Source organism: Dysidea avara, chromosome 5, assembly GCF_963678975.1.
Source record: "Dysidea avara chromosome 5, odDysAvar1.4, whole genome shotgun sequence".
Taxonomy (NCBI): Eukaryota; Metazoa; Porifera; class Demospongiae; order Dictyoceratida; family Dysideidae; genus Dysidea; species Dysidea avara.
The window spans coordinates 23,826,278-24,031,109 of record NC_089276.1 but is presented as its reverse complement, the minus strand read 5'-3'; the positions used below and the strand labels follow the sequence as shown (position 1 = coordinate 24,031,109).

Sequence of the window (204,832 nt, the reverse complement as noted above, 5' to 3'; positions counted from 1 at the left end):
CACAATTGTCTTTTGCATAAATTGTTACATTACGGAATCAATGGCCCAGTATATAAGGATTACAAATTTCTTATTCAATAGATGGCAACAGGTTATGCTAGACAACTGTCACAGTAACCCATGCAGAGTGTCCTCAGGTGTCCCACAAGGCTCTGTTTTGGGGCCTTTACTTTTTTCTGGTATATATTAATGATCTACCTAATAATGTTACTTCAACTATAAGATTATATGCAGATGATGCTAATTATTCATTCAAATGATGACATCGAGAAGCTACAAGAGGATCTAAATGTATTATTTCAATGGACAAAAGACTGGTTCAGTATATCTAAAAGTGAACATCTTACCATTTCAAACAAACACACCACTAAACTCAGAATATAAGATCAACAACTCTGTTATCAAAATTACATCCGCCAAATATCTTGGAGTTACTATTACTCAAAATCTCTCATGGAAAGACCATATTACAAAAATTACTAACAAAGCCAACTCGACTCATGGTTTTCTACAACATAATTCAAGACAATGTTCTACTAATGTTAAGTCCCTCGCTTACACTACATATGTTAGACCTATAGTAGAGTATGCTTTGGTTGTTTGGTCCCCACATACTCAGTCACAGAAGAACATACCTTCTAGAAATGGTGCAACATAAAGCAGCTCGGTTTGTTTTTAACTCTTATACTAGAAACACCAGTGTGACAGCTTTACTTAATAGATTGGATTGACTGACGCTAGAGGACAAGAGAAATTATGCTAAAGTTACTATGTTCTACAAAATGCTACATAACGCAGTGTCAATTGACTTTCTACCATATCTTTATTTATTATAACACTTTACAGTGACCAGCACTGAAGGTCCGACAGCTTCACACATCATCCACAATTACATGTGGCCATATAATCAAAGATTCATCCCTATTTCTGCCAGGGTCAACTGCTACCACCACTCATCAGCCACCAGAATCTGGAACTCCCTCCCTATCAAAGTTGTTGCTGTTGAAAATGTTGATTTTCAGACTAAATTACACACATGCACATTCACACGCTCATGATTAGAGTTCTTTGTGCATTAAATCAAATAAATATAAATAAATGGTTTACACTCTGTCAATTCTTGACTTCTTCACCTATTATTCACACTAATTTCTTAGAGTGATTCTGGAAGCACAGCATAACTATTGTACGTATTTTGCTACTGCAAGTGTAAATGCAATTACTATCTATATGATCAATAGGGAAGTTACACAAAACAATTAATGATTGCTCTATCAGACATATTGCAAATAAAGTTCATAAATTTTTCCCATGCAGAAATTTAATTATTCCTGATTCTCTATTGTTCTTAACATAATATATTCAGCTTAATGCATATAGTGACATTGAATTTAATGTAGTATTAGCTAAGTCTCATAGGATGAGGGATAAATTTTAAGTGTTTGTTTATTGTGAAGCAGGCTATGTCTGAGAAAAGGCACTAGATATCTGTTCTTCAAAATGGAATTCTAAAACGAATTTTACATGATGCTGACTCCCTGCATTTACAGGCTTTAGTCTTTTCACATGTCCCTAATGACTGATGACCTGCAGCTGACATGGGCTTACATTCAGGTCAAGTCTTGTCAGTGTAGTGGTACTATGAGTTTCAAATTTCCAGATATTGCCTCCTGAATCACTATTGCAGTTTTCCTTGCCTCACTTGCAACTATTAGCCCTGAATCTCAATTATTTTGCCCATAACCCTTTCATGAAATTCCTGAATCATTACAATTGCACTCTTCACTGCATTTCCTAATTGTGGGATGGGCAATTATGCCAACATAATTTCAGGAATACTGGCCACAAAGGCTATGGCTATAGCTGAGCCTTTTAAACTCCAACATTGTACCAGATTGATATCTGTATTCTTTTCATTTTTCTCCCCAATTTTTAGGGAATGACTGGGTAATAGGTAGGTATATAAACCTGGACAGGGAACGGAAAATCACATTGAGCTTGCAACGAGAGGCAAGTATAGAGTTCTAAAGAGTGGGTACAGACTGATAAAGTTTGTCATATTAGATTTCTTCAATGTTGAATTTTAAATATTTTTTGGCAACTTTATTGAACCCTTCTGTTAAAATGATTGACACACTAATAGAGCAGTTAGTTATGATGAACAGTGGGAAAAAGAGGTTAATTTCTAGGGCCACAGATATAGAGGTTTTCACTAAGCATTATTTTTGGTCTATATACTCTAATCATTTATGATAGAATGATTAGTACACTGTAATCTGAAGACCACGGGCAGGCAACAAGCAAAGAAATAATTACTTGGTGAAATCGTTTCAAAAACACATTTTTGATGAAAAATCCAACAAATTTATTGATGTGATGAGCTGCTTATTTATACCAGGTATAGGTATTCCTGCACCTTGCCATATATTATGGAGCAAGTAAATTATTATTGTAATTAATCATCAATAGGCTAACTATATAGAAACCTGTAACCTAGACTTTTTAAGATGGATGGTGGCTTATCTGGTTTGTAGAAAAATGAGCATAGAATATTACAATGTGACTACAGCCCTTTAGGCCCCTTTCAAAGAAATGTTAGTAGTAACATCATGTTATTCGTATAAAGTTAATTCTAGTGTCATTACCTAGCATACATGTATCTCTCTTGAAATCAATTACCGTGCATGATTTCAGTTGCAGCAGACATATATGGATGCATGCAGGGTAGAAACAGTTCAAATTAAGTCATAATGCTGGGTCATTATATCACCACTTTTCCAATAAGGATATGCAGAATCTCTGATAGCTGCTTTATATAAAGTCCATGCACAGTGAAGCACATGCTGCGGTTATGTATTTACAGATTTTCTCATTCAACAATATAATTATATGGTGCAGGACTGTGTTTGAAATACAAACCTGCATGACAAGCCATTTCAAAGCAAAGCTAACTAGTGTCCTTCATTTCTCATAAAGACTATAGACTAGCTACTTTTAAGCATTAAATTGCAAGTTGTCCAGATGAGTGCAGATAGACAGCCTGAAACTTTAGCTGGCCTTCAAGTAAACAGTTGTATTGTGCTTGCTTATGTGTAGAGCTACTTTTGTGCATGCTTAGCTCATTATACAGTAGAATACTGCTACATAATAAATCATAGGCACATATTTCACGAGCACCATTACAATTCTTCTGAGTTGACAAGTGTATATTATATAATTGCACTACAGTTACTAAGGCCCCAGGACCAGGCTTTATACGTAACTGCAAAAAGTGTCTTAGTGGTCCACCTAAAATTGGAGGATGGCTCCTGCAATAATCATGAACTCATACACAAGCAAGAACATAAGTTTTCAAACACTAGAGTATTTAAACGTGTACTTCGGAGGTAGGCCTGAGTCAAATATGCTCAAAATTTTGTCCAAAATGCTTTCAGGAATTTCCCAAAATTTTTACTTATTATGCTTTTCAGTGTTCCCACTATATGCTTGCATTATGCTCCTAAGTTAGCAACAATTTTCACAATTATCTTGCAACATTTTAATCAGTGAATGTTCTATTATTAGAGTATTTCACTATAGCTACAAAGTGACCATTCTATTACAGAGTGTCAATTTAAGGGGCTATGTACAATGCAGTTTGAGTGCTCTATTGTAGTTTCCATTTACTGCTCTATTTTCTTCATGGAATTAAGCTCCATAGTTTGAAATATCTACTAACACTGGTGATGCTATAGTTCATTTTGAAGATAATTATTATGTGCGTTTCAGCTTCAACTTCTAGTTTATAGCTGAAACTGACCGCATAGCCATTCTCTATGTAGCCACATAAATAAGCTATAGAATTATGATACAGCAGGATATTTGGAACAATGCACAGTATTCACACTGGCCTTTGAGCTTTTCTTTTATGTACTCTGTAGATTAGTTGATCATGACTGTTTTAGTAGAGTATTAATTTTTATCCTAACACACCATCATCTCTATCCTCCATTTTATATACCCAGCCCATCAGTACAATTCAATACACCTGTAGTATCTACTAGCTAGAATAATTTTGAGGATGTGCTTTAGCCTTCCAAGCACCCCAAAGTTACGTTGGCACTTAATCACATCTGTCACAGTATTGATGAACAGCATAGTTGTAGAAGTATAAGGCAATGTAATACTCAAATAATTCATAATTACAATAATTGTTCAGGACAACAAAGTTGATGCAGTATTAAAATTTAATGGATATATAATATAACTTTAGAGACATAATACTTCCTGTTAAGGTATTTGGGCATATTCTCAATGGATCAAAATTGATTAACCACCAGTGTTCAGCAGGAAGTCCAGAAAATTGTGTAGCTTTATTACAGTGAGTAAGAACTACTGTGGTGTATAGTATGTACATGTTGAGCTTAACCCTCAAAACATTTAATAACTCAAGGATGACATTATAGAAATTCTTGAACTTTAGCTCATTTGTAATACACTTGACCTTCTAAAAATGTTTCAAAATCTTTTCATCCAAAGTCTGACAATATTTATGGCCAAAGATATCACCATAATCCTAAGGGGAAACCAAATAAGTGCATTTCCCATTACGACTTTTGCCTAACTTATATAATGGGGCCACACCACACTTGTCTGCCATTGACACCTTTATTGTCACCACATTAATCATCTGGTCGGCTGATGTCAATTTTCTTGAAAAAAAAAAACGCTTTTCTTTTTAAGGTACAACTTAACTTGTGCATACTAGTATTACATTGTGTATGTCTTAAATTACATTTTTTTCTTTACAAAAAACTTATTATCGGAGTTGCAATGCCTATACAACATATTATCTATATAGAACACATGAAAAGGACTGTATACTACAAAAAACCACACAGAAACAAAAGTAATGTCAGATACCATTTTTACATTTATATTATAGTATCATCAGTCTCATCCCGGAACTTGACCCACCAGAAGTTTTCTGTAAAAGAATTGATTATTACATTTATGCAACCAATTTGTTGAAATTATACTTACGTTCATCCTTGACAGTATATTTATTGCTAGAAAGATCAGAAGGTGATGTTTGAGGTTCATCCCCAAGATTCTGAGATACACAATGCAAAATACAACCAAAATTTTATCTCCACAAATTTTTCCTGAATGTTACCTTGTCTTTGTTCCTGTCTTCTTTTACAAACATTTGACTAGTGTGTGCATGAAATTTACTCAATGAAAACAGTGTTAAGTGTTCTAGATGGAAATTAAAGTTGACATTAATAGCTTATGATATACAATAAGCGTGTACTTACCAGGGTGATCAAGATTGCTTTTCATGACATCACCACCAGCATTATTACGTGCTAACAGCTCCTCATCAGAACTCTTTTTAGAGGAAAGTTTTGTTTTCTTAACTACTCTGTTAGCAATACAAATAACAAACAAATATCAAACAGTACAGTAGTACTGTTTAGTAGGGTCACCCCCTAAAGTGATGTGGACTGCTAGAAGTGCCATGTTTAAAAACCATCTTAGAAATATCATATGGGATCTTTATGGAATAGTCTTACTCCTTTCAACAAAACAAGAAAACACTAGCAGTTAGCCAGATATCAAACTAAAAAATCGTTTAAACCTGTATTTTCGTCTGCCTGCCAGCCTGCCTGTCTGTCTGCCAGCCTGCCTCACTGACCACAGTCACAAGGCTAAAGGCCAAATGAAGCAGTGCATGGTCACCATTTAGAGGCCAAATGAAGTAGTGCACGGTCACCATTTTATGCCACTACAACAGACTAACTCATGGAATGTGCCTTTTGTGGTTCCAATGAATTTCTGCCTTCTGCACTTTAATTGCCATTCATTTTTTCTTCAATTAAAACATTGTCTTTTTCTGCATTCCAGGAAAAGTGTTAATTTTCTGTATCAACACTTTTGTTAAAGGATGCCACAAAACTGATTAAGGCACTTAATGGACTGTAGTATCCTTGCTAGTATCGGGTAGCAACTAACCTGGGCTTACAAAGCAATTACAATGGGTCGTGTCCCCTTAAATAATCACCACACCTCTAATAATCACTGCTGAGGCCATGTTCCTCAATGATCTAGTTCCGTAGAAAGCAAGGTATTGTACCATGCTTCCTAGCTTAATCCACTGCTTAGTAACTGTAGTGAAATTGAGATACTCTAATACAGCAGTCACAACCACACATGTATGTTATAGATATGTGTAATAAACTAGTGTAAGAAAATTTTTAAGGGTTTTCCAGTGATAAAAAGTAGTGAAACAAGCAACTATAATGGAAAATCCCTACTTGGCAATGTAGCAATATTATTGTGGGGATATCATTGAAAAGATGGTGAAAGCATGCCAATTTAGAGATTTTGCCACATGGCTACAATGCCAAGTAGGGATTTTCCATTATAGCTCCCATCATCTCTTGTTTCACTACTTTTTTATCACTGGAATCCTACTTCATTTTAAAAATAATCCCAGCAACTGAAAACTGTTCTTACTGTATAGCTACAGGTGTGCGTTAATTTTTATTACACCAGTAATATTATAGAACAACTAATTTATCCAGGGGAGTCTAAGGGGGGTTCTGGAAACCTCCCCTGCATTTTGTACTTAGGTATGTACCAGGAACAGCAAAAACGAAGTTTGACAACACAAAATTGTAGAAAAAGTATTAAGAAAATTACACTGATTTCTTTGAGGGCATACGTAGATCCATATTGGTAACATACCCACATGGATAGTAAAATTTTATACAGATTGAGATACTCTAAAAAGACTTTTAAGCTGCATGCACTCCAACAGAACAGACTCAAAAACGACATAAATGTACGTTTTATTTACAAAAATAATTTCAATTCAGTTCACATCTAAAGTTTCCAGTGAAGATCCTCACAACTATAGCTTTCTATAAACATGCAAGCTTTCAGCATTTATTTTGCATAACATCTCGTTTGTATTTAATTTGGGACAGAAATCATGAATCCATGGCATTTATATCTGCACTTCACGACCACTTTAAAATTAACACTAAGAATTATTGTATCAAACAGTATGGCTTAGTATATAGGGTTCTCCCTAAAATGATATGCGCCACTAAAAAGCAGCATCTAAAAACCATCATGGAAATATCATATGCTGCGAAAATCACCTTTACGGAATAGTCTTACTCCATTCAGCATCAATTACAGTATTAAAAACAAGAAAACACTTACAGGCATCTGGATATTGAATTTTTTTTAAATTGCCATAACTCAAAATTTCATCTGACTGCCAGCCTGCCTGTCTGACCATAGTCACAAGGTTAGAGGCCAAACAAAGCAGCACATGGCTACCATTTTATGTCACAGCAACAAACTCACTGGTGGGATGTGCCTTTTGTACTTCTGACGAATGTCTGCCTTCTGTGCTTGGCATTCCCTTTTATCTTCAATTAAATGATCATCATCTTCTTCTTCATGGAAACCATACATAGGCATTAATTTTCCCTATTGACACTTAATTTCCTTGAAGGAGCACATTTAGACCCCATGAAACTATTTGAAGTGCTTAACAGACTGTAGCAGCTAAGCTGTACTTTTTAAAACAATTGCCATGCCCCCTTCAGTGATCAGAACATGCCACGACAATGATCTAGCTCTGTAGGAAAACAAGGCATTGTACCATGCCCATTAGCTTGATCTACTGCATAGCTGAGTGGTAAGATCAAGATACTCTAATACAGCAGTCACAACCACACGTGTATTTCATAGCTATGCTCTAACAAAAAGTCAACAAACTAGTGCAATAAAAAAATATTAATAAAAAAATGAAGTAGCGTTCCAGCAATAATAGTAGTGAAACAAGAGATGATGATAGCTATGAGGGAAAATCCCTAGCTACTTGGCATTGTAGCAATGTGGGAAAATCCCTACTTTGGCATTACTCCTACAATGCCAAGTAGGAATTTCCCACATTGCTACAATGCTAAGTAGCTAGGGATTTTCCCTCATAGCTATCATCATCTCTTGTTTCACTACTTTTTATTGCTGGAACCCTACTTCATTTTTTAAATTAATTTCACTATTAGGTATAGTGAATGCAGGGCATATCTTTTGTACTTATACTACTTTGGTTTGGGGATCACATGATACTCTTGTAGTTAGTTTCACCTGATAGTAACAACCTTGGAAAATGCATGCATTCATTCTACATGAACTTAGTCATTTTAATAGGAAATATACAAATGTGGCATTCATTCAATTTATAGCAGGAAGTGCTGTTATTATGTTTAAAACCATCAATCTTCTATATTTTGGAAAAGAGATGTGGCCATTCTGCTTTGTTTTCAGTTATGTTCCACTCATTATACAGCATTACAAATGATGAACAGTACAATAAGTGCCTTTGCAGTCAATCCAATCACTACAAAATTACAACTAAATGCATCAATTACTGAAAAATGAAGTGGCCATTCTGCTTCATTTTCAGGTATATTCTACCTGTTATATAGCGATAAATGCAAAGGACAGTATGAGGAGTGCCTGTGTAATCATTTCACTGACTATTGAATATGATTATCATGATAGCTAGCTAGCACTGAAGCCATCAGGTCTTACCGTGAATGCACAGTAGCGAAGAAAGAAATGGGACACAAAGGAGACATAGGTAAGTCATGATGTTAACATGGACTTACTTACTGTAGCTGCTGCAACTGGTCAAAATGCTCATCTTGGGCTGAAGCAACGTTGAACAGTGAAGAAAGCAAGCCCATAGCTTAAACCATAGTCATGTTATGATTGACTGTAGGCATTAGTTAGTCAATCAGTTAGCAGAAAATTCAGTAACTATAAAGTTTAGAAGGAAAGGTTTAGGCTTGCTTTGGAGGCATATTCTGGCTTGACTATGCCTAACCAATCCTGCTAAGTTGGCATGAAGAAAAAGTTGGTCTGATTTTTGGATCACATTTTGAGCAAGAAAGCCCAAACCTTCATAATCCCTACTATAACTACTACTGTACTATATGACAAGTATAATGGAAAAATTAGGAATTTTAAACTAGAGTAGGGATCAACTAGAATATAGTACACCAATAAAAAGTATTGAAACAAGCTTGAGTTGGTATATTATGACAGCCAATTACTGTAACACAAAAAGAAGTGAATATCCATACTGTACTGTGAAGTTTCCATGAAATGCACAGTAGGGATACTTCATTTTGTGTTACAGTAATTGGCTGTCATTATAATACTAACTCAAGCTTGTTTCAGTACTTTTTATTGGTGTACTATATTCTAGTAGATCCCTACTCTAGTTTAAGATTCTTAATTTTTTCTTATACCTGTTTCTGTTCTTTTATGGAACTGGTGATCAATATACGTAACTAGTATTCCTAAAGATGATTTGATGTATCTATGGGAAGTCAATCAAAGAAGACACCATCAATTTTTTTTGTTGAACATAAACTGTAATTTTACACACAGATTGGTGTACTGATATTCTACAACAATTGATTGATTTATACATCTTATATGGTTTAAGACAAGTGTACAGGAAATAAATAAGCGACCTAGATGCAGGGATACCAAGCTTTAAAGCAGCTGGAGCCCTGGCAAGGCAAACACACATAAGAGAAACAAAACACACACACACATACATAAATTATTACGTTAAATTAATTAAATCTGACAGATCACACAGATCTGAGGAGCGAGCACTGAAAATTCTGTCAGTATGAGCAGGACATTGCAATTCTGGCAGTTTGAACAAACAATGGCTTAATGGTAACTTGCATGCACAAGATAGGTTGGTCAGCGTCGCAGGTGTAAAGTGCCCTGAGCAACCAATCTCAGTTCTAACAAGCTGGGCATACAGGCCAGTACATCAGTTTTCATAGAATGAAGTAGCTTAGTACAAAGAACTTACACAGCAAAGCAGTGTGAAACCATGCCAACTAATCAGCATGTCTCTGTCTACTTTGCTAAGAATGAGTTCTTATCCCACTGCGGCATCGTCTGGAACAATTAGTTGAATTCACACACATGAAACTAATCAGCACGTGCCTGTTCTACTTTGCTAAAAATGAGTTCTGTTCTTATCCTACACCCGTCGTCTGGAACAATCAGTTGAATTCAAACACACAAGAAACAAACATGAGCGACCAGCACAAAAAATCAAGCAGCACGTACTAAATAAATTATTAGCAGGAAGCCACTAATGCACTATCACAAATAAATGAACACTTGCATTGTCAGTGAAAAGAACTGGGCACAAAGGAAAGTCAATGATGCATGTATTGTATATACTGCAGTTAGTGAAAAGGAATGTCTCGGGATGAAACGACATTGAACAGTGAAAAAATCAAGCCCATAGCTATATCCAATGTTGAGTTAGGCTTGGCTGAAGGCATCAGTTAGTCAGAATAAAATTCTATTGGCTAAATAGAAAAATTTTAAAATTCCATAGAAACTTTTTGGAAGGGTTTAGGGTTGATCTGAAGACATTTTGGGCTTGGCTGTGCCTAACCAATACTGCCAAGTTGTCATGAAGAGAAATTGAGGCTGGTTTTAGGGTGATATTTTTGGCTAGAAAACCCCAGTTTTGCATGATCCCTACTATACAGTACTACTGTACTGTATGATACTACAAACATTGATCACCTGAATAGTATGAGTCCCAATATAGAAATCAGTATCAGTACAACAATGACTCCACCAATTGGGGCAGCTACAGTCCCAGCTGTAACTTGGTTGCTGCTGCCAAAACCAGTAGTGGATTCTGCAAAAACAAGCACAAGCATGAGAAGAACACTTGAATGTTAGTACGCAATATACTGTACAGTAGTATAAAGGACAAAATTACCCTAGATTTTAGCCCCTATCATGATACACACTAATCAATATAATACAATTCATGTTACAAGTGTCCTGTGCAGAATAATTGTTTGACATTACACAACTATATATGTATCACATACATTATCATAATGAACTTTATTACAACCAAGATGTGTTGTTCCCACAGCCAATCATTTCACGATTATGTGTAAAGAATTTTGTGTAATTTTGATTTTCAGCATATATAGTGGATGAGAAGCGAACCGAGGTATTGAAAATATCATGATCTAAATCAGAACTGCAGAAAATTTGAAAGAGTTTTACCTTAATGTTATGAATGTGGTACTGGAATTTTATATGCTTACTCTACAGAATAATTCCCAAGTAATCATAATAATGTGGAAATTACATTGCTGGGTTTTGTTTGGAAGAGTGTAAAATTCCCAGAGTTCAGGTAAACTCCAACATACTCTGTGGTGCTTATTAGAGTTGTACATCTGACTACCAATTTTGTTTACTTACTGTGTGACTGCCTATTAAAGTAGTCACACAGTAAATGGTTGACTCAAGTATGTACCATTGACTTGCTAGTGCGAGGCTCTCTCAGGCTCACTAATGATAAAACAGTTACATGATGTTTTTGCAATTGCACCAGATTGCATATTAGTTAATTAAATTGCATAACATGACTAAACTGCATGCAACATTACTTGCCAAACACTCACCATCCTTATCTAGTATTGTTACAGTGGTTTGACCAAGTTCAATGCTCACACCATTAGGTAGTGAGGAGGAATTAATAGTAAGAATAAAGTTCTCATCATTTTCTAGTATGCTATCACTAGTAATTGAAATATTTAGTACAGCAATAGTTTGTCCTGCCGTAAAAGTGACGCTGTATGGTCCAGACTTATAATCAGCACCTTCTAAATTTACAAGCATGTAAGCACCTCAATTTCTACAATTACTATATATGCTTACCAGTAGCTGTAGTATTATTATCGACTATTTTAATAGTAATATCAGTTGCTGATGAGCTGCTAAGGACCAATGCAATTTGAACCATTTTATCCTCTTCATTAACACTGTATGTTGGCTGGTTAAACATCACAGTAATGACTAAAGAAAATATATTACATTAATTAGTAAAAGTAAATAAACATGCAAAATATAATTAAATAATACTAGTACTAAAAAGTACATAATTATATACAGTAACTATGTACTAAGTGTTTTAAAGCTGATGTAAAGATTCCCAACTGTGCCATGCATGATGCTGGCGATAAACAGATAATGAAACATTATGTTATCTAACCGGTTGTTGCAGACCAAAAGCAGTATAAATAGGTAGGAGAGGAGGCCATACTCCCATTTTAACTAACTGTAGTTCAAGATACTTGGTAGTGTGTTGTGCAGTCAAGAAACAACACTGTGAGTATATTTACAAAAAAAAAAGAAAATACAATTTTCATGTTTAAGTATGTAGCTCCATGCTCCCTTCTCGAATTGGAATCATTTTTGTACTACAAACACTCTTCACCTTCAGCACCCTACAGCCTACATATGTACCAAATTTGAGCAAGATTGCCTACATCGTCATGAAATATGAGCCCTTAAAGTTTGACTTAATTTCTTTCTTTTTCGTTTAGGAGGCTTGGACAGCTTAGATTATTCTTTTCACACACTTTATAAGAACCACTATAAAATGCACATGCATAGGTTATTTTCTGTGCACTTTAAGAATGTATTGTGGCAATACCATGTACCAAGTTTGGTGCAATTCTGATAAATAGTCATAGAGCTATGGATGACTAATTGCATTGAAAAAGGTCGAGTTTTTGGCACGTCTAACAGAGTAAATCGCTTATGGGAATAACTTAAAAATTGGCATGCGTATAGATTAACCATCATATGTACACTGCTTGAAGTATCTTAGTTTACTACAGTGGTATATCCCCAGTATATGGAACAGTTAATTGTTTGTTATTTTAGTAGTTTTTCAGTAAACCTGCATTCACTGATGTTTTACTGAGAGTTTAAAACTTAGCAAAATAATTATGTTCCATATACTTAAGTTTACTGACACTTTACTATCAGTATAACTACAGTAAGGCATCTTAACAAATTAGTAAACTAAGAACCTTCAAGCAGTGGTAGTTCAAACCTTTTGTGGTTTAAAAGAAATCGTATTTACAGCTTTAGTACATCACAGAGTTGAGATACTCTAATAAAACATTCACCGTGGGGTGGCAAGGGTACATGAAAAATGTAAAAAAAATTACCAGCATTATTCAAACCAGGGACCTCCATACTGAACACCCAAATCCTTAACCACTGAGCCGCTGCTATCACAGCTGTTCATCTCACTCAATTTCTACTTTATAAATGAAAATTCATACTCAATAGTAAAAGTTATAATTTCCTAGATCTGCAAAAGGAAATTAGAACACTCTATGTGTGTTCTATTAAAAATTCTTAAAAACGTGCACTCTATTAAAGTATAACAAATGAACTCGTGTGCCTCATAATAAGTGCTACATGTATGCTAGCAAAATTGGTGACAGCAGACTGGAAATTGTATTCTAGCATAAAAAGTACAGGATTTGTTTTGCTAAAAGTTGAGTAACTGCAACCTATCACGTTTTGCATGAAAATTTGAGATACTTTAATAGAACAGTTGCTGTAAAATAAATATCCTAATAGACAAAAATTAATAGTAGCTACAATCATGTAAACATGATTGTGGGTTTTAATTTTTAACCAAGATCTGTTTCTACTGACATTATTGATTGTGCTCAATTCTCTTGGATGTGGAGTGTTTACTTTTTCTATTGACTGAGTACAAACTAGTAATATTTCAGTGCTACTTGTGTCAAAGTTTGTATGACTTCAAAGGGAATTAATTAGAGCAAAATGCCAAAACATAAAAAGAAGGCTGCAAAAGTTAAAGGACCATACACTAATTAAGAAATTACCACATCAACAACAACAATCCTCAGACCAGACCTTTTCACAGGCAGACCAGACTCTTTCATAGGATGATGATGTGTGCTGTGCCAAGTGCTATCAGTTTGTCGATAATGCTGTCCACTGTAAAAATTGTGACAAATTGTTTTGCGGTCGTTGTAAGAATATTCCAACTTATGTCATGGACATCATTGGGATTACAATCAGTTACACTGGTTATGCATATCCTGTGAAGCCAAAGTGGAGCAGGTAGCTGTACGAGCTCTTTCGACTCCAAATAGCGACAGCCAATTCCTGATACCCCTTCTAACCACACTCAAGTCATTGCTACGACTATTACTAATGCAATGAGCAAAATGGTGGGTCGATTCAAAGAAGCTCTCAAAGATACTAAAGAATTTATAAAGACTTCAGTTGAAGAGATCGTGAATCCTTTTGCAATGAACTCTACACAAAAATCAGTGCAGCAGCCAGCTCCTAACCAAAAGGCAACATCTAGCAGTCATAATGCTATTACAGCTGTTGAAGAATATGTTGAACGAGAAAAACAGAAGTGCAATCTTATTTTTCATAACATTTCTGAACCTATCGAATTAGCTTCCAGTGATCAGCAGAAGCAATAAGACACTAAAATAATTAGTGAACTGGTAAGCAAAGAATTTAACATCTCCAACCTTCAAGCCAAGCGGGTTGTTTGTTTAGGCACTCACAAATCAGGTCCTTCAAGACCTCATCTTCTGTCAGTGGAGCTTGGTTACGTTGCTACTAAAAGGTCCATTTTGAGACAAGCAGTAAAATTGTGCAGCAGCTCTACATGATCCAATGTTTACATTTCTCCTAATTTACCTCCTAGGGAATGACATCACAATAAACTGTTAAGGGAAGAACTAAAGGAGCAAAGAGATGCTGGGAAAAGGACATATACATTAAATGCAGTAAGATTGTTACCAGACAGACTAACAGTGGCTCGTTAATCCAGGCTTCCAATTGACTATATTGTAACCAAAGTACAACATCAAGACCTGTTTGTGATATATACAAATTGTGACCAATTATCAACTTCTAGGACACAAACCTACTCTCAATTTCATTATTACTCCATTCTTACTTTCACAGTAGTGTAGCTTGGTTATTTCAACCCTGACAAATCCCTGTATCTAAGTCTAAGTTTAAAAGGCCATGGTGAAAAAAGATGTGGAATCCAAGTTGGCAGCCAAGAAATGGCTGTGATGGTAGGCATAAATGGCAAAAATTTTAATAACAACAATTCAGGTGAATTTGTTGCTGAGTCCTAGTGAAACTTGGAGGAAGCAGTACAAATTCACCTGAATTGTCGTTTGCCATTTACCTACCATCACAGCCATTTCTTGGCCGCCAACTTGGATTTCACATCTTTTTTCACCACGGCTTTTTGGAGACCGCACCCTTTTTTACAGCTTGGCTGTTTTGGATTAGATATTAATAAACTTTGCATTATTAACATCATTGCAGTCATCTGCCACCTTTGATTTCACAACTTTTTCATCCAGGCTTTTGAAGGCCACACCTTTTTAATAAAACTTAGCGGTTTTGCATGGTATCATTAAGCCTGATACCATTATAGAGAAAAACTTTTGCAGGGGTAATTCTTTGATGGATAGCCAGCTAAATTGCATTTTAGAAAAATGAATTTAAGCTCATCCTTCAGTTATAAAAGTGATGACTTCAGGTGCTACATACAAGCTAATTGGCTACAGAGCTGTAGCCATGGGCACCAGCTAAGAAATAGAATACATGATAGTGAAAGCTCAAAACAGATACTTGTGTGCACAACAATTAAAGTCTAATTATGTTGTCATAGTATAATTCATATACAAACACTGCCTGTATTTATTCTATCTATGTTTTTGTGCTGGAACTACTAGTAAAACAAAAAACAGATCTCAGTCCCCAATACTGAATAGTATTGAAATAATTTATAGATTCATGGTCCATTTTTCCTCAGTATAGGGAATTAGTTGCTTCAATACTGACTAAAGACAGGGTTAGTATAAGTAGTATTAGAACATTATTTTTGCTGAGCAAAGAAAATATTGCTACTATTTTTTAGTGCATTGAAGGTTACTAACATGCATATAATACTTGGTTATCCCCTATCAGTGATCCAAGTTTGTGAAAAGATACTGAAAGGATACCTTTACAATATGTAAATATACGTAGTAGTTTGAAGGGTTATAACTTATCAATACCAAAGTTGTGCCTAACACATTTTCATAATGAATGGAGCTATTCATAGTCATAGAATTACATTATGCCACCCAAATTTGGGTACATTAAAGGTGGTTTTTCACAGTATTAATTTCATCAGATGATAGGATGAACGAAATGGAGAGATAGCTGAGAGAAGCTGCTAGGATAGTGGAGTATCCACTGAGAACACTTATGACAATTTCAGAATGTGTCCAGCCAAATGCTGCTGTGGACACAAGCTGTTCCAACAATGGTGTCAGGGCCTCAGATTATTACTACAAGGCTCCAGAACATGGACACAGAAAGCAGACCCAGCAAAGTGGCAGAAGGATAACAGTGGAAATCAGTATGATAAACTAACTGACTGTTTGTGACATAAAAGACTGATATTTGCGTAAAGAAGGGGCCTTTGCAATCTGGTCACACATATATTATAGCATAGAAACCGGCTTCTTACATTCATTATCCTCTATAGTCACAGTTGTTTGGTTAAGATAACCAACACTAACACCATTGGGTAGAGAATCAGGAATGATATTTAAATAAAATATCTCATCACTTTCAAATATGCTATCGTCAATGATTGTAATGTTAAATGGTTCTCTGGTCACTCCAGCAGGAAATGTAATGATATGTGGCGTAGAATGGTAATCAATATCTTCTTCTAAAACAATCTTGTTAATATAGAAGGTTTTGTTAAGGTACTAGACTCACCAGTAGCAGTACCCACAATGTCTCTAACTTGTACAGTTATATCAGTTGATGATGGATTACTCAGAACTAGTACAGGTTGTGTTGGCCCATCATCTTCATCAACATTGTATGTTGACTGTTCAAACTGTACAGTAATAGCTAAAAGCAGAATAAGATAGTACTGTAACAGTGAGTGTTATATTCGCTGCATTTTATTTGTTGCACTATTAAGCAGTGTATACTCTGTAAACCACTTACGATCATCATCCACTATAGTCACTATAGCTTGGCCACCATTAACATTATCAGGTGTTGAGGATGGGTTAATAGTGAGAGTAATGTTCTCATCATCTTCAAATATATCATCATCATTTATTGAAAAACTAAAAGACACACTGGTCACTCCAGCAGGAAACATAATGGTGGATGTTCCAGAAGAGTAGTCAGTGCTTCCTCCTGTACCAACAACATGATAATTTAATAACTTTAGGATGGAATGCTCACCACTACCAGTATCATCATCATCAGATAATACTAGTACAACAATATCAGTTGATGATGGATTACTAAGAACTAGTAAAAAGACTACTAGTCCATCACCTTCATCAAAAGTGTATGTTGACTGCTCAAACTGTACTGTAATAGCTGAAAGTAGAGTACAATAACACAGTTATACTTGCTATATTTTTATTCAGTACACCATCAATCAATGTGTCAAGACTCATGGTAGTGAGTCAAATGGTAAAGATACTACAAGCTATTATGCCACAGACTATAGTCACAAATAAACATGGCCATGACAGTGGTTACTAATGTGAAACAATGTAAGCTCTTAGCCCATATACAGTACACGCATACATACTTTTATAATATGAAAAACACTGTTTGTATGCCTGCTAAGTGACCAACTTAATGAGTGGCAAATCAGATTTAATGCTACATATGTGACCTAATTTGGGAAAACCGTCAATCTATGCACATCAATAGATTGTGAGATATGCAATTTCAACCCAGTATAGCTTGGAAGGTCAAAAGCTACGAGTTTGAAATTTTCACCATGAATGCACAAAACCATAGTGTTTATTTCACTTCAATCCATAGCAAGCTAGCTATTGAAATAACCATGATTTTGAGCAGCTTTTTTCATGACGGTATCTGTAACACAAGCACTTCACCATGGGATGGTGGGTGGGAATTTGGTATATGAACAGAAAATGGCCGAGTAGGTCATATTATGGTGTCTCCAGCCTTAATATTGGACTCCAAAGACCACCTGTGCCATTGAAAATTAAAGTAATGTACATAGAAATATCTGGGCAACTGTCCAATGTCTCTAGTCTTGTGTTTCAGCTGGCCAGTGGCATTGCAAGGTGCCAGAGCATTCCCAGTGGCTGGCACACGTCTCTAGAAATCCACTCATGAAAAGCAGCCTAAGTAAATCAGTGGCATGACTGTGGTGCAAATGTGTAGAGTATTGGTCTGGCTATCCATTCTTGGTGAAAAGTGAACTTCACTGGTGTGTGTGTAGATCGACGATTATCAAAAGTTTGGTCACATATACAGAATACCTAAGGTCACATATACAGAATACCTAAGGTCACATATACAGAACACCTAAGGTCACGTATTATACAGAATACCTAAGATTAAGGACAAAGTATTTATAAATACAAGCAAAGTGTAAGCATCCATATCACAAACTTAATTGGATTTGTCCTGTTGTTGTTTTTGCATTTTTGCTACCATGAAAATAATTGTACAGTAATAGCTGAAAGCGGAAAAAAATAAACTGTTACATTTGCTCACATTTCATTATCAAACAATGCATATGCTGTACACAAATCACTCACGGTCATCATCTACTATAGTCACTGTAGCTTGGCCACAACTAACACCATCAGGTGTTGAGGATGAGTTAATAGTGAGAGTGAAGTTCTCATCATCTTCTAATACATTGTCATTGTATATTGGAACAACAATGTTAGCATTAATTTCTCCTGCAGGAAATATTACATTGTATGGTCCAGAATCATAGTCGACACCTCCTGTAACATTAATATAATGTTTACTACCTTTCCAAGTGTGAAATTCTAACCAATAGCAGTATTATCTTGATTTAACACTCGCACGGTAATATCAGTTGATGATGGGTTACTGAGAACCAGTACAGGTTGTGCTGGTCCATCATCTTCATCAACAATGTATGTTGAGTGGTTGAAACTCACAGTACAGCCTATTAGTAGAGAATGAACAGTTTATACTTACAACATAAACTGTGTCACTATGTTTGGGATAATAGTTGCATAGAATAACTCACTATCATCATCTGTTATTGTAACTGCAACTTGATCAGGATCACCACCAATGATTCTATCAGGCAGGGAGGATGTATCAATAGTGAATATAAATGTTTCACTTGGTTCACATATACTATCATTATTTAGTGGAACATCCAACACAGTAGTAGTCATTCCAGCAGAAAATGTGACATTATATGGTCCAGAAATATAGTCATCACCTACTACTATAACTTATTAACATTACCACTCTTTAGTTAACACATACCAGCTGATCCATCATTGCTGAACACCTGCACAGTGATATCAGTTGATGATGGATGATTAAGGGAGATAATCAATTGTACTTGCCCATCATCTTCATCAACAGCAACTGTTGATTGGTTGAATCCTATAACTACAACTGAAAGGTAGAATATAGGATTATTTCAATTCAGTTCAGTAGTAAGGCCATCATTATTATATTGCTTATTTCCCATCACCCAATGGAACAAAAACTGATGCGGGTGGGAGGCGATTATTGATTATTAATTATACACTTGACTCTTGTTATTTCAGTCTCTGACTGCTCTACTAGAGTATCTCGATCTTGAAGGCTGCCAGGATTCATCCTGTTGAACAAGTGTGGAGGGACTTCCACCCTTCTGCTATGTTTATATGCACAGCTAATCAGCGGATAATGCAATTACCTTAATACTGTCTGCCACTGCAGCTACAATACATGCATCACTTACCTTTCCTCCTTTGTGTACAATGCATTACTTACTCCACTATAAAATACTACAAAGGTGTTGCTTCACGGGTAGCAAGGAAATGGATTTCTTTTATGGCTAGAATTGTCCGTATTTTCTATAGTAAGCAGTTTGATCGCAAAAGCACTTTTCATACCATTCATAGTCTGATACGCTGTAGCAATAGTGGAACATAGGTGGAAGCGAAGTAGAATGGCCACATCTCTTTTCAATAATAATTATTAGTAGTCAGGGTGCATGTTCAGTTACGTAATTAATTTTATAACAAGTCCGGGGCCATTCTTTCTTTGGTGCGATATATGTGCTGATTTACCAGTCATGAATCATGATCAAACAAGTGTAGGAAAATGTGAAATTTTGCAATTCAGTAGGGATCATAGAAATACTGGTGGTCGCCTATACACCTGCAGCAATACTATAGAGGACATTTAATCCCCACTTCATTGGATATACTATTGACAGGCTTTAGATCTAATGTAGGAATCAAATGTCCACTATGCTATAGCTGCAGGTGTGTAGGTGACTTCCCTTGTTTCATGGCTTACAATTTCAATGGTCCCTACTGAAGTCCAATTTTTTTCTTATACTTGCATCATAACTATGCCTTAACTAAAAGTAAACAAACCAGCATATTTGAAAATTATTAATTTAAAAATAAGAGGCACTTAAAAATGGAAAAAATAAGATACCCTAATAGAACAGTCAATCACTCTATTATTATTTATTAAATGCTTTCCCACTAGGGACCTGTGAGAAGGCTACAACCTGTGAATACAGGAAGTCAGAAACATGTAACTAAAACATTGAAGAATGCAGAAAAAACCCCAGACCCAGTAGTGACTTGATACCCCGCAACATGCAGTCTAGGCATGCGCCAGAGGAGCCACAGCACCTGGGATCTTTCTTCTTTGCATTGAACCTCTACTTAACCATTGGCTTCTCACCAGCAAGGGGTTTTATTAAATGCTATCCCACTAGGGACCTGTGAGAGGGTTAAAACCTGTGAATACAGGGAGTCAGAAACATGTAACTGAAACATTGAAAAATGCTCTAATATAGTAGTTGTCACTCTGTTAAAGTATTCGCTAAGTTTCAAATTGAAACATCATGTTGAAATAATAATAATTATTATGATACTTAGTATTATTGTGATATTTTCCATTAGTTTGAATGAGCTAACAAGATTTCTATGCTATTTAGAGATCCAAGGACGATGTGGGTGAGGTTACCTACAAACTTAATTACAGCAGCTTATTATAAATGATTCAGAAAATTTTCATGAACAAAGTAGGTAAAGAAAGAGTGAGAGAAAGTGGCAAACTGTGTGTGCTTGCATTGGGATTTCTACTTCAGTCGAGTTGATTGTTTCAGTACCACTGCACTGACATAACATTCATAACACTTTTATGTGACAAGTGTGAGTATCAGGCTATGCCGGGCTAGAATGACGCTTGTCTTGTCCAGAAAGTAAGGTAATTTTGTTCAAAAATTTGAAAATATCAGGCAGCCCAAGCTCATATTTTCGATTTTCAAAGATTTGTATGAAGATCATACCCTAGGGTAACTGCATACTAAAAATCATAAGAACCCATACAGCACAGGTGGAGTGGCAGTCGATTTTTCAGCAGCTGCCCAGGTGGTATACAAAGAAAACATTCACGAATTACATAAACTTTTAAAAATACACACTGCTACTTTCTCCCAAAGGGTATGTATGAACTTTCTACTTGATTTATAAGCTGCAGATGAGTGGTACTTTAGTCTCCACACTTCAAAGAGAATTGATGTAACCAGTGGAAGGCTCTACTTGCTTGTTATTCAAAGTGTCCGGAATTACACTATATAGCCGCATGTTGCATTTTACATGCTGTTAAATTTCGGCTCATGATTGCATCAAAACGAAATTTGTATTGCAGATGCACCATGAGATAAGCTTTAAAACGATTCCTAGAGTTTGTCTTAGCTCTTTGTGAGTGCAGTGTTAGATCGATTTTACTAAATAGTATCTGGAAATACCCTCATTTACCTTACTATAGAATTAAAAACAGCTCCATTTCAGTAAAAGGAACTCCTCAGCATGCTTCGAGAATAGGACTAAGAAACTTAATCCCACAATCAATCTCAAGATGTGTGACTATATAATGGCACAAAGGAATAACAAAGGACATCAAAGAAATGTGAGGATTTTTTTTGAATAGGTTAACATGATATGTGCACACCTAACTGTGCAATGTCTTGAGGTAACAAGATATATGCACTGCCTTAAAGTGTATATATCTCATTAACTTTCCTGAACTAGTGCAATATGAGTAGTGTTAGGTGGTAAATCAATATTTCAATATAATTATGGTACTAACATAAACCGAAACGTAATTAAAATGTCGCGATAATTGAAATACCGCGGTATACTGCATGGTATCTCCAGCGTGTGTGCGGTAAAATACGGATGAAGACACGCTTGGCAAGAACATTAACTTGAGAAGTGTTATCTGGAACTATTTTGGCCTAAAGCTCGATGAAATGGATACATAAGAAAGACTTAGAAGACAGACCTGTTTGAAGAACATGCAAATGAAGCGTTTCGGTGAAGAATGGAAACACCAGCAACTTATTTACGCGAACACCATTCTCATTTGTATATGGAAGCGTCTTCTTAGAGCGACAGCAATGTACGTCACAGTCATCAACCCTTTCGACCTCAAGCATTCAAGAAAAGGACCCCACCCAACTTACTCTAGCTGAATCAATCGACCGTGCATGGCAGTATCCGCCCAACTCATCTCAAGCACAAGAAATAAACAAGGAAGTTTGTCATTTCTTAACCATGGGTATGCATCCAATATCTACCGTTGAGGAAATAGGTTTTCGTAGTCTAATGTATAAACTTAATCCCAGGTATAATTGTCCTTCCAGAAAGCACTTTTCAAAGAAAGAGCTACCTCAGTTGTATACCCACGTGTGAGACACAAAGATCAAGCCACAGATAGATGGAGTTTCACACTTTTCTATCACAACTGACTTTTGGACAAGTGCATTGCATGATCCTTACCTGAGTTTGACTCTACATCATATTGATCATGGGTGGAATTTGAAATCAATCAAGCTAGGAACAACACCAATATTCCAAGATCATACAGGAATAAATATTTATGAGACACTTACCGATATTTTAGAAAACTGGAACTTACCTTTGGACAAGTTAACTTGTGTCACCACTGACAACGGATCAAACTTCATTGCAGCCTTCTCTGATCAAGATATATTGCGATTGTCATGCTTCTGTCATAGTCTGGACCTTGCTATCTCTAAGGGTCTGCAGATATACAGGGTGGAGATAGCTATTAAGAAATGTCGGGCACTTGTTGAAACTTTTAGCAGGAGCTGGAAGTGGAATCGTGACTTTAGAGAAAAGCAAGAATCTCTAGGGCTGCCTAAGCACAAGTTAATAGGAGATGTTGTCACTCGATGTGGGTCTACATATGTAATGATATCTCGCATCATTGAGCAGCAGCAAGCTATAAGTGCAGTACTTGCAGAGGATCACAAGAACTGGCACAAATTGCTGACAGATGAAGAATTCAGGGTTATAGAGGCACTCTCTTCAGTACTTGAACCCTTTTCCTACTTGACAGATGCCCTTTCTGCTGAGAAAACTGTTACGGTGTCAGCAATCCATCCAGTTATGAAACACATAGCTAATGTTCTGACAGCAGATAAAGACACAGATTCGAGGTTTATCAAAGAGATTAAGCAGAAGATAAACAATGATATAAGCAAGAGATATTATGATGACAGGATCCAGCAACTATTGGACAAAGCTGCCTTTCTTGAGACAGACTTCAATTCATGCTATATTCGTCTCTTACCCATTCTTTTACGTGTTATATTTGACATATAGCACTCGCAGCTGTGCTTTAACTCTTACATAAAGACACACAGTAGTGTGTTGTGCGGCCCAAGAAGCCGGTGCGCCACACCGTGAGTATATTTACAAGAAGAAAGAAAATGTGATTTTCACACCTTTGTAGCTCCATAATCCCTTATCTGATTGGAACTAGTTTCACTACAGAGGTGCCGCCACGCCACATACCAAATTTGAAGAAAATCTTCCTAGCCGTTTCTGAGATACGAGTGGCCAAAGTTTCATTTTAATTTCTTTGCCGTAGGGGGTTACGGGGGCTTTGATTTCTTTTTGCACACTTTGCAAAAATTGGTATAAAACACAAACTTGTAACTCCATTGTATCGATATTTGGCACCAGTAAAGAGCTTATAAAGGTACATTCATGTACCAAGTTTGCTATGAATCTGATAAATGTCTAAGGAGATATGAGCATTTATTCACGTAAAAAAAAGATGAAACTTTTGTCACAGCTACAGGGTAAACCGAGTAAAGGAATAACTTGAAAATTCGTGTGTAGATAGGTTGATCATCGTAGGAGTGCCTTTTGGTGGTTAGAACAGCAATAGACTTACAGCTACAAAGTTATAATGCAAAAACTGAGCAAGTGTAAAATTGCGGGATCGAGATACTCTAATAGAGCAGTCACCGGGGGACAAAAAAGTGCATAAAATTGTTGGAAAAAATGAACTGATCATGACCAGAGTTCGAACCAAGGACCTCCATACCTAACGCCTGCATCCTTAACCACTGAACCACTGCTATCTCGGCTGATCGCTTCACTTAGTTTCTACCTTAGAAATGAAAATTCTAGCTTAATAAGTAAAATTGATCTACCAATAGAAAATCTAGATTGTTCTAGAACATTCTATGTGTGTTCTATTAGATGATTTCAGCAAAAGCAAAAACGTGCACTCTATTAGAGCATTAGCACCATACTATTGTTGCAATACTTTGAGGCTCAATCTAGTAGCTATTTCATCAAATCAGAGCCATTTTCGTATCAATCAGTGGTATATTTGTAGCATTAACTTAGTTTCACCCCCAGGCGGTCTGCGAGCAGACTAGTATGACCGACTTGCGCCAATCATAATCATCATAATAAGTGCTATGCTAGCAAAATTATATCCCAGTAAAATGGTGCAGGATTTGGTTTTTGAAAATACAAAAAAGAAGTGAAATCCACTCAAAAACAGCCAAGCTGTAAAAAAAGAGTGCAATCTTCAAAAGCCTGGTTGAAAAAGTTGTGAAATCAAAGGTGGCGGCCAAAAAATGGCTGCAATGATGTTAATGCTAAAAAATCTTAATAATGGCTGTGTGCATTGTTAAAATTTATTAGCATTGACATCATTGCAGACATTTCTTGGCCGCCACCTTTAATTTCACACCTTTTTTCACCCAGGATTTTGAGGGCTGCACACTTTTTTTACAGCTTGGCTGTTATTGAGTGGATATATATACCACAGTTACCACCTCAGCATGGGTGTTTGAAGGAGATCTTGCCTGAGCAATATCATAGGAATGTGGTTTGCTCATGGCTTTGATGCCAACCACTTCAAAGATATGATACACTTTGAATAGTTATATTGAGCGACATGGAGCATTAAAGTGTGAGTTTTGCTGTTCAGGTTAAGCTAGGCTCAATGTAGTTGCACCAGTTGATAGTTATTAAATGATGAATGATCAGCAAAATAAACATTTTGGCAATGCATGGATGTGTATTTCTACCCACCACAAGTCAGCCACTGAGTAGACCACAGAACAACACAAAGAGGACAACTAGATTTTAAAAGGTGACCACTTAAAGCATTAACTTACTTACTGTCCCAATAGCAAAGTTAATAGGCTTAATGTAGTACAAAATGATAAAATTAAAAATCTAAATCGCACAATTGCAATTTTTCTGGTGTTTTGGGTAAAGCATAATGATGTATGATTCTGAAGATGCACCATTAACCACTATAGATTATAATATGCTGATGTATAAAAGAACAGGGTGAGTGCTCTGTAGCTCTCTAACTTTTCAGGCTGGTGAGTATGCCTAGAGTGATGTATATATAATATATAATTATATATCACTTATACCACGACTGTGTCAGGTTTTGCTGATGTATAAACCTACAGGGCTTTCAGGTGTATAGTGCATATATCAGCAAAATCCCTCACATCTGTGGTATAAATATTACATACATGATACCCAAGTTTTGATACCTCCCAGACCAAGACTTATTTAATAGTTATACCATGGCCATAAGGCATTTGCCTGATATATATGCCCAAGCCCGAGGGCATATATATCAGGCAAATCCCGAGTGGCCATGGTATAAGTAATATATACCACTCTGGAATATTCACTTAATAGGTGAAGGAAGACAAACCTGCATTCACCACATTACTTTTATACAGAGGTTTGCAAAAATCAATTGTGGACACAAAAAAGAAATGATTGTGGGTTTCACTGGTTGTAGTGATACCACTTTAAACCAAATAACCACTTTGTGGATGAATAAAGTTACCTAAGGTGCTAAAATAAACACTTAGACATATAGGTTGTGAATGTTTGAGGCATCCTTTCATGCAGTTGAAATGTACTCTGTAGAAAAACAATCCCCACATTGCAAAAATGGTTATTTAGTGATGCTTAGTAACTAAACTATGCAATGCTGACTCACTCAATTCTTTTTACTTCACAACAATGCCCCTAACTATATCAACATGTTTAACTCAAACCCACAATGCAAAACTTTAAGCAGCTCTAATTCAAACCCACAATGCAAAACGTTAAGCATCTCTATATAAATAATCAAAGGGAACTGATGCTTTGTAGCTGTCTCAGCATCAAAGGCAGTTGTGGTCAGGGCTATATCATGATATCGCCCTAACCATAGGGCAATATCTAGAAATCGCCCTGTGGTCAGGGCAATATGTGATATATAACCCTGTGGTTTCCTTTGATCTGAGGTGTCAAAGTGGTATATCTGTAGTATACAGCACAGTGGTACCCTCTTACCCAGGAGGCCTGGTTCACATCACTGCCCATATCTCAGAAATGTCCATTACTAAATATTCATCAAATTGAACAAGCAGATGTGTTTATGAGTTTGTGCTATTCAGTTTGGTAGGTGGTACAGAGCAAAGCTATTGCAGAACATCAATTGTCACTCTCCTGAGATATAAACATGTACCTTCACCTTGCAATCAAGTGGTAATTTTTATTAGTAGTACTTCCCTTGCACTTTGCTCAATAACATCAATGCAAAATAGGCTCATCTGGCTAAATTAGGCCTAACTTCTGAGACGTACACATTATCACACATTTGTACTGAGAACCATCAGTTATAAGATAGGACTTAATTTATGCTAAAGAGGTGTAGCCAACCGTATGGTATAGATATTTTATTATGTGAGAAGGTATCTGGTTTGAATACACATGAAAATTTTTAATGCTTTTTTGTCCAGTAGATTGTTTAAATTTTATACCACTTTAAGAAATTTTGTCAACTTGCCAGTGCTTTAATCACACTGTGTAACTACATAGAATCAAACATACTTTTACAACCATCAAATATGAAGCAAATTTCATAAGGCATGCAAAAGTTATTTTCAGCCTACAAACAAATAAAATTCACTTAAATGCACCAAAACTATAAGATGAACTTTCAAGATCAATTTAGCTCAATTTTTTTTATGGAAGGCATCTAAACCCAAAGGAATTTCCATCCTCAGCAAAAGTGGTCTTTCCTTTTGGGCATGACTATGTTAAGGAAATATACATGTTCTGTTCTTGAGGCACACATTTTTGTTGTTCAATTTCTAGCCTAATTTGCACATCTGATTAAAACCTATTGCTTTGATGTAACAATGTAATTATGTTACAGAAAAATTTTAAAGTTAACAGACAAGAGTAAGAAAAATTGTGACCGGATCTGCAAAAAGAGGTCTTATAGCCTTTCCAATTACATCTACTTGGCAATCCATAACTTGACCTGTGTGTATGGTATCACCCTGAAATTAGGTCACCCTATGCTCCTAACACAGCACTATTCCAGAATGTAATTGCAAAATAATGGGTTAAATACATGAAGAGTTATGACTCATCAAACCTGAAACTTTGGAAAGGCTATAAGGCCCCTTTTCGCAGATCTAGTCACAGTTACAATTAATTAAAGTGCTAAAACAAGGTAGGTTAAGACCTACCACAAACATTTAATCAATGTAGTATACAACCTGTTAATTATTTGGGTCGAATAGGCATTAAACTTGCATATCAGGTGATGAGTTATCTCTCTTGTTTCAGCACTAATGATATTTACTAGCTTATAAAATCAGTCAATCCTTAAATTTATATATGTATCAACTAGACTCTTACTTTCATTATCCTCTATTGTCACAGTTGTTTGGTTAGGGTAGCCAACACTAACACCATTGGGTAGTGAATCAGTTGTGATATTCAAATAAAACATCTCATCACTTTCAAATATCCTATCATCAATGATTGTGACATCAAAGGGTATTCTGGTCACTCCAGTAGCAAATGTAATGATATACGGTGTAGTATGGTAATCAATATCTAAAACAATCTCAATAAATATTTTTAATGTTATACTTGACTAACCAGTAGCAGTACCAACATAATTATTAACGTATACACTAAAATCAGTTGATGATGGATTACTGAGAACTAGTACAGGTTGTGCTGGTCCATCATTTTCATCAACATTGTATGTTGACTGTTCAAACCGTACAGTAATAGCTGAGAGCAAAACAAAATACTAATTTAAGTTAACTCATGAGTGATGCATGTACGCACATAAACCACTTACGATCATTATCCACTATAGTAACTGTAGCTGGACCACCACTAACACCATCAGGTGTTGAGGATGGGTCAATAGTGAGAGTGAAGTTCTTATCATCTTCCAATATGTTATCATTGTGTATTGGAACATCCAGATAAACACTGATTTCTCCAGCAGGAAATATTACAATGTATGGTCCTGAATCATAGTCAACACCTCCTCCTGTATTATCCACAAAATAAGTATTTACTATTTATTATAAGTAAGGATGCATACCAATTGCAGTATTATCTTCATTCAACACTTGTACACTAATACTGGTTGATGATGGGTTACTGAGAACTACTACAGGTTGTGCTGATCCATCATCTTCACCAACAATGTATGTTGAGTGATCGAAACTCACAATGCACCCTATTAGTAAAGAATGAACATATCATATTCCCTATACAACCACTCACTATCATCATCCATTATAGTAACTGTAGCTTGACTAGGATCACTACGAATAAGTTTATAAGGTAGTGAGAATGTATCAATGGTGAGTATGAAGGTTTCATTGGATTCACATATACTATCATCATTTATTGGAACATCCAATACGGTAGTAGTCATTCCAGTAGAAAATGTGACATTGTACGGTCCAGAGAAATAATCATCAGCTTCTCCTATAATATATTAATATTGCTACTCTACTGTATGTTAGTCAACACATACTAGCTGATCCATCACTGCTGAGAACTTGTACAGTCATATCAGTTGATGGTGGGTAGTTAAGGAATAGTAGCAGTTGTACTTGTCCGTAATTTTCATCAATGACGTATGCCAATTGTTCAAACTGTACAGCAATAGCTAAAAACAGAGTGCAATTATACTGGTATTTACATCACTACTCTGTCTAGTTATGTATTCCACAATAAGGCAGTACTGTATAGTAGAGATCATGAAGAATGGTCAATAAACTAAATTCATGCATATTTCCTTCATGAAAGCTAGGCAATATTGGTTAGGCATAATCAAGCCCAAACATTCAGAGCAACCTGAAATGCTTTCAATGAGTTTCTATAAGATTAACAGAGTTTTCTATTAACTGAGTTACTTACTGTTGTCCTTAGACAAGCACAACTCAATAATGGCTAACATTACAACTGTCACGAGTTTTATTTCTTTGCTATTCGAGTCAGAGATGTACCTTGTTGTCAACCACAGCAGGTACAATTCTCGTCCTCTTTTGTGACTTATTTCATTCTCCACTACGCGTAGGTGTTGATTTACAGATAGTAAATAAATGACTTCTTGTGCTTACTATCATGTTTAGATTCATAATTTCCGTAGTGACTGGATTGATTGCATTGTATTGTTCTTTGGCTGTAACTCATTGTAATGGACAGAACATGGCTGAAAATGAAGCAAAATGATGCCTACTTTGCCTTTCAATAATTGATAGTTTAGGAGTGTATTTATGCAAATTGATTAAATGATATATCTGGTATCATTGTTTCCTTGACATGATATAGTATGCACAAGTTCAACAGTCATAAACAAAAAAGTAAACAAACACATATAAGGAATTTAAATTCAAGTAGGGATCATAGAAATATGTGGTGATGAAACAAGGGAGGTTGCCTACATCTGCAGCTTTACTAGTGGACAATTAATCCCTATTTCATGGCTATATTATTTTTTTATGTGCACTAGTATAGCTGCAGGTGTAGGAGATCTCTCTTGTTCAATGCTTTTGTTTGTTTTCTATTGAAAAAATATTCCTAATTGTATTTGTGTATATACTATCTACACAAAAACAGCCAAGCTGAAGGATGCGGCCTTCAAAAAGCCTAGGTGAAAAGAGTTGTGAAATCAAACATGGTAGCCATGAAATGGTTGCAATAATAAGGATGAGAAGATGCAGATGAGAATACATTTTATTAATGGCCTTTATGCATTAATAAAGTTATTACATGCCACCTTGTGATTTCACAACTTTTTTCACCCAGACTTTTTGAAGGCCACACCATTTTATATAACTTGGCTGTTTTTGTGTGGATATCACTTCTTTTTGTAGTTTCAATATATATACTAAAAGCCAACCATAAACTGGCTTTGAGATTTGTTTTTACACAAATCATTGTTCTTTTTGTCTACAGATGCAATGAAGATGACATGACAAACTAGTGCTCTACCAATGTGGAAAAATAGCTACCTACTGATGCGATACTAAAGCTAATTTACAGTATACTGATATAATTTTGTGCTTGCTTGCTTATGGCTATATAAAGTTGTAATATATATGTGGCGCACTTTGTAGTTTCTTGGCCACATGCCTCACTACCATAAGTCTTGATGTAGTGTCTGTATTTATTTGCAATAGTGTTTTACAACAAAGCAAATTCAGGTATACTATTTGTCTATTAAGATTTTGCAGTATTCTATTAGAGTATCTTGATTTTTCATGCAAAATGTGATAAGTTGCTCAATTTTTATAAAGCAAATCCTGCACCTTTTATGCTAGAATACAATTTGTAGCCTGTTGTCACAAGTTTTATTAGCATAGCGCTTATGATGATGATGATTGGCATGAATAGGTCTTCCCACTGATCTGTACCAAAATGGCTATAATATTGGTGTTGATTCGATGGAATACTAGAGAAGTTTTAACAGTGTTATATTACAGAGTTTATTTGATTACTTTATAATGCTCTAACAGAGCGCACATTTTTTTTTAGGATTTCTGATAAAACACACATAGAATGTTGTAGAACAATCTAGATTTTCCATTGATAGATCTATGAAATCATGACTACTGAGTAGATTTTAGCTAGAATTTTCATTTACAAAGTAAAAATTAAGTGAGGTGATCAGCAATGATAACAGAAGCTCAGTGGTTAAGGATTTGGGTGCTCAGTATGGAGGTCCCTGGTTCGAATGCCGATAAGTTAGTTAGACATTTTCATGCACCTTTTTACCCTGCGGTGATTGTTCTATTAGAGTATTTCAACTCCGCGATTTACAGTTGTTTGGTTTTGCCTTGTACCTCTAAAGCTGTCATTCAATTTCTTTTAAACCACAAAAGGATTGAGCTATGATGGTTAACCTATACACATACTGATTTATAGGTTATTGCCATAAGCGGTTTACCCTGTAGGCATGACAACAAGTCAGCCTTTTCTAACGCAAGTAATCGTCCATAGCTCTATGACTGTTAATCAGATTTGCACTAAACGTAGTATGTGATTATGCCACAATACTTTCTTAAAGTGTACCAAAGCTCAAGACAATCCAGCTAGACATCTGCATTTTATAATGGTTTTTGTAATGTGTGTGAAAAGAATAATCTAAGTTCCTTGATCTCCCTAATGAAGAAAAAAATGAAGATACTAAGCTGGATTTTGAAGGCTTATATTTCACGATTGCATTAGGCAATCTTGCTCAAATTTGGTATGTGGGATGCTGAAGGTGGAGGGCATTTGCAGTATAAAAAAGATTCCAATTTGAGAAGGGAGCATGGAGCTACGTATGAGTGAAAAATCACGTTTTGTTCTTCCTGTAAATATACTCATGGTGTGGCGTGCTGGCTTTCTTGTCCGCATGATACACTACTGCGTGTCTTGATACACAAACCACTTACGATCATCATCCACTATAGTTACTGTAACTTGACCACCACTAACACCATCAGGTGTTGAGGATGAGTTAATAGTAACAGTGAAGTTCTCATCATCTTCTATCATGTTATCATTGTAAATTGGAACAATAATTGTGGCACTAGTTTCTCCAGCAGAAATTGTCACAGTGTATGGTCCAGAACCATAATCAATACCTCCTGCAACATCAACATGTTAAGTATTTACCAACTTTTCATATGTGGAATGCTTACCAATAGCACTATTATCTTCGTTTGACACTTGTACAGTAATATCAGTTGATGATGGATTACTGAGAACTAGTACAGGTTGTGCTGATCCATCATCTTCATCAACAATGTATGTTGAGTGATTGAAACCCACAGTGCAGCCTATTAGTAGAGAATCAAAAGTTCATACTCACTGTGTTTAGTGTAAAAGTTGCATACAACCATACAACTCACTATCATCATCCATTATAGTAACTGTAGCTTGTCCAGGATCACCACCAATGACTCTGTCAGGTAGTGAGAATGTATCAATGGTGAGTATGAATGTTTCACTGGGTTCGCATATACTATCATTATTTATTGGAACATCCAATACAGTAGTAGCCATTCCAGCAGAAAATGTGACATTGTATGGTCCAGAGATATAATCATATCTTCCTCCTATAACATAGTAACATTAATTGCCACTTCTGTGTTTCATTTATATCATACTAGCTGATCCATCATCACTTAACACCTGTACAGTAACATCAGTTGATGGAGAGTGGTTGAGGGATAGTAATATTTGTACTTGTCCATCATCTTCATCAACAATGGTTGCTGACTGGTTAAATATTACATCTAAAACTAAAATTAGAACAAGGTTATAAAGTGCTGGCAGATAAAAGTAAAATATGTAATTCCGATTATTTAGAAATTCTAGTCAAAACTACACAGATTACTTGCAGTACCTTTTCAATCAGGCAATAAATACTACTGTATGTAACACAGTAAATCAAAGGTGCCACCTTGGCTACATTGCAAATGTAGCCTGGGTAGTCACTTGCCTGGGCTACATTCAGGTGTAGTCTGGCTGTGACATTTATGTAATAGTTGTATCATGGGCCCGAGTGATTTGCCTGATATGTACACCTACGCTCTCGGGCCTGACGGCCCTTGAGCTTGGGTGTACATATCCATCTTGTGAAATTCGATTATGGCACAGCAGCAACTAAATGTTGTGACTACGTTTTTTAAATTAAGCAGTATTTTAAAGCTGCTGCATCATTTTATAGATTGTTTACAACATTTACTAGGGTTAAGCTTCACTGTAGAGTGTTTATCTTGTGTTATTTGAATAGTGGGCATGGTCCATATTCGAAAATGTGGCGAACCGCTTGTGAATATGCTATAGCACTAGTTCTCATCTTAAACCAACATTTCTCAACTCATAGGATGGACAAATCGCTTCTGTCTGAGTGCTGTAGAATGCACAATCGGACGCATGGTTTTCATCATGTGACCAAAGCAGCAATAATAAATTCCCACAATCAATTTTGGCTTGAGCTTTTATATAAAGAAATTTGCATTCCTGCTCCCACATCAAGGCCATGGTTTAACTTAAATGTACCAGGGTTTATAAGATATGTACCCTAAAATTTGCCTCTGAGGTTAGGTGGCTTATGGTACATCTACATATAAAACACTTAGGGCTATTTGACATTACTCTGACGTATGTAATAACCAGTTATTAATGATGTAGTCATTGTTGGTGACTGAGTTATGCAAGTTACTGTGGAAAGTGACATGAGTGGCAAGAGGTTAGTTAAAGTGAATAAATATCATTTAGCTGGCCATTTACGGGGTGAGCAGTGTACTATAATAACTTATCTATGTGCTAAACACTATTCATATCATTGTAATGAATGTTAATAGCTGCAATTATGTGTCCCAATACTTATAATATGATGCTTGTTGCTATAGTTGGTGTTTAAAAAACTGGAAATGCAAACCATGAGTACCATAATCGAACACCAGGAGCTCTAGCATAGTATAAGATTGTGCCTGAACTCTTAGTAGAAACTGATGATTCGGCCTGCTGTAAATGTGTTACATATTAGCTGTAACATATTAGCTGTAACATGGGGAACTCAGGCTGTTGCCTGTTATGTATATACCCTCAGCTCTCAGATTGTCAGGCATACATATCAGACAAATTCTTTTACTTGTGCCCATGTTACAACTACTACTTAAAATTTATGCTACAAATAAATACACTAAGGCAATTTTTATTGCCTTTCCTAGAATTGTTTGTTTGAAAGTGTGATGCATTTATTGAGGTTTAGTAATACTGTTAAAATTTTGATCAGAAATAGTTGCCATTGATCTTGTGTACACCTACACACCTTATAGTACAATAATACATGTATATAAACAAAAACTGTTTGCAGCCTTTGTATTTAATAGCTGGGGTGTGTGTTCAGACGAAAACATTAATTCTGGGGCCATCCTTTCTTTTGATGTGGTATGCACGGGTTCACCAGTCACAAAAAAGTAAACAAACAAGTGTAAGGAAAAATTAGGAATTTTTAAGTTCGATTAGTGATCATAGAAAAAAGTAGGGAAACAAGGAGGTCACCTACATCTGCAGATATACTAGTGAACATTTAATCCCTAGTTCAGTCCATAGGTGATTCTTATAAAGTACGTACTGTAATAGTAGAGCGGCAAAGTAAATAAAAATCGTTCACTTTTTGATAAAAGCACCAAACTTTGTACAATATTTGTTTGATTCATACTATTTCATATTAGATACAGTGCCATTAAAATTACCAATCACATCACATTCAAAATGTATTGGGGAAGGCATAAAAGTGCTTAATAGTGCATATACTGAAACTTTGCATCTGCATAGACAAGCTAGGAATGGTCACATCCAAAAGCTGATCGGGAAGTGTCCATCCAGGTCATTAACTTGCAATTTTGAGAAGCACAGAAGTTCAAGGTATACGAAGCCATAGATGTACTATTATATTTTATTGTAGGGACCTCAAAGGTTTGGGCATGGCTCACGAAAAATCATCACCCAAAAACCAGTCTCAATTTTCCCTGATGATGATGAGGCAGTATTGGTTATGTAAAACTAAGCCCAAATTAATAAGCTTTCAGATCAACCCAAAACGCTTTCAACAAGTTGCTATGGAGTTTTAAAAACATTATTAAATGGAATTTTCTACTGACTGACTGACTGACTGACTGACTGATGCCTTCAGACAAACATAACTCGATAACGGCTAAGGCTATGGGTTTGATATTTTCGCTGTTTGACGTTGCTTCAGCCGGGTACATGCCTTTCGGCATACCACAGTATGTACAATGCATCCTTCATGGACTTACCAGTGCCCTCCGTTGTGTCCCATTCATCTTGGCTGACAGCGAAAGGTATTGATTTGGCGGTAGCACGTGATGGCTTCCCTTCATAATGGAAACTGTCTGTATTTTTTTATGAAGTTGCTATTGTTCCAACAGCCGGAAATATTTTGCCAGGCAGGGCTATTGTTCTGGCAGTCCACTAGATTTAAATCTCTCATTATCAAACATTAGGGTTTGACAAGCGTCTAGTCCTGTTCCCCGACTGTTCAACTTTAGGGCATGCAACCAGAGTTTTCCTTGAGTCTTGTACTTTATGGCTGCGACAAGTAGTTCACAGGCAAACCTTAGGTTAGGGCTAGGTTCAGCTTTGGTTTCTTCTTCACCTTTGTCTAGAAGTTACTCCACTCAGACATATATAAGGTAGAAGCTAAGGGAGCTGGGTAGCTGGGAGCCATGTAGCACAGTGGCCACAACTCTGAACTCACACACTGGAGGTCCTGGGTTCGATTTCCAATTTTGTGTTGTTGTTTTTTTCCCGTTTGAGACACTTTTTGCTAAGTTTTATTTTTATTCACGTGACTGCCAGAACAATAGCAACAGCCAATTTTTTTATAGTGGCTACTTTGACTGCAGAGGTGCTTTTCAAACAGTTCTTGATTTGTAATGCTGTGTAATGGGTTGAACATAGCTGACAATGAAGCATAATGGATACTTCACTTTTCAGATGATAATCGGTAGCTGGGGTGAGCAGTGCCATTCCTTTCGTTTGATGCGGCATGCGTGGGTTCATAATAATTTTTTAAAAATTAACAAACAAGTACACAAAAAACTGGAATTTTCAACTAGAGTAGGGACCATAGCACATTGATAAAACGTACTGAAACAAGCTGGAGCAGTGCACGATATTAACCCATTAATGGCCACTGCCACCATATGACAGCATGGCATCATAACTCATTCATAGAGTAAACTTTAGCCTCGCTATAACTTGTAAAACGCATTTCATAGCAAGATGCACTAGTACTGAAATGGACACACCCATAGAGGTCTTGTTTCTGGGATAACCGGATCCTTCCTGGACTAGTGCGCGTTTGTTATGTAATAGCGTAAAGTGTAACCTTTTATAATAGGTGAATTAAACCGTTCTTCGAATTGAAAACAAGTAGCTGATAACAAAGAAAGTGTTATACATCGATGGAGACAGGTAAAGTCAACAGTTGGCTGCTTTATCCCAGACATGGCATGGTGAACACGAGTGCGTGCAACAGCAGCAATGGGACAAATCACGAAGAAACCAGCTGTGGAATGGATTGCACTGTAAGTAAACTGTATAGAATGAGCGTAATACACCTTAGTAAATGGCTAGTTGGGATTCCGTTGTTTGTTCAGGCTGGTTTTTACTGAAGTTTAGACTTTGTTGTTTGATAACTTTGTTGCGGTTACTATTATGTAAACAAAAAAAAACAGTCAACCTCCTTAGTTTATAGCGAGTATTTAGATATATGGTTACTAGGTAGTTCTGTGTATTGGGAGGTTAGTATGACGCGATTCAGTAATTCGGCCAGTGGTCTGGGAGAATTTGGCCATCAATGGGTTAATTAAATCACAGTAAAACAGTAAGAAGTGTTATGATATATCCCTACTGTGCATTTCCATTATGGTGTCTTGAGCATAATACTTCTTATTGTTTTACTGTGATTTAATATTGTGCACTACTCCAGCTTGATTCAGTACTTTTCATTGATGTGCTATGGTCCCTACTCTAGTTGAAAATTTTTTTGTGTACTTGTGTCTTTTGGATTGTCCCTGCACTGAAATATTGGCTCCATTAGAAATGTTTTATTTTACTGCATTTTGAAGATTTTCTGATTAGGCCACATAAACTTAATCATTGGTTTCTCATCCTCCTGTACTCAAAATAACAGTGTGGGAGAGCGGACTTTTATTTTTTACTGGCTAGATAGCTGAATTAGCTAGCTAAAATGACACAGAATGCAATTTTCTTAGACTGCTCTAGCAAGGTACTAACTTTAGAAGGTGCTGGATAGCTACACTCAACCACCAGTGGTGTAAAAAAAATCCTTGATGAGGTAAGAAAAATGGCCATGCGTGCGGGGATGAGAAATTAATAATTAAGTTTATGTGGCCTTATACCTGTAAATTTGAAATACATTGAATGTACTTGTATGGCATCCTGACCAGCTAGAAAACCTAGTTTAAAAGCTTCCAAACATGCCCTTAGGCAATATTTTTGACGTGGCACTGTATCTCAAATTATTTATTCAACTTCCACAGAAAATTTGGTGCTTTTATCACAAAATGAACAATTTCATCAAAATTTGTTGCTTAGCCACTCTACTACAGCTGTATAAGAGTTTAAATGCTCTTCAAAGGGACTATGTGATATTTCACTGATACATAGACCATTAAAATGACCATATTTAGTAAAATTGACTGTATGGGTGAAAAGTCAATATTATGAAGGTAACAGCGGCACAAAATTATTGCAATATCAGACTATCAGTTCCCTGCCTTCAACTCAGATGATTTGTATTTGGCAGCTGGTTTTCTGATGTTTTGTGGAATTGTGTCAGATGTATCTAATATCCTGTGCCAACTGGAGAATTTGCAATGCATTGGACCAGTGTTTATTCCAGGATTTCTCCTTGGAGGAAATCAGGAATTTTGGAGATGATTGCTGCTATATGATAACTAGCTATCCTTTTCTGAGTTCCCAACCTTAAAACTGAAATGGTTTACTGGTTAGACAAGGCTATGTTGATTTTATTGTAAATTGGTGAAGGCAGGTCCTATGGTTGATACATGAGTGCTACAATGATGACATAATGATCTAATAGGACCACTACTGTATGTGCACACAATTTATTAGTAGTGTGTTGGGTACATAAGTGACATCATATTGACTGTAAGTGTATGATACCATGAGGCACTAGCTTATTACAATCTAAAAGATCTGGGTGGATGTCTTCAAAGAAAAATTTTAAAATATCATACAGTACGGTAGTTCTGTGTATTAAAGATCATGGTGTTGTGGGATTTTTTTATATTACTCTTCAAACTCACCTGAAAGCATCCTCAGTTTTCCTTCAAAACAACTTGACAGTATTGGTTAAGCACAACCAAATCTTCAGAACAACAAGTAATCTTTCCAACAAGTTTCCAATTAAACTGAATATTCTACTAACTGACAAGCTAATTACCTAACTAACTAACTAACTAACTGACAAGCATGTATAAGGCTATTGGTTTGATTTTTTCACTGTTTGATGTTGCTTCATCCTGAGACTTGCAATTGCTTTTTCGCCAACTGCAGTACATACAATACATGTATCATGGACTTACCTTTGTCCTCCTTTGTGTTCCAGTTCTTTTCACTGAGAACGCAAGGTGCCAATTCATGGTAGTGTGATATGGCTTCCCTGTGGTTGTGGTAGTAGCTATTATGCTTATCATCCATATTTTCTGTGGTGATTGCAGAGACACTTTTCTCGTACTGTTCTTCATTCATATCACTGTGGAACATAGCTGAAGACAAAGTGTAATGGCCATTGCACTTTTCAGTAATTGATTGTTGGGGTGCACATACAAATGCAAAATTAATTTTATGGCATGTCTGGTACTATTCTTTCTTTTGATGCGGTATGTTCAGGTTCATTACTCATAACTAAGGTATAAAAAAAAAACAAGTAGAAGAAAAAAATAGAAATTTTAAATTGGATTAGAGAAACAAGACAATAGCAAAAAAGTTGGGAAACAAAGGAGGTTGCCCATACACTTTTGAGCATAATTCAGTCTATTAATACTTGTACATATTCTGAGATTGAATGGCACTTTTGATGGTTACAGGACATCTTCAAAATAAGGAAGTTTTTTAACATCAGACTTTCTGAAACTAAATCTGAGGATATTTCTGTTGATTGTGGATGCAATTTTGAAAGCAAACTGGCTCAAAAAACCTTTAGAATTACATTTTCTGAAATCAAAATTGCGGACATTTTGAATAAGAGACTTTTGGCCTATATAGCAAAATGAGCTTATTCCATGAAAACACATAAAATTACGCTTTCGGTCTATATAGCAGCTGTCACTATTTAAGAAGTTTAATCTTTAAAAGTTACACACACTTAAGATGCTTTCAAATTTATCTTTGAAAGTCTGAAAGCATCGTAAGAATTATATGTGGGTGTAATTTTTAAAGCAAGTATCAAACTTTCTGAGATTAAATCTGAGAGCATTCTTGACAGTTTGCATGCTTTTATATTAACCAAGCCTAACCTAAGAACCTAAGTACAATTTAGTTGTCATTTCACAATTTTAAGATTTGTGGGGAGGAGTTTCCTTTCTAACAGCCCTAGAAAAAACACTATTGGACAGTCCAGTACAATTGTCTAACATAGAGTAACACAATATGTTTATGCATTTAATACAAACTTTAGTTCTATTTTCTGCATTCCAAAGTTCAAGTTTCAAGTTTCTGACTCCCTGTATTTATAAGCTTTAGTCTTCTCACTGGTCCCTAGTAGGATTACTATATAGGAACACATACTGCCTTTTGTGAAAAGTTTGTATGCATAGCTGTCTGGGATGGTGACTAGTGTAGGTTACCCACTATCAAACTTATTTCTGAGCATGGCTTATTGAATGGTAAAATCTCTTTTGTGAAAAGTCAAGTGCTGTATACAGCTGTAGTCAACTCTCTCTATGCTTACCATCTACTGTCATTCAATTACAGTAGTACAACTTCACATAGATATAAATGTGCAAGTAGTTAAGTAACAAATAGCTAACAAACTACCTAACTTTACCATTGAAATGAGGGATACACATTAACACATAAAGCACTAGTTCATGCATTTTCTGGCCTTGAGTCATATGAGCCTCTGACAGCTGTCTAGGGTGTGTATGCATCTATGCTGTCTAAACAGTTTATGCTGACTAATATTATCTATATGTGTGTGTATATGTAACACTTTCACACCTCAGATCAAAGGAATTCCTGAGGATACATTTGCCATGTATACCTCAACACAGGGAGACATCTAAATGTACACCGGTGTACATTGAATGTATCCTGGGAAAGTGGTTGCACTTCTAAAAGAGCAAGCCACTTTCATCAAAGCAACTTGATGTGGATGAGGTAGTGGTACCACCCTCTGTTTGTTTTATACAAGCTCAGACTGAAATCGATTGTGGGAATAAATTAATGCTCATGTGATGATTACCACAAATTGAAGTGTTGGGAGAAGCAGCAGTCAAATGAAGGCGTTTTGGTATCCTTGCCATTCTACAAGTTAGAAAATGTTACTTAAAGATGAGAACTAGTCTTACAGCACATTCCAAGCATTTCAGTACGTATTTGAATGCAGACACGCCCACATTATGGACAACATGAGTTAACCACTCTATAATGAAGCTTACCCCTTTAGGTCTTTAGTATACATTGTGATTAGTCTTTAAACAATGCGAAAGCATCACAACACTTGTAACTTCCTCGAAATTTGCTCTACTTGACTTTCCGCGATATCCATAGGACTCGTCCATTTATTATAACAATCATAGCTACAACGTTACTTGCTGCCTAACCATAATCGAATCTTTCAGGCATGCATATATAATGAATCCAGTGATATATTCTATAGTTGTAACATGGACACGAGTGATTTCTGTCAAATCACGAGTGCCCATGTTACAGCTAATATGTAACACTTCCGTTAAGGCTGATAGCCTTAATGCCAATATGCTATGTCTTCACTATTTTTGCTGTCTATACTCTGTTTGCTGTCTAGGCTGTCTATCTTACATAGCAATGTTGTCCATGCTGTCTGTACTGTCTGTCATACAGTACAGTAGTACTATGTATTCTGTGTATTAAGGATCATGGAGGTTTGCACTTTGTCAGAAGCTTTACGGTGCCTTGGCAGTAGTGGTGAGGTATAATCAAGCCCAGCTTCCAATAGTTGCTACAAACTTTTAAAAGCTTTATTTAGTGGAGTTTTATACTGACTGATTGACTGACTGATGATTTCAGACATATGTAATTCAAGGCTATGGACTTCCACTGTTAGATGTCACTTAAACCCAATGGGTGCCTTTTGGCATAGCACAGTAAGTACAATGCACGCATCATGGACTTTCCTTTGTCCTGCTTGCATCCAATTTCACTGACAGTGTACTGTGCTGATTCATGGTAGTTTAACAGATTTAGCCATTAATGCTGAATGAATATTCATGCACCACACTATAATTTAATAATTATTATAATGAGTACTTAGCTACAATTAAAACATTATTATCAATTTGTACTTTGATGTGCTATGCTTATTTGCTCACTGTATAAACCCATAATCAAAGCTTTTCAAATGCTGGTATTGTTACACGTACATTTAAACCTTCAGTACAATAATGTCCAGTGTCCATTATCAAACTTCCCATGGCCCAATATAAATGAACTGGTGAAGCATTGCAGCAGTTTTCCACACATATCCGCATGGCACATATTAGTAATACCACATGCACTCATGCTTTACTTGTATATACACACTTGTTCTCACAGTATAACTACTGCATGTGTGTGTGTGTGTGTGTGTGTGTGTGTGTGTGTGTGTGTGTGTGTGTGTGTGTGTGTGTGTGTGTGTGTGTGTGTGTGTGTGTGTGAGAGAGAGAGTGTAACAGCAATTAGTTTCTTACATTCATTATCCTCTATAGCCACTGTTGTTTGATTAGGGTTACCAACACTAACATCATTGGGTAGTGAATCAGTTGTGATATTCAGATAAAATATCTCATCACTTTCAAACATGCTATCGTCAACTATTGTAATATTAAATGATACTCTGGTCACTCCAGCAGGAAATGTAATGTTATATGGTGTAGAATGGTAATCCACATCTCCTCCTACACAATATATTAATATTATTGATAATTCAGATTTATTATCTCACCAGTTGCAGTATCAACATAATCTCTAACTTGTATAGTAATATCAGTTGATGATGGGTTACTGAGTATTAGTACAATTTGTACTGGTCCATCATCTTCACCAACACTGTATGTGAACTGTTCAAACTGTATAGTAACACCTGAAAGTAGAGATAAAATGATCCATGGAAAAAACAGCCAAGCTGTAAAAAGGGGTGTGGTCTTCAATAGCCTGGATAAAAAAAAGTTGTGAATTCAAAAGTGGCGGTTATGAAATGGCTGCAGTGATGTTAATAATAGTAATGCACAAAGCCATTAATACAATTTATTATCATTAGCCATTTCATGGTCCACCACTATAGGCTTGAGTCTATTATACTCCAAAATTTGCCTAATATGCTTTTTGGCATTTCCCCAAATTTCTGCCTATTATGTTTGTTTTTATGCTTTTCAGAAATGCATTATGCTTTTTTTTGTGTGTTTTTCTTTGTGCAGAGATTTAATTCATACGATAAAATGTGAAAGGAGAAGTATCACTTCAACTGCAACATACAAATAACTTGAAAAGGGGATGTGCTCCAGAGTTAGTAGGCATAATAGAGCAAGGGCATATCTTTGATCTCTCAGAAGCTATAGGCATTACATCATGGTAGGTTTGTGTGCAAATAATTAGCTACATATAAAATATTATGAATAGTTTCTGAATAATTTTCTGAGTTGTAGCAATTGGTATTAACTGCTAGTATAATCTGTAACTTGCGTTTGCAGCACCATGCCAAGAGCATATTAGCCTCCTGGGATAAACACTTAAATGGTTCTCATTCTCTCTATCACATGTGATGACTGTTGTATTAGAGTGTTTGACTGTTCTATTAGAGAATCTTGATCTTTTAAAAATATTTTCCTGGTTTGATATTAACCTCAGTCTCACTGTAGACCTGCAAAGATTTAACTATTTTCAATGTCCAGACATTCATCTGACTCAGCACTAACTTTATTTATCATTACAGCTTTCATCGTAGCTATTGTCTTCCAAAAATAATTATAATCATCATATCACATTTTACTCAAAATCAGGCAATGAGACACAACCAAATACAATGATTGAAGCTCAACTAAACTACTCTGCCATGCCTTGGTACTAGTTGGCATATGACTGCATGTGTCCTATAAAACTCAAACACACAATGAAAAGCATCCATTCCATCGAGTGTAAACTTGTAGTAAGACTGTAGTGCATTGTTTCTACTCCATTCACCATCCAAAACATTGACTTTGCGACTGTTACAGCAGAAGTTATACTTATTGTGGCAGAAATTAACCCCATTATGCTGCTATTATACCAGTTTATACTTTTCATCCCCTATTATGCCTAAAATTATGCTGGCATAATCGGTATGAGTTTAGTCGCCACCTTTGATTTCACAACTTTTTTACCCAGATTTTTGAAAGCCACACCACTTTACAGATTGGCTGTTTTGCATAGATTTCACTTCTTTTTGTTTTTTAAATACCCCAAAACCAACCATAAACTGGCTTTGAGGCTTGTTTTTACACAAATCATTGTTCTTCTTATCTACAGATACAGTGACAATGATACAAGACAAGCAAATGTCAGTATTAATTGGTTATTGTATAGATCCTTTAGCTTTGGTATTGGATAAGTAGGTATTTTTCTGTATTGATAGAGCACTACTTTGTCTATAATTGTGTGTATGGCTATGGCTATATAAAGTTGCATTATATTTATTTGCAACAGTGTTTTGTAACAAAGTAAATTCCTACCAAGTTAGGTATGCATGATTGTAGCTGCTATGTAATAGTTAGAGACCTACCATGAGGATCTTTGTGATTAAAAAAAAACTGAGGTTTTTTTGCAAGCCAAGAAGATCTGAGTGGGCAGTCTCTAACTGACATATAGAATGGTGCTGGTGTATTTATACTGGGTTGAGTAAAACATTATCATGTCATCATATTATCTTGCACTAAACAATGTAAGCCCACAATCACTTTATCTATAAAAGAAAGCTCACTGATCTACTATGCCTTCCTCCATCTGCTCTGCCTCCTCAGTGAAGCATAGCAGATCAGTGATAAACTGTGAGATCTGCGATGCTACTCAGCACATCAGTGATCATTGGTGAGGTGTGCTGTGTGTTGACTCCCTCAACTGGAGATATACAGATACCTATGTATCAGGAGGCCTCTCATCATTTTAGAGAACATCAGATCTCTTAGTAATTTTAAAGACCTCATTATCTCTCAAAGATCAAAATATTTTACGCATACTATTTACTAATGATTTTTTTGTTTATTAGGATTTTTACTTTGCAGTGACTGTTCTATTAGAGTATACTGATTTTCATGCAAAGTGTGATAAGTTGCAGTTGCTCAACTTTTAGCAAAGCAAATCCTGCACCTTTTATGCTAGAATATGGTTTCTAGGTTGTTGTCACCAATTTTGCTAGCATAGCACTTATTATGATGAAAAGGATAATAATGATTGCCATGAGTGGGTCTTAATCATACCAATACCGATATGGCTATAATGTAGGTTTTGATTTGATGGGAATATTAGAGAAGTTACAGTAGTATTGTATTACAAAGTTTATTTGATTACTTTTGATAATACTAGAGCACACATTTTTTGAGTATTTCTAGTAGAACATACATAGAATGTTCTAGATTTTCCATTGGTAGATCTATGAAATAATAAACTTTCACTATTGAGTATAGTTTAACTAGAAATTTCATTAAAATTAATGTTACTAAGTCTAAGAAAACCATTCTTATTGCCCATAACAGCAGATTTGATTTTTCACCAAGAACACAAAACTACATGAATAAATTATCAAATTTTATAATCAAAATCAGCTAGATTTGAGTGGTCTGCTCTTGCTGGCTGCTTTTCCAAGTACAATGGCGATCCATGCAAGTGGTCTGGGGGCCTTAATGGAGCTCTGGAAGGCCTGGGGATAGCTGTATGTGGCTGTACAGCTCTGTGGTGTTGAATAAAGACCTGTATTGTACATGTCCTTTCACTTTAGCCAGTTTTGAGACTTGAACAGCTCATAACTTGGCCTAATTAATCCATACGTCTTCCTCTTTAAATTTTTAACAGCCTCTTGTTCTCCTCCAGCCCCCACCACCCACCCCTTTGGAACTCACCCCTTTGGAACTCACCCCTTTGGAACTCACCCCTTTGGAACTCACCTGATATAGTCAAAACTATCTAAAATGGTGGGAAACTTGGCTGTTGGCTACTTGTACAGTGGGTACTCTGGGAATTGGTGTAAAGTCTGTGAAAATTGGTAATGTAGCTTCAAGCATTAGCGAGCTACAACACACTGAATACTTAAAAGCAGCATTTTTGATACTTTTAAATAGGTAATAAGACTGGTTTCCCTGACTGGGTCACATACAACTACAGATTTATAGCTACAGTATCAATTTCAGCCTTTAAACATGTCCAGAAGCAGTGCTAGCCACTTAGAACAGCCACACCAGCAAGTTTACAGCTTTGTATTATTGGGTGGATCATGTGATCTCAATTGACACAATTGTATGTGACTGGGTGTGGGTAAACCAGTTTTATCACCCACAAACAGTAGATTTGATTGTTCACCAAGAACACAAAGCTACATAAATAAACTATCAAATTTCATAATCAAATCAGCTAGATGTGAGTAGTCTGCTTTTGCTGACTGCTTTTTCCAAGCACAGTGGTGATCTGTATGACTGGTCTGGGGCCTTAATGGAGCTGTGGCCAGCCTGAGGATGGAGCTGTGGCCAGCTGTGGCCACAAGACACACTACTGTGTGTCTTGATGCTGTACTATCTTTTAGCAACTGACTTACGATCATCATCCACTATAGTCACTGTAGCTTGACCACCACTGACACCATCAGGTGTGGAGGATGGGTCAATAGTGAGAGTGAAGTTCTTATCATCTTCAAATATATTATCATCATTTATTGGAATACTAAATGGCACACTGGTCACTTCAGCTGGCAATATTACTGCAACAATGTATGTTCCAGAAGAGTAGTCAGTGCTTCCTGTAACAACAACATCAGGATTTAACTTCAAAGTATGAAGTCCTTACCACTAGCAGTATTATCATCTTCATCATATAGCACTTGTACGGTAATATTAGTTGATGATGGATTACTGAGAACTAGTACAAATACTGCTGGTCCATCACCTTCATCAAAAACGTATGTAGACTGCTCAAACTGTATAGTAATAGCTGAAAGAAGAACATGCTGTAGTAACACTGTTAAATTTGCTGTACTTTACATCAAAATGTATCAAGACTCAAAGTAGAGGGATACTACTGTACAAGCCATAATGCCACAGACATAGTCATAAACACAAACAGCCACAACAGTTTATATTAATATGCAGTACTGTTGCAATACTAACAACCTAATTATAGCTATTTCATTTCAATTAATTTATTTTTAGCCATAGTACATGTGCTCTTATTTGGGGCAAACATTCCTTGTACTCATGTTGAGTGAAGTGAATCCCTACTTCAGTCTATACCCATGACTGAATTGGGGATTAAACATCCACTAGTATATCTGCAGGTGTAGGCAACCTCCCTTGTTTCTCTGTTTTTTTCTATGATCTCTAATCGAAATTAAACTCCTAATATTCCTTGTACCTGTTTACGTATACTCTTGGCTACAACAGACATCAGCTCTTTTATTTTCTGTTACATAGTATCAGTTACTTCTAGATGAGCTTTTTACACCCAAGATGTTTTAGAATGCACAGACATACGGATACTACACAAATCACTTACGATCATCATCCATTATAATCACCGTAGCTTGACCACCACTGATGCCATCAGGTGCTGAAGATGAGTTAATAGTGAGAGTGAAGTTCTCATCATCTTCTAATATAGTATCATTGTATACTGCAATATCAAATAAAGCACTGGTCAACCCAGCAGGAAGTATAACAGTATATGGTCCAGAATTATAATCAACACCTCCTCCTGTATTATTAAAAAATGAATAATAATAATAACTCTTTAGAATGGGATACTCACCAGTAGCAGTACTATCTTCATTCACCACTTGTATAGTTATATCAGTTGATGATGGGTTACTGAGAACTAATACAGGTTGTATTGATCCGTCATCTTCATCAATAATGTATGTTGAGTGATTGAAACTCACAGTACAGCCTATTAGTAGAGAATAACACATAATATATACTTCGAGCTGTGTTCGTATATTTCATGCAACAACTCACTATCATCATCAAGTATAGTAACTGTAGTTTGACTAGGATCACCATGAATAGCTTTATCAGGAAGTGAGAATGTATCAATGGTGAGTATGAAGGTTTCATTGGATTCACATATACCATCATTATTTATTGGAACATCCAATACAGTAGTAGTCATTCCAGCATAAAATGTGACATTGTATGGTCCAGAGATATAATCATCACCTCCTCCTTTAAAATTTTTATGCTGTTTTATGTTTGGGTAATTTTAATTAGCACTTACTAGCTGTCCAATTATTATTGGTGAACACTTGTATGGTAATATTAATACGTACTGCAAAGCTAAGGGATAGTGCTAGTTGCACTTGTCCATCATCTTCATCAACAATGAGTGTTGACTGGTTGAATACCACAACTACAGCTGAAAGCAGAATTTGCATAGTGACATCTTTAATATGACAGCTAAGAGTAAAAATTTAAATAGACACCCCAGTCACAATTTGGGGATTTTGTAATTATCTTCTTCTAAACAGACAATACAATATTTATGTATCCAAAGATGGGGAAGATTAACTTTGGTACCATTCTGATCAAAATTCTTTATAGACATCTAAGCCTGGTACAATACATCATACAAATACAACCAAAGCATAAAAGAGTGTCAGAAACTACTATAAAGCTGCACATGAATACTACAGGTTTAGCACTGAACTTTACATCTGGTGTTGTTGTTTTATGATAATTGATAGGTTATAAATAAGTCACTCTACAGGTAGGGAAAATAAACATTGCATTTGTAGTTTAGCACAATCAAACAATGATAGCAAATAAGTCTTGACTGCTAAGAAGTCATATGTGACTCTTAAACCCCAGCTAGTTTACACTTTTCTTTGAACCAAAATGAAATATGTATTTCTTTACATTGTGGTAAAATGTAGCATTATCATTGCCATTTTAAGCTTGAACAACCATCTTGCTTGAAAGCATGGGTAGATGTAGCTAGGCCAAAAACTACACCTGGATGAATTTCCCAGTTCATGGTTAACACAATGAGACAAGTCCCAACCCTACAGCCTGTTACACTCATCATGGATGATCAATTAAAAGAGCACATGTAATTTACTTTCTGTATATATAGGCACTGTACAAATCGATTGTTTGCTCTTTCTGCTATAACTCCAAAATTGTTCACCAGATATAGGCTGAAACATTAACAGCCTGTTGGTTTTCTCCCTAGACAACAAACAAGACATAAAATGAAGATTCAGTACAGAAATGAAACAAAGATATTCTTACACTCTGTGAAGAGGCAAGTCTGTGATATAGATGTCATGTCAATTTGAGTATTGTTTCGCTGTTTACTGCTTACTGAAGCAATTACACATGTAAAATTATTTTTGTAGGAGGCATTTTTTACCCAATGTATTTCAATACAATTAACTTAAAAACAGTATGCAATATATTACATGACAGACACAATCATTAACCACTACTGTAGTTCATGATGCAGGCCTGTAGCCGGGGGGGGGTTAGGGGTTTCTGAAGAACCAAAAAAAGGTCCACAATTTCAGTAAAAAGGTCCACAATTTTAGCAAAAAGATCCACAATTTTAGGATACAAGTCTTCCAAATTTTGTAACAAAAGTCCATTACTACAGTTTACTAAATACCACTAATAAGGAGCTAAATTAAGTGCTCCGAGTAGCTGATTCAGCACCTGTATTAAATGCAATGCAAGAACAAGATACTCTAATAGAGTCACTCTAATAGAACAATCACTCTAATAGAACAGTCACAATTACATTTTCTTTTAAAAGCTGCATGTAACTACTTAATTAATTTACAAAAACATATTGAGATTGTCTAAACTTGAGCCTTCATTACATTATAAAAATTTTGGTGGACAAGCCCCTCCATGCAGAACCCACGAATAGCATCCATGCTTCAACTCCATGCAATGTGTAAATTTCATTGTTTAAGACACTCTTTGTTCTGCTCCACTGCTCCTGTTGATCATGACAGAGTGCTCAATCTTTCCATTATTATTCACCGTAACACTCCAATATATTATATTTAGACACTGGCATGTACAGACAGCCACCAACAACCAGAAACCAATTTCATTATCATGAGCCATGGTAGTGGTTCATAGTAGAGATCACCTTATAAAATTCTAATAGAACACTTACCTACGTAGGCACCACCTTAGAAAGTGTTCTTATCCACAAAAGAGGCTTTTGAAATTAATTTGTAAGAAGTGTAGATTTACTAGTGAATATGAAGTGTAGATTTACTAGTGAATATGAAGTCTAAAGAAACCAATAAAAGTACTTCTGTCAAAAAAAACTGATAGATACCATTTTTTCATCACAGAGCAGACTTTTATCTGGGTAGATTCTATTAGAAGAATAGTGGACCTTTTATATGGCATGATCCAGATTATATTATGAACTAGGGGGTCTGGGGGCATACCCCTCCCCCCAGGAATTTTTTTGAAAATAGATTCTAAAAGGTTGAATTTAGTGGCATTTCAGTCAATAAAAAACAACAGTTTTTTAGGTAAGCTCAAGACCAGCTGTTTGGATGACATCTGGAAAAATATCTCTTCTGCTACTGTAAGATATCAACCCACTATATTATGAACTTTAATTATGCCACAGGTAACCATACACACATACAAAACTACTCACGATCATCATCCACTATATTCACTCTAGCTTGACCCACACTAACACCATTAGGTGTGGAGGATGGGTCAATAGTGAGAGTAAAGTATTTATCATCTTCAAATATGGCATCGTCATAAATTGAAAAGCTAAACTGAACACTGGTCACTCCAGCAGGAAACATGATAGTGTATGGTCCAGTATCATAATCAATTCCTCCTCCTAATACATAATACACATCAAATATCAAAGGACATAATCCTCACCAATAGCAGTTTCATCCGATTCATCATTTAATACAAATACAGTGATATCAGTTAGTGATATGTCACTAAGATTGAGTGCTAGATGTACTAATCTATCACCTTCGTGAACAACATAACTTGGTTGACTGAAACCCACAAGACATACTAGAGGACAAAAACATATACATATCATAGTGATCAATAGCATATGTACAAAGTGCATTTTACACATTAATGTCCGTATTACACTTTTGTAACTCACAATCTTCATCCACAATTGTCACTATGGTTTGACCAGGATCACCAAGGGTTACACGATTAGGCAGGGAGGATGCACTAATAGTTAATCTAAATGTTTCATTGAGTTCACAAATATTATCATCGTTTATAGCATAATTGAACATGACTCTGCTTATATTAGCAGGAAATGTAACGTTGACTGATCCACCTTCATAGTCATAGTCGCTTCCAACACCTCTTGCTACAGTATATACATACATACATAGTATAAGTATACACTGTACATTTATTATAGCATATTTCAGAAACAATACTATATAGATGCATCATATAACAATTCTGTGAATGTTATTGGATAGATCCACTAGGGACAACAATTCTGTGAATGCTATCCCACTAGGGACCTGTGAGAAGGCTTAAAGTCTGTGAATACAGGGAGTCAGAAACATGTAAGAAGAATGCAGAAAAAATCCCAGACAATAAAATGAAGTAGAGATCCAAAGCAGGGGTGTCAGAGTAAAAGTGAAAATGGTAAGGCTCGGTCTGGGGGGTTTATGGACATTCTCCCCAGGAAATTGCACATTTTGAGATGCAATGCTGTGTGCAAGGTGCTAGTTAGCTATGTAGCTACCTGACAAATGTACATTTTATGTTCAATGATAAAACTGGACACTGCACCTCCATATTATAATACTGTTTAACACTTAAACCTTGCCATTTGAATTTATCAATTAAGAGATACACTGTAAGGAATGTTTTAAAAGTAGCTACAAAGAGAAACAAAGCCAAAGCTAAACATAACGATAATTATTTTTAGAGGTGATAAAACAGACAAAGTTGACATGAAGCTGCTCTGAGTGAAAGAGACTCCTGTCACAGGTTAGATAATTGTTGTTTCTAATAAATGCTAAGCATTGCATGCTCACTACTTTCAGTTTTAGCTTAATTTCATGAAGTTTGAAAGTTTTTTCTTTTATTTCAGCAAACAATTGACGAGGCACTGGCCTCACTGGTCACACCTACTGCGACACCCTTGCTTGAAAGTAACAAAACAATTGACATGAGCATACATACAGTAGATACATAGCCAATACATGAAAAACTTTCTCTTTGGGTTGTAGTTATAACTCCGTAGTAGTTTGGTTATCTTTAAACATAGGTGGCCAAATTAATATACACTAAGAATTAAAAGAACTACTTAAGAAAGCAGCAACACAAATTGATGGTATACGTAGGTAAGAAATAAAAAGTGTAACAGTGAGATTCATGTTTCTTATTTGGAAGTGTTTATCAAATCTATACCAAGATCATTAAAACATAATTGGTATTATAGTTAGTTCAAGTTCATCTGAGTGCCAATCAAACATAGTCATCAAAGAGGTGAACATGTGTTCACTCCCAATGGTTTTGTATTGCTACTTGTTGGCTGCCACCTTTGATTTTACAACTTTTTCTTTCACTCTGACTGCTGGGCCATGCTCTTTTTCACAGCTTGGCTGTTTTGGTATAAATATCACTTCTTTTTGTTATCACTTTACTTGTCTTACAGGAATCAGAAAGAGTTAAGAATATTTTGTAGTCTATAAGTTTTGTTGCTTATATTTTATTTTTTAAAATTCAAACTGTCAGGACTAAATGTTATAGTTATTAGTGTAACTCGATGCACAACAGGGTGGCTTGTTACACATGTAAGTAGCTGAAGGGTCCAAAAAAAGACTTGCTGTGTAGCTGAATTCTCTACTGGATGAATTGTAATGTATGTAGCTGAACTTTGCACAAGGTGAGTTTTAACTTGGCTGAAGTCTCTTCAGGGTGACTTGTAAGGCAGCTGAACTTTTTATAGGGTGACTTGTAACTTAGCTGAACTCTCTTTAGGATGACTTGTAACACAACTGAACTTTAATGTAGTGCACAAGCATCACACCTACTTACCTTATCTTCTTGTGCGCTGCTTCAACTTCACTGAGCACGACACCACTATCCATGATTGTGGTGGGTTTGGTAGATGTGCCGGAGTTTTGCCTGCCGGGGGAGTTGGTAAACCTTGATACTAGTTCTGAGCCTAGCGATTAGGTGTTAGGTTACTTATGACGTCCATTGGTTAACCTGAGCACCCCAAACGACCACTAAATAGCTTGGGTGAGTAGGCCACAGAAAGGCAGCTTGGGCTGTCTTTTCACCCAAGCAGAAGATGAGTAGTAAGGAATTATAAAATGGGGAGCATAGTAGTATATGTTAGCATACAGTTGCATAAACAAATGTGCTTTAGCTGTCATGTGAGTTAAGTTGCTTGGACATGGTAGCAAATTCATTAGGGGATATCCTGATATATCTTTGGTAGGCATCACTCCTCCATCTACCCAAGGCCTTGATCTGGAGGGGGGCTAACCCGGCTTGATTGGCTGAAGTAGCTGCGCCGATGCGAAAGCTATGTGTATTATACAGTTGAGGGGTCAAATTCAGGTTGCGTAGAATTCTTGCCAGTGCTGATGCAAAGAGATTTCTAGTGAGCATGGTACCATCTGGCCAAACAAACAGTGGTCCTTCCCGTTTTCCTCGTACAATGAGGTAGTCCACAATGGCACGAACTGGGCATGTGCCTCTGTTGCTTTTGGAGAGAAAAATGAATGCTCCTTCCCTGAAGAGATCAGTTTTGGATTGTTTGATGCGTAGCTATACTACTGTTGGCAAGCATCAGCTGTTTAATGTCAGGTTGGCAAGAGAGAGATGATAAGCTTTATCATAGCTGTGTTGGGATGGAACAGTGAACTCGCTTACACAGAGGAAGCCATAGAAGGCCACACAACAGGCTGCCCATAGCAATTTGTCCTGGTATGTTGAAGGCTGCTTTTTAAGATGGTGCTTGATTTTTTGCATTATCTTGAGAGTAATTGGAAGATGTTTTCTGGGCCGTCTAGTTTTGGAAGTTTCTTTGTGAATGCCTCTTAAGAGTTGCTGAACTCTAGGAGCGAAGTGAGAATCAAAGGCGTTGTGGTATCCCACTGTAACATGTGAATGCCAGACTGCTGCCAAGTACACTTTGATTGTGGCATAAGTTAAACCACGTGTAGCTAGGTGGGTAGCAAACAGTAGCAGTGTCTTTTCTGATGTAGGGATGCTGGGAAGGGAGGATTGCTGGCAGAATCTCATGTACTGTCTGGTACTTGCCTTGTAGGATCTTCGGGTAGCTGGGGCCGTACCATGGGAGTAGTACTTCTCATAGCTGTATACAGCTCTGGCGTTGTGACACCTATAATATGAGAAGGCAAGGGGGTCACATGAGGTGTAGATCTAAGCCAACGTACGTATGTATGTGTTTTGTGGACAAGAGGTGTTGAATGAATGTACGTCATTATGATGTGAGGCATGAAAGTGCTCGCATTATTTATCACATATTTCAATAAGTACAGTTAGTGCAAAATTACAATACATGGTAACCAAATAAAAGCTGGTTTAAACTACTTGCAACAAAGTGTTTCTGAAGAGTTTTCTGAATCGTGATGAAGTCCAATCTGGTCCAGATGGGGAAAGAATTTGTGTAATGTTGCTGGGATGGGTGCTGGTAATCTGGCAGCTCCTGGGTTTGCTAGGTGAAATAGAGACATCTGGTTTCGTGAAAGTTGATCAGCTGCGGTGTTGGTGACGCCCAGGACGTGTGTGGCTGTCAAAGCTATGTCATAATGGGCTGTAAAGAACCAAAGGCTGCGAAGAAGGTGCATTACAAGTGTTTGCTTGGCTGTGCCTTTATTAATGGAGGTCAGCAGGCTGAGGTTGTCACACTGTAGTAAGATACTTTGTTTGACTAATAATGGACCCCACACAGCTACCATTATGACAACAGGAACAAGCTCCTTTGCCATGATATCTTGGTGCATCCATTCATCTGACCACCTAAGTTGAAGCCAACGGTGATTATAAACTGCACCACAACTCCATGATCCTGAAGCATCGGTCTGGATGGCAATTGGGGTGCTAGGCACCATGGTAGGATCGCGTAGGATACTTAAGCCATTCCAGTGGCATACAAATGTGTACCACCAGGCTAAGTCAGATCGAAACTGTCTGTTCAGCCGAGTATAAAAATGTAGTTTCTTGAGTTTAGCTGCAGTTGCATACATTCGGGCTGTAAAAATATGGCCACACCTCACCACTTTTGAGGCATGCTGAAGGTGGCCGAGTAGAGAAAGAATCTTTCGCTTAGTAGCCTTTTTTTTGCCAAGCCACTGTGAGAGCATTTCCTGTATTCTGGCTAATTTATCCTTTGGAAGTCTCATTTCCATTCGGGATGTGTCGATGGTGATTCCCAGGAAGGAAAGTGAAGTTGTAGGATCCTCGATTTTCTCTGATGCTAGAGGGATCCCAAGATAAGAACACAACTGGATGAAGGTGTCGAGGTCCTGCTGGCAGTCAGATGAGTGTGGTGGACCCATCAGAAGGAAATTATCAAGGTAGTGTAGCATGCATGAAACTCCATGTTGACCGGCGATCCAGGAGACTAAGTCTGCTAAAATGTTAAATAACTTAGGAGCGGAACGTAAGCCGAATGGTAAATATTTATCTATATACACTTGCCTATGCCACAGCATTCCCAGCAGGTGCCTATCAGCTGGGTGAACTGGAATGAGTCTAAAGGCACTTTTGATATCCACCTTAGACAAGAGGGTATTAGGCCCATACTTCAGAATCCTGTGAATTGCATCATCTATTGTGATGTATTTGAGACTGCAAAGGGGTTTTGGAATGAAATAGTTGACGCTGCAGCTAGATGGATGTGAAAGATCTACAATTAGGCGCCATTTGTTTGGCTGATGGCCTTTTGGAATTACTCCAAACCGGCTGATATGAACTCCCTGGCTGTGGGATGGTGGAAATGGTCCAGCTATTCTGCTATGCTCTAGTTCCACTTGAAGATATTCATCGACTACTAATGGTCGTGCCAAGGCTGAGGACATGTTTCTTTTAGCTGAACGCAGATGTACAATGGTAGTAAGACCTATTCTGAAGCCGTTAGTCAACCCCGTGATGAAGTACTGGACAAGATCTTGATTTGGATATGTCTTCAGGAAATGATGCCAGTTCTGTGCTTGGAGTGGCGTGGTAATGTGCTGGGCAGAGGGGGGAAGGATAGTGTGATTCGGGATATGAACAATGTGTTTCTTCCACAGTGGGAGCCAATCTTCATATGATTGTGGGTCTGTTAAAGGAGAATTATATAATTATATAAAGCTGAATTGTAAAACATGGTGTCTATATGATACAGTAATAGCATCAATGTATAAAGGAAAACAACAAATACATAATCTAATTTATTGCAAACATGTTCTATGATCTATGACACATTGTTAAATGTATAACAAAATTTTCCTGAGGTAAGCAGTTTTGTTTGTTTAGTTAATTACGTGAGGAGGAGGGTCTTGGACCACTATTTCCTGGGAAAAAGTGGCTGTATTGGTCTGCGAGGTAGAGTAGCCCGCTGAGGACAATTGATGGCTTTGTGGGCTACGCTAATGTTTCCTGGGTCTTGAGCACATATGTAGCATATGTGGTCGTATTTACAGTTGGGAGAGGTACAAGTTGATTCATTCCAGCGAAAACAGATCTTACGAGTTGTTTGGCTGGAGGTGCGTGGTTGATCAGGGCTAAGCTCACAATCGGCGGGACGGTGGGAAAGGCTGAAGCAGTAGCTGCACCTGGAGACTTTTGCATGACCTTTGAAGGCCAACGACCACAGGGTTGAATCATTAGTAGACCAGGTAATGTCGGGGCGTGATGCGGCCTGCTGACAAAATTTTCGGTCTTATCCAGCCCAACAGTCACCCTTGTATTCCATAGATGCCTCTATGATTAACGACTGGTAGCCCATGAGGTCTGCGATACGCTCGGGGTGCTTCCTTGCCACTACTGATACATATGTAGAGAAACACTGAAGCCATTCCAGGAAGGTAAGTGACCGTTTTTGGCGCTTGGTCCTGTGGGCATCTTTTTGTTTTTCGCCTAAACGTTCTGGTATAAGGTCTGCCATTTCTATGAATGCTCCTGACTCAACCCTTTTGGCTAACCATAGAGGGACTGGTGGGCGGCCGGCCCCGATGTTGACATAAGATGAAGCATCTATCCTCTTGTAGTGTTTGCTTGACATAGTCCCAACATGGCCCAGCTGCTCCGTGAGGTCCTCATCACTCTCTGCCGCTGCAATGAATGATGAAAGATGATGGAAGACAAGTCCATTTTTGATTTGCGCTACCATATAATATATATATATATATATATATATATGTGAAATCAGCACACTACTGTGCTTAATTAGTGGGGGGGGGGGGGGAATTCCAGGGGAAGTATGGAAATGTGTCGGGAACAGAAGTGGCTCTGCACTGGCAGGGGCCGTGAGACGGGGGGGTAGGGGTATGATCTTGGGAAAGCACGGGAATGTGAGTTGTGAGCATAAGTGGCACTGCACTGGCAGGTTGGTGGAGGGGTGGGGGAACCAATAACAGGCAAGGCTACTCATATAAAGACATGCATAAACGTAACATGCACAAATGCTTATGAATATTATACAAATATCTAGCTGAGTGACTAACACATATTGCGTGTTAAGTACAACGTCCTTACTAGAGAATTCCTCATTGGCTGAAGGATCCTCCCAAGAGACACTAGAATCTTCGTCTTCAGAGTAGATTTCCTCACCCGCGTCCTGAATCTGACGTCGATGGCGGCGTTTGTCCTGAGCTTCAATAAAGGCATCCACTATCCGTGGGATGTCCACTTCAGTTAAACTTCGTGATGGCTGGTGTTGCTTAGCAGGAGCGGCACAAGGCATTTGTTGCTGTTCGGAGTGATCGTTGTCGGGTTGTTGTTGGGTTGTTGCCTTGTGTTCTGAGCGTTAGCTCTAGTTCTAGTTGTAACACGACCGTTAGTTGCTCCCTCACCATACTATTACACTTACAACTACAACTTGGGTTGTGCCACACCAAGCGTGGGCTACTGTTAATGAAAACTTAAACCAACACTTACAACTACATACAGTGAACTTTTCAGTACCAATGTGGATACATACTGGAGAGTGGGGGCTTAGCCACAAGTAATAATAAACAGAAATAATAAATTTGAGACCGTCCAGCCCAGGACGACCTCGGGGAAAAACCTGATAGGCTTTTTTTTTTTTTTGCCTACCAGGAAAAACCTTAAAAGAGCTCCACTCTCGTGTGTGTGTGCACAAAACAACTACATTAACTACTACATAAATATGTAATGCTCCAGCTTCTAGTGGTGGCCGTTTCATCTGCAAAAATAGTTAAGGAGAGAACAATGCATGAACACATACATCTTAGTACTGGGAGGGTGGGAGGGGGTAGCCCACTTGTACTAACACGTGGCGTAGAGTGAACATTAACCCACAGACCTCACTTATAAACCATATCATCACGTGAGAAGGCTCACGTGACCCATAGTATTCATGCGGGAGCTTATTTTCTGTCTAATTCATTGCATTCAACCGACAGAAAATACACCTCCCTCACCATACTATTACACTTACAACTACAACTTGGGTTGTGCCACACCAAGCGTGGGCTACTGTTAATGAAAACTTAAACCAACACTAGGGTTACAAAGAAAGCATAACAAACTCACAAATTTTGAAGCAAGGAAACTTTGTCTTTATAAACCAAGCTGGATGGTGACAGATAGCCTCTTATCAATGGAATCTTCCACATAGCCATCCTTGGCGTTCTCAGATCTCCATCGACCATGCCTTTTAAATAGCCTGTCTGGCACACCTACATTGGCTGCTCTAGTAGCACCGCCAGCTCTTAAGCTATGTAAACCAAATTTAGCAGGGTCGAATCCCAACTGCCTAAGCTTCGTCTTAAAGAGATCTCTTAAACACGAATAACTAATACACCCTGACTCCCTCAGTTTATCACCAGACTTAGCCTTGCAGATTGGGCGGAATAAGAACCTTTTGTCTTGCTTCGCAATGCCAGTCCTCTCCATATACTCCTCTAATTTAGCAACTGGACAGGTAGATCTCCCGGTTCTGGTGATAAGAATCTCGTCGCCCTTCCTCAATTGGTCTGTCTTGCTATGAGGTATTCTAACCACCAGATAATCCTCTTCAAAAACCATGTCACAAGGTCTGATGTTGACCAGCTCACTGAATCGGAGAAAACCTGCGAATGATAATAAACATGCTGTAGCCAAACGGAGGTCAGATAAAGTTCCACTCCGTTGTGCGTCTTCTACCATTTTCGCAAGCATCTCTACTGTCAGCGGCTCCTTCTTGTTAACCGGCTTCGCCAGTGACCTCTGCAGGCCCTCTAGTGTTGCCCTTACAAACGGGGAAACTGTTGGTTAGACTAAACCAGCAGTCGAATGCACCCATGCTAGAGAATTGCAGGCTTCCTCCACAGCTGATTTGGAACCCACCCTGTCTGCCAGGTGCTGCAAGTAGAGAGCGACATGATGATCTTTTGCTGGGATTACTGAGATCTTATGCTGCAGCGCCCAGCTCTTCCATCTTCTAAAGGTAGAGAAGTATTTTTTCACCGTAGATTCTGCCCGGCTTCCTAAGATAGTTTGTGGAAGCCTTCTGGCCAGGTCTTGCAGCTCGGGATCCTGGATCTCTTTGAGTACTGTCCATGACCCATGCGTGAGGACCTCTAGAATCAGGGAAAATTATTATGCACCAATTAAATTTAACTAGACAATACTGAACACCTCTCACAAACCAGGGGGAATGTCCCTGGAGTATAGCCCATTGGATGCCTTGCTTCCTCTTACTAAGCTGTTGACAGCAGCTTCATCCCTCTGGCCAGGACTTTTCATCTCTACTCATTGGCTGAGACCATACTACGCCTAGCAGGTCATTACAGTAGCCCTTCTGGGCTCTCCGCTGTGGTAACTATAGGCCATACAATACCAGCTTCCACAACTGTGACCAACCTGGGGCTATACACCACCTTAATATACACCTTAGGGTCAAACACATCCGTCCTCTAGACTAAAGCTTCCCATTGGTCATATGGACCAGCCCTCTATGTAGACTGTGACCACTCACTTGGGTCATACATACCAGTCCTGGGCTGTGACCAACCTCCAGGTCATACATACCAGCCCTTTGGCCGTGGCCAACCTCCGGTTGTCATACCAGCCCTTTAGGCCAAGACCAACCTATGGTCGCACATACCAGCCCTTTAGACCGTGATCAACCTCTGGTCGTACATACCAGCCCTTTAGGCCGCGACCAACCTCCAGTTGTACAAAAACCAGCCCTTTAGGCTGTGACCAACCTCCTGGTCATAAGTCCAGCCCTTTAGGCTACACCACTCCTTTACTCTCCTTTACTAGTCCACTAGACTGGGACCAGAACTCTGGGTGAGAAAAACTCCCAGACCCCCAAACTGGGACTACTGGCTTAATTATTTATTCGTTTATTTTTATTTTATTTTTTATTTTTATTATTATTTTTTTATTTATTTATTTATTTTTTTTTTAATTTAAAAATTTTTATTTTAGTATCCATGCATAGGGATTCTCTTACCAGGAACAGCTCCCTTAGTGAAAAATAATTCTCAATGCCAGTACTGGAGTATTAGGGGTTCCCTTGAACAAGTTGCCCCCAGAGCGGCCCGACAAAAACAATGTCTCTAATTGGAGGAGCAGGCGTATCCCTTTTATAAACTTGGCAGGTGTAAACCGTCCGGGAAGAGCAGGGGCCAAAAGGGGGCTGACTTCCACTGAGGGACAACTAGAGTACCTTGTGCCTTGGTTGCCCTGGCATGCTGCAGCAATCGGGGGACCAGGTACAGAGGGGGGCACCACCAATTGTTTTCGGAGCTCCAATCAGACGTAAAGGTATCTACAGCCTCTACCCCTGGGGACCAATAACGGGAATCAAAACGTGGCAGTTGGGTATTACACCAGTCAGCAAACCGGTCTATTGTATGAGGACCCCATAGGGCGTCTAATTCCTTGAAAACTACCGGGTTCAACATCCAGTCATCAAAGTCCATCAACCTACTCAGGTAGTCTGCTATTTGGTTACTTTCCCTAGGGATCCATTCTGGTTCAATACGGACCCTGCTCCTTACCGAAATATTAAAGATTTCCAGGGCTTCTCTCTGTAATATTGGCTTTTTACTTCCATGCAAGATGATTCTTACCACATTTTTGGTAATCGGTGAACCAGCGAACCCTTTCATTTTGAAGTTGTGACTCAAAGGACATTAGAACCATTCTAACTGCTCTGAGCTCTCGCCACGTAGAGCTCTGACGAGATTCTTCCAGATCCCACTGGCCAGTGGCAATTTGACCCCCATGCTCAACAGCATACCCACCATAACCTGTGTCACTGGCATCTGAATAAACTACTCTCACTGCTGATGGTTTAGGCCAAAGATTCTGCCCATTGAGCTGCTTGACTTGGGCAAGCCAAAATTCTAGCTCCTGTTTAGCCTTGTCAGACAGCTGTAATTGCATACACCATGAACCTCTAGAGTTCAGAATTGTGTAAAGGCTACGTGTCATCAATCGGGTAACTGGGCCCAGGGCCAGTGACATTGAGATAATCCTGCCCACCACTCCTGCTAGTACTTTAGCTGGGACAAACGTTTTCCCTAAGAGGGACTGTAGTAGTTCACACAAGCAAGCCAATTTACCATCTGGGACTGTTAGCTGTCCTAGCCCAAGGTCGATCTCGAAGCCTAGCCAAGTAAGCTTTCTAACTGGTTGCCATTGGGATTTGGATTCATTTACGATAAGGCCAGCTTTAGCCAGGTCCTGTTGTACTTACCTGCTTGCTTGGGCGGCCAACTCTAAACCATTTACTGCTAGTATTCCATCATCCAGGTACAGGATCACCCTCAGACCTTGCCCCCTCCAAAACCGGACCAGTGGCCTTAACAATTTTGTGAAGGCATAGCAAGCAGTAGCCAACCCGAAAGGCAGGACAGTAAAAACGAAATACCTGGGGATCCGGTTAACCGGCCATGAAAAACCTAAGTAGGTCTGATGAGCCCCAAATATGTCCAGGTGATGGTACCCAGATTTCAGATCAAATTTGATTAAGTAATCATCCTTCTCAAACATAAGCGTAGCAATACGCAGGTCCTCATTTTTAAAGTGGTCTTTCCGCAAGAACTGATTTAGGTGCCTAAGATTAAGCACTAGCCTTAGCTTGCCCTCACGGTTGGCCACCACAGACAGGGGACTACACACTATGGGTCTTTGCTCAGTTTCTCATATGCATCTGTATTTTAACAGCTCTTGGACACTATCATCAACAAAAGTTTGGTTATCTATTGCCGATTTGTGGTTACACTTGTTCAGAGGGGATGGCGTATATTTTAGCGGTAACTTATACCCGTTTTGTATCCAGTCGATGACTGGGCTAGGGGCATGGAGGACCCCCTCCAAAATTCCAGATTTCTTTTCAGCCTACCCTGGACATCTACAATTTGGGCAGGGGTACTACACTCTTCATGTTCCCAACATTTGCCGAGCTCAAGTGCGACCTGACTGAGTAGGGTATCTGGATCTATGTTATTCCCTACTACACAATCTGTTGCTACCTTAACAAGGTCATTTACTGACAAGGGCCTGTTTTTGCCAGCTTTGTCAGAAACATCACCATTTAGGTTTGGTGGCTTATCAGCACATTCTCTTCGAGGAGACTTTTGACCTTCACACCCTATCTTGTGACCCTCAGTTAAAAGGTTTACCTCAGCAATTTGCTTATCTGGGTCATCAACACATTTGGGTGCACTACTGTTGGTACCTGGTACTGGCCTTGGTACGCTGCCATCAGCTGGCACACTTACATCACCATACACATTACGACCTGCCAGATCCAACCCACTTACTACAGGCTGGCTCAAAGGATACGGGTGCTGTTTACCCTTAGGGCAAGAGGCTGCCAGGTGTCCCCATCCTGCACAATTATAGCAGGGTCCAATCAGCCTCGTCCTGTTGCCAGACAACTTCGTCCCTGCTCCTCCACTGCTGGTCTGCCCTGCCATGGCCCCTTCTTGTCTGGGCTTCCTCTTAAAGACTGTTGCTGCCTTCTTCTTCTTAGCATCTCGCTCCTTGCGAGCTTTGTATAACTTCTTCTCGTCGTCCGAGTCAGAAGCAAGCTCATCGGCAATGTACTCTTCGACGACGCCCCGATCAGAGCGGTCGGCGATCCTGATGTGCTTCTGCCTCACACGAATGGCCTCCTTACCCTGGTCCAACTCTGCAATGGCGCGTTTAACAGTTGTCTTGGTCGCTTCGTCCGGGGTAGGGATGTGATCCAAGTGTCGCTTGGCGGCGTCGATTCGGTCGTCCACCGTTTCATTAAAAGTGAACTGGGCCTCATTTCCCTTCTTCTTAAACTGGTACGGCCTTTTGCCCAGCTTTGTCATCACTTCCTGGGAGCAACTGGCTTGATTGGCGGCGACTTCCTCTTGGAGCTGATTAAGCTGGGACGAGAACTTCGCTTCCAGATTGGCGCTCGATGATTCGATGCGGTCCAGCAGCTTCTTAAATTGATCATCGTCCATAGTCGCAGCGAGTAACAGGTAGCCCACTTGTACTAACACGTGGCGTAGAGTGAACACTAACCCACAGACCTCACTTATAAACCATATCATCACGTGAGAAGGCTCACGTGACCCATAGTATTCATGCGGGAGCTTATTTTCTGTCTAATTCATTGCATTCAACCGACAGAAAATACACTTTCCTTGGGGTTCTTCCTTGGCCGTTTACTGGTAGGTTCATCCGCTTCTCTTGTCCTCTTTTGGCTAATGGAACGATTCTGTTGTCGAGTCTGATGTAATCTGCGGGGTGGTGCTCCGTCGCCCTTATCTTGATTTGGGGGTTTCTGGCGTATCCCTTTTCCGTGTGTAGTAGACGTGTTGGCGATTTTCCTTGGCATCTTAAGACTTGAGTGCTGTCTAGTGACCTTTGGCGTGTCCCTCGTGTTGACTACAGCACATGCATGATTATTCCAATAAGAGCCCACTAACTCTGCAAGTGCTCACGTGCATGCTCCATTAACTAGGTTTAAATCAACAGATTTAAACTCTTATTTAATTCTACAGGCATGTGACTTCCATTGGTATGATACGCTTGATTTGTTATATTGAGTGACATCTATAGTCTGGGTTTTATTTATTTGAGTGTAGTCACAAAATTTTGACTAATCATTAATTTAAAAATAAAGCTATGTTCTGGTATAAAGCATCCCTAAATAATTGTTTGGGCAATGTGTGCACTATGTGTCAGCCATTGACCACACCACAGAACAAGATTGCTCCTTGACACAAGGTTAGTAATTTATATTTGTAAGTACATTACTCATTACTTAATAACTTTCTGTCTTTCTAATGGAAGTTAGCAGGCTTACAAAAATACAAAAAATCAATTGCAATTTTACAATTGAGTCCCACAAGTTTTAGCATACTAACATTGTGTATTGTAATGTAATGACGTATTAATAACATTTTGAGTGTTACATAATTATTACCCCACACTTTTAAAACCCTGATCAATCATCAGATGTTAGTATGTAAATCAAACCAGGCGAGTGTTGGATATACGTAGTTTATTTCAACTATTAGGTGAGTGTGCCCAAGTGGTATATATCATTACTGCTTGGATATACACCCTCAGTCTTTGGGCCTGTGGCCCTCAGGCTTTGGGTGTATATATCTGTGAATCACTCACAGCTATGGTATATAACTACTGAACAACATTTACACCCACATACATATAGTACCAGTAGCAGTCAAATCAGCATTAACCACTTCTACAGTAACGATGATTCTTGATGGACCACTGAGAATTAATACAGGTTGTACTGGTCCATTATCTTCATCAATACTGTATGTTGAACTATCAAAACTGACCACAACAGCTACGGAAAAGCACCATAGCACTTTTGTAAACACGCACAATTATAATAGTATGTAAGTTCTTTAACTGCACACAAACACTTTAAATAAAGTTACAAATTTATACAATAAATGTATGCACAACATACATACGTACATAAAATGATGATAATTATGTTTCTGTTTACAAAATTTCCACTGAGGCAAACAAACTAAAATTTTGAAACAATCAAGACATTAGGTAGTGCACATGGTGCAGTCAAGAAAGGCAGTGCACTACACCATGTAAGAGTGAGTGAAAATGTCCTTTCCATGTAAAAATGGAAACTGATTCTATGTGTAGGAAGAAATAAAACACCCAAACATAGTTCTGCGGTCTCTTATCCAAACTAGATTACTTTCACAGTGTACTAAAGTTCAATGAAATTCCCCTAGCTATTTCCAAAAGATAATTATGTAATTAAAGTCTCATAATTCCTTTTTTGTTAAATGTAATTAACATGCAAAGCTCCCCTTCCCGCCCCCCATAGGGAGCTAAGTGTGAAACTGGCCTGCTTGCTCATATACCACCCAACCGCCCCCGAGCTCTTAATGCACGTATGCTGGGCTCCTTGCACCTGACCCTAAAGAAGGGAAATGGGATCTTTGTTCTCCATCACAAACTCATGCACATTTTCATCTGCTTAACCATACCTACCATACATTTTATTTGTGTATTTGCATGGCTAAATAATTAATAATTACCAGCATGCTCTCTCATACTCAGGTGATATTGTCTGGTGTTTGCTAGCCTGCTATGCTAACTTTGGAGTGACAAAGTGCAACTGAGGAATCATTGGGCAGAATTGCTTAATTTATTTGGCTGTGCAGTTGATGACATGTGTTATGGATTATACAGTAAAATTCAATTAATTTTATTGTTTAGCAAGCAGCAGCAGGAACCCACATGTGTACAACAGCATATACGGGATAGGTAAAACAGACACGCAGAGCAATGATAGCAGCTGTGGTAGGAACCCACAAGTGTACAACAGCTATGTGGGATAGGTAAAGCAATGATGCAAAGCAATAGTTACAGCAATAGCAGCAGCAGCAATGGGAGTCCACATGTGCACAACAGCCTTGTGGGATAGGTAACACAGCAATCATAGCAGCAGTAGCAGCAGCAGTAGCAGCAGCAGTAGCAGCAGCAGTAGCAGCAGCAGTAGCAGCAGCAGTAGCAGCAGCAGTAGCAGCAGCAGTAGCAGCAGCAGTAGCAGCAGCAGTAGCAGCAGCAGTAGCAGCAGCAGTAGCAGCAGCAGTAGCAGCAGCAGCAGCAGTAGCAGCAGCAGCAGCAGTAGCAGTAGCAGCAGCAGTAGCAGCAGCAGTAGCAGCAGCAGTAGCAGCAGCAGTAGCAGCAGCAGTAGCAGCAGCAGTAGCAGCAGCAGTAGCAGCAGCAGCAGCAGTAGCAGCAGCAGTAGCAGCAGCAGCAATGGGAACCCACATGTGTACAACAGCTATGTGGAGTAGGCAATAACAGCAGCAACAATGGGAACCCGCATGTGTACAACAGCTATGTGGGATAGGCAATGAGGCAATGGTAGCAGTAATGATAGCAGCAGCAGCAATGGTAGCAGCAGCAGTAATGATAGCAGCAGCAGCAATAATAGCAGCAGCAGCAACGATAGCAGCAGCAGCAACGATAGCAGCAGCAGCAACGATAGCAGCAGCAGCAACGATAGCAGCAGCAGCAACGATAGCAGCAGCAGCAACGATAGCAGCAGCAGCAACGATAGCAGCAGCAGCAACGATAGCAGCAGCAGCAACGATAGCAGCAGCAGCAACGATAGCAGCAGCAGCAACAACGATAGCAGCAGCAGCAACGATAGCAGCAGCAGCAACAATAGCAGCAGCAGCAACGATAGCAGCAGCAGCAGCGATAGCAGCAGCAGCAGCGGCAGCAGCAGCAGCAGCAGCGGCAGCAGCAGCAGCAGCAGCGGCAGCAGCAGCAGCAGCAGCGGCAGCAGCAGCAGCAGCAGCGGCAGCAGCAGCAGCAGCCGCAGCGGCAGCAGCAGCAGCAGCAGCAGCGGCAGCAGCAACGGCAGCAGCAGCAGCAGCAGCAGCGGCAGCAGCAGCAGCGGCAGCAGCAGCAGCGGCAGCAGCAGCAGCAGCAGCAGCAGCAGCAACAGTGATAGCAGTAGCATATCCGCAACAGTGATAACAGCAGCAGGAGTAACAAGCCATAGTTAAGCCTTGTGATTTGTAACCCTGGCCAGGTTTAATATTATTTGGCAACTGCCAGAAAAGGATTAACAGCACTAGTAGCATCAACAGCAGCAACATAGTAAAACAATTATGTTAATGGGTGTTTAGGCAACCACAAACCGGACCCTTAGCAAATAGTGATACTTTGTGCTATCCATCCAGAAATGGCTGCTGGTTGGCCACCATAGGGTTGCATGCATGTGATGTGTCTGGGTGGGCAAGCATGTGCGGCATAAAAGTAGGAGACATAAATACAGAACAAGAACAATAACACTACGTGGCTACAGTGTTACTTGACACATAAAACTTAGCTGTTTTAGTATTGAAGCACAAACTGCCTTCCCGCTCCCACAGTTGCCGCTCCTCATGGCGTTCTTCAAGCCAGCCACAACTCACGTGAGCCAATGAATCCTCCAAACCGTTTAATGATTACAATTAGTCCCTGCATGGGTGTGCGCATGTTCTATTAATGCCATAACCAACCTTTTGTTAACTTCAATTTATTGTTGAGCAATAAATTACATTGCAAATGTGAATTGAGACCTTGGCTGTCTTCCTTTATCTGGTTCACCTGGCTTGCATACTCTTAACTACTATATAACAGTATTGTGTATCTCCTGCAAGTTGTGTATGCATATAGTGTGTACCCATCACTGTGCCATTGCCACACTGCATTTAGCTACCGGTGACCTCTGGTTGATACTGTGCTGTATATTGGCTACATAGCTGAATAATTGTCATCTCTGGTGATGTTGCAATAATGTATTGTTGCATACGATACTGCAATAATGAATAGTTCTGTTTTGTATGCATATATACTGTGTACACATCACTGTGCCATTGCCACACCAATGATGTATGTACTGATACTTAGCTGCTGGTGGCCTCTAGTTACAATGCCACTATTGTGTTATATCTGTCACTATTGTGCCATATTAAGTTGATTTGGGATCATAATTATTTTGATCATGCCTTCACCACCTAGTCATGTGCATAGCCTCACCAGGGGGTTGTTGCAATGATGTATGTACTTGGTTGTATGTGACCTGGTCCTAGCAATAATAATAATAATAATAATATATAGAATGCACATTTTTTCTGAGCACTTCACATAGAATATTTTAGAATTTCCATGGATAGATCAATGAAATTACATTCTGGTGTTGAACTTCCATTTATAAGGTAGAAATTATGTGAGGTGAACAATTGACAGCAGTGGTAGAGTGGTAAAGGGTTTAGGCATATAGAACCCAGAACAAGATTTTTTCCATGTTTTTGTGCACATTATATTTTTAAAATTTCTCAGTGACTGTTCTATTAGAGTATCTGAATCATGCTTGCAACTACTGGCTCCCCATACTATTGCAGTTGTTTTATTTTGTGGAGTCATAATATATTGTGATAAAATTAATCTAATCAAAAACAGCCAAGCTGTAAAAAAAGGTGCGGCCCCTAAAAGGCCAAGGTGAAAAAGATGTGAAATCCAAGGTGGCGGCCAAGGAATGGCTGTGATGGTAGGTTAATGGTAAAAATTTTAATAACGACATTTCAGGTGAATTTTGTGCCAAGACCAAGCGGCACCAAATTCACCTGAATTGTCATTATTAAAAATTTTTACCATTAACCTACCATCACAGCCATTTCTTGGCCGCCACCTTGGATTTCACATCTTTTTTACATTGGCCTTTTTAGGGGCCGCACCTTTTTTTACAGCTTGGCTGTTTTTGATTAGATATCACTTCTTTTTGTATTTGTATACCCCAAAGCTGGCCATAGGCTGGCTTTGGGGCTTTTCTAACCTATCCTATTTCTTTACCACAGGAAGAATAAAAAGACAGAGCAGATTTTTAATACTTCAACTGTTATTGATTTTATCAGTAATTATATAAATAATTATATTTATTACATGTCTATTATTCCCTCCTGGATAACTTGTTCGCAGCTGATCTTTCTACTAAGGGACTTGAAATGTAGCTAAACTCTCTACAGGTTGATTTGTTTATAGCTGCACTCTCTACAGGGTGATTTGTTTGCATCTGAACTCTCTACAGGGTGATTTGTTTGTAGAAGAACTCTCTACAGGATAGTTTCTTTGTCACTGAACTCTCTACAGAGTGGGTTCTTTGTAGCTGAACTCTCTACAAGATCACTTCTTCTAGCTGATCTGTCTATAGGGTGACCTGAACTCTCTACAAGATCACTTCTTCTAGCTGATCTGTCTATAGGGTGACCTGAACTCTCTGTAGGGTGACTTTTATCTAGCTGAACACTCTACAGGATGATTTGTTTGTAGCTGAACTCTCTACAGGGTAATTTATTTGCAGCTGAACTCTATGCAGGATGATTTGTTTGTAGCTGAACTCTCTACAGGATGGTTTCTTTGTAGCTGAACTCTCTACAAGGTGACTTGCTTCTAGCTGATCTCTCTACAGGGTGACTTGTATAGCTGAACTCTCTACAGGGTGATCTGTTCATAGCTGAACTCTCTGGGTGATTTGTTTGTAGCGGAACTCTATACAGGATGGTTTCTTTGTAGCTGGTCTCTGCAAGGTGACTTGTTTCTAGCTGATCTCTCTACAAGGTAACTTCTCCTACTACAGGGTGACTTGTATCTATAGCTGAACTATCTACAGGATGATGATCTGTTTGTAGCTGAAATCTCTACAGGGTGATTTGTTTGTAGCTGAATTCTCTACAGGATGACTTGTTTCTATATATAGCTGATCTCTGTATAGGGTAACTAGTTTCTAGTTGAACTCTCTACAGAGTGGGTTCTTTGTTGCTGAACTCTCTACAAGGTGACTTCTTCTAGCTGACCTCTCTATAGGGTAACCTGATGTCTCTGCAGGGTGACTGTTATCATGCTGAACACTCTACAGGGTGATTTGTTTGTATCAAAGCTATCTATAGGGTGATTTTTTTTATACCTGAACTTTCTATAGGGTGATTTGTTTATAGCTGAACTCTCTACAGGGTGATCTGATCTCTCTACAGGGGGTGATTTGTTTGTAACTGATATCTCTACGGGTAGATTTGTTTGTAAGTGAACTTTCTACAAGGTGATTTGTTTGTAGCTGATTTCTCTACAGGGTAATTTGTTTGTAGCTTATTTCTCTACAAGGTGATTTGCTTGTAGCTGAACTCTCTACAGGGTGATGTGTTTCTAGCTGATCTCTCTACAGGGTGATTTTTTTTGTAGCTGAATTCTCTACAGGGTGATTTGTTTGTAGCTGATCTCTCTACAGAGTGATTTAGGTTGTAGCTGTTCTCTCTACAGTGGGTGATTTGTTTGTAACTGAAATCTATACAGGTTGATTTGTTTGTAGCTGAAGTCTCTACAAGGTGTTTTGTTTGTAGCCGATCTCTCTACAGGGTAATTTGTTTGTAGCTGAACTCACTGCAAGGTGCCGGATTTGTTTGTAGCTGATCTCTCTACAGGGTGTTTTGCTTGTAACCAAATTCCCTATATTGTGTGTAGTGTCTATATAGCTGATCTCTCTACAGGTTGATTTGTTTGTAGCTGAACTCTCTACAGGGTGATTTATTTGTAGCTGTTCTCTCTACAGGGTGATTGTTTGTAGCTGATCTCTCTACAGGGTGATTTGTTTGCAGCTGAACTCCCTACAGGGTGATTTGTTTGTAGCGGAACTCTCTACAGGGTGATTTGTTTGTAGCTAAACTCTCTACAGGATGGTTTCTTTGTAGCTGAACTCTCTACAGGATGGTTTCTTTGTAGCTGAACTCTCTACAGAGTGATTTTTTTGTAGCTGAACTCTATATAGGGTGATTTGTATGTACCTGAACTTTCTACAGGGTGATTTGTTTATAGCTGAACACTCTGCAGGGTGATTTGTTTGTAGTTGATCTCTCTACAGGGTTTCTTTGCAGCTGAGATCTCTACAGGGCAACTTCTTCTAACTGAGCTCTCTCTTGTTTCTAGCTGTTCTCTCTACAGAGTAACTTGTTTGTATAGCTGAACTCTTTACATGTGGTTTTTTGGTTGCTGAACTCTCTACACTGTGACTTGTTTGTAGCAAAATTCTCTACAGAGTGACTTGTATGTAGCTGAATTCTCTACAGAGTGACTTACTTGTAGCTGAACATTGTATAAACTATAAAGTGACTTGTCTGTAGCTGAAATCTCTACAGGGTTACTTGTTTGCAGCTGGTCTCTATAGGTTAACTTGTTTGTATAGATGAACTCTCTACAGGGTAGTTTCTTTGTAGCTGAACTCTCTCCACAGTGACTTGTTTGTAGCTGAACTCTCTAGAGAGTATAGCCGAACTCTCCACAGGGTGCATGACTTGTTTATAGCTGAACTCTCTTCAGTGTGACTTGTAATGTTCTGATTCTTCTGAATCACTACAGTGATATATCTGTAGCTGAACTCTCTATAGGGTGACTTGCTTCTTGCTGAACTGTCTATAAGATTAACTGTTTGCAACTGAACTCCCTACAGAATAACTTGCAATGTAATAGAATTCTATAATGGAGTAAATAAATTAGCTGAATGCTTTATTAGGGTGACTGTTCTATTAGAGTATCTCGATCTCGCATATGTTACACGTAGTTGGCTTTGGAACCATAACTCAGTGGTTTGTAATCCGATTCTTCTGTACTACTGCAAGGACTTTCTATGATGATTATTCCAGCTACACACCGATTTTCAGCTCACTGCTCTAAGCGGTTTGCCTAGTAGGCATGAAAACTAATAATTTTTTTATTCATAAAAATCGATCGCGTAATTGTGACACAGGTTGGGTTTTGTGTCATATCTCGATGGCCTTTAACTGGATTCCTTTCAAACCACACAAAGGCACTCCTACGATAGTTACTCCATCTACATAGCAATTTTCAGCTCATTCCTTCAAGTGGTTCACTCTGTGGGCGTGACAGACCTTCGACCTTATTTTACGCAAATAATCGGTCATAACTCCGTGAATGTTCATCGGATTCTTACCAAACTTAGTACTGAGATCCGCCTTAATGAGCCTTTTAAGTGTGCCAAATTTCAGCCCGATTGGAGCACGAATTCGTGTTTTATGGCGGATTTTGCAAAGTGTGCGAAAAGAAGTAGAAGAAAGAAACGAAGAAAAAAACCCAAACTTTGGCCGATCATATCTCGGAAATGGATAGAGCGAGTTTCTTCAAAGTTGGAATGTGGATTCCCCTACCTAGTCGGTACTTCTGTAGCAACTTTGGTTTCAATCGGATAAGGAATCACGGAGCTACAAAGGTGTGAAAATCGCGTTTACTTTCTTCCTATAAATATACTCACAGTGTGGCGCGCCGGCTTCTTGGGCCGCACGACACACTACCGTGTGTCTTGATATAATATTGGTATCATTGTGTTGTAAAGAATTTCTATTGTATAATGGTGGGTGGTTTGTATGAAAGTCTATGATGCTTTGTGAAGGGTGATGCTCACTTTTCGTAAACAAGTTTCACTGAAGGGATTACACTTTGAAGATGTGCATGAGAAATGCACTAATCATGTCAATCATCCTTTCATACTGAGTAATGAGTATCCTAACAGCTGGTTATGGGTATATCTTACATAAAACAGCTTGGCTATGGCCTGCATGATTATTTCATTGCTGTAGTGAGTGGAGGTATACTGACATACCATTAGGGAGAGGAAGTTTCCATAACACAGAGTTAGGATATTACTGTGTACTACTGTACTCTAAATGATGCACATTTTCAGTAGCATTACACAGTTAGGTGGTTAACTCATTGGAGTGATCCGAGTGATTGGAGTGATCTGAGTGACCTGAGTGATTGGAGTGACCTGAGTGATTGGAGTGATCTGAGTGATCAGAGTGATTGGAGTGATCTGAGTGATTGAAGTGATCTGAGTGATCTGAGTGATTGGAGTGATCTGAGTGATTGGAGTGATCTGAGTGATTGAAGTGATCTGAGTGATTGGAGTGATCTGAGTGATTGGAGTGATCTGAGTGATTGGAGTGATCTGAGTGATTGAAGTGATCTGAGTGATCTGAGTGATTAGAGTGATCTGAGTGATTGAAGTGATCTGAGTGATCTGAGTGATTGGAGTGATCTGAGTGATTGGAGTGATCTGAGTGATCTGAGTGATTGAAGTGATTGGAGTGATCTGAGTGATTGGAGTGATCTGAGTGATTGGAGTGATCTGAGTGATTGAAGTGATTGGAGTGATTGGAGTGATCCGAGTGATCTGAGTGATCTGAGTGATTGGAGTGATCTGAGTGATTGGAGTGATCTGAGTGATTGGAGTGACCTGAGTGATTGAAGTGATCTGAGTGATTGGAGTGATCTGAGTGATTGAAGTGATCTGAGTGATCTGAGTGATTGGAGTGATCTGAGTGACTGAAGTGATTGGAGTGATCTGAGTGATTGGAGTGATCTGAGTGATTGGAGTGATCTGAGTGATTGAAGTGATCTGAGTGATTGGAGTGATATGAGTGATCTGAGTGATCGGAGTGATCTGAGTGATCAGAGTGATCGGAGTGATCGGAGTGATCAGAGTGATTGGAGTGATCTGAGTGATTGGAGTGATCTGAGTGATTGAAGTGATCTGAGTGATTGGAGTGATCTGAGTGATTGGAGTGATCTGAGTGATTGGAGTGATCTGAGTGATTGGAGTGACTTCATGGGTGGAAGAACAACATCCCAATGGGATGAATATAAATCCAAGTATTATTGCCATATTTCAAATCTTATTTTTACATAATTTAGTCCATGATGAATGTCAAATTTTGTGCATGGTGAAGTCACAATGATGACATCATAATGCAAAATTTTAATTAAGCTGCATTTTTATAATACCAACAGTAGTGGATACACAATTAAACTTCAGCAGAATGCAGTCCTATTTGCACTAGAACCATTGCTGAGTAAAGTCTGAACAGACCTTACCAAGATGGAGGCATACAGAGAAATCTTGAAAGTCAATCGACCAATCGACCAATACCACGGTGTGCAGGAATGGCCGCAGTACCTAAGGAGTCTGGAGCTATCAGAATTTGTGTGGACTTTAAGCTTCTAAAGCACAATGCATTCTGAGAAGTTCACCCACTGCTGAAAGTTGATAACACCCTGGCCAACTCACTGGTGCTACCAACTCATTGCAAATTTTAGGGTTTTGGCAATATTCCTTTATGCGCTGTTTGGGCACTTTTGCTTTAACAAGTTGTCCTTCAGAATTTCTAGCACCAAGAAGTGTATCAGTGACATCTTGAATGGCCTTGATGGTGCCATCTGCCAGATGGATGATGTTTTACTATTTGGTGCCAACAAAGCAGAACATGACAAGAGGTTGGCCAAGGTGCTGAAACAAATTGCTACTGCAGGAATTACCCTCAAATGCCTAATTGGCCAAGAAATTTCTTGGTCACATTACTGACAAATACGACATCACTGCAGACCTACCAACTTAACTGCTTTCAGTGGGAATAGCTTGTGAAGATTTGGGCACATTCGTCAATAAATCTAAGCAGTGTGCAATCACTTGTTACAACTCAGACATCAGTGGTTCCATATTGTATTGTTATAAATAATTAATGTGTACAAATCAAGTATAATCACATGAACTAATTCTATTTAATGTTTCAGTTTCTATATAATGTCCACCACCATATCTCCCCTTCTTAAGTGTGATCATCTGGGGACCATTTTGTTAGTGGCTTAGAAACACAACCACTTTTAGTTACTTGGCAGTTAATTAGTATGAACATCATTCACTATCACCTGAATTGTCAGGCAAGTGATGTAAGCGTACATGGTTACTTCAAATGATGCCAGTTGGAACAGAAACAGTGTAAGATCTGGGAGTTACTGGCTTGACAACTGTTCTGGTACTATTGTGGTCAAGTATCCATACTTGTTATCTGGCAAAAGAGGATCAAGCTCTTGAACAGCGCGGTGTTTGTCAAAATTATACTCTTCTGCTTCTTTCTCTGTTCTTCCTCCTTTGTTTTAATGGTACTGAAGGTATTAAATGAGCATTGGTGGCTGGTAATTCTGTGTGTAAATGATGACTCATCAACAGTTCTGTTGGGTTGTAACCATGGTATGTCAGTATAGCCATATATGGGTCATTAGCTTTCTTCAACAATTTCTTTACTGTTTGCACAACCTTTTCTGCCTCGCCATTTGATTGGGGAAATGTTGGACTTCTTGTTGTGTGCCAGAACCCATATTTATCAACAAACTGTATGAAATCTATTACCTCATATTAAGCCACATATGAGAATATTGTGGCCCGTTGTCTGACACGACTTCTTGGTAATATCATGCCTGGCAAAAATGGATTTGATATTTTGGATGACTGTGGATGATGATGTGTGTTGGAGAGTTTGGCTGTCTTGATGTATCTTTAAGTAAATTATAACTTTCTGCATGCCACAGTAAGGATGGGAATGTTGAAGGCATCAGTGTTTCTGGAGGTTGGTGTCTCTCTTTGCAACATTTGGTATAATTGTTCAGTACATCTGCCAGTTGACGACTTAACCCTAACCACCACACTGACTGTTGAGCTCTCTGACAACACTTCCGTATCCCTTGGTTGGCACTGTGTAATTGCTCAAGAATTTCTATTGTAAGGATACTGGGATGACGATTCTGCTTCCTCTGAGAAGGAGATTCACCACACTTGCTCACAGCTGATGAAGTTCTGCCAGGACGGTTGGCCAGATAAACATTTAGTTTCAGGCCCCATCAAGTCCTATGTGCACGTTGCTGGTGAACTGACAGTTCAGCACAAACAGAAGAAGTGTAAAGAAGAAGTTGAGCAGATGGCATCTTGTTGCTGAGCTTTTTTGGTGTTTCTGTGTTGCTGGAAGACCCTGTAAGATAGAATCAACATTAACATTAGTATCAGACACAAACTGTTCTACAATGATTGGTGAGGAAGCTGGAGCGTATGACAGTGAGTCTACTATCATCAAATCCTTGCCTGGAACATGAGCAATGCTCTAAGTGTACCTCATGAATCTCATTCTGTAATGTTGGATTCGTGGAGGTAGAGCATCTAGTTGTTTTGAACCTTCCAGAAGACTAACCAAGGGTTTATGGTCAGTTTATATATGAAACATAGTGCCAGTGAGATAGTTATTAAAATGTTCACAAGCCAAAGTCACTGCTAAAAATTTTTTCGATAGATGTGTATTGTTCTTCTGTGGTTGAGAGAGTTCTTGACGCATATGCCACTGTCGGTAGTTCTATCTAACTGAAGTAAGACAGTCCCCAAGCCTTAAGAAGATGCATCTACGGACACAATTGTTTCTTTGCATGGATCATACATGGCTAGAACTGGGATAGTACTTAACTGTTCTTTCAACTTTGTAAATGCTGTCTGTCCCCAAGTCCAGTGAATTTTCTATAATAAAAGATCATGAAGACTCTTAGTAGTGTCAGCAAGATTAGGGATGAACTTGCCAAGGTGAGTAGCCATTTGTAGTAAGCGTCTCAGCTCTTTGACGTTGGTTGGCTTTGTCATATGTTAGATAGCAGTAGCCATGCTGGGATCTGACCGAATGCTGTCACTATCAATTACATGACCAAGGAATTTTAATTTTTTAAAATTTATTATTAGTGCTTTACAGTGACCAGCACTGAAGGTCTGATAGCAACATGCGCTGCAACCTTAGGATTACCTAACCTACAAGGACTTAGACCTAGTGACTTGACTTACTGACTGAATAAGGTGCAACAGAAAAGGGGCCAAAGTAAGGAAAAAAATCCCTCCAGCCCCAGGATTTGAACTGCAGGTCACCCAATGTCTAGTCGGGGCCACACTCAGTCTTCCTCCAGGAGGGATGGATTTTCTTCTTTAAACCTAAAGTATTTATTATTAGCGCTTTATGGTGACCAGCACCGAAGGTCTGACAGCAACATGCGCTGCAGCCTTAGGATTACCTAACCTACAAGGACTTAGACCTAGTGACTTGACTTACTGACTGAATAAGGTGTAACAGAAAAGGGGCCAAAGAAAGGAAAAAAATCCCTCCAACCCCAGGATTCGAACTGCAGGTCACCCAATGTCTAGTCGGGGCCACACTCAGTCTTCCTCCAGGAGGAATGGATTTTCTTCCTTAAACCTAAAGTATTTATTATTAGCGCTTTACAGTGACCAGCACTGAAGGTCTGACAGCAACATGCGCTGCAGCCTTAGGATTACCTAACCTACAAGGACTTAGACCTAGTGACTTGACTTACTGACTAGACCTAGTGACTTGACTTACTGACTAATTGTACAGAACGTTTGGAAAACTGACGCTTCTCTTTATTAAGTGTTACTCTGGCTTTCTGTAACGTGTCTAACTCAGTTGTCAATTGTTGATCACTTTTCTCCACACTGCTTCCATGAACTAACACGTCACCCATCATATATACAACTCTTGAGAGATCTGCAAGGGTACTCGACATTCTCTGCTGGAAAGCTGATGTTATTGCAAAGGGAAGTAGCTTGAAATGAAATCTTCCGAAAGGAGTGATAAATGTAGTGTAAAGTGAAGAATGCGCCTTTTTTATCTGACATTCTAATTTAGTTTAGTGAAATCAACACAGATTTGCAGATTCTCATATGGTTTAGGGGCAACATCAATTACTGCGCACCAGTCAGTAGGTAGCTCCACTTTGCTGATGACACCTTGTGCTTCCATTCTCTTGGCAGACTTGAGGCATCAATGATAAAGTAGAGTAGAAAATTCCAAAAGGCTTGGTCTGAGGCTGATGTGATACTCTCCTGCATAGTCCCTAGGTTTTGTAAAAAGCTGCAGATATATAGCAATAAACTTTCGACTGGCTTCAACTGTACTGAGCCTGGAAACTAGATTGAGTGTTTCAATTTCCGGTCGACCTAAAAGTGACACTTTTCACAACAAATATTATTTCCTGTACCTCCATAGCTCCAAGCTGTGAATGACCAGACACTTGTAGGTGATGCTGGCTTGGGCCACTAAAATGGGAATCAGTAGAAGTAAGTGAAACATCTGGTAACTGTGTGACTATGTTTTCTGAAACAAATGGCACTCACATCTGCACCAGTATCAATCTTGAACAAAATTTGAACTGTTGACTAAAGAGTTACTTTCCATGGACTGATAGTTGTTGAGTAATCCTCAAGTGCTCTCAAAAACTGATCATCAGGCTCTGCTTCCAGGTGGTCAAGTTTCTTAGACCTGCATAGTGCCCTTTTTTGGAGCATTTGTGGCATACGGTTTCTCTGGCTAGACAGTCTAATTTCCTGTATTTTGCCATACCCTTGTTTGTGGTCATGAGACTGTGTTAGGGCTGAGCGATACTACCGTTTTAGCGATATTTTGAAAGTATCGATATTGTGATATTTTGTTATTAACTATCGTGATACCATGCCTGTACATTACTGTCATTAAAAATCCATTTGTTATGCTGTACTTGGCTAAGAATCCTTGTAAGTGATAAAGTCCACCCACCTGGTTTCCCCTGCAGAGAGGTGTGAACACCATAACATAACCTCAAAGCATGTGTTACAATAACTGTTACTGTAAACAAGGATGATAGTGGCTAGTTTGCTATCACCTATAAGGACTTCCTGCAGGAATGCTGAGCAATACCACTATGTAGCACCAGCTATGATTGACTTATTTGTAAGTATCGTGAACTATTCAGTATTGTGAATAGTGGCTTTATTATCGATCGTGATACTAAAATGCTAGTATCGCTCAGCCCTAGACTGTGTAGGGGGAACTTGACTTGAGGAATATTTGTGCTTAAACTACTCACATGTTGTTTTCTTGTGTCTCTCCACATCTTTGTGAGTTAATGGCATCCACTGTGGGTGATTTATGATTACTTTTAAACACATCTTGCTACTTCTATATGGCTTTAGTATGTCTGGCAGTTGTAGCATTAATTCTGGATTCATTTGTAATTTTATAGAGAGATTGGCATCTACTAAACCAACAATGATTCTGTCCTGGATCATCTCATCTCAAAAGGTGCCATAGTTGCAATGTTCTGCGAGGCAATGTAATGCGGTAATAAAGGAATTGACACTCTTGCCATCTTTGATTGAACTTGGCATGTTCAAAAATCGAGTTTCTGCATTTAACAAAGTGTCCCTCCAGCTTTCATTTGACAGTCTCGTAGGATCTCTTCATCCACAGTTAGATTTAGCGAGCATAAAATGTTGTTTGCTTCATCACCCATACAATATAAGAGAATATTTACTCGATTATTTTGTGCCTTTCTGTCAAGTCCTGATGTTTCTCGAAACCTTTCAAATCATTGGATCCACTTTGGCCATTTATTGGGATGTTTGAAATTAAAATGTTCTGGTAGAGCAATTTGAAAAGCGGCCATCTTTGGATTAATAAGTCAGCTTCACTTACTGTATCTCAGTAAGTTTCTATCTGAACCCTATCACAATGTAATGATCAAAAACTAAACAATATAACAATGTGCACAAATCAAGTATAACCATGTAAGCTAATTCTATTTAATGTTTTAATCTCTATATAATGTCCACCACCGCACATATGATGTATATGTAGACTAAAATCATGCATGCATTGCATCATATTAAAGTCTGTCCACATCTCCCTTTCACAGTTTGAGCTTATCAGGTGGTTTGATCTTATAGTACCGGTTTGAAGCTGGGTTTGAACAGAACTGTTACCAGTAATGCATGCTGGATTGTTAGCTGTAGGGATTGAGTGGCTGTGATGGTAAACATGTTCAGACACTAGCGATGGATAGATACCAGCACAGGGGTTAGCGGTTTCTTCTTACAGTGTCTGTGGAAGTCTTCACATGATAATGATCTTGGTGTGTTAGCAGCAGAAGATCTCACAACAGTGCCTCAATATTTTTCACCATTGGTTGTTATCCAGACGGCTATATCTTAGGAAGTTGTATTGCATGGTGACATCTGTTTTGAGTTGGTATCTTGCAGCTTCAGTACCTCTGGGTATCTGAAAAAGCAATCAACAACTGTTAAGTAATTTTTTCCTTTGAAACAGAACAAGTCTGTGTCTATTTTCTGTCATCGAAGGCTAGCAGTGGTGGAGGAAGTAGTTGATGTAAGGGGGCTGACCAGAGTATATCTCTGGCAGCAGTGGGTCTGGAGGAACAGTCCCCAGAAGCTGTAGCCATTTTAATTTTCATGATGTCTTAAAGTTCACCAGAATCAATTTTCAAGTATATGTGGCCTGCTGAGCAAAAACCTGATGTGTTTGTATCTTTCTTGAAATTCATTACAACTTATTTGTTATCTACAGGAAGAATACAATGGGCTGTTAAAGTTTCAGCCTTACCTGGTGAGTACTTTTGGAGTTATAGCGATAAACAGCAAGAAGAGCAAAACAATTGATTTATACAGTGCAATAAATTACAGGCGCTCATTTAATTGGTCATATGTCACGAGTGTAACAGGCTACGAAGTTGGGACTTGCATCATTGTGAACTGGAGCATTCGACAAGGTACACTTTTTGGCTCATATCTACCCATGCTATCAAGCAAGAAGCTTAAAAATGGCAATGATAAACTTAGGTTCTGCCACAATGCAAACGTACGCAAGTAACTCATGTTTGCTTCATTGTACATAAACGAAACAAAGATATTCTTATTCCCCATGAAAAGGCAAATCTAGTGATGTATTAGGTCTTTTGATTTGTGGTTTCTTTCACCGTTTGTTGAAGCGATTAAAACATTTGTAAAATTATGTTTGTAGTACGCATTTTTTACTCAATGTATTGGCATTTATCTCAAAAACAGAATTATGCAAACAATCAGGTTTTCACTCAGCGGGTCACATTTGAAGCATTTCAACTAAAACACCAATTTATTTTTAGTCGTAAGTATTTAAAAGTTAATGAAAAGCTAGCACTGTTTTGCCATTTTCTTTAGAAAGAAACGCTGTTTTGCAAAAGTTTCAGGGTTCATAAGTAAGCAGCATTTACAAGCAGTATAAAACCACCTTTAAAAATTTGGTACAGCGATAAAAGGTACCAACTCTGAAGGTAAGAGGGTGGTTACCATTAGACAAAAAAATATTTTTCATCTTTTTAGGAACACGTCCTTTGACTTCTCTATTAGGGTATTTGAATTTGAGTGTTCTATTAGAGTATATCATTCTTTTTTGACGGTTTCCAGCCCCATTCCAAGAATAATAATTTTGGCAAGATATTTGCTAAGTGGCACCTCCTGTTCAAGTATGAGCTGAATCTGACCTGAGGAAGTTTCCATAGTAATTTCCATTCTGGCACTATTGAGCTATGGATGCGTGAAAACGGCATTTTCTTGGTTCTTGTACAATACACACTTGTCTATTGCATCTGCACTGGCTGTATTTGGCTGCACGGCACACGATAGTGTGTTTTGCTGTCTGACATCCTTACTTAGGCATAAACAAATTATCGATGTAGGGATTTTCCCACATAGGTATACCGCCTATATTATATCTCTTGTTTCACTATTGTATAGTACTCCCCTACCTGGTGGAAAACTTTACAGTGAAATTGGTTCCAATTGGTTAGCAAATCACAGTGTAGTAAAAAAACTTTGGCAGTAAAAAAGTTTGGCAAAAACCCACTATTGCAAAATTGCTTTGGTGAATGGGGATTCACCTGAAATTTTTTAGCTACCACGTACTTTACAGCTCGAATGCAACATCGCTACATGCGAGTGATTAAACAACTAGCAAATTAATCGGCGTGGCAGCCATTTCGATTGCGAGTTTTTAACCCTTGCATTGAGGGATGATGACTCACAATGGAAATAGCTGCCGCACCCCTTAATTAGCAAGTCTTTTAATCGCTTGCACTTGCGTGTAGTGATGTTGCATTCGGGTGGTAGCTACCCGTACAAGTGTAAGCATTGTTAACTGGTTCTTTTAATGCTGAGAGCAATGTTTGGCCCATAGTGGATTTTTGTGAACTCTTGTGGGACAATGAACCTCACGACAATTGAAGAGAACACTTGGAAATGCCCATGATACCAGTCACAATACCCATCATTTCAACATGGCTAATCTGCTCATGTGATTGCTAAAAATAATTGGTGGATAAAACTTTGGTGGATAAAACTTTGGTGATTGTAATGCTATTCGCCAAAGTTTTTTTACTGTCAAAGTGTTTTTTTTTTACTATACGGTACATTTTATTGCTTGGATCTCTGACTCCTTTTAAGATTAATAAGTTTTGAATATGTTGGTGATATTATTGTGGGTATGGCCAAACAACAATCTTATAATGCTCCTATTCATATTACATATCATACTCCTACTCCATATCATGCATATCACGTACCATCTTCAGGGCATTAATGACTTTTATGACAATATATGTATATAAATAATCACTTAACCCTAAGCACATACATTTAACCCTAAGCACATACATTCCTCAATTAGGAAACTGAGATTATACATAACAACCACTGTAAAACTCTAGCAATTTAGTTACTTACATTCATCATCTTCTATTGTCACTGTTGCTTGATAGCGATTACCACGACTAACACGGTCAGGTAGTAGACCAGGAATGATAATCAGATTAAACCTTTTATCAGTTTCAAATAAATTATTGTCAATGATTGTAACATTTAAAGGTACGCTGATCACACCAACAGAGAATGTAATAGTAGATAGCTCAAAATTGTAATCAATGCCTCCTCCTAAAAAAAATATTGTTGTTACAATGAACTTACAAAGTCAGTGTACTCACCAGTAGCAGTAGCCATAACATCATCAACTTGCACAGTAATATCACTTAATGATGATGGGTTACTGAGAACTACTGTAGGGTGTATTATTCCACTACCTTCATTAAATCTGTACATTTGATGACTGAAGCTCACGGTAATTGCTGAAAGTAGAATGGTAACATGGATGCATTATAATAGTTCTCAGCTGTCAAAATAGGTAATTTCAGTAAATACAAGGGTAGGTTAATAACAGCAAATAAAAGAGCTGATATAATAGTGTGGCCATAAAACAATGTAAAAACCTTAAACTATGTATGTATAGGGACCTGCCTATTATGCTCAAAATTTTACTTATTATGCTATGCTGCACTGCTCAAAAATTTTACCTATTATGCTCAAATTATGCTCAAGCTTTATGCCTCATTTCCCATGTTTTGCTAATAAATTTGCAGTTATGGGCAAATAATAAGTGGCTGAAGTACCTCTTTGTTCTTCAAAATACATGTGACAGAAAAGATTGATATACTCTATTAGAACAGTCAGCTGTCTGATTGTTCTATTAGAGTTATTGACTGTTCTATTAGAGTATATCGATCTTTTTCTGTGATATGTATTTTGACCATCAAGGGTTTGTAGTATCAAATATTCTTCTTATTATGCTAGCATTATGCTCAATGTTTTCAGGCACGTATTATGCTCATAATTATGCCAGCATAATTGGTGGGTTCCTATGTATGTACATTTTCTATATGCAAGCGTTCTGTGTCCTTAATTATTATCTTGTAAGTAAATTATTTGAGTAATGTTTCTTCTATCAAATAGTACGGTAGTACTATTTCCCCTGAAATGACAGAAGATGCATGGTTATAAACCGTCATTGAAACATCGTACACAAAGAAAATCACTTATATTCAATAGTTTTATTTGTAGCATTTCAGTGACTGTAAATGGAGTAGATACATGTAGCTACACTTACATATTGATTACATGGACTGATCATGCCCCCTAAATGATCAGAACATGTTGCTGTGCTCAGAGCACACCATGGCCATGCCCTTTAATGATCTATCTACAGTTTTGTTGCAGAAAACTAGACATGGCAAACCATGCTCCATAATATATTACATAACTCAATCAGTGAGATAAAGATACTCTATTAAAGTAGTCACAGCCACATGTGTATAGCATAGCTATGTAATAACAAAAAAGTTAACATACTGAAGCAGTGTTCCAGACTTCCAGTGATAACAAGTAGCGAAACAAGATACATGAATGATTGTAGTATGGTGCGTGGGCAGATCAAAGGCTGCCGCCAGTGTTACACAAATCAGTTGTAAACTGGTTTACAACTGATTGTAACATGGCTAAGTACCTCCTTTTGGTCACACAGTCTGGCCACTAATTATTTCAAACACTTCAAATGAAACCAAACACCAGACCAACATAGGAAGTCACAATACATGGCTAACATATCAAGGACTGACAAGGAGGTAAATCGCTCTGGAACACAACACTGCACTTGTCTGAATGACGGGAAGCAGTACAACTGCTGGACTGAGTCGGTATCTGTATGCCACATACTCATTCACCAATAAATTAAGCTAACCAAGGCGATTATAGCGCTGCACCACTCAACAATGAATATCAGACACTTCAGCTACACCTGTATAAATGATGTGAAGCAGTACAATGGCTGGAGTGATTGGTATCGATGATGGCACCTCTCGCTTGTGCATAACAAATGCGCTACCATTGAATAAACTAGTTAACAATGAATTAACTAACCACCAAGACAGTAATTAGTGAGGAAAATGGTTCCTTGTACACAGTGCTCAGCGGTAGCCAATGTTAGCCTTGCGTTCTTGTTCCTTCTGCATTACAAATGGGTGCCTTTGATCTGCGCACACCCCATACTACAAATCAGTTATAACACACCCATGAGGTTTTCATCTGATTTGTAAACAACTCCATCCTCGGGCCTGCGGCCCTCGAGTGTCGTGTTTACAAATCAGATACAAATCTCATGGGTGTGTTACAACTATTACTTGTAGGTGTTACAACATAGCTATGTGGGAAAATCTTTACAACAGATGGTAGTGACATGCCAATGTAGGGATTTCCCACACAGCTATGTATGTTAATTTGTAACAGCATCACTCATGTGTATCTTGCTTCACTACTTTTTAATGCTGGAACCCTACTTAATTTTTAAATCAATTATCATAAAAGGTGACACAATGACTGGTTGATGTCAGACATCAGTTCTTCGCTTGCGTGTATCACCATTTTCACTTTTCTTTATAGCCAAGAAGCTTTTGCATTAGATTTTTCTTATATCATTATTGCTTCAAAATAGACAGTTCAAAAAAAGTATTTTATAGTGTATAAGTTATAGTTACTGTATATCATAGCAGAGTTATTGAAATGAGTCCAAGGTGAAACAGAGGACAAGTGTCAATTACAAGATATTTTATGACACTTACGATAACTGGCTTATATCCAAGTGAAAGAATTGTGGGTACTTGTGTATATCTTGCATAATGAAGTTGTACTGATACTGCATTTAATTACCACTATTATATAGTTGCACATTCCATAGAGGAAAGACATGTAGGTTGGTGTATGTTGTTTTGGTTTGGTGTATAACAGTCCAGTTTTATTCATGATATGGTATGTATTGCCTACTTCTGGATACACAGCTTCTCTGCTGTACCTCGACCATGTGAAGCTGCTATGCTATGACCAATAAAACTAGTCTCGCATTATATCCATACTTCAAAGAGGTTAATGGTAGCTCCAGTGGCGGAGGAAGTAGTTGATATGAGGGGGAGCTGACCAGAGTATAGAGTCTCTGGCAGCAGGGGGTCTGGGGGGCACACCCCCCAGACGCTGTAGCCATTTTAGCTTTCACAATGTCTCAAAGTTCACCAAAATTAATTTTATAGGTACAATTTTAAGAATTTTAACTAAAACACCAACTTTTAGTCAAAACTATTTAAAACAGGACTTTCTTAGGCAAAGCTTTTAGCTTTTTATGCAGGGTTAATGGACATAAAGCATTTAAAAGCAGTACAAAACAGCCTATAGCCACCTGGAAACACTTGATACAGTGGTAAGACACCAACTCTTAAAGTAAGAGGTACCTGGTTCAATTTCCACAGTAGGCAACTTTTCAGTTTTTTAAAAAAAAGCTACTTTTAGGAACACGTTTTTATGAAGGCCTTGACTGCTCTATTAGGGTATTTGAACGTTCTATTAGAGTATATCGATCTTTATCACAGTTTTCAGCCCCACTCCAAGAAAGATAATTTCGGCGTGATATCATTCTGGGCTGAAGCCCCCCCCCCCCTTTCTGCCGCCTATGGGTAGTTCATTGGCTATTTCACACAAGGCTAAGGTATGTGGTGGTTACTTATTGTGATTGTACTTGATCCAGTGTCCTTTAAAATATATTGTAGCTTATGGGAGTAACATAAAAAACCATTGTGGGAGCCTAAACTGTACTATTTATTCTTAAGAATTAAATTGTAATCTTCAGGTTGTAAGTACCATTATGGTATACAATTAGTGAAGATTTGCTGTCTTGTAAGGAAGTCTACAGTACCTAGCAGGGAAAAGGTTGTTACTACTGTGAGTTTCTAAAAGGCTGAAAACAACACTATATGACATTTCGTCATGGTAATTAGTGCAGGAAAGCTTTACTTTGAGACATATACTTTGTGCCAGGCTGCCAGTTTGAAATACGGGTGAAACTGGTTTCTGAATATGGCCTTTCTAGTGGGCTGTCTGGGTGTTAGAGTGACCAAAAAATGACAGCACGGGTCTTGTAGGATACTAGAAATTGTGCATCCCTTCCAACCAAAAAAAAGATGTGTGTCTCTCTCATACATGAAAGTTAATGAAGAGCAGAATCAAGACTTTGTCAAGAGAATTTTCAAAAACTATAAAACAGTTAAGAAGATAGTTCTGAGTATGGTTGCAGTTTAAAGTGGTTTGTTTACCTTAGCAATGAAAAGTAGTAATTAATGAATTACAAAATAATTAATGAATTATGAAATATGTTGAATTTCAATATAATGCAAAACCAATGGACCATAGTTTTACAGGTTTCTGCAATTGAATTCATTACCTTTGCAATTGACTTTGCAGTAGGGTTCATCACTTTTGCAGTAGAATTCATCCTGTTTGCAACTGAATTCGATTTGTTGGTTTTGCAATTGAATTCATCACTTTTGCATTAGAATTTGTCGCGTTTGCACAAGAATTCATCATAATTACATTGACTGCAATAAACCAGCCGCTCATCACAAGGTAGGCCATTTTTGCCATGGAGAATACCACTTGAGACACTACAGGGTAGCTGGAGCTGTTATATGTGAAGCCATTCAAGTTAATTAACTTTTTCGTGAGTGAAGCACAATTGTGAATGCTATTGAAAAAACTACAGCAGAAGAATTACTGCCTTATAAAGAATTGTTTACAACAGTTGTAAGATCATGAAGCAGCTGCTACATCTTGTTTTCGTGTTTACTGCAGTTGCCAATCTTGTTACAGATGAATTCTTGTGCAAACATGACAAATTCCAATGCAAAAGCAACTACTGTAAAAGCGACAAACTCTACTGCAAACGGGATGAAGTCAATTACAAAGGTGACAAATTCAATTGCAAAAACCTGTAAATGTTAAATGTATAGTATATCTATAGCAATAGTTGCATGGGTGCCTGGTTTTTAGAAGTAGCAGAACATCAACTTGTTTCATCTTCTTTTTGCACACTTACAAATACTGCCATTAATGCAAATGCCTTAACTGATTACCTTGAAATTTGGCACACATAAGTGCTATTGAAAGGTATTTGACCTGACAATTTCAGAGTCATTAACGATTCTTCATTAAAAATAACACCAATATGTTGTCAAGCCCACAGGCTAAATCACTTAAGGAAAGAAGCTAAATATAGTTCTGTGAATAGGTTAACTATCAAATCTCAAATCTTTTGTGGTTTGGAAGAAATCAAGCTAGGGACCATGAAGATGTAGCATGAAAACAACACTGTGTAAGAAATATGTGATCAAATATTACTAATAATAAATTGCCATGTTTACCAGACAATGCACTTATAACCAAAAATTGATATATAGATGGTTTAATTATTGTAGAAAAATCTTTCAGTGATTTAAACAAATTGGATTTAAACCATTGAGTTAGCTATACTGCAAACATGTAGTAAGTATGTGATCAAGACATTCCAATGGAGCAGTCACCCTATTAGAGCAATCAGCTATGTAACAAGGAAACTATGCAACAAGTCACCATTTAGAGAGCTCAGCTAAATTACAAGTCACCCTGTAGAGAGTTTAAGTATACCTAAAAAATCACCTTGTAGAGAGTTAAACTATACCATCACAGCTATTTCTTGGCTACCACCTTTGATTTTACAACTTTTTTCACCCTGAGGCCATGCCTTTTTTAACAGCTTGGCTGTTTGGTATATATATATATATATATATATTAAGGCTCAAACAAATACTGGTTTACTGTATTCGAATATTCGCTCAGCCCAACAAAAATTAGTCGAATAATCGGTGTAAGGTTTCATTGCAATTCAGTAATTAAGGCGGCCACTACCAAGAAACCTACAAATAACCCCTTGTCCAGCACACTTGCTCTTGGGTGGTAGGCAAGGCCCGGGCAGTACATCTAGCCCGGAATAAAACAAATAACCACAAACAGCTTTGTGGCTTCGTATGAATAACTTTACTAAGAAAGAGATGCCATAATTCCCTTTCTGAAAGGATTATCACAGTGATACTGTGATAGAAAGTGATTGTAACAAAGTCTTGCGCTTACGGCAATTCACCGTGGAATTAGTACATCTTCACCAATTATATGTGTGGCTGCCTAATTCTATTACTACTCTTTGTTTTATCGCGATAGTCCTTTCCTTTTTGTTACTTTCATTAGCATCGCCTTCTGCTTCGTTAATTACTGACAGCTAATCATGTGTCACCATATAAAAGATCACGTACGAATAATCGTTTGTTAATTTTATTATATGGCTACAAAGCAAACAAATATTAATCCAAATATTCGGCTAATCGTTTGAGCCTTAATCTATATGTACCACTTTCACACCTCAGATCAAAGGAAAGCCAGTGCATATGTAATACCATGGGCACGAGTGCTTTGCCTGATATATATGCACAAGCACGAGGTCTGCAGACCCGAGTGCAAGTGTGTATATACAGGCAAAGCACGAGTGCCTGTGGTATAACTAATATGTTCTACTTTAGCATGTAGACCAACCTAATTGACAAAATCGTATACCCCTCTTATATAGGGAACCAAGTAAGCTGTAATTGTGGGATTGAATTTTGCCAAACAAACTGGATTCAATTTTAATGCATCAACAGTAGTTTGCTTTTTACTTTTGTAAATGTAGCAATTAAAGTAACATAATTAACACTGGTCTCTTAAAATTGCTATATTAGAAAATCAAACTACTCTTTGATGCATTAAAATTGAATCCCACAATCAGTTTGCTTGGCAAAATTCAATCCCACAATCACAGCTTACTTGGTTCCCTATATAAGAGAAGGGTATAGCAGCTAAAGATCTTGCCAATTAGGTGGGTCTACATGCTAAAGTAGAACATATTAGTTATACCACGGGCACTTGTGCTTTGCCTGTATATACGCACTTGGGCCTGCGGCCCTCGTGCTTGTGCGTATATATCAGGCAAAGCACTCGTGCCCATGGTATAACTATTACATGTATTAAGTATGCATATATAATCCACACAAAAGAGCCAACTGCAAAAAAGGGTGTGTCTTTCAAAAACCTGGGTGAAAAGTTGTGAAATCAAAGATGGCGGCTAAGACATAGCTATAATGATGTTAATACCAATAAATTTTAATAATGCACACAGTCATTATTAAAATTTATTAGCATTAACATAATTGCAGTTTTAATTTTGCAACTTTTTTTACCAAGCTACACCCTTTTTACGGCTTGGCTGTTTTGTATGGATTTCACCTCTTTTTGTACTTTATAAAGGAGTTTGGGAGCAGGCAGGCAGTGACTAACCTGAAGCTCCACCATGACTAGGGGGAAGATTGGGCAGGCGCACACGTGAGAAAGGTTGGCAGTAATTGGAGAATAACATTGCGCATGCGTTACAAGAAAAAGGTGCGTGTAGAGGTGTTAGAACACATGGTGCTACATGGCATAGCGAATCTTGTTGTTTCGTTAACACACCGCCAAAAAAGGACGCTGCAAGAGGGGCTTTACGGCAGAAAATGAAACAGTCTTGGAACTATACCGGAAGTTTAACGCTGCCAACTCAATGAGACATTCATCGTTTTGTTGATGTGTTACCAAAGTGACAGACGGGAGGGGCATCACAGAAAAGTGAAGGAACTAGATCCGATGTTACCACCAGTACATTCGTCGATATTCCACCTAAAAGATTCCCAGAAGAGATGCAGTAAGGTGTTACAGCAGGGGATAACAGAAAAGTCAGGGAACTTAACGGAAGTTACTGCTAACACAGGAACCAACGGAGGCTATTAAACAGCTCCCCTAACGCGGAAAAACGTCCCCACAATCGTCCAGGAGGTTACAAGATTGTTCCGTTTTTAACAATTAAACCTATGTATCAATGATGCCAAGCAAGTTCTAATTAGCTACAATATATTTGTCTTTGTTGTTCGTAGGCGACTCCCCTTCCGTAGATGCTGTTGGGACCTTACTATTAGGGACGCTCCTTGGTCTCAGGGTCCGCAGTGCCCCGGCGTGGACCACCGGGTGAATGTATGCGTGTGTGCACCTCTGTAGTGCCGTAACACATGCCTCCTTAGCATACAAACTGCAATAATTTGGCAAAGGGTAATTTGCAACAAGCAATCAATGTTGATCGGTAACAAAGAGCGTTCACCTGAGCAGATTAAGATACTGCCCCCACCCCCTAAAAGAATAGAACACTGATACATACTAATATGGGTGTGTGTGTGTGTGTGTGTGTGTGTGTGTGTGTGTGTGTGTGTGTGTGTGTGTGTGTGTGTGTGTGTGTGTATGTGTGTAATATACAGTGTATGTTAGATGTTAGTATTTTCATTTGTAGTCTTTCTGGTACATGTATTACATTTACAACAAATAAGTGTGTCTGAGGTAATAGTACAGACAATATGCGACCACCACTCCTCCATAGATGCTGTTTGGGACCTTAATATAATGAATACTCCTTGGTCTCAGGGTCCGCAGTGCCCCAGTGCGGACCGCTGGGTGAATGTGTGCACCTCCATAGTGCCTCCTTATTAGCATACAAACTGCAATAATTGGCAGAGGGTGTAACTTGCAACAGTGACAATTTTGAGTTTAAGAGGCAATCAGTGTTGACTGGTGACAAGGGTTTTCATCCGTGCAGAAAAGGTATTTCCCCCACACCCCCTCCCCTAAAAGGATAGAACACCTATTTATATATTTGTGTGTGTGTATATTTATATATGGGTATATGTATGCATGCGTGTGTGTAGATATAATTGTGCATGTTGGTAATTTCATATGCAGAGGAGATAGTCATTCTTGTACATCTATATATTCATAATAACTTAAATGTATTTGTGTGTTACTAAGGTGACTACGGACAATATGTTTTGCAATTCGTAATACTTAAGTGAATTAAGGAAATAAATGTTTTAAATGGCATGGCACATGTTGCCCATTTACGTGATGATATTTGGTTAGGAAAAGCTTATGTGAGGTACCTAATTACCAATTTTCTAACCTGTCGGCCATTTCAAGGATCCCAACCCCATAGATATTGTTCATACCAAAGATACAACAGAGACTATGGCCAGTGCCAGCCAAGCTAATTAAAAGGATATAAGAGGGAGAATTGACAAATACAAAACCAAGCATGTTGCACCTGGGATAAGGCCAGCAAGCTTAGCCATTCCAAATAACACCTAGTGAGTTTGATCACTCAAATGACCCCAGTGTTTTACCATCTATCTTGCAACTTGTAAACAAACTCAAACAACAAAAAAAAAGTTTTGGAAACACATTATGTATAAATTGTTCACGACTGTTGCTTTCCACTAGATTGCTGCTTCTTGCCCACACACCACCTCGATGCATTAAAGGGATAGTTTAACTTGGCTATGATACTTCGCTGACATAATTGAATTTAAAATATATATATTACCACATTTCAAATATTTTTAGGTATATGCTTGCCATGCCCTCAAACTTCAATATTCTATCAAACTTCTTACCTTGGACTGTCTAGAGCAGCTCTAATGGGCAGCACAACTTGTATACAATTTTTCTAATCTGCAAATATTAAGGCATTCCAGGGGCATCAAATTGTACTTATATATTATGGCTAGGATATAGGACAGATTGTGTGGGAAAAGCAAGCCGTGGAGGTTGTTGGTTGTGCCAAATCATTTATGTTCCGCATGTATGCAACGGCAGCCAACACTAAATATACTTCTGAATGATAAAGTTTGAACTGATCTATGTTGGTGGCAAACCTTAGCTGAAAGGAATGGGTCGAGTCTACTTTTGTTGGAACAACAGTGCCCAGACTCTCAATCATCTGATCCAAACAGAGGTGCCAGATTATGGTGTGTTTTGGCAAGCAAAACAAACACAAAATGGCATCTACCACTACATGGGGTCAAATATAACATCATAGTAATTTTAAAAAGAAAAATCCAACTGTTTGAGCTTTGTGGAAGAAGTCAGGTACGATTTGAGTTCGACCATTCCAGAGTTGTCACTGCTGTGAATAGACACTATAAAGTTGCCACATACTTGTAATGCAGCCTGTGGTTCTTGTTTTACTAATTTCGAGATTGGTGTAGCCTGTAGACACTTAGCAGGAGTACAATAATAGCACAGCTGACCACATCTCCCATGGTAACCTGCATTAATTTGTTCTTTTGTTTACAGCCACCAGCCAGCTCCACTACCTCATCTGTGACTGCAGAGTCTGAGAGATAAATAGGACGGACATACACACACACTCCAGGCAACTGTGCAGTACTCTACATGAATGGTTTAGTGTCTCCTACTCGAGAGATGCTATAATGCTGAGCAGCACCGATGTTTACTATTCCTCACACAGACTATATAACCCAACACCAGTCTTCATTTTTAATCACAATGGCACAATGCTTGAAGTCCACTTATTCTCCAATGGCAACCTATAGCTTCATTCATCCTGCAGTCAGCATAATGCATAGTACAAACCTCCTTACACCACACTTTGAGCAGATTCTTTGAAGCATTTATAGAGCTAGCTAGTACAGACGATGAATCCACCTTCTAATTACTACAGGTGTAGATCCGATATTAGTTACATATTGATTGTGTCCCTGCTGAGGTGTAGCTACAGTGTAGGCAGGTGAGGCAGCCGCCTCACTAGGTATTTGTATCTGAAGTCACTGAACTGGGAGTTATGTTGGACCATTAGATGCATTGAAAGCATCCATTAATAGGGTTTGTATGCTATTTAGTTCAACTTATAGTGTACATAGTAAGAGTCCATCCAGTGCAGCTCCAAGTGGATAGCTACTGAGGTTTACTTTTCAGAAACTGGTCAAGCAAGATCGATATACTCTAGTGGAGCAGTCACCCTAATATAGAACACTCACCCTGATACAACATGCAGTCAAGCAAATTATTAATACAATACTTTGATAGAATTTAACAACTTAAATTGCTCTCACAGTCAATCTCAGGTGGTCTAGCTTTACCAGGGGAGCATAACCTGACCCCCTGTTACCAGTGCTTATAATTTTACTACTTGGGTTAAGGAGTGAGCAACATGCACAGGAGAACTCCTGCTCGCCTCATTTCATCATTACAGTCACCATATGTGACTGGATTTCATATAACAAGGCTTCCACACACACAAAATCAAACTAACGATTTTACCAGAAATGGATTGCTGGTCTAATACACTATCATATTTCACACTGTACTTCCTTCAGCACTGACAAAGTCTGGTTTCTGTAGCAGCTTTCTTCCGACCCTGTCAAAGCCACGAGTGGGAGATTGGCACCATTAAATGGCCATGGCTTTGTGATAATGGTGTGTAGTGAGCTAGGACTTCACAGAGAGCTCGCCAATAGTGTTCTCAGTCAATTTGGAGTAATATGAGGGCCATGGAGGGCCATGGAGAGCCCAAACTTGGCCTCTGGATTCCAATTGTCTTCTTACTTCATTTTATACCCCTATATTAAGACCACCGTCCACCTCCACCCTCCCACCCTATTACTACCACCTGTGATATTATTACCCGCTCGAAAAAAGCTGCCCAAAACAGGGCAAATTTTGGGTAACAGAAATGTATACACCCACTCAGTGATAGCTAGTAAACGGATGAATGATTGGTACAAATTTTATTTGCACAGCTGTAGGCACTGGGAAGTTATTACACAATGATTCCTTAAAATCGCCATATCTCCTAACAAAGCTTTGTACGTCGAAGCCTTGTTTTGTCAAATTCAGTCACATATGCATTTTAGCTGTATTTCTTTTCACATCTTATTCTGTTTATTACAACTAAGCTGAATTGCAAGGTCACAACTGTTTATATTGGGTATGTAGAACTAGATCGAACTATCCCTAGCAGGTCCACTCCAGAGCGGTTCAACATGGTTCAGTTTGATACAAGCAGTTCAACATAGTTCAGTGCGATGCGGCAAACATTTACACCAACCTGGAAATCATTTTGATTTGAGGACATTCTTTGTGGTGGGTGTGCAGGGAATATCCCAGAGGTTTTACGGTTCCTATGGCTTGGAGGGCATGCGGAAATTCTTGTGGTTTCAGAGAATGTTAGAATCCCCAAGCATTCCTACCTCCAAGCCTTTGTAGTAAAACATGCTGTATACATCATGTAAAATTGTTGAAAAGGGGCCTATTTGAGAATTAATAGGAGAATCCATGGAACCCTGCACACCTATCAAAACAACCACCATCTGGTGATGGTGGCAACCCGCTCACAACAGGGTAAGACCTGCTGACCGGGTTAAACTGACAAGCAACATTAAATGGAGTTTAACTAGTTAAACTAGGTTAATGTTGCAGTCAAGCATGCATGTGTGTATTATGATAGTGACTAACCTGAAGCTCCACCATGACTAGGGGGAAGATTGGGCAGGCACACACGTGAGAAAGGTTGGCAATAATTGGAGAATAACATTGCGCATGCGTTACAAGAAAAAGGCGTGAGTAGAGGTGTTAGAACACATGGTGCTACATGGCATAGGGAATCTTGTCCCACCCATACCACTCCCCTCTACCAACTATCTCATATTTAGTATTTTTAGATGATAATCACAAAGGGATTGTTCGGTGGGGTTTAATGTAATGTATTGCCCAAAAAATAAATAAATAGAATAAAATTAATAACGGGTGTGTGGGGAGGTGAAGCATGCACCACAGACAGTCCCAGCAGGGAGCTTAGTAAATCCCCCTTTTTTTCATTGTCTTTTCCATCTTGAGGCTAGCTCAGGGTGTGACAGTGCAGGGTTTCTATTAGGAACATTGTGGCATGCGGAAACTCTTGTGGCTTCAGAGAATGTTAGAATCCCCAAGCATTCCTACCTCCAAGCCTTTGTAGTAAAACATGCTGTATACATCATGTAAAATTGTTGAAAAGGGGCCTATTTGAGAAATAATAGGAGAATCCATGGAACCCTGCACACCAACCAAAACAACCACCATCTGTTGACGGTGACAACCCGCTCACAACAGGGTAAGACCTGCTGACCGGGTTAAGCTGACAAGCAACATTAATTGGAGGCATTTAAGGTCATACTGAAGGCACTTTGGGCTAGGTTATACCTGCCAAGGAAAATATTTAGTAAAGCGGCTAAGCAACAAATTTTGATGAAATCATTCACTTTGTGATAAAAGCACCAATTTTTTGTGGAGAATGAGTATACTAAATCATTTGAGATATGGTGCCACATCAAACTCATTGCCTTAGGGCATGTTTTGAAACTTTAAAGTTGGGTTATAAGCCTATTTCTAGCTGGCCATGAAACCATACAAGTGTATTCAGAATCTTCTTTCTTGCTTAAATCACATGGAAGAATTTCAAATTTATAGATGCAATCAAAAATCTTCAAAATGTGGTAAAATAAACTCTTCTAATGGAGCCAATATTTTAGTAGTAAAAGTACAGACACAATCCAATAGAATTAATACACTGTATATCTATGGCTTCATATACCATGACCCTCCATGCTTCTTAACATGGAAAGCTAATGACCTGGATGGACACCTCCCTTGATCAGCTTTTGGATATGACTATCACTTGCTCGTCTATGTAGATGCCAAGTTTCAGTATATTTCCTATGAGCACTTTTATGGCTTCAACAACACATTTTCTATTGATTTTACTTGTCAGGTTCTTTGAGCATGATATGATTAATGGCACCATATCTAATATGAAATAGTATGAATTAACGAAAGTTGTACCAAGTTTGGTGCTTTTATCAAAAAGTGAATGATTTTTTTGCTTGGTTGCTCTACTAATTGTGAAGCTGGTTTTTGGGTAATATTTTTTGGCCAAAAAACCCAAACCTCCCTAATAGGCAGTACCACCATACTGTATGATTATGAACACTACAAGATATTGCACATAATTCACTTACGATCATCATCCACTATAGTCACTGTAGCTGGACCACCACTAACACCATCAGGTATTGAGGATGGGTCAATAGTGAGAGTAAAGTTCTTATCATTTTCCAAAATGCTATTATTATATATTCGTACCCTTATCCTAACTTCTGTGGATAGAGCCCTAATTATGCCAGTGTGTGGTCCAGAATAGTAATCAACACCACCTTAACAGTAAATGTTATAAAATATTATAATAGTGTCTCCAAATTTACAGTGCTTACCAATGGCTGTACTATCGTTAGATAACAATCGCACATAAATGGCAGTTGATGATGGGTTACTGAGATGTACTACAGGATATGTATATCTAGACCATTCATTCACTCTGTATGTTAACTCCCTGAAACTCACAATGCACACTAAAATGAAACATGTTATAGATGTGAACTATGGGATCCTGTTTAAATATTGCAATTGTTAAAACTCACAATCATCATCTATTATTGTCACTTTAGCTTCACCAGGATTTCCAATGCTAACTCTATCAGGTAGTGAAGATGTGCCAATAAAGAGAGGAATAGTTTTATTCGGTTCACACAAGTTATTGTCATAAATTGGAATGTCAAATTCCATATGAACACTACCAGCAGTAATTGTTATGCTGTATGGGCCTAATTGGAATCCAGTAGCACCTAAATATAAGAAATATAATAATATAGGTACATTCACATTGAGACTCATAGTAGTGTGTTGTGTGGCCAAGAAAGCCAGTGCACCATTTGTGTATTAACATGAAGAAATAAAAAAATAAGTACATATAGCTCCATGACAGTTTTGGTTCATTTTTGTAACAGAGTTACCCACTGGGTAGAGCAGGGCAGGCATTTTAGCACAAATGCATTTTATAGTGGTAATTGTGTTAGTAGCCTTATGTTGTTTAAATGGCATTTGATGGATACATACAAAAGTACTATTGTACAACATATCAATGGTAATGCAGGTATAACTCACCAATTGGTGATTCTGTAGTACTAAACACTAGGATGGTAATGTTAGTTGAAGAAGGGTTACTAAATGTTATCATAGGTTGTGCTGATCCATTACCTTCATAAACACTGTACGTTGAATGATTAAACTGTATCATAAGATCTAAGCATATTCAGATAGAATTAATAATTAAAATTCAATGCATACACCACATACAGTGCATTGTACATATCTGGGTACAAATAAACTAAAGCACAATATCAGCTAATATGCTAGTTATCAGGCACCTAATAATACAGTTAATATTAAATTCAACATAATTTTGTGTGTTTCATAAATTATCAATTATTTTGTTATTTGTCAACTACCACTACTCTTATTGCTACTAAAGTATAACTCAAACAAGCCACTTTCAATCACAAACAATACACACAATGATCTTCTCAGCTGTTTTAAAGGTTTATAATTTTTTTGCAAATATTCTGAAAATTCTTTTACTCTTTAGTTTTTTTATGAGTACAAGATCTAGAGGGACACTCCCCTATCAGCATTTTGCTATTGCTAGTACTCTACAAGGCCCAAGCTGACATTGTGACCAAAGCAGTCATTTTCGCAAAACGATGCTTTGCTACTGTTGGGTAAAAATATGTACTTATGCTATTTAAATCACTAAGCTACAAGGCTAAAATTGATAAAGCATAATTATACACCATCAAACTCATCTGTTACTAAAGAGTAAGAGAATCTTTGTTTTCAGTTTGTACAACAAAGGGCATATCAAGACACACGGTAGTGTGTCGTGCAGCCCAAGAAGCCGGCGCGTAACACCCGTGAGTATATTGACAGGAAGAAAGAAAATGCAATTTTCGCACCTCCGTAGCTCTGTGCATCCTTGATGAAACAAGACGATTTTTGCTGTGGACATGCCCTCTAACGTCAGCACTCCACATTCCAAATTTGAGCGAAATCGTTTCACGCGTTCCCAAGATATGCGACTTCAAAAATTGGCTTAGTTTCTTGGTTTTTTTTTCTTCTTATTTTTCTTCCTCTTGTCGCACACTTACAAAAACTGCTATAAAACGCGAACGCCATATCCGATTGCCTTGAAATTTGGCACACAGAAGGGGGGGTATAAAGGCGCATCTCGGTACCAACTTTGGCTGGAATACGATAAACAGGCAAAGAGTTATGAACAATTATTCACGAAAAATAACACCAATATGTTGTCACGCCTACAGAAACCGCATATGGGAAGAAACTGAAATTCAGTGGGTGAATAGGTTAACTATTGAACCTCAAACCTTTTGTGGTTTGAAAGAAATTGAGCTAAAAACCAGGAAGATACAACGAAAAAATCAACAGTGTGTAACAATTATGCAATCGAGATTAGCTAATAAAAAACGACTGCTTGCCACGCCTACCAGATAAACCGCTTGGGGTAATGCTTTGAAAATCGTTGTACAGATGGAGTAATCATCTTAGAAAGGCTCATCAATGGTGTAGAAGAATCAGACTTAAAGCCACGGAGTTATAACACGAAATCCAACTTGGTGCAATAAGTGCAAGATCGAGATACTCTAATAGAGCAGTCATCCTAATAGAGCAGTCACCCTGAAGAGAATTCAAGGGATCAGCTAGAAACAAGAAACCTGTATAGAGATCAGCTACACACAAGTCACCCTGTAGAGAGATCAGCTAGAAGAAGTTACCTTGTATGGAGTTCATGAAACTATGGAAAGAGATAGTTCAGCTAGAAGAAATCACCTTGTTGAGTTCAGCTACAAAGAAACCACCATGTAGAGAGTTCAGCTACAAACAAATCGCCCTGTAGAGAGATCAATAGAAGAAGTTACCTTGCAGAGAGTTCAGCTACAAAGAAACTATCATGTAGAGAGTTCAGCTACAAACAAATCTTCCTGTAGAGAGATCAGCTAGAAGAAGTTACCTTGTAGAGAGTTCAGCTGCAAAGAAACCATCATGTAGAGAGTTCAGCTGCAAACAAATCACCTATAGAGAGTTCAGCTACAAACAAATCTCCCTGTAGAGAGATCAGCTAGAAGAGTTACCTTGTAGAGAGTTCAGCTTCAAACAAATCACCCTGTAGAAAGATCAGCTAGAAGAAGTCACCTTGTAGAGAGTTTAGTTAAAAAGAAACCACCATGTAGAGAGCTCAGCTACTAACTAGTGACCTTGTAGATACATCAGCTAGAAGAAGTTACCTTGTAGAGAGTTCAGCTACAAAGAAACCATTCTTTAAAGAGCTCAGCTGCAAACAAATCACCTGTACAGAATTCAGCTACAAACAAATCACCCTGTAGAAAGATCAGCTAGAAGAAGCTACCTTGTAGAGAGTTCAGTTACAAAGAAACCACCATGTAAAGAATTCAGCTACAAACTAGTGACCTTGTAAAGACATCAGCTAGAAGAAGTTACTTTGTAGAGAGTTCAGCTACAAAGAAACCATTCTGTAAATAGCTCAGCTGCAAACAAATCACCTATACAGAATTCAGCTACAAACAAATCACCCTGTAGAGAGATCAGCTAGAAGAAGTTATCTTGTAGATAGTTCAGCTACAAACAAATCACCATGTAGAAAGATCTGCTAGAAGAAGTCACCTTGTAGAAAGTTCAGTTACAAAGAAACCACCATGTAGAGAGTTTGGCTACAAACTAGTGACCTTGTAGAGACATCAGCTAGAAAAGTTACCTTGTAGAGAGTTCAGCTACAAAGAAACCATTCTGTAAAGAGCTCAGCTGCAAAAAATCACCTGTACAGAATTCAGCTACAAACAAATCACCCTGTAGAGAGATCAGCTAGAAGAAATTACCTTGTAGATAGTTCAGCTACAAACAAATCACCCTGTAGAAAGATCAGTTAGAAGAAGTCACCTTGTAGAGAGTTCAGCTACAAAGAAACCATTTGTAAAGAACTCAACTGCAAACAAATCACCTGTACAGAATTCAGCTACGAACAAATCACCCTGTAGAGAGATCAGCTAGAAGAAGTTACCTTGTAGATAGTTCAGTTACAAACAAATCTCCCTGTAGAGAGATCAGCTAGAAGAAATTACCTTGTAGAGAGTTCAGCTACAAAGAAACCACCATGTAGAGAGTTCAGCTGCAAAGAAATCACCCTGTAGGAAATTCAGCCACAAACAAATTACTCTGTAGAAAGATCAGTTAGAAGAAGTTACCTTGTAGAGAGTTCAGCTACAAAGAAACCATTCTGTAAAGAGCTCAGCTGCAAACAAATCACCTGTACAGAATTCAGCTACAAACAAATCACCCTGTAGAGAGATCAGCTAGAAGAAGTTACCTTGTAGATCGTTCAGCTACAAACAATTCACCCTGTAGAGAGAGCATCTAGAAGAAGTCACCTTGTAGAGTGTTCAGTTACAAAGAAACCACCACGGAGATTTCTGTAATCAATATATGTATTATATATACAATTTGTACATTTACTGATAAAATATTTAAAGTACATCTACTTCATCTTTTCTTCTTCCTGTGGTAAAGAAAAAAACATAGGTTAAAAAAGTCCCGCCGGCTTTGGGGTATACAAATACAAAAAGAAATGAAATCCAATCCAAAACAGCCAAGCTGTAAAAAAAGTGTGCGGCCCTCAGAAAGGCTATGGTGAAAAAAGATGTGAAACCCAAGGTGGCGGCCAAGAAATGGCTGTGATGGTAGGTTAATGGTAAAAATTTTAATAATGACTATTAAGGTGAATTTTGTGCCAAGACCAAGCGGCATAAAAATTCACCTGAATTGTCGTTATTAAAATTTTTACCATTAACCTACCATCACAGCCATTTCTTGGCCGCCACCTTGGATTTCACATCTTTTTTCACCATAGCCTTTCTGAGGGCCGCATTCTTTTTTTACAGCTTGGCTGTTTGGTTTAGATTGAGTTATGTGTGTTTATTTATGATGCAATAGATGTAGAATTTATGGTCTTCTTTTCTTTATTGAAATGGCCTTCTTCTTTGTGCAATAAAGGAAAAGCACTATATCTTGATGGATTTGCTAGTTCATGACAAACAGATTGAACCAGGTCCTGCCTTCGTAGCTTGTTTCAGTCGTGAGTTGTGGTCGGTTATTTAAATGCATGTATTTTATTTGCCATAATATTGCAGTACAAATCAAGTTCCAAATGTCTAGCGCTATAACTCCAAGACTATTCATCATAAAAACTTTGATAACCCACTCCTTTTTTACTATAGACTAACAGAGAAGCAATAAATTGGAATTCAAGGAATGAGCAAAAATGTGTAATAATGGCCAGGTTTTGCTCTGCCAGTCACATTTTTCATCTGTTGAAATACCTGTAAACTCCATTAAAATACAATAGGGAAGGTAAAGCAATAACCCCAGAGTAGCTAATGCTTGGAGCTTAATAGGCTCTATACTGCCTGTATTTCTCACACACTGGCTGAATTTAACTGCTTGCTCATGTGGATGTGCACAGATACACTTCCAACATTCTGGAAATCAGGTGCACATCTCACAGTCAGCTAAACTTTATGAAAAATATGATATGTCAATGGATTTAGCCTTCAAGCTCTATAAGAAGGGTTTATTTGTTCTATCATTCTGTTTTAAACAAACTAAATAATTTGTAGATGCATATGCATAAGATAATAACAATATTTTATGCATAAGTGAAGCATCATTGTACTATAAGGCTAAGTAGTGTTCAAATTACCATATCAAAACATATGTATGGGATTTGTCAAATCAAGCATTTTCAAGGTGGTCAACATTAACAGTTTTCAAAACACTGGGTTAAACCTTTAAAAATTAAGAATTATGCATTAAATAAATCTAATATCTGTTTAATATCTTTTTTGAAACCTCGACTTGGTAAAACAGGCTGATCATAAAATCTCATCATTCCTAATTTTCATTCGTTGTCCAATACAAAATACATGTATTTTACACTACACAAAAACACTAATTTACAACCTTTAACTCACAAAATCCCTACAGCACACCATACAATAAAAGAAAGCCCTTGAATTTCTCTATCCAATTCCGACTGTACAAATGGAAAAAATGTTGCCATAACGACAGCTATTTACTGCTGATGATAACATAATACGTGCTCCATACATTAACCTATTGGAAAATTTAAATGACCTTTAAAGAAGTTAAAGAAGGTTAATGTGGGAACGACAAATAGAGTGCAAAATGAATATATATTAAAAAAAACTTACTGATATAGGGGTGTCAGGAATCAGAGACGGTATACCCATCACACAAGTATTAATTGGAGTAGTTGGGCTCCATTAAGAATGCTTAACGCATGCGCAGTAGCACGTGCTCAGCCTATGTGTCGTGACACCTGACGAGAGCTCCACCAGAAGGAAATTAATATGCCTAAAGGAAAAGCCAAAAAGACAACTCAGGGTAGTCAAAGAACGACTGGTTCAAGGGGAACAAGATCCGGAGCTGACACCTCACGGAAACGCCAGAGTTCAGCCAACGCACAGCCGACGTCGAACCCCAAGCGACCCAAGAGGATGTCGTCTTCACGAGTTCATGAAAAAGAGAACCAGCCCAGACCATTAACCACAGCGGATATACCGATTATCGTCAACGCAGTGCTAGGAGCTCGCCGTAACCAGCCAACCCTCACACGCGACGATCTCTCTGCTTCTGGCCCAGACCGCCCTGCCGCTGTTACTCCGGGTGTACCTACCCCTGCCGCCATTAGCACTGGAGCCTTGATGTCCCCAAGCCAAACTCCTTCTGAATCCGAAGACACTCCAAATTTTGGTAAGCTTTGTCACCTTTTACTGTTAATGTGTGAATATTTCCTGAGATAATTGTTCCTAATTTAATATGCTACCCCCCGCATGATTAAACATATAATACTTATTATTATTATTATTAAAAAAAAAGAAAGCATGATAACACACTAGACATATTCCTATTCTCACAACGGTTGTCCATTTCCTGCCTCTAGCTTTGAACCGACTGCCCAACGGTAACCAGCTCCAACATGTACATCAGATGGGGGAATTGCCAACATACCCAGAACCCCTACCACCAGCCACCAGTAGACAGCCCACTCGTCCAGAGAGCAGTGCGTTGCCTCCAGTGATGTTTAGCAGCTGCTTACCACCCGTTCCTGCGAAGTTAGTCCAGAGGATCCAAGACGGCCTGTTCATTGAAATGGGGGAGCTGTCTCCAGATCGACTTGACTCCTCCGATCATCTTGCCAGTGACCAGGCAGCCAGCAGCCAAAAAATTCAACAAGTCACAAGTATCATTGAATGGGTGCAGTGTTTTAGTGTATTCACTGCAGTTATTCATCGCTCACAACCAGAACGCACCCTAGACCTCTTGGGATACCAAAACCTCGTAATACAAACATCACTGCTGTGTCAGGAAGGTCGTTGGACTGTGTATGATCGATGTTTTCGCTTAAAGGCTTCTGCCCTGGGACTTCAGCAGTGGTCTACAATAGACATAACACTATGGAACTTGGCCTTCCTTGAGATGTCTCCACGAAGTGTTCCCATAGCTAATGTGTTACAACGTGCAACTTGCAGACCCTCCAAAAGAACCTCAGCCACCAATCGTCCTATCTGCCTAGATTGGAATGACACTCCTGGCCCTCAGTGCCCACACCACGAGTGCAAGTTTGAACACATCTGTTACCGATGTGCCCACAATTACCGCATTCTGGATAAGGATGACAAGGCAATATTTTGTCCAAACAAACCAAAGCAGCCTCAGCCTCTGATGGGTCAACAAAGGACCTTTTAACTACCTAGAAGTGGCAAAGAAAAGAGAACACCAGTAACTTTGAACTTATCATATATTAATTGTGTTTATTTCTTTGCATGCTCTTTCTTTTGTCAGTAATAATATAATATGCAATCACATCACTCATAATCATAATTTAATGCAACCCTCCCCCCCCTTTCCTTTCTCAACACATATTTGTTGCCACATCCCACACTTACAATATTCCATGTCCCTTTTATTCACACAGCCTTCACATCAAAGGGCATGGGAAAAGTTTTGATTACCATCAAGCCCCTACCATACGAGAAATGGATCCAGGAGTGGACTAGCCAACCTACAGAACCAGCCAACATGCTGCGAGTACCAGCAGCAGCTACCAGGATCACCTCTCCATTAATTGTAGACAACTGGCGCATCATGTTGGCCAAGTATCCAAACACGCCCCTTGTCAATTTCTTTATTTTGGGCATTCAAGAAGGATTCCGTCTTGGCTTTACCCCTTGCACATCCAGGGTCAAATCAGCTAAATGGAACTTGCAGTGTGCATTACAACACCCTGAGGTGGTCGAGAGCTACTTGGCAGATGAGGTGACACTGGGCTGAGTTTCAGGTCCATTCTCCTATTCCTCAGTTCCTCATGCCCATATCAGCAGGTTTGGCGTCATACCAAAGAATCATCAGCCAAACAAGTGGCGGCTGATTGTGGACTTATCCCACCCAAAAGGCCACAGTGTGAACAGTGGTATTTCCAAAGAGCTTTGCTCTCTGAGCTACATCACTGTGGATAATGCCATTACAAGCCCAGAGTATGGGAAGAGGAACTTTACTGACGAAGATAGACATAAAAAGTGCATTTCGCTTATTGCCGGTTAATCCTGCTGATTGCCACTTGCTTGTGATGAGATGGAAACAACAACTGTATATTGATACTTGCCTACCCTTTGGGCTTCGCTCCGCCCCTAAGCTTTTTAATGTACTAGCAGACCTGCTATCGTGGATCCTAGAGCAGCAGGGTGTTTCCCCAATTATGCATTATCTTGATGATTTCCTTACACTAGCCCCTCCCCACTCAACGACCTGTCAACGGAACCTGGACATCATCAAGTCAGTTTGTCTCCATCTTGGAGTTCCATTGGCCTTGGAAAAGGTTGAAGGTCCATCCACATCACTTACCTTTCTGGGCATTGTCCTAGACACTGCGAGGATGGAAGCCAGACTCCCTACAAACAAACTATGCCGTATTCGCCACCAAGTGAAAGCCTGGTTAACCAGGAGGAAAGCCACCAAGAGGCAGATTCTATCACTAGTGGGTCTCCTCCAGCATGCAACTAAAGTAGTACGTCCAGGGCGCACATTTCTCTCAAGAATGTACAGTGTAGCTGCCAAGCTAAAACAGCCATCTCACCGGAAGAAACTATCTGCTGCCTTTCGTTCAGATCTACGCTGGTGGCATGTCTTTGTCACTCACTGGAATGGGGTCAGCTTTCTCCACTTTACCCCAAGTGGCAGTGCACCAGACTGCCGCATAGACACTGATGCATCTGGCTCATGGGTGTGTGGTGCATGGTTTGCTGGCCACTGGCTCCAGTACAAGTGGCCTGCTGATTGGGCGGAAATTGGTATTATGGCCAAAGAGCTCATACCCATCTTGTTCAGCTGTGTGGTGTGGGGCACCACACTTTCCAGGCGGAGGATAGAATTTAAATGTGACAATCTTGCCCTTGTAGAGGCAATCAACAAAGGCTCATCCAAAGACAAGTTGGTGATGCACCTGCTGAGATGCCTCTGGTTCTTCACGGCCAACTTCGACATATCCATCACTGCATCTCACCTTCCAGGAGTTCTGAATACATCGGCAGATGCGCTGTCAAGAAACCAGATGTACCAGTTCTTCCAACTACATTCAGAGGCATCCCATGCTCCAACATTTCTTCCTCCACCCCTCCTTCAACTGATCTCCCCGCGCCAGTTGGACTGGATATCTGCAACATTCATAAAACTTTTTAAACAAACTGTTTGTATGTTCTGCACTCGCTAAGACCTTTCAGAACCTCCAATAATCAAAATAAATTAATCATTTGCACATCATATACCAATACACTTACAAATACACACTTGTAAAAAAAAAAAATGCTTGTACATAATCTTAATGAAACTAATGCACACAATACCATTGCCATCTGCTTGCAGGTCCAGGAAGGAGTGGGATGACTCTCAACCACCTCAGTAGCATCTCGCATGGATATCTCACTGAGGGACTAGCTCCTGCTACCAGACGCACTTATTCTGCTGGAGAACAAAGCTTCACCTCCTTCTGCAGTGCTTCAGGGAACCGAGTACTACCAGCTAACGAGTCAGCCTTGCTACTGTTTATTTCTCACTTGGCTTCAAAGAACATTTCCCATGCTACCATAAAGGTCTATCTTGCAGCTGTTCGTCACATGCATGTTATCGCTGGCATGCACAGTTCTTTCGGGGAGCAACTCACTCCTAGACTTCAGCTGGCACTCAGAGAACCCAGACCATTGTGACACCTCAAAGGACCCGCTTACCCATTACCCTTCAGATTATGTGCAGCATTAAAGACTGCCTCTCCCAACAGCTACGCTCTCACTCCAACATCATGCTTTGGGCTGCATGCTGCTTAGCATTTTTTGGATTCCTTCGGGTCAGCGAGTTCACAGTCCCCTGCCAGGATACCTATGACCCAGGGACTCACCTTTCACTAGCTGATATCTCCCTTGATAATAGGGACCATCCACGTCTAATTGCAGTATCCATTAAGCAGTCAAAGACCGACCCCTTTCGGAAGGGAATGACACTATACCTTGGGGCAACCGATCACCCAGTCTGCCCAGTCACCGGTATTCTACCATACCTAGCGTTAAGGGGCAACCAGCCAGGACCATTGTTCCTCACCAAAAAAGGACAAGGGCTAACCCGCCAAGCCCTCAGGGCTTCACTGGATGTTGTGCTTACCAAAGACATGCAGTTACAACATGCACAGCTTTCACATTGGTGCAGTTACATCGGCAGCTCAAGCAGACATTCCAGACTGGTGCATTAAGATGCTGGGCCGCTGGAAAAGTGACGCCTACCAACGATACAAAAGGATGCCACCACATGAGTTAGCCAGGTTCTCCCAGCAACTGGTCACACCATCATGTAAAAATACAAACAAGTAACAGCTTTTCTACTATGCTTGTAAACATTAGATAGGCTTCAGAGGTACTTACTTGTCAACTAGGCACCTTTACTGCATTATTATGTATGTCAGTAATACAGTTTGTTATGTTGCTGTAATTTATTATTACTTGTCAATCATACCCACATGTTATTTATCACAGTTTAAACAAACTGATTTGGTACATCATATTCCAGATCCTTTGGGTGAGAGGTCTCCGCTGCCCGCGCTCCCCCTCTCTGTGGCCGGCATTGGAAGAATTTGGAAGACTGGGAAGGTATTCTTAATCCAAATTCTTCCCTGCTTACCTAAGTATCTGTCATTCAAATATCATTCCACACTTTATAAATTTGGCCTGCTTAAAATATTAGGAACAAAACTAGCAGTGTATTTTAAGTTGCACCCAAGGCAGCCGAGACCTCAGGCACTTACCAAACCACCCCACTATCAGTTGATAGTGGGTAGCCCGCAACACTTAGCAGGTGAAGCACCAAGATAAAAGGAAGGAACAAAGGTGAGTGTTAATAAGTGAACAACATTAAATGACCATTAAAGAAGTTAAAGAAGGTTAATGTGGGAACGACAAATAGCATGCAAAATAAATATTAAAAAAAAACTTACTGATATAGAGGTGTCAGGAATCAGAGACAGTATACCCATCACACAAGTATTAATTGGAGTAGTTGGGCTCCATTAAGAATGCTTAACGCATGCGCAGTAGCACGTGCTCAGCCTATGTGTCGTGACACCTGATGAGAGCTCCACCAGAAGGAAATTAATACCCACCCACCCCACATTCCTCTTTGTGTCTTACCCCAAGAAATTCAACATATTCATGCAATCAGTGGCTACAACCTACTCACGATATCTACCAGTCCTCTTATGTGTGTGTATATATATATATATATATGGCACTTATTTGGCTTTCACTAGCTAGTTTGAGCTGCTAGCTGACACCTGTTAGGCAATTACAAGGGTAAGGTTTCCTGCTAAAGACAAAAAAAAATTTTTTTTTGCTTTTAAATATCTCTGGCAGGACAGTCTCGTATTTCTTGTAATGCCTACAGATCACTTGAATGCACTACACTGGTAAGTCGCAGGGGGGTACACCACTACCTCCTTGTAGGCAATACCTGTGTCACCACTGGTTCAGCAACCATTGATAATACTTACCAGCACCTGGTGAGCAGATAGTGTTCATTTGTATGCATGGATAGCTGTTAAATGTAGAATTCACCCGTACTTGTACATTGTATGTTACTGCTGTTGTATTCTCTGCACCACAGGTGTGCCAGGGCTATTCCAGCTATTCTGTCCCCTGCACTATAGGTGTGCTACGGCTAGGTCAACCGTTGTGTTCTCTGCACCATAGGTGTGCCAGGGCTGTGTCAGCCAACTTTATACACACGTCGTATGTGTGTGTGTGTAAGGTGCTTGTTGCACTCTCTACACAAGGCTGCAGTTGTAGCACGTCCAATCCTTACAGAAGGAGCGGACCACCTGAGGTTTCACTAGGATGTTGCCTAGTAGGCACTAGGAGTGGCCGGCATTGGAAGAATTTGGAAGACTGGGAAGGTATTCTTAATCCAAATTTTTCCCTGCTTACCCAAGTATCTGTCATTCAAATATCATTCCACACTTTATAAATTTGGCCTGCTTAAAATATTAGGAACAAAACTAGCAGTGTATTTTAAGCTGCACCCAAGGCAGCCGAGATCTCAGGCACTTACCAAACCACCCTACCATCAGTTGATAGTGAGTAGCCTGCAACACTTAGCAGGTGAAGCACCAAGATAAAAGGAAGGAACAAAGGTGAGTGTTAATAAGTGAACAACATTAATTATCTTGGTGGGAAAATCCCAATTTACAAGTTGTTATCCTCAACCAATTCACTAAATTTGGTATCATTCTACGCAGCGAAGGATGCTTAATAAGACTCCGTCTGTACAAATCGTTAAACAGGTTAGTTTACAGAAATATGTTTTAAACATGTCTTTTTATGGGCATTCTGAACATGTAAATTTCGCAGTACAAGGCTCCTTTTTAGCTTCCCCTTCGTTACTACACAAAGAACTTACACATGAATCGAAATGCCTTTCATCAAGGAATCTGATAAGCCAAACTTTGTGTCTGTCAACGAAAGTACGCGGAAGTTATGGTGACTTGTTTAGAAGACGATGTTATTTTAAACAAAACGGGCGTAAGGAAATTCAGAATATCTTACACAAGTTTTGATATGCTAAAAAACTTGTAGCCCTAAAATTGTACAGGTAGCATCAATAGGATATACATATTAGCAAATCAAAGTCTCACTGAATTAATACAAAACCCTTATCAAATTACTTAAATGGTACAGCAGTTCACACACACTAGCAGTAATATTCAGTGGTTACCAATTAACACAAAAAATTTTTATCATTAGCTAGCTAATATACACGTACATACCATCATCATCTAGGATTATTCCAGTAAGAATACAATTTGGTGAAAGAAGAAAAATTCTTCTTGGTAGTGAGGTGCCATTAATAGAGAGAGAGAATGTTTCCCTGCTTTCAAGTATATCATCATTGTTTATAGAAATGTTAAATGAAGCACGGACCACTCCAGCAGGAAATGTGACAGTGTATGGACCAGAATAATAGTCAATACCTCCTCCTGTATTTTTTTTTTGTAGGTACTTGTAACAATTACTATTAAATTATTTTACTCACCAGTAGCTGACTCATCACTGGAAATAACTGATAGTGTAAAATAGTTTGATAGTGGATAACTGACAACCAATGTAAATGTTGCTAGGGCACTTCCTTCATGGATGAACTGCATTGGTGTCTCAAAGCATATAGACACATCTATAATATAAAGTTAAAGTAACATCTGTCCAAACAGTGTATAGCATTGATTGGCTGTGTACTGTTTTTCATTAAATAATGTTCTTTAGTATGAACTGTAGGAGTGTAAAAGCAGTGGTGGATCTAGAAATTTGTAAAAGGGGTTTCAAGTGTATAAGGTTGACATGCAGGTATGTACAAACACACTCACCATGCATGCAAAGCATGCATCTGGAGGGGAGATGCTCCCCCAGAAATTTTTTGACACATAGGTGTTTGGAATTTACTTAAACAAAGCTAAATTAATGGAGGGAGATAATTTGTTTGTGCTTGTGTACTATGTGTAGTAACATCACAGCTAGCAAGCATTAGAGAGTATTTAAAGGCTATGTATCACAGCACTAGAGGTACTAGGTATTAGCTGGAAATCATTACAAATCCATGTGAAGGAAATACCACCTGTAATACAGGTTGCATCAACCATTTAGCCAGCAGGATAAAGTTAGTCCCCTCCCAAAGCCTACTTCTAGGACTATGAGACTACATTGAAATCACCATAAACGAACCAGTTGTGTTGTTATAAGAAAGATGATAATAAAAATAAATCAATAAAAATACCTTTATGGCATGGGATTGTGAGATTATCAGGGGAGGAAAGGCACAGACATTGAAGTGAGAGACCCAAGTCCAGTTCCCAAGAGTAGTTCTTCCATCCCCAAGCCTTGGGGTGTGATAGTGCAGGGTTTAATAAGGATTGTTAGGATGGCCTTAGAAATTTCTATGGCTCAAGTTGGGAATGCCGCCCCTAAGCCTCATGCAATCAGTGGAGTCACAATTTGTGGCTGATCTTACAGTATCAGTGGTAATATTGCATAATCATAAAGGAGAACAAGTAACCTGCACGCTTGCCAAAACAGCTACCATCATAAGATGGTGGTTGACAAGTAAACAAGAGAAGCTTGAGACAGATGGCTTATTGTGGTTCTATTGGTAATTACCTGACAATGCAATAGCATGAACTATGGTAGTGGTTCATAATAGAGATCACCTATGTTTTTTCCAATATCTTAATAGAACACTCAACTAAACACCACCTTAGAAATCTTTTCTAACCTCAAAAGAAGTCTTAGAAGTTAATTTGGAAATCAAAAGGACCTGATAAAAGTACTTTTTAAAGAACTAAAATCTGCCATTTTGAGCCATTTTGTTCATCTTCTTATTATTACTAGTGTAAAAGTAATTTAAAAAAAATTAAAACATGGGAATAGAGATCGCTGAAAAAAGTAAAGAAACAAGAGTCAAACAAGCCAGCATGTTAAACACACAGAGATTTCTATTTGGACTCAAATAAACATTTATACAGAAGCGTTCTCAGTACTTATCTACCCCTGATTTATGGAGATAGTACCTTAGTTTCTACCATATCCATTGAGTCCAAATAGAGATCTGTGTGTGTTTAACATGCTGGCTTGTTTGACTCTTATTTCTTTACTTTTTCCAGCGATCTCTATTCCCATGTTTAAATTTTTTAAATCACTTTTACACTAGTTTGTTTACTTTTTATAAATCCATTTATGGATAGCTAATATGATAATAAGATGTGTTGGTGGTGCTTGATATTACACAGTACTAAACATGTATATCAAAGTCAGTCATGTACAGTATATAGCTGTTAAGTAGTCAGTTTATATTATCAGAGTTAGCAAACACCAGTGTATTGTTTTCTTACTATTGAATGTACTTTGTACTATATAGCTCAGACATATCCAACTATAGGCAGTGTACAGCATGCTGTGGTCAGCATTAGTATGGCTTCAGATTTATCATGTAGGCATGCATACTTGTGCAGTTATGTGATCACAGTAAGTCAAGTACGCAGTGGCACACAACAACATTGTTGCTCTGGTATGAACTTAATATACTGTGGTTAAACATAGGTAATGATATAGGGTTTCCAAATGAATGTGTTAACATGAATATATAGGATACTTATTAACACAATTAACATGTTGGTTACCCTTGCAGAGACTAAGTCAGAAGCAATGGTAAAGTGAACCTACAAGAAGCAAATTTGCTCAAGAATGGGTTTTATCATTGTAATATGCATTTAAAAATAGGTCATGGACATGAAGGAAGACATAGGAAGGAAAGTTATGTAGTTTATATCCCCAAAAAGTACTCACATTGTGCTCTAACCTGTGGGAAAAAATTAAGATGAACAAAATGGCTCAAAATGGCAGATTTCAGTTCTTTAAAAAAGTACTTTTATCAAGTCCTTTTGACTTCATCTTTGCTAGTGGACCTAAACCTTTTCCAAATTAACTTCTAAGGCTTCTCTTGATGTTGGAAAAGGTTTCTAAGGTGGTTCATCATTATTCTTATTATTTTTTTACAGGGCTAGAGAAACATGTAAGTACTTTTTGGGGATAAAAACTACATAACTTTCCTTCCTATGTCTTTCTTCACATCCATGACCTACTTTTAAATGCATATTACAATGTTAACATCTACTTTCAAGCAAAGTTGCTTCTTTTAGGTGTACTTTGCCATTGATATTCTGACTTAGTTTCTGCAAGGGTAACCAACGTGGTAATATGTGTTAATAAGTATCCAATCTACCATAAATCAGGAAAAATTTATTGTCAAAAATTTTTCGTCGCTGGCTGCATCGACAAAAATTCAAACAATGAATTATTTTTAACTATTATACGGATAATTTGTGCATACAAATATTAACGTATTCTGTCAAAATTTTTTGTCGATTATGCTAGCGATGAAAATATGTAGCGTTGAAATTTTGAAAATTTTCTACGCTGAAATTTTCCTGATTTACGGTATTCACATTAACATGTTCATTTGGAAACCTTATCATTTCCTACATTTTATTAACTACAGTAATTATTAAGTTCATACCAGAGCAGCAATGTGTTGTGTACCACTGGGTACTTGACTTACTGTGATCACCTAACTGAAGCCATACTACTGCTAAACACAGCATGCTATGTGTTGCTTATACGTAGTTGGATATATCAAAGCTGTGTAGTACACAAAGTATATATTTAATAGTAAAGAAACAATCAGTACTGTGATGGTATTATTGAATACGCATGCGCCTAGGATGAGCTGGGCGTTATTAAGAGTTGAACACGTTGTACCGTAACAAACTTGGGGGCTTGTCCGGGAGCCGACGCGCCGAGAACCGATCTTCTAATCAACATAGACGACAAAAGAAGTCATTGCATCAGCTGTCTTTGTGTGCAGGACAGTCATTCACCTTTGCTTTAAGAGTGGACTTCACCAAGGCATCCGCCATTATTTCTAACCAATCACTTAAAGTCCTTGGTACCGGGTTAACGGTACCCGCAAAGGTATTCCGTCGTATTGTTGTCGCTCTTTGTTGTTCTTTTGTTTCTTACTGACAGATTTTCGGTGAAGTCGAGCTATTTTATTGTATTCTAATATTTCGTACAAGATGTCGGCAGAGTTTAACTTGGACACTTTTGTTAATGAACCTTCGTTACAAGTTGTTCGAACTTTGAAGAAGGGACAGTTGCAACAAATCGCCACGCACTTTAAACTATTAACTACCACCATGACTAGAAAGGACAAACTTTGTAAGATGGTTATGGAATATCTAGTCAACGAAGAATTAGTTCCTGAAGAAACCATTGATGACGTGCCTACGAAAACTGTGGATAACAACGTACTCGAGCTTAAACGCCTAGAATTGCAGGATCGCGAGCGGGAAAGAGAAAGCCAGCTGAAACTACGTGAACTTGAGGTTAGAGAGAAGGAATTGTCTGTGCAGTTGAAGATAAAAGAATTAGAGAAAGCTGTTGTTACACCAGTTAAATCCCCTGAAGCCACAACATTTGATGTAAGTAAACATATACAGTTTGTGCCACAGTTCCAAGAAAAAGAAGTAGACAAGTACTTCCTCCATTTTGAGGAAGTGACAACAAGTTTAGCATGGCCAAAGGAAGTGTGGATGGTGTTACTACAAAGTGTACTAACTGGCAAAGCCAGAGAAGTATATTCTGCTTTAAGTGTTGAGCAAAGTTCACAGTACGATCATGTTAAGCAGGTTGTTTTGAAGGCATACGAACTTGTACCGGAAGCTTACAGACAAAATTTCAGGAAGTGTAGAAAGGATGAGAAGCAGACATACACAGAATTTGCCCGCACAAAAGAAGCTTTATTTGATCGCTGGTGCACATCAAAGGAAGTAGCAAAAGAGTATGAGAAACTTCGTCAGATGATTTTAGTTGAAGAATTTAAGAGTTGTTTACCTGATAATGTCAAGACTTACATTGAAGAGCAGAAAGCAGACAATCTCCAACAAGTTTCTACCCTTGCTGATGACTACTCATTAACCCACCGAAGCTCTTTCGTAGCTCCTAGTAGTATTCGTGGTAGTGTACCACAAGATGACCCATCCAGCAGCAATAGCCATAGTGGTACTCCCACAAAACCCAAGTCAGCTGGTAATGCAGCAGACGGTCATAGACCACGTCAGTCTAGAGGTGGCTCTGGAGGGCCCATATGTAACTACTGTAAGCGTCGCGGTCATGTGATTTCAGAGTGCTGGACTTTGGAACGGAAGAGAAATAATCCCTCTGGTGATCTTTTGGTCAGTACAGTTAACTCTCCTGTCATTCGTAATGTCCCTCCAGTCAAGAATAGTGATGAATCACCTTCCTCGACTGATTATCACCCATTTGTATCTGAAGGTTATGTGTCCCTCTCAGAGGATGGAGAAACTGTTGCAGTCAAAATTTTACGTGATACTGGAGCCACTCAGTCCCTGTTGGTAGATAACACACTGCCACTCTCTGAGAAAACCTCTATTGGATCTGGTGTACTGATACAAGGCATAGGGCTGGATGTGATCAATGTCCCACTTCACCAGATATTCCTCCAATCAGAATTAGTGTCAGGACCTGTTATAGTAGGTATAAGGCCTACTTTGCCAGTCGAAGGTATCTCCCTGATACTTGGAAACGACCTAGCAGGTGGTAGAGTTCAACCCGATCCACAGGTTATTAGTGACGTTAGCAATGTACTGTGTTTAACCTCTGCCGATGATGGACTTGGCAAGACATTCCCAGCGTGTGTGGTTACACGAGCAGCTGTACGTCGCGCTCAATCACAAGCTGACCGACACTTAGGTGATGAGAAGTCCAGTACTGCTCCCAGTACCACAGCAGAAACTGAGCACAGTCAGCAGTTAGAGAGCAGCTCCAGACAACCGGCAAAGCATGTTTCTACCCCAGTAGAAGAAATTAGTAATGTTTCTGCCTCCCGAGGTCAACTGATAGCTGATCAGGAAAGTGATGGTGAAGTTGCTCAATTAGCGCAGTATGCAATTAGTGAAGATGAAGCCAGCAAACATGGACAATGTTTTTACTGGAAGTCAGGAGTACTGATGCGAAAATGGCGACCACGAGATGTTCCAACTGACGAAGAGTGGACAGTTGCTCACCAGATTGTGATGCCAAAGAAGTATAGGGGAGAGATTTTGAGTCTAGCACATGAGTCAGCAATGGCCGGCCACCTAGGTGTTAACAAAACATATGCGAAAATCCTGAATCATTTTTATTGGCCACATCTGAGAAAAGATGTTTCTGAATATTGCAAGTCCTGCCATGTGTGCCAGATGGTTGGAAAACCTAATGAAATGATCCCTGTGGCACCTCTCAAACCGATCCCAATTTGCAGTGAACCGTTTAGTGAGATTATTATAGACTGTGTTGGTCCTCTGCCCAAGACTAAATCTGGAAATCAATACTTACTTACAATCGTGTGCAGGTTTACACGTTTTCCAGAGGCTATCCCTCTTCGCAACATTAAAGCACACCGAATCGTAGAATCCCTTGTCAAGTTTTTCTCATTCGTTGGTCTTCCTACCTTGGTTCAATCAGACCAAGGTTCTAATTTTATGTCGAATGTCATGCAGCAGGCCACTTATCAGTTGGGCATTAAGCAGTGTAAATCAGCCGCATATCATCCACAATCACAAGGAGCACTTGAACGTTTTCACCAAACATTAAAAAACATGATTAGTGCTTATTGTTTTCAATATGAGAAGCAATGGGATCAAGGAATCCACTTGCTACTTTTTGCAGTACGTGAAGCAGTTCAGGAATCACTGGGCTTCAGCCCATTTGAATTAGTTTTTGGACGTACTGTTCGTGGGCCTCTTATGGTGTTGAAGGAAAGCTGGCTGAAAGAGGAACCCCTCAATTTGTTAGACCAAGTGTGTAATCTTCGCAATAGGCTAACAGTAGCCTGTGAGCTCGCTCAAGAGAACATGAAATCATCCCAGACCAAGATGAAGCTGTGGTATGATAAGAATGCCAAGCAACGTCATTTCAGTGTTGGAGACAAAGTGCTTGTATTGTTACCCTTCAGAACCACCCTCTTCAAGCAAGGTATTTTGGTCCATATTTGGTAGCTAAGAAAGTCAATGAGGTGGACTATGTTATCAACACTCCTGACAGGCGAAAGTTACAGCGTTTATGTCATGTAAATATGATGAAGCCATATATTGAAAGATCCGAGAGTGGTGTTCGACCAGTTAACCATCCTGCTCCAGTCCTAGTCGCCAAGAAAGGAGTTACAGAAGTTGGTGAGAGCCCATCCATATGTGACAACATCACAAATGACAGCATGAAGTTGAAGAATTCTGAAGTGCTAGCTAACCTTAAGAGCAAGCTACACCACCTATCCTGCTCACAACAAGAACAACTTTCTTCAATGATCATGGAGTTCACAGATGTATTTCCTGATGTACCAAAACAGACACCTATTGTATCACACGATGTGGATGTGGGGGATTTTTGCCCAATTAAGCAGCATCCATATCGTGTGAACCCAGTGAAACCTGAGGCAATGAGGAAGGAAATAGATTATATGCTGGCACATAACATCATCGAGCCGAGTCAGAGCGAATGGAGCTCCCCTTGTTTACTGGTTGCTAAGGGTAATGGAAGTTACAGGTTCTGCACAGATTTTCGTAAAGTAAACATGGTAACTAAAGCTGACTCTTATCCTATCCCACGAGTAGAAGACTGCATTGATAAGGTTGGCAGTTCAAACTATGTTAGTAAATTTGACTTACTAAAAGGATACTGGCAGGTACCTTTGACTCCACGGGCTAGAGAGATATCAGCTTTTGTTACCCCAGCAGGTTTTTATCAATGCAAGGTAATGCCTTTTGGGATGAAGAATGCGCCTGCTACTTTTCAGCGGATGATTCACCGAGTTATAGCTGATTTAGAGGGAGTTGAGGGATATATTGATGACCTTATTATCTTTAGCAGTACATGGGAACAACGCCTGCAACGAGTGAAGGCTTTTCTGATCCGCCTCAGGCAAGCTCAACTTACAGTGAATTTAGCCAAAAGTGAATTTGGCCAGGTGTGCGTCACTTATTTGGGACATGTTGTTGGTCAGGGGAAGATCCAACCCATTCAGGCCAAGGTGAAAGCCATTGTTAGTTTCCCTGTACCCACCAACAAGAGTCAGTTGATGAGATTTCTGGGAATGGTTGGATATTATCGCAAGTTTTGTAAAAACTTTGCAGTAGTTGCCGAGCCTTTGACACAACTCTTACAGAAGAAACAGATGTTTAACTGGAAGGAAGATCAGCAAGCAGCATTTGACAAGGTTAAAAGGTTACTCACCACTGCGCCTGTACTAGCCATGCCGGACTTTGAGAAACCATTTCTTATACATGTTGATGCTAGCGATTTGGGACTAGGAGCTGTTCTGATGCAAGATAGTGCTGAGAAACTTGAACACCCAATCGGTTACTTTTCCCAGAAATTTAACAGTTCTCAGAGAAATTACTCTACTAGTGAAAAGGAAGCTCTGGCCTTGATACTAGCACTGCAGCATTTTGAGTTTTATGTTATGCCAGCTAAGTTTCCAATAGACATTTATACTGATCATAACCCTCTGGTTTTCCTCAATCGTGTCAAGAATAATAATCAACGTTTGTTACGATGGAGCCTGATCCTACAAGAGTACAACCTTAATATTACCCACATTCCTGGAAGACGAAATGTTGTGGCAGACACTCTGTCCAGAGGACTTTAACTCACATGGTGTACCTTTTGTAAACTGCATGCTAGTGTTTTTGGTTGTATTAGGCCCATGAGTTTATGTATTATATTCTTCTTTTAATCATCACTTGTACCTAGGCCTCACATTTTTGTTGTTGTATCCCTCTCCTTTATGGGGGGGTGTGTGATGGTATTATTGAATACGCATGCACCTAGGATGAGCTGGGCGTTATTAAGAGTTGAACACGTTGTACCGTAACAGTACATTGATGTTTGATAACACTGATTTAATGTTGCTTGTCAGTTTAACCCGGTCAGCAGGGCTTACCCTGTTGTGAGCGGGTTGCCACTGTCAACAGATGGTGGTTGTTTTGGTAGGTGTGCAGGGTTCCATGGATTCTCCTATTAATTTTCAAATAGGCCCCTTTTCAACAATTTTACATGATGTATACAGCATGTTTTACTACAAAGGCTTGGAGGTAGGAATGCTTGGGGATTCTAACATTCTCTGAAGCCACAAGAATTTCCGCATGCCACAACTTTCCTAATAGAAACCCTGCACTGTCACACCCTGAGCTAGCCTCAAGATGGAAGACAAGGGAAAAAATGGGGGGATTTACTAAGCTCCCTGCTGGGACTGTCTGTGGTGCATGCTTCATCTCCCCACACCCCCGTTAATTTGTTTTTTCGGGCAATACATCACATTAAACCCCACCCAACAATCCCTTTGTGATTATCATCTTCTAAAATACTAATATGAGAGGAGTGGTGTGGGTGGGACAAGATTCACTATGCCATGTAGCACCATGTGTTCTAACACCTCTCCACGCTCCTTTTTCTTGTAACGCATGCACAATGTTATTCTCAAAATTATTGTCCATCTTTCTCACGTGTGTGCCTTCCCAATCTTCCCTCCAGTCATGGTGGAGCTTCAGGTTAGTCACTATCATAATACACTCACACATGCTCGACTGCAACATTAACCTAGTTTAACTAGTTAAAACTCCATATGATAGTATTAGATAACTAATTAATATCTAATGTACATGATGACTGACTTGATACTAAATAATATCATGCACCACCAGCACCTCTTATTATCATGTTAGCTAGCTATCCATTATAAAAGTAAACAAACTAGTGTAAAAATAATTTTGAAAAATTAAGACAAGGAATAGAGATCGCTGAAAAAAGTAAACAAACAAGAGTTAAACAAGCCAGCATGTTAAACACACACATATCTCTATCTGGACTCAAATAAACATTTATACAGAAGCACTCTCAGTATTTATCTGCCCCTGATTTAAGGAGAAACTACTGTTTTTCCTTAGTTTCTACCATATCCATTGAGTTCAAATAGAGATCTCTGTGTGTTTTACATGCTGGCTTGTTTGACTCCTGTTTCTTTACTTTTTTCAGCGATCCCTATTCCCATGTTTTAATTTTTCAAAATTATTTTTACACTAGTTAACATTTGGTAATGATTTTAAAGATGCATGTAACTGCTACCTGTACACAAATGCAAACATTCTTGTGCGTGACATCCTGATAAACATTTGCGCTATAACTGTTATAAAACTTAAACCTTTTGCATTGTCAAGTAATCCAACTTTACTTTTAATAATTACAGGGCGAATTAGCTATACAGTGTGACACCGCACCCCAGTACAACAGCTGCAGAGTTATAATAGCTGGTGTAATCAATTAATTATCCATTAGAAAAGCTTCATGTAATATTATGTCTTTTTTTATTCATAGAGAACTGAGCATGCACACTATTAATTTTAGGCACACACTGCAAAATGCAATTAAAGTCTCAGCTGTTGGGGAAGCAAGTTTTAAATGAGTTCCATGGAAACCTTGAACTCCTCTAAATCCATCATTGAAAATAGTTGATTCATTGCTGACTGTTCTCAGGCTTTCCTCTATGCCAGTCATCTACATACACACTGTATAAAAATATTGACTGATTTTTCTCTGCTGACATAATGTATCTGAACGGGTCTTGTGATCCTAAACCTGCCAAACTAGTTTACACATTATGCAATCAATTAGTATGATGTCATTGATTTTGCATATTCTACAAGATTGGTCCAACACCAAGCATGTAGCTTTCAGTTTATCGAGCTATGATAATAACCACAGACAGGCTACAGGTTAGTTTGGGTTATCTTTAATGTTAAAGCGTGTTAGGTCTAATTAGTGTGTTCAAATTCTATATGCCCACACCAAAGCATGTTATTGTGTTCCAATAAATTGCATTTGGGAAGAGTGAAGGTGACACTGCATAAGTAGCAGGAGGTACAGTAAGTGCCTAGCACTTTTGACTAATTAGTAGGCTTAAGACTATTCTCCAGTGCTTTATATCTACTGAACGAGTGTAGTGATGCTGTATTATACTGTAGCTTTATGTGATTTCAGCTGCCAAGGGCAAAAGTGATCTACAGGGTAATTTGTTTGTAGCTGAATTTTCTACAGGGTGATTTGTTTGTAGCTGGACTGTCTACAGGGTGATTTGTTTGTGGCTGAACCTTTAGGGTAGCTTGTTTGTAGCTGAACTCTCTACAGGGTGACTTGTTTGTAGCTGATCTATCTACAGGGTAAGTTTTTCTAGCTGATATCACTAGGGTGATTTGTTTGTAGCTGAACTCTTTACAGGGTGACTTGTTTGTACCTGAACTCTCTACAGGGTGACCTTTTTCTAGCTAAACTATCTACAGGGTGATTTTTTTTAGCTGATCTCTCTACAGGGTGACTTGTTTCTAGCTAATCTTTCTACAGGGAGACTTAATTGCTTGTAGTGTTGAACTCTGTACAAGGTGATTTGTTTGTGGCTGAATCGAACTCTCTACAGGGTGAATTGGTTTCAAGCTGATCTCCCTACAGGGTCAAGGGCGGATTTAGGGCGGATGCTTGCGGTGCTGAAGCACCCCCCCTCCAAAATTTTACCAAGTGCAAGCTAGAAAGCCTCTAGAAGTTGCAGTATAGATGCAATTGCATCTTATACATATGCATGGGTAATCAAAAGATGGAAAGAAAAGGGAGAACGACTAATCTTTACTTAGAATTACTAAGAGGGGTTCAAATTATATTTGTGGTGTGAGATTTAACCTAAAAGCTGCTAAAAATCGAAATACTCTAATAGAACAGTCAACTACTCTTAATAGAACACCCATCACAATGTTTTTTTCAAGAAGTTGCTAGTGTGTTTTCTTGACCTGTGCACTGCTATCTTACCATTGCTCCAAACATCCTGCCATATACTAATCACTTTCTGAGAACAACTTCTGTCAATATTATAGTGAGTATTTTCAGTTGTTGCTACATTGATGCTTGAGTTGACATGCTTAAGTAAAACAGTTCATGTATACAGTTAACAAAACTGTAGTATCTGAGAACTGTTTGTTTTTGCTTTATCAGTACCAAATTTCCTTGCTGCAATTATCTGAATCTAACATCAATTGAAGCTAATAAAATTTAATGTCATACAGGGCTTGCACTCCCAAACCTCCTGAAGCTCAACTTTATAAGCTCAGATGATACCACAGCATTTACGTTGTCACATTATAAGGGGTTAGTTATGGCCAAAAACTAGTTGTATATGTAAGTGAATTTCGACTCTGATTATAAAAAATTAATATGGTGGGGCCATATAGTTTAAAAAGTCAGATTGAAATAGTAACAGAACAGTCTGTGGCTATATATACTACAAAGTTGAAGCTATTTTTTTGTGTACATTTTAAATCTCTACAGTGACCTTAAGATCCAATCCTGTGTATGTCTTTGACAGTCCACTATTATGTATTGCCTTGTAGTCCAATAGCATTTTTAAAGGTGTACATAGTGTAGTTCTGTTGTTTTTTTTAAATTGCGTACAATTGAACTCATCCATCCACAATCTTTCAGAGTATTTGGTTAAAATAGCTTCCAGATTCAATCTTGTGATAGCTATATTCCAAAAAATTCCAGAGGAAGCATCACTCCAGAATCCCAGACCCCCTAGCTGGAAAATTCTACGTAAGTGTACTCTACACACTGCATGGTGAGTGTATACTTGCCCTCTCAAGCCCTCTCTTCATTGTTACTGTTGGTTTGATACCTTGAGCAAAGCAATGCACTAAATTTAGTGATCTTGTATATTGATGAATTTACCATATAAATTTTATTAATTCGTGAATTGATGTAATCAATTAGATAAAAACCAAACTCTAAAATTGCTAAATTTAATGTACCACTAAATTAAGGTATTTCAAACACAAAATTAATGGCAAGTATTAATAATAAGTATAGATCATGTATAACTGCATCCTTCTCCTTCCTGTTCTTTATGTAAAGAATATATTTTTAGTTACTAGCTGTGCCCTTATATGACAGCTAGTATTACAACTGTTCTGGAATATTGGTGTCATTTCATCATTATTCCACTTACATGACTCACAATGCTTTACAAGCATTGTGAATCACTTAAACAAAGTGGCATCATTTTTCAGTCAAAAATATTGCTAAATTTTAATACTGAATAGGCTAAATTTGCAAAAATTTTCTAAGGGGGCATGCCCCCAGACACCCCTAGATAGAGCATGCTCCACATACTGAGTGTTTCACACACTATAGCTATAGTTGTATTAACCAGTTGTCGCTTTTCTTAGCCAACCAACCATTATGTTAGCACCCCCCCTTCTGAAATCCTAGATCCGCCCCTGAGGGTGACTTGTAATGGCCTGAATCATTACAATGATTTATTTGTAGCTGCATGGTGACTGTTCTATTAGAGTATCTTGAGTCGATCTCGCTTTTGCTACAGGTAACGTATCACTACACGTAGTTTGCTTTCGAATCATAACAAGTGGTTTGTAATCCGATTCTTCTGTACTACAGCAAGGACTTTCTATGATGCTTATTCCAGCTATATACTGATTTTCAGCTCATTGCTCTAAGAGGCTTTCCTGGTAGGCATGAAAACTAATAGTTTTTAAATTCATGAAACTTGATTGCATAATTGTGACACAGGTCGGGTTCTGTGTTATATCTCAATGGCCTTTACATAATGGCACTCCTATGATGGCTACTCCATATACACAGCAATTTTCAGCTCATTAGGGTTTCTCCTGTGGGCATGACAGAAGTTCTACGTGAATAATTGGTCATAACTCCGTGAATCTTCATCGGATTCCTACCAAACATCGTACTAAGATCTGCTTTAATGAGCCCTTTAAGTGTGCCAAATATTAGCCTGATTGGAGCATGCATTGGTGTTTTATGATGGATTTTGCAAAGTGTACAAAATGAAGAAGAAAAAATGAAGAAATTAAAAAACGAAATTCTGGCCACTCGTATCTTGGAGTGATTCCTTCAAATTTGGTATGTAGACTCCCCTACCTGTATGGTACTCAGCAAATTTGGTTTCAATTGGATAAGGGATCACAGAGATACATATGTGTGAAAATCGCATTTTCTTTCTTCCTGTCAATATACACACAGTGTGGCGCTCCGACTTCTTGGGTCACACGACACACTACCGTGTGTCTTGATATAGACAAAGGTCACACATAAAGTGAGGTGTAACAGACTCCAAAGGTCAATTCAGCAATAGTCCCACTTCTCAATTATGTGTACTAACTATGTGGAAACTTTCATACTCTATCACTAAGTGTACAGTTCTTCATAATTATTTCCATGACCGCCATGGCGATATTTTCATGATATAGCCCTGACCACAAATGCCTTTATTGATGCTGAGGCAGCACAAAGCATTTGTCCCTTTGATTCTATATTAATTTTTGAGCTGCTTAAAATTTACATTGTGGGTTTGAGTTCAGCATGAATTGTAATATGTTAGTTCGAGGTATGTTCTCTTGAAGGAAAACGTAGTAAAGTATAATTCAGCAACCAGACATCACTAAATAATCGTTTTCATGATATTAGGATTGTTTTTCTACACATCAAATGTTCAACCACATGACAAGATAGCTCAGATGTTCTCAAGGTCAGTAACTTATACTGTTATGTAGTTATTTAAGCTAAATAACTTACTCACATAGGTGTCCTTAAACTGGGTTAGATGACAAAATATGGTATCACTAAAATCAACAAAACCCACAATCACTTCTTCAGAAAAATGCTGTTTACAGGCTGTATGGTGTACGAATGATATTTTGTGAGTATTATAGCCCATGCTTTTCACTCACCATTGATATGTAGATAACTGTATATGAAACAAATGAGGTGAATGTAGGTTTGTCTTTCACCTATTAGACCTGAGTGGTATATATTACGTACTTACACCATGGTCACTCAGAATTTACCTGATATACATGCCTATGCCTTAGGGCTTGAGCAAATGTGACCGGATCTGCAAAAAACCGGCACAATTGTGCAAGCCTAAATTAACAGCATAAAGCATTGAACGTAATGGGTGAAATACTTGCATATTATTAAACTTTTTGAATATTTTGTTATTAGTGAAGATAGGAGCTAACGATAAAAATCTGGATATCATCACATTTGTCTACTCAAGGGGAGCTAGAAAATCTTTATCCAGTTGTTTACATCACATCTAAATGATAGTACACGATTGATTAATTTTGCCTTTGTATGTAGTGAAGAAATGCGATACAAGGAAAAACTTACCCAGTAATCGATTCCCCAACTCATGGCAAACACAGTGATGCTAATTTCAACTCCATGGGTCATTCTACTCGTAATTTACAACCAGTTTAGTAAGTGCCTATAATTATTTTCTGTACAAATCAATTTTTCTGTTGTTGCTACTTTGTGGGGCTGCAACTCCAAAAGAACATTGCCAGAGCATGCATTTGGCTTTGTATCAAGACATGCGGTAGTGTGTCGTGCAGCCCAAGAAGCTGGTGCACCACACCATGAGTATATTAACAGGAAGAAAGTAAACGTGATTTTCACACATTTGTAGCTCCGTGATCCATTATCCGATTGAAACCAAAGTTGCTACAGAAGTTCCCGCACGGTAGGGGAGTCTACATACGACATTTGAAGAAAATTGTCCCAGCCATTTCTGAGATACAAGCATAGATAATATACCCTAACAGGGATTAGTGATGCGCTTAACAACCGTTTGACAATCCTCGTTATGGTCACGTGGAAGTATTACGTAGTGCGCTAATGTAAACATGATGTAACGATGGTAACCAAGTACCATGAGACCTATGATGAGACATTGCAAGTACTGTAGAGCTAAGTATCTATGTGTAGAGGGAGCTAATGAATGAAGCCAGTCAGGTGCACAGTTCACTCGAGAAGGTCTGTACTAGAGGCGAATTAGCTGTGGAGACAGCTAGGACTGGAAGAAAAAGGAATACGTCCTGGAGTTGCTTCACATCTTAAAGAAAGAAGACGGTCAGGAATACTTTAAGACTTTCTCCGATGCCCTAATATCTATAGTGCAGTCAGTGCTACATGTAAGTAAGCCAACAACACGGTCACCAGCACAACTTTGAGAAATGATATGGATGGAATTTGCAGACGTAGCTACGGGCCAACAAAATACACACAAAATTGGAAGCATTAAGCTGTCCTCATATCATGACAGAACCGTTAGTGATGCAACTAACGAACCAGCAAATTTTGGAAGAAATACTGACAGCTATGTTCAAGACACACGTGGAACAACCAGCTGAAACACCAACCGAATTAAAAGTGGGTGAAGAGAATGTATGAGGTATGCTTGTGGATATGTGGCAAAGTAACTTTTTTTTTGAAGCAGAATGGGGAGAAGTACACAACATTTGTGGTATGCTTGAATAGAAACAATGAAGACTCTATGCATCCAGTGACATCTTTTATGGATTATTAACAGAGGCGGACTATGTGAAGTAAATAACATGATGTCTTTTTCATTGCCATTTAAAGAAATTGAAAAAGCTATGCAAGTGAGATTAAGAACTCAGGAAGTAAATGCCACTGTACAGTCATCCGGAAGAGAAATACTGGGAGTTGTAAAGAGTGATACTGGGATGTTGTAAGCAATAGCATACAAAATGATGAGTAGAAGGCCGAGTACAAACACTTGTCGTGTGTCAATAGTAAGAAAAAGAAAGGACTCCGTAAAGAGTTAAAGAAATTATGAAGCAATATCGTATACTTTGTGATATTATATATAATACAGTATGATTATTATAGCAGTAATAATAATATTGTTTCTATGGTTAACCATGCTTTCTTTGTGGTAGTGGTGTTTCATCGATTTCAGCATCTTGAAGTAATGGTCTCTTTCTGTAGTTTCCATGTGCAGGGTCTGTTGCCACAGTTTCCTGAATTTGTATTGACACCAGTATTCTTTAAAAACTGATGGCTTGTTGGATTGTCATTGCATCCTCCTTGAGCACACTGTTTACTAAAAAATACCTCTAGGAGATCCTGGCAAAACTTCGTCTTTGTATTAACGCCTGTTGTTTCTCTTCCCAGTTCTTGTGTTGTCTTCCCATTAACACCTTCCTTTATCCCATTAGTACACATGCAAATAGCTATGCCTGTAATTACTGTACTTGCATGTACATATTATCACTATAGTCACCAGGAATATGCCCTATGGCTACCTTTACCAGGTAACCTTAAAAACAACTTTATTAGTACAATGTTAATTAATCATTGTGTTAATTACACTCACTAAATTACACTCACTAAACAAAGTTATTCACATGTTCACAGGCATGTTTGATAAATTGCTACTATGAGGGAGTGAAAACTACGAAACCTATTTTCATTTCACTCAAAATACTTTACCAAAACAAGGAAGTTTTGAAATATTAAAGTGATAATTACACTTCTTGGAGTTGTAAGCTTGCACTGAAACAATTCTCTTTCTATAAATATCACTTGTTACTTAGAAAAAACTACAAAAGTGCTTGTGGGCGGACCCCTTGCATCATGTCATAATTTACATAATTCTTTCAGCTTTCCATGTGAGCATAAGTAAGAATACTTACATGAGAATCTTTCAAGAGTAAGTAGAATACGATATTACGAACAACTTATGAAGTAGCAGCCGCGATGAACGAGCTGAACACTGTCCTTGCTATAGTAGCAGACAGTAGCAACCAAAAAAGCGCTTTAATTTGTGGGCGGGTCTGCGTACAACCGTAACGAGGATTCGCCGAGATGTCAGTACGCGTTGCTAAGTTTGTCACTAATCCCTTTAGGGTATATTATCTATGATACAAGCGGCCAAAGTTTCAGGTTTTTTCCATTCGTTTTTTTCTTCTACTGCTTCTTTTTGCACACTTTGCAAAATCTGTCATAAAATACAAACGCGTACTCCGATCAAGCTGACATTTTGTACACTTAAAGGGCTCATTAAGGCAGATCTCAGTAACACATTTGGTCGGAATCCAATGAACATTCATGGAGTTATGACCGACTATTTGTGTAAAATAAGATCGAACTTCTGTCATGCCCACAGGGTAAACTCCTTGACGGAATGAGCTGAAAATTGCTATGTAGATGTAGTAACCATTGTAGGAGTGCCTTTTTGTGGTTTGGAAGGAATCCAGATAAAGGCCATCGAGATATGACACAAAAACCCAACCTATGTCTCAATTATGCAATCGAATTTTATGAATAAAAAAACTATTAGTTTTCATGCCTACCGGCAAACTGCTTAGAGCAATGACCTGAAAATCGATCTGTAGCTGGAATAATCATCATAGAAAGTATTTGCAGTAGTACAGAAGAATCGGATTGCAAACCACTTAGTTATGATTCGAAATCGAACTACTTGTAGCAAAAGCTAGATAGAAATACTCTAACAGCTGGTCACCCTATATTAGAGCATTTAGCATCGTTAGTACTTAGAGTGTTCAATTATCTCACTGTTTAAAGAGTTCAGCTATGCAACAAGTCACCCAGTAGAGAGTTCAGCTAAAACAAGTTACCTAGTAAAGAGTTTAGCTGCAAAAAAAGTTACCCAGTAGAGAGCTCAGCTACAAACAAATCACCATAAGTGGAGTATTCAGCTACAAAAAGCCACCCTATTGAGAGATCAGCTAAAAACAAGTAGCCTGTAGAGAGTTCAGCTACAAATAGGTCCCCCAGCAGAGAGTTTAGCTGCAAAATATTATCCTGTGGAGAGTTCAGCTACAAAAAGCCACCATATAATACAGAGATCAGCTAGAAACTAGTAGCCTGTAGAGAGTTAAACTACAAATACGTCCACCAGTAGAGAGTTCAGCTACAAACAAATCACCCTGTAGAGAGTTCAGCTACAAACAACTCACCCTGTGAAGTTCAGCTACAAGCTAGTTACCCATTATAGAATTCAGCTACACACAAATCACTTAGTATAGAGTTCAACTACAAGCAAATCACCCTGTGGAGAGTTCAGCTATTAACAAATCACCGTGTAGAGCGTTCTGCTGCAAACAAATCAGTCTGTGGAGAGTTTAGCTACAAAAAAGCCACCCTGTAGAATGGTAGAAATTCAGCTAGTAATAAGTTACTGGTAGAGTGTTCAGCTATAAACAATCACCCTGTGGAGAGTTCAGCTGCAAACAAGCCATCCTGTAGAGAATTCAACTACAAGCAAGTCACCCAGTAGAGAATTCAGCTACAAACAAGTTACCTGTATAGGGTTCAGCTACAAACAAGTCGTACAGTAGAGTTGAGCTACAAAACTTCACACTGTAGAGATTCAGCTACAAATACGTCACCCTGTATGGTGTTCAGCTACAAGCAAATCCCTCTCTAGAGAGTTCAGCTACAAACAAGTTACCTGTAGAGAGTTCAACTACAAGCAAGTCCTTCAGTAGGAATTCCAGCTACATAAAGTCACCTGTAGAGAGTTCAGCTACAAACAAATCATCCAGTAAATAGTTAAGCTACCTATACAGTAGCTACAAACAAGTCACCTGTAGATAGTTCAGCTACAAACAGGTCACCCCGTATAGAGTTCAGCTATGTCACACAGTAGAGAGTTCAGCTACAAACAAGTCACCCTGTAGAGAGATCAGCTTGAAACTGTTACCCAGTAGAAAGATCAGCTAGAAAGAAATCTCGTTGTAGAGAGATCAGCTAGAAAAAAATCGCTCTGTAGAGAAATCAGCTGGAAACAAAGCACCTTGTGGAGAGATCAGCTTGATAAAATCACCCTGTAGAGATTCCACTACATTTCAAGTCATCCTGTGGAGAGTTCAGCTACAAACAAATCTCTCACTAGACTAATCAGCAAATCACTCTGTACAGCATTCAGTTAGAAACAAATCACCCTGTAGAGAAATCAGCTAGAAACAAATCACTCTGTAGAGAGATCAGGTTGAAACAAGTTACCCTGCAAAAAGTTCAACTACTTTTCAAGTCACCCTGTATTGAGATCAGCTAGAACAAGCAACCCTGTAGAGAGATCAGTTCGAAACAAAGTGAGAGTTTAGTCAAAAAGAACTCACCCCGTAGAGAAATCAGCTACCAGTCACCCTGTAGAGAGATCAGCTAGCTAGAAACAAGTCACCCATTGGCTACATTTCAAATCACCCTATACAAAGATCAACTTGAAACAAATCACCCCGTAGAAGGATAAGTAGAAACAAGTTACCCCGTAGAAAGATCAGATAGAATCAAGTCACCAAAGTGAGAGTTTAGCCAAAAAGAAGTCACCCTGTAGAGAAATCAGCTACCATTTCACTGTAGAGAGATCAGCTAGCTAGAAACAAGTCACCCATTTGGCTACATTTCAAATCACCCTATACAAAGACCAACTTGAAACAAATTACCCCGTAGAAGGATAAGTAGAAACAAGTCACCCTGTAGAAAGATTAGATAGAATCAAGTCACCCTGTAGAGAGTTCAGCTAGAAACAAGTCACCCTGTAGAATGATCAGCTAGAACAAATCATGCTGTAGAGAAATCACTAGAAAAAATCACCCTGTAGAGAGATCAGCTGGAAACAAGGCACCCTGTAGAAAGATCAGCTTGATCAAGTCACCCTGTAGTGTATCCAACTATATTACAAATCACCCTGTTGAGAGTTCAGCTACAAACAAATCTCTCAGTAGAAAGTTCAGCTAGACACAAATTACCCTGTAAAGTATTCAGTTAGAAATAAATCAACCTGTAGAGAGATCAGCTAGTAGAAACAAGAAACCCTGTAGAGAGATCAGCTCAAAACAAATCACTCTGCATAGAGATCAGGTATGGAAACAAGCCACCCTGTAGAGAGTCCAGCTAAAAATGAAGCCACCCTGTAGAGAAATCAGCTAGAAACAAGTCACCCTGTAGAGTGGTCAGCTACAAACAAATCTCTCAGTAGAAAGTTCAGCTAGAAACAAATCACCCTGTAGAGAGATCAGCTAGTAAAAACAAGAAACCCTGTAGAGAGATCAGCTTGAAACAAATCACTCCGCATATAGATCAGGTAGAAACAAGTCACCCTGTAAAGAGTTCAACTACAAAAGAAGTAACCCTGTAAAGAAATCAGCTAGAAACAGGCCACCCTGTAGAGAGGTCAGCTACAAAACCTGTAGAGAGATCAGCTACATTTCAAATCATCCTGTAGAAAGATCAGCTTGAAACAAATCACCCCATAGAGAGATCAGTTAGAAACAAGTCACCCTGTAGAGAGATTAGCTTGAAACCATTACCCTGTAGAGGGTTCAGCAAGAAACAAGTCACCGTGTAGAAAAATCAGCTACATTTCATATCACCCTGTAGAAAGGTCAACTTGAAACATATCACCCCGTAGAAGGATTAGTTAGAAACAAATCACCTTGTAGAGTGATCAGATAGAACCAAGTCACCCTGTAGGGGGTTCAGCTAGAAACATGTTACCCTGTAGAGGGTTACCAACAAGAAAACTATACTGTAGAAAGTTCAGCTATCTTGCAATTCTTTCTGTACAGTTTAGTTAGGTTACAAGTCACTCTGTGGTGAGTTCCTACAAATTGTTCACCATGTAGTCTAACAGTACAGCTATATTATGATTCTTCCTATAGAAATTTCAGCTACCTACACATTTCCAAATTTCAGCTATACATTTCCAATTTCAGCTGCCAACAATTCATCCTGTATTGAGTTAATGATTAATCAACATAATTGTAATAATTACACAATGATATTGTTAAATGTGCATGTAGCTATAGCTAAACAATTAAAACAATTTTCTTCTTAGTAATCGTCATCCCTATAGAAAAGAAAAATACAAGTTAAAAGAAATACCCAAAGCTGACCATAGGCTGGCTTTTGGTATGAAATTACGAAAAGAAGTGATATCTAATCAAAAACAGCCAAGCTGTAAAAAAGGGTGTGGTCTCCAAAAAACCAGGATGAAAAAGATGTGAAATCCAAGGTGGCGGCCAAGAAATGGCTGTGATGGTAGGTTAATGGTAAAAATTTTAATAACAACAATTCAGGTGAATTTGGTACGAAACTTGGAGGAGGCAACACAAATTCACTTGAATTATTGTTATTATAATTTTTGCCATTAACCTACCTACCATCAGCCATTTCTTGGCCGCCACCTTGGATTTCACATCTTTTTTCACACTGGCTTTTTTGGAGGCCGCACCCTTTTTTTACAGCTTGGCTGTTTTTGATTAGATTATATAAATATCTGATAAACAAGAATTCGAAAAATGCATTGGGTTTTTGCAGATCCAGTCACATATATATCAGGCAAATCCTTCGTGGCCATGCTATTACTATTTAATAATATATAAAACTGGTCTTGGGATGAAATAAAACACTTTTGCCTAATGCTATGATCGTCTCTCACTCAAGTACATCTTACAAGTTGTGTGATTAATGGTATAAAACAGAAGTACAGTATGTATGCATACCTCCACAGTCACTTGGGTTTATGCAATATCCATTTGATAAAACCTTTCCACTTTGGCAGAAACATCCTTCAATACAACCATCAATACATTCTTCATTTGTATCAGTATCACACGTTAGAGGACACACTGGACCACACTGTTGATATACCATGCCTTCTGGACATTCAATAGCTAACATGAAAAGAAACACATAAAGTTTATTTTACCATGATTTAACAATAAACTTACGACAGAACATATCTCTCCAGTTGGAGATGATGATACCATTGAGTGAACAAATGGCTGCATAAGCTGATAAGCTGTCACAATAACATTCTTCTCTGTCTTCTGCACTGCATGAGCAGTAATCTAACATACAACCTTCAACAAAACTAATAGGATCTACTACACTATTACACACACTGAAGACTCCACTAGCAAGTTCATTACATCTTGATTGTGCTTCACTCATAACACTATCAGTACAAACTGGAATAGGTTGGAGTTCTCCACAAGTTGGTGTTGTGTTGGCAAAAAGCCAGGCACTACCCAAGTCATTGACAAATGTAGTTAGTGTACCATTTGGAAGCATAAAATCATCACTCTGATTATTGTTGTAGTTTCCACATAATCCACACAAGTGTCCTTGCCAAACAGTAGCAACAGTGATGTCCACTCGTTGTGATCCATCCCAATATATTCCAACTCCAATTAAAAGTAAAATATAAGGACGTCCACCAGTCCTGTACACCCTTATACCATTGGAATGGTATATCTCACCATCTCCATTGTTGGATAGCAATACACCATTGATTGTGATTATACCATCATCACCTTCTGTAAGATAGATTTCTGTTTCCCTAAAGATCACTCTCACTGCACTTGTTACTGACACAAATTCATTTATTGCAGTGTTTGAACCAGTAATGATGAACTCATCACTGTCACATGGTCGAGATAGAACATATTCACAGTCTCCTTGAAAGTCAAATGAATTCATGTCAAATGTCCTGTAATGAGGATCTCCCCACTTATAACAAGTAGGGCCATTAAGTAAACATCTCTGTGATGTGCAGTCTAAATATCCTGCCTGGATTGTACAACTTGTAGAACAATTAGGTTGTGTCATGCCACCACTAGGACTTCCACCACTAGAACCTCCACCATTAGAGCCTCCACCAGAAGTGGGGCTAGATCCTAGTGTAAATGAATGCATCGATTTAACACTCAACAGAAACATGTACAAGTGTACAAATGTGGATATCACTATGTATGTACGTACTTGGCAATTTTCTCAGTTGGTATACTATGCAATATCTACATGCATGTTGTATGTGTAGGGGACACATGTATAACCAGCATACACCATGTTTACTTGGTTAAATGCCGCACCTTCAATAGTTTGAGTGTGCAACAACTGATTTTGAAAATAAGGGCATATGGGTATGAAGGCAGTTTGGTTGAAGAAATGACGACAATCTCACTTAATTTTAACACATCATAAACAACGCACATGACTCGCATACCATTGGGACTAAAGATATTCGAACTCTCCATGAGCAGGTGAATAAGATTGTGTATAGTTTAAATCAATTTGAGTCTTCCTTCTCCATGTAATGATCCAATAATTACTTACGTATTTTTTCTTTGTAGCACACATAATTTTACAATTTTTAAATTAAATTTCAATTTTCTCCATATACATGCTTATGCAAACAATTCGGGGTTTTGCTGAGGGCCTGAGATGGTCACAATAACCATGGCATTAGGGGTTAAATGTCCACTAGTATACCTGCAGGTATAGGCAACCTTCCTTGTCTCACGACTTTTTAGCTATTCCCTTGTTTCACTACTTTTTCTTTGATCCCTAATCTAACTTAATTTTTCCTTCTAATTATTTGTTTACTTTTTAATTACATAATTATGACAAATGGACCAGTGCATACTGCATTAAAAGAATGATTGGCACCAGAAATTCCTTAAAAGTAATGTAGCATCGGAATGCACGCCCCAACAATCAATTATGTAATGGAAAGGGAGGTGGCCATTACGCTTTGTTTTCAGCTATGCTTTGCAAGTTACACAGTGTTACAAATGAAGAACAGTGCGAAAAACATCTCTGCCATCATACATACATACATACATACATATATACGTACATACATACATACATACATACATACATACATACATACATACATACATACATACATACATACATACATACATACATACATACATACATACATACATACATACATACATACATACATACATACATACATACATACATACATACATACATACATACATACATACATTATATACATACATATACTGTATGCATGCATACATACATACATACATACATATATACATATACATACAACTCTTTGGGGGAGGTAGGGCAACTGAGGTATGATGCACCAGCCTAAATAGGCAATGAGTATGTGTTATTACTGTCACAGCAAACTTTACCTACATAATACATCCAGTAGTACTTACGTCAACCCATCAGCAGCAACATTCAGCAACAACATTGCAAACATACAATTGTAACAAAGATTAGCACATTCAGTTGTGACACATTAAATTTAATGACACACACACACACACACACACACACACACACACACACACACACACACACACACACACACACACACACACACACACACACACACACACACACACACACACACACACACACACACACACACAGCTTTTTGGACTAGACAGATATTAACTTTAATTATTCAGCAATTTGCGCCCAATTTCCACCAAAGTAATTGTAAACAGTTACATGAAAATTGACAAAATGTGTACGATACCTTAAGTACATAAATGTATATGATGCAAGCACAGGTACAATACATCAATTAATATGGTAACTAGCATTACAAAGTAGGAATCTGCAACTAGTACATTATACAGTGCATACATGCAACAGCATGTCAACCAATACTATATAGTGAGACAACATCATTACTTGTAATGTAAAATAGCATATAGGCCGTTAACTATCAATAATACTCAATGAGAATGTATGAAAGGCATAGAATAATTTACGCGTACCAGCCAAGTACCAGGGTGGGAGTAGTGAGTCTCGTACGTGCCATACTGGAGGCAGGACTAAGGAGGATCAGTGTTATATTCAAGCTCTCTGAATGATAGATACAAAGTACGGCTATGGAGCTATATGCAAGAAAGGAACAGTGATAAAGAGAAGTCAATGCAGGGTTGGAATATAGTGATAGCAGTGATAAGTCAGTCCTTTACTGCTAAGTTTCAAGTTCTATATTGTTCTTGCAGTAATGTTAACATCTTAGTCTAAAAGCTGCATAAACAGCACTTTAATTGCTAGCTAGATGTATGGATGCACTTCCATTTTTGCAAATGTGTTCCAAGTAGTCCACAGGTATGGGTCTGCATTTCACCTTGTGCCTGGGAAATCCTTTAACTATTCCCCTGCTGGAGTGAATCAGATGAAGGAGAACCTATACCTGTAGCTTAAAGCAAAGCACAATGTACCATGAGTGATGATAGTTGTGAATAGAACAATGGAAAATCTGGGCAATAGAACGTACAGTATATTAGAATAACTTTTCAACGGTTTTGATAATTCAGTCAACATTTACGGTGAAGATACGTTATTAGGCTATGAGGATTAATTTGTACTAAAGTGGTAGGTCCTGGTTGTGGTGGCTTTTGTTTTGTGGAAACACAGTTTAATTGTAGCAGTGTAGTACGATTTTGCTGCAAAATTGTCCTCCCTTACCATATGTAATTAAACTGGTGTCCAACCATGCCTATCATCACATTGGCATTATATTACACAATTCGTTACACTACTGTGTTCTATAGGCATTTAACTACAAATCTTTCATAGGCAGCTAACAACTGCTGGGCAGCATCAAAACCGGGTCAGTGTCTAAAGGAAAGCGTAGCTTTGAACACGCTTATAACCTATGTAATGACCAGCTAGCATGACTCCACACATGCCTGCAAATAGTTTCACAAGTGGGAGTTGCTCATGAAATAAGCTGGCCAGCTATAAGACTATCAGACTGTGGCTGATATTATAATCATTGGTTAGTGGGCGTGGCTCCCTGAAAGCAACAAGTACAGTGTTGTGCATACCTGCTGGCTGCTACACACACGGTGTCAAATGGGCATGGCTTCGCAAATGTCTAGCCATAGCCCATAATCTGGGGACATGGCTCATGAAGGAGCTGGGCTGCAACATTATGAAATATTAGATTACGAAGGTACGTTTTCTTTGCATGAATAGCCTGTTGAAATGGCATGGCACTCCAAGTGTTGGATGACATTTTTGTGCAGAACCTGGTGCTCTTGATGTAACAATGGTGAACTAATCACATAACAATTTTGCAAAATAATGTGTCTTTGAGGTAGGCTATGTACCTGTAATTGATTTGTGTGTTGCTGTGTGGGAGATGTAGTAGAAGCCTGAGGAGTGGTTGTTAGTATGGTTTCTCGGTTATGACAAGGGTGACGTACAGGCGACCTTAACTGTGATGGGCTTGTTCTAGGTTAAAGGTGAAATGCTGTTATCAAGTAGTGTTGTGTAGATAAACGGCTGCAAGCTACCTAATGAATGAGTTAGAACCCATGATTGCTTAACAAATTTGATAGTCTACACTGTCTTTGGGAGGCGGCCTACACACATGAACGTGGGTTGCATGGATTCTTTGCTGTTATGCTTCATCAGCGCTACAATCATAGTAGTGTTTCATGTGTCTTAATGCCGTTTAACATAGACTACCATCTACTAATGGAGATACAGTATAATGTAGTTTCAAGTTGTAGCTATCTGGCAGGTCAGTCTCATGTGCACAGGGCTCACCACTCAAATTTTGATATTGTTAACTTCACAAGTTTAGGTCCTCTACTGCCTGAAGAATATTTGAGGTTCAGTGATCATGGTAAAGCACCAAACAATCATAATGTGACAGTAATAATAATGATGAGCCAAGCCTGACCTGTTACTATATTAGGATTGTGGAATTTAATTATGATGTGCATTTATGCAACCAGGTGACAGATGGTCACACTTGGTGTCACATGTTGACAACTCACCCATTGGAAGCTAGCCTGTTAACTTTTGTTTGTTGCTGGGGCAACAAACTACATAAACTTTTGGAAGGGTTTGGGATTGGTCTGAAGAGATTGTTAGGCTTGGCTGTGCCTAACCCATGCTGACATGCTGTTATGGAGAGAAATTGAGGCTGGTTATAGGGTGATATTTTTTGGCTGGGAAGCCCAATTCTTTGTGATCCCTAATATACGGTACTACTGTACGTTAAATGCCACAGCATTTATTACCTTAATTAGTTCTAAAAATCAATGCAGCAACTATTTGAATTTGACCATCACTCAATGCTCGAAAATGATGCGTAAGTGACTACAGAGCTAACACTATACCTTGACTGATTTGCTAATCCATGGTGAGCATTTTAAGCCAAATTATAACATTGTAGAGTAATGCAAACAGAAATTACAGCTGTGAATGTAAGCACCTGCAGTTCATTTTCAGTATAGTTGCTGTACAAATCAATCATCTTGCTCTTCCTACTGTCTAGCGCTATAATTCCAAATCTACTCACCATGGAAGGATGAAACTTTGGTGATCCATTCCTTAGATGCTGCAGATAATGCTGATAAAATAAAAATGTTTAGGAAGCTCTGCTAACAAGTCGGGTTTTTACTGAGACAGTCACATCATATTATAGACTGCAGTTTAGGGATTTAATGTGCACTAGTATATCTGCAGGCATAGGCAATCTTCCTTAATTGATTCACCACTTTTTAGCCATTCCCTTATTTCACTACTTTTTCTTTGACTCCTAATCAACTTAAAATTCCTATTACATTACATCCACACAAAAACAGCCAAGCTGCAAAAAAGGTGCGGTCTTCAATAGTCTGTTGTAAAAGCATAGATGGTGGCCAAGAAATGGGTGTAATGACGTTAATGCTAATAAATGTTAACAATGCACACTCACCCAGGCTTTTGATGGCCACACCCTTTTTTCACAACGTAACCGTATTTGTGTACATAAATTTCATATCTTTTTGTACTCTATATGGCCCCAAAGCCAGCCATAGGTTGGATTTTTTTACCCACATTTTTTCTTATCTACAGACACAAAGGTGACTGTTTAAGGCAAGCTATAATTGTATTGTATTGCATGTTTTAATTGACTTTTGGTAATATTTTGTAATACTCTAATAGAGCACACATATGTGACCACTGAGCAAAAACTGGTCATTTTTGCATATTCCTCAAATTCCATTTTAGTGCTTCTCTCCCTTTCTATAGTAACAAAAGAGTGGACAACCACAGTTTTAGCCTTTTATGATAAATGGTGTCAGAGTAATAGCACTAGATAGTTGGAACAGTAATAAGTTTGATTTGTACAGCAACAATGTGGCTAATAAATTAGAGGCACTCGATCATAACTCATGACTGAAGTAAGCTACAAAGATGGGAGTTCGTATGCCAAAAGGCACCTCTTGGACTGAAGTATTGTCGAATAGTGAAATAATCAAGCCTGTAGCCTTAGTTGTTATCGAGCTACGCTTCTCTGGAGGTATCAGCAGTGCTCGAAATAGTGTGAAAATATTCCGCTGTCAAAATGTCTGGACAAAGTCACCAATGACCTGTCATTAATTGTGGTTGTCCAGTCACATTCAAAATGTACGCATGCTCATTCTAGGGGGGTCTGGGGGCATGCTTCCCTCAAGGAAAATTTTAAAAATTACAACTTCTGAGATCACATCTGGAAGCATTTTGAAAGGGTGAGTTTAGTCTGTGTATCACTTACAAACATTTTACCACAATACAGATGCATGATTAATTTTATTTTATTATTGACAGGAAACAAGAATTGATCAGTTTGTGCTATTGTACAATGACAATTTGTATCTTACATGTAATGTCACAATAAAATGCTAAAATTATTGAATGTATTATTATACTGATAATTACAGTAAGTGATATGGTCATAAACAGTAATAGCTATAGCTACGTAAGACAATAATTTCAAGCCCACAAATAACTCTCATCTTGGTGAAGGCAAGGTTTTCTTAGCGATTGTGTAAGCAACATCCATTTTTCTTTTAACCTTCAACTTAGCAGCCTTGGTAAGGTTGGCTTGAGTCATTGCCCTTGCAATTCGTGCATATTCCATCAAGCTACTGGCTGCCTCCTTGGCCTCCAATGTCATTGCTCGCTTGTGCATATCGGTTGCCGCATGATCCTTGAAGGTCAAAGCGCAAATATTGGTTATGCCTTCAATAAAGGCCGGCTTGTAGTTTCACATCGAGCAGAGGGAAATATAGCACGAGGTGAAGCTGAGTGCTATTTTTTGTCCGTGAGACCACTCTTTGAGTGCTATATTTAATGTATAGCACAAGCCTAGGCAGTGCTTTAACTGGTATAGAGAGCCATCAACTTGAGGTACACACAGGACGCATGAAACAATTACAAACTCATGGAGTAATATTATCATCTATAGAATAGGCATTGTACCTATGTTGCGCCTGTGCTCCACCTGCATTAGACTAGGATGAGTGAGAGGATGTGTCTGTTTCGTTTTCTTGATGACTAAAAGTTTTTGATTGTGATATTTAATAAGGATATTCCTAGGAGCAGCAGCAGCAGCAGCAGCAGCAGCAGCAGCAGCAGCAGCAGCAGCAGCAGCAGCAGCAGCAGCAGCAGCAGCAGCAGCAGCAGCAGCAGCAGCAGCAGCAGCAGCAGCAGCAGCAGCAGCAGCAGCAGCAGCAGCAGCAGCAGCAGCAGCAGCAGCAGCAGCAGCAGCAGCAGCAGCAGCAGCAGCAGCAGCAGCAGCAGCAGCAGCAGCAGCAGCAGCAGCAGCAGCAGCAGCAGCAGCAGCAGCAGCAGCAGCAGCAGCAGCAGCAGCAGCAGCAGCAGCAGCAGCAGCAGCAGCAGCAGCAGCAGCAGCAGCAGCAGCAGCAGCAGCAGCAGCAGCAGCAGCAGCAGCAGCAGCAGCAGCAGCAGCAGCAGCAGCAGCAGCAGCAGCAGCAGCAGCAGCAGCAGCAGCAGCAGCAGCAGCAGCAGCAGCAGCAGCAGCAGCAGCAGCAGCAGCAGCAGCAGCAGCAAACATTTTTACTACATTTTATACACATAAATGGACGAGTCTTAGGAATATCACAGAAATATGCTTATTAAGTATCACAATTGAAACCTTTTAGTCATTAAGAAGATGGACTAGACTCATCAACGTCTACAAAATGATTAATACAGGTGCAACACAGGCGCAATGCCTATTGTACCGATCATAAGACTACTCTGTGAGTTTCTAATTGTTTCACATGTCTTGTGTGCACCTAAAGTTGACAGTTCTTTAATTCACTACCTAGGCTCATGCTATACATCAAATATAGCACTCAAAGTGTTCTATAACTGCCTGATATAGAACAATTGTGATCTGTATGGCTTGTATAAAACCGTTTTTTGCTTTGATCCTCCCACATGAGGTTCTTAATGTGTGGTTTTAGCACACATAGTGATAGAGCACTACTAAAATTGCAATCATTACTATTGCTATTATAAATTGCTAATGAATGAAGAAGTGCTAAAGATTAAAGTAATGATGACTTCTAAAGTACTATATAATGGTAGGCAATAACTCAGTGCTACAGCCTTTAGATGATCATCCCAATCTAAGCAAAACAAGTATGTTATGAGAACATTAATCCAAAACTTTTCTCACTAAAAACATGGTCAGGAAAAGAACAGTGAATGTAGAAGAGTATATCTGTCCCACAATTACAACTGTACCTGAACAATTAGCTTGATCAATACATTGTCCATTAGATAGAACTTGTCCACTAGGACAGAAACACCCATCAACACATCCACCAATGCATTCTGATCTCCTACGATTATCACATGTTTGAGGGCATGCTGGACCACACTGTTGATATACCATGCCTTCTGAACATTCAATAGCTGAAAAATACAATATCTAATGCTGTTATTATAACATTATTAGACTCTATACTTACGACAAAAGGAATCCCTCCAGTTAGAGATGATGATATCACTTGTTGCACACACAATAGCATAAACTGACAAACTATTACAATAGCATTCTTCTGTGTCATTTATATTGCATGAACAATAGTCTAATATACAGCCATCCACAAATGGTCTAGGATCAACTACACTATTGCACACTTGGAAGACACCACTAGTAAGTTCATCACATCTTGATTGTGCTTCATTCATAACACTATCATCACAAACTGGTATTGGTTGGAGTTCTCCACAATTTGGTGTTGTGTTGGCATAATGCCAGCCATTACCTAATTCATTAACAGATGTAGTTAGTGTACCATTTGGAAGCATAAAATCATCATCTGGATCATTATTGTAGTTCCCACATAGTCCACACAATTGTCCCTGCCAGCTAGATGATGCAGTGATAACCACACGTTGTGACCCATCCCAGTAAACTGACACTGGAAATCTAATGTTAAGTCTGACGTACGGGTGTCCACCTGTCCTCATTACATACAAATCAGTAGTACTATATACTAGTCCATCTCCATTGTTTGACATTGTTACATTGTCAATTGTTATTGCTCCACCTCCACCTCTCGTAAGAAGTATTTCTTGACCTTTAGTAGGAAGGATTATTCTCACTGCACTTGTTGCAGACACAAATTCATTTATTGCAGTGTTTGAACCAGTAATGATGAACTCATTGCTGTTACATGGTTGAGATAGGACATATTCACAGTCTCCTTGAAAGTCAAACGTATGCTTGTCAAATGTTCCATAGTGGGGCTCACCCCATGCATAGCAGTATAAACCATTCAATAAACACTCTTGAGGTTGACAGTAAAAATTAAAATCATTTTGGCATATACATCTTGTAGTACAGTTAGGTTGTATGACATCCCCAATCTGATATGGAGTTCCGAGATAAACACAAGCCTCTGTTGATAAAAATAAAGTACATAATAATTGCTTTGGCCTATAGGCTGATTCTCATCCATAAATCAAATCAGCATGGTTAGAAAAAGTGTCACACAATAGATGCTAAGCATCGGTCGCTTCTGTTTTAAATTATTGTTTAGCCCTCTGGCTTTGCCACATCACAAATCTTATTTATCCATGTATTGTGTGGCCTCACCCACAATTCAATTTGCCGTTGCATATGCAATGGCTGCATGAACATGACAGGAGAAATGGCTGGTGATTTAGAAATGCTTTGTGAAGGTATGTGCACTGTAAAACATAAACTTGAGTTGGGCGGTGATAACTGTGAAGCAATAAATTCATAACTAGATTTACAGGGTAACTACCATGTTATTACATCACAATTGTGGTAGAACTAATTCCTTTATTCACGTTATAAATATCTATATCTAATCAAGTGAAAAAGTTGTTGCTATCAAAGAGCCAGGATAAAAAAAAAAATTGTGAAATCAAAGGTGGCAACCAAGCAATGGCTGCAATAACCATAAAGTTTAATATTAGCATTGCCATGTCATTTTTAAATAATTTGGAATTGATATCATTTCTCGGCCAACATTGTTAATTTCACAACTTTTAACTTGGATTTTTGAAGATAACAACTGTTTCTTGTAGCTTTTATAAATTGCCACCTAGTTTCAAAAATCAAGAGCAGATAAGTAGCTTCTGAGAATGTTTCTGTATAGCTATGTATCATGAAACGTATACCATTTTAAACTTTTATACATGGCAAAGACATCTAGATACATGTATTATTCGTAGCAAGAACATGCATAGAGTTGTGTAGCAGTAATTTCAACGTACTCTTCAAGCTTTTCTAATTTTCCAATCATATATTATGTGACTATATCAATAGTATTACCATATCCATTGAGTCTGAATAGAGATCTGTGTGTGACAATGTCAACTGTTAAGTTTTAATGTATTTGACATGGTCAATTATAGTCCTAGAATGGTTTTAACATGCTGATGTGTTTGACTCTTGTTTCTCTTGCTTTTTTTTGTCAGTGATCTCTATTTCCCATATTTTAATTCTTTAAAATTGCTTTTATTCTAGTTGATATTATTGTAATTGTAGGACTCTAAAAGCAAATACATGCAAAATCAAGACACATGGTAGAGTGTTGTACGGCCCAAGAATCTGGCACGCAACACCCTGAGTATGCTTACAGAAAGAAAGAAAACGCGATTTTCGCACCTCCATAGCTCTGTGCTACATCTACAAAACAAGACGATTTTTGCTGTTGAAACTCCTGCCAATGTCAGTACTCCACATACCAAATTTGAGCAAAATTGCTTCAAGCGTTCCCGAGATATGCAACTTCACAAATTGGCTTAGTTTCTTTGTTTTTTCTTCCTTTTCTTAGTCTTTTTGCACACTTACAAAAACTGCCATAAAATGCGAATGCCATATCCTATTTCCTTGAAATTTGGCACACAGAAGGGGGAAATAAAGGCGCATCTTGGTTCCAAGTTTGGCTGGAATATGATTAACAGTCAAGGAGTTATTAGCGATTATTCACAAAAAATAACACCAATATGTTGTCATGCCTACAGGGTAAACCGCTTAGAAAATCGGTAGGTTAACTATTGAACCTCAAACCTTCTGTGGTTTGAAAGAAATCGAGCTAAAAATGATGAAGATACAATGAAAATACCAACAGTGTGTAACAATTACAAAACACGAAACAGCTGGAAACAAGTCAGCTAGAAACAAGTCACCCTGTAGAGAGATCAGCTACAAACAAATCACCCTGTAGAAATATGTGTTGGAAACAAATCACCATGTAGAGAATTCAGCTAGAAACAAGTCACCCTGAAAAGAGTTCAACTACAAACAATGAGAGTTTCAGCTACAGTTCAGTTATGTAAGAAGTCACCTTATTACCTATGTGATAATCATCCAGTGTTAAATATACAAATATTTAATCAGACAAAAAGGTATACACACAATTGCTTCTTTTGTTCCACAATTCCTGCAGTAAAGAAAGAAAAAAAAAAAACAAGTTAAAAGGAAGCACCGGTGGCTTTCAATACAAAAAGGAGTGATATCTAAACCAAAACATCCAAGCTGTAAAAAAAGAGTGTAGCCCCCATTAATGTTTAGTTACGCTACCACTCACCTATTTACGTGCTCTGTTCCTCGGATCTTCATTCTTCACCTCCAGCAATCCATTGATTGAGGGGGGGGGGGGGTTTGGTAAGTGCCAGGAGGCCTCATCTGCCATGGTATATGGCCTAGGCAAGGTTATGTAATTCCAGCGGGGCCAAAGTAGGAAGCACTTTTGGTTTATTGATGCTTGGGTAATGAAAGAGTTTAGAGCAGAGAAGCGTCTCTGTCCTAAACTCTTTACAATAGAGGCAAACGGGATAACCTAGTGGATAAGGCAGATATCCTAAGTGAGGCCCCCTGGCTGTCTCAGACTCCTCTAAGGAGAATGGATGAACTGCTTATAGCAGCAGTAGGTGATGTGTTGACCTGTGGGTCACCACTAATTTGTGTCATGTGGCTTTAGCCAGATTGTGACAGCATCAACACCTGTGCGCAGGTGCCAGATTGTGATGACAGCATCAAACACCTGTGCGCAGGTGCCAGATTGTGATGACAGCATCAACACCTATGTGTAGGTGCCAGATTGTGATGACAGCATCAACACCTGTGCGCAGGTGGTACAATGGTCAGGACGTGACGGTTTTTTTCAGAGTTGTCAATATCCACTGTTGAGAGTGGCACTGTGTGAAATAGCATTGACATGTGATAGTAGCACTGAGGTCTCTCTATGGTGGTTAGCTGGTTGGTACTCTATAGCTGGGAAATGTTTGATAGTGCTCATGACAGAGAGTGTCTTCTTGTGGATGGGAGAGTGTCTCCTAATACTGATCTGGATGGGAAAGCGTCTCCAGCTAGCAATCTGGTTGGGAGTGCATCTCTAGTTAGCAATTTGAATGAGAGAGCTTCTCCTAATACTGATCTGGATGGTAGAGCATCTTCAGCTAGTGATCTGGTTGGGAGAGAGTCTCTAGTTGGCGATTTGAATGGGAGAGTGTCTCCTAATAATGATCTGGATGGGAGAGCATCTTCAGCTAGTGATCTGGTTGGGAGAGCGTCTCCTGGTAGTGATCTGGATGGGAGAGCGTCTCCGGCTAGCAATCTGGTTGGGAGAGCAATTTGAATGGGAGAGCGTCTCCTAATAATGATCTGGATGGGAGAGCATCTTCAGCTAGTAATCTGGTTGGGAGAGTGTCTCCTGATACTGATCTGGATGGGAGAGGCAAGCAGCTGTTACAACCCAATTTCCTGATGACACTCTGAACTGGAGGGGCTTGTCTGTGACTGCAGGCAGGATAAAAGAGCATCTCTCCTGACAAAGATTTGAACTGCGAGCATCCCTCAATAGCAATCTCTACTTGTGGTAGCAGCTGGCACAGTGAAGGAATCCAGGCTGGCACAGTGAAGGAATCCAGTCAGACCTACAGCTGAAGAACTCGCAACAAAATGCATATGATAGTACAGTCTTTCATGTAAATGTTTAGAGTACAACAACAACAACATTATGTGTCTACTTAGCTTACTCCACTGCTTACTAGGGCTGAGCGATACTACCGTTTTAGCGATATATCGCGATGTTTTGAAAGTATCGATATCGCGATATTTTGTTATTAACTATCGTGATACTATGCCTGTACATTACTGTCATTAAAAATCCATTTGTTATGCAGTACTAGGCTAAGAATTCTTGTAAATGATAAAGTCCACCCATCTGGTTTCCCCTGCAGAGAGGTGTGAACACCATAACAACCTCAAAGCATGTGTTACAATAACTGTTACTGTAAACAAGGATGATAGTGGCTAGTTTGTTATCACCTATAAGGACTTCCTGCAGGAATGCTGAGCAATATGCTATGTAGCACCAGCTATGATTGACTTATTTGTAAGTATCGTGAACTATTCAGTATCGTGAATAGTGGCTTTAGTATCGATCGTGATACCAAAATGGCAGTATTGCTCAGCCCTACTGCTTACACTACATATGTATGTAAGTACCACTATTAACAATGGGATACTGACTAGAATTTTTACCTGCCAGCATACCATGCCAATTAACATAGAGTACCTGTGTGTAGTGAAGTTTGTGAACTGTTCAGTGGGTAGGGACAGGGTGGGAAGATTTGTTACAACAGGTATGAATTACTGCCAACGTGTTCTGCTCACTTTGTTGTACATGCGTTGTTCTTATTAGAGCCCACTGTTGCATGCTAATATTTTGGGTACTTGCGCAGCCTACGCTTCACAACATTAACTGTGTTTAATAACTTAAACTTTATTTAATGTTTAGTTACGCTACCACTCACCTATTTACGTGCTCTGTTCCTCGGATCTTCATTCTTCACCTCCAGCAATCCATTGATTGAGGAGGGGGTTTGGTAAGTACCAGGGGGCCTCATCTGCCATGGTATATGGCCTAGGCAAGGTTATGTAATTCCAGCAGGGCCAAAGTAGGAAGTACTTTTGGTTTATTGATGCTTGGGTAATGAAAGAGTTTAGAGCAGAGAAGCGTCTCTGTCCTAAACTCTTTACAATAGAGACCATAGGTAGGTCATGATATGTATTATGTATATCGTGATCTACCCCCCCAAGCATCGAGGTTATTTATTTAGACCATGCAGTGTGCAGAAATGACGATGGTGGCAACATCTAGTAATATGCAAGATAAGCTATGCTTGCAGCATACAGAAGATGATGATGATGATGTGCAAGCTGAGCAACGGTGACATACAAAACAAGCAGTGGCAGTGACATACATTGGTATACGGACAAGCAATGGTGACGACATACATATCAAGCAAGTGTGACAACATAAAAATTAGGAAGACATAACGTACACGCAAACTAACATGCAACTAACAACCCAATGGTGTGCCCCGTACCAATTGCCTGGCAAAGTTGTGGAACAGATCCTAACCATAGAAATATATGACGAAGACACTGTATCGTGTACACGTTAGAGCAAGCACTGTGTTTTGAAACAATTCCTGTTGAAGATGTATAGGTTGAAGTTTCCTTTAATGACAATACAATGGACTTTTCTTTGGGACTATTATAAGACTCAAGGGGTATGGTGTGCAAGAACCTGGCACAACACCGTGAAACTACTATGCAAAGTTCTAACATGTACTTGGCTGCTTTTCAACATACAATTTATGATAACCATGTGTTTGTGTTGTTGTTTTTACAAAGCAACTCTTATTATTTCACATTTTACTGGAGGTGTACCAATAGAGAAATTTCTGAACCGATCCAATATAAAGCGATATACTGAGTCAGAACACCGATACCAACCCAATATAATAAAGTACAGCTATACATTTAGATTAGAGGAAACTGAGAAACTTTAACTTGCCATAAGATACACTTAGTAAGTAGTTCCAAGTCCTAACAATCACTGCCAATGGTTGATTGCCTGTGGTGGTGTGGCCTCAATTAACAGCCCAGACCGTGAGGCACCCACAAGTTTATTTTTTATTATTATTTAGTGCGTGCTCCCACCAAGATAAGTCCAAATCACTCTGTATTTTTAATGGCTTGTAGAGATGGCTGGTTGTTTCAAGCTGTGTTTCTAGTTTATTCATCCCATGGTTACTTTTTAAATTTAAAAAAAAATTTTTTTATAGCTCTCCACTATGATCATTTTTGTATGGTTATAACAAAGAATGTTTGCTATGCGCATATTTCTATGGCTTCTCATAACGTAGCACTTCTTTCCAAGGATAGAACTACTTTTTCCCCAGCTTTGTTTGCTATATAACAGAGGGTATAATGCGGCTTTACCATGGCAAAGACTATTTCGGTATATTATATTGATTTTGGCGGCTATATTGAGACCAACCGATATTGGCAAATGACAAAATCGCCATATTGGCCACTGATACGATGTACCGGTACATCTCCACTGATTGTATGCAAATATATAGAGTGTGTGTGGGGACAGTGTGCAAGATTATACTAGTACACCAATTGGTGTTATACTGTTGCTTACCTGATGCAGCATCTTGTTTGAGGCCGTTTTGCGATAGTCGTGGTGTTTGTCCTTGAAGATTCTGATTGATGCCCACCACGTAATTTCCTTGCATTTTAGTTGATTAGGTGGCGTCCGACGAACTGGCTATGGTATGAGGTGGAGCTGTAGTTACTGTTGGTATTGAGTCCAGCGGCGTCGGAGCTGTCCCAGGCGACAGTGACACCGTGTGTGGGCCAAGGTAAGCAACTTGTAGAAACGACCCTGAAAGTGGCTACTAGCATTGTAGTATCGCATCTTGTCGCGTCGACGTCCTGTCCGGAATACTTGTTCCTTTAGGCGGCCCTTCCTCCGGCGTGACAAAGCTCTTCGCTTGCTCAATCCAGCAGTCGACCTTCCCAAGGACGACGACCCTCCCTTTCCACAGCCGGTGAGAACTACGAGTATTCATCTTGAAGATTAAAAGCCACTGTAACTGGCAAGATTTGTTACAACAGGTATGAATTACTGCCAACGTGTTCTGCTCACTTTGTTGCGCATGCGTTGTTCTTATTAGAGCCCACTGTTGCATGCTAATATTTTGGGTACTTGCGCAGCCTACACTTCACAACATTAACTGTGTTTAATAACTTAAACTTTATAAAAGGCCAGGGTGAAAAATGTGAAATCAAAGGTGGCGGCCAAGAAATGGCTGTGATAGTAGGTTAATGGCAAAAAATTTAATAACGACAATTCAGGTGAATTTGTTAAATTACAGCTTGGGGGTTTTGGTTAGGATAGTAATTTCTCATCATATAAGAATAATGGCAGGCTTTTACATCATTGTTTATTATAGATGGCAAGCCATATGCAGTTAGATGGCAAAAGGCTGTGATACAGAATGAAGACATACAGATTACTTTTCAGCTAAACACATAGATAAATACATAACAATGCAACATGCCACATTCATACCATACCTACAACAATAACAGTGATGGTCTCATTATCAGTTCCAATAGGATTAGTCACAGTACATGTGTACGTTCCATTATCACTTGTAGCAGCTCTACCAATTGGATAGTCAGCACGGAACACCGCGTAATCAACATTATGGATCACTGCAGTGATACTAGTAGACTGTACTATTGGACCACTATCCTTCCTCCATGTAAATGTGTCTGGGGGAGAACCTCGTGAGGTACAAGACAATATGAGGTAAGTATTAAGAGGAATTAACATGTTTTGTGATGAAGGAGGATCGATGACTGGAACAGCTAAATATATCAAGAGATCATTACTACAGTACAAATGTATTAGCTATAGCTATATACAAAGCAAGTTACTTACTTCTTCCATTGAAGTACACACCCAGTCTCATTGAGTGTTGTACAAATGACTGGTCGAACATTTCACATACGTAAATGCCCTCTGCAGCAGTAGTGAATGTTCCACACTGTTGTATTTGGCGAACTCCAGGATATTCACTGTCTAACACTGTTATGCCATTGGTACATTGTTGATCAGATACTAGTCTACTATTAAAATACCATCCACCTAATACGCTATTATCATAGTTACCAAGTGGACCAAATGCAGTGATACAATTTGCTAATAAACCAGTTATACCTCTCTCAGTAATATATGAGTAATCTCTAAGTTGATTATTACTTGTAATAGCATCATCACCATTGATCACTCCAGTCATTGCAATGCCTGTATATATAGTATACAGTTAAAGTTACCAAACAATGAGAGAATGGGCCAACCTGATATCTGAAGTGTTGACCATACACTGTTGAAACTAACACCATGGATATAAACTGTGCAACGGAATTCACCAGCATCCTCTGCAGTGACATAATCAGTCACATTTTGTGTTGTCTGACCATGTGAAAAACATCTTGGTGCTCCACCATTGTAATTGATGTTAGTGTAACATTCTTGAGTGCTCCATTGGTAAGTAACACTGCTTGATGGCAAGAAGTTCACCATACATGTCAGAGTGACAGTACTCAATATGGGATAGTCAAATGTATTAGGTTGATCATCAACTGCTGGACTAACAAGAACTGTTGGCCTCATTACTATATAAATTTTAATAAATCAATTAAATTAGAACATTTACTATCCATTTGTGTAATTAAAAGCAAAACAATCAAACTGTGAGATAGTGACATACTTAAAAAATAGCATTACTTAAAAACGTTGAGCAATAGTTACTAAGTACCTTTCATTTCATAAAATTCTATAGTGATTATTTAAATGTTACACTGTCATGATTACTTCACCAAAAGTACACTGGACAGCATGGCACAACTGTTGAGTGAAAAGGTGGTAAGATGAGCCAAGGGACAAAAATGTAAAGCTTGCCAGTAAAAATGCGCAAGTGTGCAAACAAAGCATTCAGTTCTTGAAATAACAAAGTTGTCAAAGGGTCACCTATATAGAGAAAGGACAAAAATCAAGCGACAATCCAGTAAAACTACAGTACTTACTACTTATGTTATGTGTGTATGTAGAATGTATGTGTGCACATTTACCATACCAATGACAGTAACATTGATGGTCTGATTGTCACTTCCAAGATTATTAGTCACAGTACATGTGTATGTTCCAATATCACTTGTATTAAGTCCACTAATAGTATAACAACTACGGAACTTTGCTGTAGTGCTAGTGAAAGCAATAGTGGTGATACTAACTGATTGTGTTATTGGAACACCATCTTTCATCCAAGTGAATGCATCTGGTTGCGATCCTCGTGAATAACAAGACAATCTCAGTGTAGAACCAATGACTTGAACCATATTTGTTGGTGATGATGGGGAATATATTTCTGGAGCAGCTACATTAAGGGAGAACCATAAGATGCATATATTATGATGGTTATATATGTGTGTAATATTTCCATACTTACTTCTTGAAGTATAATATAGAGTCAGGCTCATCATGGTTATCTGCTGCACCATTGCATTGTCTAAGATTATGCATGTGTAATCACCTTCTGTGGGTAATCCACATTGTTGCAATTGAAACACTCCAGCATAAATATTGTCTAGCACTTTTACTCCATTACCAGTGCATACTTGATTCGGCAGCTGATTGCCATTAAAATACCATCCACCTAATACACTGTTACTACTACTGCTATTGGGGCCAAGTCCAGTTATGCAATTTGCTAGTACACTATCTCCATCTCTTATAGCAATAGATGAGTAATTGTCAAGTTGATTATTACTACTATTAGAATTATCAGTTATTGCAGTACCTGTATTCAGTGCAAATACCATAGTTCATAATTATTTGTATGTATATAAGCAGGCAATATCCTCACCTATAACATGGAGTGTTACTGGGTCACTAGTATAGGTCAAACCACCAACTGTTATGCTACAAGTGATGGTACCAGCATCCTCTGCAGTCAGATCATTATCAGTTACACTTTGTGTTGTCTGATCATGTGGGAAACACCTTGGATTACCATCATTGTAATTGATGTTAGTGTAACATCCTGTAGTGTTCCACTGGTAGGTGACTGTGTTTATTGGTAAGAGGTGCACCATACATGTCAGAGTGACCCTACTCAACAGGGGATACTCAAATGTGTTATTATATCCATCAACTGGTATGCCAGCTGGAGTACTGACTATGGAGACTGCATCTTCTGCAATAAGCAGTAATATATGCTGATGGCTGAATACAGTATTTTATTACAAATAAGAATTGTAAAACTGGTAAGGTAAAAATTACAACATGGCTGTAGTGTTGATTGCATTTACAGTTGTATGTTCACATCTGTAGACTGTATCAATAATGATCAGGCTTCACGATGCAATTATCTACCAAAATGTTCTATGTCGGTCCAAGAAAAGGTAGTTACATAGAAACTGGACATGCTTGTGTAAAAAGTTTGGCCTCTAAAAAAAGCCAGAGTGAAAGAATCGTGAAATCAAAGATGGTAGGCAGGTGGCCAAGGAATGGCTGCAATGACATTAATGTCAATCAATTGTAATATTGATCATTAATTGCCACATTGTTATTCTATTTATTTACATTAGCGTGATTGCAGCCATTTCTTGGCTGCCACCATTGGTTTTACAACCTTTTTACACTGGCTTTTTAGGGAGGCCACATCCTTTGGCTACTTTTGCATAGATGATGTTAATTGTATGTTTTATCACAAATCAAAAACCAGCCAGCTAAAATACTTTGCAAATTTAAGTTAACAGAATAGGCACTATGGGAAGGCATAGGGCAGACTGTGCAAGCGGCTCATCTGGAATGTACTAATGAAGCATTGCACCACCTCTCTGTATGACATGGGATAGCAGTTTCACACAACGAGTTGTAGCACCTGCCATTCAGCAGCCTGTATTGGCACCTAGTATTCGATTTGGGTGTTCAGCAAGTCATCCTGTGATTGCCCACCCACCCCACCCATTTTAAACTTTTATCTTCTGTGTTTAACAACCAACCTGGCATCCCAGAATGGAGGGGCAGAGTAATACCGCCTGAAGAATAACTGTAACGCTGACGGGCATAGACATCTCTCAAGTGCAGTTGATCAAATGCAGAGATTACAGCAACACCCTAACCTCTTTGCTTGAGAGATTTTGCATGCCCCAGTGAAGTCCTGGACTTGCCCAATTTTTTCTCCCAATTAGCCTTTAAGCTAAAGTGTTGGTGTTCTCTGGATTGCCTGAGATGTTAAACAAACAATACCATTAATTTAGACTTACATAGGCAATTCACTTTGTTTTATTTTGTGTGTGGGAGGAAAAGAAAGGGTCTGGTGAACATAGCATAGAATTGCTATTCTGTGGCTGACAGATTCTGGGGGCTCTATCTATTACATGTCTTTATTTTTACAATAATCTCTGTTATAATTACAGCCTATCAACCAATCAGAAGCCATGCTGCAGAACAGCAGTGCTACATTATGCTAAATACGTACACCAGAATCTTTCTCCCACACACAGAGAAAAAAGAAAAAGGTCTAGCTGTGTGAGGTTAAAATAGCATAGCATGTATTGTTTTATATAAATTATTGCTGATTAATTTCCTATTATGTGACAAGGGATGTCTAAGCTGAAAGCCTGGTTTTTAGAAGTAGCAACAGAACATCAACTTGTTGTTATAAAGTACGTTGTTGAGTTCCGAAGTGTTTAGTACTTATGAGTATTGAATGGTTTGTACAAGTTATAGTTCAGTTTGGAATCATATTGATGGAAAAATTAGAAGTTTAAGTTCGATTAGGGATCATTGAAAAAAAAGTAGGGAAACAAGGGAGATCGCAGATGTAGTAGTGAACATTTAATCCCTACTTCAGTATATACCCATGACTTAATAAGGGATTAAATGTTCACTAGTATATCTGCAAGTGTAAGCGACCTCCCTTGTTTCCCTACTTTATTCTATGTTCCCTAATCAAACTTAAAATTCCTAATTTTCCTTATACTTGTTCATTAACTTTTTTTGTAACATTAATTATTATGACTGGTGAACCTGTGCATACTGTATCAAAAAAAGGATGTAGCCATTGTTAATGTTTTTGTCTGAACGTGCGCCCCAGAGTTGACTCGAATGTGAAGCTGCCATTACACTTCACTTTCAGCTATGTTCAGCCCATTACACAGTGCTACAAACAAAGAACAGTAGAAGCGCCTCTGGAGTCACCATGAAAAATATGGACAATTCGTGCACCCCAACTATCAATTGACTCAAAAGTTAAGTGGCAATTACACTTCCATTACACAGCGTTACAAATGAAGAACAGTAAGCGCATCTGCAATTAATCCAGTCACCACGGAAACTACGGACCATTCACGTTTACAAATGTATGGAAACCATGCATCACACTACCACAAATCAACACCTTGGGTTGTCATAAAAAATGGGACACAAAGGAGTAAGTCCATGATGCGTGCATCGTATGTACTGTGGTATGCCAAAAGGCATGTCTCGGAATGAAGCGACATTGAACAGTGAAAAAATCAAGCCTGCACCCTTAGCCTTTATCGAGTTACGCTTGCCTGAAGGCAGGCAGGCAGGCAGGCAGGCAGGCAGGCAGGCAGGCAGGCAGGCAGGCAGGCAGGCAGGCAGGCAGGCAGGCAGGCAGGCAGGCAGGCAGGCAGGCAGGCAGGCAGGCAGGCAGGCAGGCAGGCAGGCAGGCAGGCAGGCAGGCAAATGATTGATGGTCTATACTACCGATCATGATTCAGTGTAGTATAGTGGAAGTCACTATGTTTTGTACACAGTGAATAGTACATGAAAGTTGTTTACCATTGAGCATAAAAAAATACTGAATGACCCATCTTAATGTGTTATGTAGCTGGACACAAATATGACTAATATAATACCATATCATGGTTGCTGGTAATTGAATTTGTGTATATGTTTAATATTAATATAAGGTTTTCACCATAAAAGCTTAAATCTTACTAATACAAAATTATCAGACATACCAACAACGGTAACAGTGATGGTTTCACTATCTCTCCCGATAGGGTTAGCCATAGTGCAAGCGTATATTCCACTATCACTTGTAGTGGCATTGTAAATTGAGTAGCTTGCACGAAACACTGCATCATTGATGTTATAAGTCACTCTAGTGATAGCAGTGGATTGTACTATTGGACCACTATCTTTTCTCCAGATAAATCTGTCTGGGGGAGAACCTCGTGAAGTACAAGACATTGTAAGGGAAGAGCCAATTGCAATTACCACGTTTGATGGCGATGGAGGATCTATGATCGGAACAGCTACAAAAAGAGACATGTAAAGAATTGACCAGTTAAATGAGTTACACTTACTTCTTCCATCTAAATACACACCCAATCTTATTACTTGCTGAAAAAATTCACTGTTGAATGTTTGGCACGAGTATATACCTTCTACAGCAGTAGTAAATGTTCCACATTGTTGTAACTGATAAACTCCAGCATAATCACCGCTTAACACTGCTACACCATTACCACGACACCTTTGACTGGCTATTTCACTACCACCAAAGTACCATCCAACTAATAAAGTGTTGTTGTTACTACCAGTAGGACTAGCTCCAGTGACACAATTTGCTAATAAACTAGTTCCACCTCTTTCAGTAATGTATGAGTAATCTTCAAGTTGATTATTACTAGTAATAGCATCACTGTCATTCACCACTCCAGTCATTGCAATACCTAATATACAGTACATGGTGTTTGCACATATGATTACATGATATCCTTACCTGATATATGAAGTGCTAATGGATCACTAGTATAAATCTCACCATCAATTATTATACTACAAGTGATAGTACCAGCATCCTCCGCATTCAGATCATTACCAGTTACGTTTTGTATTGTCTGACCATGTGGAAAGCATCTTGGAACACCACCATTGTAATCGATGTTAGTGTAACATCCTGTAGTGTTCCACTGGTAGTCAATGGTGCTAGATGGTGAGGGATCCACCATACATGTCAGAGTGACACTACTCAATATGGGATAGTCAAAGGTGTTAATAGATCCATTAACTGGTGTACCAGCTGGATCACTGACTATAGTGAGTGTTGGTGGCTGTTCTGTAATAAAAATACATTGCTTATGCATATGTAATATTTGCTGTGTTTAGTTTTCATCTACATAATTAATTGTAGCAAATTGTACATTTATAACAACATCCAGTGTGCATAAAGATTACTGTATTTACTTGGTTAAAACACAGCAGCTACACTTATTAACCTAGTGGAGTACATACCATGTTGAAAAGCTCTAGTAAATTTAACTGTGATGAGCACAAAAAGAGAACAGCAGATGAAAGATATGGCCTCTAGATACAAGATGCAGAGTGACTATTGTTCTTCTCCTTGCTGAGAATGCTACTGAATAATACTGAATAATACTACAGGATAGTCATCCTCACCTTTCTAACCTAAGAATAAGCAAACTACTCCTTAGAACAATCGAGGACTATGAATGCAAGTAATAGCTGCAACATTTATTGAAGGGTGGTGTTTATGTTCTATATTAACAAAGTATGGCCACTATTCAAATGCGGCGACTAAAGGTGAAACATTTAACCAAGGAAATAATTATGGTATATAATTCTGTGATGATGTAAGAGTAGTCCTGATGTAGTTGTAGAACAAAATTGCACTTTCATCAAGGACTAATGGTCCTTGGATACAACCCCTATCCTAGGATGGTGGTTGGGTTTGGTAAATGTACGGTTCCCAGAGTCCCACTGCAGCACTTCCAGTATTCACAAAGTACTTTCTACTGGTATAATACTGCAAACCTAAGTACCACACTGGTTTCATTTACCAACCAACCTAATGGCTTGGGGATGACCTGTCCATATTTGCTATTGCAAACAAACAAATAGATTGTAGGAGGATCATTGCAGTAAGACCCTATTGAGATCCCGTACTGTCATATTCCACAAGGGAATTGACAAATTTGCAGCTATGTTTCAATGCAACTGTGGACCTACTACAGCCTCATGGATGACCATGTGCCTGTATTCTTGTTTTACTCTACCGGCCACACGGACATGCATTTGTGCTGCTATGTTGCCATCCTACGTATCACAGCTACACACAATTTTTGGTGTAGCTGGTAGCTAGTTTTAGTATATTATTCTAAGGGCTGAACAAGTGCACATCCATTTGCAGCTATGTTGCCGTGCAGCTGTGGACCTACATACTATATACAATTTGTTTTGTAAAGTTGGTTGAATTCACAATTCTATGGGCCAAGTTAGCACACAATTATGTAAGACATTTGCAGCTGGGTTGCCATGCAGCTGTGGGCCTATGTACTATATACAATTCGTTTTTGAAAAGTTGGTTGAATTCATAATTCTATGGGCCAAGTTAGCACACAATTATGTAAGCCATTTGCAGCTAGGTTGCCATGCAGCTGCGGACCCACATACTATATACAATTTGTTTTGTAAAGTTCGTTCAGTCCACGATTTACCATTTGTAGCTAGGTTGCCATGCAGCTGCAGAGGTATAGAAGTTGTTTCATTCTCTCATTGTAAATTCTGCAATAGCAGCAAATAGCACACACAAACACACACACACAAACTGGGTAACATGTGCAGCAATTAATGAACAACAGCAAGCAGCCTTATGCAGCAGTAGTATCAACATTAATATATGTATGCTATATTCATTTGTAGGCCTGTATACATACAGGTGTCATGCACTGATTACGCATTTGTATTATATGTATCTATCATTTGCAGGTACATATAAGCATCATATATGTTGCCATGCAGCTGCAGATCTATAATTGATAAGAAATATAAACTTATGCATAAAAACACACACACTCCAACAGTGGCAAGCAATGAACAGTAACGTCACCAAATAAATTCCATACATAATAGCCCAATTATTCACACATGCCATCTATCCATTATAATCAAAGCATGTCATTCGTACCTGTTTACGGGCATCGTATAAATTTATAACTGTAACTGTGTACAGATATGTTGTCATGCAGAGATGCACATCTACTATTGGTAAGGAACACGTGATCAACTTTAAGGTCTAACCAAGGAAAGTGTGCATTCTTTTTGTTTGTCTGTTGGCATGAGGCTATTGTTTTTCCTTGTTATAAGGCAGATGCCATGATGACAGCAGATGACACACCACATATATTATTGTAGTAACAACAAACAATAGACAGACAGTTGTAGTAAAAAAAGTCACTGTGAAAAGTGAGAATATACGTGTTATCGCTGTGATTAATGCGTTTAAACTGATCATACCTGTACATACGTGCACTCAAACAGAATCTACGTGTACCCACCTTAATGTAGTACTCATATATACTAACACCTTTTTATGTACACATACGTATTACACAATGTAATCCATACAATACATTCCATACAACACAATATTCATAGAAATTCCATTATACCAATCATGAAAGTGCCCGGACGAGCAAACTTTCCCAAACACATAAAGTCTGTTCATCAACATACAAAGCTGTGCTTAACTACTCTAATAAAACATACACTACTCTAATAGAACACCAAATGCCAAATTACTCCGATAGAACAATCACTTATATTGTTAGGATAATCCTGGGTTCAAATGACATTTGAATGATTGAGGTCCCACCGTATCTATATACCCCGTATATTTGGTACAATTCATACGTGCTAAATACTATTTTTACTATTTTGATAAAACATTTCGGAGTACAGGGTGTAAAGCTACCCTGATCTGGTGAAAGGGAGGTGGGTGGGCAGATTACAAGCTGCCTTTACTCCAGGCCACTGCTATGACACATGGTGCTACTTATCACATGTATATTTCCAATAAGTGCACACATGTGTGCACGTGATGTAACTACAATTAGCAACACAGACTCACTCAATTACTATTTAACTGCAACCCTACCTACATTAACTTGGTTTAAGGTCTTAAACTTAGTACTATTTAAGTAGGGATTGATGTACAGTATGCTGCCTAAAATCCCACTTCCTACAGAGATATCTTATGCAATGAAAATCACTTTTGCAAAGCAATATCAGTCCATCTAACATCAAATACAGCATCACAAAACAAAGAAAACTCTTACAGGCAGCCAGATATTTTAAATATCATCAAATCTTGAATTTTCTTCTGCCATGCTTCCTGACCACATTTGCAAGGCTGGAGGCCAAATGAAGCAGCCCATGACCATCATTTTATGCCACAATAACAAATTCACCAGTGGCATGTGCCTTTTGGGGTTCTGATGAGTGTGTGCCCTCTGAGCTTTTTTATCTTCAATCAGGCTGGTCATCATCTTTTCAATGCAATGAAATCATATCAAGGCATAAATTTTCCATATTAACACTTTCCTTGAGCATACTTATATACCACAAAATTATTTAAAGTGTAGGTACTTGTAACTTCACAATATATTTGAGACCACACCCACTGTTGATTGATAACAATCAAGCACGGAGACCACACCTCTAAACAATTTATTTACTCGATCACAATGACCACACACCCTTATTATTAGTGTAGCTGTACAATGTTAGCACAATGAAATATGAAATAGTGGCCAGTAGGTATAAGGCTGACTTGAGATACTCTAATACAGCAGTTACCCTAATAAAACAGTCAAATTTATTGATTACACAACTATACCTCTAGTAACCCGCAAGGAGGCTAACAATTAGCCTGTGAAGCAGGGAGTCAGACCTGTAACTGGAAACTATGCTGAAAGCAGAAAAAAAATCCCAGGCTATTTGTTGACTTGATCCACAGACAGCTTACAGTCTAGGCAAGTGCTTGAGGAGCCACGCAACCTAGGATCTGGGATTTCCTCTGTATTCAGCCAGTACTTAAACATCTTGACTTCTTGTTTTTTTTCATTAAGGGCAAGTGTGTACGCTTTAACAAAATTGTTAATTTAAAAATAAAGTAGAGAGCCAAGCAATCAAAAGTAGTGAAACAAGAGATATTACAGCATAGTTCAGTGGGAAAATCCCTAATTTGACATTAAACAAAAATAAAATGTTATAACATGCCAATGTAAGAATTTTCTTACAGAGCAATGCAGTAATACCATCATCATTCATCTCTAGTTTTCCTACTTTATATTGCTTGGATCTCTACTTCATTTTAAACATTTTAAAATAATATAGGTAGTCAGACTTTTGACCGTTAATAATAACAGTTTTATTTAAAGTCTATATAATATATAATTTAGATAATTACTTTGATAGCACAATAATTGTATGATCTTGTCGTATTGTACATTTGTGTATAACCTTCACTGAGCGAAGTTTCACAGTAATGGTAAATAATAAAAAAGTCTAATGCTTAATGAAATATATAATTAAAGCAACAATGTTGAATTAAATATTGTGGAAATGATGTTTGTCTTAGTCAAGAAGTTGATTTTAATTTTAATTTTATTATGGTAATATAAGATGTAGATATGGATCAACATAATATTTTAATTCTGACAGCTTTGACTATAGCCATTTCATTATTATGTATAGATATTCAATAATTATATTTAAATTGATTGACTCCAGAAGCTTCTAGAAATTTGACACTATAACAAAGAAGTTGTGAAACTAATCTCTGTGTGTGTGCGTGTGTGTGTGTGTGTGTGTGTGTGTGTGTGTGTGTGTGTGTGTGTGTGTGTGTGTGTGTGTGTGTGTGTGTGTGTGTGTGTGTGTGTGTGTGTGTCTTGAAACAGTTATGATAAGTTGTTTATCTACAGTTAATCGTAATACTTATTTATCAATCCATAGCAATCTGCATGGATACCTATTTGTTAACAGTCACAACACACAGAAATAATGTATCATGTGAAGCTTGTTTGTTTCGTCTATTTCATCAGTTAGACACTGGAGGATGAATACAAAAGGAGAAGCTGCACATTATTTTTATATCATGTCTAGGATTTCAATAAGGGAGTGCTATATTCTTTGTCAAATCCAAGTGTAAGGGAGTATCAAGTGCCATACTGGGTTATACGTAACTAACATACAGCTAGGCAGAGCAGCTACTGGACAATACCTTGTACCCTGTGATAACTGGTACATGCTAATACAAAAGCACATCATTCAGTATTACACTTCACCTGCTAAATCTTATAATGGAATAGTTAAGCTTTACAGTGATACTGTACTAGCTATTGCAATGGTTTAACGTCAAGAAACAGTACAGTTCTGTTAATGTTTGGTCCAGTGATCAGTTCTAGCAGTGTAAGGTTTCTTCCAATAATGCTTGGTCCCATCATTCTTAGAGGTGCACCGATATCAATATGGGTATCAGTATCAGTACCGATATCACGATATCAGTATTGGTGAAAAGTTGCTTTTTAGCAGATATGAGCAGATATTACACATAAGTACTATAATTGTCCAAAATATCCTAATGGTAGCACAATGGTTAAAGCATGAGTCTCAAGTTGCAAAGGTTTTCACAAATGACCAGGGTTCAATTCCTGAGTTGGTCACATTCTTTTTTACAGACCTTTTTAATCACTATCTTTTTTTCTTTACATAGGTTTTAGTGACCATCTTTTAAAAGTTTATTGTAATGTCCATACTGAACCTTTCATATTCTTTGTTTTATTGATAATGAAGGTTGTTTAGGGTAGAGCAATTTTTGCAGTCTTTATGTATGTTTTGGTATATATACACGTGAACCTGATTAAACTGCAACGTGCATATGTAATATGTGACCAGATCTGCAAGAACCACATATGTTAGTGCATTTTTCAAATTCTATTTTATTACACAGATAGCAAAAGGAATGGTCAACCAAAGGTTTAGCTCTAGAAACCACAAACTTTCATAGTTACAGCCCTACAAAGTGGTATCAGCAGAAAATTTTATTAGTACAGTGACTATACGGAAAATTAACCACAGGCATGTACATAAACGGTCATAACTAATGAATGCAATCAGTTACCAAGATGAAACGTACACCATCAGGTTCTCCATGAACAGTTAAATCCATTGCTGGGTAAGTTGTTTCTTCCAGGTCCTTCCTATGACCAGGACAAAGGTGAAAACATGAGAAAAAAATGATAGTTAACTGCTCGTCCAATGCGAAGCAGACTTATGCCCCATATCTTCTGTCTCCTTGGAAGTACTGACACAAAACTAAAGATTTTGGAACTCCTCTTGCATTGGGGATAACGATGTTGTAAGGTTTTTGCCATTAACATCTTCCTTCATTGCAAACAAGTGCTCAACAATATGGAATTTTTTAAGTTACGTAAATATTTCATCCATTGTATTGCACTGTAAAGTTAGGCTTGTGCTGACACATGGGATTCTTACAGATCCGGTCACACATGTACACAGGGACACCCAACATGAATTAGAATTTACATTACTAGTGTGTTTAATATAGTTACTAGTGCCTAGTACATTTCAGACACACTCGACTGCATTATTTGAGTATTGTACGTGACTGCTCTATTAGAGTATTTTTATCATAGGCTGCCCACGTACTCTAATCACTGAATGAAAAATCTGCCTTGCAACAAAATTCAGCATCAGTAATTAAGTCTCCTGGTCCTATAAATGACTGGATTTTTGAAAAATGATAAATGATCCAAATTGCACATTAGAAGTTTCGAGATAGACAGTTTTAAAGATTTCAAGTCAGCATAGCTTGCCAAGGATGGCAATGCCCACTGCGGGCCTGTGATATGCTTGGAAGAGCATGGCAAATCAGTGATCGAAAGTGAGATTTGCAATACTTGAATTTTTCTGCTTGCTAGCAGGTTTCTAACCAGTTGGTTAGCAGGTTTCTAACCACTTTAAGGATCTGCTATCAGGTCCCTTAGAGGTTTGCAAAGACCTCATTATCTTCCAAAGATCAACGCATATTATGCATACCATTATCTAATACTGCATAAAATATTTGTAGATATAATGATACATTTACCATAAATTACATACCAATGACAGCAACACTGATGGTTTCACTATCACTTCCAATAGGATTACTGACATTACATGAGTACATTCCACTATCACTTATAGTAATATTATCAATAGTGTAATCAGTATGAAATACTGCACTAGTATTAGTATAATTCACTGTAGTAACACTAGTGAACTGTGATAGTGGAATACCATCTTTCATCCAGGTGAAGATGTCTGGTGGAGAACCTCGTGAGGTACAGGACAATATAACGGCAGAACCAATAACAGTTAGTATATTAGGTATAGGATCTATCATTGGGGCAGCTACAGAGAGAATAACAAGATATAATTAATTTACAAATACACAGTCAAGCTTCTTACTTCTTTCATTAAAGTACACACCCAATCTCATACTCTGCTGCATCATAGCACTGTTCAATACCATACAAGTGTAAACACCTTCTGTAGCAGTAGTGAATGTTCCACATTGTTGTAATTGGGTAACTCCAACATATTCACTGTCTAACACTGTTACATCATCACCACTACATTCTTGATTGGTTACTGGACTACCATAAAAGTACCATCCACCTAATATAGTGTTGCTATCATTGTCAGTAGGACCAAGTCCAGTGACACAATTTGCTAATAAACCAGTTCCACCTCTTTCAGTAATGTATGAATAATCACTAAATTGATTGTTACCACTAGTAGCATTACTGTCATTCACCACTCCAGTTATTGTAATACCTGCAATATGTATTTACTTCACTAAGTTTGCAAAAAAATGGTATCCTTACCTGATACACGTAGTGTTAATGGATCACTAGTATATACCTGATCATTAATTGTTACACTACACGTGATGGTACCAGCATCCTCTGCAGTCAGATCATTGTCAGCTACACTTTGTGTTATCTGACCATCAGGAAAACAACTAGGAACACCATAATTATAATTGATATTATTGTAACATCCTGTAGTGTTCCATTGGTAATCAATGGTGTTTGATGGTGAGGGATCTACCACACATGTGAGAGTGATACTACTCAATATGGGATAGTCAAATGTGATAGTAGATCCATTCACTGGTGTACCAGATGGATTACTGACTATGGTGGCTGTTGGTGGCTCTAAAAAGAAATATATATATATACATTAGGAAGATTTAGCATATAAATTCATAAGCAATGAAACAAATGACATTTCTAGTACAAAACATCTATACCGCTTCCTTTGTTTATGGTTATCATACAGCGATGTAATACTGCACAGTAGACATGGTGAAGGTTGCATTTTACAGTCAGCCTTACCGCAGTACCATCAGAGTTGGGGGTAGTGCATTTTAAATGCAATGTGTATTACTACTTTTGCAGTAATGAGTAATATACATGTTACATGACAAAGTAACAAGTAATATATATCTGGAAATTGTAACACTTTAATGCACATTGTATCCAGCACATGATTGGTTGCATTTTGAGCCCTGACAGGAAAATGGCCTTACAGGAAAGAACAGAGTGACAGTGCATGGGGAGTGCCCTTGAGGCCAATATATACTGCAACAAAGTATGCTTATAAGGTACAACATAGAAACACGTGTCTCACACTCACGTCACTTGTAGTTGTAGCCTGTATTTAGGAGTTAATTTAAACTTGTAATGAACAAATGTAATATTACTTATTATAGCCCTCAGAGTAACATGTATTATGTAACACATTGCTTTTTTTTCTGGGAGTAGTATGTAACTGTAATGTGCTACATTGTATAGAAGTAATGAGCAATATGTAGCAAGTTAGATTAGTAGAAGTAATGATCCCAACTCTGAATACTATAAAGATGTTCATGTATATTACACAATTTATAGAAACATGACAATCTATGTCCACGCATTTCAACAGTAAAACTACTTGGGTTATTTACAAGTTTTGTGTATTGGCATGGTAAAGCAGGGAGAGTATCTGATGTTACATTCTAAGAATGTGTCACAAATCACTAACAAAGTATTTTTAAACCAGCCCGCCTGGTTAACCGAAATTGTTCTTGTAAAAGTGTGTGTGTGTGTGTGTGTACCTATCCGTACACACCCATGTGAGAAAAATCATTAAAAGCAGCTTGCACGTAAGAAGTAAAAGCAAACTAGTGAAGTCTGTATTAAACTTCCACACAAGTATGAGTTACTAAACTTTGCTGTGAGGTAGTTTCTTTTTGGCTGAATGAAATATGAATGTGGCGACTCTCCTTAGACTTTGTGAATTATCTTCCCTTCAAGTTTTACAGGTGTTTAACAACTGAAAAACAATGGTGCAGGCCTTGTAGACTACCAGGAATAACCTATCCCTTCTAGTTGAAAGTGGGCATGTCCCCTATGTATGCAAACAAAATGAAGAGCAGCTTTGAGGCTTTGTCGAGAGAATTTGTGAGAAAAAAACAAGATAGTTAACCTATAAAACAGTTTAAAATATAATTTTGTGTGTAACATGTTGTTAAAAGCGGTTCGTTTAACAAACGCTTCCTTACAAATGCATAGCAATGTAATTGAAGAATTACAAAATTTCATGAATTGAGAAATCCAAAATTACTTAATTGATGTATTATGGCTACATAGTTATACACGGTTGGTTAATTCCAAATGAGTTGGCTAGCTGCATGGTGCCTGGTTTTTAGGAGTAACACAACATCAACTTGTTTTCCTGCACATTCGCAACTAGCTATTACACTTTATCTCACATCTTTTACATCATGGAACATAATGGCGATTGGTGGATAAATTTTAAAAAGGCATAAGGATAAAAAGAAGGGATTTGGTAACATCTCCCCAGAGATTTTAAAGTTCTGAGATTGGATTATAAGCTACATGTAGTTATGAATCACAGCAAATCCAATGTTTTAAACTGTGAAATAAAATCAACTAATTGTAGGGCAAAATTTGTCCTAAATTGTAGCTTTGTGTGCTCTATTACAGTATCTTTGTTGCTTTAATGAAATGATAGGTGATTCATTAAAAAATTTGTAACTATTATATATATATATCATACAGTACGGTAGCAATTATATATTAGGGATTGAGGAAGTTTACGCTTTCTCACAAACAGAAACCAGCCTCACAATACCTTTGTGGTGCCGTGGCTGTTTTGGTTAGTTAGAAAGTTCCAAAAGTATCTTTAAAGTGGCCAAATTTGCTTCCAATAAATTGCTACAGAATTTTAAAAAATTGTTCAATGGAATTTTCTACTGACTGACTGACTACTAATTGCCTGCCTGATGCCTTCAGACAAGCGTAACTCAATAATAGCTAATGCTAGAAGGGCTAGATTTTTTCACTGGTAGACAATGCTTCATCCTGACAGGTCCCTTTTGGCATACTGCAGTATGTAGTACAATGTACACATCATGGACTTACCTTTGTCCTCCTTTGTGTCCTCTTTCTTCTTGATGACAGTGCGAGGTGTTGATTTGTGGTGGCTAATATGTGATGTATAGCTTCCCTACATTTGTAATGGAAATTCTCCATAATTTTCATAGTGATTGGATTAATTGCAGAGTTGCTTCTTGTAACGTCCTTCATTTGTAATGCTGTGCAACAGGCTTAACATAGCTGTAATGACTACTTCGCTTTTCTGTAATCAATAGTTGGGGCACATGCAGATGAAAACATTAAGTGTGGTGCCATTGTTTCTTTTGATGCGGTATGCACTAGCTCAACTGGTCATAATAATGTCACAAAAAGTAAACAACTAGTAGTAGGAATTTTAAGTTTGATTAGGGATCATAGCCATATATGCAGTGAAACAAGGGAGGTCACCTACACCTGCAGATATACTAGTGGACATTTAATCTCTAGTTCAGTCATGGGTATAGGGATTAAATGTCCACTAGTACATCTGCAGGTGTAGGTGACTTTCCTTGTGTTACTATACCATTTTATATGGCTATGTACCCCAATCAAACTTAATAAAATTGCTAATTTTTCTTTTTACTTGTATTTATTGTACTTTGTGTGGGAGGATTATAGTGCCACCATGTGCTGTATTTTCCATATTGTACTGAGTAGTTGCATAACTGTACTGTATGAGTCATACAGAACAGTTATGCGGCTAATTGGGCAAATACAGTACAGTTATGCAGATAACAGTACACTTGGACAAATACAGTACAGTTTTGCAGTGCAGTTACGTAAGGAATGTTATGAAAACAACTTACTCAGACAGCATGATTGATCACATGCATGACATTGTAAATTGCTAAAACTAGCCAGAGTAATCCTACCAGTTGGTTCTACGACTAGAAATAGATTACATGAACACTTACTGATGGTCTGACACAGAAAATTGAAGCAACAATCTCACACAGATGACATGATGGATCACGATCATGACACTGTCAAACTCTAAAACTAGCTAAACTAATCCTACCAGTTCATTCTATGACTACAGATAGATTATATGACAACTTACTGATAGTCTGATCACTGAAAATTGAAGTGATTCGGGTACCCAAGAAAATCGCTCCAAGCAAGATGACCAGAAAGTACAATAAAACATTCAAAGCACTGCCTGTGCTTGTGTGTACAAAAAATACAACATTCGGGGGGGGGGGGGGGGGGGGGTGTCTTGAGGTAAATACGTACAGCACTCAGCTTTGCCTCATGCTATATTGGCCTCTTTACATGCCCCCTTATGCTATATTTTCCGTACAAGCGCGCAGCGATGCTTTAATTATAACATATAAAACTATGTACATATACACTGTATGTACGTACATATAGAGCTACATACCATTAACAGTAAAAGTGATAGTTTCACTATCACTTCCAATAGGATTAGTCACTGTACATGTGTATGTTCCACTATCACTTATAGTAGTATTATCAATGGTGTAATTAGCATGGAATACTGCATCAGTGTTAGTATAAGTCACTGTAGTGATACTAGTGGATTGTGTCATTGGAACACCATCTTTCATCCAGGTGAATGTGTCTGGTGGAGAACCTCGTGAGGTACAAGATAATGTAATGGAAGAACCAACAAGAGTTGTTATGTTAGATATACGATCTATCATTGGAGCAGCTGCAGAAAGTAGTTAAACCACACACATACAGTATTGTACAAATTGTATCTACATAATAAAGTTGCTTACGGGTCATTCCATGTCAAATCAACAAGGAATTTAGGGTCACCTCTCGGATTTTGACGAAACTTGGTGTGTTTGTAGTACCTATGGTGCTTATCACTCATGAAAATTTTTAGCTCCATATATTCCATAGTTTCTGATTTATGACCACAAATATTTTGAATATTTCATGAAAACTTGGTCCATCTCTAGTTACAAAATCAACTGCAACTTTGTACTGTGTAAATATTTTTAAACATGATTTTCAGTGATGGAAGACTGTTGATTGACCTTTCCAGTGATCCCTAAATTATGGGATATCTACTTAATTATGGTTCAAAAGTACTTCATTGAAAATTTTAATCCCTTATATTTTGAAAAATGCTGTTTGAAATTTTTCGAATTCTTTTGTGAATAACGATTGGGTCATAGTCTATGTTTGATAAAATTTTTGTGGTGGGACCACAATGGGCTCAAGAGATATAATGAATTATGTTGTGGTATGCGGTGGAATTTGCAGTCTATTATTGCTGTATTGGAGTGTACACCTCCAATAACCACTTACAACAAGGCTATGCCAAGTTTGTCTTACAGAGTGAAGGTGTCTAGGTGCAATGCAACCTGTATTAATGACCACCTGTAATGAAAGACCATCTATAAGCTGTAACTAATTTATACTTTAATTGGATATTAATGTATAGCACCAAAGCATCAACCCTTTCTAGCAAATCCAAAAATGGTCCTTATTAGACAGGTTGACTATAAATGAGATTATCATGCGTCCATAAACACATTAATGTTGTACCATCTCTTCAGTTATACCTTATTTATTAAGTAAAATCTCGCCGTAGTGCACTCACATACATATCCCCACTCTACACTATTCAAGTTACGTACATGGCTGCATAGGTACAATAGATCTCCTCAAAAAGGATACCTGGGAACCTTAATAGCCTCATGATCTTACTTTATAATTGTACGTACATTTTGGGCCCAAGACAAGTCTGTGGTTTCTCAAAACTGAACACTTCATCAATGGTCCAGGGAATAGAAGAGTTACACTATATACAGTAGATGCATTACTTGTACCAAGAGTTTTTATATTATTAACACTTGCTTGCACCTCAATGTGTGATTTATAGTACTGTAATTACTAAAATTAATGGTTTTTCAAAGTATTTTGGGTTGACGCTTTGAAGATCACTACAGGCAAATGTTAAGTATGTGGTCAGCATGTCCTATGTGAGTATGTGCATGAGTTTATGACTTGATCTTCAAAGTGGTCATGAATGTAAAGTAATGTAGTAATTAATTTCAGATATTGAGGTACAATTAACGCATGTATGGTAAAAACCCTCCATTGCTAGGAACATAATAAAGTGCTCATATTACAGAAGCCACACAAGTATCTTGGTCTAAATGTATGTGCACCACTAGAGTGGGAGTACAGTGTATAAACAGGTGTCCTGGTTATCAAGGTATCCAGGTATCCCTTCTGAGGAGTTCTGTTGTATGTATCTATGTAGCCACATATGCAACTTAAATATGGCTAAGTCCACTATATTGGTATTCAACTTAATAAAGAATGTATTTGTGAAGAGATAGTACATTTACATGATGTTCATGGACACATGGTGGTCAGATCTGTAATTTATAGTCAACCTGTCTAATAAGGACCATTTTTGGATTTGCTAGAAAGGGTTGATGCTTTGGTGCTATACATTAAAGAAGTATAACTTAACTGCAGCACATAGATGGCCTTTCATTACAGGTGGTCATTAATACAGGTTGCAATGCACCTAGACACCTTCACTCTGTAAGACAAACTTGGCATGGCCTTGTTGCGAGTGGTTATTGGAGGTGTACACTCCAATACAGCAACAATAGACTAGAAATTCCACCGCATACCACAACATAATTCATTATCTCTTGAGCCCATTGTGGTCCCACCACAAAAATTTTATCAAACATAGACTATGACCCAATCGTTATTCACAAAACAATTCGAAAAATTTCAAACAGCATTTTTCAAAATATAAGGGATTAAAGTTTTCAATTAAGTACTTTTGAACCATAATTAAGTAGATATCCCATAATTTAGGGATCACTGGAAAGGTCAATCAACAGTCTTCCATCACTGAAAATTGTGTTTACAAATATTTACACAGTGCAAGGTTGCAATTGATTTTGTAACTACAGATGGACCAAATTTTCATGAAATATTCAAAATATTTGTGGTCATAAATCAGAAACTATGGAATATATGGAGCTAAAAATTTGCATGAGTGATAAGCACCATAGGTACTACAAACACACTAAGTTTCATCAAAATCCGAGAGGTGACCCTAAATTCCTTGTTGATTTGACACGGAATGACCCTTACTTCTTTCATTAAAGTACACACCCAATCTCATACTCTGCTGCATCATAGCACTGTTCAATACCAAACAAGAGTAAACACCTTCAGTAGCAGTAGTGAATGTTCCACATTGTTGTAATTGGGTAACTCCAACATACTCACTGTCTAACACTGTTACATCATCACCACTACATTCTTGATTGGTTACTGGACTACCATCAAAGTACCATCCACCTAATATAGTGCTGTTATCATTGTCAGTAGGACAGACCCCAGTGACACAATTTGCTAGTAAACCAGTTCCACCTCTTTCAGTAATGTATGAATAATCACTAAGTTGATTACTACTAGTAATGGAATCATTTCCATCAATCACTCCAGTAATTGCAATACCTGTAAACACAAATCTGCAGTTGTTCAATTCAAGTTTTATCCTTACCTGATATATGAAGTGTTACTGAATCACTGGTATAGACCTCACCATAAATTGCTACACTACAAGTGATGATACCAGAATCTTCTACAGTCAGATTATTATCAGTTACAGTTTGTGTTGTCTGACCATGTGGAAAACACCTTGGAATACCACCATTGTAATTGATGTTAGTGTAACATTCTGTAGTATTCCACTGGTAATCAATGGTGTTTGATGGTGAGGGGTCAACCATACATGTTAAGGTGACACTGCTCAATATGGGATAGTTAAATGTGTTATTAGATCCATCAACTGATGGTGTACCAGGTGGAATACTCACTATGGTAACTGTAGGTGGTTCTGCAAAGTACATGTACGCATATAAGATTGATACTGCAGAATCTCAGTTATCCAAAGTGAGTGATCAATATATTCTGCCAGGACAATCACCCTATTAGAGCATTCAGGGTTAAAACTACTCTATTAGAACGTTTAACTACGTATGTAACAACTCATCCTGTAGAGAAGTAAACCACAAACAAATCATCCTGTAGAGATTACAGCTATACTACAAGTATCAAGCCATCCTGTAGAAAGCTTAGCTATAAACAAGTCACACTATAGAAAGTTCAGTTATGTAACAAGTCACCCCATAGAGCATTTAGCTATGTATGATACAAGTAACTTACACAGAGTTCAGCTATGCTACAAGTCACCATGTAGAAAATCCAACTACAAACAAGTCACTCTATGGAGAGTTCATGATCTATGCACATTACAATTCACCATGTATAGAGCTACAAACAAGTCTCCCTGTAGAGAGTTCAGCTACAGCAAGTTATCCTGTTGAGAATACAGATGTGTAACAAGTCACCTTGTAGACAGTTCAGTTATGTTACAAGTCACTCTGTAGTACATTACACCCTGTAGAGAGTTGAGCTACAATTAGGTCACCCTCTAGAGAGTTCAGCTATATTACTAGTTCAGTTCAGCTACATTACAAGTGATCATGTAGGGAGTTCAGCTACAAACAAATTGCCCAGTGGAGAGTTCTTCTACAAACAAGTCACCTTGTAGGGAGTTCAGCTACATTACAAGTCACTCAATAGGGAGTTCAACTATAGGGCGTATATACAAAAATCTTGTACAGAGTTCAGCTACCAGCAGTCAACCTGTAGAGAGTTCATGTGATAATTTTAAAGCATTTATTTTATTTATAAACAACAAAGTAGACATTAGATTACAAATAAAAGTCTGCAGTCTTCCTTATTCTCGTAGTAAAGAAAAAAGACAAGTAAAAGGAAGCCCAATTGGGATATACAATTACTAAATGAAGTGATACCTACAGCTTGGCTGTTTACATAATTTATAGCGGAAAACTGAAAGAATTCAGTGCTTAAACACAATAAATTACTTTGGAATAGTTTCAACGAGTATTTATCATAGTTTTGTATATCAGCTTATGAAGAAGAGATAGAATTTATCTTTGTTATGGCAAGATATTAGTGGGATAACAATGCAGATCCAAAATAAAAGTGGTCCTATATAAACATACTGGTCTAAGAGTAGCTAATTGTTTGGTGTTGTATTTCAATTATTATGCAGATTTTATTGTAGAGGTGTACCCATAAAAATTTTTATTTTAGCTTTAACAGCTAAACATTACTGTATTATAAGTTCTGGCCACTGGATAGGATGAGTTTTTGTTAAGGAGGCACTGGATGCTTCAACTGGCTGACCACACTAGGCAGATCACACTCAGCAAGTGAAGCATGCTCTTCCTAGGTGAAATGCCTTCACAGGATATTATTTTGCTGAGATTAATTCTGAGGGCACTTTCATTTCACCCACTGACTGATCTGCTTGTATTAGAACAACGTATTACCAGATGAGTTTCTTTCCCAAGACCATTCGTGACTGGAATAGTTTACCTCACCAAATCATTGAATCTGACTCAATTAACTCGTTTTCTAATAGATTATCACGATTGTAATGGCTGGACCAATGATTAATAATTAATACTTTACTTTTAGTTATAAGTCTGTTGTATGTATATGCAGGGGCAGATCCAGAGTTTTGAAAGAGGGGGGCACCTTGCTGAAAAACTGTTGAAGACCAAAAAAAAAAAAAAAAGGTCACAACAATAATGGCTAGTTATCCTTTACCAAATATATCACATCTGTTATGTAAAATAAAATCCTATTTATAGCTTCATAGGTAAGCTACACTGCCTCATGAACATTGTGACTGCTTTATTAGAATAATTGACTGCTCTATTAGAGTATCTCGATCTTGTATGCAATTTCTTGAAGGGGGGGGGGGGGGGGGGGCATTTGCCCCAAATTCTCCATCCTGGATCTGCCATTGATATGTATATAAATTGTAAATTGTACGTATGCTCTGGAGCTGTAATGTTTCACAGCTCCCTGGGATAATATCAGCGTTAGCTGCCTATCCCAGTAACAAAATCAATCAATCAATCAATCAATCAATCAATCAATCAAGAACAACTGACTGTTCCATTAAAGTATCTTGACCTTTCTACAATAAAGGTTATAAAATTACTGTGGAATTGGTGACCCGTTGCTACTCTGGGTTGCTAAGCCAATGATAGGAAACCCAGATATTTTTAAATGGATCATTCTGCTAAAATTGTTTCATACTTAAGGAAATAAGATCACTACTTAAACAATTATAGTATATAAGTTCTCTGCCGTAAGTAAGGGCTATACCCCTCTGAAACCATACCATTAACAGTAACAGTGATGATCCCACTATCACTTCCAATAGGATTAGTCACAGTACATGTGTATGTTCCACTATCACTTGTAGTAGCACTGTCAATAGTGTAATCAGTACGGAAAACTGCATCAGTATTAGTATAAGTCACTGTAGTGATACTATTGGATTGTGTTATTGGAACACCATCCTTCATCCAGGTGAATGTTTCTGGTGGAGAACCTCGTGAGGTACAAGATAATGTGATGGAAGAATCAACAAAAGTTATTATGTTGGATAACGGATCTATCATTGGAGCAGCTGTAGAAAGATAAAGATTCATAATACGGTATGTTCAGTTGGAATCCCCCAAAACAAAAAGGTACCTCCCCTAAAATGTTGCCATTGAAAATCATCATAGAATTATTTTCACCACAAATTAATCCATTAATTAACCAGTCCTTATATCATAGAATTATTTTCACCACAAAAAAAACAAAAAACCTTTATAGAAGAGTGATAGTGTATGTAACATCAAATTTAGTGTTTAAACAAGGAAACCTTTGCAGAAAAACAAATACTTAAATTTTAGGGAAAAACAAATACTTAAATTTTAGGGAAAAAATTCTATTTGCCTGACTACATTGCAAGGCTAGAGACGAAATTAAGTAATTCATGACAACCATTTCTCACCATAATAATAAAGTCACCTGTGGCATGTGCCTTTTTGGGTTTGGACAGTTGTCCCTTGCTTTAGCCTTTTATCTCCATTTCTACAGGTCATCATCTTTGTGCAAGAAAACCATACCAAGGCGCTAATGTTCTACATTCACTCTTTCACTCTATCCATATTTTTAGAAGCTTTTATACTACTGTAAGAAGATGCACTTACAGTGATCAATTTTCTTCAAAACAGAGCATAAAGACTGCATCCATTAATTAACCAGTCCTTATATTAACTACCAGGAACCTAACACTGCTCACTCAATTGTAAGTTTCATGATTCTCTAATAAAATAGTCCCCTTTATACACCAGCTACTTATAATATTCTAATAGAACAATTTGCCACACACGTATATCATAGCTACTCTAAAACAAAAAAGTAAACCAACTAGTATATAAAGCATTGATTTAAAAAAATACAAGTGATAAAATGTAACAAAACTAGACATATGTATGAATGATAGCACATATTGCAAAATATGTAGCTAAGTAAGAAAATCCTACGTAGGCATCAAACTACATGCAAATGTAAGGACTTTTATACATGGCCATGTTGTAACATCATCATTCACATACGTATCATATTTCACTACCTTGTACCACTTGAATCCCTACTTCATTTTTTAAATTTATAATTTAAAATACATTAAAAATCAAAATAATATGTTGATAATAAAGCTTCTTACTTCTTTCATTAAAGTACACACCCAATCTCATACTCTGCTGCATCATAACACTGTTCAATATCATACAAGTGTAAACACCTTCTGTAGTAGTAGTGAATGTTCCACATTGTTGTAATTGGGTAACTCCAACATATTCACTGTCTAACACTCTTACACCATCACCACTACATTCTTGATTGGTTACTGGACTACCATCAAAGTACCATCCACCTAATATAGTGTTGTTAACATTGTCAGTAGGACCAAGTCCAGTGACACAATTTGCTAGTAAACCAGTTCCACCTCTTTCAGTAATGTATGAATAATCACTAAGTTGATTGTTACTAATAATAGCATTACTTCCACTAGTCATTGCAATACCTATGATCACATATATCTTGGTTGTACTAATTGAGTATATATCATTCTTACCTGACACATGAAGTGATACTGAATCACTAGTGTAGACCTCACCATAAATTGTTACACTACAAGTAATGATACCAGAATCTTCTGCAGTCAGATTATTATCAGTTACAGTTTGTGTTGTCTGACCATGTGGAAAACAACTAGGAACACCACCATTATAATTGATGTTAGTGTAACATCCTGTAGTGTTCCATTGGTAATCAATGGTGTTTGATGGCGAAGGATCCACCATACATGTCAGAGCGACACTACTCAATATGGGATAGACAAATGCGTTATTAGATCCATCAACTGATGGTGTACCAGGTGGAATACTCACTATGGTAACTGTAGGTGGTTCTGTAAAAGTACATGTATGCATATGCAAGTTAATCCAGCAGAGTTTATCTGAACCTCTGGAGAGGTAGTTACTAGTGCGCATAAAAATAAAAAGTTATGTATTTAAAACACCCTAATAGAACACTTACTTCTCTAATATAATGCGGCCAAGAAAGCCAGCATGTCACACTGTGTGTATATTGACAGGAAAAAAATGTGATTTTGTGCATCTGCATATCTCCATGGTCCCTTATCCAAAGCATGCCATTTTTGCATTACAGCTGTCTGCCAGGCAGGGTAGGCCACACAGAAAATTTGATCAAATTTGCTTCAACCATTCATGAGATATCTGTAGCAAAATTTTTACTTTTTTTCTTCTCAGGAGTCTACAGGGTACAGATTATTCTTTTCACACACTTATCAAAACTGTTCTGAAGTACGTACAAGCACATAATTAGATTTTTTGTTATCATAATTATAAATAAGAAATGTGGGTAAAAACAAACTGCAAAGCAACATATGGCTGGCTTTGGGACCATATAGAGTACAAAAGATATTATTGTAATCTACATAAAATAGCCAATTAGGCCCTGGGTAAAATAAGTTGTGAAATCAAAGTTGGCAGCCAAGAAATGGCTGCGGTGATGTTAAAGCTTAAAAATGGCGCCTGTTGAAGGCTGCACCCGTTTTCACAGCTTGGCTGTTTTTGTGTGGATTACTGTGACAATCATTTTTGACATTGGATTATGGGGACTTCTCCAGTTTTTCTAATACACTAGCCTTTCATAGTGAGTCATTACTTTAAAATAGGTGATAGCACTCTGTTTAAAGCCAAAGTAGGGATGATTTGCATACCGGTAGCCATGTTATGCCATAAAGGTCTAAGAATATACCTTTGCAGTTGCATAGCAAAGACTCAAGTAGTAAGATGACAATGGCCATATTGTAACCAGATTTTGGAAATCATCTGTGGTTGTACATAAAAGAATTATAATTTCGTATTTTGCTTTATGTATGTGGTGTTGTTAAATGCAGAAAGCAATTTTCTAAAACATTTCAAAGTGTTTGCTTGTATTCATAAGCAGACGTTGCCAGTCAAAATTAATACTTTTTTAAGCACTTAGGTTTTTAGTGTATCAAATATCTATACCGTATTTACTTGGTTAAACGTCGCACCATCAATACTAACCACACTCGAGTGGTGCAACAATCGATTTTAAAAGTAAGGGCTTCAACAAACACCGAGTGGTGCATCAATTTTTAGAGCTAAGGCAATAAATACTGGGGTGTTTAACCAAGTAATTACAACATAACATAATTTAAATAATAAATTTGCCTACTTATGAGGACTTTGAAAATCTTTGTGTTGTTGCAGTAGACCAACAGGAACGTAAGTCATGGGTGTTTGTTTATACCATGTTGAAGAGATAGTACACAATCCATCTTTCTTTACAAATTTCATGATCACCTTTGTGGTGAAGAAAAGTGCTACAAGAAAAAACTTACACAGCAATGGATTTTCCTATTCATGGCAAACATAATAGTGTATGTCTCAACTCACTGTATTATTACATTTGTAAGTTGCAACCATTTTAGTAAGCACCAGTAATTTATTTCCCTATACTTGCTATGCAAATCAAACTTGCTGTTGTTGCTATATACACTGTACTTTGTAGGGCTGTATTCTCAGCAAATGAGACTGAAACATTGCTATATACATTATAAACTTGAATAATTATAAATTTGAAAATGTACTTTAATATTGGGTATATGCATACATACCATGACAATGTTATATGTGACTGGATCTGGGAAAACCGGTCTTGTCACCCATGTCAGCAGATTCAATTTTTTACCACGAAAACAAAGCTACCTGAACAATATATCTAATTTCACAATCAAAATCAGCTAGACTTGAATGGTCTGCTTTGCTGGCTACTTTTTCCAAGCCCAGTGGTGATCCGTACATGCTTAATGGACCTCTGGTCAGCCTGTAGATGGCTGTATGTGGCTGTACAGCTCCGTGGTGTTGAATAAAGACCTATGCTGTGAATTTCCTTTCATTTAAGCCAGTTTTGAGACCTGAATGGCCCATAACGTGGCCTAATAGGCCAGTTTCATGTAAGGGAAAGTATTTTAATTGATCTTTTAATTGTGGTTGCACAATCACTGGATGCTGTGGTTAGCCATAAAAATGTGCAGAAACCATTGGGAAATGGACAACTGAGGACAAAAAATCTATTGTCACTTAGAATCTTATGGAAATGCTTTAGTTTTTAAAGCAGCACTGTAAACTACATTGATTTCTACACCTTGTGGTGTTTGTCTGCTGTAAACACACTAAGCCACTAGCGAGTTATGAGCCAATAAAGGTTAGAATGCATGATGAAAATGTTTTCTGGAGACAAAACACACAAGCAGCTGCTTGTTATCTTTGTTTACCAGACATACAGTACAAGAGCAAGCCTTACAATCACCTGGATGATGCATATATGGGCTCCTTGAACATGCTGTTAACTTAGTTGGCTGTCACGCTGATTCAGTACTTTCCTACGAAGCGATTTGCAACAAATGCTATTGTTAAGACTTGCTGAAGTTTCTGCATGGTTTTCTGACTCTGAACTTACGAATATCAGCTTGTCTGGTAACATTTCTAACTTCACCACTCCATTAACTCAGGCATCTTTCATCCTATTCACAGCGGACAACCACAAAAGGAAAGAGAAATCAATGTAGTTTCTTTCCATGTACAGAAAATTAGAATATAGCGTATACTTTGTAAGTTACCAAAATTTTACTGCTGGTTATCATCGTTTCCCAATGACCTCAATACATTTTTATGTGCATCCACAGCATCCAGTGGTTATGCAATAGACAATTAACACTGATTGCATTCCTAAGGCCTTATGTGAAACTGGCCTATTCATCCCTACATCTTCCTTTTCAATTATGTAAACAACATCTTGCCTTCCTTCCCGCCTCCCTCCCCTTTTGGAGCTCTCCTGATACAGTCAACCTTGGTTTAATAACTATCTAAAATGGTGGGAAACTTAGCTGTTGGCTACTAGCACAGTGGATGCTCTGGAAGGCAAGGAATAGGTATAAAACATGTGAAACATTGGTACACATAGCTTCAACCATTGGCGAGCTACAACACACTAAATACCTAAAACTAGCATTTCTTGATACTTTAAATAGGCTGGTTTTCCCAGACTGGGTCACATATTTAAAAGCAGTTGTCATTGCATATTAGCACACAAATGCCAAACCACATGTAAACATGTAATACATAAACCATGGAGCAAATGCGAGTTATGTGTGTTTGATTACGATGTGGTAAAACACAATTTTATCATCACTGTTTCTAAGCTTGAACAACCTTCTTGATAACTTGGGTGTATTTAGGCCAAAAAATGAATGTCCAAGTTCATGGTGTATAGAATGACACAAGTAAGTCCCAACTCAGTATGTCGATTTGTGGTAGCGTGATGCATGGCTTCCGTACATTTGTAAACAGGAATCATCCATATTTTCTACAAGCCCAAAAGTGCCTTCAGTACAACCCTAAATGCTTCCAATAAATTGTTACAATTAAAAAAAAAATTTTTTTGATTCAATGGAAGTTTCTACTGCCTGCCTGCCTGCCTGCCTGCCTGATGCTTTCAGGCAAGCGTAACTTGATAAAGGCTAAGGCTATGTATGTAATAGTGGTATCAGAGTTTTGCATGATTTGTATACTCTAAGCCAGAGGGTAGCAGGTATGAGGGCATATACATTAGGCAATCTCTTTCCCCACCTTATAGCTGATTTGCAACACATTAACAGTGGACCAAATTACCATTTTTTACAGACATGGTTCACAATACAGATTGATAGTGGTACTGAGTGTGGAGGCCATATGGTTTCACTGCCACCTAAAGGATATTCATTTGCTTAAACTACGTAACTTATTGCATATTATTTAATTTACTTTAAACAAGCAATCCTATGCATTAATTATATTGATGGATAATAGCAAGTTGTGTAACCTATGTATTTTGGCTGAGTTATATTCACATACAGCCTGGAAAAATTTGAGCTCGGCTACATTGAAACGTAGTTTCTTTGATCTACATACACTTTTAGTTACACACAGTGGAACCTTGGTTATCTGAACCCCTTGGGACCAAGGGTGATCCATAAGTCTGAAAAGTCCATATCTGAAACTGTGTATAAATAACCTTAATATGGCATAAAGAACATTAAAAAATTTTTAGTATTATCAACTACCCTCACTACTCTAATAGAGCAGTCATTTCTGTAGTTAGCTTGACCAAGAATCCAGATAAGTGGGGTCCAGATAACTGAGGTTCCACTGTAACTATGTATGTTCCATACCATTAACAACAACAGTGATGATCTCACTATCATTTCCAATAGGATTAGTCACAGTACATGTATATGTTCCACTATCACTTATAGTAGTATTATCAATGGTGTAAATAGCATGGAATACTGCATCAGTATTAGTATAAGTCACTGTAGTGATACTAGTGGATTGTGTTATTGGAACACCATCCTTCATCCAGGTGAATGTGTCTGGTGGAGAACCTTGTGAGGTACAAGATAATGTGATGGAAGAACCAGCCACAACTATTATGTTAGATAGTGGATCTATGATTGGAGCAGCTGCAGAGAGAGATAAAGAATTAATAGGTCACATTCTGTACGTAATTTATGCAATAAAGCTTCTTACTTCTTTCATTAAAGTACACACCCAATCTCATACTCTGCTGCATCATTACACTGTTCAATATCATACAAGTGTAAATACCTTCTGTAGCAGTAGTGAATGTTCCACATTGTTGTAATTGGGTAACTCCAACATACTCACTGTCTAACACTCTTACACCATCACCACTACATTCTTGATTGGTTACTGGACTACCATAAAAGTACCATCCACCTAATATAGTGTTGTTATCATTGTCAGTAGGACCACGTCCAGTGACACAATTTGCTAATAAACCAGTTCCACCTCTTTCAGTAATGTATGAGTAATCTCCAAGTTGATGATTACTAGTAATGCCTCCATCACCATTCAAAGTTCCAGTCATTGCAATACCTACATAACCAGTATAAGTAAAAATTATGAATTTTAAACTGGAGTAGGGATAATGTAGCACCCCAACAGAAAGTATTGAAACAAGCTGAATTGGAGTAGTGCATAATGTCCGATTACTGTAAAGCCTGTAGAGCAGTAAGAAGCAAATATTCCCACTGTGCTGTGAAGGTTGAAATGCACAGTAGGGATATTCGCTTTCTTATTGCTGTACAGTAATTGCTCAGGTACAGATTGTTTCAATACCTTTTTATTGGGTGCTACATTGTCCCTACTCTAGTTTAAGATTCCTATACTTGTTTGTGAACCTTTTCAGTGCAAACTAATACCCTTGTATATGCGTATCACTCTATAGTTTCATGAGTGAGGTTATTATCTGTAGCAATCGTGAATCTTAAAAATGCAGTTATATTCACAGTAGCAAAAGTGGTGGTCTGTTAGTCTTAGTCAATTTCCTGGTAGCAGATGGCATCTCATCTACAACAGTGAACACTTCACCAGCTGAACTTCGAGAAGGCGTGTATTCCAATATGTTAGTGCAATAACATTGTGTAACAACCTGGAGATGGAAGCCGTACTGTGCTTGACCAATGGTTGCTATGGTAAGAAAGTAAGACAATAGCACACATGTTGTATGGCTACCAATATAACAAAGGTTCCTTCTTCGAAGCTATTCTGTGAAAGAAGTAGCACCATAGCTGTAGCCACTTTTCTGCTATGTTTAACTGAGCACATCAGTTAGGCAGGCAGGTGGTAGAAAATTCTGTTGAACCATTCTTTTTAAAAAAAATCAGTAACAACTTGATGAAAATGTATTGGGTTGATCTGAAGGCACTTTTTGATTTTACCCAACCAATACTGCCATGCTATCAGAGGAGAAATGAGGAAGGTGTTTTGGAGATATTTTATCATGGACCACACTCAAACCTTCGTCATCCTTACTACACAGTACTATGTAATGTATGATAAAATGATAAATATTTATTTCAAATCATTATTTTGTACTAAATTTAAACTACATCCTTACCTGATACATGTAGTGTTACTGGATCACTAGTATAGACCTCACCAAAAATTGTTGCACTACAAATGATGGTACCAGCATCCTCTGCAGTCAGATCATTATCAGTGACAATTTGTGTTGTCTGATCATGTGGAAAACAACTTGGAACACCACCATTGTAATTGATGTTAGTGTAACATCCTGTAGTGATCCACTGGTAAGTAATTGTGGTTGATGGTGAAGGGTCCACCACACATGTCAGAGTGACACTACTCAATATGGGATACGTAAATGTGTTAGGTTGACCATCAACTGGTGTACCAGGTGGATTTCTAATGATGGTAACTATAGGTAGCTCTTCTGTAATTATTTAAAATATAATTATCTGAATGCAAGATTACTACTCTGAAGTATTCTTACTGTATATGCCACTGTATTTAAGTATGACAATATATCAGTGAATGAGAAACAGTTTATATACCACAAAATAAACAAGATAAGGTGTAATGTTATAACTAATCATTACCACACAAAGATTGCCAAGCAGTATGAAAAGGGTGAGGCCTTCTGGGTGAAAAGGTTGTGAAATAAAAGGTGGCGGCCATGAAATGGCTGCATTTATGTGGATGATAATAAACTTTAATTGCCTTTGCATATTAATAAAATTTATTATCATCAACATCATTGCAGCCATGTCATGGCTGCCATCTGTGATTTCACAACCTTTTCAGCCAGGCTTTTTGAAGGCTGCACCCTTATATATAGCTTGGCTGTTTTTGCATGGATTTCACTTCTTTGTGTTTTATATATGCCCAAAGCCAACCATAAACTGGCTTTGAGGTTTGTTCTTACACAAATCATGTTCTTATCTACAGATGCAATGGAAATGATATAACACAAACTAGTGCTCTACCAATACAGAAAAATACTAACCGATCTGATACTAAAGCCAATTTATACTGATATAATTTTGTGCTTGCTTGCTTGCTTGTTCATGGCTATAATACATAATTTATGTAACACCGGTATTTATTTGCAATAGTGTTTTATTACAAAGTAAATTTTAAAAAATTTCTTCCAAGTTAGGTATACTACGTATCCGTCTATTAAGATATTTCAGTGATTGTTCTATTAGAGTATCTCGATTTTCACGCAAAACATTATAAGTTGCAATTGCTCAATTTTTACAAAGCAAATCCTGCACCTTAAATACAATTTACAGCATGTTTTGTCACAAGTTTTTTATTAGCATATAGCACATATTATGATGATGATGATTGGCACGAGTAGGTCTTAATAGTAGTGTACTACCCCACCGATCTGTAACAAAATGGCTATAACATTGGCTTTGATTTGATGGAATACTAGAGAAGTTGTAATAGTACTGTATTACAGAGTTTATTTGATTATTATTATTATCATTGATTGCTCCGTCATACAATGACGATTCTGCAATAAGCTAATGTACAATTACAACTATGTAATACCTACATATAATTACAAATTACAATTATCTACTAAAGACTAAACTGACTACTACAAAGGTTATGCCATGATAAAGTTGACCAGTTGATCAAAAAGTCTACTGATTCCCTGTAACTTTCCTCTTCACGATACGGCCTTAACTTTCTTTTTCTCCTTTTTCCCTACGATTTTTACACTCAATATAATATTTCTTGTGCTGTTTCCTTTCTTGCACGGTAAAATCAGGAGATAAATAAACTCTTTGGGAAATTGGATCATTCTTAAGTCTTGAAGCATGTTTTAAACAGGTCCATTTTGTCCTTTCATCATCAACTGTAACCAAAACAGATCTGGTGCGTTTTCCGTACGCTTGCCAAGCCTTAATACTTTACAAATCTTGGTGTCAGAAACCGATAATTTGTCTTTTATTATACCCTCAATTGCTTTAGTATCAGCACATAGGACAGAAGTCTGCACAGGTTCAGGAAGGTATGATTCAAAAGATTGCATCTTCTTTTGTATCGATCACCAATTTCACATAACTTCGTCATTTACAACAGCTGAATATAACCCAAAAGTGGACGTAGCACCTTCTTCTTTGTAGTCTTTATTACAAATTTCTGTCATAGCACCAATTGGTGTTGCAGTCACCACCTTGTCTTCTAAGGCCTTACAGAGGTTTGAGAAAGAATCCCATTTAATGACCTAGCCACATTATCAATCACATTGTTTAAAGACTTCACCACTGTATCAATGTGAGCAGATTAGACATGTGGCTGTAAGTCTCAACTACTGCATGGGGTGCTACCTTATCACAGAGTTTGAGAACCAATGTACTCTTAACTCACTGTATTGTTCAAGGTACTAGATCATCTCGGATGGTACCTTTTCGCAATTCCTACAAGCCACATTTTATACCGCTGACACTGAAATAAGGTCGTTCACATTATTGGTGCACCTGTCACATATGTAGTCAGAAGAGGCGCTGTAATCTCCCTGTACTGCTGGGCTGTTCGGTTTATTTTTCTTCTCATGCTTCTGCTTCGGAGGGGTATTATGCTCAGGATGGTTACATTTCAAACTACGTGTCATGACTGGCATTCTTCTTAACAATAAGCCGCTGAAATCTTCAAGTCTATGCCAGTCTTGACGAGAAGAACAAAGTAGCAACTAACTCATGTCCCACAATCAATCGATTAATTTTGCAATGCTCTAATAGAACGCAGTTTTTTTTGAGGATTTCTAATCGGACACACTTAGAATGTTAGATGGACTAATATTATTCTATAAAGATGATAGGATGATTTTTAAAGGTGACGTTTTACAAGGTGTGAGTTATTTTGGGGGTGATCACTACTTAAACAGTATTACCGTACTGTTTGACAGATTTAATCCCTAGTTAAGGAAATGTGACCATCCAAAACTGCGTATGAGTAAAGTAAGGAATTAATATACACTAGGCAACCCTTGTGTCAATAAAGTTTTTGATCCCTACACAAATTTAAAATTTCTAATTAATTTGTTATGATAGCAAATAAGAATTCCATACCTAAAACAGTAACAGTGATGATCCCACTATCACTTCCAATAGGATTAGCCACAGTACATGTGTATGTTCCACTATCATTTATAGTGACGCCATCAATAGTGTAATCAGTACGGAATACTGCATTACTATTAGTATGAGTTACTGTAGTGATACTAGTAGACTGCATTATCGGATTACCATCCTTAATCCAACTAAATGTATTTGGTGGAGAACCTCGTGAAGTACAAGACAAAGTGATGGTAGAACCAACGACAGTTGATGTGTTTGATATAGGATCTATCATTGGAGCAGCTACAGTAAGAAGGTCAAAAATTCAGACATTTATTACATAATAAAGCTTCTTACTTCTTTCATTAAAGTACACACCCAATCTCATACTCTGCTGCATCATAACACTGTTCAATATCATACAAGTGTAAACACCTTCTGTAGCAGTAGTGAATGTTCCACATTGTTGTAATTGGGTAACTCCAACATATTCACTGTCTAACACTGTTACACCATCACCACTACATTCTTGATTGGTTACTGGACTACCATCAAAGTACCATCCACCTAATATAGTGTTGTTATCATTGTCAGTAGGACCAAGTCCAGTTACACAATTTGCTAATAAACTAGTTCCACCTCTTTCAGTAATGTATGAATAATCACTAAGTTGATTATTGCTAGTAATAGAAATACTGTCATTCATCACTCCAGTTATTGCAATACCTGCAAAATATTAACATAGTTGAGAACAGTACTCCAAAGAGGTGGTTATACGAGGTAGCTGTCATTTAGAGAGTACTAAGAATCAACAACTGTACCTTAGTGGTAATTATCCTTGCACCAATTATGCTAGCATATTTAGGGGTATAATAGATAAGCAAAAGTATTCAGCATAATACCACCATAACATGTGTTAAAACCGTTGATGTTCACACACATAAATAGATAGATTGAGAGGTACAATTTCAATTTAGTATAGCATGGGAAGGCCAACAGCTATAGGTTTAAAATTTCACCATGAATACAGCCAAGTATAATGTTTAACTAAGCTATTGAATCGTGATATAACAATAATTCTGAGCAACATTTTCATGATTGCATCTATAATACAAGTCCATATCTATATGGGTGGTGGCAAGGGCAGGCAATTGGCATACCAAAAAAATGGCTAAGCAGGTCATTAGCCTTGATATTTACTGCCTGTGCCACTGAAAGTGAAAGCAATATAATTTTGTAGAAACATCTGGCTGCTAACAGTCCAAGAGTGTCCATGTCTCTAGCCTTGTATCCCAGCTGGCAAATGGCATTCCAAGGTGCCAGAACATTCCCAGTGGCTGGAAAACATCCCTAGAAATTCACTTGTGAAAGAAACCAGAGCATATCAGTGGCATGACTGCAGTGTAAATGTGTAATGTTTTGGTGTGCATGGCTATGCATTCATGGTGAAAATCAACTTCAGCGAAGATCAACAATTTTTAAAAATTCAACCACTTATGCATGTATTATTCTTGTACATTGGGCTTCAGAGAAACTACAACTCTTGCGAGATGCATATTGTAAACCTCTACAAAGCACGGACACATAGCAAAAATGCAGTCTCTTTTTGAGAAAAAGTCTTTGAAGATCCAGAATATTCACAGATGCAGTTTAGAGCAGTAGATACACTTCCCAGGAGCATAATGGGGGATAAATGGAGCATACTGGGGAAATCAGAATTGTTCAAACAAACAGACAGTTTCAAAAGTTACATGTGTAGCATGCCAGGAGTTGGGAACATGGAACATTTCGTAATTAGAATGCTTTGAAATTGAACCTGAGAATATAATTTCATAATAACTATACTTCTGTACCTGAGTAGAGCACCTCTACAAAGACTACCATTAAGATACTGTACCTTGCAAATAAAGGTAGACATGTGTACATCAATAAACAAGGAGTGTATTTATTTATGTATAGATACACATCCTTCAATTCAGATAGATTGCAATATTTCCTCTTAATGTTATATTGAAGAGGTGATTGCTCTTTAGAGTATGCATGTTGATCTAAGCACTTCCAGTACTGATTCAGTAACATATTCCATTGTTGGTGCATGACTGAAATATGAGGGGCACTACTCTCCATTCACAAAGGTGGTTAGTTGAAGTTTCTCCCCACCCTCACCCCTCTTCCCATGCCTTTTTCCCCACCCCTGCTAATTTACAGTATATAATATAAAACATCCTTACCTGATATGTAGAGTATTATTGGATCACTAGTATAGACCCAACCATTAACTGTTACACTACAAGTGATGGTACCAGCATCCTCTGCAGTCACATCATTCTCAGTTACACTTTGTGTTGTCTGATCATGTGGAAAACACCTTGGAACACCACCATTGTAATTGATGTTAGTGTAACATCCTGTAGTGTTCCACTGGTAGTCAATGGTGCTAGATGGTGATGGGTCCACCATACATGTCAGAGTGACACTATTCAATGTGGGATAGTCAAAGGTGCTGTTAGACCCACTTCCAGCTGGAGTACTAGATATGGTGACTGCAGTCTGCATACTAAGTCCTGTAATGATTACACAAATTAATACTAATACATGTATACTATAATAATAGTAGATGCATATACATACTTGTAATCCCACTTGTAGCATTACTCCATGGCCCTGTTCCTACTACAGTCACTGCTCTAACTCTAAACACATACTCTGAATCAGGAATCAGTCCAGTTATTGTGTATGTAAAACCAGTGTTGTTTGTCTCCACTGTAGTGCTATAATTTAAGTTAGTTCTTCTGTACTGCAATGAATATCCAGTGATAATCCCATTAGGCATGTCAGGTACCATCCATGAAATGGTTATGGTGGTATCAGTAACATCATTCACAGCTAGTGAAAGTGGTCTACTGGAATCTACATGAAAATGAAACAAGGATAGGCATGCCTTGACCAATTATAATGTACTGTAAGCTATTCTGCAGCACTCCATCAGGCAAACTTTTCAGATAGTAAATAAAAGGCATGGTAAAACCCAAGTAGTTATGCAAATTTTAGGATTTGTAAGATTAACAGTTCTAGTAGAGTACACAATTGACTGCTCTATTAGAGTATCTCAAAATTGTGCTACTAGTGTGTCTAAAATTATTGGTGGATAGCCACCAGGTTCCCCTATTTACATTAATTTTGTTTTAATGTTCATAATTGAAATTATGAAAATTTGGCATGACAATAACATTATCTAGCTTCTGTGTACTAATGAGTCACCTAACTATAGACTGATTTACAACTTAACATACTGTCTTGTCCTGACACTTGTACTATAGGATCACTGAATGGACCTGTCCCATTAACAGTTACAGCTGCCACTTGTACTAAATAGTTAACATATGCACCAGACAACATTTCTATTGTAATTATAGTGTCACTGGTAAATTCTTCATTTGTCATGTTTGATCCTTCCATGGTGTACTGTATAATATAATCAGTAAGTTCTCCATTATGATCAATTTGTGGTGGTGGTTGCCATGAGACTATCAGTGATCTTGGATTGACAGATATTACTACCACATTTTGTGGTGGAGAGCTAGGAACTGTAATGGGTAAGGTAAATAAAACACTGTAACTATTCAAAAGGTTACTTTATTGTAACTTACCATTTGACCATGTTTTAAGATAAACTTTAGTACTGTTAATTCTTAGTGCACTATTAAAGATAGCTTGCACCACAATAGAGTATGGAATGTTCTCTTCCAAGTTGTTGAGGCGTCCACTTGTAGCACTATTACCATCTACTACCACTTCTCCATCACTAGCATATGTTGAAGATGTGGTATATAAAATAAGATAACCACTGACTGAGGTCGAAAACATAGAAGGTTCCCAGGTCACTTCAATACTACGAGGTGTTAATATTGTAGCTCCAACGTTGGGAGGATCTACGGTACAGATGGGTGGAACATTTCATATAGGAAATTTTATATTTACAGTTATGGAAATTTTGTAATAATTCCCAATCAACACTTCAGTTGTCAGTGGGGTGTTGACTGGGAATTTCGAAGTGTAGAGAGTGAGCTAGATAATCTGTCTGGTGGCCAGGACTCTCTAAGCAGCTAGAGGAGTTGGTTAAAACCTGCAAGACGTGCTGTAAATTTCAGCTACAGCCTGCTTAACCACTTATATCTACAACATTACCTCTCTTTTACTTCAGTAGCAATGGATATATTTGAGTGGGAGAAAACACAGTATTTAATGGCAGTGGATTAATACTCCCACTATAATGAAATAGCAAGACTTAATTGTTCAAGGCTTTTATGCATACAAAGTCAATGTTTGCCAGACATGGCATTCCAGAGAAGCTTATTACTGACAATGGACCTCAGTTTTCATCAACAGAATTTTCTTGATTTTCAAATGTTTACATGTTTGACCACACAAATAGTAGCCTTTAATATCCACAATTAATTGGTAGGTAGAAAGAGCAGTACAGACAATCAAGGGCCTATTGAGAAAAGCTGAAGCCTCCTAATTAGCACCACTAGTGTATCAAAATACCCCTTTAAAGATTGGTTTCACAATTATTGATGAGTAGGAGGCTACGTTCAACAGTGCCAATGGAACATAGCCTCAGAGAACCACAAGTACCTGATAAACGGATTGTTCATGATAAATATACATATTCAGAGCAAGCACAGAATTATGATGATCAGCACAGGGTATAAGACTTAGAGCCATTAACTGCAGGGGGCTAAGTGTGGTTGCCAGATCAGGGAGCAGAGGGGAAACAAGTACTCCGCATTCTTGCATAGTAAAGATTCCCAAGGGACAGTACAGATATAACAGAAGCCAGGTCAACCCATTGCTCCCCAAAATAATATTTCTGAAGAGACTTCTCCAGTTAATGACTCAGCAAATGAAAGACTGGTCCTCAGCATGATGAGAATTCAGTTGTGACCAGAACTAGGAGTGGTTGTACAGTAAAGCCTCCTAAACAAAGATTCGTTTGATTATCAACACATGCATGCCAACGTGTACAATACACTACTACACGTGATCACAATCACATCATAATCAATTACAATCAATGACATAACACAGTACAAGTAGTACAGACTCTTATGTACCCTTGAAAAGGGTTTCTTGTAAATACTCCAAGCATCATACTCCATGGATGACTCCTGAAATTTTATGTGCCATTAAGGTAAATGATAAAGTTAAGAGTAAGGCAGAGCACACAAAGGATCCGGATGATATTGCTAGTTACAAGAAAATTAAAAATCAGCTGAAGTCTTCTATTCATCAGGCAAAATTGGCTTGTCTTATCTCATTATTAAAACAACTACGCAAGTCACCACAACTTTCTGCTCGGTTAAGGTCAGAGATAATCATGTTATAGTAGCGATTTCCAACCAACCAATTTTTCACACATACTTTTGCTACTTAAATTACACACCTTCAATAAATGTTTCACAAGCTGCCGTTCCAGTTAATGGTAGTGGGTGCTTCGTACTTCGTAATGCACTTTACTGGATTAAAATCCATGCAGTATTTATTGAAATATTTCAAATCAAAGTTTGCAAAATAAAAATCCCCATAGGAATCCCATACAAATAATTGCGTACGTAATTCTAATTGGAAGAATACGGCACCGGTGATAGCCAAAGTTTCCGAGTGTTTCCGCGTGAATCTGTGGCAGATGAGGACGAAGAAAGTGTTCCTGGGCAAACCGTATATGCTGATTTCGATTATGCCGTGTGTGTTTTGATTGGAGGACGATTGACATTGGATTACGACGAAAATATGGCCCTTTTAAAGGTAAATCGCCATCTAGCACTGTTCAGAATTCAGCATTACAATCACCGTGGGCTTCAAGGCATCCCTCTGCATCGATGCAAGTGTAGTTTGAAAGTGAGCAGTTTGTTGTCTTGCGCGGAATTACAATATAAGGTTCAAGGTTGAGCATAATCTTTTCAAAAGTGTAGACTGGCATGTGATACCAGCCTTACATGGCTCCACGCTTACCTGATGTTATATTCTGGTGTATTTACTGCTGGTTTGATCCATTTTATAGCAGCTTCAGTGATTGCAATTTTGATCAGAAACTATTTATAATTTCTCTTTGCAGTATATAGTGATGTCATTGTGTTATATAATAATTATTATCCTTAGTGCTTACAATGTGACAAATAAAGCTATTTTAATAATAATATTGGTCTTACATTTTGTATCTGATTGTCATGTTTCCGAAGTATTTGTTGATTGTGACTTGTGATGCCATTACTTATCATGTTATATAATATTATTGATTTTTCTAGTTAGCTATCCTTGAAAATGCATTGGGTACCTGTGTGTACGTAGTATTACACAATATACACAGTTTTATTTGTGAATCACTTGCTTTATTCATGTAATATTCTGAGTGGTCAGTCTACAAAGAAGTGGTCACTCTTGAGAGGTTTTACCTAGCTCACATGCTGTTCTCCATAAAATAGTTATGTGGTGAAAATTTCATGTCATTATTAGTTTCCTATCTAGATTTATGACACTTTGAATATTGTGTTTGGTGCCGTGCGATATATGTAAAAAGCATTGAAAATACTGTACACAAAAATCATCACACTGTCAACTTCTTTTGCTTATATCTTTTGATAGGAACCATCAATTGGGGTGAGGTTTGCACTAAAATGACCCTGAAAAATAGCACAATATTTGTCATACCAGTGAATGCATGGAATGTTAATTATTTAAGTTAGTTGGAAATCTCTAGTTATAGGATGAAGAACCTCTCATAAATTTGTTGAAAGCAAGAATGTTTCACTGGACAATCTAAACAATTTCTTTAGAAGTGTTGCCATTTCTGACCATCAACCAGCTGATAGTTATACTTTACCACCTGACTCTAATACTGATCAGTTTTGTTTTTGTCCGATTGAAGTTTTTGATGTAGTTACACAATTACAATGTTTGGATGTTCGTAAGTCTACAGGATCAGATGGTCTTTCTGCACAATTTCTAAAGGAGGTAGCTGTGGAGATAGCTGTGGAGATAGCTGTGGAGATAGCTGTGGAGATAGCTGTGGAGATAGCTGAACACTTAACAGCTATTTATAATAAGTCACTTCAGTTTGGAGTTGTACCATCTGCTTGGAAGAAATCTAATGTGACTTCAGTGCATAAGGGAGGTAATGATAATGATCCCACTAACTTCCATCCAATATCTGTAGTGCCCATTGTGGCTAAAGTGTTAGAAAAGCTTATTGCTAATCAATTGTTTACTTATTTGGAACAACATCAACTGCTTCATGATCACCAGGGTGCATATTGATGTGGCCACTCTTCAGAGCAGATTTTGTTGCATGCTATTGATTATTAACTCTTTGGATAGTGGGGCAATAGTTTGTGCTGCTTCCTTTGATTTACGAAAGGACTTCGATTCCCTGGATCATGTGATCTTGTTACAGTGTCTCTACTGTTTGGGTGTTTGTGGTACTCTATTGCAGTAATTTGTTAGTTATCTCAGTGATCATACCCAATGAGTCAGGAGTGGTGGCTCTTTCTCACAGTGGGGTCCAGTCCTGAGGGGTATACCACAGGGCAGTGCCCTAGGGCCACTGCTGTTTTTAGTTTATGTAAATGTTAAGCCATGGAACACTGTTACAATTTGCTGATGATACTTGTCTTGTCTATTGTGGTGATAGTTATGAGCATGTTCAGAGTATGTTATGTGATGATTAAACTCAGTTATCAAGGTGGATTACGAGCAACAAAATGAAGTTTAACATGGCTAAGTCAAGTATTATGTGGTTTGGAGTACGTGGATGAAAGTGCACTGCTGATGTTTCTGCAGTATCTTTGGATGGTGTTGCTTTGAAAGCTGTCACTCAGCAGAAGTATTTGGGGGTAGTGATTGATCACAAACGTACATGGAAATTTCAGGAAGCCAAAGTTTGTAAGAAGATGGCTTATTATCTGTATTTAATTAACTGTATCTACCATTCAATGCCGAACTTTACTAGCAATGCATAAACAAAATCTTGAGGATCACTGCTTATTATTAAATCCAAATATCCAGTTTGGCACTCAACACCACTATTGTACCAGAACTTTATCTAGTTTTGCCAGCATTTATCGTAACAAATTATCTTCTTCAAAGAAAGTTTTCAGAGGACAGGAAACTATGTAGTGGAACAGTCTCCCGGCTAATTTGACAGAGTCTACCCCATCCGATTTCATGAACCGTTTGTTTCTTTGATTTCTGGTTAATTATTTTTTGTATAATTTCTTCTTTGTTTATGTATTCTATTTTTGTTTGTTTACTAATTGTATTGTATCGTCTTGCTTTTTGTGTGTGTGTGTGTGTGTGTGTGTGTATGTGTGTGTGTGTGTGTGTGTGTGAGTCTGTATGCTTTTGTTTGTGTATGTGTATGTTGTTGTTATGTATGTTGTATATGTAACACTCCAGCATGGAAGAACGGCTAGTCCGAATGCTGTGAGTATAATTAACAATCAATCAATCAAGTGTACAGTCAATCATACTACATCCTCCTTTCCTCTAATGGGTCAAAACGTTAATAATGGTTTCATCAACCACTACAATAATTGTACTTATATTGATAAGATAGTCCAGCTACATTTGAAGTCACCCTGCAGAGTGTTCAGCTACAACAAGTCACCTTGTAGAGAGTTCAGTTACATTAGAAGTCACTCCATACAGAATTCAGCTACAAACAAGTCAAAGTTCATTCATCTTGTAAACAGTTCAGATATAAACAAGTCAAGAGTAGAGTTCAGCATGTCACCTGTACAGAGCTTAGCTACAAAGCTACAAACAGTTCAAAGTTCAGCTACATTAAACGTCTGGCGGTACAAAACTCAGCTACCAACAAGTCACCCTATAGAGAGTTTGGCTACATTAGAAGTCTCCATGTAGACAAACAATTCACCCTGTAGAGTGTTCAGATACAAAAATGTCATCCTGTAGAGAGTTCAACTACAAACAAGTCACCCAGTAGAGAGTTCAGCTAATAACAAGTCACAGTTCAGTTACAAGCAAATCACTCTGTGGAAAGTTCAGCCACAAACAACTCACCCTGTGGAGAGTAACAAGTCACCCTGTAGAGAGTTCAGCTACAACTGGTGGAGAGTTCAGCTACAAACAGGTCACCCTGTAGAGAGTTCAACTACAGCAAGTCACCCTGCAGATAGTTCAGCTACATTAGAAGTCTCCCTGTAGAGAGTTTAGCTACAAGAAGTCACCCTGTAGAGAGTTCAGCTACAAAATATTCACATTGTAGAGAGGTCAGCTCCAACAAATCACCCTATTCAGAGTCCAGTTACATTGGAAGTCACTCTGTAGAGAGTTCAGCTATACAAACAAGTTGAGATTTCTGCTACAAGCCAGCCAACCTGATTTAGAGCGTCCATATAATAATTCTCATGCACTGTTAATTAAAAAAAAAATTAGCACTATAAGCAAAAATGGAATTATCTACGAAAGAATTCAGCTCTTGGTCTCTTAGTAACCAGCCAAAGGCCAGCTTTGCCATATACAAATACAAAAAGAAGTGATATCTATACCAAAATAGCCAAGTTGTGAAAAAGGGTGTGGTCCTCAAATAAGTCAAGATGTGAAAAACAAGGTGATGGCCAAGAAATGGCTGTAATGGTAGGTTAATGACAAAAATTTTAATCCCTTCACTGCTAATTGGTGGAGGCTCCAATTTACTGCTTCTAAACTGCTATAACTTATAAACCATACAGTATAATTAATATATTAAAATAGTCACTACAGAACAAGGAATTCGATTATTGTGTTGTTGTTTACACAATGGCAACCACAAAGCCATCATATATAACATTGTAGTGCAAAACTTGGCATGGGAAAAACTACACGTAAACTTTCACAACTTATCAGTTTAGTACTGTTTATTAAAACACAATCAACATCATTAACTTGGTGACTGATGAAGTGATTATTTCCAAGTCTGGTTTTCAGGCACCTCAGCAATTGTGCATTAACATATATACACGAGGCCACTGATTCAAGGCATACAAACGTAGCAATACACCACTCTCACCTTTTAAATCCATCTCCTTACTGTTTCTTCTTCATTAGTAGTGCCAATATTACTTCAAAGAATTGTCTACAATGCTAATTATCAAGCATCAAAAGTGTGCAATGACATCATCTTACCCGCAATCATACACAAGAGACTGGTTATCAAGGGTGTGACCGTTACAGGATAAGATAATTGTGACTGGGTTAATAATGTCCTTTTTGGAAAATTGGCTTTGTTCTCATTGACCAATTGCTTTGACTACGGTCCCAGGAATTGAACTCACTGAGGTACAGGAAATAGGGTAAAAATAACCAAGAGACTGTTAAAAGGCTTGTAGCAGTAGTCTCAGTCGAGTAAAATGATGGAGCCAGAAGTTATTGAAAAGAAAATTAATCGACTCTTCACCTTGCACTGCTGTGACTTACTGCTGGTGTGACTGAAAATAGATGCAGACTGTTTTTTGAAATTCATTTGATTCATTGCAATTTAATATTGCATAATTTAGCAGGTTTAAGTGTTGTACTGGTGTGTTTTGTATTAACATTTCCATATCTGGCTATACCATTCATGGTTGATATGATGTCATGAACTAGTCTGAGTGACTCTGCCACATGGTGATAAGTTAGACATCACTAGGTGATAATTACAGTAACTTATCGCACAGTAGCAGAGCCACTCTGCCTAGCCATATGATAGCATGGCACTTTGACACTCCCACACACTGAGATATCTTGTATGGATTACCACACTGTTCATAATTCTCCACCAAATCTATCTCTAAAGAACATAATGTTGTAGTTTTGGTCAGGTACAAACGAGCTGAAATGTGCTTTCAAAGTAGTCCCAAGTGCTTTCAATATTATTCTGATTGACTGCATTGACTAAGTAATCAGGTAATAGGAAGATTATGTAGTCCTTGTCACTTTTTAGCTATTGTACACCACACGATACCATTATACCAACCCCAGACGTACAGGAATGTGTTGTTAACAGTTTACAGATATTAAAGTAAGTTTCTGTTTGAGTTCCTTTGTAGTGAGTTCTAGTTCCTGTTAGAGTTTTCAAGATTTAGTCTGATTCGTAGCTACTACTGTAGATAGACACTATATACAGGCTATAAACTGTGGCAATGGATGCTTATACAAAGCAGCAGTTTTCAGAGATATGATTCACCTTTACTGGGATATAAAATAGTTACATCCCATATACTCAGATGATATCATTATTATTGCACTCGTCCTTGGCTTTGGTTCAGACTCATGTAATAACAATGATATCACACTCATAACGGGAAACTATAACACACTGAATGAATATGTGCGATAATAATCACAGTTGCATATTGGAGTATATTCCCTATACAACAAAGATATATTTACTTTATTCTACTCATACAAAGTATTACTGTAATACAGATAAATTGACTACTAACCCAAAAGAAGAGCAACAGTAATATTCTTGCTATCACTTCCAATGGGATTGGTCACAGTACAGGTGTATGTGCCAATGTCTTCTAAACTCAAACCATAAATGACATAATGACTACGAAACACCACACTGGTTCTAGTGTGAACAACTCTAGTAATGAAAGTGGATTGTGTTATTGGAACACCATCCTTCATCCAGGTAAATGTGTCTGGTGGAGAACCTTCTGAGGTACAATACAAGAATACTGGAAAACCGATAATACTTTGAATGGTATTTGGAAATGGAATACTTAACAATGGAGAAGCTATGTTAAAAATCATACTGGTAATAACCTTTCCTATAAATGAAAAATCACTTACTTCTTCCAGGCATGTACACTCCAATTCTTACACTCTGATGTACCATACTGCTGTTTCTCATGGTACAAGTATAAACACCTTCGTCTCTAGTAGTAAATCTTCTGCATAAGAACACATTGATGATTCCAACATAATTACTAATTGTTGCTCCACGTGGTTGTATCACAGCACCATCACATCCTCCATTACGAACAAGTGTACCATCAGCACGTACCAGTCTACCTAGTTCAATATTGTTTCTACCAGTAGGTCCTAATCCACTTACACAGCGAAACAATAAACCATTTCCAGTTGGAGTGATATAAGAATAATCTCTAATAATGTTGGAAGTTGAAACAGCAACACCAGTACTTTCAGTAGTTTCTGCACCTCTAGTCAGTGCGACACCTAATAGAAATAATTGTTATTGCACACAGTAGTACATATGTACATTGATGTCCATTGAATTTAACATTAGCACAGTCATTAGCGATACAGCTAGTAAGTTTAATGCACACAAGCTATGTATGTATATATCAAATTACTGAGCTGCATTAAGACACACAGTAGTATGTCAGTAGCAGTGCACCACCCACACCAGTATGATTTGAAAACCAAACAAGATATTCACATAATAATCATGTGACTGGATTTGTAAAAAGTGATCTTTTTAGGTTTTCACATTTACTTGATTAATCATTACTCCTTATGATTTCAACTTATATTAGTATGCTAGGGGTATAAGGTGACCAAGTTTCAATCTGGTACTGTACCTTATTCACTGGTCGGTTATGGGTTGCCAGGTACATGCAATTGGAAGGGCTATTTATTATTACTGGGTAGACAGTATATCGTTTCTGATGCACTGAGGTGGTGACTAAAACCCCAAAGAAATCACACATACACATGTACAGTAATTACACAAGCCATTATCTAAATAACTAAGACAAGCAGTACTAGGGATCTTTAGTGGAGAAAAATTCCTAAAGGAATGAGGTAATACTCACTGAGGCAGAGCCAAGGTTATTATTATATCATTCCTAAGGGGTGTTTATCTACCAAAAAAATCCTAGTACTGCACGTCTTGCCTTTTGCAATAAAATGGCTTTCTTTCCCTGACATGGCTTTACGCTGGCTTTCTTGCCCTGAAATGTAGCACCCAGTATAAAGTTAGCCCATATATGTATTTCGGCCTGTATAAACAAGTAGACTTGTTGTCCTGTGTCATTTTTAGTTAAGATCAAGACAAATGGTAGTGTGTCATGTGGCCAAGAAAGCCAGTGCACCACACCGTGAGTATATTTACAAGAAAAACAAAATACGATTTTCACACATATGTATGTAGCTCCATGCTCCCTTCTCAATTTGGAATCATTTTTAACCTGTAAATGCCCTCCACCTTCAGAACCCCACATAGTGAAGTTCAGCAGAATTGCCTAACTCAATCATAAAACATGAGGTTTCAAAATTCAGTTCAATTACTTCAGTTTTTTTTCCTTTGATCAGGGGACTCGGGGGCTTTGATTATCCTTTTGCACACTTAAAAAAAAACAATTATAAAATGCAAATGTGTAGCTTGATTTTCTTGAACTATGGTAGACTTTAAGAATGCATTGTGGCACAATCATGTACTAAGTTTGGTGCAAATCTGGTAAATAGTCATAGTGCTATGGACGATTAGTTGCATCAAAAAGGCCACCTTGTTGTCATGCAATGTTTATGCGAATAACTTAAAAATCAGTATGTGTATAGATAGTTCAAACTGTTTGTGGTTTATAAGAAATTGCATTGACAGCTATAGAGTTACAAGGCAAGAACCAAACAACTAAATTGCGGGATCAAAATATGCTAATAGAACAGTCACCTTGGGTTAAAAAAAGATGCATGAAAAAACTTACCAGCGTTTGAACCAGGGACCTCCATACTGAACACCCAAAACTTTAGCCACTGAGCCACACTGCTATCACAGCTGTTCACCTCACTTAATTTCTACATTATAAATGAAAATTCTAGCTTAAATGTACTCAATAGTAAAAGTTCATAATTTCATCGATTTTCCAATAGAACATTCTATGTGTGTTCTATTGGAAACCCTCAAAACATGTGTGCTCTATTAGAGTATTACAAAAGTAATCAAATAAACTCTGCAATAACATACCATTGCAATTTCCATCGAATCAAAGCTGATATTATAGCCATTTGGTACAGATTGGCTGGATAGTACACTACTATTAAGACCTACTCATGCCAAATGTCATCATCGTAATCAGTGATATACTAGTAAAGCTTGTGACAACAGGCTGGAAATTGCATTCCAGGAAAAGGTGCAGGATTTGCTGTGTTAAATATCGAGCAACTGCGACTTATCATGTTTTGCATGAAAAATCAAGATATTCTAATAGAACAGTCACTACAAAATCCTAATCGACAATTAGTACAATCATGCATACCTAACTTGGAAATTTACTTTGTTATAAACACTATTGCAAACAATACAGATACTATAATACAACTTTACATGGTCATGAAAAAGCAAGCACAAAACTATAGAGCAATTATTGGTATTCACATAGATTCTTTAGCTTTGGTATCAGGTCAGTAGGTATTTTTCTGCATTACACTTCGGAAGGCTCAGTTTCATATAAACATGTAATTGGTATAATTACAAGGACTTTAAAGGGTGACGAGAATAGTTACGTAAAAATGGGTTTTGCCTATAAAGGAAGCACATGGTCTGATTCTATTGGCTTTTATTTGGCTGTGACAGCAATTCAAGTACTTTGACTTGATGGAGAATAACGAAGAGTTAGCAAAGGCTATCACATATCTTTCTCAGAGTGTCAAGTCCATACAGGACAAGTTACTGACGTTGAAACAAGGCGGGCTCACACAATCTGGGACAATCCCACAGATATCGTCTGGCTCACAATACAGCAGTACAGTTGCCAGCAATAGCCTCCCTCCCAGCAAGAAGTTGAAGGCAGATGATGATGAATATGCCACTGATGAGGATGACGAGGCCGAGGACACTGTGCTGGTTACACTGTCTGAGGAGAGATCGACTTTTTTGGAAACAGCGTTCGGAAGTAAGCTGGAAAACAAGACTAGGAAGGCAAGAGCAAAGGCACAAGATACACCCAATTCCCGATGGATCCGATTTGCTAGTGGTGTCTGCAAACGTCCCACCACCAGCTAGAACAGCGGACAGAGTGTTGAGTAAAGACCTGCTGATTATGCTGGCATAATTATGAGCATAATAGGTGCCTGAAAGCATTGAGCATAATGCTAGCATAATAGGTAGAATATTTGTGTAATAGTATGAATTCTTCCTTATTAAAATAGCTATCACAGAAAGATCGATATGCTCTAATAGAACAGTCAGTAGCTCTAATAGAACAATCACATAACTGACTGTTCTATTAGAGTATATCGATCTTTTCTGTGATCTGCATTTTGACAAGTAAATTTGTGCTTCAGCCACTTATTATTTATCTATAAACCGGAAATTATTAGCAGAGCATGAGAACTGAAGCATAAATAATTGGGCATAATTTGAGCATAATGGGTAAATATTGAGCATAAATTTAAGCATAATAGGTAAATTTTTGAGCAGTGCAGCATAGCAAAATAGGTAAAATTATGAGCATAATCGGTGGTGAGCAGACTCCAACAGTTCTGGTTGGATGCAGTCAACCCGTTAGTGTTCAAGAGCCTGGGGTTAATCAGAAGTCCAGACTGACTCCTACCCAATAGATGGAATTTCTGGGCTTCCTCTTAAGCTCCACAAGAATGAGAATATCAATCTTCATGAAAAATTCAGCAAGATGCTTGGCGAATGTTGCACCAAGCATTAGAGGGAATAGCAACAACCACCATGAGAGCTATCCCACTAGCCCCACTGCATTACTGAGCTATCCAGATGCAAAATGAATTTTGTCCTTACTCTGAATCATAATCAGGAGGAAATCTTGGATAAGTACAACACATTGATCTCACTGAACCTAGGACCTGGAATGGTGGGTGGCTCTCACAACTCCAATAGGAGCACTGGTGTGCCTAACAGACCCATCAATAACAGTGCATTCTTAGATGCACCCAATCAGGGCTGGAGAATGGTACTGAATGGATACAGGGGGCTTATGGTACGTACTCCCAAGGAGGCAACTCACCATATCAACTATCTGAAGTTCTTAACTGCCTTCCTAGCAATCAAAGCATTTGGGAAGACTTGGCAAAATATCACTGTCTTACTGCGAATGGACAACATTACAGCAGTGAGCTATATAAACCAGAAACGGGGCAGTGTCCAGAGCTCTGTGCCAGTTAGCAACAACAATCTGGATGTGGTGCACGGAGAGGAATATCATCCTCCAAGCAGAACACCTTCTTCCAGGCCAATTGAACTCATACGCGGAAGCAGCGAGGATAGTACTAATAACACCTCTGTGGAAAATCCAATCATGGTTTCCACTAGTGTTGGAACATCTGGAGGACTACCCTCGGAGGATTCCCCAACAACCAGACCTGGTATCAATGCCACTAGGGAAGGAATTTTTGATGCAATAGGGAGTACCCCAGTTGACCGCCTGGCCTATCTCAGGCAATCCTACACATCACAAGGAATTTCTTTGCAGGAATCAGACCTCATGCTGGCATCATGGAGAAACAAAACTACGTAACTCCAATATGCTTCCTCATTTTCTAAATGGGCTAACTAGTGTCAGAAGAGGGGACGAGATCCCCTTACAAGACCTTAGAGGATGTTGTGAATTTCTTAGCCAAGTTACATTCTGAAGGCTATAAGTACCAATCACCGAATGCTTATCATTCAGCAATATCATCTACCCATAACTATGTGGAGTCAGTGTGGGAAGTCACCCTACAGTGACAAAGGGTCCTTCAAGGTGCCTTTAACTCTAGACCACCACAACCAAGATATGCTTCAATCTTTCTGGGATGTTGGGGAGGTAATCCAACACATCAAAACTCTAGGTGCTAACAAGGACCTAAGTCTTAAACAGCTAACAATGAAGACAGTGGTGTGGTTGGCACAGACTAGACCATCACATTCAGCTGACCTATCTAAGCTGACATGTTGATATTTCATTTCACCTTCCTCGTCTAATTATAAATAGCATGCAGGCACTTTGTGCCCTGAGCCATTTACAAATTACACTTCGGAAGGCTCAGTTTCATATCAACATGTATTGTGTAATGAAGATGATTTAGATGATAGTACTGCAGTACCAAAGGTGGCTTTATCATCTTTCTTATGTTCTCTACAGTAACCCTGCAGCAGTAGAGCATGATGTTCCTCTTATGCAGTGTGCCTTGAACATTGAGATGTCTATACTAGCTTCTACCATGAAACTCTTGAGCCATCTAGCAATAGTACTGCAAGATACTGGAGTATGTTGTCCTATCCATGACAGAAAAAGTTGAAATCTAGAATCACTGGTGGGTCAGCCCAAAACCTTTCTGTTCTCTCCTCAAATGCTCATAGTGTTGTAACAGGGCGTATATTAGTATCTTCAGCAAGACCTGGAAAGAAGAAGTCTGCTATAGGCTTTGATGACCTACTCTGTTTGGCCAGATGGATTGATCGGAAGACTACTCCATTTGTGCATATTGTTAATGTTGAGTTGATATTGCTTTCCCTGCAAGCAGAAAACCATCTCGCCATGTACTGATGTTGATGTTTGTGCAGCAGTTGGGCTATAATTTTTCAAAAAACTTGTATTATCTACATTATTTTACCTTCTGTTTTTGTACATCATGCAGTACTAGAGAACACGATGACAGAGTAAGTGTCTATATAGAACCAATGGAATCAGACCACATGCTCCTTTTATAGGCAAAATGCATTTTTACATAAAGATTCGTTATTCTTTAAAATGGCTGTCATATCTTTGTAATTATGCCAATTACATGTTGATATTTCACTTCACCTTCCTCATGTAATATATCAAGACACACGATAGTGTGTCGTGCGGCCCAAGAAGCCGGCGCGCCACACCGTGAGTATATTGACAGGAAGAAAGAAAATGTCATTTTCACACATTTGTATCTCGGTGATACCTCATCCGATTGGAACCAAATTTGCTGCAGAGTTGCCCGCCAGCTAGGGGAGTCTACATTCCAAATTTGAAGGAAATCACTCAAGCCATTTTCGAGATACGAGTGGCCAAAGTTTCGTATTTTTTTCTTCGTTTTTTTCTTCTTCTTCGTCTTTTCGCACACTTGCAAAAATCGCTATAACAAGCAAACGCGTACTCCGATCGCCTTGAAATTTGGCACACAGAAAGGGAGTCCAAAGGCGAATCCTAGCATCAACTTTGGTACAAATCCGATGAATGGTTCAGGAGTTATGACCGATTATTCGCGTAAAACAAGATCGATTTGTTGTCACGCCTACAGGGTAAACCGCTTCATGGAATGAGTTGAAAATTGCTATGTAGATGGAATAACCATCGCAGGAGTGCCTTTTGGTGGTTTGAAAGGAATCGAGATAAAGACCACGGAGATATGACACAAAACCCAACCTGTGTCACAATTACGCGATCGATTTTTAGGAATAAAAAAGTATTAGTTTTCACGCCTACTAGGCAAACCGCTTAGAGCAATGAGCTGAAAATCGGTGTATAGCTGGAATAATCTTCATAGAAAGTACTTGCAGCAGTACAGAAGAATCGGATTACAAACCACTGAGTTATGATTCGAAAGCCAACTCCGTGTAGCAAATGCGAGATCGAGATACTCTAATAGAACAGTCACCCTAATAGAGCATTCGGCTAATTTATTTACTCCATTATAGAATTTTATTACATCACAAGTTATTCTGTAAGGAGTTCAGCTGCAAACAGTTAATCTTATAGACAGTTCAGCAAGAAGACAGTCACCATGTGGAGAGTTAAGCAAATATATCACTATAGAGATTCAGAACATTACAAGTCACACTGAAGAAAGTTCAGCTATAAACAAGTCATGCACCCTAGAGAATTCAGCTACAATTAAGTCACTCTCTAGAGAATTCAGCTACACAGAATTCAGCTACACACAAGTCACTGTGGAGAGAGTTCAGCTACAAACAAATTACCCTTTAGAGTGATCAGCAATGAACAAGTCAACATAAATCTACCTGTAGAGAGATAAGCTAGAAACAAATCACCCTGTAGAGAGTTCAGCTACAAAAAATCACCCTGTAGAGACATCAGCTAGAAACTAGACACAATGTAAGGAGTTCAGCTACAAGCAATCACCCTGTAGAAAGTTCAGCTAAAACAAATCAACCTGCAGAGAGATCAGCTACAAACAAATCACCTTCTAGAGAGTTCAGCTACAAACAAATTACCCTGTAGAGAGATCGGCTACAAACAAATCAACCTGTAGAGAGATCAGCTACACACAAATCAACTTGTAGAGAGATCAGCTACAAACAAATCACCCTGTAGAGAGATCAGCTACAAACTACACACAATGTAAGGAGTTCAGCTACAAACAAATCACCCTGTAGAGAGTTCAACTAAAACAAATCAACCTGCAGAGAGATCAGCTACAAACAAATCACTTTATAGACAGTTCAGCTACAAACAGATTACCTTGTAGAGAGATTGGCTACAAACAAATCAACCTGCAGAGAGATCAGCTACACACAATTCAACTTGTAGAGAGATCAGTTACACACAAATCAACCTGTAGAGAGATAAGCTAGAAACAAATCACCCTGTAGAGAGTTCAGCCAAAACAAATCAATCTGCAGAGAGATCAGCTACATACAAATCACCTTATAGATAGTTCAGCTACAAACAAATTACCTTGTAGAGAGATCGGCTACAAACAAATCACCCTGCAGAGAGATCAGCTACACACAAATCAACTTGTATAGAGATCAGCTACAAACAAATCACCCTGTAGAGAGATCAGCTACAAACTAGACACAAAGTAAGGAGTTCAGCTACAAGCAAATTACCCTGTAGAGAGTTCATCTACAAACAAATCAACCTGTAGAGCAATCAGCTAGAAACAAATCACCCGAAGAGAGGTCAGCTACAAAAAATCACTCTGTAGAGAGATCAGCTAGAAACAAATCACCCTGAGGAGAGGTCAGCTACAAAAAAATCACCCTGTAGAGAGATAAGCTAGAAACAAATCACCCTGTAGAGAGTTCAGCAACAAAGAAACCACCATGTAGAGAGTTCAGCTGCAAACGAATCACCTTATAGAGAGTTCAGCTACAAACAAATTACCTTGTAGAGAGATCGGCTACAAATTAATCAACCTGCAGAGAGATCAGCTACACTCAAATCAACTTGTAGAGAGATGCTACAAACAAATCACCCTGTAGAGAGATCAGCTAGAAACTAGACACAATGTAAGGAGTTCAGCTACAAGCAAATCACCCTTTATTGAGTTCAGCTACAAACAAATCAACCTGCAGTGAGATCACCTACAAAAAAGCACCTTGTACAGAGTTCAGCTACAAACAAATTACCCTGTAGAGAGATCGGCTACAAACAAATCAACCTGTAGAAAGATCAGCTACACACAAATCACCCTGTACAAAGATCAGCTAGAAACTAGACACAATGTAAGGAGTTCAGCTACAAGCAAATCACCCTTTAGTGAGTTCAGCTACAAACAAATCAACCTGCAGTGAGATCACCTACAAAAAAGCACCTTGTACAGAGTTCAGCTACAAAAAAATTACCCTGTAGAGAGATAGAGATCGGCTACAAATTAATCAACCTGCAGAGAGATCAGCTACACACAAATCAACTTGTAGAGAGATCAGCTACAAACAAATCACCCTGTAGAGAGATCAGCTAGAAACTAGACACAATGCAAGGAGTTCAGCTACAAGCAAAATCACCCTTTAGTGAGTTCAGCTGCAAACAAATCAACCTGCAGTGAGATCACCCACAAAAACGCACTTGTACAGAGTTCAGTT

At 38.2% G+C, this 204,832-nt stretch overlaps 2 protein-coding genes across 2 annotated transcripts; both read right to left on the bottom strand.

The window, feature by feature from the left end:
* Window positions 1-4,712: 4,712 nt before the first annotated feature.
* Window positions 4,713-167,369, bottom strand: LOC136255131 (uncharacterized). The gene is made up of 63 exons (XM_066047851.1): window positions 167,363-167,369; window positions 167,002-167,292; window positions 163,023-163,355; window positions 162,604-162,972; window positions 162,256-162,546; window positions 155,054-155,389; window positions 154,635-155,003; window positions 154,287-154,583; window positions 151,157-151,486; window positions 150,740-151,090; window positions 150,368-150,667; window positions 149,589-149,906; window positions 149,170-149,535; window positions 148,800-149,096; window positions 140,848-141,783; window positions 140,621-140,791; window positions 132,043-132,990; window positions 131,815-131,985; window positions 109,836-109,973; window positions 109,570-109,779; window positions 97,209-97,346; window positions 96,686-96,889; window positions 96,479-96,616; window positions 96,227-96,421; window positions 82,571-82,711; window positions 82,314-82,520; window positions 64,524-64,661; window positions 50,787-51,005; window positions 50,546-50,689; window positions 50,304-50,501; window positions 47,898-48,035; window positions 47,639-47,845; window positions 47,433-47,570; window positions 47,181-47,378; window positions 46,476-46,619; window positions 46,228-46,428; window positions 42,394-42,531; window positions 42,140-42,346; window positions 32,792-32,926; window positions 32,534-32,740; window positions 32,324-32,461; window positions 32,075-32,269; window positions 29,167-29,301; window positions 28,911-29,117; window positions 28,726-28,863; window positions 28,474-28,671; window positions 28,266-28,403; window positions 28,020-28,220; window positions 19,267-19,401; window positions 19,019-19,225; window positions 18,797-18,934; window positions 18,552-18,746; window positions 17,206-17,346; window positions 16,960-17,157; window positions 16,723-16,860; window positions 16,466-16,672; window positions 11,794-11,931; window positions 11,538-11,738; window positions 10,636-10,753; window positions 5,298-5,404; window positions 5,156-5,238; window positions 5,023-5,092; window positions 4,713-4,966 (listed from the first exon to the last, which is right to left on the bottom strand). The coding sequence occupies exons 1-63, from the start codon at window positions 167,367-167,369 to the stop codon at window positions 4,914-4,916; spliced, it is 13,743 nt and encodes a 4,580-aa protein (XP_065903923.1). The 3' UTR covers window positions 4,713-4,913.
* Window positions 167,370-169,680: 2,311 nt separating this feature from the next.
* LOC136255130 (hemicentin-1-like) lies at window positions 169,681-184,524 on the bottom strand. Its single transcript, XM_066047850.1, has 10 exons — window positions 184,426-184,524; window positions 184,081-184,371; window positions 181,092-181,427; window positions 179,699-180,067; window positions 179,341-179,631; window positions 174,649-174,984; window positions 174,238-174,597; window positions 172,858-173,148; window positions 170,134-170,469; window positions 169,681-170,087 (listed from the first exon to the last, which is right to left on the bottom strand). The coding sequence occupies exons 1-10, from the start codon at window positions 184,487-184,489 to the stop codon at window positions 169,681-169,683; spliced, it is 3,081 nt and encodes a 1,026-aa protein (XP_065903922.1). The 5' UTR covers window positions 184,490-184,524.
* Window positions 184,525-204,832: the final 20,308 nt, after the last annotated feature.

Excerpts from the sequence above, each read along its gene's own strand:
- LOC136255131 (XM_066047851.1), bottom strand. Across the intron at positions 149,536-149,588 it reads GTCAACACTTCAGATATCAG|GCATTGCAATGACTGGAGTG; the intron begins GTTGGCCCATTC and ends CTATATATACAG. Across the intron at positions 42,347-42,393 it reads TTATGTTGATACTGCAACTG|GAGGAGATGTGGATTACCAT; the intron begins GTGAGATAATAA and ends TATATTGTGTAG.
- LOC136255130 (XM_066047850.1), bottom strand. The coding sequence starts at position 184,489 with ATGATATTGAACAGTGTTATGATGCAGCAGAGTATGAGATTGGGTGTG. Across the intron at positions 179,632-179,698 it reads TGTGTACTTTAATGAAAGAA|CTGCTCCAATCATAGATCCA; the intron begins GTAAGAAGCTTT and ends CTCTCTCTGCAG. Across the intron at positions 173,149-174,237 it reads TGTGTACTTTAATGAAAGAA|CTGCTCCAATGATAGATCCG; the intron begins GTAAGAAGCTTT and ends ATCTTTCTACAG.